Source organism: Aythya marila, assembly GCF_965140915.1.
Source record: "Aythya marila genome assembly, chromosome: Z".
Taxonomy (NCBI): Eukaryota; Metazoa; Chordata; class Aves; order Anseriformes; family Anatidae; genus Aythya; species Aythya marila.
Window position 1 is genome coordinate 62,111,937 of NC_139080.1, and position 259,880 is coordinate 62,371,816.

The window sequence follows — 259,880 nt, forward strand, 5'->3', positions numbered from 1 at the left end:
AAAGTAGAGGGGATTATAGAGGATATGAAGACAGACTCGTCTCAGATACACAGTGATGAGATGAGAGGCAACAGCCACAGCCCACAGCAAAAGAAATTCAGACTGGATGCAAGGGGAAAATGTTCACCACTGGAGTGGTTATGCACTGGCACAGGTGCCCCAAGAAGCAGTGGAATCTCCAGTCTTGGACACTTCCTATCCTCAGCTCAGCCAGGCCCTGTGCAACATCATATAACTTGGGTATGAAGCTGAACTGGTTGAAGATGTATGGTTGCCAGAGACCTTGCCCAGACTGTTTTTTTTCCACAGAATTCATGTTTTCTACACAATAACACACCAACGAAGTGTAAACTCACTTTTTCTACGTTCCTTTAATACACATCCTTGCCAAAATTTGGCCAATCAGGAAGCAAAAGGTAAAACTGTAGATAAATTCATCATGTCTAAAGCACACTACACTATCTGCTGCTCCCACCTGCTCTAAGGTATCACAGCCAGTTCACAAAGTTTTAGCAGATTAGGCAAAATAAATTTTGTTACCTTGAGGATTATAGCAAAACAATACCATTACTTAAATAGCTTACCACATCCTGTATAGATAGGGAGGTTTCCGTCTTGGTGACAGAAGCGAGGTACAGGAGCTGAGAAGGGTCAGTGTGGTTTAGGAGGATTGTGGATGGAGGTCATTCTCACTTCCCAACCTCCATCCATGCTGTAGGCCTTGAACTTGGAGAGCTCAATCATGCCAGAGGCAATGTTAGGCCTCCCTCTAGCAGTGTGACTTCAGGGATGGTTATGGGGAGCAACACAAGGACTTCCTCGTACTGGCCCACCACAGCCCACACATCCCACATAAGGTATTCAGAAGAGCCATAAACAATCTTAAAGCTGGAATGCAAACAGAACCATGTTGGTACGGGCTATAAACACTTCTGATACATACATTGGTGAGAAGAAAGACAGACTAGGAAGGAAAGGGTGTGCAGGAACAGTGCTATGCTGTTTTGCAGACCTGTGCAGAGATCACCAAGTGTGAAGCCTCATGCCCTCTCCTTGCCCATGGCAGTCAGGAGGGATCCTGCCTTTAGGACTTTGCAGAGCTTGTAGCTTAGACCAGGAGAACCAGGAGAGTAGACGTGATTTTGCCATCCCCACCCCTGCCACACAGGCAGTGGCTTATAGATAGCCTTTGCCCCAAACAGTCCATGGCAGGCACTGATCATGGTTACTGAGCAAACTGACTGACCCATGGTACCAGCACATATATCCAGGATGTCACTCACTGAACAAAGTGATATCTCAAAGTGCCTCTTCAACCACATCTACTCTGCCCTATTCTGCTAGCACAGACATGCTGATCACATGTGGAGTATGTCTGAGAGCAAAGAACAGTGAATACAAATAGCTTCCTCAAATGAAGTACTGTCTGATCCCCTCAGGAGTCTTGAAACTTCACTAGCAATCACAGTTCTTAAGACAAAAAGAGGCCTTTGCTCCCCCCCTTCCCCAGACAAATTTAGCACTGACTACATCTGTACTTACTGAATAAGTTTGTGCAGAGCTCCTTCTCCCCTTTTGTCCTCCCTTTCCCCTTTGAAAAGGCCAGTCTAAGACATACTGTGCAACTGGAACAATTCCTGGACTGCCTTCCTGAACTGTAATTGTCAGAAAAAGACAACATTTACCAAATAAAAACTTTACAAAAGTTAGCTTGCCCTGGATAAACCAGTTATCAGTACTTTGTCTATGGTGTGCTCTGCAGAAATCTCTGCCTCTCACTGCTACCAGCATTCTTCTGAGGTTTGCCAAAGAGCTCACTTTCAGATCCCAAAGTGGGTTTCTCCTTCCATGAACCAAGACACAGTGTAGAACTCAATACACAGGTAAAATTTCACATAAGTGCCATGGCTAGAAAGTGATGACTCAGACTACTGGAAACAGCCATCCTAGGGTTCATGCTAGCAGGCAATTGTATAGGAACCAATGCAACAGCAAACAAATGATGAATCATGTTATTTTCATGAAATATTGTAGGCAGCTTCTCTTCACAATATGATCTAATACGTGGCAGGAATCATCTAGAAATTTTGGAATTAACTAGATGAAGGTGTTAAGAAGATGAATCAGCTTGAATAAAAGACTTCAGAAGGAATTTTAGCCAAAAGATCAAACCCAAGGATCAAGACTTTTATGTGCTAGGAAACTAGGAGGAAGTGCATTCCAGGGAGCTAGGATACTAGCAAATGACCTCCAAGTATGGATCTGAGAAGTGAAAACTGAGTATTCATCTAGGTTTCCAGTCCAAGAAATTTGCTCTGAAAGCGTGCAAAGGTCTGAGCCCTACCCAACACAGCTACACTGATAAAATACCTTACAGGAAAAACAACATTTTTTCTTCAGAATAGCTTTTTTCCCCTGAGGGCAGGTGAGTAGGAGGCCACCGTGGCTTTGGTATATGTATAAAGTACAAATCTTTGCCCTTCTAGCTCTAGTGTTAATATACAGTAAATATGTCTTTTCACTCTGGTAACGCACTCCTTACGCAAACATAGGTTAAAGGTTAACATTCTCTTGTAAAAGTCTCTAGACTTTCATGTTTTAAAAAGTAGCTTTCAGATAACATTGAATAGCCTGAGTGCACTTCTGAAGCTGTCATCCAAACAAAATTCTTCTGGTGTGGCCAAGACATGACCCCTTGAAGGAGATATCATAATATAAGCATATCTGTTTTATTTTCTTTCTAATGAAAGTATGATTTATATTATTATTTTATATTATTATATAAAAATATTATAATATATTCTATTTTATATTATATATATAATTATATTACTATATTATAAATATTACTGCATTAAGAAAAAGTAATGCGTAAGCTGTCTGATCATATGTCTTATTCAGATTTGTAAGCTTTGGAATAAAAATTGATAAATCAAGGCTATAGGAAACCGATTCACTGTGTTCTGGGATAGTCAACAGGAATGAGTCACATTTCTTGGAAGAGTCTGATAGTTGCCATATATCTGCATACAAAAATAGCCCCACCACTGGCAGTGTCTTTAACTGCTGGTTCAGCATTTCTCTCCTCTGGTAAGCATTCTAGACTACCTGCACCAGCCTGCCATTTGAGCTATAAAAAATTACCCTCTGGGTTCTACTTCAGAGCACTGTGAGCATGTTATTTCAAATGCAAAAATCAGTTTTTGCTGACCTATCAAAAATGTTCCATATAAGAGATTAATTTTAGCTGGAACAAGATTTATTCTGGCCAAGTCTTTGGATTGGCATCATGCAGAAGGCTGGATACCTAAAGTAGCCCCAAAAAGGTGATCAAGTTTATCTAGCAGTTGCCTTCAACAATCTGCCATACAAAAAGCCAGATAGAAATGTCTTCACGGTTTAAATAAATAAATAAATAAATAAATAAATAAATAAATAAATAAATAAATAAATAAATAAATAGAGGAGAAGAGTTGAAAGAGGCCTACAATGAGGAAGCAATTAGACAGGACTGCAAGGGTTGTACATTTTAGCCAGGCATGTTCTTTTATTTATTTGGGTTTACAAGTGAAGATTACAAGAGGATCCAAATTATAAAGAACAAATTGTACATCTTTAGTACTTAAGTTCCACAAATATGTAATTCTGGATGTACTAGAAACTCTGGTCCTGGGCCAAGACAGAGTCAGTTAAGAATACTGTAACAAAAAAGGAGAAAAACAAAAAGGAAGTATAAATAATATGTTTCCATACTACAGAAGAGCTGTAGATCATCTTATGCAATTGTGCTTGCCTGGGTTTTTCATCCTAGATTCCATTTTCTTCCACTGTATTACTTACAGAACAGAAAAAACCTCGACAGGGTTTTAAGTATTCTTCACAAAGAATGTGCTACTTTGCAGTGAAATCCTTCCTATATTTATACATTTATATAAAATACAGCTGTGCAAAAAGCAGACCTCTGCTGATCTGTGGCAAAAGTCCTTCCCTTGCATATACAGGCACAAAGGATACATTTGTCTTGAACTTGTAAATGATGCTCCAAATCAAGGTTCTGTACCAAATGCAGAGAGAGAAAGTAGAGCCCCACGTGCAGCCAGAGGTCCCTCTATGAAGCACACCATGTGCCCAGTATGTCCAATAGCTTGGTGATGAATCTTCATATGCACCTTAAATCAAATAGGCTGCCCATGGGTGGCCTGTATAAAGCCTGTGCAGAAGTCATTGGGAAAAGAAGCTGATCCTAGTCGATCACAGTCTTTTCCAAGTCCACTCACAACAAATGACATAGATGAAGCCATAGGATTCAAGATGTAAGTGACTGCAATTCCAATGCGCAAAGTGTCAAAGAGCGAGAAACAGAAAGATACACCTATTCTTTCCACTTTGGCTCCTTCTACCCACAATGTAAACTAATTCAGAACAATGGACCAAAGGAGTGCATCTTCCAAATGGGGCAATCACCATTAAAAATAAATAAATAAATAAATTTTTAAAAAATTAGCTATTTTTTACAGGACCACAGACAGAAAACACATAAGTCATGGGCATAGGAGACAGTGGATAAAGGAGTCCATTTCTTTCTAACCACCTCAAAAGAACCTTGTGAACATTCCATCTTTTACAGACTGTGCAACATTTGGATATTGGAGTTTTTCCTCCTCTTCCTGTGTCATTCCATCATGTGCCTTTTCCAAACTAAGGCACATGCTCTAGCTTGATCTGCAGCCCATTGGCTAGGTCCAAATCCAGCAATTCCAAAATAGTAGATGATCTATAATCTATGCTTCCCTATGTATATCCTCCAACATATTTGTATAATTAGATTCTGCATTATCATCTTCCCCGTTAGCAATTATTCAAACACAAGACAAATGGTTTGACTTGGATAGTCTGTTTTCTTACCTGAAGGTAAGAGTCAAGAAACATAGGTTCTTATTCCTGATACCACTTTAAGACCAGTGACTCATGAATGCCATGTTTCCATTTGTGTAAACTTGTGAGTAAATGTCACCACCTAAACAACAACAACAACAACAACAACAACAAAGAACATCAGAATACAGGCTGGATCAGAAATCTCTGACTAATTTCTTTTAATTCCTTATTTTAAATGTATAAAATTCTTGCCTTTTATTTGATTATTTTACTCATAGCATTTGATTCATCCTCACATTCACTAGAAATAGACAGCCTCTTTCCTTATTTAACACAGGAGAGATGGTGGTCTTAACTCACATTACAAAATGAATAATGCTAATGCTCAGCATATCAGTCCTCGTGAGCTCCCACTCCTTGTGGGTGAAATTAATCTTCATGGGCAGAGACAAGAGAAGAGAAGGATCTACCCCAGACCTGTGCATCATTTTAGTTCACAGAATAGGATTCACGTGGATCTTGCATGAAGCCAGTATTTTATTTTTCTCATCAGAGACTATCATCTAATAGTCTAACACCATGACCCTGACAATGGCTGTCATCATAGCCCCTTGTTCCCATGAAGATGCATGCAGCAGTCTGCTCACAGCCTTGGTGTTACAGCTTTAAGCCTGTGACTCAGACTCTCAAAAGTATTTAGATCTCTGAAGTAAGACATAAGTAGAACTTCAAAGTATTCAAGCCTTGTGACCTATGCCTAAACCTACTGCTAGGTAAATCTTGAGGCAAGTAGTTTAGAGGGTGCTTCTAAATGGTGAGGGTGACACTTTCTTCACGGTGGGGGTGACGGAGCATTGGAACAGGCTGCCTAGGGAGGTTGTGGAGTCTCCTTCTCTGCAGATATTCAAGGCCTGTCTGGACGCCTACCTGGGCAGCTTGCTCTGAGGAACCTGCTTTGGCATGGGGGTTGGACCCGATGATCTTTCGAGGTCCCTTCCAATCCCTACAGTTCTGTGATTCTGTGAGTTCTGGGATTCTGGTTTAGCTCAGGATCTGTCATTGCTGTGCTCTCTGCCTGGCTCCCTCCAAGGGTTCACCAAGGCCTTTGGATTCTCCCTATGTCAGTCCCAAGGTGCTAAGCTTAGCAAGCATACCCCAATCACACCCACTGCACTCCAGCAGCATCAAGATCCACACCAAACACAAGAGCAATAACTATGAATGTGTTCAAGACTACAGTCAGCCAAGAGAAAGCTGATGATGTCATGTTTATCTAATTAAGTTATACTCACTAGGTATCTACTGGCATACTTTGGTGCCAGTTGCCCAGAGTAGGATACATAGCTCCAAAAATCAGTAGTTTATAACACTTTTTACAATATCCTAAATTATTTTTGTTGATGTCAGAAGAGGTAAAAGATGCACTGAAGCTTTAAGAACTGGCCAGAATTTGGTCTTTCAATATTAAATTCTGAAAGAAATCAAAAAACTTGTTTTCCAAAAATGAGACTGGAACTCTGAGACTCACATCTTGCTTTCATACTAGTACAATAACAATAGTACCCACAATAAACTATGAAAACAGAAAACTATCTCAAAGACACTGGAACAAAGAGCGACAGAAAAAAAGAGTCCCATACATCTAGTGGTACAATCAACTCCTGCTTCAGGAGTAAGGTAAGGACTGAAATGTTATTATGTAGAGATTTTTTCAAAATACCTTTACAGTTGTTTTACTTACATTAATTACATTTTTTTCTATGTAAAAGATCTCTTGCACATGTTAATAATGATAACTGAAGTGACTGATGTACAAAAGTGTATTTGTGACTGATGTACAAAATGAAATTGTTATACAAGAAATTTTAAATCATCTCTCAGTTAGGTATGTGACATATACAAAACAAATAATGATGGGGTGTACACTAATGGCTACTGTGACATACACATTTATGGAGTGATTTTGCTAACTGAGTCTTGAAGCCATCTCAGACAAGTTTGCAAGCTAATCCAAATCTGTGTCACGTAACATGCAATATCATCATACAGCCTGCACATGAAGCTATTCAGATTTCATGGGAACAATGAACAAACTGATGAGCATTTTGAATATGACAGGAATCATCAATTAGTCACTAAGAAATGATTAGTTCACATAACCAAGTACTGAATAAATAATGTTCTACAGTGGTGATGAAAAGCCCATGAGCTTTTCTCATGATTAATATAAAAATGAATTCAGACCTCAAGCCTTCACTCATACTAAAAACAGGACTGTTAAATCAGAAATTACATTTCAGTTCTTTTTCTTATCGCCTAAACTGATGAACTGTGTAATTATAATCAGGAATTGTGTAATCATTACTCATAATATAATTTGATCCAGTGAATCAATTTTATTTAACTATTTATTTATTTCCTTAATTCATAAGCTCCCCCAAAAAATCACAAAACATTAGGTCACTCAACCTGTTATTATCAGTGCTTTCCAGGAACTCTTGTATCCTTGAGAACCAACCTGAGATCACCTACATTGTCATTGATTTCTTAAACTATGAGATCTGTCTGTTTACAGCACGATTTTCTTTTTTAGGTTCAGAAACATCCTTTATCACATTTGCATTTTAATGTATATGTATCCCGTGGATTTCAAATTTCATACAGGTAAATTAGTACATTAATTTTGAAATGTTTTTCTCTTCAATTAAATGTATCCAGATTCTTCTAATGTTTTGTCACTTCACAAGCATCTGGTGTACTGGTCCACTAAATAAAGTAGCACAAATTTTCCATTTTGACTACATTTTCGGTGCATCAAGTTTAAATGTATTAAGAAGACCTTAATATCTAAAATAAAATATCTTCAACAGTATCTGAGGTTGGGCACCCAAAATTTGAGCCCACAACTCAGACTCACTCAGAAAAATAAATTATCTTCTTTATATAACCATGTTTGTTTTTTTTCTTATTCAATGTTCAATATAATTTAAAATCAATTTCTCTTTCATCATTTTCCACTGGGTGGATGAAAAATGAATGATCTGCTGGTGTTATCTATCCAGTTCTGTTTTTCCAATATTCAGCAATACCCAGCCCAAGTTTTTCCATTCAGGCCAGCCATTAATGTTTGAGCTTTCAGTTTCTAGCTCTGCCCTAGAGGAGGCTTCACCAGAATCTTGAAGCTGATCATCCATTGATGCAGAAAAAGTCATATAATCTTTTTCAACAGAACATTACTATTCTTTCTTGCAACAAAGAAATGTAAACATTTATTGAAAAGAGGTATTAAACTCAGTTTAAACTACAGGGCAACCTAGTTCCACAGCAACTAAAAATGGACAGCAAGGAGAACATGAGTTGTTTTCTAATATGGCTGGAAGTTAAGTGTTGGTCCTACATTTGCTATTGCACAAAATTCTGAACAGATGTGGTACATGTTTCATCAAATTCAAAGTGCTGATGCATTTCAAAACCTGTAGTTATCATGGAAGTCTCTGCCACTATCACCCAAATGAAGGAGAGAGGATAAGCCATATAGCAGTAGGCAATTCCACAACTACGATTTATATGAATATTTCTGATGTAGCAATAATAAACAGATCTCCATGAGTCTGTCTGAGAATGGTTCAAACCAAGCACTGCATCCATGTAGGGAGAAAACAAAGTGGTATTCTTTGTGACTCTTCCAATAAACAAAAGTATTCTGCATTTAAATTGTGCAGTGTGAACTGTTAGCAAACCTTCCTTAAGTTTATGGTTCAACTGGAGTCTATGCCATGTGGACAAGGCTAGACTGGGAGGACAGGGCAACTGTTCTTCAACTTTTCATTGTTTGTTTGTTTGTTTTCAGGAGATCCATATCTGTATTATAATTTCACGTATAATTATGAGAGAAGTTTAAGAATTTGAGCAAGGGACAGGTTTTCAAAATGTCTTAGCTTTCAAAAGTGCATTCAGGAAAAAAAAAGCCATGTATATCAAGCATAAAGTTCTTGGAAGTCCAGTCATTAGTATCACAAATGGGGAAAGCTAAGCAATGAGTGTTGTTTAAAAAATAAATAGAAGGAAAAACCATGGTCCTAAACTGGTTATTGCAATGGGAATTTAGTGTACTTAGCATTGCACACTTTTCACTTTACTGAAAAGATCAAGCACCTAGTACTCAGGACTCAACATCTTTTCTTGCTTCAGCAAGGCTCACAACACTTTGACTCACAATCCTCCAGGTTGTAAATCAGGAATGGGGTGGAAATGGATTTCTATCTAATTTCAAGATGCAAGATGAAGTCTGAATCACTTCCCCAAATCTGTTGTCCTCATAAGATGGATAGAGTAGAGGAAGAGTATATTTCTGATCAATCCTTTTAAGTATTTGCTTGATGTCAATATTCCATTCATTCCATATTTATTCTACTTAAACAAATCCACAGATGCAGTTACACTCTAAATTATTAGTTGCCTTAAAAATTGTACTTAAAAAATGTTATTTTAAAACTGTTTTTCCTCCACAACTTCCCAATGGTCTCTGGGAACTGCTATATACAGTTCTGGCAAGCACTGGGTTCACAGCTGCTATGAGTTATTTATTTATTTATGCGCCATCCTACTTGGCACAATATGTTTGATTTTCTTAAAGACACAGTGAATGAGCAGAGATCGTAATTTTCAAATTCTTTTTTCAAATTCCTTACTATCAACAGTTAATGTCAGTGCACTGCTCAGAGCCAGAAGAAAAGCCACAGAGGTTTTTCAGATATCCCCTCTCAAATGTACTTGGCTCTCAAGCTGGAAAGACAATCTAAAGGAGAAAAGCATCTCAGCTTCTAGGTCTACACATGGCTGCCCAGAAAATCCTCAGAGAAATGAACTCAGAGGGAATACTTGGACCAAGAAGCACTTTCAGAAATAGATCCGTTACTTTTGTTCTCATATCTATCATTTCTAAGCAGGCAGCTGACAAAGCACTAGGGGTAGACCTTACAGTGTGAAACACGTCTCATTGGGAAGGTCGCTGGAACTCATTTTTCTTCAGATTACCCAGTTACCAGATTAATCCAGATTACCTCAGATTCTGAGGACTTTCTGTTACGGATGACTTCAACTGCATTTGAAGCCTTAATTTCAAGCAGGTGAAGTCAAACCACTTTATTTTCCTGGAGCGCATTCTGATGCGGCAGATCTGGTATCTTTCCATGGCCAGCTGATGGCTGATGCCACTAGTGCTGTATTGCAGCAGTGCCCCACCTGTTCATGGGCTGACAAAACATGTAACAGTACCAGTCTGTAGTTCACACAAGTCAGTTGTGTGGGACTCAGGGCCTATTTAAGAAAAAAATAACCCAAGAGATGGCATAACCTTGCAGCCCATCCTGATGGTAAATATTGATCCAGATTCTGAGTACTCTTGGTAGAATTGCCTGGTAGGTGAGGCAGGACATTTTCGTCCAGAACTAGCATTTCCTGTGACAAGAAGGACAAAGTATCCACCTCTGCACAGTGTAATCAGCCTAGCTTATTGTCCAGCACATGCCATTACTACAGTTACAGGCCCTTACCTATTTTGGGTCTAACATGACAGAGAAATGGAGAATGTCATCCATCTGTAGGCTGTCCAGATAATACAGTCATACAAGCATTAAAAATTTGTGTGGTAAATCAAATAACTAAAAAGAGGCAGGCAGATGGATGTGTGGATTTTGAAACACAAAACATTACTTCTATCTGTTTTGGATGAATGACACATCCTTAAGCATAGGACCTGGCATGTTTATCTGTAAAACACCATGTTCAATTATGGTTCTGTGTAAGTAAAACTCTTTAGCCAATAACCCCTAGCAAAATGAAACAAAGAAAAAATCACAGAAAAAAAAAATTACATGATCACTGTTTGATTTCCTTATTAAATATAGTAATAATAAATTAACCCAGGAAACAAGATATTCTGCAAAAATCATGGAATAACACCTCTATATACTACTTTTTCTTTGTTGTTGTTACTTGCAGTACTTGGTTTACTATAGTGTACTGATTGGAATTCTTAACAAATGCAATCAGTCTGGTCACATTAAGGCTCTTGTAAAAACTGTCTTGCCTATGAGATGGAAAGCTATGGTGTTAATAATTTAAATACTATCTACCAATATTTCAGTGTCCCATTAAATAATTCAGAAGTATATTAGGTTTACGTTATGAGATTTCAAAATTAATATTTGCATTTTGCAGCCACCCTTTCCAATCAAGTTTCCATAAACATTGTGATGAAGGTAAATGAATCACTAATTTGATGTTTTGCACTGATAAGTAGGTGAAACTAGCTTGCAGTTTAAATTAAAATTGGGCTTATGTCTAAATAACCATTGCTTCAGTCAAATTTTATTTGGAACTGGTTGTTCAATGTAAGTAAGCTCATCTCACATAGTACTGAAAGCTAAGCCCTCTTTCAGACCAGACCTGTGGGATTTCTACACAAGCAAAATACTAACAAAGCTTCTCTAAGCAAGAAGATAAAGACTAGTATTTCCCAGAGAATCTTAGTATTTGGTACCCACTTTGGCTCTTCATTTCCAACAGAGAGACCTCGCAAAGGGCAGCAAGAGAGCACAGCTGAAGAATGCTAGCTTCTAGTGATCTGGGAGAGCAGATTAGCCTTAAAGTAGCCTCTACTACCTACATAACCATCTTACACATCAGGAGTTTCCAACACCAGGGAATCCAAAATAACTTAAAAGACAATTCTTTTTTTCTCCTCCCTTGATTTTCCCCACATCAGAAAGGAAGGATTCTGGTCCTGTCTGGGTCCATTTATCAATCACTCCTAACATTAAAATCAGATCAATTTAGCCAACTCCCTAAAAAGTATTTTCATACAGCAAAACTCTGTCCTATTCATGGAATAACTGATAAGAGGCTTCCTGGTAACCCCCTATTTGATAGATTCCCAGAGGCAGCTGTACAACAACTGTACAGCTGTACAACCACAGCCAAGGCAGTCTGGCTGTTTCTCTGCTCTGTCTTGCTCACTAACCAGACGCTCTGTACCCCAGTGACTCACTCACAAGCTACTTGCCCATGCTTCCTACTGGCAGACAGTTTACCACCTGTTTTCAATGATTACCCCTCTGCACTACTGATTCTTTCCCAAGTGATTCAGTGCCTGTTTGGCATCACTTCTGCACTGTCTCACCGTACTTGTGCCACTTTGGCTCCTCATTCTTGTTCCTAAAGAAGTATCATAAGAAGTCATCATTGCCATCTACAGCATCACGATGACTTTCTACACCTTAGATCCTTGCAGTTAATGCAAACATGTTATTTTATGTTTGGCTCTCCTCCTTGTTCCCATTCCTACATAAAAGTAGCTGGAGCAACAGGTTTCTCTGTTCCTGATCACATCACTTCTGCCTGCATCTTGATGATCTTAAGCATGGTCTACAAGTAATGGCCTTCTCAGATCTGGCTGCTCCAACTACAAAATTTCTAGTGTTGTACATCTCTCAAATATCTGTTAAAACATTCCTTCTATTAAGACTTCCCCTCTTTCCTTTTCCTATTTCTATGTCCTATTTCCACTTGGACATACTTGATGTGACTAGGTTTAATTTGATTTTTAAATCCTGAAGGATGTTCCTGACATGCTCTGGTTGTATTTGCTCTCCTGTTTGCTTAGGTTTCAGCACTGCTTGGGTCTTACATGTACTGCCAAATGACAGAGAATAAATCAAATAATAAGATTCAGTTCCACTGCAGTCTGCAAGTATATTGCTATTTTATCTAATACTAATAAGAAATTAAAAGACAAGCTTAACTGTGGATAGTCCTTGGTTATTCATTCTCTTGCTATGACTACCTTTCTAGTAGCAAGTTAAGTAACAAAAACAGAGTGATGGGGAGAACAGAAATAAAGGACTGGGGATTCTGAAACAAGAAGAAGGTAATAAATTTAAAAACCTACACAAGAAGAAAAGTATCTTGTCTGTTAGTGGCTGTATGCAACATCTCCTGAGATCAAAGATTCATGTTTATTGCATTTATTGAACAAGTGTCTTGTGTGCTCCTGAAACTCAAAGCAAAGCACTTGGCTTATTATAGCCACTTAACCTGATATGTTAAAATGTTAACTGACTTCTGAAAATTTGTCCTCACTATCAAGAAGGCAACATTTGTCTCACTGAGACTGGTGGAAGCCTCTTTTCTAGTTAAACTTAAAAATAAATAAATAAATAAATAAATAAATAAATAAAAGTAAGTTTAAGTCCTCTTCATAGTAGTACATTCTCTGCTCATCTCCTGAGGCCTTGAAACAAAACCTAAGGACTACTTCTGATTAGATTTTAATGAATTAGAAAAATAAATAAATAAACAGTATCTTATTTTTCTCCATTAAATGTTAATTTAAGACAAAGACAAAGAGTGTTTTTTCTCCAGATACATTTTATAATGTATGAATTTTCTGGAGAGCGTGGAAGATAGCTTCCTGACGCAGCTGGTTAGTGAACCTACCAGGGGTGGTGCCCCGCTAGACCTTCTCTTCACAAACAGAGAAGGTCTGGTGGAGGATGTGATTGTCGGGAGCTGTCTTGGGCAGAGTGACCATGAAATGGTGGAGTTCACTATTCTTGGCGAGGCCAGGAAGGGGACCAGTAAAACCGCTGTATTGGACTTTCGGAGGGCTGACTTTGAGCTACTCAGGACAGTGGTTGGTGGAGTCCCTTGGGAGGCGGTTCTGAAGGGCAGAGGGGTCCAGGAAGGCTGGGCACTCTTCAAGAGGGAAATCTTAATGGCGCAGGAACGGTCTGTCCCCACGTGCCCAAAGACGAACTGGCGGGGAAGAAGACCGGCCTGGCTCAACAGAGAATTGTGGCTTGATCTTAGGAGAAAAAAGAGGTTTTATAATCTTTGGAAAAGTGGACAGGCCACTAGGGAGGACTTTAAGGATGTAGCGAGGCTGTGCAGGGACAAAATTAGGAAGGCCAAAGCTCATCTGGAGCTCAATCTGGCTACTGCCGTTAAAGATAACAAAAAACGTTTCTATAAATACATCAACACAAAAAGGAGGACTAAGGAGAATCTCCATCCTTTACTGGATGCGGGGGGAAACTTAGTTACAAGAGATGAGGAAAAGGCGGAGGTGCTCAATGCCTTCTTTGCCTCAGTCTTTAGTGGCAATACTGGTTGTTCTCTGGATACTCAGTACCCTGAGCTGGTGGAAGGGGATGGGGAGCAGGATGTGGCCCTCACTATCCATGAAGAACTGGTTGGTGACCTGCTACGGCACTTAGATGTGCACAAGTCGATGGGGCCGGATGGGATCCACCCAAGGGTACTGAGAGAACTGGCAGAGGAGCTGGCCAAGCCACTGTCCATCATTTATCAGCAGTCCTGGCGATCGGGGGAGGTCCCAGTTGACTGGCGGCTAGCAAATGTGACGCCCATCTACAAGAAGGGCTGGAGGGCAGACCCGGGAAACTACAGGCCTGTCAGTTTGACCTCAGTGCCAGGGAAGCTCATGGAGCAGATCCTCCTGAGAGTCGTCACGCAGCACTTGCAGGGCAAGCAGGCAATCAGGCCCAGTCAGCATGGGTTTATGAAAGGCAGGTCCTGCTTGACGAACCTGATCTCCTCCTATGACAAAGTGACACGCTGGGTGGATGAGGAAAAGGCTGTGGATGTGGTCTACCTTGACTTCAGAAAGGCTTTTGACACCGTCTCCCACAGCATTCTCCTCAAGAAACTGGCTGCTCTTGGCTTGGACTGGCGCACGCTTCATTGGGTTAGAAACTGGCTGGATAGCCGGGCCCAAAGAGTCGTGGTGAATGGAGCCAAGTCCAGTTGGAGGCCAGTCACTAGTGGCGTCCCCCAGGGCTCGGTGCTGGGGCCGGTCCTCTTTAATATCTTCATCGATGATCTGGATGAAGGCATCGAGTACACCCTGAGTAAGTTTGCAGATGACACCAAGTTAGGTACGTGTGTCGATCTGCTCGAGCGTGGGAAGACTCTGCAGGAGGATCTGGGTAGACTGGACCAATGGGCTGAGGTCAACTGCATGAAGTTCAACAAGGCCAAGTGCCGGGTCCTGCACCTGGGGCGCAATAACCCCAAGCAGAGCTACAGGCTGGGAGAGGAATGGTTGGAGAGCTGCCTGGCAGAGAAGGACCTGGGAGTGATGGTGGATAGTCGACTGAATATGAGCCAGCAGTGTGCTCAGGTGGCCAAGAAGGCCAACAGCATCCTGGCTTGTATCAGGAACAGTGTGACCAGCAGGGCTAGGGAGGTGATCATCCCCCTGTACTCAGCTCTGGTGAGGCCGCACCTCGAGTACTGTGTTCAGTTTTGGGCCCCTCGCTACAAGAAGGACATGGAGGTGCTTGAGCGGGTGCAGAGAAGGGCAACGAAGCTGGTGAGGGGCCTGGAGAACAAGTCCTATGAGGAGCGGCTGAGGGAGCTGGGCTTGTTCAGCCTGGAGAAGAGGAGGCTCAGGGGCGACCTTATCGCTCTCTATAGGTACCTCAAGGGAGGCTGTAGCGAGGTGGGGGTTGGCCTGTTCTCCCACGTGCCTGGTGACAGGACGAGGGGGAATGGGCTTAAGTTGAGCCAGGGGAGTTTTAGGTTAGATGTTAGGAAGAACTTCTTCACTGAAAGGGTTGTGAGGCATTGGAACAGGCTGCCCAGGGAAGTGGTGGAGTCACCATCCCTGGAAGTCTTCAAAAGACGTTTAGATGTAGAGCTTAGGGATATGGTTTAGTGGGGACTGCTAGCGTTAGGTCATAGGTTGGACTCGATGATCTTGAGGTGTCTTCCAACCTGGAAATTCTGTGATTCTGTGAAAAGATACAATGAATTTGAGGAAAAAAAAATAAAGAAAAATGGGGGGAAAAATGATTAAAAAAAAAAAGTATTTGGATATTCCCCCTTTCACCTCAGCCATTCCTCATAAGACAGTTGCTTGTGTCTCTTCATGATCTTGTTAGTCTTTTGCAGAACTGTCTCTAGCATGTCCTTGTCTCTTCTGTGCTGGTGGGCCTGGAGTACTCCACACCTGGAATACTGGGTATGGATCACCTCCCTCGACCTGCTGGCAATGCTTTGCCTAATGCAGCCCTGGACACTGTTAGTGGCAAGGGCAGAGTTCTGTCTGATGTTCAACTTGGTGCCCACCAGGACCCCCAGGGCCTTTTCTGACAAACTGCTTTCCAACTGGGTCGCCCCAGCACGTCCTGGTGCCTGGGAATATTCCTCCCCAGGAACAGGAGGTTGTTATTGACCCAGCCTTTTGAGGTCCCTCTGGATGGCAGCACAACATTCTGGTGTATCCACCACTACCCCCCAGTTTTGTTTCATCTGCAAGCGTGCTGAGGGCACACTGCCCCATCATCCAGTTCATTAAAGAAGATGTGAAACAGGACTGGATCCAGTACTGAACCACTGGAATGCACCACTAGTTACTGGCCTCTGACTAGATTTTGTGCTGCTGATCACCTCAGGACCCAGCCATTAGGCCAGTTTTTGACCCACCTCACTCATTGCTCATCCAGCCAACATCTTTTCTATGAGAATTTTGTGGGGAAATGTGTCAAAGGCCTTACTGAGTTTCAAGCAGACAATATCCACTGCCCTTCCCTCTTCTACCAGGCTGGTCATTTCATCATAGAAGTTTATCAACTTGGCCAAGCATGACTTCCCCTTCATGAATACATAGTGACTACTTCTGATGATTCTTCTGCTGTTCATGCACATAGAAATGGTTTCCAGGATTAGCTGTTCCATCACTTTTACAGGGATCAAAGAGACAATGATCAGTCTGTAGTTCCTTGGGTACTCCTTCTTGTCCCTCTTGAAGATATGAGTGATATTTGCTTTCCTCCATTTTGGAGGCACTTCTCCCAGTCATCAAAATCTATCAAGCATTATTGAGAGAAAATCTTCTCTAATTTTGCAATAACATCTGCAAAATTCTTAACCCCTTACTGAGCCATAGCAAATAACATTACATCTCTTCCTGGTCTATTTTTTTTCTTTCTGTTTTGCAGTTCACCTTTGTGCTGGGAGTTGAGCAGGAGATGGTGTGATGGCGTACACCAGTTGTCCTTGAATCATATTGCTCATGGTAAAACCATAGTTGTATAAGATGACCTTGCTTGGGGATCACTCCTTAGGTTATCAGAACAGCAGAGGACAAAATTCACTCTAGGATATAAATTAATGTTGTGAAGAGAATATAGGAAGATTCCTCCTATTACTTACCACTGCAGTAAATATAAAATCAGTGGTTTTTACCTTGCCATTTGTGGTTTTGCTGATGCAGCCTGGATTGTCACAGGCTATTGCTTCAACAAAGCAGTATTCAAAGTCTCTAATCTACATTTGCATTACTCATTTGTTCTCACTGGCTATACAGAAGCTTATTTCATACACGTTTAAAGATGTGGCCAAATGTACCTCTCCATTACCACTGTAATATTGATCAGAAGGCATTTTAAGCATCTCTAAGCATGCTGAGGCATACTCCGCAAAGTTTGCAGCAGCAGTCTGTGCACACAGTGCATCTCATCACCTACTTTCAACAATCCCACCCTTGCCAACAGCTTTCCGAGTGGAGAGTCAACATTTGCAGGCATATTTGTGTACCTGTACAACTCTAATTATGGCCACAAATAGGATCTGTCTCTATCCCTCTTATACACGTAGCAAGCAATGATTATTGCTTATCTCAAAACTGGTGGTGCTTGGAAGCATTGCTGCTCTTAAAACATGTTTTGATGTGTGTCTGTTCCCCTGAGACCCTCTAGAATCCTTGTTGCAGGCAAAGCTTTGACACAGGAATAAGACTGTGTTTTTGTTTGCAGGCCACTGAAGCATCAGAACAGCTCACACCCTGGCATCAGGAAGATCATACCTGCAGCTTTTCACACAGTGCAAAGAGTTCTGTTAAGCAATAATGACTGAACTCACTCTGAACTTTTCTCACTTTTCTTTTTTTTGTTGTTGTTTTGTTTTGTTTTGTTTTGTTTTTCTCTTTTAGTCTGCATTTTACCTACAGTACCTGCAAAACCATTCAGTGAACAAAAAAGGTATTCACCCTCAGGGAAGGAAAAAACTGCTGATTTGGGACATTCTGAAGTGGTTGGCTGTGAGGGAAATACGTATACATCAATGTTGCTTGAGGTGGAAGCAGGTAGAATTACACAAAGTACAGGGCAAAAAGGCTGGTGTGACCTTCTGAGAACCATGTGTACTGTTACACTGTCAGGCAGGAATATAAGGTTTGTAAACAAACACAAGAAGGCTCCTACCTTGGCCCGTTGGTGAGACATTTACTAAACAGTTTGAGTAAAATCTGCCCACAGAGAAGGATGAGGTAATGCTGCTATAGGTTAGCCTGAATGACTGTAACACAATTAAATCATAATTATGTGAGGGGCACTCAAGCAAAAGCAATACACTAAGAGATGCCTCAGTATAACATGAGTTTGTTGCTAATGCAGATCACATTTCAAATCCACTTCAACACACGGCATGCAGCCAGGGGGAAGAGTATGTGCTGTGAGCTCATCGTCCTGGGGGAAAGGGAGGGAGCTGCAGGAAGCTAACTGTATTGAACAACAAGTGCTGACTGGGTGAGCCTTCCTCTCAGCCAGTCAGTGGCTCCCAGTGGTTTAAGATCTGCTGCTGTCTCCAGGGATTTCCACACCAAGGTGTTCATGAAAGTGTTTGCATCCACAATGATGCTAGCTTTCTTTCACTCATTTCCCTTTTTCTTTCTGCAATTAGCTCTCCTAAGATTACTCAGTGCTTTAAAGCGCAAACAATTGCCTTGCAGTGGCCATGACCTTGGGTTCTTTACTTGTCAATGCCTTCTGAACTCAAGAAACCACTGCACACCTCAGCACACATGCTCCACCGAGACAAATGAGAGATCTGCTTACTTATACTAGTTAGCTGCAAAGGAGCCTGTGTATGGCTTCATTTTTGGGGGGGGGATGCAACTGAAAAAATCTGTCCATTTGAAATGTTGTCTCTTCTTTTCTTCCATCTTGTTTAACCAAGCTGTCAGTCTAGATAGGTAATCTCTGAAATAATTTATTTCAGCTTAAAGTGGACCCTCTTCACTTTAAAGTCTTTTTCCCCCCTTTTTGTGATGTGCTGCAGAATACTGCACCACTGCTTGCTGCAGTAGTAATCATTCTTGTCCCAAGATGGTATATTCTGAAAGGTCTGTTTCACGCCACATGGCTGCTGAGGCAATTGCAGTTACTTCAATGTGAAAATTTGGCTTCTAGGTCCAGGAACCTGTCCAGATGGACAGCTCCCACTGAATCCCCTTGGAGTCCTAAGGAAACCTTGTAAGAGTTGAGACTATGGAATAAGTGAAGTGATGCTTGTGCTTGAACTGAAAATACTTGTACAATCTGAAATGTAGACAAACTCTCACACTGTTCCTGCAAGTTTGTGTTGCTGGCTTTTGCTATAACTTTTGGATTGGACAAGTTCTTACTTTGTTTGGTTTTATGAAAGTAAACATGCCTTCAGCTAGTGTCTGAACTTATGTGAGTAACACCACGTTTTATGATCTGGTAAAATTCCTCCTTTGATTTAGCTGTCATATTTGCTGTTGGGTCCTTATGCAAGACAGCTGTATGTGTCATCTTTCTTTCACACGTGCACCAAGCTATGATAAGAGGAAGTGCTAATAACATCACAGCCTTAATTTCTTGGCTCAGGCATAAAAGTTGGACTCATTGCTCGATACTGAAGATAAATACCTACATACTCACTTGGTTACTGTTATCTCTAGATCTTTGGGTTTAGGCATTTTCTACGTGTCACAGGACCTGAGTTAGAAGGGTACCCCTTACCCTTGGAGCCATATGAGTTCCCAGCCTGAGGTAAATCAGCATTACCTTTGACCATAAGTTACACACAGTTTCAATGGTCACTGCACAGCTTTCTAAGCAGCCAGGAATTGGTGGAATGCAGCACCTGAGTGCTTTTTGTATGGTGTGTTTTCCTTTCTGAAGCAATCCGAAGACAGGACCCAGAGGAAACTGTGCAAGCAGCCAAGCAGAAGCCTGAGTAGTCAGGGAGAGAACAGGTACCTAAAATTTAATTTGTACAAAGATATAACCCCACTGCTCATTTAGAAGGAGTTCTGGGTCAGACACCATTCTGCTCTGTTATTATATTTTATGCATCATTGCTTTCTCTGTTTTGTAATACATATTTTTTCAACAAGAATCTCTATGAGAAGCAGTAAAGAGCAAGAAAATATCAAACTGTGCTAGGGCAGGCCCTGTCAACCTTGTAATCCATCCCTGAGAAGTGCAACACCCGCCTGCAGTACAGAATAGAAATACTTTGTTTTCATTATAACTGATTGTGTTTGTTCAATCAAATTAAGGTACACAATAGCTCTGTCTAAATCAGAGCTTTCAGCTTTGTTTGCACAGGCAAAGGGAAACCTCAATCCTTTCAATAAAACCAAGAATTACCTATTCAAGCAGAATGTCCCAAAAGCAAACATTCCGAAAAGAGAAACCAGAATTTAAAACCTGTTAAAACCTTCAAGTTTCCGTTCAATCTGTTTTGTGGTCCCATTGTTTCTGCAGAATTTTCTTCAATACACAGTCTAGACAGTACCCTTGACAGTCTTATCTTTTATTCATGGAAGATGAGGGGAGAGCAGGAAAGAGAGAGATGATCTGGCTGCTGCAGATTTCATTGTACACCCACTCACTTCTTGTTTCTGTTTTGCTGACATCAGTGTGTTTTGCCCTTTTGCATCTACATCCATTACCATATGTCCTCTGTTCACACACATGATCCTCAGGGAATCAAATAGCAAAGTATTCCAAATGCCAGATATTCACATTTCCCAATGTCCCTCGGACTGTACATACATTCATTAGGTTTATTTCCACCAACAGAGTGGATTCAGGTTGTCACTCAGGTTTTAGACCTCTCTTCCACAAACCATGGTGATATGGGTGTTTGGGTCAGTCTACCTGTGTTCAGTTTTAGCTTACGCTGTGAGTTCCACACAGTGTCTATGCAGGCAGTGACAATGCAGCAGCTGACAGGCTTCCACTGCCCCCTCCTGATTGTTGGGGGGAAGGAGGGACACTTTTGTGCACTTCAACTGACTTTGCTTTTTCTGCAACGGGAGCAAGTTGAGGCCAAGCTATCTTCCCAAAGCCAACCACCATCCCCTCGCTCCTCCACTGACCAAGCACTAGCTCATCCACAGAGAAAACACGAGCAGCAGCAACAACAGGGCTCCACACTGAGCCGAAGGAATACACTTTGGCAACACACCAGCAGCCCACAGTTGTCCAAGTGCCATTTGCCCTACCTCAAAGCCACTCTTACATTAAGCAGAAGGAAATGGAGGAAAAGCAGATTCATGCATTCTTCCGTCACTGCAGGCACGATTCCTGTCTTAATGGGGTCTCTAGTTCCCCCAGAACTCTTTCAAGTCACCGTAGCTTTAAGGAAACACAAACTAGATGCATAATATACCCAGCATCTTGTCATTGGTTCCTAGACTAAAAAACAACAACAGAAACCACAGCGCTGCTGGCAGCCATGAATGCTAGCAGAGAAGTGATATTTTTGAAATGGAAAGCAAGGAGATTCCAAGGGAAAAACAGGATGCCTGATTGTGCACCTCAGGGAGGGACTGAGTAATGCCCGGTGGCAGTAAACCTCCGCTCACTGCTGAGAGACACAACTGTGGACATGGGTGTAAGGTGGGAAGATAGCTGGAAACACCAGAGAGAAGGGAACATAAATAAGTTGGGATTCTTCCACTCTATGCTGCACTAGAAATAATTTTCCAATTGCCACATTCTCAGACATCAGAGAATCAGGAAATTCAACCTTCTCTCTCTTTTAACATGTTACACTTTGGCAGCTCGCAGCAGTTCATTTGGCAGGCATGTGTACCAAATGTTCATTTCAGTCTTGTAACAGATGGAGTAGATTACACACAGGACCACATGCCCCACCTACAATATCTAATACTTGAACTAGGAAAGGACATCCAGCAGATCCCACAGACCACAAAACTGCTTCCATATCACTAGAAGGGAAGAAGTGTATAAATAAGTTAGAAGTAAATATTTGACTGCATGATAAATAAATGTATATGCCTGACTCCAGCAGCCTTTGGTTTCAAGCAAGCAATTTATTCTTGCATTCATATTTTACTTTGGATATGTCCCACATGAAATCTAAACCTAAATAATTAAATCTCCTTTGATCTGACTACATTTTTTGGTATAATTCCTGCAGGAAGAAAGAGCACCAGATCATTTTGCTAGATGTTTGATTTCATTGGCTTTCTTGTTATATTGTTATATATCCCAAAATATAATCTTAGCTACACAAAACTGCCAGGGACCATTGGCTTTTGATTGGATTACAGATTTTAAAAGTTTTACTCAATTCACAGATCAAATCTAAAGTTACTAGCTGTTTCAAGTACAACTTTCAGGACGTTTTTGGAGATGCACCTAGGAAACTGCCCAAAATGTCCTAGTTGACTGGGCTGAAGAAAGCAACCCCCAGAACTCGGCAGCTGCCAGGTGTGTGTCTACTGCTAACCAGAAAGGAACAAGAGAGCAGAATGAGGGAAAAAAAAAAAAAAAAATATATATATATATATATATATATATATATATATATATATAAACACTTATGGTCTTATTATTTATATATTCAGAAACTGAAGGAGGAATTCATACAGTTGTGAATCACACAGCAAGTTAGAAACAACCCATGAGTTTTTAATATATATTGCATAATATTATGTATGCTTTGTGTATAAAAGCTTGTGGGTAGCTTCTAACTTGTGTGATTTTAGGTGAGCTATTCACTCCCTCCTTCAGTTTCAGAATCTGTCAGATGGGTATAAAAGTATTAATTGACATCACTGCCCCAGTCTGAGGAGGCCATGATATTTGAACAGCAGTCATTCATGGGTGTAGTGTTACAGATTTTATCAGTGAGTTATAGATAGTGCTGTGAATACTACAGCTACTCAAACCGATACAAGCCATGAGCAGAAAATCCCGTTATTCACTGCAGAGCTGTACTTAAGAAACAGACTGCGGATCCATTTTCTGTTCTGTGATCAACATTGCCTCATACAGAACATGGAGAACTGTAGTGACAAGGAAATTACTGTGACTTGCATGCTGCTGTGTTCGATGCTGCTGAACCTAGCTCATCAGAGATCATGAAAGACATCCTCCCCTCCCCTGACAAATCTGAGAGAAAGTAAATTTCTGCATTTTTTTATACATATGTATATGATTTCTGCTCAAAGATATATCCTGATATGAAACAAGCCTGGTGTATAGCAAAATATAACATTTAATTTGGGAATATAAGGACAAATTGCTTGACTTGTCTGATCTGACCTATCTTGTGCACAAGTGAATATCCAGTGAGACAGCAAACACACATAAATTGATAGGCTTATAGGAAAGAAAGGCTCAGAAAGTTATTTGTTTTTCTTTTCTTGAAGGCAACAATATTAGATCTACAAGAAAAACTCTAGAACAAAATACCTTTCTTCAAAAAATTCATCTCTTGCTGCCATAGAAACAGTCTTAAACTGAGTGAAGCAGAGGTAAAAAGTTAGCTTTTACTAAATTCTCACATTCCAACAAGTTATCTAGGCCATGGAGACAAGATAAGGGGCAGGGCAAACAGTAACCCTTAATTCCTGGAAAAAGAGAAAGAATTTACGAAGAGGAATACTTCTGTGTTCAGCCAAGCCTTATCTTTTTAAGTGCAGATGGATTTTATTGTGGGGAAAACCAGTGCCATAAAGCAAGCAACTTCACACATTTCTGTTAAGATACCTAAATGTCTTTTATAACAACATTAGTTAGAAGATATATTATTTCAGTATGAATGTATTACAAAACATTTCAGGCATGAAAATTCAATCCTGCTTGAGAACTCAGTTGCACCTATAAAACAAGTTAAAACTGAGCAGGCAAAAAAAAAAAAAAAAAAAAAAAAAAAAGCAGAGTGACTGTGGCCAGTCAATGTTTTCTCTTCTTACACAGACACGTGAATCTCTTCAGTTCTGCTGTGCTGATGAAGCTTGACATGGCACGTGTTTGTACTCCACGATGCTTCAGGACAGAGGCCCTTAACTGCTAGCCACTAATAAAGCACTGAGTAATGTGGGACCTTAAGCATGACTGGGGCCTCAAGGGGCGTTTCTAATGATCATAAGGACTAAAGGGACAAAGGTGTTGATGACACTGCACATCTGACAGACATACAGAGCTGTGTTACCAACAAAAGGGCTGCAACAGACAAATGATGAAGCCTGAGCTGATGAGCACTTTGCTTTCACTGGGGCATTTTCATGCATATACAGGTCAGGCCTTTATACAGCCTTCCTGATTCACACTGTATGTGCAAGACATCAGTTTATCTAAGCAATGCCATGTTGTTGTGCTCTGGGAGGAGCTAAGCATATTGATTTGGTTTTACATTACATATAACTCTAGGAATAAAAGAATAAGCATGCAATATATTCAGAAAGTGTAGGACGTATCTACACAGTTCAGTGATGGTAGTGCAGAACTTGCTCTGTCAACAACCTTGCAGGCTTCAAGGCAGGTCTTCTCTGTAAGCCACAGGAACAGACACTGTGCCGTGCCTGTGCCCTGCTGAATACTCTGACTCATGGTTACTGTCAAAGTTAGATGACATATGTCACTCTCGGCTGGTTACTGTCAAAGTTAGATGGCATATGTCACTCTCAGATTATCTGTCACCTACGGAGAGCAGTAGTGGCAGGAAAGGCAGTGTGTTCCCCTTCAGCAGCAGCAGATCACAGTGAGACCATTTGCATGACCTCACATGAATGTGGGGGAGCCAGCAGTTGGGGTACTGCACAGTCTCTTAGTGTACCAGTCTTACTGTACCTTTCTCGTACCAGAAAATTCAGGTGCAAACCCCTGCATCTATCCCTGTTAATATCAAAAGGGAACATGAAGAAGAGCTCAGATAGCTATTAATGTTTGACTCACCTTAAAACATTGCAGGATCTAGTTTGCAGGTGCAAACATACTGCAGATTTGCTGTGGGGTTATTACTGTACATAGAATGAAATCAGATCACTAGAACTGCTATCATCTTAAAAATAATAGCAAACAAACAAAAAACAAGCAGGTGTAGCTTTAGCCAATTTTCACTCAGTTACCAAAAGCTGTACAATAAAAAACAATAATTAAATTCCTGTACTTACATCCACATGCATGAACAAACCGTAAACACTTTTGTTTATGTTTACCAAAGGTCTCAGCCATTGCTTAAAAGAAGATTAAGACACACACACATACACACACACACACACAAAGAGAGAGAGAAAAAAAGTCAGCCTTTGTATTGGTATTCGTCCTGAAGGCCATTGCTAAAATTGTGAACAGAAGTAAAGCAACTACAAGTTTAAACTAGATCACATCAGAAGCCATCTGCTTTCTCCACAGACTGTTTCTCATTCTTCTCTTCCTTCCAGTTGATTTAAACCACAATTTTAATCCCAGTTCTATCAGTGCTGCATTTTCAAAGAACATTTCTCATCATATAGAAAGTTTCCATATAGGTGAAGGTAATGAAAAAGTCATTTATTTCCAGTTTTGGGGTAATTCACAGAAACTTGCCTAGTGACTATGCAGGTTTGAAAAAACAAATCATTTGAGTTCTCCAGGTCTTAAGTTCCTTGACAGGTTATGTCTTGGCAAGCATCAATTTCAACCTTCCAAATATTTGATAGAATTTGCATGTTTTTTTGACAGATCAGCTCAGTGTTGCTGGGAGCTATTATCCCACTGCAGCCCTGCTTCATTCTGCTCTATCGACTCAGCCACACTCTGTCTGATGTGGGGAAGGATTTTAAGACCAAAAGCAGCTGCTTCGACAGGGATTTTGCTCTATCTCCAAATCTGATACCATTCTTTTCAGCCCACAGAATGAACAGTTTGGGCACAATTTTATGGTGTCAACTTACAAAGAGAATGATGCTGTTAGGGAGCTATAGCAGTGTTGTAGCTATGTTTCTGAGCTAGTTTTCTGGGGGTCACCAACATGTAACTGTGGTATCAGAACTCTAGGCAAAACACTGCCACACCATTCCTGTTCACAAACCAGAATACTAGCTTAACTTGGCTCAAGTTTTATATAACCTCTGAAATGGGCTGGAAACAGCAGTGGCTCAAGTGGCTTCACTGCTCATTCCTTGTCATAAAGAAGGTGATTTCCAGAAAGAGCTAGGAAACAACTGGAGGCAGAACAACTTTAGCTTTGGGACTTAAACCCACTGTATCAGCCACTGTGACACATTGATTGTCCAAAAAGATGAACAATTGGTTAACCTCTACTCCCAATTAAATATCTTATCACACAGTAAAAAATGATTTTTATGCTTCTTTAATTTGTTTTACAAGGCCTTTGCTAGATTCCATGTTGATTAAGAAAATCATATTACCTCAGTGGCCAAGGCAGCTCCTTTCCATCTGTCTCTGCTCCTAGCACAAAGATTTTGAGTTTAGATCCTTCTGTTGTCACTCACACCCCACTCTTTCTAAACTTATTATGCTGTGGTGTGGTCTTAATGATGTTTCCTCGTCCAAACTGGAAAAATTGACAATGGATTTCCTTTGTAATCACTATCACTTCCTGAGAGTGCATGGGACTGGCATTCTTTGACTTTAATTAACTGTGTGTTGTATTGTAGATGACATTTAAGAACACAATTTCCAACATGAATAGCATGAGAGCTGTCTATTTGGAAAAATCACTCTCTTCTCATGGGGTAACGTTACTGCTTCTGCCAAAGATGCTTCTCCACCTGAAGTCCTGAAAAATAGAAGAAATAGAATGCTGACAGGTGTCTTCTTCTAGGCCCTGAGCTCCAGAACATCTTTTGACTAGAACAAACTGGGCTTTCTCATAGCACTACAATGCATATTGCACTGAGTTAAATCTTGCTGAAACTGGGAAGTTCAACCATTTCTTTTCATGGAAGATGTAGCAGATGTTAAGCACATTTTCTTTATGAAAACAAAGGCAAAGGGATCCAGTTGTTCTAGATAAAAGGTATGTGATATATTTTACTTTTAAGTATAAATGGATGCTGGGCAGCTCAGATAGAAAAGGACTGAGATGCTATCTGAGATTAAGACAGATTTATATTCTCTTGGGACTCACCACAAGACAGAAAGGCAGACTTGGTCCCAAACTAAAAGGTTATGATTATAAGAATATTAGATTCCACTGGTGAAAAAATTATAATACAAAAAAAAAAAAAATGTCATTGCAAATAAATAAAGCAAAGAATACCAACTCAGCTTTATTCTCATTCTCTCCTCCTCACTGGAATACCCTAAAAAAAAAAAAAAAAAAAAAAAAAAAAAAAAAAAACATTTTCTAGGTTCTTGGACCAAAAAGCAGGCAATGTTATGTCATTTTGGAAGAAGGAGAAATTGTGTGGGTAGGTCTATTCCCCGCTGTTCTACATTTGTTCACATTTCAGATGGGTGTATTCTAGTTAATTAAGCTTTAAATAATTTGTTATTTAAATAATTGCTGAATGATTTAATTGTTAAGTAATTGTAGGGTCCGGATCTCGAAAGAGGTGGAAAAAAAGAAATAGCATAGTTGCCCATGGAACACATTCAGTCAGGTATGATACCCATCTCCCACTTTCTTCCTCTGCTTTTCCCATCTCTCAGGAAGATGGTGTTCCATAACTTGACTCCAAAGATACCTTTGCTTCAGTTATCTGACTTTTTCCTCTCTGTTACTATAACCAATATCTAATCATTACGTGGAGACGATGGAAGCTTTTCCTAAAAGAAAAGCAAGGGAAAAAATGAACAAGAGAGACCTTGTTTTATAGCCCACCCAGAAGACCAACTGCTTTACCTCTTCAATAGAACTCCACAGGAGTCTGTTTTGTAAATGAAGCCAGGATCCAAATTAAAAGGAAAAAGGAAAAAAAAAAAATCAAACACAATTAAAAGAGCTTTACAGAAAAAGCTTTAAAGTTCTCTAAGCTTTTTAAACTATCCATTACTGACTTGTGTATGAACTGTATCAAACTAAACATCTTTGTTCAAAAATAAATATAATCCTCATTATCAAAATGAGCCTTTGATTTCCCTCTATCCATTATTCTTTTCTCTACCCACAGTGGATTGGCCACTAGAGCTCAGTGAAGCAGGATGCTTACAGAAGAAAAGCTTTTCTGCAAAATAGTGCCAGCAAAACTACGTGCTAAAAAGCCTCTTCCTGTTTTACAGAAGGGCAGACTTGAGAATGTAATTACTATGGAAGGTGCTTGGAAAACTGCAGCTTTACACTTCCCTGTTTTTGTTTTCCATAACAGACTTTTTGTATCATATTCTTCCCAGTAATTTCATGGCTTGTGCATTTAGAAGAGGATATGGAATTCAAGTTCATTACAGGTGTTGCTGACTAATAAGGGTAGAGAATAAAGTCTCCTTTTAGAGCTAGCTAGCTAATAAGTGTAATTGTTTATAGCTAATGTTCCAGGATTCAGATGTTGTGATAATTGCAATGAATGGTCTGAAGTGCAAGAAATAGATTCTCAAAATGACAAGGCACAACAATGTTACACAAATATACTTGAAATTTCACTTGAAAACATCCTAGCTACCTATAAAAATGATTTAAAATCTCAAAATTTAAAGCTTTTCTTCCTAATATATATATATATATATTGAATTAAGCTCCACCCATTGAAAAAAAAAAAAAAAAGAACTTTATTTTATCATTTATACAACACAAAAAAATATTTTGGAAATACAAGGCCCACAGAAAGTAAGCAGTGCTTAGGAAATTTCACTGGGTACTTACAGATTTGTCTGTCTTTACCTTGCTCACATTTCTCCTCACTCATGTGGAATCACTTAAGTTGTTCCTGGATGTCATCCTGTCCAGCCTCTTACCCAAAGCAAGGCTGGCTTCCAATTTGGATTACACTGCTCAGGGCCTGAGGACATAGAATCTCCCAGGATAAACACTGCACATCTTTTTGGGGCACCTCGGCCACTGTTCTACAGTTGAACTGATAAACACATTCTTTCCCCTGTATCCAGTTAGAACCTCTTTTGCATCGGGTTGACACCATTGCCTTTTGTCTTGCAAGCATACACCCCTGAGAGGATCATGGTTTCATGTTCTCTACAGACCCCATTTTGCAGCTGAAGACTGCAACAAAATCCCACCTTAATCTTCTGAAAACTAATCACAACAAGCCCATCTCCATCAGTTGTGGAATAGGTTATGTGCCTCAGGAATCCTAGAAACACTTCTGCTGGCCTCTCCAGAGCTTGGCAGTTTCTTTCTGTACCAGGGTCACAAAATTGGATACAGTACTCCAGATGTGGCCCCACAAGTGAATAAACAGAAAGGAATAATCACTTAGTTGGATCAGCTTTTTGCATTCCTGTTAATGCAGTTGAGGTTTCTTTCACAGTGCCCATCTTACTCACAGAGCTGCCAGTACTTAATATTTGTCTCTATAGGCACTTGGTCTCCAAATCGGCCCAAAACTATGCTGATGTAAAGCCCAGTTGAATTAAAATCTATGGTATCACTTCCCTAAGGAATTATTCAACATGTGCTTAATATAATGTTTCTTCAAAGAATCTCCTATGAGGGGAGTAAATCTAGATGCCCAACTCTAAGATCATAAACCCTTAAACCGTATAACATGGAAGTCCTGTTATTTCAAAAGCTCTTCTAGCCTCGAGCATCCAGCCCCTGAAAGTATTCAGAAAGCAATGGTTGGTACAGTTCCAAAATAACATGAGATTAGAAACTAACTAAGCATCAGAATTTAAACTTTTTCAATTACAATGTGGTTGTCCCTACTGCTGTTCTAAATCACTGATTTATTATAACAGCCACTGGTAAATGGAGACTTTTGCTAACAATTTGAAAGGTGTAGTGCATCATGAAACATTTCATCTCTTCTGATCAGATAATTGTACATATTGGCCAGTGTGGTAATTTCTTTCCATGAATATCCTATGACATGTTGGGCACTCCTACGTATAAAAATTTGATTTATTTCAAGATAATTCCTAAAGTTATTCACCTGTTTACAAAAATAAGTTCTACAAATAAATCAGAAACAATGGAGAACTAGGTTTTCATTTCTTTCTTAATGTGTGCATCAGACCCATTACTTAATAGAGTTTCCCAGAATGTTTTATGTGCAGTCTATTTAAATATACAGATATGATATAGTTATGTAGCTACTAGTCTTCTAAGTGATAACCTTGTGTATTCTTTAACTTGCTTTACACCATCTTTTCCTAAGCATAAACTACTTGCCTGCTAAGTTAATGTCAAACATAAGATATAAAAAAGGAAGATGATTTATTCTGTTTGCTATGATAGTTTTCAGGAAGAACCTAAAAGGCTGCCATTTATATTATACCTTTTCTCAAGGTCTATCCAGGCTCAAATAGTGATTTTGATAAAGCTTTAAAAAAATGTGTGGATTGAACTTAATAGTTCAATCAAGAAGGTTGAATTGTCCATACTTGATTAATTCACAGTAAAATGCTTAGCTGTATTTCAGTCTCAGCCCTTATAAAAACAGCTATTAGAACAAGCAATTATTCATCTACAACTTTTACACCCAGCTCACAAAAATATTCATCAACAAAATGTACTGCAAAAATTGATTATGATTCCTAAATAGACTACTGGAAAACAAACAAAAAAAAAAATCCTGACTTAATTAGTCTTCCAGAATTCACAGTATTCTCCTCTTGACAGAAATGCATTTCACTAAATAGATCTTCTTTGAAATCTTAAAGTAATATATTATCAATTAAACTGCTTCCTAGTTAATTAACTTCGGGGGAAAAATCTTCCTACAGAATGATTAATTAACAAATTAATTTATTTTGTCTTCTTATAGTTAACAAATATTGTAACTAATGAGCAATGTCTCCCAGAACAAGGCTGTTAAGTGAATATCCAAAAATGAAAGTATTCATATCAAAAACACATATCTAAGAAAGAAGAAAGTTTTCTAAGGGAAGAGAAACATAACTTGTGTACAAGGAAAAACAACAAAATATATCACATGGCTGCTCTTTTCAATCAAAATTAATAAGCCTTTTCAATGTTATATATTAAATATGTGCAAAGAGGTACTCACAAATTATATTAATAGAAATTGCTTAGCAACTTATTTCAAATAACAGGCAAATACAAGGAGACCACAAATCCTTCACAATTAATTAATAGAAAGAGAACATATTCACTGAATAAAGGATTTGAATCAAATTATTGTCTTGCATCTCCCAGTTCAAGTTTCCATGACAACTTTTTTTGCTCATGAATAGCAGGTTATGAAGTAGTATAAAACTATGATTCAGATGTACTCTACATTTTATTTGAGTTTATAAAGAAGGAGGCCCAGCAAGGAGAACAGAAAATGTGTGCTTATGGCATTCATTTTACAAAGCATATCAGCACGCATTACAAACGACAGCTCAACCGCGATGTGACATTCTTCCAGTGTAAACTCCTGAGTACTGGCTTCAATGGCAAATACTGAAAAAGCACAACTTGGGGTTGTTGAAGTTCTTCATTCCAAATGAAACATGTGTTTACAAAATATTTAATCGCTATAAAGGAACCTAGTCAAATTTATTTCAAATTCAAACAAGTTTTGCCTGAGACTGAGGTATTTCCACGTATGTTGGGTCTAATCTTGACAACTGCAAAGAGTTAAAACTCCTATTAACTTCAAAGAATCACTATATGAATGACCAGCTGCAGAAAACACAACAAGCTACTCCACTCTTATTATGTGAGCTGAGTGTTTAATTCAAAGCAAAATATTCTTGGTAAAAATATCTTTTTCTACCTATTGACTGTGGTAGTTATCAAATGGAAACTATTTTAAGTAAATACATTATTTTGGGGCCATGAGCCCCTTACTGTTAAAAATAAATGAATAAATAAATAAATAAATAAATAATGTTGAGTATGACAGGACTTAAAAGATTTTAATTTAATACAACATGAGCCAAGAAATATAAACACAATATAAATAAATGGACTTTTTCATGGTAAGTTCCTCTTACACAAACTCCATTCACTACTTAAACTCATCAAGTTGAAAATCACCTAGAGCTAATAGGATAGATATAAAAGAAAACATCACAAAAAGTATCACAAAAGATGTGTTCAGCTTTCCCAAATGACACATCCTTTTTTCCGTCTTCTGAAGACAGGTGCAGAGACGCACACGCTTGCTCAGCACAGCTTATTAACTCAGGCTTAGAGCAATGGTAATGAAGCCATATGGGCCAAAGCTGGTTCAGCTCCAGGCAGCTCTTAAGTGCAGTCAGAGCAAACATGTTAAGTTTTTGCATCTGTCCATAATAACATATGTGTTCATTCCGAATGCTTCATTTTTGTAGAAGCTCAACATGAGATACAGCAGGAATTAGTTTTAGAGATAGTAAGCACTGTACACTTTTAGGCATCAGCTACATTAGCTCCCAAGAACTGAGCTGAGCTCCTGAGTTTAGTGAACACATTTGAAAAGACTGCCCCTGGTCAGTGGTTTTCAACCTGAGGATTCATACATTACATCTAACTATGAAAACCAAGCCTAGTCTCAACAGGTTAAGCTAAGAAGAAGAGTTATTTACCTGAGTGCTTTCTAGAGAATGTGCAAAGTGAGAAGCACTGGCAGCTCCACCCAGGAATGTACTCAGTTCACTGCCATGGAACACCACTCACCATCTCCCACTGACAGCACTGAGATTTCTTGTCCTACTAAGTTGCCTTAAACACAAATCATGTGCACAACTTTTTCTGTCCTTTATTTGTCGGTAACATTTGTCTCTGTGATTAAAGTCTGTGCATGGTGTTGTTACTTAGCTTTCTGTATCTGAACAGGGTATCTGCTTTCTGTCTGCTAACACTAATGAATATTTACTCAAAAAGGATTTTCACAAAGCACTACTTCAATCTGTTGCAGAGAAATGCTGATCTCAAGTGTTTCAGAGTGGTTGCCTGAGGCACTCTTTTGACCAATGCCTTTTAGTTATTTGTGAAGAACATATTTTTAGGCACTTTTAACCAGCTTCTTTTGTCCTTTGAGAAGTTGATATTAGAATGAATTTCTGTAAATAAAAAGAAGGTTTATCACATCACATTTGTATCATAACTCTTCCCCCACTTACCCTGTACACAGTGTTTCTAAGGCTGTGTTTAAAATGACTCATTTACTAACACGGGTCAGAGCCACAAGACTTAGATAACATCCCAGTTCTGAATCAATTGGTCTCAACACAACTCAACAAAACTTAGTAAACATGCAGCACCGCTGCAAGGGGTCCCAAATAGTTCTTCTTCATATTTTAAAGGCAAGCTAAGTTGTTCTTTTATCACATATACAATTATCAGTCACTTCTGGGGAAAAGTAAATAAATAAATGAATAAATAGATAAATAAATAATAAAAAATAGGAATACTACTAAATATTACTTAAAAAAAAAAAAAAAAATTCATGTGTCTATACCATGTCATCTCTTTTCTGTATGCACACCATATAGTATGAAAACAGAATTTATGAATGCTAAATCTAGTAGTATTGCATAGGATCTGTGATTCTTGGAGTTGGACTTGATGATCCTTATGGGTCCCTTCCAACTCAGGGTATTCTATGATTCTATGATCCTTGCCTCTGCTTACAATATTTTTGTCTTACATATCGTATATCCAAATTACTGCATTACAGAGAAATACTAAAGCCATCAACAAATTACAGAAGCTAACTTTTCAGAAAAAATTGTTTTGATGGGGACATTTTTTTAAACATACGAGTTTTCAAGCCTACTGAACATTGCAGCTTTGAAGTTTGTTTTGCCATAAACTTGCAAAGGTAGAGCAAAGACTAGATTAAATTATATTAATAATGGCTGATAAATTTAGATAATTTTGGGGAGGAAAAAAAAATATACATATACTATAAATATATTATAAGTATATATTATATATTTTGACACAGAGAGACGGAAACATTTCTTTGTCACTCTTTTTTTTTTTTTTTCTCAATCATTTGTTGTGTTTAGAGATTTCAAAAGTCTGATTAAATTTTGTAAGTGATAAATTAATAGGGACTGCACATCACCATGAACAAAGTCACCAAACAAATTGAAGGCAGTTAGCTGATTTACTACATGAATAATCTTGCATTCACCTCAACATATAGGTAGGCTGGATGGTTTACAGCACAGTCTTTCTCTGTTGAAGTTTTTGTCTGCAAAATACTTCAGTACTGCAGCACCATACAAAACATGAGAGCTCCAAGATAAAGAATGATAATCTCTTTTGCACAGTGTAATGGCTGATTTATACCTTATGATATTACACATCTTCATTTTAAAAATAAAATAAAAATAAAATAAATACAGAGAATATTCATACTATGTAACAACCTGTATGTCCCGCCTTTTGGAACTAAAACCACATCCTACCAGATAACTTTTCTATCAAGACCATAATGAGATAAACACATGGTAACTATCTTTCTTGAAACAAAGACTTGATTTTTGCTGTTTTAGGTTACCTGCACAACAAGCAAACAAAAAACTAAACTTCAGAAGAAAGTCATAACCACTCAATTAACTCCATTTTATGCAAATAGCTTGGTGAACCATACTGAACAGTAGCAATGAAACAGTGAATAGTTTCAGCTTATAATGAATGCCTTGACTAATTCACAGAATGTGTCAAGAAGTATTGCCGGTATTCACCCCCCTACAAATTTCTTCGTGCATGCACATCTGAAAAAGAGGATTAGAACTATAGAACATCCTAAGTTGGAAGGGAACTACAAGGATCACTAAGTCCAACTCCTGGCTCCACACAGGACCACCCAAAAACAAGACCTTGTGTCTGAGAGCTTTTTCCAAACACTTGAACTCCAGCAGGCTCAGTGCTGTTACCACTGCCCTATGGAGCCTGTCCCACTGCCCAACCACTGGTGCAGAACTTTTCTCCCTAACCCGCATCCTGTCCCAGCTCCATGCTGTTCCCTTGGGTCCTGTCACTGTCCCCAGAGAGCAGAGCTCAGCGCCTGCCCCTCCGCTCCCCTCGTGAGGGAGCTGCAGGCCGCCATGAGGCCTCCCCTCAGCCTGCTCTGCTCGGGGCTGAACAAACCAAGGGACCTCAGCTGTTCCTTATACATCTTGCCCTCCAGACCCTTCACCATCTTGGTTGCCCTCCTGTGGAGGTGCCCAAACCTGCACCCAGTGCTTGAGGTGGGGCTACACCAGTGCAGAACAGAGCAGGACAATCCTTTCCTTCGACCAGCTGGCAGTGCTGTGCCTGATGCACTCCAGGGTACGTATGGCTGGCCTTCTGTCTGCCAGGGCTCACTGCTGGCTCATGTTCAACTTGCTGTTGAACAGAACTCCCCTTTCCATGGGGCTTCTCTCCAGCCTCTCACCACTCAGTCTGTACCTACAGCCAGGGTTGCCACATCCCAGGTGCAGAACATGGCACTTGCTCTTGTTAAACTACATGTGGTTGATGATTGCCCACCCCTACAATTTGTCAGTATGTCCCCGCAAGGCCAGTTGCCCACAAGGGAATCAATAGCTCCTCCTCCTAATTTAGTGAGGTATACAAACTCATTTAGTATGCATTTGAGTCCTGTGTCCAGTTCATTTACAAAAACACTAAGTGTCACCAAAATGGAGCCCTAGGGAACATCACTAACACAAATGTAATCCCATTTACTATAATCCTTTGATCTCAAACTGCCAGCCAATTGCTCACTTATTGCATTATATACTTGTCTAGCTGTATGCTAGATATTTTGTCCATAAGGATATTGTGAGAAAAAAGAAACAAGAAACTTTGCTGAAATCCAAAAAGGCTTCCCTTGGTCAAGAAGGGAAGTCTACCTTTAGATGGGTAACCTGGTCACAAAAATAAATCAAGTTAGTTAGACAGGATTTTTCCCATGTGAACCTGTGTTGGCTATGAACAAACACCATGTTGTCTTTCACATGTTTTTCCCAAACAAACTCCTAAAATAATATTCTCCGTGATTTTACCAGGCACTGACAAGCCTGTAATTACCAGTGTCTTACTTCTTACTCTTCTTGAAAACTGGGATAACATTTACCAGCTTCCAGTCAAATGGACCTCTCCAGATATTTTCAAGACCTTTGAAAAACAGTTGGGAAAGGCCTCACAGTGACATCAGCCAGCACTCTCAGTACCTTGGGATGAATCTCATTGGGCCCCATAAACTTATATGCATCCAGATGGATCAGCAAATCCCCCACAAGTTTGGAGTTGACTGGGAGTCTGTCATTGCCACAGTCACAGTCCTCCAACTAAGGGCTCCAAGGGGCCCAGGGCCCATCATCAGTGTAAAACACAAAGGAAAAGAAACATTGAACGTCTCTGCTTGATCTACATCCCTATTTGTGAGGTGACCAACCTCATTAGTTAATGAACCAATGTCATCTCTGGACCTTCTTTTGCTGTTAACGTGGTTTTAAAAGACTTTTTTGTTGTTGCACACAGTACTGGGCAGCTTCAACTCTAACTGAGCTTTGGTTGCACAGATTTTATCCCTGCAATAGCAAACAGCATGTCTGTAGTCATCCCATGTCACCTGACCTTGCTTGCAGTGTCCATACACTTTCCTTTTCTGCCTAAGTGGGTTATCAGAGCTCTAGTGAAATAAAGACTTTATGTTTTCATGACAGCCATGTGAAGTGCAATTCCAATTGCTGAATAGATTGAGGACCTTACATAACCATATTGAATTGCCCCTCACTACGAGATCACACATGCCAGAAAGTCTTGCTTCTGACAGGAAGAAGAAACTGCTTGCTCCCCTCTCCATCTGCCTCCCATCTCACGTGGCCAAAATGAGGTCAGACACGGACTGTCCACAGCTGCCATATATGCAGCAGCAGAGGCACAGCATTGTGCTCTGCACCTGTACAGTTTTATGTGCTGTCTGAGCTACATGAGTCACACAAACTGCTATCCACAGGTCCTGATCTTTGTAAGATAACTGTTAGCTGTCTGGAGATGAGAAGGGCTCTTTTCTCTGTAGGCAATCTCTGTGCAGAGTATGTTCTCTTGGGCTAAAGTACAACGCCTCTCTCTGACTCAGAGAGAAGTTACATTGAAGGTGTTCAGCAACTCCCTAGCATCAAACCCAAATTTAGAAAAATAGAGAGATTGGTTCTGCAGTGGTAGAACCATTGAAAGCTTTCTCACAACTGCAAAAGTTACAGCATTTAAAACCTGTGAGGAACAGCTGACTGAAAAAAAATGCAAATTATAGTCAACAAGCCTTGGCATCATGTTGGCTTGGAAATTCTGCCTATATTCTAATCTTCTGAACAAGAATGACAATAGTATAATGATCTCTGGCTCTGCACATGCTTAATTTTGTTTTCTCCCACTCTAGTCACAATAGGTCATTCATTAAAAAAACAACAACAACAAAACCACACTTCACAGCCTACTTTAAAATATATTCAAGACTTCTGGTATTTTTCACAGAGATAAAAACAAAACAAGCAAACAAAAAAGGTAATTACTATTACATAATTACTAAGATTTCACCACTTACAAAAGAAATTGCTTCTCCACTCTTGCCTGCCCTAAATAGTATCTAGCTCTTCATGTGAACTTCTGCATCCTCATTGCTTATTAATACCTTAGACCAAGGTTCTTGTTCTGTAAAATGAAATAACTTATTTTCTTGACACACCATATTCATGGAGTCTTGTCTTTTTCTTCTTCTTAGAACAAGTTTCCTTCTGTAAAGCTGTGCAATGTTTCACTTATATCATAACAAATTACAATGGAATGACTTAGCATGAAAAAGTACATAATTTTGTCATGTGAAAACAAAAACACAAACAACAGTTCAGCTTACAATGCAACATAAAAAAAAAAAAAAAAAAAACTTTTCTGAACTTCTCCCATATCATTTCAAAGTAAGCATAAGGGTACTGCCAAATTTTCTATTCACTTTAACATATGCACTTAAGTCCTCCTCATCTTCCTGATGGTATATATGAGGTTCTGTTTAGTATTACAGCACTGGAATCAAGATGATTTGCCTTTCTAGTGTAGTATGTAGCTGCCAAGAGTGAGTCATCTTAATCACATGGCTTTTTAAGTGGCTAGTACTTGCTTTTTGTATTGAATAAATTAAGCCTTCTGCAATCCTGAGCTGCTCGGGCCTCTTTTTAACATAACTGTTTATCTTTCCCAGATCAGATAAAGATAATAGACAAATGCCTAGTTTCTGAGCTCACCAATATTTGTGTAAACCTGCAGCTTTGCATCTGAGTTTAGTGGAATTATTCCAGGGGCAAAGTGACAAAAACATACGAATAATATTCTTGACTAGAAACAGTGCTTTCTCTGACACAGTTCTTTAACCTAGGCCTAAATTACTATTACTATTAGAAAGCATACAGAATGAGCATTAGGAGTAAACGTTTGGTTGGGCTTCAGCATCACTGCTCATCAATTACTGGTGCTTCTGCTTCTGCATATGTTGTTTCTTACAGATTCCTCAATCTCAGGGACAAGTGAGTGATGTGATACTCCCCTTTAGGGCTGCATGCAGTGGAGCAGTGATATACCTACACTGCAGTCAGAGGTTTTCCTGGGGATGATCTGAGCAGGCTTGGTAACTCTAACAGCAGCAGTGCAGGGTTTTGTATAATCTGTCCCCACAAATAAATATTTGGGCAGCTCTGTTCTGCAGAGCTGTACACTGCTATGGCTATATTTTTGTGAACACTTGAATGGCCAAATTTAGCAGGACATTTCAGCTGTGAGTGCAAGTGAAGGCCATATATTCCCCTACATGCAAAAGGAAAAGTACAAATTCAAAGCTTAGACCTAACCCACAACCCACATCCAAAGCAAAGGATGTTTCTCTTTGTTCAGACTGAATATTAATAATTCTATTCTGGCCAGACTAATCTGGTAGATCTGTAGATCTGGTCTTCTTCAGCAGTCCTGAAGAAAGATCTTTCTTAACATTTTGCATCGGATTGATTTCTGTTTTGAAAATATTGATTTTCTCATTATCTAAAAGTGTAAGCATTACAGAGTGTTCTGTGGGCAGCAGTATTAATAAAGAGGGCTTTCTATGGATTTATATCCTCTGTTCTCTGCACCTTCCCACTGCAACACCCCCACAAGTGAAGAAATATGACAAATCTGCAACCGTATGTGTGACCATTGGCTAATGGGCTGCCAAATAGAACATCTAAGGGCTGAGTTGTGCCTTTTTTTTTTTTTTTTTTTTCTGAGTTAATGTTTTTGCTTCTAAAAGACACCAATTTCCATTAGGTTTATTCATTCTAAGATTTCTTCTCCCCCTTAAATTAGTTGAAAATGTCCAAAAAGGTTTAATAACCATGGGAAGGACTGGCAGCCACACTGTCTGGTCACAAGGATTTAGCTCCCTCAGGAAACAGGCTAACAGGAAGATAATTGTAATAATAAGAAAGCAACTTACAAATATTCTTCCTCCTAAAAAAAATTTTTGGACAAAATTATAAATAATAATGGAGAAGTGATCAGATCTTTCACTTAAGCACAGGTATACACTGTTGGTTTTTTATATTCCATGCCCAGTTAAGAGAAACAGCTGTGAGAGTAAAGAACTTCTGGCAGTAGAGAAAGCCTAGTAACATCATTTGAAATGCAAAATCTCTAACAAGCATGTTTAAAGAAAACATATTGTTATATACATCTGTGATACCCAGACTCCGCATTGTCTATGCCTGTATTCTAGCTTCTTGATTGCTCCAGCACCAGTTGTTTATTGTCTGCTTCTAGGGTGTCATTTCCCACATACTACCACACAGCATAGAGTTTTCAGGTTTTGTTGGTCCCTGGAAGTATAACTAGCTTTAAATATTAAACAAAAGTGACAAGTCAGGTCTGACAGAGTAAATCTGTCATTCTTTCAAGTTCTCAGATACAACTCAAGCATTGCACTCAACCTTTCTTTAGCTTTTAATGGCAGTCTTTCCTTGAAATAATTACATAAAAGCAAAGATTTTTTTTTGCTAATTCCAAACATTCTTCCTGTAATTCATCAAAGCAAAAATCCCAGCAAGTTTACTGCATGTTACTTTTGATAAATTGAAGGGTTTTGTTGTTGTTGTTGTTTGGTTTTGTTTGTTCTATTTTGTTTTGTTTTGAAGTAATTAAGTGATAATATACTATCTCCCCTGTAGCCATATGCCAAGGAAGTTCCCTATGAAGAGCTATGGTGACAGCCCTTTTTTGGGAGTCGGACCGTCACACATTTGGGACATATACAGAACTATTCCCTTGGCTGCTTATGTTCCTGCCCATCTGCTAGAGTGGCGAGGTGCCTGCTTGCAGGCTGACGTGTCAGTTTCAATAAAGCAGGAAAAGAAAAAAAAAAAAAAGAAAGAAAGAAACAAAGAAAGAAAAAAAAAAAAAAAAAAAAAAAAACCTCCAGCTTACGTAATATTTTCAGCACTCATACTTCCACAAGGAATCCCTCCTCAGTCACAGCAATACCATATGTTTCTTTCACACAACACCTCGTGACTCTTGTGCCAAACTTCAGTGGTAGAAGAAAAGAGGACCATGAGTTCACAACTGCCAGGACGACAGACTGTGTAGCAGTGGAAACCTGAGAAGTCAACTTAGGCAACATGTGGTGTCCAAACATGTTACAAAGAAGCATAACTGGTATCTGTGACCAATAAAAGCACTAGTCTCTGAAGTGTATTAACTGCAATAGATACTCCAACTTGCCTACTCTAACTCTATGTTAATGTGTGTGTGTGTGTATATATATATATATTATATAATGTATACATATAAATAATATATAATGTATATAATATATATATATAAAAGTGAAACAAAAATTTTAATTTGTGTCTCTTAGACAAGTGTTTTGGGCATGCTGTATTTATTACTCTCTGGAACACTCATATCAGTACGTCCATGTTCAAATGAAGCATATTTCTGACAAGCACAAATTTTGCACAGGATTTGACAAGCAAGCTGTATTCATCCCTGTTTGCATGTGATCATGATCATGATAACAAACATTTAGCAAGAGATATTTTTGCCCTTGTGCATGTACAGTGAAATCCTTTGTTTTCAAAGGACTCGTACAAGATGTCATTCAGTAAGCAGCTCCATGAAGAATGTACAAAAAAAAAAAAAAAAAAAAAAAAGGATTCAATGTATTCATTTCAGTGGAGCTGATTCTAGGGTTAACAGGAGGAAAAGCTGGTTAATGCTCGTTTATCTTACCCTCCCTGAATCCTAAACCTAGGATTCTCAGTACAACAGTGAGCAGATCTGCTGAGACACAAAAGCCACTCCAGAGTAGCCCTATTCCTGAGACAGAGTTAAGTTCCTAAGTTTGGAGTAAATGTAATTCTGGGCAAAATACTACTTCAAAATGCCATTATCTGGTTGCCAGTTCAGAGGCAAGCTTCCAAATCAGCTGCATATATATTCTTGCTTATAACTAGACATTTAACCAAAAAAAAAAAAAAAGTTAGGTAATTACCTGTCAAGTTTGAAAACCTACATTTATTCCAGACATTTAGATAAGGACTTTGAACCTGACCAGATAATAGCAGTGTTCTCCACTGGGGAGTCAGAATGAAAAAGCAAGCACACTCTGATAAGCAAAGCCAGCACCAGCAATAAACAGGCCAACAGCACAGTGAAATACTGACATCTATGTATCAAAACAATTTCCATGTAGTTCAGAAGGCACTCTGAGGGACTTACAGATTTCATGCCCCTAACAAGACTCCATGGGTCTTAATACATCCCGGTGCAGAATCAGGTCTTGGCTGACCAGGGCACAAATGCACAAAGGAAGCTCCATGATGCTGAGTGCAACTGCAGTGATACCACACAACCCTTGGATTTGAAGCCTGTCTCTCTGCCCTGCAAATGGAGAGTGAAATATGTAGATTCATGTAGAATGGACATGAAAAAAAAAAAAAAAAAGAAAAAAAAAATTAAGAAAGTACTACATATACTGGTCACTAAAAGACTACAAAACATCTTGCTCTCCAGTGTTTACCCACGGAAGAAGGATTTGCAGCAAGGAGGCAGGCGTGATGGTATGAGGGACCTAGCCCTGCAGTTGGTGCAGCTCAGCAATCAATGTGCGTGCCTGCATTGCAGCTGAGTACCTCCTCAGCAGTCCTTGAACACAAACATCTTTTGTAGAACAGACACCTGTGCCTATTCTGGACTAAGCTAATGCCAATGGTTCTTGAGGACAAGTGAAAACTTGCATCCTATTTTCCTGGTGAATAATGCTATGGGGGTTTTCATATGCACAGGGCAAGAATTATAAACCTATTTGTGTTTCAGTACAGATGAATACCACACTGTATAATTTATCATTTATAATTCATATGAATTTATAATTCATAGCTCATAATTGCTCTTAGTGAGTGGGACAAATATTGTAAATTAATACTGACATTTTTCTTATTGCAGCCTGAAAGGATCTTCTAGTCTCTAATTTCCTAATTAAACAGGATGTGCAATCACAAGATGAAAGAAAAGCTCTGATTATCTTAGACTATGTCTAACCATCACATTTTTCCAGTGAAACTACAATGCTGAGGATTAATGGGCAGAGTTAATGTAAAATAGTGTTAATGGTACGTTTTACCTCAAACAGATAACATTATATCTGAACTATTGCACAATCTCACAGCTGAGTGTTTCATTCTGTGAATTACGCACTGATACTGTTTAAAAAATAAAAAATAGAAATCTGCTGAGACTATACATCCTATTCAGAAAGAACATATTAAAATAGACTGAAACACCCAAAAGATCAATGGTCATCAAAGACTATTATATGCGTGCATTGGGGAAGAAGGGAAAGGAGAAAGAAGGGAGAAAAAATGAATGGGTTAAACTGATGTCAAGTATTGTGGGCTTTTTGCAGCACACAAAGGGAATTTATTTGGCCTGCAACTTCCTTTCAGCTGCTCTCTCCTGAGGCCTCAGTGAAAATCACAAGATGCACAGATTGTTATGGTGGCTGCACCCTGCACCTCGCTGCCTCCTTTTGAAAGATCCTTCATGAAATGCCACAGATTTATTCCAAATTTCTAGGAATTGTCAGATCTTCCATATAAGCAGAGAACTGTAGTATATACCCAACTGTTTCTTCTGGTCAGGAGCGGGGAACTGAAGCTCATTTTTACATCTAGATAAAAAACCACTGTCCAATGACTAGAAAAAATGGCCACTTTTGTATCAGGCAAGCATAGATATGAATCAAAATTTTCTGGATTTGAAAGGGCATCATTTCTCCCCTTATTTGTCAAAATTAAGCAATGGCTAAGCAGATCAAGACTAGGACCTTCTAGCAGAGACACATCAGGACCAGACATGTAAATGTCAGAACACTGCTGGAAGGGTAAGATGCAGACGGCAGCTCTTACTGTAATGATATGCCAGCACCCTTTTCAGGCCAAGAAATGCTGGCAGTGTGGCAAGTGCAGAGGGAATTGTGACAACATCTTAAACGTGTACAGAACCAAGAGGCAGAACTGCTGATGCATGCATGCATTGCTCCGCAGTACAAGCATGGGCTCCCTTCAGCAAAGCCGGAGGAGCTGTCTGAGTTATGGAGCTGTGGTTATGGAACTACATTTGCCAACAAAACCTACTGGTATTTGAGAGCACAGATGCCCTCTCCTTATTACCTGGACAAGAATAAACAAGCCAAACAATAAAACTGGGGTCAATTCCACACCTTAGTTTTTACTAGAAAGAAAAGTGATGACCAGGGGTGGGAAGAAACAGACAGGTGGCCTTGGACCCATCCAAGCAGCTGTGCTAACAGGATACACCCTGAAAAAAGTGAAGATATTGTAATCTTTCTCAGTGTTGTCCTGCCCATTTCTACAGGGTAAAAAGAAGAACTTTATTCCAAGAAAACAGAGAGGAGGAAAAAAAAAAAAAAAGTAAAATAAAATCTAAAAGCTATACTTCAAGGCACACAATGACAAATGAACTGAACACCCTACTAGTAGCTAGCATGAGCTTTACCACTATGGAAAGTGCCATAATGCAGCTGACCACCTGTGACAAGAAGAAATTTACTTTCACAAACCGCACAAAAAAGATACCGTCACTACCACTACACGGTGGTAATTTAGAGAAACAAGTGGCTGCTATATTTACACTGCCCACCTTGACTGAGCTTCTCAAAAACAACAGTTCAAAAACATAACAATGCTGGCAAAGATAAGTGGGTGGGTGTTTATGTTAACCAATGTTTTGAAAATAAAAGCTATTTCCAGAACATGCAAATGTATCAGGCGTTAGACTAGACTTCTCCAAAACAAGGGCAGTGTATATACCATATAGAGAGAGAGTGAGCGCTAATGCACACACAAAACATCTTGCTCTGAAATGAGTCAGTCCTCCTATGCAAAAGTTAACGATCCTTTGGCTTCACAAAGACCACTTTCTTGCAATGAAAAGGTGGTGCAGGTGTGCCTAGCAGCTCTGCAGAGTTCACACCAGGCTGCCAGGCAGAGCTGCAGACTCTACCCACCCACAGTAAATGGATCCTGTGTTAGGGGTGCTCAGAGTACCTGAAATCTGGTTTACTAAATAGTTTGCCTAAACCTTGATTGGGTACTTGTCACATTTTCAGTCTTAGAGGTCAATGAATGTATCCATATCACAAAGAGAATCACACACTTAGTCAAAATCAGCTTTTCCTCAAGGATAACCTAGTCCACTGTCTTGTTCATAGTAAAAGAAAACCCAGAACAGGAAGGAAAAAACCTTCACCCTAAGGAAACAAGTTCCAATTGCAATCCATCAGATGAAGACTTGTACACAGAGGCAACAGAAATGCCTGAAAGAAAAGAAAAATCACATATTAGAAATTTTTTTTAAAGCACCAGTATTTTACTGGGTTTTACAATTAAACACAGTTATTCAGGCTACCAGTAGATGCTGAGAGGAACTTTAGAACAGCCTGTGCAAGCTAGCTGAACAGGCAATACCATGGCAAACACACTCAGTGGCAACAAATAAAAAGTAAAGTACATAGGACAAAAAGCTTTGTGGCTCAGAGCGCTAAACTATTTCCAATGAATAGAATCAGTTCTGAAGGAAAACTGACATTTCACTGAAGCCCTGTGAAGACCTTATTCAATGAAGAGGTACTGGAAGGGAGAGAAGGAAAGGAGGGAGGTATTGTAAGTACATAAATGAATTGAAGATGGGACAATAAGAAAAATACAGCAGTGCTTCTGTAGAAATCAGTAGTGCAGTCGCAGCTGGAATTCTGTATGTCAGTAGCAGGCATTCCACCTCAAAACAGTTGGAATTATTTCCTAATAAGCTCGGGAAAACACAGTAGGAGTTATGTAAGGAGCCAGAAAAATATGACTGCTTCTCTCCTGTGAAAAATGGTAAAACTGGTAATATGTAATATAATGAAGGCACAAATCCTGGGAACTTATTTGTTCTGGCTCATAATGCAAGAACATTCAACTGCAATATCAAGTGAGAAATTGAGATCAAACAAAATATTTAATCAGTCAAACTGCAAATAAACTGTGACATGTGGCAGTAAAAGGCCCACCGAGACAAGAGCTTAGCAAGATTTGGCCATTTATTTGGCTCTCAGAAATACGTGGAATGTTGCTAACTGATGCCTAAAACCTTTTAAAAGATAGAGTAAGAGTCATACTTCTATGTTTAGACATTTAGCAGTCTCACCATCCATAGATACCTTCACTTTGACCTATTGCCAGCTTCATGCCCTTATTCACTCCCCTAATTCATCTGGTACCGGCAAAAGACAGGGTATGTTGCTAGATAGATCACTGCCCTACTTAAGTAAAGCCTATGACCCTATCAACTAGCAGAAACTTGGCGATATTGTTCTCAGCATTCTTGGCGTTACACTGACCTCTGGTGGATTCCAGGAGGAAAAAAATATATATTTAAAAAAAAAAAAAAAAAAAAGTAAAGAAGGTGCCAAAAAGCTAAGGAAATCACACCCTGCAACTTTGGTGGGAACTCAGTGAAGGCACACAGAAAACCTGGCTCTAGAAGTGTTTCACATCACTCAAGACAACGGGGTAGAAGCAATATTACACGGATGACTCACTGCTCACACAGCATTTCAGAGATATTTCAGCTTCTACTCACAATTCTCCCTTGAGAAACATTCTCTCATTGTGTAGATTCAGCTTGTGTAGGATTTCCTACAACAACATTAGTAAAATATCATGTACACAGCAGTCCTGTATTCTGTGTAAGGGAAAGCAAAGCCTGTCTATAGGCTCTCTCTGCAACACACATCCAAAACTAAACCAGGCACATTAAACTGTAACTTTTCTTGGCTCTTCAAAGGTTATAGTTACATTTTTGTTTATTTTATGTCATTGTACTACACATTTTAACTGTTCCCAAAGCCAAATCACTTCTTTTTAGAAGTCCTGACAGTTTCAATGACATGTTTGATGGCATGTTGCTACAAATACTGTCACTGGCAAAACTAATGGAGCAGTACATTAAGGCTGGGAACAGGAACAAGAGGCCACAAGCCAGGAAGGGCAGGAACTGGTTTTCCTGCTGAAGAAAATACAGTGGGGAATTATACCCTTACAGGTTAGTGTTGGAATTCACTCAGGAAAACTAAGGACACACCTAGAAAGTGTGGAAAAAAAACAAGATGTTTAATACAGTTTCAGATTTTGACTGCTCATCAGTGTCCTCAGAAATCAATAACTACTGAAAGGGCTGAGGAACCAGAACTGCTTCTACATCATCATCCCTGGAGAGACTAAATGTTCAATTGGGTCAGATAATTGACTTCATTCGCGTTTGCATGTAGTATTAAATTTCTAAGAAACTAATGTAATTTGACAATGACAAGATCTCTCCAGGATAGGGAAAAAAGTCCTCATCTGAGAATATCAGTTGCCAGCTGTTGAACTGTGTCTTGAAAATAGGAAATAAGAGTGGATGAAGGGAGTATTCCTGCTGTGCAGTACTTAATCAAACTAAAGTTAATGCCATAGAAGCCTGAAGAGGCTCTTTCAATGCTAGCTTGTCAGAAAAACTCTCAAGTCTAACACATACTTCAGTGACATAGTAAAGGCCTTTGGAGCATGATAGAAAAGTGTTCAACAACATCCAAACAGAGAGGGAAAACCTCAGTGTGGGTAGCTGATGAGGTTCACTTCAGCATGGAGCTAAGCAGCTCACTGGAACTGGGAGATACAACTTCAACATGTACTGCTTAGAGACACAGGTGTCTTGTCACTGGAAAAATCTCAGTGCCTCTCACAAGCTGTCTTCATGGATTTCAAAGAAAATTGTGGAAAAGTATACATCACTGACTGTAGACATTGCCACCATTCCCTCCCATGCTTTCCTCACTTGGCAGGATGACAAGCAGTGCATGCAACACTAATCAATTCTTTTTGCTCTACACAGAGCATGCTTTTCCACAAAACCTTTAGGAACTTAGTATTTTTATATCCCTTTGACAAATTCAGCTGAAACCAGCTTAAAAATATCACCAACTGACACAAAGCAAATTCATTTCAGTGATTAAATCATTAATCACATCTTCAGGAAACCAAACAGAAACTAATGCCTTGTTATTAATTTAACTTTAACATGGAGCTGCCACATTCTATTCTTCCTGTCTGTTATCTTCAAGATCCTCTTATCAAACATCTGTTCTCCACATTTTTCCTGAAGGAGCCAAAAAGACTGAGTTTCTCAACAGATAATCTTTTCCATCTTAATCACTACAGGGTCAAATTCTCCCTTTGGCCCTGTGGCTAGGTAGATAGATTGGAATACTGCAGTCACTGCATGCTGCAGGTCAGTGGTTTAGCTCAAATTCCACGTAAGCGGACACGTAAGCTAGGACAGAGCATTGTGTCAGAGCAGCTAATTCATTTCTGCTAACCATGCAACATGTGCAGCAATCTGTGGCAGAACAATGAGGCTGATTGATGGGATGACAACATTTTAACCTGCCACGGCATGATTCACAAGCACCTTCACCACACCAAAGCCACTAGATAAAATGTGGTAGCAAGGTAGCTGTTTCCACCTCATAAGGGTATTTTTAGCCACTAGATAACTAATTGTTATAATTACACCCTCAAGCTAGCACATCCTGGTTTCATGGAGACAATTGTAACAGAGGCAACAATCATGGATTCAGAGATCAGGAATTCTGATCTACTATAAACATCTGGAATAGAGACCACCAAAGTGCCCGCCATTGTCTTTTGAATGGCATTGCCATTTTCAGAAAGAAAGAAAAAAGAAAAAAAAAAAGAAAAGAAAAGAAAAAAAAAAAGTCATATCCCTGCTTACACAGCAATGCAGAATTCCTGCCAGTCATTTATAAATTGTCCCACTGGTTATGCTTGCTATCTTGCAAGTTGTCCAGTATGGAGAGGAACTGGCAAGATTTGAATGGAATATGTGATCAATGTCCCTAACCCATGTCTACCATATGAAAATCACTCTAGTCATTTTTTTCTTGTGTTTTTCTGGTTGATTCACTAACAGCTACAGGGGACACATGAAATAAACACGTATTTTGTATAACCACGGCTTTAATAGTTGGAATACTTTCTGTATTGCATTTATATGTCAAGATTTTGGTAGCAGGGGGCTGCAGGGGAAGCCTCTGTGAGTAGAGCCCAGCAGCTGCCCCATGTTGAGAGAGGGAGTTAGGAGAATCTTATCAAGTAGCAATAGAGTGCTGACAGCATTAAATTAGGATGCTATTTAGTCTCTTTGCTAACTATGGTGTGTTGTGCAAATTAACTAAATCAAGAAGCCTTGGGCCCCTTACCAAGGTCTGTCTCATAATAAGAGTGTGAGCCTCTCTTAAGAAACTGGCAGAAACTGGTCCTGCGGATGGACAAGAGCCAAGGAGCAACTGAGTCTGCACAAAGACAAGAGGTCAGCTGGTGGTGATCAGGAAGAGTCATCAATCTTCATCCCCACGACCCCCGACAACCATCAGCAGGAGACACTGCGCAAGCGCAGATGGGAGGAATTTATGCAAATGACTCCTTGGAACTAATCTTAATACGAAGTGGGGACAGGTTATGAACATGTACAGGCCTATTGTGAAACTTCATGCATATGTAACTCTTTCCTGCATATAACCGAGGCAAGCTGCCGTGTCAGGTGTGCACAACTTTGGCAGGACTGCCCCCCTGCTGCCCAGTGCTGAATAAACACACCTACTGTACAGTCCTACTGACTGTGGAGTCAGCTTTCTGAGAGTCAATGTCAGATCAGAGCCAGCTCCAGCTGCTCCAAAAGAGACCTGCTGCTGGCCAGAGCTGAGCCAGGGAGTCATGCTGGGTGGGCCTCTGGGAGAGCAGAGGTAAAAAAGGGAAAAATACTGCTGTGCTACAGCAGCTGGGAGAGAGGGCTGAGAACCATCCCTGCAGCCCCCAGCTGAGTGCAGCAGGAGGGCAGGAGGTGCTGCAGGCAGGCAGCAGCAGTTCCCCTGCATCCTGTGCAGGGAGAGGCCCCTGGTGGAGCAGGCTGTCCCCCTACAGCCCATGGGTCCCACATGGAGCAGATCTCCACGCTGCAGCCCCCCCCCCCCATGGGTGGAGGAGCCCACATGGAGCAGGTGGATGTGGCCTGGAGGAGGCTGCGGCCCATGGGGGACCCGTGCTGGGGTAGTTTGCTCCTGGGGGATGGATGGATGGACCCCGTGGGACGGAGCCGTGTGGGAGCAGTTCTTGAAAAGCTGCTACCTGTGGGCAGCCCCCGCAGGCTCAGCTGGGGAAGGACGGCATCCCTGGGAGGGACCCCACAGGGAGCAGGGGCAGAGAAGGACAGTGACGCAGCAGAGGAGACCAAGTGTCAGGGACTGACCGCAGCCCCCATTCTCTGTTGCCCTGCACTGCTTCAAGGGCAGTAGGTAGAAGAGAGTGGATGTGGGGAAGGAGGTTTTGGTTTGCTTTTAGTTACTCACTGTACTACTCTGCTAGTGATAGGCAATAAATTATATTAATCTCCCTATGCTGAGTCTGTTTTGCCCATGACGATAGTTGTTGAGTGATCTCCCTGTCCCTATCTCAACCCTTGAGCCCTTTGCATCGTATTTTCTCCCCCTTTCCCTTTGAGGAGGGGCAATGAGAGAGCATCTGTGGGGAGCTCAGCTGCCCAGCAGGGTAAAACCATCACACTTTCTCATGAAGGTATTCAAGCCTCCTGTATCTCCAGGCTCAAATAACAAATATCACAAACATTAAAGTTTTTTTCTTCACCATACTGCTAGTTTATGTAATCCAAATCTGGACTAGCTCATTTTGATTTAAACTTCCTTTCAGGAAGCTGTACCTGAGCTGCACAGCAACACTTGCAGAACAGAGAAACAGATCTCTGCTGCATTGCTACCCTGGCTGTCAGCTATTATCTGATGTGTGCAAGATGAACTGCTTTTGTGCTTTAAGTTTAACTTCATGCAAAGTGTTGACCTTTAGGCATATACAAGAGTTAGACCTAAGACAGTACTTGAAACAACCTTCTTTATGTGGAAAACATAAATTAATGACAAGCCAAATCCAATGAATATAAACAGGTAACACTTGTGAATTTGCTTAAAATTAATGTTAACAATATTTGTTAGTAGTGCCATAAACCTGAATAGAGCAATAATACACCCTGTTTTAGAGAGATGTGTAAGCATGACACAAAAACTAATTTCTGTCTTGCAAACTGAGCCTCAACTACCAGAAGAAGAATTCTGCGCTCCTGCAAGTCTGTACATCTCTCAAGGCCAGAAGCAGAGTGGGGTGACGTGCTTGCCTCTAAACTTCTTACATTTTTTTCCCTCAGCTCTCAAGGCTGCAATGAATCAACGCTTGGGCATTTGACAGCCCTTTTATGACTTTCTGTAATTTAGCTAAGATGTCACACCTCAGGATGCCCTACATAAGTGACTTTGCAATTGTGACTTCTGGATGCCAGACAGCCATTCTGCTAGTTCCCAGTATGAATGGAGGAGGTAAAAGAAGCAAGCAGGACCATAGCAGCTGTAAGAAGCAGAGTGAGAAAGGCAGGTGAGAGTACATGTCTGTTTCTCCTTCTGGGGTGGCAGGAGCGCTGCTTGGTGAGGGGAATAGCCATGCTGCTCTGGCGACTCATCTTTGCTTTGTCCTGGTGGAGCAAAACATTGATTGAAGCAGTCCTTCATCCCCTGGAGCTTCAAGTCTCAAAGGTTCCTTGGCAGGTTCCTCACATGTGCTTGGGAGACCAGAAAGAAAAGTTTGCCTTTTGGAAGAGCTAGTTTTCCACTCTCTTTACATTGTTGATTCATGTTGAACTCTTTTGGGTAGGCTTTTGCCATGCAAACAGCACTGCAGTATTAAACAAAAAAAAATCTACTGATAGAAAGACTACCCATATTAAATGAAGATTATTTTTTAAGTGATGTGGAAAAGTTGAGTGGGACTGTTGTGTACATAGTTCTTGTTGCTGTAGCAGGCTACTGGAACTGGTGTAATGGAGTGGAGTAGCCCATAATCTTCAAGTGTACTGATGAGAATGATGGGAGCTTTTAGGGGAAAGGGAGGCCTAATCTGCCAGCTGATCTCTGAAATTGGGCAATTTATTTCAAGTATTTCTTTTTAGGCTCCACATACTGTACTGTTCAGGTATTTCAATCAGTCTTTCAAGTGAGTGTTTTTACTTTTCTTTCAGATGAAAGCAGTCAGTGAAAGTTTGACAACAGCCTAAGCAAGAAACAGGATGATCTCATGATGTCCCAAGAGCATGGTATGCTTGTGGTTTTCTAACTAAAGGATGCTTACCCTGTATAGAAACATTATTTGCTTAAGAATTTTGAATAATTTGCTTGTTGAGGGATTGATTTCTTTCATATGCTATTAGTTCAGTTTTGCAGAGAAAAACAATCAGTTTTAGTACTTAAAATTTTGCCTTTGTGTTGCCCATTCATTCCCTTCTAAAATGAATGTGGTGTCAAAAAAGGCAGACAAGAATTCTTGCTCATACTGCTTAAGGAGTTGTTTATTTGCCTTTCTCCCTGCAAACCCTTTTTTTTTTTTCTCCCCCCCTTTTTTTTTCAAGGACAAAAAAAAAAAAAAAAAAATCTGTAGAAATTATGTGGCTGAGCAATTACATAGTAGATTTCATGCTTCACTCTTTTTAAAAGAAGAATTTGACAGTCTTAAAACAGGAAAAAAATAGAATGTTAATGGCCACTCTTAGTATTGTTTAGCTGTCCTGTCTATCAGGATAACTTTTTAAAAACTACACTGTTAACTACCAAACATTTTAGATTCCTGCAGAGGCCTCCAGTTTTTCCAGTGCAAATGGCTCTCTACAGCCTTACAGTACTGTACTAAAGAAACAATTAAATTCTTCTTTCCTGGGGGGAAAAATTGTTTTGCTTTTGTGTATTTATTGTTATTAATGACTGTGGGCTCAGTGGTATAAAGCAAATCTCTCTGTAGACCATTCAGTATCAAACAATAATGTCTTCTACCTTTCTGCTGCAGATAGGACAGTGTTCCCTTGATGCACTTTTAAAGGTGCAAAGTATAATTCAGTATTGCTGGCAGGGTGTCTTTTACTTTGGGATTAGTGGACTTTTTGTTCCTACCAGAGTGATTACCACTACAGATGTTTCTTACAGAGTTCTATCTCACTTGTGCAGTAGCCATGGGAGATCTTGCTGGCAGCTCACAAGCTCACGGAGACTGGCATGTGGTGAAAGCTTCTGAGCATACAAAAGGCTAGTAGGTAAAAGTTATGAAGCAGTGACACCGCAACTCTCCTGCAAAATTTCCTTCATGAGGTAAGTGATTGTAACTTCTCGTGCAGCTGTGTCCTTCAGCCATGACTGATGATGAACCAGATGTTCTGCTGAAAAAGAATTTCAGCAGAATGACTTCAGAGCAGAAGCAGAATTGAAACATTGAGGGTGAGATCAGCCGGATGTCTAGATTTTCACCAACAGCTAAAGCAAAGTGGAAACCCTAAAGGCAAGTCAAAATTGTGTGAGAGGTTTCATAAAAACAGTGTCTGGCTGCCAGTGTCCAGGAAGAGTCTGTTCTTTTTCATGTTTCTTTTTTGGGGCTGATACTGTGGAGCAATTTAGAATATAGGATCTGAAAACATTTGCTCAAAACACTAACAAAACATGAAACCTCGAAGTTTCATATGCAAAGTGCTATTTCACTTAATATCTTTGAAAAGCCAATACAATTGGAAAGTTGGATAGTGTATGTCAGTGTGAAATTAAGTGATACAAACAAATAAATATGGTGTGAATTATAAAATAATTACTTCAGTACTGAAACTGTGATTTGTGTCACTAAAGTACCCAACTGTGTGACAAGTCACCCAAGTCTTTGAAGCCAGGAACTTTTGAGGCTATATTGGAAATGTTATATGGGAATGATCCAGTACTGGTGAATCATCATATCCTTGCCTGCATGTCAGGGGACACAAACCACAATGAGTGAACTATTGGATACCATACACTAAATCTATAGAAACTTTTAATACTGCAAACAGGTTTCAATTCAAACTTATGAAATAATTGATTGTTTTGTAAATCAAAAATGGTCAGAAGGTTACACTATGTGCTTAGATTGGTGTTCCTGTTGAATAGTTTATGCAGTATCCAATGAAGGAAAAAAATGATGGAGGTTTTTTTGTTGTTGTCGGTTGGTGGGTTTTGTGTTTTTTTTGTTGTTGTTGTTTTTTTTAGCAAGTGACTGACCGTCATGAACATGAAATCAACAGGTAGTTACTCAAACATAGGAAAGGATAATTGGAATGAAAACACCAATGAAAGATGTGCTGCTTACACATCTCATGCAATTATGTCTGTTAATTAAACTTCATTATGCAGGAACTACATTCCAGAACACAGAAAGAACAAAAGCATCTTTTGTCCATTTGTCTGCATTCTTGTTTTTGGTGTTTCACAGAGGCAGCCAGCACTTCTAGATGATGTAACGGAGAGGAAGGTGCTGAGTGAGATGCAGTGCAGCACGGTGATACTTCCAAGGAAGAACTATAAATGAAAAGTTTGGAAATAGGGAGAAGTTTCAGGAAGTATCAAGGTGGCATTTGTCATCAATTCATAATTGTTTTTTGTTTTTTGGTGTTTTTTTTTTTGTTGTTATTTTTATTTTTCAGGCTTTTGAGTGATTAACAATGTTGTTGCTTTTTATTCCTTTTTTTCCTCTGTATCAGAGATGGATAATAATGTACTACTACAGAAGAAAAATAAAGATTATGTAATTGTGTGGTATTTGTATTGCTTTCAAAATGTGATTGCAGCACTGAGAGAGACTAGTTATTTGGCAGCTCCTCACAAAGACATCTTGACAAGCACACAATCAAGAAGGAAAATCACATAAACTGAGCTGAGTCAAGTTTTAAAGTAGGTTTGTGATCCAGTAGTTGTCCATGCTGAAGACAGATTCAGACAGTGATCTCGCAGATGCTACTAAACTGGCTGAGGTTGTTTATAAAATACATATTGAAGATAATATAATAGTGAAATGACTTTTTGGAAAAAAATAAACTGAAAATGGTTTAGTAGTTTGCACGAACATGCACATGTTCATACAAAGGTATGCTCTAAAGTTATGCAAGATCTCCTACATCCTTGGCAGAAAATAATAGTGGAACAGTAGTTTTCAATAAAATGATGAAACTCCTTCAAGTTTGTCACAATGCCCTTGAAATTTTCAGGATCAAAAAGATTCATGCATTGAAACAGGTGAGAATGTACTTGAGGAACATAAAAAACAAAAGCACTCAATACTTCACCAGTGCTGTTGAGAAAGAATGAACTTGTGAAATCCATCCCAGACTTCAATGACTATAGTCACTTAGGGTTTTTGCAAGACTGAAGAAATAACAGTCACTTTTCTATAAGCCTGTCAGACACTGGAAAGAAAAATGCACATGTAAAAGGTAACCCACTATAAGTAACTATCTAATAACATGGCTGGTAATTGTTTTTCAAAATTAAATAATTTATCTTTTTTATCATCGGCTTACCATTCTCTTAAATTGACATTGTATAAAGCACAGACATAATGCTCCTGAGTTACTACTATAAAACTCTCTATTGATCCCCACTAGCTAGAAGGTGTTAGAGCTGCTACTAACTTACAGTTGATTAAGAACTGAAATTTCACTTGGACGTGCAAAGAGCCTGTTCAGCAAGTAGGCTCTCTCTACTTCCCATCTCCAGGTTTTAGCTACTGACTTTTTTCCAGGCAGATTGGTGGGAAGCTGGTCATTGCAACTTTGTACCAGTTTTGGGGATCTAGCATTTTAGAGATTGTTACTGAAAGTGGCTACCTGCTGCATTTGTCCTATCTTACCTTGTGTTTACCTTTTTTTCTAGGAAAAATTGTTAGACACAGCCCGAGTCCAGTGGCACTCTGAAAGACTACTCCATTAGAAACAAAAAAAAAATATTCAAGAGCTTGAATATTAAGCCTTGGAAAAGGTTTGTAGTAACAACAGTTATTTCTAACTGTATTGGGGCAGTGTCTGGCAACATTTATGTAGGCAAAAAATAAAGACTTATGTTTCTGCTCTCAGAACTCCTGTCTGTTCCAAGCTAGAATAACTGCCAAACAGAAGGAACTGCTAAGATTTGTTTTGCACTGGTTTGGGGTTACCAAGTCACCCCTTTGGACTAATATGCAGGAGCTAGTAAGTGGGTAAGTGGTAAGAGGTCATCACTGAAACCACAGCCTTCTGTAGCACTCAGCAAATGGGTCAGCTGAGATATGTGTTGTGGTGGGGAAAAGAAGAAATTAGAAATTAAAATTCAGCAAACCTGGGTTTAAAATAGCAGGAAAGGTATTTTTCTAACATGAAAATTGCAATTTTTATTATTATTTAGATCAGCGTACTGTGATATTTCAACTGAACTTAGAGTAATACACACTGTAGGGATAACAAATGGACTTCCTGGTGCTTTTTGATGTTTGTTTTTGTTGTTGTTTGTTGTTTTTTTGATTGTTTTGTTGTTGTTGTTGTTGTTTTTGTTTTTAGTTTATTTCTTAGAGGAAGGTTTATCATAAATTGGTTTTATCAAAAGGGCATATACTTAAATTCTGTACCTTACAATGTCTTATTTTGTAGCAGTGAATGTAAGCAAATTACTAATACAGCATCTAAACACAAGTGTGAGTTTTCGGGTTGTCAGAGAGGGAAGGTAGTTTAGACATGTGATTAGTGATCCAAGATGTAATTATTGGATGCACTTGAAAGCTTACAGGTTGTCTTAGGGATTATATTCCCTGAAGATACCATCTGTTCAGGATTTTTACTCTTGGGTCTTTGTTCTTAAAGTGGAAGACTGGCAAGAGTAGCTTTTAAGACTTTTTTTTTTTAAGTTCTTGTGTGCAACAAACAATGCCAAGTTTTATTGATTGCTAACATGTTAATTCCCTTTGAACAAGAAAAAAACAGAGAATCATGCTTCAGTACATGTTATCTGTTCCATAGTGTGGTGGAATGAAGAAAAAATTAGGTAGAAGAAGGAGCATGTGGCTCTAAGGGCCACTAAAATAGCAGTGGTAGTTTAAGGAAATATAAATGCAGGTGCGGTGTTATGCATTAGGACCACCTTTCTTAGATTTTTTTCTTAGATTTTATTTTTAACTGGACTGTACTTGTGGAAAATAATGAAAACTTCTTTATTTTTTCCCTCCCTTCCTGTTTTACATTGACACTGTGTCTAATAGACAGTTGGTTTTGTTAAAAAGAAAAAAAAAGTTGAAAGAAGGAGAGATTCTCAGATGGTCAAGGAGAGGGAGAGAACAAAGATATTTGTACTACCTTGCTGTTGCACCAACCCTGCATTCTGTAACCCACCTCCAATACTCTATTGCAGAGACCTCTTAATGTTATATGCTCAGTATTTTCCCAGAGAAGATGTGCATGCCCCCATCCCTGGAAGTGCTCAAGGCCAGGGTACCAAGTGGGGTTTTGGGCAACCTGGTCTACTGGGAGGTGTCCCTGCCCATGGCAGGGGAGTTGGAATTGGGTGGTCTTGAAGGTCCCTTCCAACCCAAACCATTCTAAAATTAAAGCTGAGAATCAGGACTTTTGAAAGGTGTGCACAGAAAGAAAATTGACATGTTCCGAATTCCTTTTTAACCTAATTTTTGTATACTGTATCCAGTTTCATTAGGGCTAGATCATTTGAGTGAAAACCATTTGAATCAGTGGGTGACTAGTCATATTCTTGAATGTAAATATTGAATGTCTTTCACATGGCAAAGAGGCTTATTTGTAATAAACTTATAAGAAGTAAGTCTACTACATTCTGATGTTAGGAAATAATAAATAATGCTAGCTATTTTTGAGATATTAACATTATGGCAAGTAGGTATGTCATATAAACTGACCGGTTGGGAGAGTAGTGGTTTTCCTCTTACAAAGGGAGACAAATACAGGAGAGAAATTAAAATGAGCGTGTAAAGGGGAGAAAGACCATTTGTCATACTGGCTCTGTATCTGTGTTTGGTTTGACAGCTAGTATAGCCTGTTGGTGCTTTCTGATGATTTTTAGATAAGAAAGGGAGCTGTAATATGGATATGTATTAGAAGTACGAAATCCAGTGCTGACAACTTCCTGGTAACAAGAAAAATAACTAATCTGGAGAAGCTGTATTCTCAAGTGGATTTTAATTGGTACTACACCTGTTTTTACCAGATGGTGCTGTCAAATGAATCCATGTTTCTAAGGTTTTTCTCCTTTGTGTAATGTAAATAAGACACATAGGCAACCATGGTTTGACCTAAAAATTCAAGTTTTACTTGACTTTTTTAAATAACCTGGACACAAGTATTGACACAGCCATCTATCAAACTCATTTTAAAATAAAGCACACAGTTGCTTCATGAATACTTAACATACATTGAGCATATGAATCACATCATTGATACATTTTTGTATGTTGTTTTAAAACATCTTTCTAGAGAGCTTTGAATTAAACAGGCTTTCCCAAAAGAAAATTTGCTGTATATTCAGTTTACTATTCACATTTGTAAAGATGGTTGATTTGGCAACTTAAATGGTAGTAATTTTTTCAGCCAACGACTTCAATACAATGAGCTTTTTTAGAGTATGAGTTGCATTGTTAGGAATATTGACAAGTGCAGTGCAGAAAACAGCAGGTCAAGGCTAGCTCCTAATGAAAGGAACCAGCTAACAACCAGGGGGACCAGTCTGGGATACACAAATATGCTTTTTTTGGTATGAATAGCAAACCCTCTTTACTGTATAAAACACGTGCTTTACAAAGATGTATATGTTGTTGGTGTTGCTAACTAGAAAGAGAGAGAATTCCATAACTTACCTATTTATAGCAATTTCAGAAGTTTCAGAAGAGGTAAATGTAGAGGCACAAAGTTAAAATTGTTGGCCTGAGACCATTTCAGCTGACTAGAAGCAGAATTAGGATGAGAATGTCTCAAATACCAGGCATTTGTCTGTTTTAGGACAGGTCTGCATGACATCCAACCCCAGAGTAAACTTTGCTTGATGTGGTTACATCTCTCCTCTCTTCTGCCCAACTCACCAGCAGGTCCAACTATTTTGACTGGTGAACCATCCGAACTCCATGGCTGGGAACAAAACCGCCTCTAGGTAGTGAAGGCCACAGGAAAGCTAGGAGAAGGTAGGACTGTGGACAGCAGGTGTAGCTCAGAGTTGTAAATGGCCAGCCACTACAGATGCTGCATGCATGTTTTAAGGCTACAAAGCACAGCTGTGCCAAAAGTAAGTGCTTTTGTTGATTGATTTCTTGTAGGTCTCACACAAGACTTATGAGCTTACAAATAAAGGTATCTTTCCTCAAATGACAAAGGAAAAGAAGCCCAAAGGGAAAGGAGGCACATGTATACGGAAGAACTTTCTTTTTCTTTTCTATTAGCTGACAATGATGTCCAAATTTTGCTTTGTTCCAGCACTGACACTAACAGGTCAAGATTAGTCTTGATAAGCCAAGATTGGTCTTATGTTAAGACAAAACTGTGTTGAAGTACTCCAGACTGATCACTAGACATGTTAAAAACTGCTTCCTACAGTCTCATTGGGAATAAGACTGCTAACTCGAAATTCAAGACTGTTTCTGTAAGTTTCTCATTTAAATGTAAAAAAAGTTGGCTTGGTTAGAAAACAACTTTCGTGAATTGAGAATTGAAAACTATCAATAGCAGACTAGATACAAGCCTATTTTCTCATGTGGTGGGATAAATAAAATGCCATAGATATGGCTGATGGTATCCAGCAGTAATACACAAAAGCTTCCAGGCAGATGACAACATACAGAAAACATTGGGTTGGATGTAAACCTTACAAGTAGTTTTCTTCCTGATCAATAAAATTTGAAGATTGGCAAGATACGGACACTATGTACAGACAATGCTCAATAATAACAATGCAAATACTCCTAAAAGTAGCTCTATGTGCCTGTGCCTGAGTAAGGAATCCCCAATAACAGTAATGATTTAGAAAGCAACAAACTACAAGGAAGGGTATCACACTCCAGCTTGAAATACCTTGTTGAACAATAAGGAGTGGCTTTGATTAAGAGACATCATAACTAGTTCTTGTGTGGTTTGTTGTATTTTAGTAGTCTTGCAAGTCTTGCAAAAGATTCTGATGACATAGATTAATCTCTGTTACCACAATCTTTGCCACAGTGTTGGTTTGGTGGTTTTTTTTTGCCTTTTTTTTTTTTCATTTTTTGTTTCGTTTTTTTTTAAACCAGTGCTTGTGAAAAGTCACAGAAGATCCTAAAGAGTCACTTTAAATTGGAACAGTGATAATGAAACCATTCAAGTCAATTTGGAGCACTTTTTAACAGACTTAAAAGCAGCTTGAGCAAATACTTTAAGCTAAGCCCAACAATGTCCTCAGATGACATCTGTAGTACATTCAGAAAATGCAGAACATCCATGAAAACAGCATTTGCACCACAGAGGGGTTCGAAGTGCTTTCCTTTCCTTGCAATTGTTCACTGAAGAAGAAGCACTGTCCGAAGCATGCGTTCAAAGAAACCTATGTCAAGTAAATCTGCCTTCACTGGAATAATACAGCATCTCCCAACCTGCAGGCCAATCTGTGTTGTGATAGCAACATACAGCATGTATGGCTGCCACCCTGGCTAGTAGCACCCCTTTGACCACCTCATATGATTAACGAATTTAGAAATACTGTGGAAAATAAAACACATTATATAAGGTTGTACCTCTCAATTTTCTCAATTTAAATGCTATGCCTCATGTAAAGCATAACTCGGGTGCTATATACTCCAGTTCTCAAATAATATTGCATTTCTGACAGGATTGCAATCCCCTGGCATGGTGTTGCTAGGGGCAGAAGACATGGCATCACTAAAGGTCATAGTGGGATTGAGTTTATGGAGGACAGGTTCAAAAAGGCACACGAACCTCCACTATAGCCATTTCCACTGCTGTTTCAAAAACTATACGGTTTGGGGTTTACACCTAGGAAAAGTTATTTTCAAAACAAAAAGGCCTTGTTTCTTAGTTAGCAAAGCCAGGCAGTCTGTCCACGACTGTGGACAAATGAGAGGCAGAAGAATGGCTTCAGCTATTTGTACAAAGTGACAGGACAGGAGAAGAGCTAGGCATCACTTCAGATATTTAATGTAAGATAATGTGCTCAGTGTGCAGCATCATTAAAAATTACTGTTCCTATTCTGACAGAAAAAAATTGCTATTATCATACCTGAAATACTGCCTTTGTCATTTTTATTATGGTAGAAATGGCTCAGAGAGGAGTAACAGAAGGTATTAGCATTGATTGTTTCATATGAAAAGAGATTAAGGCAGGCTTTGCTAGTCTAGTTTGTTAAAAAAAAAAAAAAAAAAAAAAAAAAAAAGGCTATTTGCTAGCCCTCTTAAATCCTACTCTACAAGTTTTGTTTAACCAGTACTTAAGTGCGTTACTAAACATCCTTAATACAGTGAATCAGTACCTATCCTCCATTTTTTTTCCAGTATGTTTACTATTAAGATGATAGGTGTATTTTTATAGTATGGAATGTTCAGTTAAATAGCCCCTCTACACAAAAGGACATTCTTAATTGAGACTACTTAAAATTGCTGAGTGAAATTAAGTCTGAATAATCTGTGGAACCCTCTGCTACAGGGTGTTCTGACTCTATTATTTTTGAGCTAAAAAACTGGGTTGTGTTGACAACAGTATTAACAACAGCAGCATCTGTTGTGCTAGGCTGAAATACAGTATGTAAGAGCTAGCAGCTCATGTTTCAGGGCACAAGTTGATCACCAGATAGAATTCTAACGATGATTCTTCCCAAATCAGACAGTATTGCACAATTGGCCAAAAATATGACTATTTTGATCCCCTTGAAGCGTCTGATCCTGATCATGTTAGTTAACACTATTTTATATATTTTTTTAAAAAGGCTATTCACTTACAGAGAAGATCATAAACACAGTTTTGCTGTAGATATTTTTTTGCTTATTTTTTGGAAATGTAACTGCTGACCATTCTGTTTTATGAGGACTTTTCTTTTTGGTTATCTAATCAGACAGCTTCTCCTCAATCAGTCACATCACTAGAACAGTGTAGGTGATAAAGGCACTGCTTGGCCTTCCCAGCAAGCAGGCTCCATTTCCAAATGTCCTGAAGAAATTGCCACCACTTCAACTTCAGTTCCTTCTCTTGAACACACATACACAAAAATTTGCGTTTTCCAAAGAATAAAATCCATTCACCATCTTCAGTTACAGCAGTCAAGTCTCTACCTTGAAGCGTGACACCTGTACAGTTTTTATTGTTTTAGTCGTAGGTTTTCCATCGTTAGTGGATAGAAGAGATTTTTCTTCTATTAGGCTATCTTTAGATCCGTTCCGTCTCTGAAGGGAATAAATTAAAATATTCCATGAAAAGGTATAGTTGAATTTAAATAGCATATTTTGATAACTGCTGCTATGACAGCCTTAGGCTAAGGATATGGCAGTTCATATATATACATAAGGGATAGGAAAGTCTCTACATTGGATCAAACAGAACTTTTTTCCCCTCTTGCCTCCTCCTTCCCTTCCCAGCTGCTGCCCCTCTGTGCTATTTGGATTCATATTCCCTATTCAGGAAATGCCGTGACTAATTATTTGGTATTTAGCCAAATACTGCAAACAGCATTCACTAGGCCACTGTTGTCAGGAGTTCTGGGGCAAACGGAAAAGAGAGGTGGTTGCAGACACGGAGCATTGTCACGTTAATTCCTTCCAGGACAATGAATTTAAGCCATGTAGTACTGAATAAGAATGGAAATAAACTGATGTGGATTTTGAACATGATTCAACCACAAAAGTTGCCTATTTCTATAAAGACCATAAATATGCTTAGTCTTAAGTACACCAACTTCCCACTTCCTGCTGGAGCAAGTCCCTGCAGAAATACCACAGATAACTTGTCTTTTTCAATTTCCATCATAAACAGTAATACCTGAAGTTTATTGCTATCAAGGTACAGGTAGTGTGCTAGCTATCCTTATAGTGAAAAAAAACTATTTGCTGTTTTACCATTGTTCTAGCTTTTGTTATTCTAACTGCTTACAAGACAAAATAAGATGTGTTGCTGACTATATTCTGTGCAGTTTTGACACTACACACAGTATCAGCCTATAGTTTGGGCATAGCCGCGTGCCAGATGAATAGACATGAAAATTGGTGTGGGAAGGAGACTTATATTTCACATTATTTTTATTTTATATCTCAGATTACACTTCTTAGATTTCTAAATAACAATTTTGTGTTGGTAAACACTCATTTAACCTGCTGAACACTGATATAGACTCTTCAGAGGACAATTACTCTACTCTGCAGTGGTACAGCCTTACCTTGAGCACTGTGTGCAGTTACAGACACCACAGTATACGTAGGACATAAAACTATTAGAGAGCATCCAAAGGAGGGACACAAAGATGGTAAAGGGTCTGGAGGGGTAGACCCTTCCTGTATGAGGAGCAGCTGAGGTCCCTTGGTTTGCTCAGCCCTGAGCAGAGCAGGCTGAGGGGAGGCCTCATGGCAGCCTGCAGCTCCCTCACGAGGGGAGCGGAGGGGCAGGCGCTGAGCTCTGCTCTCTGGGGACAGCGACAGGACCCGAGGGAACGGCATGGAGCTGGGACAGGGGAGGGTCAGGCTGGGGGTTAGGGAAAGGGTCTGCACCCAGAGGGTGGTCGGGCACTGGGACAGGCTCCCCAGGGTGGTAGTCCTGACACCAAGCCTGACAGAGTTGAAGAAGCATTTGAACAATGCTCTCAGACACAAGGTCTGGGTAGACCTGTGTGGTGCTAGGAGCTGGACTCAATGATCCTTCTAGTACCCCTCCAACTCGGGATATTTTATGGTTATAAGAATTACAAATCGTATTTATTTTTACTGAGCAAGCTATTGCATATATATGACCTCCCATTTCCAGCAATGATAATAAAAATCAAACTTAAATAATAATTTTAAAAAATAGTCTAGAAAGAAGGAAAATTTAGGAATCTACCTACACAACTTCACTCAGGTTTCTAAAACATAGTCTTGAAGTAACAAAGCTTCTCCTATGTACATGGGAATCTTATAGCATTTCTGGAAAAACCTCTTCCAGGTAAAGTAGCAAGTAATTCTCAGAGGAGAATTACTCCTCTGCAGCATGTACCATTCTAACAGTCTGGAAGCTGGGTCAAAATATGTCTGGAATTTTCTCATGCATGTTTTGTTTTCCTTTAGTGTGCTTGTATAACAGAACTGCAAGTGCTTTTTGAGTATCATTTGCTTCTTAAGTTTTGAGTTTAATACAACTATCAAATCTAAGAAATGTTACCATCATTTATGATAAAAGCTAGTGATTATATTTAAAAAGACAAGTCTCCTTTTTAGATTTCAGTATCAAAAACTATTCAGCATTATAAAACAAAGAAAGAACAAACAAACATACAAAAAAGCAATTCTTCAAGCCTAAGCAACCAAGAACATGTCTAAGTGGAGGATAAACAATTATAGTATACCATCGTTAAAACCACATCTTAAGCAAACTTGCATATTTTAAGAAACCGTGAGACTTCATTTTCTCCTGTGGAGGACAGGGTATCATCTTAAGGAAGCAGAAAACTTAAACTGAGAAAAGGTCCTCTAGCAGCAGCAGCAGCTGGTGTCCAGAGGAGCATGTATTACAGAAATCCATATCTTTGGAAATATAAACAAAGTAGTCAGACTGTAAAATGTAAAATTTCCAGTCACACTGCTGCTTAAAAAAAAAAAAAAAAAAAAAAAATCTCAAGTCAGTTTTAATTTTCACTGAAAAACAAAGACCTTATATAAATTAAGCACTAGACACCCTTCTGTCTCCAAAACCAGGAAAATTGTAAAGGATACACAAATACTAACCTGTTGAGTCAATTGGATGCTGGGGCCTTTAGCATCTGAGGATCGTGTAACAGGAAGTGGAGGAACCATATCATTTTTTGCACTGGAATTATGATATTGCAAAGTGAATATTGCTATAATGAAAAAACTGTAAGCAGTCAAAAGAAGAATAATTAAACTGATCCAGAGAGTTGTATAGGCAAAATCTGGAAAGCCTATCACCTAACTTCAGCCATCCAAAAGCTATCATCTTATTATCCATACTCAGTGAGCAGGAGCTTCTTCAGGGCACCTTTTATCCAATCCCTATATCAGGGCCTCTCTCCTCCTGGTCTATAAAAACAGCAGAACTTCATGGAAGGTGAGTCCCATCTCAAATCATGTATGTGCTACACATATCTCAGGATGCCACCTAGCTAGTACTAGTTTCTCAAGCCCCTTGATATAGAGTATAAGTATTTACTTTACAAATCTTTTTTGACTGATCCACACGTTGCAATAGAGGGCTGTACTGGAAACATGTATGTGTTTCATACGTTTGTGTGAAACATACTACTACAGATGGCATCTTGACTCTAATAAGGATGTATGTATTAAGGATTTGGAAAGCAACTCATTTCTTCTCCCTTCAGAAATTTTATGACCTACCACCTAGGAGCAATACAGGCTTATTTTTCTGTGTTTGCTTGTTTTTCCCCTTCCACATGGGTCAAGCAAGCACCCCTCTGTGGCCAAATACACCAGAAATGCTGTTGTAGTTCTTCGAGCCACTTAGGTCTGAAGACCTACTCTTTACAGAGTTGCCTGAATCCTATGGCAGCAAACAATCTGATGTACACCATTTCTAATCTAACCATGAGCTCTGAATAACTTCTGGGCCAGTTTAAAACATTACATTGCTAATAAACCCATTCACGTACTTTACTTCTGACAGAACAGATCTTTCACCATCAGAGCACTGGGACCGCCGATACTGACGGTAACTTCGAGGGGAATGTGAATGCCTAATGCGTATTGGGTCGCCTTGAGTCCTACGAGAGACACAGAATTCATGACAGTAGCTTAATAAATCAGACCTTCAGCATAAAAACATAAATGCAACTGCACACTGAGAGATGCTCCCATTTTTTTTTCATACAGTATAATAGGCAGCTTTTTGCACTGGCTGAATTTAAATGGCTAATGCTTTTCTTTTGAGTCTGTGCTTTGCACTTTAAAAGTTCAAAGGTCACAAACTGGCATGCCCATATGTAAGAATGAAACCATTTAATACAGAATGCATTAATATATGCAGCTTTAACATCAGCCCTTTCTGTTTAGTAGCGTTGTGGAAGCACATTATAATGCAAAGTGTGATCCCATTTCTGTCACAGGCAGCTGCTTGCATTAAGACATGCCATCCCAAATGGGCAATTACCACAGTGAAATAGATGTCTGTTCTTAAGGAAATGGATATGCCCTGGCAGCTACCCATGATAAGCAAGGGAAGAGGGGTAGAACAGGTCAAACAGTGCTTTAGATGGCCAGAACAAAAATTTTAAATGAAAGCAGAAGTTTAAGAAAAAAAATGGACTTGCTTATTTGCATTCAGTTCTCCCTGATTCTGTAGTGCATAACATATAGAACAGACTGATGGGCAGCATAGGGGGATATACTGAACATACAGGCATATGGCAGGTTCATGAGTGTGTAACAAACAGAGAGAGATTAAGATGACTTTTTTTCATAATTGGGAAAGAGAAAATACTAGGTTTTAAAAATAAGAAGTACTCTCACCCAACCCATCCTAGAAAGACATTTGGGGTAAATAAAACCTTGGGATTACATGCAAGCCCACTCACATTTCAGTATAACAAAGTTCATGGTAAAAAGCAGTATATTCAAAAAGAAAAATCCTGACATAAACTCACTCTATTTTAGTGTATGGAATTTCTTTCAATTGCTCCTCAGACAGGCCAGATGGATCCACAAGTTCCTTCCTAGAAAGCGTTAGGCAAAGTAAAAAAAAAAAAAAAAAAAAGTAACAGTAATTCCAACTGCAAAATCATTCTTTTTATTATTATTACATCGGGCTAGAAAGATTTACTGAAACAAGCTATTGTCAGCCCTGAAGCTATCTTGACATCAAAATAGGAAACTTAGCAAGAAACGTGTCTAACTTCACCTTCATCACTTCAACTTCAACTGCATGTCACATCCTGTTCCACCTTCCTCTCAGCTCCCTGCAATCTGATCTTGTAGCTTCACAATACATATGAATATTGTGTATTCTGAATGTCATATATACTTTGGAGTAGTTTATCTTCCCAAGTGGTAGTTTTAGGTGTAATAGAATAGAAGGCCTCATCCTAGAAGTGTATTACAAACAAGTACATTTTGGAAGCCCCAGCTCTCAAATCACAGAATCACAGAATTTCTAGGTTGGAAGAGACCTCAAGATCATCGAGTCCAACCTCTGACCTAACGTTAACAGTCCCCACTAAACCATATCCCTAAGCTCTACATCTAAACGTCTTTTACTGTATTTTTCTTTTTAACTCGTCAGCACGTAATGGTTATCTGCATTCACTGGTCTGCACACGTAGAAGATACTCTTCTACGAGACATTTACACCTGTATAATGTATTGTGGCACACAACCAAATCTGAATGTAATGCCTTGTAGGCACAGTGCGAGGGATGTGATTAACTACATGTGAGGCACTGCAACAGCTACTCAAGACTCTGTGAGGACTATACTCACTGAATATGTTTCCAGAGTTCTTCTTTAGCTTGTACATCTGGGCTTCTCCTACAAATACCAACAGAGAAAGACAAAACTGTGAAAACTGTCATCTGACATATCACTGTTCCATAACCAATTTTAAAAGCACAGCCTATGCAAAAATAATGGTAAGTGTAGTCCACCAGTGACTTCTATTATAAGGATGCTTACCTCAGAAAATGCATTAAATTTCATTGCTTCATTCTAATTGAAAAGTAAATTCTTTTAATGTCCCGTTCCACAAGCCTTCAGCAAGAATATACATAAAATATAAATGACAGAAGAGTTTCTCTTTGCAACTCAAAGCAGTGCTCAGCTAACACTATCTCCTTACCCACCTGAAGACAGCCTGTTCTGGAATAACACTTTTGTAAAAGGCTCTGAGAAATATCCTGTGGCCCACGGAGCCTTTTGTGGGCAGGAAGAGGGACAGAGACACAGCAGTGATCAATCCCTGGCCATCATCCCCAGTGAGTAACAGTAAAGAGGACCTGTTGCTCTGTTGCAGTCACAGTGCAGTCCTTGCTTTCTGGTCATTTTCAAGTAATGTTTCTACTCAGTTTATCTAATGTCATGTTGTCTGGGACAAAAATAAATACATAATAATAACAACAACAACTACTCTTCCTGCCTTCCTCCCCTCAAATATATATTAGCAAGTATTTCATCCATGGACAAATTACTTAGCCAAAACTGTAATTTCTGTGTCGCAGACATGGAGATGTAGCAAAGCAAGACTGGATGGCATGCCTCATATTTTCCATGGAAATATAGAAAATACTGCCTTCAAGTGGGATACCCTTTCTCTTTATTTTTCTAATTCTATTTCATCACAGGATTAGTGTGAAACCCACACTGCTGCTGAAGTTAAACCTGTAATCCACCAAAACCACACAGCATAACAGGTTAAATAAGCACTTTTGCACATTGGCAGGGCCTGGATTTGCATGGAGCAGTCAGATAACCCGTCCACTGGAAATAGATAAATGCAGTCCAGACAGCTAGACTGTCCTACACCATCTGAGATGTGAGAGATTCAATGTCTAAATGAATTCAACATGCATAAATGCTCCCACTGAAGTCACAGTTTCTCATTGATTAAATCTTACATCATCAGATTATAACGTGTGTGTGGTTTTTTTTTCTTTAAATAAAAAAGCCTGTCATAGTCAAAAATACTTTTGGAGTGAAATATTCCAGATTCCAATGAAGATCAAGAAGGAGAGTAGAGTTCTGCCTTCCAGCATCTGCTAAATTGGCTACCCACTGCCCAGTGACAGAGCCATATCAGCAGTAATTCCAAACCGTACACTGTAACTAACAGTTCCACCTTTATTATTATTATATTTTTTTTATTTTTTTTTTTTTATTTCACCAGTACTATGTTTGGCTGATTTCCCAACTTTGAAAATAATGTTCAGAGACATCTTTATTTCAGCATTTTACAGTTGGTGTAAAGGTAGATTACTTAGAGATGGTTATTTTTATCATTATTATTATTTAGGTTATACAGGTGTAGATGTACTGGAAGAAAATAGTTTAATGCTTTATAAATACCAGAGAGAGACAAAATGGTGAGAAACAACTTTACACTTATGATTCCCTAATGGGACTAATACAAACTAGTCCATAACCCTTCTGGGCTTCAAGGAGGGATGGCTGCCCAGGCAGCACTTCACAGCCAAACCCAGACAATTCCCATCCTTGCCGGACCAACCCACTGCCTGTTCTGACTACTGAGGTCCTCATGATGGCAACAGCGACAGCCAGAAGTAGCTTGCAGTCTGATTTTTATTATCATTCAGAGGTTTTTGTAGCATCATGTGCTCATATTTATTACAACGTATTATTTCATTTTCTCAGGCTTTCATGTCTCCCATGCCTCCCTTCTCCCTTCCTGTTTTCCCTGTTTCTTGTGTTTCTTTCTCCTTCTCACACTAGTCCACATTGTTTTTAACTCCCTAATGCAGTAGCTTGGTATGCAGTGGCTTTTAATAGCCGTTTTCACCCCTCAGTTTTTAATTGATTCCTCCTTCCCTGCAACCCTCTGCTCACAAATTAGCAGCTGCAAACTCTGTATTCACCCTGGGGCTGGGAAGATAGGCATCCTCTTCTGTGACTGAATAATCAGGCAGGGGGGGATGTGAAAGCTCCCTGAAAAATGCCAGCTTCTCCAGGGAGGCTTTGTCATGCTTACAAGCTTCAGTTTGCCTGAGGAAGCAAAGCCTCAAGGTCACTCCCCAAACCCAGGACTCCCACTACAGCAGGGCATTGTGCACACCACTAACCCATCTGATCATGGAAATACAACTGTTCAGGATGCAGCCGTAGGTCTCACAGTATCACCAAACATCATATAAAACCTCACCAGCACTAAGAATTAATAATCTGTGGAGCTGTGTGGGAAGTGAATGGTTAAATAAGAAGTCACCTTCAGTTCTACATTCTCTAGGAACTGTGCCTCCTGCAGCCAGGTCTGGGTGTTTAACTCTGTTATCTCCACCATCTCTCCCTCCTCCTCTTCCTTCTACCCCACAACAACACTAATGAGGAAGCCTCTGCTGTAAAATACTGGTAGCTTCAAATACGGCATCCCATGAAGAAAAAGAAAAAAAGTACAAAGGAAAATAACTAAACACAATCATTCCTCAAGTAAATGCTTTTAGGTATTCTCATCATAACATTATTTATTTTCCACCTGCTTACGAAGTGTTACAACACTAGGATAACCTCACAGCATTTATCTGAGTTAACTCCCAATGAAAGAATATTCAGAAATATGATGCAGGTCAAGTATCTAAATGGAAGCATTTTTCTGTGAAAGGTTTTTTCCTGCTTCCTGTGAAGGCAGCAGGATCATTATTACTCCAAAATGAAGAAAAGCCTATAAAAAGAGTAGTCTTGCTAGGGTGTAATGTAGGTATTGTGAATATTGCATTGGAAATTCAAGTTTGTATAGCACTTAATAAGCCTGTGACATTCAACCCAGACCACAATCCCTCTTTCATGTTGTTTCACCTTTTCTATTACGAATTGTTTGAGAACTTATGGCTCAGGAACACAACATATACACAGATTGTCCTAGTGCAGTACCCGAATCACGTTTCAAACACACAATGGCTTCTGGACAGTTTCTAATTTTTTACTAATCAAATTCTCTAATGTGCAAGATACCTATTGGGAATTCCTGGCAAGTGGTGAGTCTCTGTTTTTTTGTTGTTGTTGTTGTTTGTTTTGTTTTTTTCTTATTCTGTTTTTACAAGCTCAAACAACCCTACATGTTAATAAGGTCTATATTATTTTGTGTGTCTGCATCTGCACCCTTATTAATATTTCAGTTTGATTCACAAATGGTAAATTTAAATAGCCACGGAATTTTAATGGCCATTCTTCTTAATTAAAAAAGCCCTTTGGCTACACAGATGTTTTACGTGAACTCTTGAAAATAAACCCTGTAGAACTAGAATTGGGAGCTCTCTCTATCTGCTGATTCTTTTACAAGAAAGAAAGGTCAAATTCTTGTCAACTACTTTTATTCCTGAGACCAAGGAGACACCAACCCCCGCCATCAACAATGATTAATATTGCTCATAATCAAAAAAATGAAATGCAGTGCACCAAAAACAATAAAAATATTTCAGCCATTACTTCACACTTCCAAAATGAATCTCTAGTTATCCTGAATGTAATAAGGAACTTGATGTGAAAGACTTATTTGTATTATTAAAATGAAGGTTTTCTAGCAGTTGTTAAACGTGCAGATTGAAGTGACCATATGACCAGATTTAAAAATAAAAATACCCATACCCTACACTCTAAGAAATCAGTTGTTTCCCTTGCCTCTGACCTGCATCCAGTCATGTAAGCAAGCAGCTAAGCCAAATTAAATTAAATAACTGCTCTTATAACCTAATGCAGCTAAGGCTTATCCATCTTATTTGATTTGGCCATTCAAACAGTTAAAGGCCTTTTACTAAACTTTTATAAAAGCCCTTTTAAAAAGAATTCTCTTTTTACTTTTTCAGCTCATATTTTCACACATTAAATATCTATTAATTATCTATGCCATACTTCGGGGTTTGGGCTTGTTTGCGTTTTTGTTTTTTGTTTTTAACGGAAGAATGAGATAAAAGCGAAGAATATAATCATCATCAACAAAACAAGTGAGGAATCATCCAAAATCTTCAGGACGTTCCCCTTTCTTTGTGTTCTCTAGGACCTTCCTTTTCTTTGTAAAATAACATGTGTTTAGAGTTTTTGCTAACAGTAATTTAAATTAAATATAACCCAGAATGTCACCGTGCTTGAAAATAAAACTCATTTCATAACCGTAGTTAGCCACAAGAGGGAGCCTGTGCTGTCCAACAGATGACATTTACTTGGTACAACATAAAAAAGAAAAGTCAGTTATAAATTTAATCTAGCCATTATTAACTGAGTGCATTTCCCAGTTTACAGCACTTTATACATAGTAAAATAAATAAATAAATAAATAAATAAAAATCAAAATTGATCACCTGTATTTATTTTGTGGTGGCCATACAAGAGAGTTTTAATATTCCTGATTTTTAGTAATACATGATTGTATAATTGCATCTAATAACATTTTACTTTTGTGCATGTGAAAGTGAACAAGTCTGTACAAAACCAGTTAAAGCATAAATTCCAACATTTGGAATTTTAATGGTAAATCATCTTTCTCATAAAAATATGAAAACTGTAAGCTATGAAATGAGATAGAAGTGAGTTTCAGCACCATGGGTAACTGAGAACACAGCTGAAGGAGATTTTAATACCAGAAACTTCAGTCCAGGTTACAGCTTCAGTAGGTAAGAATGAAATAGTCCATTAAGGGACTATACAGGTTCTGTTGGTCCAGTCTTCACATGAAATAAAAAGTTAAGACATTAAAGGGAAGTATCTACCTAAGTGTGTTATAGAAGTCACCTGTCATGCCATCAGCATCAGAGCTCGGCAGTTCATATATTTTAGCCAGGCAGTGAAGATGGGGACAGAGTTTCAAAAATTGCTCCCTCTTGCCTTGTCTCCCAACACCTCCCTCCCAGCTGTTCTCCTTGCCCTGCCCTCCCAACACATGCCATTAAAAACGCATTAAAATAAGCCAATATCTTCATCAGTTTGATAGAAATTATTTTACAAGCTGACAACTTTGACATGTCAAAACCAGCCTTCAGCAGGGCAGCCTAGCAGCCTAGCTCCATCATTGAAGTATGCTCTCGGGATGCAATAAAATCACCAGCTGATAGGTACTAATGATAATTTGACATGGAGACATCAGTAGTTGGTCTCACCTGGAACAATCCTGCAGACTCTGTATTGATTTAAGATGCATAAACACACTTCACAAGAATTCCTGCACCCATCATATAAATCTGAATGGTTTCCCAGAAACAGGAATCACTGCCCTCGTTACGCAGCTAAAACCACCCAGGACTTCATCCAAGGTAATGGAGTGAGTTACAGTTACAGACTGAGTAGGTGTGATACAAAGCCCCTACTCATACCTTGCAAATTAAATCACTATGGTAAGGGAATTAGACCTCAAAGACTAATCTGCTAATTTAAGGATATCAGACGTGAAGGTTGCTGCTCCTCAGCAGCTATGAGCAATAACCATGCTGGAGATATTCCTCCTACTTTTAACATGCCACAGCAGGCTTAATTTTCATGTCAAAGTGGGTACATACGATCGAGATCTGTGCCTGGATCGCCGGTAGTTCGGATCTGCCTGGTTTTTCTCCTTTTGTCGACGAAGCACAGCTTCCCACTGAGGAGCTGAGTCAACCATGTCATTCTCTTGCCGTAATCTGCAAAAGAAGTACCAGTTTAGTCTGAGGTCTCCAAGACAGGATGCTCAGAGGAAGAGATTAAGTACATATTTATTTTTTTTTATTTCATCAGAAATCCAGCCACTGCAATGGAAAATTTTTTATTTTTATCTTGCTTAATTTTAATTCATGTTCCCAAAGTACATAAAATGCAAGAACCCATGTAAATGAAAACTCACTGATTTGCTACCTAGAAACAGCTTAAGTGAAAGAATGAACAATCTAAGCCATCAAAAACATGCCTACAACTTGAATTCAACCTGTCTTCCCAGCCCAGAATTTAAACTTTATTTGAATTCAAAATTCAACAAGGATTTAAACACATTCCTGGAAAATACTGCTGCAAGAGTAGGTTACCTGACAGGACAGTATGACTGGCATACTGAAGAAACCAGAGAAGTTTAACAATAACGACAACAGGAAGACAACAGGTAGAACAAACAAACCATCAGATATGAGTTAATTACCTGGTGGAGACAATGCAAAGTGTGCTGTTGTTGTTGCTCTTCAGTACATAGGTACCTTTCTAGTTGAATTTTGAATAGTATCAGGCTGAACTGGCTAAGCAGGCTGGTGCTTTTCCTTTAATCTGATCTTCTCTCACATGCATAAAGAGTTTTGAGCTACATTCCCAACTACTGTAGCACCACAACTCTACTAAATGGCACCAACCATCTGGGGTAGATGACAATATCAGGTTTTGATTTCTAAGCAGGTCTTTTTAAACCTGTAATCTGGTGGCATGGATTAACATAAGCATCTAAGGTTTTTGTAGAAGAACTCACACATCAACAAGTAATGAATTGTGATTTTCATCCTGAATAATCCAATTTGTGGAGACAGCAATCATCTCACATGGTATAAACAGTATCAACTACTTCACACATACGGCTGTTGCTTAAAAAGTACCACTGTATCACAGAACTCTGTTAGATGGAGATACAAGGCAATAAGGTTTTAATTTTGCAGCTGCAAAAAAAGGTACTATGCTTACGTTTAACTATACAAAGGATGACCAAGGTAACACAGCATCTACATAGAATACATTATTTAGATTAAATGATCAAATCATAATTATTGAGGGGCAGAATCTTTAACACTCTAACAACAGAATTGACAACCCATATAAAACTGTAAAGAAATTTAACTCAAAATCTAATTTTCTATTTCAAAGTTCTTTTGATAGAAAAACATTGCCCTTGTACTCCAATTCCATTACAAGTTCCCATTTATTTTTTCACATTTTGCTCCCACATAGTAACAAATTGATCCATGCCTTACAAAAACAAAATTGTTCTCACTGGCATGTGAAATAAATTGACTTAAGATCAATGGCTATCACAGTGACAAACTGGGTATTGTCTGCAGAAAGACTGTATGTGATGGTAAAATGGAAAGCTAGAAGACTATTGTCACTCATCTATTGATGTGGAGATGTTTTCTCCCCTTTTCAAGGTAATATGAAAACAAGCTATGTTTACCCAATGATAAATTCCCTTAGTTCTTAAGCCAAGCAACTTGACTCCTGAAATTACATTCAAATTATTTCAGCATATAATTATCATTTATGGTCAGTGTACAATAATGACTGGCTTGTTGGCAATGTGAAGGTGAAAGGCAGTCTTGGCTGCAGTGACCATGAGATGGTGGCATTCAGGATCTTGATGTTGGGAGGAGGGCAAAAAGCAAGATCACAATAGCATAATTCAAGAGAGCAGACTTTGCTCTCAAGAGAGCAGATCTTTGCTTCAAAGATCTGGTTGGAAGAGTACTGTAGGATAAGGCCCTGAAAGGAAAAAGGGCCCAAGGAAGCTGATTTGTCTTCAATGATCACCTCATCCAAGTTCAAGAGAAGCCCATTCCAGTGAATAGGAAGTCAGGAAAAATGCCAGGTCTGTGTGAATGAACAAGGAGCTCCTGTCGAAAACTCACATACAAAAAGGAAGCATAGAGATTGGAAGCAGGGACAGGTAATCTGGGAGGAATGCAGAGACACTATCTGGTCTGATAATCCATTCCCACCTTTCCTGTAGGCCCCCTTTAAGTATTGGAAGGCCATTTTAAAGTCTCCCCAGAGCCTTCTCTTTTCCAGGCTGAACAGCCCCAACTCTGTCAGCCTGTATTCATAGGAGAGGTGCTCCAGTCATTGCAACCTGCTCTAGGTGTCTGCTTGAGCAAGGGGGTCAAACCAGATAACCTCTGGAGGTCCCTGCCAGCCTCAGCCCTTCTGTGATTCTGTGATCTTAATGTAACAGATCTTCTAAGTTTAGTCAAGCAGAATACTATACTTCAGTACATCTTGTTTACTAGTATAACATATTTATATCCACAAAATAAATTGTGACCATAGCATTTGAAAAAGACGTATTTCTTCTGTGACAAAAATACACTCATCATAGGTTCTTCATCATAATGTAAATACTTCCTTAGCATAAAACATTCATATGCTGGAGTGAAACCTCAAAGACTGATTGAGATTGAGTAACAAATTTCCCCCTAATCTTTTTCTACTGTTTTACCTTTAATAGGTCTCACCTGCAGTTCCATTTTTCTGTGAAAATTTGTTTTCATCCGATAAAAAGTTCAGTGATCTCTTCCCATGTGAACAATATATTCTACTCTTCTACGATCAGAATCAGATTCTTTTGGATAACACGAGTATTCAGTCATTTTATTCCAATACAACTCTAAAATTTTGTGTTAGCTTTTGCCAGGAAGCCAGTTATGATAATTGGAAATAAATTAGTATTAATCCATGCAAGAGATAAAATTGAGTAACAGTACTTGGGAGCCTCACTGTATTGTCCCATTTAATCTTGTTAGGGCTGGCTCACCACTGCTGACCGGAAAGTCATTCAGTGTCTGTGCCCTTTCAGCTTATTATATTCCTGCTTTGGCTGCTAACAAAATGCAGGAATTCATTATACCGGTGGTTTTCCTGTACCTGCTGACAGGAAACAAGTATCAGAACTTCCGCTTATTTAAGTGCTTGTTGACTTTAGCACTGATGACTTTTGATCTGATTGGATTTCAAGTGACCACCAAAGAGCAAGATGTGATACAGCATTAATATTTTAAATGTATCTTACATTTCTGAGATTGTAAATAAAATAAAATAAAATAAAATAAAATAAAATAAAATAAAATAAAATAAAATAAAAATACATGTCCATCTACACAAATGATTATTCTCTTTAATTGTAAGATTTTTTTTCACAAACAGACGAAAGGTTGGTAAAGGCCCATTTATTCTTCAGAAAACAATAAGCACTACTAAATCCTTCCAATAATTCAATCTTTATAATGCAGAAAGCTCTTAAAAACATTTTTGTGGTCAGTCTCTAATTTCCTTTACTTGCTTGTGAAACTCCTAGAGCAAGAAGTTTCACAGGAGAAAAAAGCTGACAAGTGTGTTCTATGAGAAATGAATGCAAAATACTATTTACCTACCGATCACTGAAAATATGCTCAGCATTTCATTCAAACCTCAAAGCTCAGCTGGAAAACAAAACTTCCATACACACTAGTTTACTGTTAGCTGAGTGTCAATGCTCTGATTTAAGCCAAAGAAATCTCAAGGCTCAGCTATTCTTTATATCAGTCCATTCCAGTGTCTTTGATTTTACAGAACCCCTGTAACTATTGGAAGTTATGCTTAAAATACATATTTCTGAAGGACTGTTTCAACATATCTAGCACGTAATTATTTCTAAGAGCTTCTGATCATCTGAAATATCTGAAACATCTGAAAATAATTTATCATTCATAGTATTGCAGGTGAAACAGTGGGGAACTATGGCAGCCCATGCAGACAGCTATTTAGAAAACTTGCCTATTAAATGATTCCTCTTTTGTCCAGTTAGAGTTCTCTTATGCATTATGAAGAAGTTATATGTGTATTTTTAAAATAAGTTTTTGCTTATCTGAGTAACACTCCGAAGCTGTTATCACAAGTGCAACATAAATATGGCTCTTTAAAAAAGATTTTTTTCCTAAAATAAATCACTTGTTATACCAACTTCTTACCAGCAACAAGAAAAACAGAACATAAAAAACAAAACTTGCTAGCATCACTTAATATAAACTGCTGTTAATGGCACTGTACACATTTTGAGTTCAGGCCCACACTTTGCATTTTAGAAAATAAAAATATTTACACAATTAAATGTATGCATTTAAAAACAACACAAAGTTTCTGATCCATTAAAAACTATTTTGTCGATTTGCCTCAAAAGCATATTTTCTGCTAAAAATCTGCATTTGAAATTTTTCAGGTGTTAACGTACATACTGTGAAAATCATATCATTGCCATTATCCACTTTATGTGCATTAATATTGCAAGCCTTTTATAAATACGTCCAGTATTTGATTTTGCTGTTCATTAATGAGAACTTGCCAAGCATCAGGAGAATGTAGATTTGTTACATATACTTATAGTGTATATGTGATTTGGCAACTCTCTTTCTTTTTATTTGAGCAAGAACCTTAAGCTGCCTCAGGAGAACAGTATATGTGTAAAGGATTCTTTTTTTATTGGGGTTATCTCAGGAAAGTCCATTTTCCATTTGTTTGTGTTAAATGTTTCTCTCTCTAAATTATACAATGGTCACCTGTTTCTCTTCTTCCGATGTTCTCTGTTGGAATTTTCTGATTCACTGCCACTACTGGTGTTACAACGAGATCGCGATCTGGAGAGGAGAAAAGCAAGATTTAAAGATCAATTTATCTACTGACATGTCAGAAGCACAACGTTCTCAACAAGGAATGGACAACACTGAAAAGATTATTAGGAAAATTAGAATTACAGGAGCCTACAGGGCTTGTCTACACCTGAGAGTCATAGTATCTTTTTCTTATTAATTGATCAGAAATAACTGCTTCAAAGATAGTGCACCCAGAGTGCAGTGACAGGTGAGTGTTCCTTTCCTTTCAAATCATTGCACTGTATTTTTAAGAATTATTTTATCTCTCAGTATTCTTTGGGTATATGCCACAGTAAAATGTTTCTTTGAGGTATAGAATGTTTTGCCTTTGAACTGTATGTATAATGGTCCATTTCTTATTCCCTATTGTGAGACTCCTGACAGAAATTTACACAGCCATTCTGATTTTGCAGGCAAACAAAATGTTCACAGGATCTGTCTTTTTCTATTCACATCTAACTTCTAATAAGCTCAAATCATTTTCTGAGTGTTTGGTGGTCTGGGTGAAACACCACTAACAATGAGTTTCTTGCAGATCTTTACAGATACTGAAAGGCTGAAGTGCACAGAGTGGCTGGTGTTGGTATCGGCACAGTTTTGAGATGACCCCAGGCACAGCTACAAAGGTGGTGCATCATGTGAGGAAAAAAGAACTATAGCAGTTACTTCTGTATTACCGCTGACTGTGGAGCTTCAAATGGTAAGGTGACATTTATGGCTCTGATTATTTACTACTGAAAAAGACTGGTGGAACAGGCTGAAACAAAAGTAGACAGGTAAGACTGAGAGCTGAGCTTCAAGAAGAAAATGGGGATGCACCTTCCTACAGGCAAGCTCCTCTCAGGACTGAGAAGTGCTCGGCGCCTGCTACCTGAAACTTTTACATCGCTGATTACCACTGATCAAGATTTTGGAGCAGACAAACCAGCTGTCAGGGCCTTGGTCCTAGAAACTAGGACTCTATTACGATACCACTGGGCTTGGTCCTAAAACTGGCACTCTCATCAAAACCTTTGGACCATTGTTTAGTGTCCTGTTGCTCTCAGCCTCTCAAGAAAGACACGTTTCTCTGTGATATTAAAAGGAAAAGTTTACCAATATTAATGCAGAAAAACGTTACCCTGAAGGAAGGAAAGATTAAAAGACAGTATCCAAAAGATACCAGCTCAAGCACATTCAGACACTTCAGAGAGCAACACATGCACTAGAACTGCAGCAGACCTTATGTATCTCTTTTGTTCCCCTCCAAATAACCCCAAATTTTATCAGATATCATATAGCATCTAATCTTGACTCTCAACATCAACATGAGAGCAATACTTTAAAAAAAAAAAAAAAAAAAAAAAAAACGGTGTTCCATCAGGGCAACACCGTTCTTCCACATTTCAAGTATTTCCCCGCTCTGATTTAAACAATTTATCCTAAAAAGTTCAAAAAAAAAAAAAAAGAAAAAAAAAAAAGCGTAGCAGGAGAATTTTAAGTTTTAAAACACCCTATTTGTTCAAAATCAAGATAAATATTTCTCTAGCTTTTCAGGAATGAAAATCTGATCCACCTTTTGGGTACTACACATCAAATTACCTTGTGTCCCTGTCAAGAAAGCACTTACAGAGAGACAGGAGGACTGCTGAGCTGCCAGCTGAGTTGCACCTTGTTCATGCTAGCTGTCAGAACACTATCTTTCACTGCATATCAGCTTTTACTGAAGTGAATAAAATACTTTTTTTTAATGATGATTTACTAAGTCAGGTGCAGGAACACAAGATACTCTTGATCTTTAACAATTACAAAGGAAGTTTCATGATTTTTCTCATGGTCAAATAACATATTTGATATTTTTAGGGTGGCATACATACATGGTCTGACACGTAGATCAAGAAAGAAGGAATAATCAGTTATGCAAGAGAGGCAGAACATACACAGCCCAGCAGGGGACTTAGGGGTAGGATTGTTATTTCAGAGAAACAATTGACAGAGAGGGCTCATGTTCCGTTGCAGTCTTTTTTTCTGATTAAAATGTGAGGAGGGTAGTCAAACCGTGAGAAAGTTGAGAGTCTATTCCTATATACATGTACAATAACAAATTTGTACATTTGTCGTGTACAGCCTTCAGGAAGAGGTCCCTTCTGAGTACTGGGGTTCCCACCTGAGATGCCAACTAAATACTTTCTGCTTTATGTTCTGGACCTCCACCATGGGTGTATCACTGACAAACTGAAATGGTTACATCCTTTCAAAAAATAATCTGTTATCTCAGGTGCGAAGTACATGAGCTCTTTCCCTGACTTCCTGTGATTGTCCCTGAGATGTTTGTGTCTCTGCCAGAGCTCCTTTCCCATGCTGGAGTGGTGAATCAGATCCTGGGAGTGCCTCCTCTCTTTCGCAGTCTTCAAGAGACTCAGACATCAAAATGAACTGCACTGGGTCCCTTTTCCAACAGCCAGGACAGGAACGTAGGAGCAAGGAGAAGCACAGCACAGAATCAAAGCAGGCAGATATGGTACTGGAGAACTTCAGATGCAAAATATCTGACCAAAGCTGAAGTTGTAGAAGGGCAGGTATGAATTTGCACCAGCATTCTAATTGGAAGTGTGACATCCAGACACAATTGCACAGAAAAAGAAGTGAAGCTTAACAAAGAAATTCAGCAAAAATGTGTAAGACACACTGAGAAGACTATGAAGTTTAAGCGGAAGGGATATGCCTCTGTACCCACTTTTTGCAGGGCAATTAATCTCAAATGACAATACACATGCTTTCAAAACAGATGAATTAAGTGGACTGGGAGGCTAGAGAACTCAAAACAAAAACTGCAGATGCAAAATCCAAGAGTTCAGATTTCTGGAATTGACTTTCAAGCTGCAGACAAGCCTTTACTAAAGTTCCACAAACTATTTCTATTATGGTAAGAAGTAATAATGTGCAAGGTAGCTTGTAGGGATCTGTGCTGTGATTAAGTTATGTTACAGAGCATTGGAAAGAAAAATGTAAATGAATGGAACACAATAAGCATTTTAAATGTTCAAGAGGACAGAGGACAATGAAGGAAGGGAGGCTTTACAGAGAACTAAAATATGATTAGTAATTTGCTATCATTTCATAACTGCTATAGTTTATATATTTACCTTCTCCTTTGCTTTAACTCTGAATCTTCACCACAGTTTTGGGTTTTCCTGTAATATTAAGGAAGTTTCAGTGAAAAACCACTGGGTCACTTAACATGAATACACAAAAGTTCCCATCTTTAGTATGGCATAGGATGTGCTTGTTTTAAACTTTTCAGGGCAACTCTACAGTAAGTTTAAAAGGTATGATCCCATTCAAGCTCCCATTACAAAAGCCTGACTTGCAAGGTTGAGCACGGTAAACTGGCCTTTAGAGTTTCCTACTGTTTCCAGCATAGCAAATCCTGCTGTTTTCCTCTTAATTCCAGTCAAGAGAGCATAAACAACACAGCTATTGTTATTAAACAGATGAAAAAGGAAAGTGCATGAATAAAACCAAGATTCAGGAAGACATAATTAGGTTAGAATCTACCCACTATTGTCAGTCTTGACAGTCTCACATATGAGATAAGACTTTTAAAAACATTTTGGTGGAGTGGTAGCCCAAGAGAAAACTTGTTATTGGCATGACCGCCTGTCTACTTATTAGATAAACCAACTTGAAATCCCAGATGATAAACTCAAGATGGTTCTGCACATCACTATTACTTTGTTTTTACAGAACCCAACAAGTCCTCCTAACAACTAAGCTATGAATGAATCAGAAAATCCATCTCAGGAAACACACTGCTGTCAACACTTACAGGGGCTGAGAAAATCAACATAGCTCTGTTGACTTAAAGAGAGCTACACTGATTTACTTTAACTCAGGCACAAGCTCACTAAGCATACACGATGGGTGAGTTTCTTCACTGTTCTTCTAGACAGCAACTGGCAGATAAAAAGTTTGGAGCAGCTCAGAAACCTGGCAGATATAAAAGCTCCTCATCTATCTAGAAGATTTCCTTAAAGATACAGCTGTGTCTTCAAAGACCCTTGTGCAAACCCTGGCTTTGAAAGTCAAACAGTGAATTGCATCAGAGATGTCAGAAAGAAATGTAGCTCCAGGGTGCTGGCTCGTAAGACAATCCTGGATGACTGTGAATACAACACCATAGCTATGCTTGTCTATACTCTGCAGCTGACCAGGGTACCTTAGCTAGCTTAGGTGATGAAAGCAGCCTCTCAGCAGGACCAATCACACAGGTAACATGTAGTCTGTCAAAACTATCACTTCATAATGTGAGCTGTCATTGATTCATGTTTTGGACAGACTCCAGGACAGAAAGCACAATATCTCCATCCATTTTATTTCACTTTTCTAAGTTACTCTGTTCAGCACACACCCATTAAAACACATTAAGCAACTCATAGTTACATTTCTACTTGTATGCTCTCTAATGTAAAGTAATTTGGTATCCCCTCCCATGTCAGGGGGTTGGAAATAGATGATCTTTAAGGTCCCTTCCAACCCAAACAACTCTGTGATTCTGCAATTCTATGATTCTAATTCACATATGGGACTGTTAAAACCAGCTTAATGGCTCATTCATTTAATCTTTGTTGCATTTATAGAAAAGAAATATACCTAAAATACTGCTCTGTAACAGAAGCTTATTGTTGGGCAAGCAAGATCCATCAATCCCTTTCTTTACAAAGAGAAAGGGAAAAATTGCTACAGAAACTGAAAGGATCATGCAAGTGCAAATTGAGTAATTTCTTGTATTTTCAACATCATTTTCCTGGTATGCAGAACAGCAGGCAAGCAAAAATCTTGATGAAAGATTCCTTTTCAAAAGCAAATCCTATATTATTGCTCAGTTTTCTTTTGCAGTAATGATGGGCCCCTAGAGTACCCCTTTTCCCAGGACCCAGGAGCCTTTACTGAACATGGAGTGTGCAAGAACACAAGCTTTCTGTGATCTAAACTAACAGTGAGCAGCCTCAGGGCTCTTACCTCCTCCTGACTGGCTGCCCAGACTCATTCTCGCTGCCACCTGATGGGTTCCGTCGCCGAGAGTAAGGAAACTTTGGTGATTTATTGCGGTCACTGGGGGAATTGTACAGCCCACTAGAGTTAAAAATGAAAAGCAAACAATTGACTTCTAAACTTCCAGGAGAGTTAAGACAGCTATCCCAGATTCTGTCTACAAAAATAACGAGAAGGCTCATGCTCACATACCTGCATTCAGCTATATATGTATGTGCAAGACAGTGTGTGTGCGCGCATTTGTGCATGCTATGTAAATACAGATAGTACTGCTTTCCAGGAATAAGTATTTTACACTGAACACTGAAAACAGAGAACAAGGACTACAGAGCATTGCGAAGGTAACAGCTCTAAGCTTACAAAATGTGGAACCAAGCATATATATGTTCTTTTAGCATAATAAAATTTTACTGCTTTAGGATGACTTATACAACCCAGAGCTAGGCATTCAAATGCACCTGTATTCTTTTCTATGGGTGTAAGTCCTAAAACAATTTCCATATCCCAGAATACATCTTCACTACAGAGCTAGCAGTCTGGAGTGTGAATTTTAGCTCCAGCTTTCTGCTGTTCATCCACACAAGCTTCTGCCACTGTTTTGGAGGTGTCTCAAGCTTCATGTTGCCTGAAGTAGCCTGGATGGGACCCAAGGCTGTTATAATGTTAGAAGTAGGCTGCACTGTGGTTCTCAAATTCCTGTATGGATTATTCTGTTGTGCCTTTCTACAGAAATGTAAGAAACACTTCCCACAGCGTAACAGAGTTTGCGATGGTTTATGCTACTATAAGGTGGTCCATTGATGCAGTAGCAGTTCCAGAACTTTTTGAACAGCTATGCTAAACTCAGCAATACATTTTTACTCATGATTAAGATGATACTTAGCTCTTTTTCAGGACAGCTATCTGATAAATATGGTATTCTCAAAAAATCCCAGCTAAAGGTATTTCTTCCTGCTTTCCTAAAACCCTCCTTCTGCATACTGCTGATTACAATGCTGCTCTGTACAGTTAAAAAGTTGACAATTCATCTCAATAAGAATGAATTTCAAAGTGGAAAATTATTACTAGCAGCTGCAAAAATCTTTGTGCAATATGCAATACGTGCAGCCTGCTTACGTGTCTAAAACTGCGTAGTTCTTTACAACAGATGGACTTGTAAAAACTCAGTCCTATCATTCTTTGTCTCTTAGGAGTCAAAGCTCCTTCTATCTTGGGAACAATTTAAACTATGAAGCTATACTGTGACAAGCTGACATTAGTTCTTCTTTAAACACCACAAACATCTATCCTAGCAACAAAATATTTGCACACTGCTTTGTCCTTACTCTGAAAACTCAGTGTTTGCAGTAGGACCAGAGGCCCCAAAAGATGCACCATGTATAGATCTGAACATCACATGAAAACAGGACTGTACAGGATTACACCAATGTAAAACCTAGTTCAGTGGCCTGTTTCCAACTGTGGCCGTAAGCAACCACTTACACAAAGCAAGAAGTTTAATACGTAAGGCAGATCCCTGGTGCTCTCTCAGTACTGCACTATTCCCAGTTTAGGGTACTGACTGAGCCAGACGTTATACCTCTGTCTTCAGCTCTCCCAGGAACCTGTTAACTTTTGCCATTTCTTGCAAAGGAGCACCACAGGTCTCCTACTCACAGGAAGTGATTACTGTCTTCCTTCTCTTGGTGCATTTAAATCACCTTCAGCCAGCTTCACCTAAAGATCCTAAGATCTTACACTGGAAAAATACAATCCCAATCTCTATCCCCTTCCTCTGTACTACTCATGATTTTCTAGATCTCTAGCACAACCCCTGAAATGATCTCTTTTCCAGGCTGAGTAATTCTGGTGTATGTAGTTGCTCCTAGTACAGGTTTCATGTATAGCCATTCATACATTTGATTACCCTTGCTGCCCCTTTCAAAGTCTTCTCTTCCTGATGATAAGGACATAGAGCTCCACTAACAATTCATGCAGAAAATACGTAATCCACAAATTTCTCTGATGTCAGAATGCTGTTCTCTTGTATTCTTCACTGTGTCTTTCCTAATAATTGCTAATTGTTTTTCTGACTGCTACTGAGTTGTGTTTTCATGAGGCTATCCCTCAAAAATCCGCAGCACCTCATTTTAATTGGAAATCTAGGATTATTTTTGACTCCCATTAAGCTTGCTTTACAATTACTAACTCAATGTCATCCACCATTTAGTGGATCATGAAGCAGACTCTAACGGTCTTCCTGCCATTCTTCACAGACAACTTTCAATCTCGCTATCCCAAACAATTCTGTCCCATCAACAAACCTTCTCACCCCTTCTTCCAGGTCTTTGACAAATGTACTCTAAAACAGAGGTCCATGAACAGATCTCTGTGGAAAGCCACTGACGACACCTGTCCACCAACCACTTCCTCCTACTCATACACTCGTACTTGCCTAGTTTTTAACTGATTATATATGTACGTCAGGACCTATCTTCTTACTTGCAATACAGACTTCCTGTGACCCTGCTAATGCATTCATATATTATACCAATATCCCTTACCCTATTACAAGGGCATGACATTTACCATTGCACAAAACCTAAGATATCATGTCTTGCCTTACCTCTGCAGGCCGTTTTCCTCCCATGGTGCGCTTGTTTTACTTCTTTGGGTTTCTGGACTGTTTTCATTTTTCATCTTTTTAAAGCTAAATAAAAGTACAGATATATTTTTAAAAACCCATAGTGTATAGGTCACATCTTCTCTCCTCTCTCAGAAATTCATCTTGGAGGCATACAGCCGGTATAGAGACCCACCCTGACAAACAGCTATTTGCCTGACATATGAAAGAAGGCAAACAACTGCTATATTAAAGAATCTCTCCTAGAAAGACAGATTGGAAGAAGAAAAAAAATGAAGGACTTGAAAATCAGCTCTACAATCCCGTAATTACGGCTGCACTGAGTCAGAAAAAGGTCAATCTCATCTCAAAATAAATTAGAACAGACACTTAGGCAAAAAGTCTAACAACAGGGCAAAGATACAACATGCCCTCCCAGTCTTCCACAACATGCAGATAATTGAACCATAAGTTTTATCTGCTTTGTATTTTACATAGTTCTTGATGGAACTTTCTTCCATGGATTTACTTAAGCACCTTTTGAATATTTTTGTATTTTTGGCATGAATCATGCCTGGTAGCAGCACACTGCTTTATGCAACTCCAACTGTTGCACAAGTATTTTATTATGTCTCAAATCTTCACCCATTTCAAAAAATGCATCCTGTATTCCTCACAGTTCCGTATTTATGGAAAGACAAAAAAAAATACCCTGTGAATGATTGTTCCTTAATCACAAACTCCACTTTGTTATTTTTTCATACATCTACTACCTGGCTCATCTCTTATCCCCATGAAAGCATCATGGTCCATTTAATCTCTCTCAGTAGATAAGTTAACACATATCTCTGATTATCCTTATCATGCTTCTGCATCATTTTTAAGATCAGAGTAACAAAGGCATGGGTGATAACTATTCAAAACATGACCGTCCACAGGTTCAAGGAACAGCATACTCTTCTCATCCCTCCCTCAGTAACTCCTTATGCTGTCTCTTTGCTAGACACTGAGCATAAAGCTGACAACATGAAAGAGCTGGCTTCACTGACTGCTGCAAGGTGAAGTACCAGGAGAGTCAAGGCAGCTTACAAAATAGGTGTCAGTATTTGTAACCAGCTGTGTGCTCTCTCTCTGTTTCTTCCTTGCTTTCTCATAGTCAGGTTTTACAAATTCCAGCCCCTTAATGGTCCCAGACAGGATGGCTCACTGCCACTACAAGTGTTGGAAGGTGGCTTACAGACATAGCGTGTTTTTATATGCACCTTCTCCCCAGTGAGCAGTTGTGCTTTTCCTGCAGCATCATCTCTAGAGTTCACTTTCAGCCTGAACAAGCAGTTCACCTGATATAAAACTAAGCCATATTGGTTTCCACTAAGCTCTTCAAGTAGTATTATTGACAGCAACCCACTACAAGCATTAATACCACAGATCTTTCCAAAGTGCAACTTGAGCAGCAAAAAAGGCTTTACAGAGGGGCACATAAGCCAGAGTTCTTTGCCCAGAGCAGGTGGTGACAGACACTGCTCTATGAAGGAATCGTGGCTACTTAACTCACTAATCCACTTTTAACCTCAGACTTTGGTTACTACAGGTCACTGAGTTAAGCATTTAATTCTCATGTAGTGAACCAAATGCAAAGCTACAGTAAGTCAGCAGGAAAAGAAAATAAATTACACTTTAACAGGTAAAATGTTTTCTTAATACTGCACCCATTAATCAGTGATTCTTATTAGCACAGTCTACTCCCAGGCTAAAAAACACATGCTTATTACACAGTAAGCAAGTAACTCAGGCAAACATGTTTCTGTCCTGTGCAAAAACAGTTGCTGTTTGCAGTACATCATAAACTACAGAACAATTCTCAGACTGAAGTTCATTTTAAAGAAATTTGAATTGTGCTTTCAAATCTTATAAAAGAGAAGGAGAAATAATCGTGGTAGTTGAATTCACTGCATTAGTTTCCTATGTCATTACTCATTCAGAGCAGACTTTAGAGTCAGAACTAGACCATAGCAGCTCTTCAGATACTGGTATTATCATCAGGAACGCAGCTGAAAAAGTGACTGAGTTCACTCAAAGTTTTAGAAAATTTTAGTATCTGATTTTCATGGGAGACTGTCGTATTTTTGATTTATGGTTTACCTTGAATTTACACCATTTACACAGAATTGACCAACTGTGTATCTCAGCAGTGAATGAGATGTTAAACTGTGAAAACTCATCTCTTAAGAGCTACTGGATAGTGCTTTGTAAACACGACTGAGAAGTAATGCAAGAATCATACAGGATGAAGAAAACAACCAAACTGTAAATGCGTCATACAGGATATGTGTTGCCTGACAGGCAAACTAAGCTTGGTGGCCCTGAAAGGTGTTTTGCATGTGCAGACACAGACATGGAGAAAAATAAATCAATTTCTAAATAGAAAGCATGCAAGAAAAATATCTTCCAATTTTTGTTGTTGTGGTTGTTTAGACATGACTAACACTGTTTAAAAACATGAGTCAGTGAGAAACTGCCCAAGAATTGCTTTTACAGTGCCAAGTTAAGAAACTAAACCCAGACCCTTTGAAGCTGCAATGGTCAGAGTCCCTGCTCTGCAACTTGCCTATCCCTTTTGTTTTAACGATTCCCTGAGGGAAAAAGAAAAAAAAAAAAAAAATATATATATATATATATAGCATTGGGAACACAAACTGTAGTTAAGAGCCCCTGATTCTCAATACTTGCTCTCATACCACAATGCAAAGATGACCTTCTTCCTTTGTACTTTTCTCTCTACTAACACATCCTGCTTCAGCTGGATGGAGTTAAGTAGTATTATTTCACAGGGACAAGAACATTGGATTCAGATTCCCTCAAACTGAGGGAGCAATTAAACTCAGCTCTTCTCTTCTGGGGCAACAGTTTAGATTATTAGGCAACAGGAAACACCATCCACCACGTATTTGCAGTAAATCTTTTGACCCTCCTTCAGAAGCCAGTGGAGATACTTAGCATGTAAAGACCTCAGCTTCAACAGTGTAATACAGTCAGAGTTTCTCAGCTCAAAGAAAAAAAAAAAAAAAAAAAAGCTGTCGAAGATACTGGGCATGCAGAGACAGACATCTAGGCAACTAAGCAAAAAATGTTAGGTGCTGAGTTTTTGACTCACTGTTTCGTCAAATCACCCTTTTTTGATTTGTCCATCCCTAAAAGTAAGGGTGGGAACATAAACCCCTTCCTGAATCTGAGCCTCACCTCATTCTCTCAAATATGCCTAATAACTAGAGATGTGTGCTTCAGCACTGGTAATTAAACACAGCAGACCATACAAGTCCAGAGGAGCCCCAGCAAGCTCTTTACTGCTGAGAACCAAGCACAAACATCTACTAGTTTTGTAGTCCTGGATTTACCGGTGCAACGAATAATAGACAGCAGGGTGAAGAGCGCTGCTGGAAGAGGCCATTCCCAGCTCTTCCCTGCCCACACATCCCAAGCAGAGCTTCCTCTGTACCCAAGATGAGGGAGTAGGGAAGAGACATGAAGGACTTCATGCCTATCCTGACCAGTGCCCCTTGTGCCACAATCTGTTTTTTCAGGTTTAAAATGGAGACTGTCTTCCCATTAACATGCCCTGATTTCTGGGTTTCCAATCTCCACATCACCTGGAACCTCAGCTCCAGTGCAGCAGAAGATTGGGGCTTGCTGAAATGAATTATCTCTGGTAGCTTTGTCAGCAGAAGATCAGAGAGTCCTAAATCTTAAGGGCAAGAAAAGCTGCGATTAATGATTACTAAATGTATTGTTCTGTCCAATGCAATAAACAGACTCTTAAAAGCTGGAAGGAAACTGCTGGTCTACCTACCTTTTCACTGGGGAAGGTGCAATGATTTTTGTAGTTGCTTCATTATCCCCATTTGTTGCAATCTGGTTCATGCTGCTGGATCCTGAAAAAAGAAAATACAGGATAGTCCCTTAGCCGATCTGTTGGCACATCTACTCAGCCTACCCACCTGAACCCAGTGCAGTAGGTGAGATAAAATAATACACAAGACATATGGTGCATGCTTTACTTGCTAAGGGTGTATAAGGATCACACTTTTGTGTCTTACCATTTTTTCTGGTTTCAGCACGTCACAAGAAAGTTCAACATGGGGGACATTCATTACTCATCCATGTGAGAGAGGGGAATTAGCTGTTGTTGTTCCCACAGGGATACTATGCTACTGCAACCAGGAGGGAATTTCCTGCCCTTTCACTAATGAGAAGAAAGGTATGAGGAGAATATAAGCTAACTTGGTATGGTCTGCACTATGAAAAATCTTGGCAATCTCCTGTGTGGTTACTGTGCCCTCTAAAACAATTGTTAGATTAGATGGTAAAGCAAGATGAATATGTACATTGCAAGGAACCCTTTCAAATCAATGTAGCAGCACTGTGCACACACAATGCTAATAAATCCTAAACCATGCCCAGGAAAATAAAAACTGTAAACCAAGGTTTTGAAAACTAATAGTGTAAGTATATATAAAGAGAATAAAGAATAACATTTGGACAAGAAACATCTAAGGCTCACTTTCTATGAGTAAGAAAAATTTGGCCAGTTTTGTGCCCAATACTGAACATTAGTTGCTCCTGCTCTTTCCACAGTGTTGGCACAGAAACCTCCACCATAGCCTTGAAGAAGTAGGATGGACATGCACCTCCCCTCCATGCAAGAGGCTTAAAAGTAAAAGACTGGTGCATTTGTAATTTAGGAGCACTCGATTAGGAATCTGGATATTTCATTCTGAGTTAAAGACAAAGTGACATGACACAGGTATGATGTACGGATGTATACACCTTAGAACTGTTCTGTTTAGCTTGGTATAATCACAAAACTCTGGTAGAGAATTAACAACAAACAAAAGATGTATTAATCATCAAGAAGAGTTTGTGTCTGTTAGCACTATAATTTTAGTTTCCATGCTTTGCCATCAATACTGATCTGTAATTTTTCTTCAGTTCAGATGTTTCCTTTCCATCTGACTGGCAATTTTAGTAACTTCTTACAAAACTGCTACCTTCTCCAAAAGCAGATGCTAAGTAAAACAATAAAGCAGCTCCACTAATGACATGCATCAGCTCTGGATTGGGCACTGAGGATGTTCACTGAAGATAACAAGATTGACTGAAATCTGTAAAACTGGTAACAAGGAAATTCTGTACCTTTTCATGCACAAGCAACAGCACCATTGTGTTCTTAATACAGTGGTACAAACTCAGAGCCTTTTTGGTTTTTGTTTTTTTGTTTTGTTTTGCTAAAACTAAAACATAATGTCTCAAATTAAGCTGTGACTCAATTTTACTTTATCAGCTTTCTCCACAGTCTCAGGGAAAGAATTTTTCCATGACACGTCACAACTTCCCATACCTCTCTTTTAACATACAAAGTCTCTACACTCCCCTCTACTTCAACACAGACACTTGAGGTATCCTAAGGCATCTTGTCAGGCCATCAATTGCATCTTCAGAAGGGTGTGGGCCTCCTCCATATTAAATCTGTCAGTCTTCTGCAGATTTCTCATACACTGCAGAGGGTCATGAGAAGCATTAGTCACCTTTGCTCAAGGAACTCAGCCAAGCCCTTATTTGTCTGACCTTTACGGCTCTTAATGATTTAGTTTACTCCTTCCCCTACTTAGCTTTTCAGAATAATGCCTGGCAGGGAATGGGAGCAGCCTGGGTCCTGTCTTGTGCATCATTTGCTCCTCTGAGGCACTTTTCATTCTTTATGACAATCTAAGGGCTAGGAAGAAATGGAATATTCTAAGAAGGAAATATAGAATGGGAACAAATTCACACACAGAACAGAAAGTAAAGTTTTGGGAGCCTGAATGAATCCTCTGTTTTATTCAGGACGAGACAGCCAGCTCTGCAAACTGTCTGAAGCACTATAAATCTGCCCATACGACTGTTTTATGTTTTCAAGAATGATGCAATAGCTACACTTTTGTTGTGACCTGCTTGGTAAAATGACAGAATTACTGAATGAAAAATTATTGGGCTAAGAAACCCAAAACTTCCATGAACGAATGTGGTGAATGAGAAAATGGTCAGGAAAAAAAAAAAAAAAAAAAAAAAAAGACTCCTACAAAAATTCTTCCAGAGACCTAAAAATGCCTAGGGTCAAAAAATCACATTAAAAGAAAGATGACAGCTCATAGTAACAGGAGCAGACATTTCCCACCTTTAAGGAAGATACTGGTAGTGATAAGAAAATGGAGTAGGTTGAAGTGTTAAACAACAAGGATATCTAAGGGTTTCTGACTTTTTTTCCATGAAGGTTGCTTTTCCTAGGCCATCAAAATCATGAAAAATATATTAATAATTAAAAAAAAGCACAACACTACAACATCTTCACTAATGGAAGTATTAACATCAGCAAAGCTACTGCTTTTCCAAACAAAGGAAATGATTTCAGCAATTCAGATGCTGCTGCATAAATGAGGTAGCTTCCTATTAAGCCCCTCAGAGTGCTCATTACTTGATGGAACAACAAGAGCTCATGCTCCAAAACACGTCAAAGCAATGAAACAACTTCCAGAAAAAGAGCCAGGGGCCAGTTGCTCCAGACCTAATCCTTTGCTGTGTTTGGCAGTATAGCCCAGCCACCTCTGGGTGTTAGAAGATGGGGATTATGTGATGCAGTCAGTCCACCCTACTGCAGAAAGTCTGATGCCTTTGCAGCTCCCTGGGCTCCCTGCATGAAAACCAGTGCTGCAGAGCCTGTGAGGGGCACATCAGCTTTCAGAGCAGCCAGCACTTGTAAACCTTTACAAAAGCACCAGCTCCTTCTCACTGCTGAGTTTCCTGGTTACCACTGTCCTTATTTAACAAGTACCTAGCTGAGGGAAGAACAGAGAAACCACAACATACCAGCAACTATCACAGAGGCAGAATCCAGTCAGAAATACAAAATAACTCTCTTCTACTGAGAGAAGTCCTCATTGAACCACATTGGACTGACTCCACTGTTGCCTTTTAGGACAATAGGAGCTTTTGTTTCCTTCTTCTAAAAAACAAACTTTTTTTGGCTGCACGGTTCTTTTGTACAAATAGCTAGCTTGATTGGGAGGAAAGCCTTCTGTCCACACTTAGAAAAATAACAGTCTTGAAGTATGTTCCACCTCATGTGTCTTCAGCTACCTTCACAGTACTGTTCTCCCAATATATATCTCTGTATCATACAGCATGGCTATTCTAAAAGAACAAACTCCAGAAAAATTGACCAAACACTAACCCCATTACAGTATCTTATCTATATCACTGTTTCTTAAATGCCAACGTAATAGACCTCTCAAAATACCTTAGACAAACAAAAATCTTCAACTTGTACCAGGTTTTTTGGCTTTATTGCCTTTTGTGAGTTAAGTTACTGTCAGTGTTCACTGAACTGAATTTTTCCATAAACATGAATGCATGCTTTGATTAAATTTACAGCAAGGTTAACATTGATTTGTGCATTCAAATTTAAATAGACAACTAGATTTTAAAAACTCAGAAGCCCAAAATCTTAGGAGCCTCGTGAGCTAATTAAGTCATGCCTGTTTCTTATCAACTAAAGCAATTTCACTGACATTATCTGAAAGTAGTGTTTGTATTTAGATCTATTAATGAGGGCAGAAGATAGAGTGATCAAAAGGAAAACATGACGTAAGAGTTCATGCTTTGCACGGCATGTTACTAAGAGCTTATAAAAATGAATGGACTTCAAATGTCCACACTTACTTAGCTTGTCCTGTGATAATGTGTTGGTTTTTTTTTCCAAAGTAATTTCCATACCTGTCATCTCATTTCTGCTGAAATTGCCATATCGTGAAATACAGCAGTGGTCACATCCATCTTTTTGGAAAATTTGTTATTTCAAATAACCTTTAAAGTTTAATGCTCAAAGTAAATAAATAACTAAATAGATACAGTTAACCCAATATTCAGTTTGTAAAAGTTAGCTTTCAAAACCAATATCAGTTTTCTGGGAAAAGACTGGTGATTTTGAATGCCCCAATCCAACAGCTCTATCTACCATGACTGAGGTGCATGCAAAGAAGGATAATGACAGCTGTCTGTGATATTAGGTAGCTCAGTCAATGCAGTGATTGTGAATGCCTGGGAGCTATAGTTTAGAGACCATAAGAATACATGCAGTATTGTAATTTTAATACTTGCTCCTGATTCTCCACCTGGCTTATAAAACAGAATGCCAGGGTTTACTTTACAGTGGTTATACAACTACACAGCGTGCAAGGCATTGGCAAATCAAGTCCTCAGCTAGCAAAAAACAAGAAGCCCTAAGCAATGTGTTTTCCAGGACTGAATAAACTCAGACCTATGGCAACAGGTCTGGCCACATCAATGTTTGTCCAGAGAGAACGTTCCTGAGGAACTTCTTGAGTGCAGCATTCAGTTGAAAGAATAATGAATGCTTTCATCGAGCAGCCCGTACCCATTATTGCGAAAGCTGAACATTATCAGTCCTGCCATAAGAGGGTAAGGCAGAACAATAAGTGATCCTGTTCCACTGTTTGAGTTTATGATTTGCAACCAGAACAAAATGTGACTGTAACTCTCTCTCAGCTGAAACTGGGGGAATAAACGAACTAAACAAGCTATGCATGCCTTGAGTTCAAGGCTCCACAAAACAACCCAAAACAACTTTCTCCACCTGAGCACCCACTTGAAAAACAACCTAAGCATACACAAAGGAAAAAAATGCACTAATATAAAAACACTGATTGCACAGTCCGTGAAGTTTCCTGGACTGGTCTTTCCACTAATTCTAGCGCAGCTGAAATATGGTATGAGTTAAGCAAGTGATAAAATGCAGTTTACTGAAATTTAAGCAACTGTAATCTGGATTCTAGGAAAATAATCTGCCATGCCAAAGCCAAACTGCTTATTCATCCTTTCCTATCAAGGGAACCACTCAATGGCTGTGGCTATTATACAAGAAAGCTAGTTTCTCTCTTCACCGTATTATGTCCTTTAATTGATCCCCTAAAGCATTCTAACTGCAAACAAATATATAAGTATATATTTTTTCTATCATTGTCTTGGTACCTATTCCAACTTTTAACCCACAGTTCAAGAGTCTGCAGCCCTTATGACTTTAGCACATTTTAATGGACCTGCAAGACAGGAAAACATTATTAGTCACTCATTACTGCAAGCTATAGCTAACCTCTACGTGCAAGTGACAAAAAAAAAAAAACAACACACTTACCAGGCAACTGGTAATAACACCAATAACACCAGAACATGTATACAAAATAAAGGAACAACAACAACAAAAAAGAGATATTGGAGGTTAGAGACTTTAGTACTTCACACAGATCTCTACAGCCAGCAGCAGCAATGTAGATGGCACGTGCTACAGACATGAATTTGTGTCTCGTGGTTGATCTAATTGTCCAAAAACAGATGATGTTGGGTCTATGACAGACCAACTAATTGAGCTGGCTGCAGAAAGAGAAGCATTTGTTTCATGTGCTTAACTTTGCAATCATAAGAAAAGGAAGAAAAGTAAAGAAGGTGAGGAAAGATGCTGGACTTGAAGATTCTTGGCGAAGGCAAGAAGAAAGCTACAAATAATAACTATTTGTAAGCTGTTATTGGGCTTGGGGTTTGTGAGAGGGGAAAATAAATGGAACTCTGATGTTCATTACAAAAAGATAAATTATAAGCTATGTTCAGCTGGATGGTAATTTATGTGGCACTTCCAGAAAACACCTAAAGAAATATAGAAATATCCAGCAGATGTAAACTAAAACCATCTTGTTTAAAATGTTGAACAAGGCGTATTTAATCTTATTACACCATACTAGGAACATAAAATTAAGAAAAAAGGACAAGCCATCAATGAGATCTACTGACATGATACATGATCCCATTATACAAAAGGAAAATTTATTTTAAGATATAACATATTATTCTCTAAAACTTTGCCCAACTGAAGTGTTTTAACTCAAGACTGTTTACTTCAGCAGTCACATTTTCTTGATAAAAAATATTTTGTAAAAGTAAAATACATATCGGGTCAGTATTTTTCACCTAGTGTTGCTTAAAATCTATCAACTGGACCTGATTCCCTGAGAGAAATGGACTCAATACTGCTGTATCAAAGATCCAGTTTAGGGGAAAAAGGGTGCATTTATCCTGGTGACATGCAAGAGACTGCCATATGGAGTCTGTCACATGGAGGAGAAATGACATTAACTTTCCTTCAGAGTATGAAAATGCATTTAAATGGACAAAGAGAACTAGCAGTATATCACCATGAATACCCAGATACAAAATGAAAAAATTGAGACTCAAAATAGATGCATTGACAGAGAAGGATAGATTTTGAGTAGCACAGCTCTCTTCCTTTAGTCCACATATAATGTGGGAAATGAATCAAATTAATCTGATTTAAAAATCTTTTGAGGTAATAAACCTGCACCAGTGGAAAGCAATTGCATATTTGAAATGCTTGGCTTATCAATTAAGCCACATTAAGAGCAAAACAAGATTGGGGGGATAGAAATTACACAAATACTTATGAATAAGATGAGTAAAAAACAAAACATTTTTTTTTTAATCTTCAAAGTAAGACAGAGTATTTAAATACACCAAAGCAAGCAGGCATTGCCCAGGGAACTCTGCATCACATTACAAGAGCAGAGCAGGTCACAAGAAGGTTTCTGGTTTCTTCGTAGTTCCAATTAAAGACACTGAAAAAAAACAACAAGCAAACACGCTCATCCTTACAGCAATACTGACTGACATTCACTGCCTGTGCTAAGGCAAACATTATTTTTAACTAAGGGCTGAGTTTCAGCTGACAAGTTTACCCCTGAATAGCCACACAATTTTCTGCACAGCTGAACAGGGGAATAACGAGGTGGGAAATGCCATTCATCTTGAAACACCACTCTAAGAATGGGATAGCCCAGCTGAACAAAAGTCTAAGTCGCTATGTTCAAGGGTGAACAGCATCTATGAGACAAGTCATAGATAAGCCACAAAATATCCTGAGTCAGAAGAGACCCACAAGGATCATCACATCCAACTACTGGCTCCACACAGGGCTATCTAAAAATTAAACCACACATCTAGGCACTCATTGACAAAAAGATACCAAATTCTGAAAGCAAAACAGTTATTTTCATACTCTTAAAAAAAAAAAAGAAATAAACAAACCCTGTTGTGAACTGCTTATATTTTTCAAGGGCAAAAATTGTAGTTACACTATATTTCAATACCCACTGCAGATAAAAGGCAGGACACACTGTATTCAGTTTTCAGTCAAAAGATGGCATCCAGAACAAACATTGGACACCTCTAGATGTATATACCCGCCCTCTTTTTAAAATCCAGACCTCTCAAAAGTATGTCATGTTGTACTAACCATGAGAAAGATTGCTTACTTTTTAAAAGCCCGGGCAAGTTGTTCCCCAATCCCCTAACACACATGCGCATATGTACCCAACTCCATGCATGAGTTCCACTGAAATCTGTATAACTACAGTCAAAACAAAGCTAAGCATATGCATGTAGTCACATGTAGAACTGGTATCTGACATTAGGAAAGATGTTTGCCCCTAATACTAGATTTCGGCAAACATTTATTATTTTGCAGATGACTCCTGTGCTTAGCACTTCATCTTGCATGTTTCCTCTAATGCCCACAAAAACTTTCAGCTTTCCCTGTTTTCAGCATGCAGTTATAAATTTCCAATTCACAAATCTGAAGCATTTTAAAACTGCAGAGAGCATGGCATTAACTCCTATTTCACTTAACATCAAAATAAAGGGATATTGCTCTAGCTTTACCAAACTGGGAAAAGGACATAGAGTAAAAGCAGCCTGGGTCAAGCAGATGGAACAACGAAATCACAGCCAAGCTTCTTGGTTATAAAACTAGAGAGACAGTATTTCTCTGCCCATCTTAAAATTTCCCTAACATACTTTACATTAGACCTACAAATATATGTTCTTATCATATCTGATCCACAAATCTTTTTTACCTTTATCTACAAAGTTGGACTTTTTAGATCTACTTAACATTGTATCTAAACACTAACCTAAAAGAAGGCAGAATCCATTCTGAGAGACACTCAAGGACACTGCAACAATTTTGATTCACCTTTTGAAAGTGAAATGAACCACAAACCAGGGACAAAGTCTTTCCACAGGCACAGCATAGAAGGACTTACCTGTTTGTTGTGTTCTTTTCGGGTATGTCTTACTGCGACTTCTTTCAATACACTGGTCAGGCCGCGGGAGCTGAACAGAAGGATCTCTGGTCATTTGCAGAGACATCCTGCCACTTGAAAACACAACAAAATCAACTGTGTAAACACTTGGGGAAATGCTCTAAGAAACAGAGCATCTTTAGGTTGAAAAAAAATGCATGGTGTTCAGACAGCGCATTTTGATAGTTATTCCTTTCTCATTTGCAGCTCTGATACACCTGCAGAGAGTAACACTACCCTGCCTGGAACTCACTTTTGTTTTGAATCATTCAGTGGCAGAATCATCAAAAGTTTGTGCCAATCTCTTCTACAAAAGGCATTTACTAGAGGATCTAAGCAAACAAAAAGATGCCAGCTTACTAGGAAGAGGCTAAGATAGTTTGACCTTTTGTAACATCTTATCTCCAAACATATGACATTCTCATGTAAGTAATCAAATAAATAATAATTTGCTTAGATCCTGAATTCCCTCTCTAAGTTTTTATCTCAGGAGAACACACAGTTAACATTGCTCAGTTTCAGTCAGTAAGGGGCTACTGGCTCTGCCACGGTGGAAGGCCAGTAAAAAGGGTATGGAGAACCCAGTGCAAAAGCAAAGTGTAATACAAAACCTTATTACCTCTTAAAGTAAGGCTCTTCCTCGATGCATGACTTTTTAAGAAATTAAATGTATTATTTTATGCTCATTCTAATGCCTATCTCCATGTGATCAAGCAGAATAAGGTGTTCATAACAAAATTTTCAAACAAACACCATATTCCTCTGCAGAACTCTATGCTTGCTACTGGAAACTTACAACATAAAGAAAGTGACAGCATTAACTCCCAGTTGCTGTAACACCTGCAGTTCCATGACTTAGAAGTCATCAGGTATCATGCTAGCAAGTGCCAAGCAATTATACAGGTGTTATGGATGTAGATTTCCTGAGCTATGTGAATGTACTCCACTAGGATGACTGCATTTTCACCAAGAGCCCCACAGGAATAGTCAGCACTGCAGAATTATGATCTTCTCAACAGTTGTAAAAGGATTAAAGGACAAAAAAAATCATCTAACATTACATCAAAATAATAGTGCTTTTTGATATTTAGTTTCAAGGGTGTTTTTTTCCTCCCAAGTTAGCCATAAAACACTTCCTCTCCAATTTTCAGTTTTGCAACCACACCAATCTCCCAAATTCCAGAAACAGTTTTAACTAAATCTCCAGGGACAACATCTACTGCTCACACTAACATCTCCACATATTAAACAAAATATTTGATCTTTAGATGGTTTTTTTGTGTGTGTTTTTGTTTTTTTTTGTTGTTGTTGTTTTTCTTTGAAAGCTGTCTGTCTTATGGTCCCCATAAATACACCACCCAACCCAATGATGGAACTTTCCTACAAAAGACAAACAGGGAAGAAAATCAGTGTAAAGAAAATATTCTCAAAGCACATACAAAATGGTATTATTGCCACTCTGAATTCCAGAAAGAGATAATCTGTTAAGCTCCAATTGATTATAATTTTTTAAAAGGGATTTTTTTTTAATAGGGAATTTTTTTAAAAGCGAAAAAAGGTACTCCTTTTCCAAAAGGTTCCATAGGTACTCTTGGTACCTATGGAACCACAGGCCAGTCAGCCTCACCTCTGCCCAGTAGACTGATGGAGCAGATCCTCCTGGAAGCTATGCTAAGGCACTTGATAAACAAAGAGTTGACTAGTGACAGCCAACATGGCTTCACCAAGGGCACATTGTGCCTGATTAATCTGGTGGCCCTCTACAATAGACTTAAGCACCAATGGATAAGGGAAAAGAAACTATTACTGTCTCCCTTGACTTATGCAGAGTACTTGATACTGTCCCACACAACATTCTTGTACGTAAAACGGAGAAACATGGATTTGACAGATGGACCACTTGATGGATAAGCAATTGGCTGGATGGTCATACTCAAAGAGGTGCAGTCAACAGCTCCATGTCCAGGTAGATACCAGTGATGACTGGTGTCCCTCAAGGGTAAATACTGGGACCAGCGCTGTTTATCATCTTTGTTGGTGACATGGACAGTGGGATTGAGTGCACCCTCAGCACATTTCCCTATAACCCCAATGTGTGTGGTGCAGTTGACATGCTGCAGAGAAGGAATGCCATCCAGAGGGACCTGGGCAGGCTTGAGAGGTTGCCCTGTGTTAACCTCAAGAATTTCACAAAGGCCAAGTGCGTCCTGCACCTAGGTTGGGACAATTCCAAGCACAAAAAGAAGAGAGATGTGCACTTGCAGCCCAGAAAGCCAACTATATCCTGGGATGCACCAAAAGAAACATAGCTAGCAGGTAGAAAGAGGTGATACTTCCCCTCTACTCCACTCTTGTGAGACCCCACCTAGAGTGCTGCGTCCAGCTCTGGGGCACCCAACAGAAGAAGGACATGGGCCTTCTGGAGCAGGTCCACAGGAGGGCCTCAAAGATCATCAGAGGGCTGGAACACCTCTCTTATGAAGACAGGATGAGAAAGTTGGAGTTGTTCAGACTAGATAAGAAAAGGCTCTGGGAAATTTTATAATAGCCATCCAATACTTAAAGGGAACCTACAGGAAGGCTGTGGAGGGACTCTTGGTCAGGAATTGTAGTGAAAGGACAAGAGGTAACAGATTTAAGCTAAAAGAGGGTAAGTTTAGAATAGACATAAGGAATAAACTCTTTACTTAGTGTGTGAACAGGTGTGTGAAGGTTTACTTACTGTGAGAACAGGTTGCCCAAAGCGGTTGTGGATTCCCCATCCCTGGATGTGTTCAAGGCCAGGCTGGATGGGACTTTAAGCAACCTGGTCTAGTGGAAGGTGTCCCTGCCCATGGCACTGGGGCTGGAACAATACGGTCTTCCAACCCAAACCGTGCTATGATTCTGTGATCACTATTTATCACTAGCTCTGTGTAATCAATGTGGTGTAAATAGGTGTCACAATCCACATTTACTAGAGCATCCACTCAGGTCAAAGGAAAGTCAAACACTGCAGCAAAACAGGGAACACTTCATACTAGATGGGAAACATATACTTTAAAATGTTCTAGAAAAAATTATCATTATAAACATAGTTGTCAGTAATAATTACCATTTCAGAACTGCAATCCATAGCAATGGAACCAATAAGTTCCCTCCTTGGAACTAATTAAAAATATAAGAAAAAAAAAAATAAAAGATGTACAATGGCCAAGAAGAGGAACTTAGACATACCACTGACAGGAATAAGTCAAACGTAGTTAACTGCTTCACAGCATTTTAAAATTCAGAGGAATATCCTGGAAGATACAAAGTTTTCACTTCCCACAGCACACTGCCCTGCTCCAATCTGCCAAAATGGTACAAGAGGGTAAACTCCTGCTCTCATCCTTGGTATTCTGGCAGGAATTAAGCAGACTCCTATCCAGCTTCACTGATGGAGCTTTGAAGGTCAGGGTCAAACTAGAAACCCCAAAGGCAGTAAAATCACCTAAAAAAAGGAGAAGCTGGATCATGTCAGACAACACAACAACCTAAATAATTTGGGTTATGATGAAATATGTTAGAGAAGATAGAACAGAAGCACACCAGTGGTCCTGACTGGAGACAGTCCAGAATCAGTCACATGAGCTCAGGCTCAGCACTGGCATAGTCATTTCCCCACCAGCAACACCTTCCCTACAATCAAGATATTAAATCTAAGAGTGACAGAGAGATGGCTCTGAATTCTTATTGACTGAGGACAAGTGTAATAGTGTTACCATTACACACTGTTCTTAGTAGCTACCACAGCTACTAACTCCAGTCCAGGAGCTGACAGATTCAGTGAGGGGGATGGTTTTCTTGTTTTCAGAAAAATCGTCCCAGGAAGCAGTAACAAAGAGCTGCCTAACAAATAATGATCATCACTCTTACCCATGATGATCCATGTATTTCATGAGTGATGGTGGAAATATAGACAGGAAAGACAGACAGACAAGCCAAAAATAAACCTAAACAAACCTGCTGTATTTGCAGGTTGTGAAAAACACCTCTAGAATTTATCATTATAGCAAATAGGGCCTTTTCAGCCAGCAGCTTCAAAATAACTGCAGAAGATGAAAAACTACCTTTATTCCTAATTGACCCACAGGAAAAATGAAAATGGGAAAAGAAAGGGGACTGGCTTCCAGATATGATTTTGATTTGCTGCCCTCAATCCTTCCTTTCAGGTTTACTGAATTCCAGACCCTAAAGCAATTCTAAAAATTAGTTATAAATTACATGGCTCAAAATTGCTCAGCCAATGTGACAGAACTAAATTTAAAGCAGTGGTCTCCAATTGCCAAATCCAGTGCCTACAAAGACTTTGTTATTTCAACAGGCTTAAGAATATAAAACTCAAGAAAAACTATTGGGTTTCTTACATATTGCATTTTTTCAATATCCTACAATTTTCTAGTCTTTTGTGTCCCTGCAGATAGAGCGTCTTAAACGCACATTGCTTACCACTTCTGCCACTGTACCACCATATTAACTACCTTCTATGTCATACTACCTGCTTGGTTAACTCCAGCTGAAATTAAGAGTAAGTACTCCCTATATATCCTCACCCTGGAGGATACTGCTTCTTTCAAGGTTTGTGGCCTTGAAAGCTTATCCAATTTTTCCCAGCCACTCCAGCTAGAAAAGATATGCCCATCTCCCTTGAGATCTGCCCTTATTTATGTTCTTAAATCAACAACACTATATCAACTCTGCTGCTTCAAGATTAAATATAACCATCCAGATCAAGAGCCCTTGCAGGAGCTCAACTGCTAGTTTACTGCAGCTGTAAAGAAGGACTGCACAGCTACAGATTTTCTACACTTTTCTGCATCCATTATCTAATTCCTAGAATAAAGGCAGCAGCCAACGTGCCTCCCCATTTTGGTATTTCTCAGTTGTCAGGAAAAAAAAAAATTAGGGCACAAACATAATTTCATAACTTCTAACGATATTTTGACTTTAAGCTTTGCCAGGGTTACTCTCACCTTCAGTATGAGCTCCAGCAGGCTCTAGCCAGCTCTGGGAATCAGAAGTAACTTTCAAATGTGTCCCCAAATAGTCAGGTAAAGTGGCCCTCATTCTTGCTTCATGAACAAAACTGCACTGACTCATTGTCTGGGTGAGGTTTTTCTTACATTGGAAGAGAAGAGGAGAAGGTAATAACTGAAAAGAAATTTAAACAATTAAATAAATTTACCTGTATCGATGTTTATAACCTATGGATCCAAACTTGCTGAATTTTCTTGACAGAGAGCTTGATTCATTCTCTGGCACTCTATGCAGTTCAAAAAAATAAAACAGAGTGAGTTGTACAAGTAGGTTTCAGCCCTCCTTTCCAAGGAAAGGAAAGAGAAACACAACCTCTGAACTCCAGAGAATAAATTTTCTACTTGTTCCTCTTCATCCCCACCACCAGACAGACTTTTGTGGAGTTGATAGTTCCACAAAGCAACATGTTTATGCCCTCCTCTTTTGATTATGTATCTATTTATTTCAAAGTCTACTGTAAAGCCTTTTGCTTAATATTTCACAGGAGCAGGCAAAACCATCATGCCACAGTAATGAGACTGTGGCAGGAATTCTGAGCCCACACATTCACAGCATTGCTAAAGCCAACACCAAGCATCCCTTCCTAGCCACAGGCCCTTGCACATTTTTGCTAGTGTTTTTGCAACAATAGAAGAAAGTGTTTTGAGACCAGTTATACCAGAAACATTTTATACTCTTTGTCAGCAAAACATTATGGAATTTAAGGGAGCTCTTCTCTCAAAAACAAAAAATTCTGTGCACTGTAAAGAATCCTAATCAAAAATCATAGAAAATAGTTGTATGTGAAAACAAAAAGCTGCAACTCAATGTTACTACAGAGAATTTAGTGCTTAAATATCTACACGTGTATATAACAGCTAAAATCCTGCTCTATACATATGTGGATACTTCAGTTTAAACCTACTTTGTGCAACTGGAAATACTGTATGAAAAAAAAAATCTAAGACAAAATAAACCACTGAATTACCTGAAGATTTCTAAATGTTTGTTTTATATCATCAAAAGAAAACAGAAGGCATCAGCTTTTACGAACATTCTATAATCAGGACGCAAAATGTTTTGCCAGGCAGGAAGCCTTATTCAACGTTGTCTCTCTCCTTTTCGTTGAAAAGCCACAACTACAGCATCACTCACCTGAAAAATGTATGATGTTCTACACAGCATTTCCAGAGATGTTTGCAGGTGATCTTATCACGTGCTTCAAAAAAGAAGGAAGTTTCATTGCACTGAAGACAAAAGGAAACAAATTAATATTGATATGAGGGATATTGCAAGTGAAATGAGAACACAAGAACTTGCCATCTCATATAAATGCACATAAGAAAAGACATAAATATGAATAAAATCAGGTTATATAATTCTCTACAATTGTTCATTTAAAATAGTTCTCTTTGGTTTCTCATCGGCTGAAAGTAATTATTTAAGGAATTGATTCCTTAGATATAAAAAACAGAACAGCAAGATGATTATTGAAACACTTCTGTTCCTTCTGGTTCATAGATGTCAGCTTTCTTCCTAACAAAAAAGCACAAAGGTTTTTCATACAGTTCCAATCTTTCCTGACTGCACCTCAAATGAAAAATATAATCTTCCTTAAGCTCTGCTTAGCAATATACACAAGGACAGGAATAAGTTAGGGAGAGAAACTCAGAATTTGTGAGAAGTACTATGGAGCAACAACACAGAAAAAATGCACAAGACATGCATGTAGAGAAGAAATGACAAAACTGGATATCAAAAAGATGAGACAAAGGAAAGGCAAAGAAACAAGAACTAGCTAACTTTAACATGATTCAAAATACTTGCAAAAAGGTCAAACGTTAAAAGTCATCAAACCACCTGCAAAGGCTACAGTTATGTGAAAGAAGGTGACTAAAAAGTATACACAAAGCTTAAAATCTGTTCACTGGTAGTTTGGCAGTCAGTGCAGTACACATGTGGAAACAATAAACCACAGGGAGAGATGAAAGAGAAGCCATACATACACAAGCTATAAAATGCTTCCAGTAGACATGAAGCAACAGACACATCACAGTGCTTGTTTCCAACAAGTTAAACATTCAGCAATGTTCACATAAAATACATTTCTATGTATCTGTCACTCAGCAAACTCAAGTGCTCCATTTCATATTTGTTTTTTGCACAACAAATTAGTAGTCCCATTGACTCCAGTGTGAATCCTCCGCATGGTACAGTACTGTCAGTAACAGTAACGCAACCAAGTACTAAAAACAGTCCTAAAATCAGCAGCCAGTTGTAAGAAATAGATGCTCCTGTGTCAGCTATACTTCTGCAGTGGCAGGCATACACAGGTAAAGGGCTCTGGTATTTTGAGCTGCAAGCAACTTGCTATTTGTGAACTAACTCAGTATGTTCTCCAGAACTGAAAATTCCACCTCTACCAAGAATATTTTTGTTAAAGGCTGTCAGGCAGCAGTCACAAAAACACAAATGATGTGCTCAAATAGCCTTTCCTCCACCTTGAAACAAAAACAGTAAAAAGGACAGAACTTTCCACCTGTTGTTAGAATAACTAAGATTTCATTCCCTGAATAAAGTAGAAACTGGAGACATAAAGTTCATTTCCCCCCATGGATAATTTTAGTTATATTTTTCCACTGGAAGAGTTTAATGGCTGGTGGGAACAGTCCCATTAAATATCCAAGGAGTGAAAATTACCCTCTAGTTTTCTGTCAAAAACACATTTTCCTCTCCAGAGCATCACAGCGTGAAAGGGCAGTAAAGACATGCTGTCATCAAGAAAACCAGGATTTATCTCAGATTGCTATGCATAGCATAAAATGATTAAGTATTAGATTATTCCCATAAACGTATTCCCACAGTTGCTTAAAATACAATTTCAGGCTTGACAGGGATCTTAATCTCTCTACAGGATTCGTAAGTGGTTTAACTTGGAGCAAAAATAGGTTTAATTTATAAAATGTAAAACTAGACACCTGAAAATTTAGCTGTTTAGAAAAAAAAAAAAAAAAAAAAAGTAACAGCAGGGTGAGGGGAGAAAGGGGGGGACACTTCCTGAAGAAGATTGCCAAAGAGAAATATCTATGCGAGAATTTTCAAGAATAACTACACTGCTCATGTCCCTTTGGTAAGTCTGGAGTCTACCCACTGAAAGATCATACTGCTCTTTTATGAAGGAATGTCAATGTCAATTATTTCACATACAGCAGAAACATGGTTGAAGATTTAATGATTTAATTTAGACTACAGTTTCTACATCAGACTATTACCTGGTATGTTTGCATTTAAACCCACACAACTGTAGCCACTTTTAAAGAATAATATCAGATCAGGGCTCTGGTATTGCAAAACCTTATGCAATAGGATGATTCATTTTAACTTCTGTTAGGAAAGAACTCTGACTCACATTTAATGTGCAGGATCTTGCTCTTTCTTCATTCACATCTGAATTCTACTTTCAGGCAAAGAATCTTGTGCTGCACTTGAATTAATTTCATTATACAAATCCAGGAGGAGAGAGTTCATGAGTTCAGGAAGGACAGGGACAGAGGTGTTTTTTTTTTTTAGAGTTTTTAAAATAAGGTATTTCTTCCATATCTTACTTGAATGCCACTGAAACTGAGGGAAAGATTCCCATCAAAGAAAAGGTTCTACCTGTCTATTTTTCCTTCAAAGTCAGAGTTTTAGGATTTTTCCGTATGTAAAACAAATGATACGTAACACTTCTAAATCAATCAGTGACTTAATGGGGGAAGGTATAGCTACATCATTACATGACTAAAAGATCTGACCAGCAAACGTCAGTGATTGCATCCTCTGTAGCATTATTTTTCAAGGGGAAGAAAGCTAATCTCAGCTGACAGGTAAAATACTTGATGATGAACTATGTGTTGAAACATCTATATCTAGTATGTGGCAATCATGAACTGAAGAATCAAAGTAAGAAGCAGCCTAACCCTACAAACACAAATCATCTAAAAGGTAAGTTATGGAATTCAGATTTGGGCAATGAAACAACTGGTAAAAAAATTAAGGGAGGGTCCAAAAAGCTTTCTGATAACACGCTCAGGTTATCAGGAATCTGAAGGAAAAGCACATATCTGAAAACTAAATACTGCTTCATAATGGATGCTTATGATAACCCAAATAGCACAGTTATTTTTTCCTAAAAGGCAAGAAAGCCTAGAACATTCACCCCCAACATTTTTCTCAGCTAGTGAGAGCTAGTTTAGTGTGCTTTTTTTTTTTTCCCCTAACATATCTGATGCAAACGAAACAAAGAACTATTGTAATTTTCCTAGTGATTTGCAGAAGATCACAATTCCAAACTCATTCTGCATTGTCTGGGGCCTCACACACTACTCCCTGCTACTCACACTGTGGCTTTCAGAGAGCCATATGTGTTAATGATAAGGCATGATAAACCATCACAGCCCGCTGCTTACAGGGCAGCCCTGGCTGTCTGTACATTCTGAAGTCCTCCCCTCCACTTTGCACTCACTTCGGTGCCTGTCTCATCTTTCAGGGAAGCCGCTTGTGCTCACCAGACAAGCAGGAAAACACTTACATTTGTATGGTGATTTTTGATCACGTCTATGACTTGCTGAAGTGGCTGGCTGTTGAGCTGTTTGATTACCTCCTCCTACTCCTGAGAACACAAGACGCTGAAATACTGCAAGGACATACACTGAACACTCCTCTCCTTTCAAATGCTTTAAAGGCTTGTCCTGCAGTCTCTCAAGCCAGCATCCTAGAGCTCATGCTGCCATAGCCTCACCACCATTTCTACCCATGGGAGGAGGGATGGACAGAACAGCACAGGGGATGCCCATTGCTTGACTATACGACATGCTTAAGAAAGGATTCCCAAATGTGCAGCCAGGGCCCTTCACTGCTTTATGACTGCCTCTGCAGTCAGCTAGGAGACTGGCTTGGCAGCACCTTTGAGACCTCCACAAAGCAGCTGGTGGTTGGTGCAGCACTCCACGATATTCCCACTTACTGAAAGCAAGTTGCTAATGCACTCAGAGGGAGCCAAGCCAGGGTTCATGTTGCTCTACCAACATTTGATAGGTTGCCACAAGTCAGTCCACAGATCAAAAACTTGTTGAAAAACCATGAGGCAGAGCAGGCTTTAGCTGCTGCAGCTTAGGGTATATACTGGTCAACACCTATCCAAGCTCAAGAAAAATAAATAAAACAAAAAACACCTCACAACAGGAGACATAAGGAGGTATCATGTCCCACTACAGAACATACTGCCAGTGCATATACATGCGATACACATGCATTCACACATAACAGAAATATTAAAGGTAGTTCTGAAGTTACTGCTTAGAAACATTATTTGTTTCCTATTTGTGCCACGTCAGGCATGCACCTGGATACTATCAATTGTTAACTTCAATGGGAAATATTTTGTCTTTATATATTTACATAACGCATACCAGTCATAGCTTACATAATGGACAATGTATTACCAGTTACTTAAGACTGATCTTTAAGTAAAAAGATCAAGAATTAAAATTAATAATGCTCTGTCCGTTTGTAGGAAGCATATCAAGATTAAAACAAAAGTATCTATATTTTTTATAACAATTGAAATAAATACTAAATAGGAACTTAGAAAAAACAAATTAATACCTTACTGTTAATGAATGTAGGCTTATCTAGGATTATTTTTTTTTAGTTCTTCTTCAAAATTGTTCACTACTGAAAATTTTTCTATCAAGATAAGTCAGTCTAACAATTTTTGACTCCAAAATGGTTAAAAAAAAAAGATCCAATCTACTAAAAAATACCATCCCTACATTAACATCACTGCACTTGCTCACCTCCAGCCTCCCTGATCACCATTTGCATCAGTGGGTACAAATGATACAAAAGTATTTGTAATTCTTAAGCCATAGCAAAATTCAAAATTCTACTTTTGTATCCAATGCAAATATATGCTAAACTGGACTTAAGAACAGGAGGAACAGCTCATCATCCCCTGTTAAATCTTCTCAAGAAACAGTAAGAGGAATAAATCAAATGAAAGTTCCTGCCTAGAATCTGTAACTCAAGGTGGAATATACAAGAAAGGATTTAACTGGACCGCCTTATTAATGCAATTATTTTTCAGACTTCTAACATTTATGAAAAGCAAATAAGGAAGGACAAAAGGCAGGAAGAAAGGAACGAAGGAAAAAGTATACATGTATTTCCAGGGTTTTCCAAGACAATTTAAAAGAACACAATAATCTTGTATTTAGACAAGTTTCAGCCACCAGAATGGGGACTATTATGTGCTTTGGAACTGCCCTGAAATTCTTCTAGTAATCATCAGTGGTTCATATTGCTCCTGAAAACACTCTTTACCTACTGCACCTTATGAATTCAGCTGAGCATTTGACTAAGAAAGATTACAGAGGAAGACATGTCTTGAAAATGTGCAAATCATTTTTAATTGCACTGTTTGTGGGTTTGTTCTAACTTGAAGTAAACCAAATTTCAAAATCCCTCCAAACAAAAATTTCAGACTTCCAAAAGACCCTTCTCTTCAAACAAGAAATAATGAAAGCAAGTCTTCTGCACATTCAACACTTTCTGGTTTGGTGAAAGAGAAACATGAAAAGTTGCAAGGACAGAAACTTTGCATAAATTCTGGGAAGGGATGAAATCATTCACTTACATGTTCAGACACAGTGCAACCAAAGTAAAAGGCATTGTTACAGAAAATAGTATGGGGTTGCAGGGAACCCTACAGAAGTACTTGGTACCTACAGGCAAAAAAAGCTGCATGTCTCTAACTCCTGCACATTATTACATCTAAGTTCCCAGCCTATAAAACCAAACCATGTTCTTCTCTGTTTTGTTCACTTCCTTAGCTGAGAGAAACCTGAAAAGAAAGCTGTGTTCCTCACACAGAGGAAGAACAGAGAATGCTGCATTCCCATCCAACCACTCGTCTTTAAGCAGCACGTCCTTTGGGATCAGGCCCTGTTTTGTTGCAGCAGGGGCCTTCCGCAGCCGCCTGTATTGCTGGATTATTTCTAGCAAGGTTGCTCAACAGACATCTATGCTACCAGGAATTATGCACAGGTATCAGATTTATGTCTTGATTTTCTTAAGGGAACCTGCACGAAAATACCCTTTCATCACCTTCAAAATTCTCTGCTATTGTTTGCAGTGTTCAGGGAACCCTCCTGTGCCACCCATACCAGAGAAAAGGTTCCTCGTTTCATGCTGTTACTTTGTGGGTTCACAGAAAGCCCACATGATTCTGTCTCAGAATTCAAAGCACATGTCCACTCAGGGGACAATAAAATATTGATTCAATGATTAACATTACTGAAAAAGAGTTTCTTTCACCTGGTCTGGGTCTCACCATCTCACATATCAGGATAAGTCACTGATGGGCAAATACTAAGGGCAGTATTATGTTTATGAAGGGAGAACAGCAAGAGCTTTAGGGAGAAAAAATATAATACAGGCAAAGCAGTAAAAGATAAAATATCAATAGCCATGCTTGCACACAATAGCAACAGGTATGCAGGAAAAACACACAGAATAAACAAGTTAAATAAACAAGAAATCAGGAAATGTCCTTATAGAAGATATCTGCAAAATTACAAGAGCCTACCCTACAAAACGGGAAAGGTGAAGCACCTTATTTTATCGTAAGAGAGTAAGTATAAATATCTCGTGCTCATTAAATCATCAAGTTTATGAAAAGTGAAACAAAGTAAACACAGTAAACTCAGCAGCAGCAGCCATAAATAATTTATTTTGACACAGGCACCCCACAGATGTATTTCTGAGACAGCCCATGGACATGGAGCTGTACATTTAGACTGGCATTTCTAAACCTATCAAGGAGATCAGGATATCCACTTCCACCCATTTAATGGGAAGCACTCGCTCCAAGTCTTCTGGTAGGTTTGAAAAAACACAGACAAATTTATTTGAAGGAATACCAAAGATGTTTCCATAAGAAACCCCATTCAGCGGAAGCACAACACTTCACAGGCACTAAAAGCATGAAAGGCTTCCTCTTGATGAACACATGCATGTACCCCAGAAAGGTGCCTGTCAATGTAAAACTAGCTAGTGTGTGGAAACAAGAGTGACAACCCATCCTTCACAGAGTTTTCACCATGATATGGAAAATGGAATTCACAGAAAGCACTCTGAATTAATAATATGCTGTTTTTACTGTGTGATGTTAACTCCTTTGCTATATGCCATAAAGATCCAACCAAAACACAGGAAAGCCTCCATTATTTCACCTTTCCCTAAATATCTTCTGGCATGCTTTCCAACTAGTTTCAGTAGACGGCATGCTTCCACCTATTTCCTATGGAGAGTGTTCCTCCTAAATGCCATTGCCTCTGAAGCTTTTCACTGATGTTTGGATTGTTTTTCTCTTTATGTAATTGTGCTCCTTGTCCCATACTTGTTAATAACTCATCCCTCCGAACACTTCTCCCTTCAAGTTTTCTTAGACTCATATCCATTTTCAGTCTGTACTCAAAAAAATATATGTACTTAAAATTTCAAAACACGTCCTTGTAAGCCCACTGTGTTTACTTCATCCAACAGTAAAAGGAAAAAAAAAAAAAATGTTATCTTTCCACGGCAGGGAGACAAGAGTAGAAACAGCTCTCCAGATCTTCCTTTTGACTACTTATTGTGCCCTTCACCTCCTTCAAATTCTGGCAATATCTTCCTAGTAAATGAATTGCCTGGAAATGAGTTACACATTCCAGACTTGGTACACCACAGCTGTAACAAGTGAAGTATTAATGTCCTGTGCTGTGCAGTGATATCCCAGGATGCAGAACAAAGGGAAGTGGCATATTTGCTCTCTATCATATAACACAATCTGAAGTCCTATGGGGAAAAACAAAGCGATAGCATTTACTTCAAAACATGGAGGAATAAAAGGCATTTGTGAATAAAGTTTCAGGGAGTACTGGAACTTGTAGTCATATAAATAATCTGATCGTTTTTTCTTCCTCTGGGTGCAGAACACCAAAAATTGCTACAATTGGCTTTAATCCAGAGATTAAGACTACTGTTTACTTGTTCTAATCAATAATTTCTTTTTAAGTACCACCATCAGAACATTTACAAAAAGGAAGAGAAAGGTATTTCAGGGCCATTTTGGCATTTCTTTTACTAGCTAGGGTATGAAGCACTGTAGAAACACTTCAAATGAGTGTTAGCTGCAATGTAGATTATAATGATGGGCCACACCCTTGTACTTGCTGTTCGCTTAAACAGTTTCCTAAAAGTACCTGTCGAGACTTGAAATTACCAAGTGCTGTCAAAGTGTTTGTCTTAAAATCACAACAGCAAGTACTCACGAGCCATCAACATCCACAAACTAAACAACTTAAGCATATTTCCCAAAGGTCCCATTTTTTGTTTTTCAGCATGTTAAAAAAAAAAAAAAAAAAGAAAAAGAAAAAGAAAAAGTATACATATGTGCCATCAAACAGAAAGTACAGCATCACTACAGGGCAATCCGCACAAAGTCAAACTAGGACCTGTTTGCACATGAACAGGCATTCACCCTGCAAGTGAAACACTGGGAAAAGTTTTCCCAACCTTCCTCCAGCCTTCAAATATCTTTCTGATTTCAACAAATGCATCATCAGAAATAGACTACTCATGGATCACCACACCAAGCCACTTATGAGTAACAAAAGCATAACCTGCCAGTATGTTTCCACAAGCACAAGAAATGTTATCCATAACAGAACCAGCACAACCAGTCATTAGTATGCTCACATTTCCCAGCATGTACTGAAGGCATCAAATGGCCTCACAAAAAAAAAATCATGGATGAGACTAACAACCACTACAAAGATGAATGAACATGCATAGACAAAAGTATGCATAGACTATACTTCTTACAAAACTGTTTTGTCTATAAACTTTGTCTTGATATTCCAAGGAAGCCTACAAAGTATTTTCCAATAAAAATAAAAATTAACCTCAGCAGATTAAACTTATAATTCAACAAGATACCTAAAATCACAGATTGATTGCAATTATTTGCTTTATTACACTTCATAAGTTTCAGTACATCCTGAACACTTTCTCCTTCTCACTCACCAAGCTGCCTAAGTGACAAATATCCTCCTTCTTTTTTAACTGAATTAACCTAAAAACATCTTCTCTTGCTATCAGCTATCCTTGCTTCACTGGAACTAGCAATTTTTTTCTCTCAAATGGTATAACAGCACAATCACAATAAACTCTAAGAAATATGTTTCAAGAAACCTTGTGTAGCTGCTTCTGTCCTCAAGCTATTTTTGCCTTAAAGCTTCCTGCATTTTCCTTGCTCCAGGTTTTAATCAATTATACCTTTCCCCATAGATTCTGCCTTGTTTAAAAGCATTATGTAAAACCATAAACAAAGCACTGCAGAAACAGTTTACTCAAAGCACATTTGAGAATCATGGAGGTTTATTATAAAATTCCAACTTCAGAAAGTTCTCTCCCCCTGCCTGCAAAACATGAACTTTCTTCCTGATCTTTCTTTAACAAAAATGCAAGCACCATCAGGAACATATTACACTTAAAATTATTACACATAATTTTCTGGCAATAATTATCAATACAATTAATTTAACTTAGATGTTTTCTTGCAGTAATTTCAATAAAACTAATTAAACACTGGTGGATACAAGAAACTAGTGATTAATTAGATTTAAAATCACTTTTAATATTTTTTTTCTTATAGGCTTAAGTAAGAACTTACATCTTTTCCCAGGACTCTGAGTTCAAACTGTGTTTCCTTAAAATGAACTTTTGTAATTCTAGGCCTGTAATATTGGGGGAAAAAAAGACAGACAGTGAGACTAATTTCATAAATAATAAAACTTGAAGCTGTATGCATTTACATACAAAGACAAAAAAGGATTCACAGGTCAGATTATTTTTTTAGGTATGTACCAAATACCAATAGAAAATTAGCAGTACTTAAAGATACCAGCACGAGTATGGTAAATTGGAAATATTTTTTTCAATACTTGCATTATAAAAGAATTTTTTTTTTCATGTATAATACATACACGGATTAGGAATTCCAACTATATATTTTTAATAATACAATTATACTTTCAAACTTATAGCACAAATCACGTATCTCTGTACAGTATCATTGTACAGATACAGCACAGAATACAGTTAAACTATACCTACCAGAAATATTTTCCTACTTGTTTTTTATTCTTGTAGACAACAACTCCTATGGGTGTTAATCCTAAAAAGTATTCAGATTTGTTTTCACCCTATAAAATAAAAGCATATGCCACTCAGTTATTTGCATTTGCAGTTGGTATCAGTGTAGCTGTGAGGTCTGGTGGAGGATGCCAGCATGGTGACTGGCTTGAACACACTGGTTTACACTCCCTGCAAACAGGAAAGCAGGACTTCATCTACCAAGAGTAACTCCTGTACAAAAACTTCTATGCACAGATGCAAAGAGGCAAGAAAGAGCAGGGGTGAGGGACTGTCGCTTTCCACATCCTATGGTGAAACACCAACAGCAAACAGGTAACTGCCATGTTGAGCTTCACACTTAGGCCCCTACTGCAGGGTGTTAGGGCAGGTCTAGGGCAGGTCTTTATCCCATGGTGCAAAGGGGAAGCAGAAACAGAACCAACAAGGAAGTCTTTCCTAGAACCTAACTACTACATTTTAACCCTTCCACCTTTATGAATAATCATCACTACCATGGCAATACCTTATGACACAGAAGGTGTTCAAAGGACTGAAAAACTTTTGCATGAGTTTGCAAGAAAGTCATCTCCAAAAACTAGCCCACCTGCCTGCTTGAGGGAATACTGAATAACCCTGCAAGCACTAAACCTGCAGAGCACAAACCACAAAAAATACCCGCTGTGAGACTGAGTGACTGTAGAAAGTGCCCTCCTGTATGTGAGAAAGCTCAAGCACACCTCCATGAGCTCTGCTTCTGATCCTCAGTGAACTAACCACATAGGGCATGTTTGCTTTTAAGGTGACTAACCAAGCAGAAGACCTGTGGTTCTTTATGCACACTGCTCCATCCTAGAATGGGGGCTTTTGTTGCTACTGTAATACAAATAGTAAGAAATACTCATGGGTCAGTCTTGGGGATGAATGATGCACACCTCATTACCCAGGCAGGAACCCCTTTGCACAGCATAAGCAAACTAAGGAGACAGAAAAAAAAATCTAGACTCTGCTAATTTAACAAGGTTTTGTTGGGTCATGTCAAAGCCTGTTCCAGTAACTCCCCCAGCTTCCTATGGGTGGGAGGGGCACAGAGCATTGGATATGAATATGATCAAGCCACAGGGTACATTAAAAATACTTAATATTGTGGGCTACACAATTTTCAGCAGGAAATACATACTTAATCTTCTGGTATTATCTTGATTTCTTTATTTTCTTTCAAGTAATTTTACAGCGTTCTGACATCTGACTCTGAACTGTCTACTTTACAACTCCTCATTTGAAGTTCTGATTTTCATTTATTCAAAAAAAACCTGCCACAAGCACAATTATTCAAACAAGATAGGATGATGTTTCCACCAGGAGCACATAGCCTCCAGGTAATGACTTGGATCCAATCCCAACACACGTTGTTTTACAAAAGAAGTGGAGGCATTTGCTGAGGCAATATAGACAACCTACAGTGCTGCATGATACAGCAGAGAAAAAGCTGGAAACAAGCTCCATGTCTTTAGCAACACCATCACAATCAACATCAAAACAGGCCTGACATGCTGCTGATGCTATCCCCACATTATTTTTTGAAATAGTTTTGAAAAGTTAGCAGCACTCACTTCTGTTATTTACACAAGAATAATGAAAAAATTATTGTGTCAAAGACAAATGTTATAACCCTCTCTCATTTCTTCTGACACTTGCACTGATAACTTATTACTTATAGGAATTGTTTTTTTCCCCAGAGTAGAGACAATTGTCTTTTGTAGGTGTAACACACGCACAACCTTTCATCTGAAAACCATTAAGCTGATGCACATGTGAATGCCCCATTCAGTCTGTAAATAAGTCTTCCTTTGCTTTCCTTAATTAAGTACGCTATTTTCTTTCAGGTTATTCTGTGGTGATTAAATTGTATAAACACTCTCCCGCACAATAGTACATGAGATTTTTTGTGTTGCTATCAAGTTTAAAATAGTTAAACAATACTTACATAAACAGGATGGAGGTCCACTCCATACATTTCCAGGGATTTGGCTACCCCTAAGTAGTTTGCTTCTGCCTCAGCAGGAACTTGACCCCTGTAAAGAAAATTCTGCATAAGAACATTGCACTTCCAGTCAATGTATTAAAATAAGTCATATTGATAAATTCAGTTTGCTGGATGGGTATGCAACCCTTCCTGCCACTCATTGGTACTGGCACTCTGCTTACGTACTGTAAGCTCTAAGGAAGACTGGACAGTACGCACAAACTTTTACTAAAGTCTCTGCTATATGATCCTATGACAGATGCATGCTATCAAATATAAAATATACATATACTGCAGTGGCTAATCTTTTCCCTGCTGTCACAAACACACTTCAAACATTCTGTGCTTGGGTTTCAATATGCAAAATAGGTCTTTCAAATACCTACATGATTATTAATAAAGCAGGAGTGGAGTGACTGACTGGGGGACAATCTCCCCTCAGCTGTGCCAAAGCTACAAAGGGTTTCTGAAAGCAGGGTTCATGACTTCAGATAAAATATTCTTTTCTTTGTAAAATCTCGTCTACAGGAAGTCACACCAACTGGTAATACCTAAGCCTGCTACTGTGAAAACAAAGTTTAGAGTCTGTCACAAGAGATTAGCAGTTTCAAAGATCCAGCTCGCCTTCCCATCTGCAAATATCAATTCATCATTCAAAAACTAATGTCAGCTGAATGCTGGTAAGAAACAATAGGGGAAATCTGGTGGAAGAAAAGAAAAAAAAAAGAAAGAAAGAAAGACTGGGCTATTAGGAACATATAAATACATTCAAAGTCTCCAAAAGTAAGCATATCCTCAGAATTTAATTGGTTCTTACCTTAATAACTGCCATTGATACAAAAGCTAAAAATATGATAAAAAGAATGTGCAACCAAAACCAGTTTCTCTGGGCATAACCAACAGGAGCAAGGTACATGCAGTGCCATAGCTGTCTTGGAAAAATGTTTCCATGCTGGGCTCAAGATAAAGAAGCTCTTTCTAGATCTCTACATCACCAATCCATCCCTAAAATGTCTCTGGTAGACAAGACAACTGAGGATATGTTCTCAGCCCAGTCCAGCTTCAAAATTCATAACCAAATCATAGAATCATAAGGGTTGGAAAAAGACCTCCAAGGTCATCTGGTCCAACCATCCCCCTACCACCAGTGTCACCCAACAAACCATGTCCCTAAGCACCATGTCCAACCTTTCCTTGAACAACCCCAGGGATGGTGACTCCACCACTTCCCTGGGCAACCCGTCCCAATGCCTGACTGCTCTTTCTGAGAAGAAATGTCTCCTCATTTCCAACCTGAACCTCCCCTGGCACAACTCGAGGCCATTCCCTCTAGTTCTATGGTCTCACTATCACACAGAAGTCAATGCTAGCAGTGCTGAACCAGCAGTGTGTGTACACCTCGGTTTCACACTATTTTCTGATGCTTCTGAGACCTAACTGTGGCCAGCAGCAAAAGAGTATCAGAGAGGTCAATGAAAAACCATACAAAACACTATTTTTAAGGCAGCTCTCATTCTACAACCACAGTTTCCCTGGCTTCTGAATTTCCTTTTTAAGGCTACAAACTTTTGAGGCAAATGGGATTTGATCTGATTTATTACATTAATGACTATAGAAACTTAAGAGAGAGGAATGAAGTGGCCTGATACATAGGAATTCATCTCAGCTTTTAGTTCTGAAACATAACCTCTGTGATGTTGAACCAAACTCTCTGTGCCTCAGTTTCCATCTTCTAGAGCAGAGAAAAAAAAAAGAAAAAAAAAAACACAGTATTTTTTCTTCACAAAAGACCTACAGTAAGGCTCTCTGTAATGCATCAGTTAATATAGAGCAGACAGGCCACCATACATAAATAATTACTGAACAAGAGACTCTCTTCCTTTTAAAAAGAAAACTCAAGTCGATGTGGCGACTGGCACAGACTCCAATTACAACAGAATTTTTCAAAGAGAACAGCTGCGTCTCTGCACTAATAGCTATTATCATTAAACAAGGCACAAATAACACTAACATGCAAAACTACAGGCAAGGAATTAATTAACCTTTATCCAGATTGTGGCTTTATTATAGCAAGAGAATCAAGAAATCTAGATCTACATACAAGATGGCTAGTTCTGATTATCTCTACATAATTTTGACAAAGGGCATGATGAACATATTCATAAAATGTTTCTTACTGCTCTCATGTTAATAAATGGTTATATCACAATTGCACCTAACTTGGACTTGTTAGAACAAGCTTCCTTACACTTACCAGGAACATGAAGTTGGAGATAAGCAGGTAAATGTTTATTTTGGCTTTATGTACTGTTGAACTTCTTTCATATGTTTTATTTTCAAAACCAGTTTTACATTTTGCATTTTTGAAGGCATTGTGGTCTAATATTGGCAGGTTGGGAAGCCAAATCTCTCTGATTTATAGTGCTTTCATGCAGCAACTGCTGGTTCTGCCTCTATTACTCAGACACCAAGAGGACTTCTGCCTAAAACTAACCTCACTGAAAGTATTCTATATGTAGAATGCTATTTCTGGAAAAAAAAAAAAAAAAAAAAAAGAAAAAAAAAAAAAAAAGCAAGTGGGGTAGAAAGTGGCTCTGAACTACTGTGTTATTTTTGTTGTGTTTTGTTTTTTTTTTTCTCTTTTTTTCTAAGTATTTTTTTATGTCCAGAGACAGTATAGAGTTAAACCTTCTCTTTAAGACGAGTGTTTTCAGACCTTCTGCATGTGTATATAGCATTTAAGCTACATTTGTACAGGCTACATTTCTGGCACTGCTTTCCACAAATTCTTTACTGGAAATTACATTCTTTTCTCCAACTTCCATATGAAACTGCTATATTTTCCCTCTCCAAGCAACTACGGAATTAATGGGACCAAAGGATGCTAGTTCTTATCTTGCTCTCCTTATCTGTTTGGCAATGCAGTGCATCTCCTACTTGTCCTTATAGTTTGGCTTCATACTACAAGTAATCAAGAGATATTTTATGCACAAATTGCAGTCTGACAGATAATCAACTGACAGCCAAAGCAGCAACTTGGGGCCCACCATCAGGCAGAAATTACCCAGTATGTCAAAGATCTTGGATGTTTCATGTCCATATTTCGATCTTGGATGTTTCATGTCCAAGGTGATTATTGTTCCAGTACAGGGAAGATGGAGAGCTGAAGCTTTACAGTCTCACAGAATCAACCTCTTTTCCAACTTTTACCAAGGTTAAATTGGGATTGCATGAATCTCTCAGGTCTGCTGATATACCTGTTTCAGATCTCTGGTTCTCCTTTGTCCTGTCTCCAGTAACCATAACATTCTCCTCCTACAATCTCTTCAACAGCTGTTGTTGCCAAATACCATAAGTCTATCTTATTTCTGCTCTCTCAGCTCCTTCTCATAAAGAGCTGCTTCTCCTGTCACAAAAGAAATGTTTTCAGGTACACTTTTGATGTCTGCAAACTTCTGTAGTGCCTGGTTCAGTTTAAATTAGAATTCCTCTGAGGCCCACCAGATATCCTCTGTTCCCACTACATTAAGGTTTCGTGTAAAGTTTTGGAACTTGTTTGCTTTTTGTCTCCACACGAGCACTACAAATTCCCTGAGCTATACAGTGCTGCCTGATGACTGTTTCTAGGTGCTGCTTTTTTTCTTATGAATCATACATTCTTCCTTACCATAGAATCTATTATATTGGCCACTGCCAATACATTTTACAGAAGATATGTTGGTTAATAAAATGAAAGGACTTTATGCTTGTAAAACAAAACTGACTCTTTAATTCATGCAGATGTTGCAACTGACTTTATCACTTAAACTGTGGGCATACAAACTGCTTTCCTGGTACCTCCTGCAATGTGAGCTGCTGCTACAAAGATTCATGCAGGTTGCTACAAGCACTCCTTCATTACCACAGCTAAGGATCTGGCAAGAAAATAGAGGCTTCATTGTACTACGTTCTGCACATTATTACATTAAACGTGTTTTTGTCCTAACAGTTCATTATTTGAATACACAGGGCAGTACTAAGAAAAGAAATATTATTATACCCATTTTACAGACAGCAGACTGAGGCATGTGCATAGTAAGCAACTTGTTCAAAATTATGCAGGAAACCTGACCTGAAACAAGGAACTGAACTCAAAGATGTCAAAAGATTTTGATTTCATTCTCTTGCACTACAAACTAAGAGGAAATTGAAGTGCTATTAAAACTGCTGGTTCACAAACATCAACACCAAGGTCTGATAAATATCCTATTTCCAACCATTTTCTTATTTGGTTTCTAAAATAATAACTGCAACTATGGAAAATGTTTGCTGTTCCGGAGTAACACAACTGGATGCTCTGTGCTCTTTTCTTGAGCCACTGCACAACAAGGTGCTACCTTTTCCTACCTACCAAGCATCTTTGAACCCAATTTTACCTGAAAAGCTCACAACAGTACTAAATTCTTACATCAGAGTTTTGTGAATCCGTTCTATGGCATCTTCCAACTCTTCTTTCTGGTCTGGAACAAAGCGGTACTCTGAGACGTAACCTGCAGTGTGCTTATAAGGGTCGTAGTCTCCCAGCTCAGCTGAAGTGCAAAAAAAAAAAAAAAAAAAAAAGAGAAAAAGGGTTACACACTTTCAATGTTTTATGTTAACCAAAAAACCTGTTATCTAATACACCTATTTGTGCTAATTCGCTTCTTTCCAAGTGACTGTAAATTGACTATGCAATCAGTTAAAAATTCAGAAGTCTACCTTTCCTTAGAAGAAAAGTAGAAAATACCCTTCGGTTTATATATAGAACTGTACATAATAGCTCATATAAAAACAAGCAAGCATGTCTTCAATCATTTTTAAAGAGAAACGGAAGGTTCAAACAGCTGGAAGTTTTGACAGGAAACGTACCACTTCTACAGGACTAAATCTGAACTCATCAAGCCAGCAACGTTGAACTTTGATGCCATATGTTATTTGGCAGCATATGTAAAACAGGTGGAAAAGCAAAGCCTAGTTTTTTGGAATATCTATGCCCTCATGATATGCTGTAACATTAAAGATGGAACTGATCCATACTGCTGCTAGGACTTTTAATGGAAATGTCAGCGTGGGAACAGGTATGGAGACAAATATCCCAAAGTACCTGGAAGTAGGCTCTTCTACAGGTAAGCATCATTTCTTGTAAGGAAATACAAGACTTCAGTCTTCAATAAAATACCAATATATTCTCTGAACATGAAATTATTTTTTTTAATCAAAATAATTTTCTAATTTAATATTTCTAAAGGAAAAAAAAATCAATGAGTAGGCAATATAATTTTCTTTGAAACAACCTTGAATTCACATACGTTGCTCAGATTAATTTACCCATTGCTATCCAACTATTAAATACGCATGTACCTTTTTCAGAACTCTCTTCTAACGATCTTTATATTCATATCTATCTGAGAAAACCTCATGAAATTAATATTTCTATGTTTTTCTATAAACTGGGTAAAAGCAGAATAAATTGGGCTTTTATGAGAAAACCTTCACTGAAGGTTTCTATCCAGTCTCCACCGAAGGAAAAAACATAGCTAAATGGAGGTTACAAGAGCCATGAAGAAAGAGTCATCTCGTAACTCACATTTCTTTCTAGATCCTAATAGTTTCTAGATCAAGAAAGTGATCTGTTCAGTAGAGGTGTTCAGATGTTTCTCAAAATATCTCCACAAAAACAATATGGTTCTTGCATGTAACAGGAACAGCAGGACAAATACAACAGCAAAATTTTCAGTTTTGCCAATGGGAAAAAAAAATCAGAATAAAACCCAGAATTGGTATATTCTGCAAACTGTGCCATAGGTGCTGATTTTTGCACCATCATCACTGTAATAGTCTGCAGTCTTTGCCATGAAAGGAGGAAAATGACTGATGTGCTATGGACAGGTTCTGCACAGACACCAGAGATGACACCCAGGCACAACCTGAATGGTGCAAGCAGGGCCTGTGGCTGGAACAGGATTTGGCCAGAGGACTCTGGGAGACCACATGTCCCCTGGGCTCCTTCTAAGCCTGGCAGCTGATAGCTCCAATGACCCCCTCAGAGAAGCAGGTTCTCAGCCATTACTGAATTTCCACAAAAGGAAAACCATCTTGGTTTGGAAAAGAAAGAAACAGAGTCTGGCACATGACTCAGAGAAACCATTGACCTCAGTGCTAATGCATTAAGTTGATATTTTAAGTATCTGACATGAATGTTTCTCAGTTGTCAATTTACATAAATTAAACACTTGGAAGCCCTAAATAATAACAGCAATAAACAAATGAATATAGTAAGCTTTTTAGAGAGCCAATGGGAATGTACATTTACTGGTGCCAGGACTATATTTAACCCACAGCATCTAATTTTTGTCATACTTTACCTTCCCTTTCTCACATGAGCTTCCTCATTTTTTTCCAATAGAATATCTGAGATTAGAATCATACAAACAAGATGCTTCACACATGCAGTATAGTTTCAGGGAAGGCATATATGCCAGTAATGTGAGAAGTACAAACAGTTTTTTCAGAGAATGATGTGTCACTTTTCTTATATGGTGAAAAGTTATTTTAAAATAATTTCACAAAAAACAAAAATTGCATGAAATTTTAGCTTTTCCACAATCCATGGAATACACTGTGAAATTCTGCATACTGCCTACTCATATTTCACATACAAGTTATTCTGAAATGGAAATGAAACAAGGTCCATTTTTTAATGCCGTACTGTGTTGAGTCACATTTGGAATACCAGTAATGCAAATAATCTTTGCTTAATTCAAATCACACACAAGAAATATAAATTTAACAAGTTATAGACTCAGGCTGCAGTGTGGCTCATCATATGATTTTTGGTTACTGACTGTATTTGAATAATGAGCTTGAATTGCAGTGTGAAAGGAATAGCTGGCTGGTAGACAGACAGCTCCTTTCTAAATGACTGTTAGTTCCATCAAATGCAGAGGATATAACATCCACTGAATGCAGAAAAATGACAGGTAGATTAAAATTCTCCACTTCAGGTCAAAACATATCCTCCCTTCAAGCAGAGGCATATTCATATTGACATAATGTAATTTTGAAAGATTCTTTTATTTGACACACTTTGTGGCTGGAGGCTGCCAATATCCCATCAAATCTGTAAGCTTTGTGATGAAGAAAAAAAAATACACCACAGAAAAAGACGTGCTTTTCACATACTCCATATGCTACGTAAAGTCATAAGGTTGAAAGTACAAAATAAGGTATCCCTAAGCAAGGTAAAAACTGTTTGGCATAGTCAGCAGACTGGCTTCCCAGTTTCTTTTTGTGTTAGTTTCCAAATGATTTCCACGTAATCTGTTCAGAATGTTTATCTCTTTACAGTTCTATAGCTGAAATCAATCGCATTAGCTTTGTTCTGTTCTGAAATGGGTGGCAAACGTGTTAGTGAAGTCCTCAAGTAACACTTAAATGAATCATAATACAGGCTTAACAAAGAGAAGCTTGCAGCTGGCCAGAGGAACTTACACTGAATTACGTATGCTCCCAGCTGTGCTGCAGTGTTGACTGGGCAAGGCAAGCGGCCCTGTAAGATGTCTTGCTTGACCTGCAAGAAAAACTGATACCTAAAACACAGAGAGAACACAAAACTATTATTTCAATATTGGGTCTGCTGCACCACATAATGTTTCATCATCTTCCATTTTACTGATGACACACCACACAGCATAACTATATGACAGTCAAAAACTGTATTTTACATCTGAATTACTTTTCTCCTTTTGACCTTTAAATGATAACTAAGGTTAACCTAGTGAAAGAACACAGGTAAGGGAGAACCCTGCAGTTTTCCCATCTGCTTGCATCATGTAGATAAAAATAATTTTCTCATAAAAATGTAATTTCTCTCTTTAGACTTTCATAGAGCAGTCAGGAAGTTGCAAAGAGGGCTTGAAACCAGAAAAAAAAAAAAAAAAAGTGTAAGAAATCTATCAATTGGCCACTGATCAGTGGATCACCATTCCGAAGAACTCAACACCTCTTGACTCAAAGGTTTCCTCTGATACCAGAATAACAAGTCTAGCGGAAAAAACAGATTTCATTGAGTCCATTCCCTTGTGAAAAAACAGGTGAGCATACAATCAACAGCTCTTCATATCTGTCAGCATGGGGGACTCCTTGCCTTTGAACAGACATAGCAAAGCTAAAATGCAATTTTCAAAACCATAACCTACTTCTACACTTGATGAAGCACATATGCAGGCCTCAAAGAGAATCCACACCAAATCTCAAATCAGCAACATAAGAGAAGTGAAGATAATACCAAAGTTTTAAAAGAGTATTTTTAACTGATGACATTTAAGCAGGTAGTGTCTTTTTACTTTCTGCCATTACCTCTAATGCAAACCAAACACCTTAGAAGCTGCTTTGTCAGTCTCTAGTGTGCCTGTTCAGCATGTCAGACAAATTACTCAGATATCACACCATTTAAACACAAGTATCTACATTTGCCACAACTTCCCCTGTTTTTCAAATGCTGCACTTACAGTGAAACAACATGCAAAAAAAAAAAAAAAAAAAAAAAAAAAAAGGAAAAGTAATACAGAAGGAAACATGCCATCATACAAAGGCTCTGTTTGGTTTTGGAATTCGCCATATTCATTATAGGATATCCCTTTACACAATAGGCTTTGTGTGTTTTTACTGCAACAGATTTACACAGCATTTCACACCATTTTAAACAAACGTCTTGCACCAGCTTCATACAAAAGCAACACTGAAGAGGTAGCTTCTTAAATAAAAAATGGTCATCCACAGGTGCATATGGCTTTCTTACTACTCACCAACTCAGTTTGATTTACATTTAGCTACACTGCAACTAACTTATTCTGTTTTAGCACAGGTCACTTATGAAAGCACCTTGAAACGCTCTGCAAGTTCAAAGAGCAGTTATCGTGATCTCAGGGAAGTTTGCAAACTGCAAGTGTTGTGACAGTTGATCCACAAAATCATTTAAGATCCATTCAAAATTACTAGACTTGATCAGCCCAGATGAGCCTCTTTTTAAGGATGCTAATTTCTTTCTCAATAGTGATACCCTACCATTTGTGCAGTGCCAGACATTACAGAAAGAATACCCATCATCAAAAAAATGGTTAACATTCTCCACCTCTAAGGGCCACGGAGCTGAATAACATTTTTTTTTGGATTTTTTTTTTTGGCAGTGTTAGAAAACATGAAGTATATACACTCTAAGTGTTTTCTCTATCTAAGCAATACCTCAGTACTAATTCTAGCTAATGCTCAATAGTCCCATTGAGACAAATTATCCCAGTATGATTGATGATGATGACTAATAAGATTTTAAATTTATTGTGGAGCACTGAGAATCCTCCTTTTAACATTAAATGTTTTTCTGATATGCACTCATTTTTCTGCTAGCACTTCTGCAGCTCTACAATGCGGTTTGAGAACAAATGATGCTATCAATGTCTTTTTCATGTCGCAGGTATCTATAGGTCTGCATTCTCATATTGTTGTCTCAAAGTAAAACCGAGCAAGAAACTGCCCCAAAAAATTTAAAAAAAAAAAAAAATAGAGTCTGAGCCAAGAATTAATAGTTATTAATTTCTTGAGTGATTTATGTAAACCGAAGATCTCAACTCCCACTGAAGCAGGTAAGCTCCTCACAGAACGAGGCCTTTTGTCCAAACTTGTTGCTAAAGCACTCTCACCTTCTGCGCTGTCATGTTTGTCACGTGCACATAATAGTGCCTAAGCATGAGTTCACTCTAGCAAACTCATCCAATAAATGTTAATAGGTATCACCTCAGCATTAGCTTTTGCCTACAAGCTAAAATTAGATTTTGCTGGGAAGCAATTACAAATTTGACAGGTTTTCATTATTTGCAAATAGTAATCATGTAATGCCACAGATCATTAACATCTCATAACAACAGACTCAACACTCATATCCATTAAAATAACAAATACACGCTCCAAAGAAACATGGTTAGCACATCACTGGAATTACACACTTTGGCAGAAAATTACTATTATAAAGAAAAGGAGGGCCTTTAATCTCTCTTAAGCATAAGAGTATGGGTTTAGTGCTGAATTTTTTCTGAAAATCCGTATCTCCTTTCCAATGCTTAGGACTCTAAGGGAATAAATGCTCAGAAATGTTGATGGCATTTGGCTATCTTCATCAGGCTCTATTGAAGAGCACAGACATAAATGAACCATTTTCTTTTGCCTTTCCTCTGTACCTTCTGAGGTGCAAATTTCACATGACCCAACACTGTTCAGACACAAACGGAGGCTTACCAGTCATGACAAAATATTTAGTGACTACACTTGCACATCTAATTAGCAGTGTGAATCACTGATTGATCTTATGACAAGAAAAACAGAAACACTTTTTGAAAATTTACCCGGTCATTTCACAGACAGAAATCCATATGCATCCCGAATAGCAATCACAACAGGTTCTGTGGCCAAAGCTCCACCCCCAGGACCATCTTTCTTCCCCTGTGAGCAAGGTTGAAAGCGGTCTGGAAAAGTACAGGAGAACTACAACAAACTTTCACAGCAGAGAGGCAGTAATACTGATTAATACCATGGCCAGCTTACACACTTTCAGCTGCAAAGTCACAGTATTTATTATTTTTACCAGGCTAGTATCAGTCCTGTTATAGTCCGTTCCTGCAGTGGCAGCATGAAAAAAAATCTCATCCTGGTACAAGACAAATATTCTGACCATGCTGCAAAAACTGCCACCTCTGATTAGTAAAAATTGAAAACCCTGTGTTTATTCTAATGAGTTCTCCTGTGTCATATTCCTAGGGCATCAAAAGAAATGTTTTGGCATTTATTAATGCAAGTCAGCACACTAATTTTGACCACCTACCTATCAAAATTCTTTTTGAACATGAGCTAATTGTCTAAGATCTTTCATAAACAAAGCAAACAGAAAACCCTGTCTGTGAAAGTTCAGGCAAGCGTGCGTGCGTGTGCGCGTGCACAGGAATGTGAACACGTCTATATATATATTGTGTGCATCCCCATTTTTGTAGAGGCCAAGCTTGGTTAAAAGAATCAAAAGCATGCAGCTCTTCAATTTCCTTCACATATTTTTAGAAAGATCAACACAAATCCTCTTGAAAAACAGTTGGAATTTAAGCTACAACCAATAAAGAAGAAAATTACCTGTATTTGTATTTAGAAATCCAAGTAAACTCTAAACTTCACTATTGCACAATACATGTACAGATAGGGCAATTCAATCCTTTAAAAAAAAAAAAAAAAAGAAGAAAAAAGAAGCATGCCAAGTCCCCATGTTTTATAATGTAGCAGGGAATACCTTTTCATCCTGGTCTTCCAAAATAGTTGTGAGGTTAGTTGTAACTCTCTTCCTATACATGTTGAAGCAAAGATGTCCATATGTTCAAGCAAAAACCAACACCATAACAATATGCGCCTGAAGAGATTGCTACCCTGAAAACAGCAAAACCACATTCTCATCCAAATACTGTACCTTGTTATTTCTTCTTTAAGTTTACATGGATCCTCCGCATAGAATTTAATGCCAAAATACAGAGTATATGGGGGTCCAGCTGCAGAGAAGTAAGAAAGTGTGAAAGTGAATTGTTATGAAATGGTAGTTGTTAAGAATTGTTACCAGCTGCAACAAAGCAGCTACAAAGAAGCCTATCTAAATAGTTCATAAAACATGAAATCAGCAAAAAAAGCTACTGCTTCCACACAGCAAAGCTGTACTCACTACAGGAGGAAAAAAAAAAAAAGCTAAGAGAATTTTTATTAACAAATACTAATCACTTGAGTATTTCTGATCATCTTATGGAGCAGCTTTAATTACGTGCTACCTTAATTAACAAATAATTGAAAATCTTTTCTATTTCACCTTTTAAAAATACTATTCTCCAGAAAGATTCAGTTAACTCGGGACCATGATTCTTACAGCCACACTTATTCCACATATGTTCCACTTTTCGCATATTTTTATATTTTATAGAGGGTTTCCAAACTTTTGTTAAAGTAAAATAATCTTTTTATATTACTTAATTATAATACAAGTAACAGATGTTACATCTGTGTTATCTGTAGAGTGGCAGCAAGAGCAGATGCCCTACTATCAGTGTGAAACACTACTTTTGTTTTCATAAGAAAAAATGGAATCTGACTTGATTATGGTAAGGTACGGTGTAGGAGAGTTTTCACAGCTACTGTGAAACTACATATACAAGTTAAGGATAGCATCCTTTATTATTCTAAAGTAAAATTTAATTACATAGAAATCTTTGGACACTAATTACACAAGTTATCATAAAATGGCGGCATGTTCAATCTGTGTGAAATTTTGATAAAGCTATGAACCGTAGCAATAAACTAGTTCATGGACTATCAAGCTGTTTTGACTAGAACAGAGATGTTGGACAGAGTACTTCTGTGGAATATTGCCTCTGTTACTTCACTTTCAGATAACTTCTTTAAGTTTGAATTGAATACTTACTGTTTATCAGCTCCTTATGTTCAGCAAGGGTCTTTGCAGGGTCCAGCCAGTACTGTGAGACAGATGATGGAAGTTAGTCACTTACATGGAAAATTAAGAAAGAGTAACTGCAATTATGCAAGTCCAATGTTACATATCTTCTCTAGGAGTAGTGGTCTTCCTGAAAAGAAATGTTTTGCTAAGAGGCCCCCATCTCAGGCTCCAGACCAAGCTGGCTCTAGGGAAGTATCACACAAGGTACATTTTGGTGTCTATGTTACCCAGGGCAGCTAGCACATGGCTGCGCACAACCTTTATATTTTCTTCCTGTGAGATTAACATAAGCAGGATGACTCTGAAGTAACAGCAACAGCAAAGCAAGTAAGACAGGACCAACAAGGAAAGAATGAAGGCACTACATTTCTTTTCTGAAAAAAAATAAAATAAAGATTGTAGGGAAGAACAGGCATAACAACACTCCTACTACAACTAAGAAATGCCTGTAAGAACATAGTAATCAATTTTTGTGTCCACTAAGTATAGGACGTGAAGAAATTGCTTCAACTGGAAGCAATGGAAAATAAGTTTTGATTTTTAGGAAAATGATTCCAGTAGCAGGGGAAGGATATGCCTGGAAATCATCACCCAGGGAGGGAGGGCACGGAGCCTCTTCCGCCAGGTTTATGGAAGCAGTTGTTTGCATCACAGATGATGGAGGCATGCTAAATATGCCACAGAGTGGTGAGCTGTTACAAGGGTTCCCCTACTACTTGATCAACAGACACTACTTGCTCACTGATTACTCTGTCCTGACTTAATCAAACTTCTAATAAAAGTTTTACTGTTACTGTTCTGCAGACCAGCTGCATACTGCTACATAGGTCACAGGCACGATGAACACCCTGCTCTTGTAATCACTTCAGTTACTTATTTCTTCCTTCGCTTGGCATTTTGTGATTCAGTTATTGATCAAAAGTGCAGAGGCAGCAGCCAAGACCATTCTTGTCATTCTTGTCTTTACTTTTTTCAGTCCTATTCCCTCATACAGAAACTTTTTGGACTAGCTAAGATTGGCATACTTTCTTAAAACACTGGAAACAAATGCTGCAGAATAAAGCTGTTAGAAAATTGCCGCAGCTTGAATTTACTCCCTTCATACCCACACATTGTTGTTTTTTTTTTTTTTTAACTAAGGAACTATATATATCAATGAATAAAACAACCCCTTACTGGACTCCCTCCCTTCTTCCCTCCCTCCTTTCCCCCCCACCCCCCCCCCCAAAAAAATAAAAATGTAGAGAATAAAAAATGAAAAGGTCAATCAAAAAATATTTTTGAACTTCTCTGGACTAAACAATTTCACTATCAGAAAGAGTAACACAGAAGACAGGCAAAAACACTACAGAGGACTTGAGCAGAACATTTCAAGGAAGTAACTGAGTAAGTGGTTTTAAACAACTATCTTTATTTTGAGGGGGGAAAAAAAAAAAAAAAAAAGAAAGAAAAAGAGAGAAGAAAAAAGAAACATGAAAACAAAGTACTTCCATTAGCTGCTGATCCATCTGTAATAAAAGCAGCTTTGTGCCTTGTTCTTGCTCTAGGGGTAATACATTGCCATTTCAATCCAAGAATGTTTTTTAAGAAGTGCCATAAAGTAAGGTTGTAAGAGCTACCATCCCTTGATTCAGAAAGCTGCATTTTGAAACAAAATAATTAGGATAGTACTTTGCAAGTGATGGATATCTTGTATTTGACTCTTACCCCTAAACAATCTCTCAGCACTCAAGATTGACAGCTTTACAAGGATATACATTTAGGAGCAAACACTTCAGATTTCCTAAATTTTGAAGGAAAAAAAATGTTCAATACATGTATTGACTACTTCCACTAACTATGCTAATAGAAATCCTCTTAATCCCAACAGAAGGCGGGAAGGAAAGAAAAACTTGTTACACTTGTTCAAACGTCCTATTGGAACTCCTTGTCAGAAATAATCTGGGCTAGCACAATAGGATGATAAAGAGATTTCAACGTAAACAGACAGAAAGAACTGCAAAATAACTTTGCAGTGCACATTCTGGCCACAGAACACCCCTCTTCCCAAAACTGGCATCACAATAGAAAAAAACACTGTCAAACTCACTTATCATTGAGAGTTTTATGTTACATCACTAGAAACCAAAATTATGCTGTTTCAAAATCAGATCAAAATCTGTGACAGAATAACTCCTTTGTTAAGTTTTCCTTAAGTAAACTGAAATCAGCTTCAAGGTGTGTTGTCTTACAGGCTTCTTTGCAGTTTAACTTTACTTGTACAGATACATCATTTGTGAACAATTTATGTTTATGGATGATCACTCAAGTTTCCAAGTGAAGCACTGAACAGTTACAGATTTTTGGTTGTCTCAGTAATCTCAACGTCACCTTCTCTTCTACCCATATCAATCACTGGCTGAGATAAAACAGAATTTAGCCACTTAACTGAAGACTGTGGACTATATGGACATGAACAGATAATACAGAAGAGGGGTTGATTGTATTATAAATCTTAATTCTCACTATGCTGTTCTTGACTTATAACACCAGTTATATTCCTTGTACAGAATTCAGCAGGAAATATCAAAATTCATATTCAGAGAGAATCTGAAGAGAGGAGAGGGAACAAATCTTGTTATTCGTATTGACAAACACTTCTTTTCTCTCCCCTCAATCTGAGTCAGGAGGAGGAACTGCATCCTGAGCCCTCATCACAGTGAGACAGCTTGCTGCTACTCATTCTAAGGGAACACAGCATCAGCTGCCACAAGTTGCTGTTGCAAGGGTACCATTGGCCTCTAGGTCCATGTGCTGTGTAGGTGAGGTGAAACAGTTCAGCTTGGACTGGATTACTGCTGGGACAGAAAGTGGTGGAGTTGAGGCAAGGCCCTAGTCTGTCTTGTGTCACCTGTAAGTATCTAGCATTGTGATAATGCCATGAACGATGCTTAAAATCACTTTGTAGCTACTTATTATTTTCACGGTTGCCAGCATTTTCCTGAAGAATGCAAGGGGTGGGAGGAGCACAAGGGGATTTCTAACTTTTTATTTACAAGCCAAAGATGAATGGAATTTCATGGTTAATGAAAAGGCATTTTCAAGTCTACATTAGACAATAAAGATGGGAACATTCATAAAACCAGAAATGCCACAACAGAGCCCTCTTAGCATACATAGGCATGCATACGTAATATTGTGTATTAGTAACATGTTGAAGGTTTGTATACACACATGAATACTGTTGGGTATAGTTTTGAGGAAATTCTTAAAGATTCAAGAGAAAAGAAAAAACGAGCAGTCTCATTAATCCAATACACTTGCACAGCAGGTGCTGACAATAAACTTTGCATTTGTGAATGCCAAAGTAGCTCAAACCTGCAGCTCTGTTTTGCAGACAGCTCGCCAATTCCCAGTGATTCACCACCTGTGTCTCTCCTGCATGCACAGCAAGGGTTATCTGACTTATAAGCAACTCCCCACTACTGCAAACGGGGAGATCCCAGCATTTACCCACCCAGCTGCAGGTAATAAATTCTGTGCATCTGAAAGGGGAATTCAGTGTTCACAGAAGAAATGGAAAAAAAAAAAAAAAAAAAGCTCACAGTATTTCTAAGTAGTGCTAACCAATGAAACTATCCATTTACTAAATTTAATTTGCTGTTATTTACAAAGACCACTTAATATTAGAACAATTTAAGAAATTACTATTTACTAAGACTGATGATAAATGTACAATGAAATGAAAAGATTCATATTTAATTTATAGGTAGGAATTATGAAAAAACAATATACTGAAAAAAGTACAGCATATATAAGAATAGATGGGCTATATTGTCATTTGTACTTTTACAGATCTGGCTCCCAAATGAAGATTTTAAACTGAGACAAAACCATGTAACCAGTATACATCCATGCACCATGAAGTCTTTCATGATTTTTAAATGGGTGTAAACATCTTTCCGTGAATCTGGAATCATCATTTCTTGGATCTGCATAAGGTTAAACTTGGGTCAAATTCCATGAACATGCTTGAAATAAAATATTAACTAGGTTGAAATGTTTGCTGTGGTATCAATCAATGAAGCGTCCGGTGGAGAGAAATCTATCAACTTCAGACTAAATCACGAGCTGTCTCAATCAGATTCTATGAAGCTGTACCATGTCACATGTGCCAGTTTTTGTTCACAATTAAAACAGAAAAAAACACATCTTTTAAGAGATAATCTGGTATTTTTTAATTATGACCTGCAATTGTCATGATTCTTCCATAATTTAAGACTTTAGCAATCAGAATGATTTTGTCAATTTTCCTGCAAACGTTCCGTGCAAACAATCTAGATCGGCTAAACTGAAGACATCTGGGTAACCTCATTAATAAGTCTGAAAACAAAAAAGTTCTTTGCTCATATATAATAAATGTGTAACTCATCACATTATATATAGGTACATGTATATACACCTACACCTATATAGTACCCACATACATCATATGTGGGTATTTCCTACATACAAAAATGTATGGAACACTTATCTTTTTTATTAGAATATGAAATTAAATTATACCTAGAATTAAATCTATACCAGTATGAGTTTCATGTTGATCTTGCTCCATTTTTAAAGCTCACTCTTTAAGCTCAACCACCTTTAACTCAGCTGACCACCAGCTTTGTCTAGGTTGTTTCAATCCATTAAATATCTGCTACAATTTCTAGCTTCTAATCAATATTATCAGCTTCCATTTTATTTTTATTGGCTTCTAAGTCTATTTTTAACAAGCACTAGTCTTTTTTATTTTTGGATAACTTAGTTTACCATCCCTATGGACAAATGTCAAATCCACACCAAAAAAAATACAAGCTAATTACATTTCACCTGTTTTTCTAAGCTCTTGAGATCAAAATATACAATACATAATGTGACAATAATGCCCTATAGAACAAATTTTTTCAGTGGCAAACAGATGTTTTAAAATTGTGCCCTTTTTTCTATAGTTATGTTACATGCAGTCTGCTCGATCTCTTACCCTTCCCAATTTGGTGTAATAACTTGTCGGTCTGAGGACACTGCAATTACTTTATTAATCATTCAGGATGGATCTAGAAACACGCTTGGGGTGTGGCACAGCAAGGTTGCAGAGTTCATGGCACTGGCTGCTGTGCTCAGCTTTACCACAGCTGGTCTGACCGTAGCACACCAATTTTCAGTAGAAAGTTCAGTTTCAGAGCTACAGATACAATACATCTACAATACACAGTGGATGCATGGTACAGAGATACAGCACTGCCCATCTCGTGTTCAGTCCAGATCTTGGAGCAGTATACATGGGTAGCACAGCACCACACTCTAACTGGGGCTGGGGAAATTAGCTTGGATATGATGCTGAATTAACATGGTGATAACGCTTTCTGTATTTGTATTTCTCCCTTTGGAGCTCCAAAAGAACATCAGTATCCTGTACACTGTGAATATAACAGCTCAGATTAGCATTACATTGGAGAAGAAAAGAATGATATTTGCATGACAGGCGGCAGTACAATGCAGACATGTTTCCAGCAGCTTTAGGTTAAGCAGATTTATCAAGAGAGTGCAGCAAAGAATGTATGGTGGCAATCTGGCCAGTGTGAGACTGCAGGCAGACTTCTGGGGAAAAAAAAAAATACGTATCAGGGGACATTTAAAATGTTTGTGACTGTCTAGTTTTTTGCAATACGGTGAGCTCCAAAATCTTTCTTTGTAAAAGAAGCTCTAATAGCATGACTTTTCAACATGCTTTTGTGATTTGACAAGGGAACGACTTCGGCCTTCAAACGTACCCTTTACCTCACCAAATGCAGCTCAGCGTTTCCTGAGATATTGTGTGTTAAAATTGACATTTCCATTCTCTTATAGGTGCCTGAAGAAAATATTGGCCTCCTACTTAAGCAGTAATTAGCACGACTATCCTAAGGCACACTGGGGATCTCACAAAGGCAGCAGCACATGGGGAACACCTGGGAGCTGCATTAAGGGGGGAGCTGGACATGAGAGAGGCAGGGGACCTGCATGTGCCTCCCAGCACTGACTCACCCAGCATTTGTCTGCTCCTCCATTAAGAAGAGATAAATCACAAGGCCCTGGTTTTCCCAAGCACTAATGCAATGCAAGAGTAAAAGGCAGGACTGTTTCCTAAGCCACCATCAGCTTCTGCAACACAGACTCTGTCTTGACTGAAAATGCCAGACAGGGAACAATATCCTCTATTTCTGACAGATGAGACAGAAGACAGAAATGCCCAATCCATCAGCTCCCAGCTGACCATCTACATCAAGGCTGCATCTGGTTTCAGCACAACTTAAGCGTCTGCAGTCCGTACATCAATGCAAAAGGTTCAGGTGAAGGGCTGATGATGAGACAAACTGAGAAATCCAGTGATACAAAAGAAATTATAAATTTCTTTTATAAGAAATATACAAAAAATAACTAAGAAATATACAAAAAATACACAAAAATAAAACTGTTTTTTCTTTATAGTATTTTAAGCAAAAAACATACTAATACACCACATTAAAAAGCACTGTGAAGTTTGTCGAACAGCACTCAGAGGTTAGGAAACACTACAGACAACAAATAGCATTAGTTCAACACATCTGTTCAGTCAGTTTCATATTGTAAGATTTTAAATAAATTATTAAATATTATATCTTAATTATCACAAGGTACTTTTTATTGTTTTTTCTTAGGACTTCAGCCTGATTCAGCACAAGATAGATATAGCCTAAGCATTTCACGGAGAAAGTAAGTATTCAGGCAATTCCTGAAATAACCTGAAATAACATTCATTCACATATTTTGCAAATTAAATCCTGGTCTTTTCACATTGAGAGTTTGAGGGTACCTGGAATGTCAATAAAGATAAATTTGTGTAACACTACCTTAGAGACAGTGTCATCCAACTTATGCTTTATCCACTACTCATGATCCTAGCAGTAACACCCAGTTCTGCCAATCTTTTTTTTTGCATTCAGCATTCTCTCACTTGCTAATTAGTTTGTTAACTGTTCAGAAACAGACAGTTTTAATGTTATGCGTTTGTACCCCACATAGCACAGTGAAACCCTATCCCCTGATTAGAGCTCCAGGTACTACTAAAATAATGATGATACCACCCACATAAGAGGTAGTTCACCAATACAGCACTTAAAAGACCACCTGGAAGTGCTGAAGCATGCAAAATTAATGCTGAAAATAACTAAAAACATTATTTTAAGCCCTTAATAAAAATTAAAAAGAAATATTTTGTGGCTGGTTTATGTTCTATAAAATATATATTTTTACCCACCCTATTTTATTTGCCATTCTATTATATATATAGTATTACCAAAAAGAAAAATGACAGGGTTAATAATGAAATATTCCCCACCATGAGCAACGTATTAATAAGTCGCCAAAACTCCAAACACATTTTTCAGTCTGAAAATAACTCAGGAGCACAGTTTTAAAACTAATCAAAAAGGTATTTTTTTTCCCCTTCCCTCAGGAAACCTACTCTGGCCAAACCAAAATGTTCCCAGTCCAGAATTCAAATCTGTGTTTCTTGACAGCCACTGCAGGGCTAATTCCCACAACAACCCAGAGTGTTTTAGCAATATTCAGTGTACAACTGAATGCATGTTTACAGATGCAGTGCAAGGTGGTGCTTGTTTCGTGGAACCTTTCCCTTTTATTCTTAAGATGTTACAAGATTTCACTAAAAATAACAGGCTAGGAACAACCATCATGAGGTATGTAAAACTTGACACATTAGCACACGTTTACTCTTGTATGAGCTTCCCAGATGAAACAGCATCAGGTTTTAATTACCCATATACAGACAAGCAACAGCAGCAGGCATTTTTATAGCATTTGCCATAACACAGCCCAGGTGCAAAGCCTGCAGCACAGCCTCGGCGGTCACTGTGGCAGCCCCGACGTGGCAGGGCAGGTGCGCTCCCTGACGTGGCCCACGGTTGTGGTCTCTGGTTGTGTGTCCTGGCGGCTTCCCAGCTGCGTGTCAGGACAGAGCTGATGTGTGCACCGCGCTCCCGTGCACCTGGGACTCCCTCACAAAGAAAACCTGTGGGTGGGGGGAGCATACAGCACTCCATCAGGGGACCAGCAACACGGCCACACTAGAGACACCGGCCCACCGGTGCAGAAGCTAGGCAAGACACAGGCCAGTAGGCCTTGACGCATAAAGACCACAGCTCCTCATCTGTGCTAGTACAAACAACATCCCTGTGACATGACAACGGCAGGACAAGAGCAGGTGAACGAGGGAGGTGGGATGAACACTTTCATAATCTGCGTGAGGATTTGCAGAGAGATCTGGATCGTCTGGATCGATGGGCTGCATCCAATTGCATGACATCTAACAAGAGTAAGTGCCCAGTGCTGCACCTGGGTCGTAACTACCCCACGCAGCAGTATAGGGTTGGGAAGAGAGGATGAAAAGTTGCCCAGCAGAAAAAGACCTGGGGGTGCTGGCCAAAACCCAGCTGAACATGCGTAAGCTTTGAGCCGAGCTGGCCAAGAAGGCCAAGGAAATCCTGGGCTGCATAAGAGATAGTGTGGCCAGCAGGACTAGGGAAGCAATCGTCCCTTTGGACTCGGCACTGGTAAGACCACACCTCAAATACTGTGTTTTGGGCCCCTCTCTACAAGAAGGACATCAAGGTGCTGGAGCACATCCAGAGAAGAGCAACAAAGCCAATGCAGGACTACAGAACAAAACTCATGAGGAGTAGCTGAGGGAACTGGGGTTGTTTAGTCTGGAGAAGAGGAGGCTCAGGGGAGACCTCATTGCTCCCTAAAACTACCTGAAAGGAGGTTGCAGTGAGTAGGATGTCAGTCTCTTTTCTAAAGTTACAAGTGATAGGATGTGAAGAAACAGTCTCAAATAGCACCAGGGGAGGCTTAGGTTGGATATTGAGAAGTATTTCTTCACAGAAAGGGTGGTCAAGCACTGGAAGGGGCTGCATAGGGAAGTGGTGGAGTCCCCATCCCTGAAGGTATTTAAAAGATGTGTGGATGTGGTGCTTAGGGATATGGTTTAGTGATAGCATTTGGTAAATGAGATTAATGGTTGGACTTGATGTTCTTGAAGGTCTTTTCCAACCAAGGTGATTTTATGATTCTGTAATCCATGGAGAAATCAAGAATCTCAATGTCTTGCTAATCATGGGCTGCACAGAAAATTAGGGTAAGGCTAATGTTAAAACTACACCACTAGAGCATGATGTGGGAGAAAAAGGCAAAAGGGTCGTATATCTATTTAAAGAGGCTGAGTTAATGGGGTAATGGCCTACAGCTCATGCACACTACCGTAATAAAAAATGCACTGGTACCACACAATCAAATCATCTGTTCTATTAGCAGGATGCATCCTAAAACGTGTCTTTATGCATTAAGCCTTTCACAGAAGAGATGCAATCTTGTCTTATTTTCATAAAGCCATGTACACCATTAAATACACAGTATGTGTGCCTTTGGAAATGATCCCAGTAAGAGCCATTTCTATTTTATTTGTCTCTACAGGGGAAAAGAAAACAAGGAAACTCTTCTGAGAACAAATAATAACTATCTGCTCTTCAACCACATCTTGATTTCTGCAGGAAATCAAAAATACTTTTTAATTCACAGTTGAATCTGTCTTTCACCCCATGGAATTAAATTTAGCTTTAAGCTTGTCAAGGAACTAAATTCACAAAGGTCTAGGCTATGGTGCAGAAATAAAGAAATATCATGTAGGGCTGCATATATTCCTCAATAGCATTCAATACTCTCTTCCTAATAATGTCTTGACTTCAGTCTCTACATGCTATACTTCAACTAAACAGAATAAATTGGCAAATATTTAGTCAATTAAACAACTTATTATTTTTACAGGAAGCATGACATTTTTTAATGCAAGGTAGTTGTGCCCTACTCCCAGCACAGAACTGTGTAAAAACATGTGCTTCACCTAATTTAACCACAGGACAGGCATTATGCCCTTCGTAAAATGAAGGTAATGTGAAGGCCACCCTGGGTGCTGGTCCCAGATACTGAGCACTCCCTGTTCCTTCCATCTGTCTGCTATAGCTCTTCACAGGCCATTTTGGGATGTCACCCAAGACAGCATTGCCCTAAGCCACTGCCTGCTCCAGCCAAAATGTCCCACCCCGTTTTCAATTTTCTTGCCCACCAAGGACTGTAATCTCCTGGAGGAAAAAGCTCTCCATGCTTGGTGGGTCCCTCTCAAGAGGAACTACTTCCTCAGAGTAGGGGCTTGAGGAAACAGCTGATCCAAGCAGAGTTCAAAGTCCACAACCACTTTCCTGACTTCTGTGGTTCCACCAGGAAACAGGCAGCCACTACACCATACAATACATTCTGCCAAACGTGTCCTTCACAGTAAAGGGATACACTCCAAAACAGTAGCTCAGCAAGCAGCCCAAGCACATCAGTCCACGACACAGGGATGCTGTCTCCCTGGCACAGGAGCCCCAAGCAAAGCAGGAGCAGTTTGTTGCTGGTCCATCTCACAGAGAGCTGCCAACCAAGGAAGCATCGCAGCTGAGCACTAGCTTCATGGCAAAGCATTAAAACAAAACAAAAAATATGAATCCTACTTTTATATCATAATTTTGTACTATTTATACTTTCTTCATTTCGTTTTTAAGGTCTCATGCAGAATTTAATATTTGATTCTGTTCCTATCAATGGCTATTCCAAGACTTCAGTGCAAACACATAAAAAGAAGTTATTACCAAAAACCTGAGTCAGGAAATAATGAAAGTGAAAACATGACAATCTAATGCTCTATAAGCAAACCCCAGAAATGGGATAAAAGTTTACAGATGGAAAATCCAATCTGCTTTGTCTTTTACTCACCGTTTGATGACTTCGGTCACAGTAGCGCAATCCAAAGTAATCTATCTCCACTAGGTTTAAGTGACGAAATACGTAGCCCAGGACAACCGACCCTTTCGTTGACTTCTGTGGGAAAGAATTTACAGACCCTTTTCAAAAAGATGCTCTGCCTTTGTCAGCTATGTGTAGTCACATTCATGCATTGTTAGCTTTGTCTAAAAAGAGGAGGCAGTTCCCCATGCCTTTTACCAAAATTTCAGCTATAAGGGAGAAAATATTTTTTCCTGATACATATTTAATCAAACATTCTGTTAATACTATTACATAGCTGGCAAGTCAATAGATACAAGCAACAATAAAAATTCATCTGTCCTTGCATAAACACAATGTTCATGAACTAAGCAAATTGTCTTGCAATCTTCTTTTCTCTGATCAAAACTCTAAGCCCTGTGACATATTTTAATTCTTAAATCATACTATTCCTTCAACTATGGGCTTGTCACTCAAACTCTGAGAGTGAAAATCAGGAGGCAAAATTGTTCTTAAAATCTGAGCTATGCACCATTAGCTGCTCTGTTACTACTGCTTGTAAGGCAGATTGCACTTCAATGTTTTCATTTAAATTATTTTTGATAGTAGAAGTAGGAAAATCCTACACACGGAATTGAAATAACCTCATTGTTTTCTTGATTATTTCTTCACTGTGTGTCTGTCCCAGTATTAGTGAACAATGACAGGGACAATATTACAAACAACATTTTACTGTTGATAATATATTGTAACAAGCTCACTTCCACCTGAAGGCCTCTTATTTGTTGCTTTGCCTTGCAGTCAACAACAAATAGGCTAGGAAGATAGAGAGTAATTATGCAGCATAATCCTTCCTCTGAATCAGTTAAAGCCTAAATTCAACATGAAAATATGGAAATAGCTCGTAATTAGGTTTTGGCTAAATACTTCACATATACATTTGTACATACACACACAGGCCCTAAAATACCAATGCATATCAGCTGTCCTACACTTGGCATGCATAGTCACGTAACAGTGAATAGCACATACACACTTCAAAGGTGCAATACTGATGACCAGTTTAGAGTGGATTTCATCAACCCATTTACATCCCCTTCAATCCTCTAGATTGTGCTAAAAATGCACAAGAGAGATGAAGCAGAAAGTGGAGACTGTGAGACAGTGTTTGCACTGTTTCACTTTTTAGCCTAAGAAAACTAATTTTTAAAATGAAAATGGCAAATAGTGTTAAAAAAAAAAAAAAAAAAAAAAAAAAAAACACCAACAAACATTTAATTTATGCTTGCTACTGAAATATCAATCACATGATAACACATGATAGCAAGGAAGATGCACCCATTCTTTTTCACCAAGTTCATTTGGTCACCATTTGAATCTGGTCTCACAGGCAAGGTCAGTATAATTTCAGATGGACAATCACATTCTAAGTAATGGCAATGTAAACATCTGTAGTAGGGTAGGAGTTGCTTATTCATACTGCTCACCAAATTTAATAAATATTTGCTTAAACTAGGATATGTTCTTGAATGATTCTTCCCATGGAATAGTCTAAGCAATCGTGCAAGTTATTTATACTAAGCAACTGGAATTAGATATTGCCTCAGCATGTACCATGAGACTTAATTATCAGCCACAAAACAGAAAACAATTTAGGGAGAAGTATAATAAAGGTAATCAGAAATTCACTAAATCTCATTTTAGCATTTTGGATAAAGCATAGCAATACAGTGGTTTTATCATAAGATTCCTCAACAACAACCTGGGTTGTAAGAGCAGTGTAAGGCATGAGTCAGTCCTCGTTATCTGGTGACTATCAAGCACACTATAGCCAACAAAGCAAAATGAAACACGCCTCAAAACAAACAAACAAAAAAAAGAGTTTAATTATTAGACAGTGGTGTTTCAAGACTGAAGCCATAATTGTTTTATTTTGTTTTCTCTTTAAATCCATTGCTACTCAAAGAAGCAAAAGAGATGTCCAACCAAAAAACACATACATTTATCTCATCTTTCCTATTTCACATAAAGACAATTAACTTCATTGGAAATAACTGCTTAATTACCATTAAACAGATACAACTACATCTTGGGAACCCAGGGCAGGACAGAAGTTCTAGGAAACAGACATAGCAAAAGCACAAAACCACCAAGCAGTCCTGACAACACACAACCTTCACTTCATTGTAAATTATTCCATTAAGCCATCAAGGAATAAATTATGGTGACACTTTAAAATGGGTACTAAATATTGAAATAATATTATAGACAGAAAGAGCTCCACCACCAACTACTCAGAGGCACAGGTTTTTGAAACAGTTAACCATATTTTGGCTAGTAAACCACTGAAGAAGGCATAAACAAAGCTGTCTGCCCTGTGACCCACAGGGGGAAACTGGAAGCTGCCTACTGATGGGATGCTGAGATGCAGTGATCTTTATGCTTTAATTTGTTTTCTTCCAGTGAGCTGCCCTCTTCTCATCTGACCATTGACATCATTTGTTTCATCAGTTAGTTTTATTAGCAGAACTAAACAACAGCAATCCGGTAGCAAAGACAAAGCAGTTGGTTTTCCATTCAGGCATCCTACAATAATGATGCATTATATTGGTAGCATCAAAGATATGAAAATAACATAAAAGCCTAAGTCTTACAGGAGTTGAACCTACATAATTCTGCACCAATTTAGGATCCAGCCAGCTTTCTTGGCAGTTTCCTTTTTCAGTCAGCTTAGGTTTGCAATGGGCTTTTTGCAAATCTCTGGGACAGCTTTCCTTGCATGGAGGATAATGCTAGTTTGTTATCCCTGACAAACACTGAGGTTCCACACCTGATTTGGCTGAAGTTAAAAACTCCCTTCTTTCTTTTCAGAGATAAATGCATAAAGCATTTTTAACTGCTTTTTACTTAAATTTCTAGGCTGAGAATGAGCATAAATGTCTGTTAATTTATTCTGTTGACACAGCTCAGTTAGTGTTTCCATTGCTTCAGCTCCTGCAGAAATAGGTGATTCAGTTGTGGTGAAATGCTGAGCAAAACCTGACCTTACAATGGCTGTCAGTTCCCCACCCCTGCGTCAGGAAGATGCTCACCCTGTTGGCTATCCTCAGCCAAAATATGCTGTCTGCCATCACCTCCACAGCCCTCCTTAGCAATGCCATTCACACTCTGCCTTACGTACACAAGGCAGAGCTGCACAAGAGAAGTGCCAAGAGGATGGCACCCTGTAGCCTCCTCTTACCCTAAACCCACTTGCTTAACCTCCCAGCACTGAAGAGCACCTTTCAAGTCCAACACAGACCCTTGCTGAAACCACTACAGCCTCATTTTCAATTAAAGTTCCCAGTTTAAGCCAACTGATTTCCGGGTTTCATGCAGATAATTTGGTTCTCCAACTGGAATCAGGAGAGGAATTTTGCTGATGAATCCCTAAGAGGCTTCTTCTCAGGCCTGAAAAACATTTTTACTGCATTTGAAGAAAGTTTTGCAAACTCAGAAAAGCTGTCTTATTTTCCCTGACAAAAATACAGCATCAATCAGCAAAACTGCAGAGTACAGCTATTGAAGATGTCAATAGGATTACATTCGCAACATATGACATCGCAGAAATTATATAATCTGCCTTGCATTAAGCTCAGACTTGCTAGAGGCTTGCATTCATAGGAGGCAAACCCAAGTATGTTTGAAAATATCATTGACAGTGCTTTCAAGAGAGAACAAAGAATTTTTCAAATGAGTCATAACATCTTGCTCCACATGCTAGTACTGTGGCTTCATAAACCAGAAAGACAGGTTTCTACTGGCTAAAGAAAATGACAGACAATGCTCAGGAGAAAAATGATTTGGTTGTATTCTTTTAATAAGAAAGAAATATCTCTTTTAAAAATGATATAGTATGATGCTTTAACATATTCACATTATGTATATGTAGTCACACAGAATTCTTCTCTTCCAAGCTTTTATTTAAAAAAAAAAAAAAAAAAAAAAAAACACTCCAGTGAGGTTTTCCTGGTCTGATCTTTTTTTTTTTAATTCTCTCCTTTGTATTCTACACAGCAGTGCAAGCCAAATCAGATCAACAATCAATGCTAATTGAATTTAAAGACAAAGTATGATGTGCAGCAACGTCTGCCTCAGTAGGATGCTAGCCCCTCTCCCAGAAAGAAAGCAATATACGCACTAAAGCCACTATTTACTTTAAAAAAAGAAAAAAGAAAAAAAAGAAAAAAGAAAAAAGAAAAATGAAAAAAGAAAGAAAGAAAAAAGAAGAAAAAAGAAAAAAAAGAAAAAGGAAAGAAAAAAGAAAAAAGAAAGAAAGAAAGAAAGAAAGACTTGTAATATTGTGTCTATTAGTTCAAGTACCCATTGTGAAACCCTTCTCCTGAAAGTAATTCATTCAGGGTACTCTAATTCTTACTGTATAAATGCTAAGGAAGATGTCGATGAGTTCTTGAGCCCCTGCTTAAAAGAAGCCTTAAAATTTCCATTTTACACAGCTGCTGTCTTTTGATATGCCCTCCTTCCCCCTTGCAACCATTAAGTCTGTTGGAAAAGTCACAGCTGATGCTGAATTAATTATAAACTGGCATAAGGTAAGAATACAGACAAGCAGAAGGTTTCTAATGTGGAAGAGGGAAGTTTATTAGAGTACAGAAAGCCACAGGGGCAGCTACAGAGCACAACACCCAGTTGTGCTGTGAAATTCAGGACCACCCGTGAGCCACCCCCAGACCACTCAGTGAAGCACAGGACAGCATGGGTCTCACTGCTGACAGGCCTTTTGGGCAAGAAGTGAGTGTGATCTGCTGCCACGTGCTAGGCAGTAGGCACTGCCCATGCAGGACATGATGTGCTCACAGGCTCTGGAGATGGATCCCATGGATGGAGCAGGGAGAGGCAGGGAGCGAGCCCAGCCCCTGACGTATTTGTCAGAGGAACCTCGTGCGCACCAGTTGGCATTTACATGCTCAGGCAGACATATGCCAAGCTTACACACCATTTTCAGAGACCAAATTGCAGCGTTTTGCTCTAGGTAAAGGTTCCTAAGGAGAGATGAAAGTTCTGTATAAAAACAGCCCATAGTCACGCAACTTAAGAGTGAGTAGAGCCAGCAGTCCATCCCATTCCTGGTAGACATGTAACCAGGATAAGCATCTCCAAGCAGAATTTTCTCACTGTTTGTCTTCATCCAGACATTTTCCACCCTTATCTAAAGTTCTGAAAAGACCATCACCTTCACACATACACACGCACACAAAAGCAGCAAGGCACAGGGCTCTAAAATCCAAGTTCTTGGTGGTCTTCACCAGCACAGAACAAGTAACTGTTCTGCCCAGGGCCTCAATTTGCACAATGCAAGTTCAAGCAGAGATCTTTAAATTAGTAAGCTTTAATATTTACAAATATTCACCTAGATGAAACAGCTTGACCTTAATTTGTGGAATGCATGTCCAAACAGAGAAGAATTTAAATTAGCGTTATTGTATATGTGCAATCATTCCTCAACAAAATCATGTAATATAAGTAAACACTTTCAGAAGCTGAGGATTTAACACATACAAATGTAATACCACCGTCTGCCCTAAGGACACAGCATACAAAACGTACCATCTGAATTGTACAAACCCATTTCCATCTCTTCGTCTTTCACTGACAGCAGACATGCCGACTTTTTTTTATTTTCTCCCCCGAGAACATCTCACAAGTTCACAGATACATGGACAGACCTCCCCATCTGTGTTCCTAGGAACTCGACACAGTCTGCTCAGTCTGCTGGAACGCTATCTATGGCACTGCTTTTTAACATGCTGCATGTTAAGATGCCTGTAAATTTGTTGGTTTTACTTACAGTCATCAAACTAAATCTGGTTAGGATCCCTATTCTAGAAAATCGTCCAAAGTTACACCTTATTTGACTGTTTCAACAACTGGTTTACCTGTCTACTAGTTTCATTTTAAGATCTGTTCATTAATCTGCCCAGTTTGTTAACATTTACATTTTTTACCAAATGACAGATGAGTTAAAGCTACCTACCATAATGCACTTCCACTTCACATAGAAAAGAGCTCTTCTGAAGAGCTGAATATAAGTGACCATTTCCATCATCCCACTACACTTTGCATATTTTCTACATCACCGAAAAATTCATTATAATAATAATGGAGTCCCAAAAATACAGCATACAACCACTCGCTTGAATGGTTCAGATGTTGGCTACTACTACTTCTCTATGCTTCACAAAATCTGTTTTAAGTCACAAGAAGAGAGAGCTACATGGCCTGGTGTGTCTTCTAAACAGGCAGGGACCCTGCATATCCCAGGGAGAGATGCTACAGAAGCAGCCCCCAAGCACCAGGCGAGGCAGAAAAGAAGCACACACAAATTCATGACCAGACACTTTTCAAGGATTTACTGTCAATGACACACACAGAAGACACGCCCCGGGGGACTGCCCAAGGCTCCTCAGGGGAGATGCAGAGATGCTGGTGCCCCAGGCTCTAGGAACACGTAAAACCCTCCAAATTCAGGGCAGAAGGGCAGTGGCCATTTTCTCAGAGCATGGTGCAGGGACTCCTGAGCTTCATCCTTCCAGTTTGCACTGCCTCCAGCACGCACACCTCCTGCACATCCAGGCCAAGATCTTTGAGCTGCTGGCTCAAATTGTTGGTAAAATAGTTTTGTTTTGTTTCTTTCTTTTCTTAGGAACAAGAAGAATTGGAGGGAAAAAAAGATCAGCATACGTCTTGTTAATCCTCTACTTTGGCAATTCTTTCTTTCAGAATGAATAGCTGTACTGTCAGAGCTGAGCATACGTGCAAAAGCTTGTTTGTACAGAGCACCACAAGACTCTGACCAAAGAGCGAGCCTCACTCTTTCTTGTCACAAGCAAAGTCCAAACTTGGTGTCCTTGTCATCACTTGCACTCAGCCCTAGTCACACAGTTAATCACTTGACCGTATTCTTGCAATGCCTTGTAAATGTGAATGGCCTTGTTTTCTGTTTCTTGGAATACCCATTTCTGCTACCCCTTGACTGTTAACTGTGTCATCCATCCCACATTAATTTTTGTGTATTTCCTTCTAGGATCCCCTCTTCATCCAAGTCTTTCCAAAGAACTGGTCATGAGATCAGGAACAGAAGGATAACAATTACCAAATAAATTCTAAAGTATTTCTTTAGCCTTTTTTCCCCTTCCCATGTTCAAGAGTTAGGGACAGGAATTAATTACTCAGAGGTTTAAAACTTTGTCTTCAAGTGGATTCACATCTCAAAGCCCTCCATAAAGCTCATTTCAAACATTTTTGAAAAAATTCTCAGACTTGTTTGGTTTTTTTATCATTTCATTCAGTCACAGAAAAATCTCATGACCATTCAGTCAAGACATGTTACAAGGAACAAAAGAGGAAAAATTACCAGGAAAACAGTGGAATCCTTCTTAGCTGCAAAACTAATGGGAAGGACAAAGAGAGAATTTATTTTTGAAAGGACAGAGGCTCCTTTTCTTTCTGGATCTGATTTGGGGGACATGGTGAGAAGAAGGGGGAAGAAACTGAAAAAGCAGCCCTTTGCTTGAAACAAGTCTTTCAGAGTACACATGACGTATCTTGGGCTCTTCTGCATCTTTCCCTCTGCATGAAAGAGCTGACCTTTCCGTAGAGAAAACTCAGCTCAACCTGGATGTGCAGGAAGGCTGTGTGCTGGAGGCAGAGTAAACTGCATAGACAAGGCTCTGGGATCCCAAACTACTCTGAGAAGATGGCCTCTGCCCTCCTGCCCTGCACTTGGAGGGTTTCATGTGTTCCCCAAGTCCGGGGCACAAGCATCTCTTTGCAGTCCACCATGGCATCCTTCATGTGGAAATAGATGCAAAGCCCTGTTGACTTCATTGGGGGCAGGAAAAGTTGGTGTGGGGGCTGCAGCACGGCGCAGAAGCAAGGTGGAGTCAAAGCAGCCCACCTACAGCACAGTCAAGGTACTTGATTCCATCCATCAATTGCAAACAGTGTTTTTGTATAGTCAACACTGCAACCAATCAGCTATAAAAAAAAAATGTATAAATTGTACATCCCTTTTTTGTAAAGTATTTGTAACTCAATTGCTGTGATACTTCCTCTTAAACTCATTTGATTCTACTAAAACTCAGTTCTCATTAAAATTTTTCATAATATCCATCAGGAAATTTGTTTGAAAAAGAAATAAAGACTGCATTTGCCAAAAAGAGTTCTTTTAAATAGATACCCCTTAAGAGAACAAAGAAAGATACACTGTAAGTATTTGTGTTACAGGGTAGTTTTCTAGATATGCTTACTAGCAAGCCCTGCCCCCAAAAAATAAAAAATAAATAAATAACTGTTTGCATCAGGACAAGAATAACTTATTCATTAGCATGCTGTAATGGCTGCTAATGGGGGAACTCTATACTCCTTCATTCTCTTCTGCCCCTTCTCAAATTTCTGGCTGTCCTGAAGAGTTACTATCCAGTGCTGCATACTGCACAAGGTCATATTACCATTTCACTGGTACTGGGCTGCATTCAACTTTAACAACGTTGACTGAAAACAAAACAAAACAAAACCCCTCCATGGGAAAGGAAGAACTCTAACAGACTTGCAACAGCAAGGAGGAATGAAAGGGCCATTCCTGCCACAGCCCCTCACTGCTCTGCTCTTCACCCTCTGACTACTGCTGCCTGCCCCCTCACAGCAAGGGCGCCTCATTCAGCTGTCATTCAATTTCTGAATCACTGCAGATCTCAGCCCTGGGTATTCAGATGTATCACAATCCAAGCTTTTTTTTTTTTTTTTTTTTTTTTTAAATGATATCCCTGAATACTAAATAAATAAATAAAGATAATTAAAGCAACCTACAAACTACTCATTCAGGCTCTTGCATATGTGTACTACAGTGTTACCAACATTTTTTTTTTTCTTTTCCCCTTTGATCCGTTTTCAACTCACTACATTCCCTCCTGGCCAGTCTCCTCCTCGTTCCCCCATGAATCAAGCAAGGAAATTTCTACACAGTGCTGTATTATGGGATGGGTAACACAGAAAAAAATCTGATAGCTCCAGACACGGGCTACTTGTTTGCAGCTCTGGCACCTACACTGAAGCATCAGAAACACCAGTTATACAGGTGAACTGGTTGTCACTGGGACCTGACAGGAACTGGAAAAAATAGCATCCTTACTGAATTTAACTAATAGAGTTGGAGTAAATCTCTTCTGAGAGAGTTGTTTTAGCATTATAAACCGGCTCATTATGGGCATATTTTTAAAAGAGACAGCAAATAACATATCCATGGCACAGTAACCACATTGATAGTAATTATCACAGACTTTGCTTCAAAAATCTTCAAACAAAAGTTGCGTGGGCTTCCTTCGCTATGACAGACAAACAAATTTTAAGTTGCTCCTCTCTTGGAAATAACTAATCTGTTTTGAATGAAGCTTTGTAAAATAATGCAAGTCACAACAGAGTTCAAAACTTGATGACTGGCACACCTACAAACAGACCAAACAATATCAGCAGTGGTAGCAAACCTCTCCCTAATCACTTTCATTCAGAAAGATACAACAAGCTTTTCAGACTGAATTTACAGATACTTCCTTAAGTTTTTTTTTGTTTCTTTGTTTTATAAAAAGTCAGTATTATCTTAAACTATTTCTTGAGCATGAGGCTGTAGTGAAAGCCTAGCTTTCACATACATTAATTTTCCTCTGAAAAACTAGAGAACACTATACTCTGCACGATTATAAGGAAAGCTACAGCAAGTTTTAATCAGCTTACTTCTCCCTGTGGCATCTATTCCTTCTCCCTTTCAGCAATTAAACCTTTCAAATGATAACTTGATGTTAATCCCAGTGATCCAGACAAGGAAACTACCTTCTCAATGCTTAGTCTTCATCTGCTCCCTAAAACTGTTAGTATACTCCAAAGAGCCTTTACATACTTCCAGAAAATTGCATATGCATAACACAATATTATATGTTTTCATACAAGAAACTGTAGGTTGGTCTTCAGTCAACATTTAGCAGCTACTTGACCATTAATTCTAAATACATGTTGGCAGTGTACAGCATATAATATTATAACTACCTTCTGATATTTCTTATTGACCTGTAAAAATTTCAGATATGAAACAGTTTTGATTATACATAGAGAATGTTTCATATGCACTGTATATCTTTAGAGATAATCCAGAACAATTTCTCTAACATTGTATGTACTACCTGCCAAGATTAAGCTGTAAACTCATCAATAAAAAATAAAATTGCCAAAATTCCTTATTTTTAATAAATTTATATTTAATGTATCAAGGCTGTTTGGGAAAGGTGTTTTTAACATGAGGATACAAACCAAAGAACTGCTATACCTTTTACTTTGAAATCTAATCCTGCAGAAGGTTTTTGTTCTTTGATTTGGAACCTACAAAGAAACTGAACATCTTAGAAGTACATGGTAGCTGCCTACTTGTTCTAACATAAACATTACACATATTGAAGAAAAAATAAGACAAAAATCACACCTAATCCACACTTCTGCAATACATCCCCCTGAAGGAGAAGATAAAGTGATTATATCCATGTGCAGTATCAGATTGATTTCTACAGTCTCAGCAGATAGACACAATAGCAATAACCACAGCACAAGGATCTATACAGAAAACAAGAATATAGCACACGGAATGTTGCGAACCGAAGCCTTTCTTTCTATACATCTAGTATAAATCTAGAAACATGTCTACTCATTAGCAAAAGTGTTCAAAGAGATGGGAGCAGTTAACCCTTTAAATGCCCACAGTCTAAATTTTGTGTCTAATGAAAAATGTATCCTTTCAGCACTTTCATTATCAGACTCGAGAGGTTAATTAATAAAATGCCTCAGGCATGCTGTCCTTTGCTAATGGGGGTGGCTGTTTGTGGTACTTCATAGGTCAGCTCGTACATCTCATGCAAGGAAGAAAATAGAAAAAAAAACAAGGAAAAAACAAGGAAAAAAAAAAAAAACAGCTTTTTGAATAGATACATGAATTAAATCACAAAACACAGCTTCCTGAACAGAGACATTCATTAAATCACAGACATATTTTGCTTTAGAAACAAGATGCCAGTTAAAACCTGAGGACAAAAATATCTGTTCAGAATCTAGTAGCGATGCAAAAAATAACTGAATGAGCTTTTTCACTTTAGGGGAATTTTGAGAATTGGAGTGAAAACCTGATCCTGCTTAAATTAATATGAATTATATCACTGAATTCTGGGGCAGAAAACTTTAAGTTGATGTTGGAAATAAGATCTCTACCACTTACTTTATAACATTTGTGATGAAAACAGTCAAGCCATCAAACTAAAAACCTGTTTAAAGTCAACAACTGCTCACAGGGGAGACAACAGAGCATAGTCACTTTTGTTTGGACCCAAGCAACAACAACTCCAAACTTCATTCCAATAATCTAACAGCGTAATAACTGAAGATTAATTAAAGCTAAATAAATTATGAAACTGATGACTGATAGTAAAAACTTCTCTGTTTAATTCACAAGCTTGCAGGTAAGCCGCCAGTGTGCTGTCAGGAGTCTCCATCAGCATATCTCCAGTTCTGCAGCAGTAGTACCTTGCCACAGAGCTGTAGACAAACCTCAAACAATTGTGCTTCAAAGTATGTTACTTTAAAGTACAGGAAACACCCAGTGCACTTTCACTGTAGGCAAATCACAATACACTCTGTGGACTAGACTGTTCAATTTCAAATAGAAAATTACTGCTTTCATTTTTAGTTTGCTTGAAATGTACTAGGTTTTATCTCTTCTTTGAAGCCAACATGATTATTCATTCACCTGTGATATATGTTGAATACAAAATTTTTGGCAGCACTGCTTCTGATTACATTAAATATAGCTTATTGTGTGATTTTGACTTGATCCTATTCACACTGAAATACAAAGGCAAAAAAAAATGTTTGAAGATGGAAGGCCCACAATCTTCAGTTTTAATCTCACTGGTCAGTGATAAAATAATAGATTGCTTATAGTAAAATTAGCAGTATATTCAGCTGGACTGAATAAAGTAACAGCCCCAAAGTCTCTCCTCTCTCCCTCCTCCATTTTAATTTATTATTAAACATTTATTTTTTAATTTTTTTCAGGCGTGCTACATCATGTGGATGTAAACCATGCCCACTGTCCACCATTTTGGCAATGGGCTAGACATTCCCCAGTACTCGAGGTGTAATTACAAAGTCAGTGACATCTTGCTCTGGAATATAGGTGTCACTAAGTACCCTTCTGTGTAAAATAAAGGTGTTTTGTTTTTTTCTGATGGTTTATACTCTTACTCACAAAACCTCACTGGCGACAATAACCACATCAGGACTGTCACGAGACAACATGAAATATCAGGACCTTAAAATATATACATACTATGCACATAGTTACCATACATACAGTTATTAAAAATAATTTTAGGTATTTGTTCAAAAGTTGAAATGTCTGTTTTGTCACTTAAATAGACCCCAGAATACCGACACATTCCAGACAGGATGAGGTATGAAACTTCATCACACGTAGCTAATAGAAGAAGGACAGAGAGCAAGATTTCAAGCAGACTACCTTCCCAATGAAAGGTGCAGTTCTACATAAAAAAACAATCTCACAGGTATTTTCTCTCAAATAATTTTCTCTCAAATTTGCACCATACAAATCCAAAACAGTCTAATATCCATCTACACCACAGTAAGGATTCATCCTAGAACCATTTCTGCCAAGGTCTTCTCCCAAGCCACCATGATATACCTCAGCCACAGAAACAGACCAAGGTCCTCAATTGGTCCTGTGAACAATTATGGTTTCATAAAGTAAAATGCCCACAAAACAAATATACTCAAAGACAATGTTAATCAACATGTCAGTTTTAACAAATCTAGGCATTGCTCAACCAGGAGGTGAAGGTGTCACACATCCCCTTTCTTCCCTGTGCTGAAGAAATGGACTGCAGCCTGCTCACTTCCTACTCCAAGCTGCTCCTGAGAGCATGATGCCACCTGGTTTCACTGAAAATAAACCAAGATAGCCCAGATCTCCCAGTTAAACTTACGTGCCCAACAATGTTCAAGAGACACTTGGATAACACCCTCCATAATACTCTTTAATTTTTGGTTAGTCCTGAAGTGGTCAGGCAGTTGGACTAGGCGACCTTTGGATGTTCCTTCCAACTAAACTATTCTATTCTGTTCTAAATACATTCATTGTGTTGTGACCTACTACAGCCTGCTAATTTCTCTGCCAGAAACTTGCTAGGAAGTGTACGCTGAAAGTGTCTTCTCAGTACTGAAGTGAACAAAACCCCAAACCCTGCTAGTTACCATGGAGTTTGACCACTTACCCAGTCACAGCACAGGCCTCCAACAGGCCACCACTTAATATATCCAGTTATGCAAAATGTGTGAGATTGTACCATGAACTTGGACAACTTCTGGAGACAGCCATGCTATGAGATATATATCTGAGACTTACATCTAGCTTGCGTAGAGGAGGAGTACAACGCTAAACCAGCAATATGCATCACTCATCCTGTTAAGGAAGAGTTTATTACCTAATGACCAAGGCTCTGACACTTCCAAGGCCAGGCCTGGGCTTGCCACCACTCAACTCAAGAAAGTGACTGCTCTCTTTAATGGCTAAGTTGCCAACACCATCCCCATAACTTTCCTATATTTTCAATTCCCAAAATATTTGAGATAAGAGATGCGAGGGGATAAAAAATCACTGATTGAAGGATTATCAAAGATTGTCCTGGTCATCTAACAGAATACGGAGAATAACCAAGTTAGACTCTGAAGTTTCACCTTGCCCTAGTGTGAGTCGAAAGCCCAGCTTCTCCCAGAATGACATTTCTACTGTTTTACACTCTAACTGTACACATAAATACACTCTGTAGTTGTCTGAAAGCTTTTATATACTCAGCTATTGCCTGGTTGTTGAGAAACTGTGACGAGAGGCTGTACTGACATTGCACTTTGAAGACATCATCAAAGACTGAACTAGGCTGCTGACATTTCCTTTAAAAAAGGAAACTGATGGATTTGGGGATGTCACAGTTTGGCACAGAAACAGCAGTCTGATAATCAAGTGCAGACAACAGAAAGCAAGCGACTTAAGAGCAAGTGCCACCTGTACTCTGTCCTTTCTGTGCTACTGCAAGATAAACCAAATGGGTAAACCTCTAACTTCCAGAGTTTGCTGTTCTTTTAGTCTTCCATGTAGGTTGCACAAGCTCAGATAGTTCATTTTTTTTTCTCTTATCACAGGATACAGCAAAATTTTAGCCTCTACTGATTTATCCCAACTGAAGAAAGATGGTCCTGAGTTCCAGCACATGAGACCATGTCTTTCCCTCCTTGTTGCACTAGAGGAGATGCAGAATCTTTCCAGAGATGAAAGTTACCAGCCCTCACAATTTGTGAGCAAAGCAATGAAGACGCTTGCACAGCTATATTAAGAATGGTCAGTCCAGGCTGTTCTGCTCAGAAACCAAGACAAAGATTTTGCTCAATTCAGACTTGCTGTTTTTGACAACTTTTCATTTTTGCCACAAAGCAGAAATAACATTTGACTTGACCATCTTGCTAAATGAAAAAAACCCAGTTGTTATCCACTTGAGAGCTGGAATAAGACAAAACAACAGTAGAACTTTTGGTTAGGTAGGCCAACAGGCCTCTTAGGCCAAATGATCTGATCAACAATGCTGTCTGGGGAGGAAAAGGGTGGTTTCTCATCACTGTACACCTGAGGTAACTCTCCAAAATATGCCCTCTATATCACTCTGCTTTGGACTATCATTACAGGATTAAAACTTGGTTAAAAAAAAAGAAAAGAAAAGAAAAGAAAAGAAAAGAAATAGAAATGTCCTAGTATTCTTACTGATACTAGAACATGCCTAATGTTAAGGAGGGAAGAGCATGTTAATATTCAAAGACCCTGAGATGCTTACACATTTGTGTTGACTTCCTTTTGTCCAACATCTATTTGTAGTGTAATTATTAAAGCTCCTCATGATCTGACAGGAAAGCTTTCTTTGTATTTTTTCCCTCAAAACCTCAGTAAGAATCATTATCTTCTTCATCTCTGTATTTAAATGCACAAACATCACAATCATTCATTTCTGTAAGAAAAAAAAGAATATGATACTCTGATACTCACCAACATGCTTATTGTTTGTTTTGGAGTGGAGGGGGCATAATTCCACTTAAGTCAAAATAGCTGAGCTGTATCATGGGAAAATTCAGCCTTTTCTTCCTGGACAATCACACATATAATCACACAATACCAATATCCAAGATAGATTAGGTTATTTACACAAATAATACTAAACAATTGTATGTTTTAGATCTAAACCAGTCAAACTTACATTCCAACTGCTTAAATCAAATTAAAATAAAAAAAAAAATATACATATATATACACACTTCTGGTCCTGAAACCTAATTTCACATTGAATCCCTAAAGAACATTGTCATAGATTAGCTAAATGATGGAAAAGGAAAAAATCCCCATCTGTTTAATTTTATTACTGCAACAAGTCCTTAGAGTCAAAACTTCGCAGTCTCTTCAACTGATGGAGATTAGAACAGCTTCAGTGAGGGCCCCAGGGCAATTTACACTGCCTGAAAACACTCAATATTCAAAATTGTTACAAATCAGTTGGCTATAGTGTTCCAGTTAAAAAATCTAATGGAAAATTTTTCATAGTTTAAATGCACAGCTGTTAGAAAACCAAAAACTTTGTTTGGTAAATTCAACAGCAGAATAATGTAAGCCCCATCATTCTACACAATGTGTGCTCTCAAATCTATAATGAAAGAGAAAAGGTATATGACTCCACTGTCAAAGCCAAGTGGCATAACTAAGCTTCAAAAGTATTTCACCACTTGACAACTGACATAACTGTTCTGACAGCAGACAACTAATGGTGTCATACTGCAGCATGCACTGCGCAAAAATAAATAAATAAATAAATAAATAAATAAATGTATTTCACAGAATCATTTAAACAGACAATGTTTACAAATTAAACAGTAATTTGAGACCCATGGAACTCAGACTGGCAAATCTAGGATTCCTGTTATATGGAAAAGGCTATTTGGCTGCTTCTGGTAATTTACTTGAGAAACAGTTTGCCTCATGAAAATTAACAAGCAGAGTAAAATTGCCACTAGAAGCATGAAGAGGATAGATACTTCCCTCCAACTCATTTTACGAATGCTTTAATACTTTCTTTTGCCTACCTTCATAAACTAGACCTGAAACACCTGGCATTGGGTGCAGTCAGTCTCGCATATTCACACCTCCACTATCCTGGGAGACTTCCAGTTTCACTAAGACCAGAAATTACATATCAAAAGTCTAGATAACTTATTATCATCATAATCTAGTCAGTGATAAAAGATAACTTTTTTGCATATGGGCAGGCATGAGAAAATTCATGTCTGTTTCCTACTCTGTACTGACTGCCGCAGTCATCTCTTTGATTAAGCTTCCTCTTTTGTAAAACTGGGTTAAGAGTCTAGCCTCACTACCATACAAAACTTAGAATAAATTTTCAAGATGATTAAAACTGCACAGGTAAAGAGAAATCAACACGACACATTTCCACTGATTGTAGGCTGTTCTAACACACTAGGCCAAAATCTTTCTTTACTGATAAATGTGTTTTTCCAGAACAGGAGAAGCAGCATCTCACCAGTCTGAGCTTCAGTAAAATATCTGGTTTGCCATTATGTAAGAAGTTATTGATTAAACTGAATAAAGTATTAGTTAGTAGAGGAACTTTAAAACAGATGAGAATCTGGCTAAACAAAAAATAACATTTTTTTTCTTTTTACAGGAACATTATCAAAACACATTCCTCATTCTTCCTGAAGGTGGAATAGACATCACTTAGCAGTATTTGCATTTCTGCGATTAAAACAAGTACCAGTATAAAATTAAAAGGTACAAAAGAAGAGAATAACACAACTTATAGGAAGAAAACTATCTGGAGGACAGGATCAATAGAAACAAGGTGCAATTCAACAGGAGAAAATTGCAAGGACATGATCTTACAGACGAAAACAATACATTTCAGTTACATCTGAAAAAGCATTAAGCAGTGACAAATGGAGACACAAAGGATGAAGATGTATTTGTTAAATACAGCTCAGCTAGCACTTGTCACGAACACCCTGAATGAATGGTTTACAAGGAGGTCTGCCACAGCTTCAGCAAAGGAAGCAACCCACCACCTTTTTGATATTCTGCTGAAGTGCAGGGCTCTATGAAGTGCCCCAGTCACACAGATTACCACCCCAAAGGGAACACTGTATGCCCTCTGAGCTTTCCAGTCGACCTGAAATTTCTATCACGCTACACTAGTATTAATGTAAAGGCAAGGAATGCCTGCAGTTTTACAGTCATAAATTAAACGAAGATCGTTGGTAGGTTAGAGACAAAAGGAAACAACAGTAAATTCACACAAAGGGATGTACAAAGAGATGGCGATTAACTGGGGTGAAACTCCAAAGAGGGCCACAAACACGGTTAAAGAGCTGCCACATGGAATGTACAAGAGGCTAAGAGCTTGTTTGCCTGCATTGCAGAGAAGATAAGGGAGGATGCAGATGCAGTACGAAAACACAGCCAAACTCTCACCAAGGATGCACAATAAGAAGAGGAAATTACATGTATCACAGGACAGAGCAGGTGAACTTCCCTAATGGAGAATGTGTAAATGCAGGAAGAGGTTGCCCACAGTTTATGGTGCCCCTGTGGTTAGAGACAGTCAAAGCTCAGCTGGGAAAGGTCCTGAGCAATCTACTCTAACAGGGAGAGCAGCAAGGCTGCAGGACCTCCAGAGGTTCCTTCCGACTTAGATGACCCTATCGTATCACGTAACAGCCACGCATTACAAATGGTAAAGAGAGGAATGCTGCGTATCGCTTGCATTTGGGTGACAGTAGATGTGATTGTTAACTTCACAGCACTGGTAGCTTGGGTAAGGGTGCCCTTGTCCTTCGCTATGACTGACATGGTAAGAAACTATTCCACATACAGAAAATATTAAATAAATATTTGTAGCTCATATCACTATATACGCTGGAAAAAAATGGGGGGGGGAATTGGAAAATGGTCTGCAAAATTCTCAGCTTAAATATATTTTTTATTTTTTAAGTTTTTAAACAGTATACTTATTATTCCAAGACAATAAAATATTGATTATCCAAATACTATTTATTTTAACTTTGAAAACGTAATTTGAAGGTACAAGTACATAAACTGAGAAAAAAATAATTTTTATTACAGTGATAGCATGATTAATACATAGTGCACACGCTCATAAAGATGACTCCAACAAAAATACTTTATATTCACTTTAATAGTGGTTATATTTATAGATTTATTTTTATAAAAAAGGAAAGCAGGAGTTCAAAATGGTTAATCAAATCATATTAAGTTACATCTAAACTGTAGGGAAATATTCTACTGTTAACCAGCAAGCCTGTGTAACTTCAAAAGCAAACACACCAAGAGATAGGTTAATATATGAAGTCGATCACAACATTAACTTCTGTTTACCTTTAGCACAATTTCCAGAAATGTCACCTCTTGGGAGTTTCTAAAGGGAATAGTTGGATAGGTCTGGGCCAGAATACTTGTCATGACTTCCTTTAAATAATTATTAACAGAAGTCTCTTAGTTCGAGCAGCCTACTTTCAATAAATTACCGTGCTGTCAACAGGTCCACCTCGAAACAATGTCACAAGCATCACAATGACCAGCATAGAAGCCTTTTTAAGCACAATAAGATCTGATAGCTTGGCATTAATTATAACATAGATGACTGGCTTTACAATTCTTTCATTTACTTTTGTGTTTCATGTTTTTATTCAACCAATTTATCTATACATACTACCATGAACTATTACTGTTTAAACGAGAAAACTGTTTGGACAGGTTAAATGGGCCTAGCTATTATCACCCCTATTGTAACAGAACAACGCTCTGATTTTCCTTTGAGAACAGCAATGCCACAGTGCTTACACTTACTAACTTGCTGAGGAAAGTAAACCAGTCCTAACAGAAACTGGAAATTAGTCTTTCATTCTCCTGTAATTGTTGCTCAGGAACTGGCACAAAATGAAAAAAGATCTATGTCATTATATGCAGAAGATATCTCAGAAGTTAGCATTGATCAGTAGGTGTAATTTCTGACACCTATGTTAGAGATCCAGATTTGCTATGTTTTGGAAACACACTGTGGATGATGAAACACATCTCTCTTACAAGTAGCTTTTGTTAAAAGACAGACTTCTTGCTGTAGACTTATAGCTTGCACATTTCACAGCCACATTTGTGGATCCATCATTTTCTTAAAGTTATGATTCGTCTTCATAACTAACTTATACATGGAACTGAGAAAGGCAGTATTTGAAAAATCCTAAATTGATTATCAAATTACAAGTATCTTCATCTGAATTTTTCTTTTTTTTCTGAGAAGAAAAATAAGAGCTATCTGATTGCAAAACTAAGGTAGACAATACAGCTTCCTCATACTTCACAAGTCATCCCCCAAATAACACTTCAGTAAACTATTTTCTATCTTTCAAGACCAAATTTTGAAGGGAAAAAAAGAAAACAAATAAAACAAAACAAACAAACAGAAAACCTGACTGTTCCAAAACACAGGACATGTTTCTGAGCTGTAAAAAATAAGGAATTTCTAATGTCTTGGTACAATGAGTAATGTGCTAGGTAGCACCACAACTGTGTAAGGTGAACATTTAAAAGGAAAATTTATTTCAAGGCAGTGTTGCCCTTTAAGCTTTACACGTAAATGCCTTTCTGGGAACATTTCTAATACTTCTTCACATAACACTTCATGCAGAAAAATGTAAGAAAACAATTATTCCAAGCTTATATAACTTCAAAACCAACATATAAAGCTCATTTCCCAGAGTGAAATACTATTGCTTTTATAACCTCTGCAATATAGGCAGATAGCTAACTGACGTCTTCAGTTACACCTGTACACTGGTTTAAATAGGTGCAATCAATTAGCGTTTAAGACATTCATGTTAATAAAGAAAAAAAAAAAAAGATATTTATCTTGCTGGTCCTTCATCCTCTTGTCTTTATAAAGTTGTTAGGAGGAAAATAAATTAAGTCAGAATTTCAGCCCAAATCTGTGGTAGTGCAGCCCCAGGCACTGTTTTGGAAAGGAATATTGAGATAATTGGGACCCCACACAGATACGCCAGCAAATCTTGATTTAAAGCTGTTGCATTAGGCTTCGGTCCAATTCCTCTGTAAAACCAGATAACTTAAGCAGGTCTCAATTGACAAATTATGCTATGGATGAGAAGGTTGTGTGTTAGACTAAATGATAGCCTTTTCCACAGACAGGTTCCACAAAAAGAACACATTTTAAATATGAGAACTTGTTTCCAAATATTTCAAATGACCCAGTTTAAGAATACAGAAAAATGGTATTAACAGGGACTATTATCATAGCTGGCTCATTCATCCACATTATGACACGCTAAACAATTCTGATGCTATTGCCCCGTTCAGACCTCCCATAGTCCTGAAAATCCAGCCCATAAGGTCTGTGAGACAGACACCTCTCTGCGTGATGAGTCCTCCATGTCTTCCACCCAGATCGTAGGACACTGGCTGGCCAAAGAGCTATCTCAAGGCTGAGGAGTATGCAGAAAACCCTTGCATGCATGAGGAGGCCATGATGAGGCACTAAGGTCTGCCAGTTGCCTCTGGCATGGGAAGCTGTGGAGCTGGTAACATGTGGGGATGCCAGCATCCCAGCAGAGGAGTTTATTACAAGCTGGGAAGCAGCAATTCTCATCATTAGCATGCAAAATTTACAAGTTTGGCTTAAGCCAGTGCTTGCATCATCCACCCAGAAGGCTGGGAGAACAAATCCTAGACCATTTTATTTTTTCAAGAGAAAAAGAATCAGGTTCCCAGATAACTTGAATCTCAATTAGAAATGTTCAGGTTATTTGACAAAAAGATAAACACTATGTAAACTCCAATTAAATCTCATTCCTAATTTGTCTGAACAACAGCACAAAAAACACTTCAAACAGAAATAAAATCTTGACTGAGTATGAAACCAAACTCATAATATTAGATCTTATTCATCTAATCTCTGGAGTTCATTTAAAAATACAACCTCCACTTTGAGACACGGCACATAAAGTACAATTTTTAAAAGATACTAAATGAAAACATATTGTTCTGTGGAACACAAAACCAGTGCGTTTCAAAGTGCCTCTATGACAAAGCTCATGGAAATACCTGGAGATATCTTCATGCTTGGCTAATAACATTAGCCTTTTCACTATAAATTTTTGATAACACTTGGTAGCAGAAAAGATCTCATCTTTACTTCTAAACTCATTGAAAAACTCCATTGAAATAGGAAGAAGATTCAATAGCATGCAACAATAGGTACACAGCTGAATTAAATAACTGGAAAAAAATAATAACTCTATGGGCAGATTAGTAAAACAGAGGATCTACGCTATGATCTATGATCTATGCTATATCTGTGTATGATAATTTAAATATATTAAATAACATTGTAAAAGCCAATAAGCAATACCGAATTAGAGAAGGAAGCAAGAATACAATAGGCAAGATCCCCTTAGTAGAGAAGATAAGTCAACATTTAAGATGCAAGTAAAACACATCTTTACAAGGTGCTGAATCTTTTTCACATGTTAATTCATGACCCTCAAGAGCTCTAAAACTCTTATGTTAGTCACATTCAAAAATAAACTATCAATAATTCACTATCAGCATTAATTTATCATACTCTGTTCCTAAATCCAATGACTGGAGTTTGCAATAAGAAAAGTTATAAAGTATTTCAATGAATAATGAATGTTGTCACTTTGATTTTTTCCTCCTCTCTTCTTTTTTTTTAATTTTAATTAAGAATAGTATTATAATCTGACAGTCAAAAACATAAAAGAGTAGCTGTTTTAAACTCAGTTTATAAAGCCATATAAAACCCTAAAAATTTAAATGATTAAGACAGTCTCAAAAAGCTATTTCTTCTGCAGCTAGAATACGGTGTATTTCAAAACTCAACAGACACAAAAAACAAACAAACAACAACATTAAAGAAATAAATAAAACAAGCATAAACTGCTCTTATAATTAGTTCATTTTTGAAACACTTCAAAGTATTTTTGAACTACATTCAGTGGGAGAACAAAATAAAACACTACAACTCAGCTTTGGAGGTAAAGCAGTAGTCCACCATGCCTATTACTGAGCACTTCTACAACATAATACTATTTTTATATTTCTATTTGTTTCTTATTTATGAACATGAACATTATTATCACAGTAATGAACACTGCTATCACTTCACAATAATCTTTTATTTTTCTAATTCAGGGCAACAAGAAAGCTAAGATTTTGAGTGAAAAATCCTTTTTGTTGCAGGGGGTTGACCTTGGCCGACTGCCAGATGCCCACCCAGACACTCTCACCCTCTTCAATAAAACGAGGGTGAAATAAGATGAAAAGCTTTTGGGTCAAGACAAGGACAGGGAGATCACTCACCAGTTACCATCACTGGTAAAAAAGAATCAACTCGGTGAAGACTGATTTAATTTATCATCAATTAAAGATAGAGTATGATGCCAAGAAACAAAAATCTAAAACCTCTTCCCCCAACACTTCTTCCCAGGGACATCTTCAGCTCTTCATCTATGACTCCTATCTCTTGCCCCCAAGCAGCACAGGGGAATGGTGGCTGTGATCAGTCTATAGTACTTCATCTCTGCTGCTCCCTCACAGTCCCTCTCTGCCCCTGCTCCCCGTGGGGTCCTCCCAGGGATGCCGTCCTTCCCCAACTGAGCCTGCAGGGGCTCTCCATGGGCCGCAGCCTCCTCCAGGCCACATCCACCAGCTCCACCGGGGGCTCTTCCACCCATGGGGGGGCTGCAGCGTGGAGATCTGCTCCATGTGGGACCCATGGGCTGCAGGGGGACAGCCTGCTCCACCAGGGGCCTCTCCCTGCACAGCCCGCAGGGGAACTGCTACTGCCTGCCTGCAGCACCTCCTGCTCTCCTGCTGCACTGCTCATGGGGGCTGCAGTTCTTCTCAGTTTTTTCCCCCCCCCCTCCTCACTCCTCTGCATCACAACTGCCAGACAGCGTTTCCTGCCCTTTTTAAATCCATTTCTCCAAGGGACTCACCCATGGCTGCTGGGCTCAGCCATGCCCTGTGGTAAGGCCATAGCAGCATCTGACACAGAGCAGCCCCTGGTCTCTTCTCAGAGCCCATCACTGCAGTTCCAAGCACCTCGCAACAAAATCCCAATATGACTTTGTGAATAGATAATACAATATGCCTCTGGGAACGTGATGATACAGTTCAATAACGATGTGATTCCACAGGATATGGGACTAAAGGCTGCGTTGAGGTTTCATAACATTTCAACTCTAGCACCAGAAACTTCATATATACTATTTCCTTCCCAAAATAATTAACCACACTCAGAGGGAAATAATAATAATAAGAAGAAAAAAATCAGCACTTTCCTTTGTATAAAATCAATGAGTGTTATGATAGATATCTGTTTTACCCACACACACTGAATATTAGGAGCCTGCTTTAACTACAGCACTGTAGTTAAGAGGTCTAGCAATCATATGAAATGAATCTACCCTAATCAATGTTAAAAAGTAACACTATAAAGAAAAAAAGGATGAATGTTGAATCCCAACTGCAGTTTTAAGCAGAGCACTGTCTTCCAGTGAGACAGTTTCAGGCAAGGTTTTGCAACAGTTATCTGCCTTGTAAGAAAAGATAAAAACACCCCAGTAAAAGGTGTAGACTTCACAAAAACTAGTGAAGAGACAAATAATGAGGTGTGCCAGTTATTTCTAAAAACATCTCAAGTGTCTTAGTAAGGTAGGCTGTACAGAAAGCACACAACATAACATGAAAAATGCAGATCATCAACAAGAAAAAGATGTGGATTTTATAAAGTTTTGTGTCCTGGAAGGCTGCAACTCTGAATGGACATCACCATGAATAATCAATTGAATGCAAGATCACAGTGATGTATTTATACATAAAGGCATAAAACCAACATATGAACAGAAAAGTATCCAGGTAGGAAGATGGCAACACCTTTATATTACTGAAGAAACATGTATCATTCTTGCATTCATCCTTCAAAAAACAGTGAAACTTCAGAAATCTTGTCATTTGGGAAGGGACAAAATAAACATGAAATATTCACTCTTGAAAAGTGATTAAAGAGGTGATCTTGGTGACTTGATCAGCACCTCCCAGTATCAACACAAGGAATATGTCTGACAGATGTCTGTTTAACTACAAAAGACAAACCAAGGTCAAACAAGTAAAAGATATCTATGTGAATTTACATTAAAGAACTGTAACAACAAAAAAATAATAGTGAAGATAAAAAATATGTGGAGCAACTTAACAAGTGTTATGGTGGTTCTTAATTTGAAATCTTAAATTCTCATCACTCCTTCAGCGGACATCATTCTCCACACACACTAAGATAGATGACTTTTACCACACACTCCTTCACTTGTTTCTTACCACTTCCCTTACACACAAAGTACTCCTTTACAGCCGCCCACACCCCTGTACTCCTGTCCCACCTTTTTTCCATCCTCTTTTCTCAGTCTCCACTACACAGCAGAACTCACCACCTGCTCTATTCCTACTCAGTGCCATGCCCCAACCTACACCCTCTTCTCCCCAGCTATGCTTAGCATCTAAAAGTTTATTTGAAGCTGTATTTGCTCATGGCAGGGGAAGACACAGGCATCACGTTTTTTGGGTAGATGCTGGTATATTGTACACGTTGAGAAGGAGTACAAGATACAGGGAAGGGGAGAAATAATGGCTATACACCAAGTGCTCTGTCAAACACATAATTAGCCGAAGCAGAACTCAACTATTCAATTTCTTCTGGATTCAGTGTCATTTCACAAACATGAGCATGGACATCCTATATCACTCCTAGTGCCCCCTTTGCTGGAGGGAGCCCGAAGGCTCAAACTCTCCACGGTTCTCCTGAACAGCAACACCAAGGATCCCGATGGACGTTACCATGGACATTTCATTACCATCAAAGTGAAAGAACTGATTACACTTCAGGAGGGGAGGGAGGGGTGCAATTCTGAAGCTAAGGACTTCTTTGGTGAAGGAGTTAATTTCTTTTTTCTGTCCAGAAGGGGTGTAAAGGCATTACTGACTAGGAAAACTCTACTTCCTCCGGAACAAAGCATTGGTCCATACAGCTGCCTCAGCTAAGTTTATGATGTTTATATTTTCTCATTGCTTCAAGCTGCAACAGAACCTACAGAAAACTCTAGGTCTCTTACAGAGGAAGGTTAAGATAAATTTTACTGGAAACACACACCATATATTGTGTTTTATGTCAGAGCTATATTGCATAATTTCACACCAAAAAGGCGGCTGATTACACAGTACATACACTAGGTCATTTCATCCCCTCTCCCCTACTGTGATAATACTCTTAATTCTGTATTTTCAACACACCACATCCCTTCAGTAATCTTTAGGATTTATTCTCAGAAAAGGCATTTTGTTTATAGCAAGAAAGCAGTGCTTCATTCGAATGCTGATGAATAAAAAAGCTACCATGCTTTCAAATGAGTAGGAACAACGTGAAAGGGCTGGAAAAAATGACTTTTATATTCAATTGCAATTGTTATGTCAGTAGATATCCTGAGGCTCTGGGTTTCATTATATGAAAGGTAAAATAATTGAACCAACATGACAGCAGTCTAAAAAACAATAATTTCATTTCAAGTATAAAGGAATATTTTAATGCATTATGTCTGAAAGAAGATAAATGCCACTTTTTTAAGCACTTAGCTTTCTCAGGGTTCTTTTTCAGAAAGGCTGTTCTGTCAGATCTGACTCTAGTTGATGAAACTATACAAGCCAGAAGAAGTGAGCTTAAAGGTGGGTAGATTTATCTAACAATTGCTCCAAAGTTAAATTGCATTGAAATTAGCATGTAAAGCATAAACAAAAGCTTTCTCCTCCACAGTAATGGGTGGGGGGTTTTTGGTGGTGGACTTTTTGTTTGTTTGTTTTTGGTTGCTGCTTTCTCTCAATTTAACACAATCTATCAGGAAAGAAAGAAAAAAAAAAAAAAAAGAAAAAAAGAAAAAAAAAGATTTTTCTTTCTTATTGCTGCTGCTGTTTTGCCTGTTTTATACTATTGCTCGGATGAAATACACAGAAGCAATTTCTGAGTCAATCTTTCATACTACCCTCTTTGTCAGGCTTCTTTATCTGTATTTCTCTTGCATTTTTGTATCTACATAATACCAGACCCCAAAAACTCCATGTTCACAACTATATTCCTTCATACGTTGGCCATAAGTACTCTGTGAGACTGATATGTGACAACTTGTCATGACTGATTTGATCTACACTAAAAATGGATAATGGATACAAAAAAAAAAAAAAAAAAAAAAAAGCTCCTCAATTCTCCTCCTCACGAAGATGGGAAAGTTCAAGGTTGAACACACAGGGATACAAGGGGGAGAGTACTATGGAAAAAATGAGGCTTTCTGAGGTGACTGAAAGCCACCTGAAATGGGAAAGACAGAGGCGCTAGGATGTGAAGGAAGGTTTTCCAGGTTTGCCAGAGCAGAAAGGAAAGGAAGCACAGGGAACAGAAGGGAGCTTGGGCTGGGGACAAGCTCAGTGCCTTCCTGCTGGCAGTGCTGTTACAACAGACCCCCAGGGAGCTTCCCCAGACCCATGCTGTCAGACCTGCAGCATCAGTACCCATATGGAGCATCTCATGCTGAGGCAGGAGCAGAGGAGCTTTTTCTCTTTTAAAACAAACTGAACAATCAGAGGAATGGATTTTGTTTCAAATAATAATAATAATCAAAATTATATGTAAAAATGTTAATTGGATTTGTTAAAAAGTGTGGCTGTGTTAATTGCCATCAGCTCTAAGCTCCTTCCAAACAATTCTGACTACTGCTATGCAACAAATAAGCCCTCCCTCTTTCACCCTGCAAATACAGACACAGGCGCACAGCTCATGGAGGTCTGCCACACACAGCTTGGGAGCCCTAGGAACAGCAGCGAGGCACTCAGCATCAGCTGTTTCCAGCCAACCATGTTAAACGGGCAGCTTTTTTCATGTAGCATGTGATAATAGACACCACTGTGCTTTGAAAAGACTAAAACGGAGAGTCCCCTTTTGTGGGGTCTCTGTGGCTGAGTGAACGAGAAAACGAGCTTACAACGCTTCACTCTTCTCTTGCTCAAATGCCAGGTGACAGAGACCACAAGATTTTCAGCTGTACTTAGAGCAGTTATGCGTTGGGTTTCACGTACTGATGAGCAACACAGCACATAGCAGCTGGGGGATGCTTTAAAGATAGGTGATCAACAACATAAAGATTTCAGTCTTTTCAGTCTTTTTTATTCTGCTTCAAACCTAAGAGAACACAGGCATTAACTGGAAGGGTGTGTTCCTGGAGCTACAGACAGGAGGGAGAAAGCCATAGACGCACAAAATGAAGGCAGAGTAAAGGCACAGAAAGACAGAGATAGCAAGGCTCCTCCTCTCTCCTCACTGCAGATGCTGTGCTGTGTGCGAAAAAGGAGGCACCTTCCCGGGCTCTGCCTTCTCCCAAGCAGGGGTAGGTACAGGGGGCAGGCAGCACAGGAGCTGGCCTTCTGGAAGCAGCACGTAAGCTTTGCACACCCACCCTGCTCTGTCCCCATGGCCTCACTCACACCACTGAGATTTCACAACCTGCTCACACGCGATGTGGTGAGGAATGCTGTGCACAACTACAGCATGCAAGCTGCCACGGAGACAAACAGACAAAAGCCCCATTGGCTCACAACAACAAATAAAGACAAAATAAAATAAAAAAGGCAGAAGGTAAGAAGAGAGCAGGAATGAAATAGGAACCAAGCAGCAACCAAAGTGTGCTGCACAGGGAAAAGCATAGAAAAGAGCCTGTCAGGCATCAATTTATTGTGCAGTTTACCCATAACTGGTTATAAAAGCTTAGTCTTTACTTCTTGACTTCCCCTTAGGTACTGCATGTAAGTCTAATTACAGAACACTCCCATCCAGGTGAAGTATACGTCACGCACATCACACAGCCCAGATTGGCTTCGTATTCCCATCATGCTAATTCACAGTCTACAAGGCAAGAATCCCATGCTTCTCCAGTTCCCACCTTCTCCATTGTTGGCTGCTATTACACAGAGGGAAGGATGAGTTGGTTTAATATTTCACATACAGGCTGCAGGACAGAGCAATTTGTAAGAGGTGATCTAGAAATGGGGCTTTTTTTTTTTTTTTTGGCAGTTCCTGTTTGCTTAAGTAGGTGATGGTGGGGAAAAAATATATATACAATAATAGTTCTGCTACAAAATTATTAACATGTTGGTAAGCAGAAGCATAACATTCAAAATTCTTTGAAACAGACCCAGATGCACAGTTGGGAATTGTTGCTCATGTACTTTTAGAACTGGCCAATACCCTGTTCATTTGTGACACCATCAGAAGCATACCTAACTTTGCCGAGCCAAGACTGGCACCCTGCAGGCACGTCAAGACAGATTACTTCCATAGAGATGCTCCATAAAACCTATCTCAAAACAGAAACTGTAATAGTGATATTTTCTTCAGAAGCCCTCAAACTACATAAAATCCAGACAATACCTATACACCCACTTCTAAACTCTGTAGTAACATAAACCTTGGGAATATTCATATTATATCAAAAACTTCCCAGTCTGATCCAATTGTACTCACAGTATGCCCACCCACTCTCACTCCTCAAAAAAAAAAAAAAAAAAAAAAGAAGCACACAAACACACCTGAGCTACTGAAACAACCCACTGTAAACACTGTTTGTAAAACCAAAACCAAATGAGCTCCTTGCTTCCACAAAGATTTCATTCGCCCTGCTATTGTGCAGATTTTGCCACTGGGGTAAGCAATTTTATCTCCACTGACCTGATTTCCCTGATACCTTGTTTTTCCATGTCATAGGCAGAAATACATGGAAACATATCTTAAATTCAACACTACACAGCTGGAATCATCTGTAATATCTAACACCAGCAACGAGAAGAGACTGATCAATAATATTTTAAGACAGTCAGTAGCTGAACTGAAAAAGATGGGTTTCAAAGAGAAAACATTGGAGAAAAACTGATTTAAAAAAAAAAAAAATCCTATATAATCCATATATAAAATACGCAAAATCAATATAGACCATACAACAGATCTATTCTGGACCATTTATAAATTCCATAGCTTGCAAGTTTAACACATAATCAATGGAAATCTACTAAGCTTTGTAAGATACCAAATATACCAAAGTTAAACTTGAAAGCTGTACCTGAAAATCCTAGCATTACATGTATGTTTTCTGAAAAAGATACTGGAAAATGGGAAACAATACACTATTTTCAGGATTCTAGTGGCTAAAATCATGACTCATGCTGTCACCTAGTATTGTATTAAATCTTGCTTTTCATTCAAATACTGTATATATATATATATGTTCAATTAGTCTACTGACAAAGATGATTAATACACAAAGCAATCTTTATGATATGCATTAGTGCACAATTACATCTAAAATTAAAAGGTCCCAGTGAATGTTTTAAAGCTTTTTCTATCCATTGTGGTTCTGCTAGAGAAACATTTACATAATATGAAAAGAGCTTTTAAAATTTCTTTTGAGAAAATTACCCACCCATGCCCCTACGCCCCATTTTTCCATGCCCTTGTGGAGGTTATCTAAAGTCTTCCTCGACAAAGGAGGAACTGAAAATAGGCTGACCCTCAGCCTTTTGAAATTGGTGGAAAATCTTCCATTGACAAAAAGATTACGCATTTAACTCAGATCACTGAATATACAAGGGAAAAAACGCAGATAGCTATTCACAAACATTCTGTCATGCACATAGTGGAGAAGTGGTGAATAAAGCCAGAAGTTATGGAGGGTAGAGTGGGTTTTTCTTTGGTAACTCTTGGTTGTCACAGCACTTAGTGCCACATTTAACTAAAAACTGTGTATAAAGACACAATTCCAATTCCTCAAATTTACAACATACCAGTAAGCTAAGACAACTAATATTGCACATTATGAGGATGATACATCTGTAACTTGCACACCATCATCAGCTAACTGGCACAAAATTATTAAGAGCACCCTCTGTGTCTTTACAAGGGATTCAGAAAACTTCTAGGCTTTCAAGGAATGCCACTTGAGCTGTTGTAGTTCAGCAGTTCTTCACCATGCTGCACTCCTCAGCCACTCATCTCCTGGAGAAGAGCCCTGCCCTTTCAATTACTTACACACATATGTATAGACACACACACAACACACACACGTACAGTGTGTACTGACACATGCACACGCACTCCAGTTGTTTACCTACCGATATTTTCAATCCATCTATTACCTACACTTCAGACCTCTGACTTGGGAGGAATGTTTCCAACAACTAGTGCTGGATTTGCAGGATATAAATTCCTCTGAATATAAAATCAGGGAAAAAAAAAAATCTGACAGAACTGAACTGACACCATTAAGCCAAAGCTTAATTACAAACTGCCAATGCATTATTGTAACTTCACTGTAAACTGCAAGATAAATAGTTTTTCGACTGCCCACCACGCAAGCTTCTGAACTTGTTAGATCAAAGGAAGCAACATTAAAGAAACAGGGACACACAATTCAATAATTTTACGCATGACTGTAAAATGTTTGAGTCTGTTTTGTATGAAAGCTAGGCTTCTCACAAACGGAGGAAATGTACATTTTATACTTTGTTCCACAAATACAGCACAGTCAAGCACATAGCTTTATTATAATACCACTGAAAATTATTATTTCACTGTACCAAAAACACATCAGCATAATTTCTCCATTTTGGCATTGTAGTATTAATCCATAGTAAATTTGCTGTTGAAAAGAAAAGCTTTGGGGAAAGAATGCAAAGCAACTTTGTGATCAAGCTGACACCACAGTATAGAATAGACACACAGTCAAAACTGTCATGTAATGGGTTTGGTTGATGACCGGTCAACTTTCTGAGATTATGCATTTTTTCCCCACATTTTGACTGCATCATTTATCAGGAGAAGGCAGGAAAATCTTCTGGAAGGCATTTTTACAATGTCTCATTTCTATTTAATTTCAGGTTAGTATTTTTAATAATTACTGAGTAAAACTAGACTAGTTACAAAACTCTGTAGGTAGTTTGCATAGAACACATCCAGATGTTCAAAAATCCAGAAAACTAAGTTTCACAATCAGTATTTCTGGATAGCTTCTGATTTTCAGGTACATACTGAAACATACCCAGTTCGTATTATAGTTCAACATAATCTTAAACCAGCCTTAAACTTGAATCTGATTCTGTGTAGCAGAAAGATGATTCATAATTTTCACCACTAATTAATCAGCTGCAATGTAAAGTGAAAAATTTTGTTGCTGGCAACAGGCTTGTGCAACATGAACTCGGATTAAAAGGAAAAGGTTAAGATGGGAGAAAGAAGAAATCACGCTTTGTTATTCTTTTGCAAAACGGTATTACATGTTTTAAGATGAGTATTCTAGAATGATGAACTGTTGGGAAGGCTGCAGGAAATGTTTCCCCATGTAGTAGTACCAATCTTAAAATGGGTAAAATGCATTGGAGCAACTGTTTATTTTTTCTGAACTCTTAAAATGGCATCTACATTCCTAATACAATGCCAATGTGGCTGTGTTAGTTGAACCATCAGCAAAGACAGTCAATACCAAGTCTAGACATAGATCATGAAATTCAATCAATACAAAAAGCAGGAAGGTAATACTAGAAATAGTATTGGTGATAGAATATCATCAGTGGAGATGCATTTATTTTTTTCATAAAGGAAAAATAGCTCTAGGAAAAACACTGACAAGAAATTAATTCTTACACCTCATTGCAAGCATTTGTACTAATGACCCCTAAAACAGTCATTTAGAAGGGTGTGGAGGAAGAAGAGCGGATCTAACAGCATTTATTAGAGCATTTCTGATGCAAAGGAGTGAAAAAAATAGTTAACAGGTTGAATTAAGTATAACCTGAAGAACTAACTTCTCATGTCATATTGTATTCTGTAATTATTTATTAAGTTACTATTAATATTCACTAAGTTAAGTGAAACAGCATGACAAAAAAACCTTTTCAGCAAGATGAACAATAAACCCATCTTTGTAAATTAACTAAGGCAACTAGCCTCCCTTAGGAATATTGCTTTTTTGCTTTACAAGTAACATTTTTGTAAAGATTGCAGAGACAAAATATTTGCACTGTTGACTTACAAATTAAAGTCTTGTTTAAAAAAGTGTTTTAAGTTGAGTGGGCCCCTGAGAAAGCACACCGACTTCAGCATGAGGTCACAATACCTTTCCTTAAAATTGCACGGCTTCAGATAGTAACACTCACATTTTCCACCATAAGGGGAGACATAAGGGTATTTGGAGGAGGTCAGCAGAAGTTTTGTCCTCTCTGCATCCCAAACAGCTTGATGGAGAGAGCCTCAGCAAGTTCCCTGCTGGGGGTTCCCCACTTTGGTCAACCCATGCGAGCTGCTACCCAAGACATCCCACTCCTGCACATTCCTGCCCACAGCTTCTTATCGGGGTGTGGAGATGAAGCGTCTGGGATAAACCCTGTTCCAGCCACAGCCAGGTGGCACACAGCTCCCCGGGAATCACAGCCAACTGGAGTAAATTAGAGTAGTCCTCAGGCTACCCTAGACAGGGCTGGGCCAAGTCAGAAGAGGAGAAACACGCAGCTATAATTAGGACAGAGTTCAAGGAACACATTCTCTCTTAATCAAAAACATTTTCCCTCTTAATTTGGTTAAGCATTAATAGTTTTACAAAGGTCTTTGTAGTGTACCTCCTCTCCTTCCCATCTCTGCAGCCACAGATACAAATGCTGGCAAGTCTAGGCAGGAAGAAGCATGAATGGAAGGGAATATTATCTTTACCATGTCTTTTCTATTTCTATTGCACTCGGGATTTTTGGACCCTAAAAGAAGGGTACAGATCAGAAGAATTCAATTGCAATGCCAGTGCTGAGGATGAGCATGTTCCTCCTCTCCAGGGGACCCAACGTGTAGTTAACACAAAGCAGGCTGTCCCAGAAGACAAGCATCTCAGCAAGCCAAGAGTCAAACTGGAGACAAACACAAACACTTTTTCTTTGTTTGTACAGAACTTCAGTAAAACTGAACCCAAACGGGAACAACAACGAAAAACGTTTCAACACCCTTCTCCTCCGCCTGTATTTTTGCTACCTGGATAGCAGCTGGCAAGGAAGGTGGTTAACACTACTGCTGTTACACCACCAGAAGAAAAACAACATGACTGCCAAGATATTGGAGAACCCTTTAAATTTGAAAGATGAGAACTGCTCAACAAGAAGCGATTACATTTGGGTCCTTCGAAGCCTGAGCTCAAACTGGACGTAGCTTTGCCTGTGGGCAACGCAGGTTTGTTCACCTATAGGAACTTCCCATATACAGAAGGCTCTTCCAGTAATCATGATTTTCCTAAAACCTTTCTAAAACCCTATGTTTTACATTTGGGAGGTGCATTCATACTAACTTTTGGAAATGGGGAAGGGACACCTGCTGCAACAGCATCACGGATGTTAAAAAGCAGAACAAAAGCAATCTAACAAACTTAAAAATTAAGTCTGCAGAGAAAAATAGATCTGCCTATGGCTGCAAGGATTTTTTATTTTATTTTATTTTTTTTTTTTAATGGGGAGGAGGGGGTCAGAAAGTTTGCTGAGTTGGTGTTGAGGTTTGCTTGCATATTTTTTGTCTGCTTCTGTTCTAAGGGCTTGTTTTCTTTTTAAGTCAACCCCTGTTATTTGAGGTTAAATAAAACCTCGGATTTTTGCCTGAACACATTTCCAGCCTTCAAGGTCCCCTCAGAACTTCTAAGAAAAAACTGTATGGTACTAGCACTTACAACTGATAAGATCAATTTTAATTAAAGTATAAAGTAGTTTTTTCACACTGCAGTGCTTATTTACCCTCGCTTGCCCCTCCTGATCTTCTATCATTACCCTCATTTACATGGAAAAGGCCCAAAGAGACTTCCAAAATCCTGTAATTCCCTGTGCTAAGGGATTGCAGAAAATACATCTAAAATCCTTAACTCCCCAAATTTATGGTCAAAATCGTTAAACAAACCACACACACAAAGGAAATATAATTTGCCTTTCTGCAGTGTGAGGACTAGAAGCACAGACCCTCCCAAGGGGGTTAGTCTGGTAGAAGCAGAAACTGCACACTGCTCAGCCACAAACTGTTTCACATCACATCTTCTGGACTTGTGGACCCAGCCCTGCTCAGTTTAAAGCTGCCTTGGAAGGTGCAATGTCAAGTGAATAATTCCAGGGCCTGCCAACGTGAGGCACAGAGATAAGGACGGGCATTTGAAAAGTGTGATGTGGTTCAGAGGGAGAAGTTGCCAAAGCTTTTGCAGAATCGCCAGATTAAGTCCCCTCTGCTGGGGACTCTCAGAAAAACACAGCAGAGCAATAACCCTTAGAGGTCTTGATATTTTGCCTAAGTACATGAATACGATAGGGTAGTGTAGAACATCTAACCCAGCTTTATGTCCCTCACACCTTCCCCCATCCTGGGTGCCAGACAACCGTCCTGAGTGCCTGTCCCAGTGCAAGATCAAAGTTTTCTGGCATTTCCTAGCATCGTCTCCCAACATACTATAAAACAGCATGTTGAAAAAGGCTAAGGATCAAACATACCCTATGCACAGGCCCACTGAAGTTAGGAAAAAATGGAAGTAGCTTAACTGAAAACAAAAGTGACCCTGGCTAGATGTCAGGGAAAGCTTTCTAACCAAAGAAGTAACAAAGGACTGCAGCTGAGCTCCTGGGAGGCTGCAGAATCTCTTTTAGTAGAGGTTTTCAAGAATAGATCAGTCCAGGGGAAAAAATAAAAAAAATTAAAAAAAAATCAAACACATATTTGTGACTGTCTTTGCATAATGCAATTCCCTATAAATTGGCTATATAACTTAACTCATTCATCTCCCCTCTACTCCTGTTGCTCTACAGAAGCAATCCTAGCCATTGAGAAATGATGACTTCAGATTCAAGGAGAAAAAAAAAAAAAAAAAATCATAACACTTGCTTTAATTCTGAGCTTCCACACAGAAATATGCAGCTTACTGGTTTTAGGAGTCAGCAGGGTTCATGCTTTAGAGTTCCTCTCTGTAACTATGACAACAGAAAGTTTTAATTATTTTAATTGAGAGCAAGAAAGAAATTCCAAGTCTTCACACTGAAGAAAACTCCAAACAAAGTGAAATTCACTGTAAGAATCAGACTGCAACACTGTTTTGAAGCTTTGCAAAGAACTCGAACACCTTTAAAAGACACCCGTGTGAGACGAACTGCCACAGCCAGCGTAGGCTCCTAGCCAACAGCAAATAAAAGGTAGTGCAACTAAATCCTCTTACTACAATCTAATCTGAATTATGAAATATTTGCTATTTATGTATGGGGAGAGCTACCATAGCTGACACTGACCAGCTTGATCATGTGGCCAGACCTTTATGCAGAAACTTGTAAGAACCAGCAGAGCCCACAGGTGCTGCATATAAGTAAGAGGTTCAGGTACTGTATTCCTAGTGGAGCACTTGATTTCAGATAGGGTAACACACCTATCTGAATCATATAATTTTCAGCTCCACATCACTGCATAAAAAAATAGTCAAACTTTCCTCAAGAAATGCAATTTTAATATGTTCCTCTGTGAAGAATTACAGTATTGCTTAGAGGCAAACATTTCTTTTTTGTCAGTAACAGCTGTTTCTTAAAACTGTTAAATCCACATTCAGCTATGTGGGATTGTTTCTGTTTGGTTGGTTTTTAATACCAACTCAATGGCATAAAATCCTGTATCTTCTGTTCCTAGCATTCAATAAGAAAATGCAAATTTATCACGGTAAGAAACTGCTTTCCAGTTTTAGTTTCATGGGTCCAGTGCACATACACCAGGCATCATAACATTACCTCGATGTAAGTGGTATTGCTGCACTGATATTTGCTCTGTAACTGGTAATTCAGGCCTTGAGACAACTTTTTGGAATTATCTGAATGCCAAGCATGATCTTTAGAAATATAAGCTTTCAAAAGACTCAGGCACGCACCTAATACTTTTGAAAATAAATACCATGCCATTCCTGTCTATGATTACATGATACAATTGACATCAACAGGATCCTCCTCACCAAGACCAGATCCTTCCAATTTCTTCTTTTTCACACGAATGATTTTTGCTGTTTGCTTTGAATTTTGTTTTGATACGTTATTGTTCAAATGACACTTGAAATAATCTGACAAAGGATATTATTTTTTTCTCCTATAGCTGAACATGTGCAAGCTGACTAAAGCCTAACCACTGACTTAATTTTGGCTTAATCAATTTTGATAAAGATTCCCAGCATCCCTTGAAGATGTAATGACCAACCTTTGTTCAAAATAATGAAAAAAAAAAAAAAAAAATCAAACATCCAGCCTTCTATCTAAATGAAGTAGATTAGGTCAAAATAGTAGAAGAATAGTAGGATAGTAGAAGGTCAAAAGTAATCAGTTCCACCAAAGGTTCTAGCAACTCTTTTATTAAACCAAGATATTTTTTCTGCTGTAATCCTTACTCTGAATAGACATACATGTATATGTATGTTTCAAGGTGCTTTAGGCTTCTGCAGCATATTCCTTTCCCCTGAAGTGAGTAGCCTATAATACTATCATGAGCAATCTCCTAATGTGTAACTAGGGTACCAGGGGTTGCAGTTCTGCTCAGTAAAGCACATCCTGTTTGTCAGAAAGGCCATTTTTGTTTGCCGTCCAAATCTTGAGGCTTTGGGGTGTGATGGACAGGGTTGATCCAAAGGTTTGACAGATGGGTTCTGTGCTTTGGTAAGGTCAGTGTTTACTCTGGAATTACCTTTGGCAGATGAGCTGCCTTTGCAGCTTTGCATCAGAGACGCTTAAAATCTTCAGGCTTGCCTAAAAACCTCCTTCATGCAGCTCATGGAGTCACCATGTTCCTCCCTGCCAGCCCGCCCCAGGGAAGGGCTGTCAAGCTGCTAATGCTAGCCTATTACCTTTTTACCACTTCAGAAAAGTACAAATTAATTGTACCAATATAGACTCCACGGTTTTACCTTTATAAAATTTCTCCAGTAAAAAACAGAACATCCTGAACCAGAATCATGACACCCACCCAGGATATGGATACAGATCAGTCCAGAGCTACGCATCATATGCATTTTTAGTTTGGGACAGATACACCTAGTGTGTTTTTTTTAAATAGCAGTATTCTGTAAATTTGTGATGTCAAAACAACAACCCCAAACTAGTCAGCTATCCTACTCCAGAGACAATACTTCCTGAACTGATACATGCCCTCTTTTCTCTTCCATCCCAACAAACCTGTTGGTTTGCTCACCCTGTATTGCTTCAGCCCTAGACAGAGGTATCCCTGGGGCAGGGCCTGGGGCAGGGCCTGCCGTCGTTGTGCGGGTGGTGTGAGGAGTACTTTGATGTTTTGTCGGTCTGCTCGAGTGCTATCACGACCAAAACAATCCTCATCCTACAGAAAAAAAAAAGAAAAAAAGAAAAAAAGAAAAAAAAAAAAAACCTCAAGTGCTAACTTTGTACAGGAGGAAACAGCTGTACATGTGAAAAATAATCTTAGTCTACACATATCAGGAACACGAGTATAAACCAATAAAGTGACAGGCATTGTTTAATTAAATGCTCGGTCCCTTCTTCCAGACTGAAAACGGCTAGTGCTTTTGACTTAGCGCAAGACTTCCTTTGTGTACATTTTAAACAATCACTTCTGTAACTCCCTTTAATGCATTCTTCTGGTTCCCCACTCCTGCTTCAGGCTTACAAGACCTGAGAAGAATCATGCTTTTCCCTGCATTATGATTTTTTTTTTCCTCTTTGCAAGGCTGTGCTGAATTGAAAGTGCGTATCAGGCAGATCAGGTTTCCTGTTCCCCATAACTGTTCCCAGTAATGGTCTAAAACCGACTTCAAAATGCAAGGACATTTGTATGCATCGTGATCTTCGGAGCACACACCTGCTGCTTAAAGGCACTGTACACTTTGCTAGTTCCCATACAGGAAAGCAGGCTTCTGATTTGAACCCTTCACCTACATAGTACTCATGAACAACCAAACAAATAATAATAATAAAAATCAATATAACGAAAAATGCCATGAGCTTAGATACAGAATACGTAAGAGTAAGGAAAAAAAAAAAAGACCTCTATAGCAAAAAGCTAGTTTTTGTTCAGCTTCGGTGAACTCCATGCAGCTGGTTTAATCCAACAGCCCCCCAACCCCAACCAAAGCATGCCAAATCAGAAGTGTGTTCTTCTGTGAGATTTCTGCCTTCTTCTGGAGCTTTCATAAGCTACAGGAAAAGAACAAACAAACAAAAGAGGGCCGTTATAAAAACACAGACAGGACAAATCAATGCAATGAAGGATTTACACCAAAAGAAAGCAAGTACTGAGAGATTTATTTCCTTTTGACATTTTATAGATTCCTGCCCCTAAATATCTTCCTTTCACCAAGACCCTCCAATTTTTATAGACACACACTTTCAAAAATAATTAGTTTTCTGACCATCCACACTGACTTTTCCTCACCTGCATTTATTCAACAGACCAGTCTATAAACAAACATGGCTTGCATTGCAGTTCATCTTTAAGCAAAGACTTCAGGAGAGAGCTCATGAAACTTGCTTCTTCCGCAGAATTTTTTCAGGAAAGTGGAATAAGAGGAAAAAACAGCTTGAGGATCATGGAATAAAGATTCAGTTTTGAGAGCAACAAACACAGCTTCCATGTTCTAAGTAGCCAGACTCAAGACCTGAACTCTGAAGAAAAGCCAAGGATGACTAAGAAAAAGTTTAACTTTTAAATAAAAGGTAGAAAGTTTATACTTCTCTTTTATGTGAACAATATCTAACATCTTTGAACAAGATCTAACACATTTTATTTTCAGCGTCATCATTTATTAATTGAGCCTGCTTGTAGAAAAATTGGGTCCAATTTGGCTCCTATTGAAGTCAGTGCCAAAGCATGCCAAAACACCTTTTGTCTTCACTGCAACTGCAACAAGGTTCTCCATGTAAAGTATTCTTAAATCAGGGAAAGGCTTTGGTAAGTCACTACTGCTTGCACAAGAAAAAGAAGCGTTGTTACCAAATCACTGCCCGAGGAAAAGAATTGCATTTTGCCAGAACAGCCCAGGGACAGATGAATAACTGAAGGAATCAGAAGGCCAAGAGCATTTTCTTCATAATAAATCTTGTCCACACCTATCTGGAGCACTGGGAGAGGGGAGAATACAACCTCCCTTTTTTGGAGGAAGACAGTTTGTAGAGGTGATTTTAAAGACACTATAGTTGTCAAGTCTTAACACAGAAGAACAAAAGACTAGTCAAAGTAATCCAGAATAAACGTGGCATCTTGAAGGATACCAGAACCTTTTGTTTCCAGAAATGATCCCACAGCTTTAGTGTTCCAGGTGAAGCAAGTACACAGGAAAAAAAAAAAAAAAAAAAAAAAAAAAAAGTGTTAAGCCAACTCAAATATTACGCACAAAAAGAAAAGGCATGTGTTTTGGAACATCTAAGTCCTTCTGAGGGAATTTTAGAGAGGACAAAAAGAATAGGGGGAAGAATATGGCTGAAGAATCCGACATCACTTGAAACAGAAGCAAAGAATTTGATCTTTTGAACTTTAGGCCTTATTCAATCCTGGAAAAAAAAAAAAATACTAAAAAACAGCTTTGAGGCAACTCCCTTCTCCCCTACCCAAAACAGCCAATGCAAATTAAACCTAAAAAGCTGAGGGCAAGTCAGGGCATCCACACAGCTCTTCAAAAGCTTCTATTGCAAGGTCTTGTGGCTTTCTTCCCTTCTTTCACCAAGGGAACAACTATATGGGAAAAGTTTTTTGCAAGTGTAACCATGCTGTCAATTTGCATCTCTCTTCATTTGCCCAAGGCCTTTGCTTGCTGACAACCAATACTGAACTTAGGCAGCCTTTCTCCCATGATCCACTCTGAAGTGTCCTAACTTCCTCTGAAAGGAGATCCAGGAATAGCTGTCAGGATGACTTGCTGCATGGTCCTTAACACAAACAGTTTGTTTCACTCATTCACATCAGTCTTCAGTACAATATAACCCTGCATGCACCTTTCAGAGCACCCTGATATATGATCACTCACTCCTTACTGTCATGCTATGAAAATCATAACTATGATGGTCTGGGACTCGGGTCCTTCTTTTACTCTGGCATAGTGAATAAAAGAACCAACCATACAGGCAAAAGGTTGTCTCTAAGCATCGAGCAGACTTCAAACAAGCCCCAGATAGGGGGGAGGTCTGGGCTGCGTGCAACACAACGTAGATGTGGCCAGTCTGCACCATTTAGCCCAGGATGCAAGCAACTTGTACTCCCTCATACTGTCTTTCCAAACAATAAAGGCACAGCTACAGGAAACCATGGGAAATTTAGAATATTAAGGCTTCTCAGCATGAACAAAAACTGAAAAAGTAGTAGGTAGTAGCACTTGCAGCCTTACAGTCCAATTTGGTTCCGATACATGGATTCCATTCCCTTCAACTCTGATAGAAAGATTATGCCACCTCACAAACAGCCATCTTCTATCTTATAACAATTAAATAGTGCCACAGAATTATAGCAGAGGCAAGGCCCACTGCAGTCTGCTTCTGTGTCTGATGATGGCCAACACCAGCTAGCTTTGAGGACAGTTTAAGATGCCCCCAGTAAGGTGGATGTGGAAAGTCTGCTTTGACATTATGTATCATAGCAGCATTCAGAGGTTCTCCTCTCTTTCCAGAAGGGCTATTTAGCCATTTGCTCCCAGCTGAGCTCACCCCTCACACAAGCATTCTTCCTCCTTTTTGAATTCTGCCTCATTAGCTTCACCGATTTCCTCTGGTAAACAGGCATGCCTTAAAATAAAATGTACTTGTCCTTATGGTTCTCAACATAGCCCCTCGTAAAGATGATTCTCATCATAGACAAGAAGTTACACTGAAAAACAGAGTATGTGAAAGACAGGAAGCAGGTCCAGTGACTACCTGGTTAATCCTGCAAGATGCTCAACTGCCTTTTGTTCTGCAAAGCATGAAGCATGTGCTTACATACATTAGTAATCATGCCAAATTTTACCACTAATTACAAAGGGAAACTGCCATTTTCTGCCTTCCAAATATTTTTTCATGCAGAAGAGAGATAAAAGATCCTCCTTTTCCATTACTAAAAGGTGCTTTGTCTCACACATCCAAAGAACTTATCCCTCAGTATACTTAGTTCACATTTTCCTGAGAACTGCTTATTATCAATCACGCACTAATCTGCAACTTCAATAACCAGACCTAGAGGAAGAAAGAATGCTTCTTGTCTGGCTCACAAAGAACCATTTTGTCACCCTGAAAAGTATAAAGTGTAAATGCTGACAAACATTGACAAAAAACAAATACATGAACCACACAAAATGCAACCCACTTTTACTTTCACATTAGTAATTATCCGTGGCTATAAAATAATGGGTTTATTATAAATTTTGAATATGTAAACAGAAGCTGTTGGTTTCCACAGAATGTAAATGATCCCCTTTACTAAACATAACACAAATACCTGACCTAAGTGATGGTTTGCCACATACATTCACTTCTCTCGCACCACACCAAGACAGAATATTAAAAAAAAAAAAAAAAAAAATCACTAGGGGCAAAGAGAAAGAAGGAATTGTTTAAAAGGAATCACTTCAAAGGTCTGAGACTTTTAAGAAACAAGCTTTCAGATAGCTCCCCCTTTCAGATAGGTTGCATATGCTGATGATGCACTCCAGTCACTAAAGGTTTCTGTGAAGAATGATCCAAAAACCCCTATGTGGGTGTTTAACATTTACTTTTCGGTAATGATGGTTTGTACTGTAAATTCAAAGAAACTACTGAGGTTTCTCATTTCCTGCTCTGGAAAGGAACTAATAGAACTGCACTTCATAAGAGGGTTTCTTCCCTTGTCATCACATCATTTCTTTTCCTCTCTCACTGATATTCCCAATTCTTTCTGTTTCCTAATTCTGACCTCCCCATTGCTACTGTTTTCCTTTCCTTCTCTGAAATAAACAATGTAAATCCACTTGGTGGTGTGACTGCAGCTGCCTGTGGCTCATATCCACCTTAGACTGGATCACCCCGACCCTTTTTTGTACACCTGCCTCCCAAGGAGTCCCTGAGCAGTCAAACTGTGGCTAGTGGGACAACAGACAAAACAAGGCAGGGTCCGCTTACGGTGATTTAAATCTCCGAGTATTTAAATTTTACCTTTTATAAAATCAGTATTTACGGTCACAAACCAAGGAAAACAAAGTTTTAATGGAGCTAAAAGGGCATGTTCCCACTTGACAGAACAGCCAGGCTGCCCCCTTAACAGTGCAACAGAACCAAAGGAGCACAGCTCCCATTTTGCAATGTTTCCACTTCTGAGTAACAGCATGGGGTGACCCCAAGCATGTCCCTTTGACCTCAGTGCTTGCAGGGTTCAATCATCCTCCATCCAGGACGCAAAGGAAGAAGTGGGAACAAAAGCACAATCAATATAGAAATTACAATCTTGATTTTAAATTATGAAATTACATTGGTATACAGGAAGCACAAGATCTGAAATGTGTGCTAAAAATGAAGTCTACAAAATTCTACTAAGATTTTTAAATATGATTATTCACCCACAAAAATCTCACTTTTGAATAAAATGCAGCCAATACAAGCATTATCATTACAAAAAAAAAAAAAAAAAAAAAAAAAGTTTTAAACGTAAGGGTTTAAATTTAAAAAAGAAAAAGAAAAAAACTGACAAGAACAAAGAAAGGGCAATATATCTGTAATCTCTTGTCTTTCTACCAAAAATATGAATATTAATAGTGATGCAGTGTGACCAGTAAGTACTTCTTGTTTTCTCATACATTTTCAATAGCACCTTCATAACAGATATTTTAGAATGCGAAATGACAAAAAAAAAAAAAAAAATTACAGCTTCTTAATTAAATTCTCTTTCTGAAGCACCTTTTTCATTATTTAGACACTTCAAGAGTTCCCCTCATATCATGTGGTTCCAGTTCTCAGCAGTTTGCCTTCTTGAGGGGAAGGGTTGCAATTTTGCAGCTACATTCAACTTAATACTTTAATAAACTGAGTAAAATATCAACAGACAGTATTTAACTATACTAAATACTCCAAGAGGTGCTAATTCCAACTTACATAATTCCAAAATAAAGGTTAATAAAAAGGCCACCTCACACAGTTTACATTTACCCTGATTATATTAAGAAATTACTGCTCATTGAAACCAGGAAAACAGACCCCTGTCAATATTATTGCCGAAACCTCAGGTTGACTAAGAGGTAACTTCATTTAAAAGTTAATGGATTTCCTTCTTGCTGTCATGCTGGTTTCATTAATTTTGTTAAGTGCACCTAGGGAAAATAAAGTCTCTCAGTCTTCATTTATTTTTTGGTTATTCCCTGGAGTATTCAAAATTGCTGGTCTCATCTGTAAAGATCCTCATGAAATTAGTAACCTATTTCAAATACATGACGGTGACTTTGAGAAGTAGTTAATAGCAAGGTTTGTGAATCCTTTTGTTCCTATTTTAACAAGAGAACTGAGACTGCACAATTGCACATGCACCATCTTGTACTCAGTGCACAGATTCCCTAGTCCCATTTTATACACATAATAAAAATTTAATGAAGTTAGAATCTTTCTAATGTGGAAGTGCTACAGAATACCATGAATTTACTTTTTTTTTTTTTTTTTTGTAGCTTTTATTACAAAGAATGTTTGGTATTGCATCAATGATATTAAAGAAAAACGTGTACTTATTCACACATAGAGTCTGATCTCTGCTGATGCGCAAAATATGTGCACCTGACAGAATAGTGCAGTTTTTGTACAGAGAAGAAGCAACGAGGATGCAAACAAGACTTACTAATTGAATCTGTTTTTCTGAACACTGTTTCAGGTAAAATAAATAAATAAATAAATTCAAGATTGTGTATTTTATTTATTGTGTTAATAAAGGCTTACCTTTTATTAACAGTTCTTTTCAAAAACAATACTATGAATATCCAGAAAAATCCAACCAGGGGAAAGGAAAGAATACCCAGATTTAATGTGCTTCAGTTTTGATATTACAGTTTACTAGAACAGACCAAAATTACCATAGGTCAAAAGCAGCTGCAATCTACCATTAAAAAGATTTTCATGATGAAATAAAATTAAATAAAATATTTTCATGATGAAATAGTGTACCTGCATAATTAAGCAAATTTATCAATGAATGATATTACTTTTTAAAAAATGTAGAAATAAAAAAGAGCAGAAATCACTGTTACAAAGGATTCATCCCATAGTTACATAGCAAATGACTATCAATTTGACTTTTACTGTCAACTCTCAATTAGAATCATTAACAAACTATGAGATCTTTCTATTTGTAGGGATCTATTTTCTGCTGACATGTGCATGCATGCATTATGCATTTATATTTGAGGGGGAAAAAAACAAGAGCCCACCATTGCCTGCTTGGAGTCCCTATACCTAAAGTAGCTTATGCCAAAGGCACACCCCACTTCGGGTATTTTTTTGTTGATGGTAGTTTTTGGTGCAAAATTTAAAAAAAAAAAAATATATATATATATATATATATATATATATATATATATATATATATAAAAATCCTGTGAGGACAACTACTCCAACTCTTAACAGAATCAAAATACGTGATGCACACAACCCACCCACAATCAGGTACTATGTCAGAACACTACTGGCATGCCCTATGACTTCAAGAAATAGACTATGCCTACTCAGAAGGCAACACCTTACCAAAAAAATGCCCATTTTATTGTTTAATCTGTTTGAAGGTCAGTTTAAAAAAAAAAAAAAAAGGTAATCATTTTCTTTAAGTTATCAGCTAATTCTTGCCCTATTTGTAGCAGGTCTGTTAAAAACCTCTCTCAGCTGGTATCCTGAACATCTTTTTGGAGCTCCACCCAGGATCACGAGAAGATGCCTCAAGCCCATGCCACATACCAGGGTCAGACACACCTTACCAGAAAGCAGTGAAGGGCCTCTTTTAATCCAAAACAGTCTGGCCTAAGAACAGACATTTCTTTTTTATCCCAGAACACGTGCTCTCCAAAATACCCCTCTCTGTTACCATACTACAGTGAAACATATCAATTATGAGATATTTGATGCCCTTTCCTGATTAACTATTACCAGCCTACTGCCAACCTGCAGGCCGGAGGGCTAGTTTCCCCATTTTCGCACCACAGTGCTCTTATCTCAAGCCACGAAGGCACAAAGGGAGAAGAGCGAGGCCTCACGGCTAATAGTGAGGAAACAGAAAACCCATGAGGAGCAAAACCCATGCCGAGCAGAGCGGCGACAAGGCAGGGGTCACACCACAAGCTGCCATGGGCGGCAAGGGACTTGCCAGCTGCCTCCACCCTTCTGATGCTGACCCCCTGTGTGACCTTGGAAACATCACCCAGCCTCCTTGTGCCTTGGGTGCCTTGCTCAGGAGCAGAAAAAACAATCCTCAGAATCCTTTCAATCCTTTGAAATCCACAGAGAAGAGCCAAGTACCCCTGGACTGTTCTCCAAGTCTTCCTCTTGCACAGCCTCTGCTCATTGTTTTAGTCTGAAGTGCGACTGAAAGCCCGCTGCTCTTGCATCAAGAGTGCATTAAGAGAGATCATAACTCAAAATGTCATGTTTTGCTGCGCAGAGCTGCTGTCAGACATAGCAAGCCAGAAGTAATTATCACGCAAACTAAGCATAGCATTTTCAAAACTTCAGGGACAAGTGTCTACTTCTTGCCATTATTTCAGATTCACCGAAGAAATGAAGTTGACTGGCACTCCTAGAGTCACAGCACTCAGCCTTCTGCCCTTGAAAGCACACAACAGGACTAAATCCACCACAATAACGTAACTACGCAAACAGCAAACAGCCATTAAGTTGCGGTTTTCATTTCTAGCAGACGTGGATTTGCTTGGGGGAAAAGAGAGGAATAAAGTGGCTTTTATAACCACTTAAAATATCTTGCTTTTGTAATAGTTCACGGTTTGTAAAACTGTACCAAAGACATAAGTTTCCTGGGTAGCTGTAAACCCAATTAAAAGTGTGAAAAACAGAAGAAAGGAGGAAATCTTAGATCTAGAATAAAATCCATTCAAACATTTATAATCTGTACCTTGTGCCAAAACTGAAATTCTATAAAAACAAGTGCAACAAGACTCTGCATTCTTAGACATGTATATGAAAACAAAAGATTTAAAACTAAACATTCAGAAGAGGCTTATACATCTGTTTCACTTCATGGCTGTAATGTCAAATAACAGAACATAGCAAATCATGTTTTATTTTTTTACTAAGAAATAATCATATAAATTTGATGGAAAAACATAGACTAAAAGCAACACTGATGCTCCCTGAACAGTTCAAAATGGCATAAGCCAGGACTCAGTTAAAAGAGCCAGCTCTCCTCCAGCTGTGAAGCAGGTTGGGACACTGATCCAGCTGAAGACTAACCCAGAAAAAGGGAAATCAGTGGTTACTTTTCAGCTGGACATGCACTGCTCTGCACACACAGCTGTACAAACACTTGTGCCAGTACAAAGGCAAGAGAAAACACAAAGGTGGAAACCACTGGCTAGGGGAGAGCTATGCAACTCCTTTCCACAGCATTTCAAAGGTTCACAGAGCTACAGCACTGGGTGTGTCTTCACATTATACAAGTTTAATCTAAAAAAAAAAAAAAAAAAAAAAAAAAAGAAATACAGGCTGCTGCAAAAAAGGAAAGCCTCCCTTCCCTAAAGTTCCCTGCAGTGTAGTCTCAGTGCCTACCGTAAAACACTAACAAACTATTACTTTTCTGTCAGATCCACAAACTGCTCCAACTGTTCAGTGGTTAGATTCAACACAGGGAAGGAGCAGGTGGAAGGGATCAAACCTTCAGCATCAGACCACCGCCAGGTCACAGTAAGTATCGCAGGAAACCTTTCCCTGGTCTTGAACTAGACCATTCCCAACACTGCAAGCCATGCGTTCTTGAAAATAAATTACATCCTCACACCTTTTCTGTCCCATGGGAGGTTTTTGTCAGACATTGCACACACCCCACCACCTTTTAGGGTTTGGTTCATGACCAACAGCCACAGGACTATCTTTTCAGTTTATTCTCCTAATATTCCTCTGTGACTGCACAGGCAGCAAAAGCATATGTATGTATAAATATGCATAACATACCCATGTCTGCACATACAAAGATGCGTCTAAACTTAGACTTCAAAGACCTTAGGTAGGTACTGAATTCCAGCGTCACCGTGATTTGCCTACTCCTCTGCACGAAGCACGGATTTATGAGCCTATCTGCAGGCAGTTGACTCTGCAGGGCTTGACAGCTCTCCATACACGCAGAGCTGGTAGTGCCAGAGATTATAGTTAAATTTATAGTTGGATTTGGGCTCCCTCTCCCTCCCCAGCCTTTTCCTTTCTTTTCACCAGCTGCTTCACCAAACTTTAGTCATCCAAGCTGAAACATACAGAATGCTCCAGGATAATTTTTTATTCTTTGAAAGTCTCAGCCACTTCCAAGAATAAAGTTAGGAGAACTGATTTTTCTCCTTTTTTTTTTTTTTCTCCCTGATCCCGTCCATGCTAAAACCACATTCTCACATTACTACCAAACCCCGAACCCCCATTTTCCAACAAGTGCTTCAAGTGTCCAAGACACGCCACTTGCTGTCACCAGCCTTAAAATCGCAGAGGACCGAGCAAAGGGCCCTTTTGAACACCCTCAGCACTTGCACGCTCCGTCGGGGCTGATTAGCGTTCGGCACAGGACAGCTTTGAAGAGCTGCTCCATGCTGCAAAGGGCTTCTCCCAGAGCCATTCCTGTTTCTTTTCCTTTATTTTCTCCTTTTTCCTTGTCTTTTCCTTTCCTTTTTATTTTGTCTTTTCCTTTTCGGCTTTTCCTTTACTTTTGCTTTTTCTTTTCCTTTTTTTTTTTTTCCCTCTTTCCTTTTTCTTTTCCCTTTTTTTCTCTTTGCTTTTTCTTGTTCCTTTTTTCTCTTTCCTTTTCTTTTCCCTTTTCCTCTTTCCTTTCTTTCTCTTTCCTTGCCGGCACGCTCGGGATAACGCCTGTGCTCGGTGTCCCGGGCACTCGGGAGCCTCCGGCACCTGCTCCTTCCACACCACCTCGGAGCAAACCCTCCGCAGCCCCATCCACCCGGCGGCTGCGCGTCCCCCCGCCTCACCTTGCCCCTTGCGGGACCGCCACGAAAACCCACGGAACGACTAATTTCCAGCCTCCCCCTTCCCCGGCCAGCCCCCGTGCCGCCCGTACCTTGATGCCCTGCTGCTGCGAGGTGAGGGTCAGCTTGGACTCATCCAGGAGCAAAACTTCGCAGTAGAACTCCTCGGGCACGGCGCAGAAGCAGCCCATGCCTGCAGCCGCGGCCGGGGCCGGGGCCGGGAGGCGGGACGAGCCCCCGAGCGGCGGCTCAGGGCAGGGGGGGACAGAGGCTCGGCAGCCGCTAGGGCTCCGCGCCCGGCCCCGCGGGGCCGCCCCCCGCCGCGGCCATCCCCGGGGGGAGCCCTCCGCAGGGGAGCAGCGGGGCAAGGCAGCGAGCAGCGAGACGGAGCCGCCGCCGCCGCCCCGGGGAGGAACCGAGCCGCCGCCCCGTCCGCGCACGCTTCCCTTTGCCTCCCCTTCCCTCCCTCCCTCCCTCCCTCTCTCCCTCCCTCCTTCCCCGCTTCCCTCCCTCCTTCCCTCCTTCCTTCCCTCCCTGCCTGCCCTTTGTGCCGAGCCGCGGCCCGGGGGCGGCCCTCAGGCGGCCGCGCTGCCCCTGGGCCCCGACGGGGGTGCGCGGCCCCCCGCGGCCATGGCAGGGGGGTGCCGGCCGCCGAGCCCCGCCCCGACGCCCTGCGCCGAGCCCGGCACGGCCGCACCGGGACCCCCGCACCCGGACCCCGCCGGCGGCCGCGGCAGCAGTGACCCCTGCTGGGCGCCGGGGGGCTCCGGGGGGCGGCGGGGAGGATGATTTTTTTTTTTCTTTGATTGTGTTTTTTTTTTTTTCTTCGTGTTTTTAGGTGTTTTTTTTGCCTCCCCCTACTTGGCGGGGGTTCGTGAAGAGGCTGGCTTGCCAAGCAGCCTTGGTGGGGAGTGTTTAGTGCGCAATTAAGCAATGAACTTGGCACAAATATAGTTAACCCCCCCCACCGACTCCCTCACCTCCCCCCCCCCCCCCAAAAAAAAAAAAGGAAAACATCCCTGTAGTATATTCTTTAAAAACTGTAACATAAAAGAAGTTGGAACTGCCCTTGCTGCTCCTCTGCACACCCTCTGGATCACACAGTGGTCCACCCGTGTGTTTTAATTGATACAGACACCTATACTCGGTAATTTCTCCCCCTCAGGCCGAAGGCTAAGCCCTGATCTCCCTGTGCATTTGCTTAGCTTTGCATGCGTGAGCCGTCCCACCAAGGATCACACAAATTTTGCATGCGTAAATTTAGGAATATGCATGCTTTTCTGATGATAGCCAGCTTGCACACTTTGCATAAGAGAAGGGTACAAGGAGATTCCTCCCTCGACAAACCCTATTAGCTATGTACACGTAGGAAAGTCGTACAGGGAATTATACCTCTGCATTTAAACACCTGCCCTAAACAAAACCTTGATGCTCCCAGGTGATATCTCTCTAATTTCCCTTTTTTAAGTGCAGGTTGTGTGTAAACACACACAGTGAGGTCCTGGGATCTCTTCAGCCATCCTGTAGCTGCAAAAGCAGTATTTTCCATGAGCACTGTGACAATCAGAGCAAAAGACGAATTTGTTAGACAAACACTTGTGTAACCAATATTATACATGTCTGTAAAAACGTAGCCTTCTGAGCAACTTTCAGAATACAAAGTATGGCAAAAGCTTAAAAATTCAAGTTCCTAATCTTGTTTGTTAGACTATATATGCCCAGTGAGAATGTCATCCATACAGCACAAGAAATTTAGATAAATTTATTCCTGCTCTTTCCAAACACATTTTTCAAGCACAGTTCTTGCATCCTTCTGACAATGGACAGTTTTCTAGGGAACAGATGGCTCCTTTTTCCCTCTCACTAGTCTATTTAGATCTATATATCATGCACGTCATGACATAAATTACCCCCTCCGTCAGTTAAAGTCATTATATATGTATAAATCACTGAATAATCAAGTGAGAGGGAGGGCTCAGTGAACCCTGAATCTGTTTTAAAACCTTTAACTATAATTTAAAAGCAGCTTATGTTGCTAAATCACAATCCCACACCTGAGCAGTTTAAATCAAGGTTAAAAGCAGTCCAAGCGAACGATTTCATGCCTCCTGTTTTTGAAGATTCTTTTCAGGCTCCTGCACACTAGCGGATTGGTCCACAGGGACTACACAAAATGTGCATTCGTGTTCAGCTGGTGCCAGTCTTTGGAGCACAGAGACATTAACACATAAAATCATCTCCTAACCAACTACTGCCAGAGAGCGTAGCTAGGAGCTGCTCCATCAGCAGTGCCTGAACCTAACGCTTGAGGTGAGAACCTTGGAGGGAGTCCTGGACTGAGGAAGTGAGAAAATCTGTAGGAGAGCAGAAGAGGAGAGGAGGGAATATATACTAGAAACCAGCATGAGCCTTGAGGGGATCCAGAAAGCAAAACTGATTTAGAGGGGCAAAAATGTAGGGCCAAGGCTTTGCTTAGAGCTCTAAGCTACTTAAGACCAGCCCTGCCTAAGTATGTCAAGTATCAGGACAGCTCACAACTTGGGAGAAACATAAGATAGTCACCTGCTTTTAAAATCCATTGGAAAACTCAGCTTCTTTTTCCTGCTCCCTGCAAGAAAAAAAAAATAAAAAACAAACAAACAAACAAACAAACCAAAACAAAACAAAAAACACAGGTCAAGCACTGCTAGGGAATACCTGCTGACATAAACTCTCATTACACACTTATGGACATGTTTAACTCAGGCATGTAAATACAGGACCAGGGCATAAAGGCATTTTTTGTCCATCGCCTATTGAATGAGGTACACAGCGCAATTCACTGCAGTCACTGTGATCCAGGACACCTTCGTAAGAATGATTAATTTTAGCTGTAATCAAGTATTTGTGACGTGGTTATACAAACTGAGAGCCATGACTTCGGTATATGAAGTGACCTACATCCATACTGAAACATGTCAGCATTAAGACTAATTGCCCAAAGGAAAGTTTAGCATATCTGGTTTCTCACTTGTCTTTAAAGTTTCACAGCCAGTAGTTGAACGTGTAGCAAGAGGCATGTTGACCTTTTTTTAGCCATTATCATTATCACTGACCTGTCACTGTTATTCCCTAGTCTATAGAGAAGTAATTCCTATATCTCATCCACGTGGCATCCTGAAGACCTGTGAAAAGCTAAAGTGAGACACTGAGCACCACCTTCACTTTCTTCCTGTTGTAAAGATGTGTCTCCTGGCTTCCTGCTCACATGCAGAGCAGAGAAAATCACTGTGCTCTAGTAAAACAAGTGTAAAGTGAAAATAGAAAACAGCAGCACATATTTTCTGGGCTAAATGCACAACCCTGAATGCATCTTCCATTACAGAAATTCCCAGCAGGAGAGCTACTCAGCAGGTTCCAGCAGGGACTATGTTCTTCACAGGAAACACAAGGTGCAACTCTTTCAGCAGTATTGCACTGCTCTGGCTTCACATGTACCCACCTGCCCATACATCACTGCCTCAGAACTGCCCTCAGTCATTTGCAGTCCCTCAAGAGAGGTCCTCCAGGTGTTTGACATGCTGTTGGAAGGTATATTTATTTCTGTCTCTTCCAGCAAAGAAGAGAACTCAAGCAGGCAATGCAAAAAGAATTGTTTCCACATACCTATTTTACAGCATTCAGAACCTGAAGTTTGTGTTACAAGTGTATGAACTCACATTTCTCTTCACTTCACTTAGTAAAGCTTTTACTTAAAGCACTCTCATGAATACTACGGTCTAACAATTTCTCCAAACTATATGTTACTACTACACATCACATCGATATACATCCACTGGGCAGTAGCAATCCAGAGTGAATAGTGACTTGACATTATACTCTACTTAATACACTTAGCAAGCCCTTAAACTAAGATCTAACAGTCAAGACCACTTAAGTATGAGAAATGTTAAATTAAGAACTATATTCAGATCTATAATGCAGAGATAATCTGAAAACAAACAACAGCAACAACAAAAACCTTAAAAGGACCAAAATTACTCTTGAACAGCTGATTAAATTTCTTTGCATTTCTGTAGCAATAGACACCTTGAAGAGCTCTAAACTGAGATACCACTTAGTAAAAATTCATTATTGTTCTTTTGCTTGCTTGTTCATCTAGAAAAGCCCCTAGGAGAATGCAGCACTACATACACATACGTAATGATTAAGTAAGTCATAGAAATATTGCATTTTTTGATTTTGAATAAAGAGAGAATTATATTAAATGTAATTTCTCCAACCAAAAATATATTTTTTCAGAGTATTTATTGTAAACTGTAGAGCTAAAATAAGAAACAGATCTCTTATATGTCTATCAAAGCTAGAAAAATTCACGTCTCAAAAAAAAAAAAAAAAAAAAAGAATTAGCTACTATTTATTCAACCTAATTTTGTGTGTGATGTGGTTTTAGAGTCTCTGTTAAGATTTTGACAAGTTACCCCTATGCAAAGAAGAACCAGATGATCCTGTTTTATTTTGCTTGTACTTAGCTTCCTTGGCAGAACTTGAACATGTTTTAATAGTAAAGATAATTGAGAGGCAAGATGTAATAATCTAACTTACAAAGAGAAGAAAAATACATTCTCTCCAGGACTTGAGTTCATGCCCTGACACTTTATATTGGTACTTTGTGGCACCAGTCAGCAGGAGGAAAGAGTCTATGAAGATCTATGATCTATGGATGCTCTGAAGATGGAGAAAAACACATCTTTTTCAAACAGCACTATTTAAAGGATAAACTCCCACCCTTCTTAGTAAAACAGGACTGAGCAGATCCATGCTGAAGCACAGAAAACACTATTGACTCTAAACTACGAAATCTTTCCTATCGCGTTAGAGGAGCTCCGGAAGAATAGCTTTGTTTCTAAGTCAGAGAGCAATGATATGCCAAAACCTTCAGGCTCAGGGAGCTAGAGTTATGCCTGTACCAAGGTACTAGATATACTCTGATATTCTTCTAAAAGGCAGTTGTTCTGAATACATTTACTGAGGTATCTTTTATCCCAATGATAGGCTGGCCATGCTGGCTGGCAGATTACAAGGGACACGGGCAATCAGTCAGTCTGTTGTTGCTTGAGCTCCACGCTGCTTAAGCACAATGGAAATCATGTTTGTCTGCAACTATCACCCCTTCTTCTCCTCTCCTCTGCTTTCTGAATGTAAGTTGGGGGGAGGGGGGGGAGGCATTGCTGTCAAGAGATTCTCAGTTCTGCTCTCAGAGGGATATATAATTATATTATTCCTCTACGTTTGTTAGAAATAAACCTGATGACAACTAAACCAAAGGAATGACTTAAGCAAGCCAGACATAGGCTGAGAGGATTCTCCTGGCCAAAACTGAAGGCTATTCAGGAAGGCAAACAGTAAGGAGATAGTTAAAGTGACACAGGTGTCAATTAGGATGAAAATTTTAACAGGGAGTGTCTCTCACCCACAAAAGAAAGTGTTTGCGGAGACAAAACATTAGTAGTAGACCAGACATCAGTAGGTAGCTCTGATAGATAAAACTACTGTAATAAAGTTTATTAAACTGCTGTGAACCTTAATTTTAAAAAGTCAACAATTTTTACAAGTATTTTACAAGTATTAGATTTTATTCTGTCTTCTGATGTCTAAATATTACAGCCACATTCACAATTGAGTCGACCGTAAGTACAGTTTCTAAGTCAAAAATGTAGTTCTCATATAGCTACCTCAATTTCTATTACTGTGAAATCTATTTTAAAATAATGAAATCAGCTATAGTAGTCAGCAATATTTCAAGTTTAGAAAATCTGGAAATCCATAGGTTTTCTGATGTGGTTTGTGTTAAGGATTCCCTTTCCTGGACAAACACTCCTTTTCAGTTGTAGCTTGAATGCAGAAGATGTAGTAATTGAATGGAGAACATCACCTATGGTGAGCTACTGTGATGGGATGCTGTACGTAATCAGAAGACATCTTTATTTTTCAGTGTCTATACATATCTATGATGATTTCATGAACAGGATTTCAGCAGCTGCCTGCAGATGATCACAGAAATAAACAGTTCATCACACATCTTGTAGACTCATACACTTGATGAGTGAAACAGTTTGGAACATGTCACGTAGCCTGCTGTGGCTTCTCTTCACGTTTTCTTTCTGTAGTCTGAGGATGGGAAGTATCCCCTTAAGCTTCTGTACCAGTCACAGAATCTGAATGATGTGAAGAGGACTGCCTACAGAGGAATTGCTCCCGTTCAAAGTCAGAGCTGAAGGCCAGACGGGGTCACTAAAGGATCCAATTGATTTCCTTTTTACAATATTCCCTTAAACATGGCATCATTTCTTGCTGCAGAGCCCATGAACTCACTCTGATAAAGCATATTTTTGGAAATATCAAGTCAAGCTGAACAGGAAGATCTGGAAAGTTAACCTCTTTTCTGGGAGTTTATCTGTAAGTGTGGTTTCACCTGACTGATATGTTTGTGTGTGCATCATTTGATAACCTTTCTTTCTTTCTTTACAACATGAAAAAATGTAAGTGAGAACTGTATGAGGCAGGAATTTCCTTAGTAAACCAAAGAAATTAAAACAAAAATATTTCAAAAACATGTTCTCAGGCCCTAAAAAAGAGACACAAAATATTTTTAATGTCCTGGTATTGCAACATTTCACATTGTCACGGGTTAAGTCTCATGTGGCTTTTAATAACAGAGCAATACTTAAGCAATACTTACTGCTCCCCATTATTCTGTATAGCTAACAGTCTAACTTTTGCTTTCAAGTTACTTGGACATTACAACATTCAGCTGGATGAAAAGAGAGTCTCCTTCCGGCATAGGAGAGGAGAAAGGAAAATACATATAAAGGGCAAGAGATAGGGGAGAAAAAAAAAAAAAAAAAAAAAAAAAAAAAAAAAGGAACAGATTTACAGTTTGTTGTTTTGGTGGAAAGAACTGTGAAATAAATGAATGGGTGGGAGAGAGGTGAAATCTAGATAAACAAAGGAAGCAGTTAGAGCTGCATTAGAGAAGAAAGAAATAAAAGGAAGAAAAATGGAGGGGGGGAAAGCATATAAACTGAAAAACAGAAAGAGGATGAAAGTCTGATAAAAAAGACTAAGCAGGAGATGTTTCTGTAGGAGCTGAGCATGCCAAATGGGGACAGAAAGACAGGATCAGACTAGGTCATGAAAAATGTAAACACCTCTCACAGAATTGAAGTGCAAATACTGCTTGTGCAGGCCTTACCCTCAAATATAACACTTTGCCTTGAAGGCAACTGGAGTGTGGTCTAGCACGATGGGTGTTCCTCTCCATTATCTGCTTCCACAGCCCTGTTGTGTTCCTCACAGTCCCAAGCTGCCAACCTCTCATAGTGTTTTACTTTGCACAATTTCTAAATGTGGGCTGCTGGTGTTTTCAGGCACCACATCTAATGCTGTGCCACACTGTCATTCTTCCTTAGCACATGGGGTAAACAGCTACCCACATACTAGTTGGTAACATAAAGGTTATTTTTGCATGTGGAAGGCCTTGTTTTCTCAACTAAGATGAGAAATATTACATGGTAATGGAAGATCCTAAGTATCTCAACATTCAAGTGTTCACCTCCATGTATAGCATATTATATATATCATATATAAATTGATTATGTTATGGACAGTTGTATATTTTCTAGAACACAAGAGCAGGAACGTTTCTCAGTCACATAACATGTAAAATATATTGCTATTCTAATATATGCATGTTTTCAAACCCACCACATTACAGAAGAGCACAGATTGCCAAGAATTGATACAGAAGTCCTCCAAAGTTGTGAGAGCTCTGTGTACAGTGTCTGTGAAGAGAAGATTTATGAGATTAAACCATTCCTTCCCCAATACTTTTACAGAAAAGCTTCTTCTTTACTACCTAATAGTTTTCCATATTTGTAATACCAAGTTCACCAAAAACGTGTCCACTGCTGCTAGCACAAGATCATAATGAATTGTGTGTGTGTGTGTGTGCATTTTTGCATCATGTTTATGTCATTCTGATATGGGCTAGATTCCTGGCACCTTGCTTCTTTGCCAGAAGAACATACCTCAAATACCTTTTTGAATGGTTGCTTACTTACACCTCTAAGTCTGCTAACCCAGCCAATGCTTATAGCAAAGTTCTACATCATTCCTTCCATGTTTACAGAGACATGTTTGCACAGACTATAATGTCACTAAGTTTGCCAATTAAAATCTAAGGATAATTATGTAGTACTTCAGTTTACCTCTGGTCTGTACTACCCAAAGTCAATTAATAAATCATTAAAAACTCAGCTGGAGTTTTCTATTTACTCTGTTCTCTTTATGGAAGTGTTAAGAAACCCAGGAAGGGAATACTGACTAGCATACCAGTCATTGCAAGAGCTTCATTTTTTTGTAAAAGGTGAAAGGAGCGGCAGACAGATGACTAAAACAAATTTGAATTTTTCAGATTACTTAGGTCTTTGAAAGTGATTGTTTCATCTAATACTTTTAAGATTTGAAAGAAGGTATGACACAACTAAACTTGCTATCAGCCTGAAGCTCCCAGGCTCAGGACCCTTTTTTTCAGGAACAAATTTAAGCAGCTCACCTGCTTCCTTTTCCTTTCTGTATAACCCTTCTGGCTGTGGAACAGCCAAGCCTAAGAAACCATTGAGCAGGACTTGTACCAGGTGCCGGTGCCCTGGCACTGGCAAGTGGCAGGACACAGACAGTTCCACACGGCTACAGCAGCCTCTCCACAGGGCACGGCTGGGCCCTGCAGCCGAGATGTCAGTGCCTTGGAGAAATGTGCTTAAGGGGGAAAATGCTCCATGTCAGAGAGAAGAGTGAGGAACAAGTGTGAAGTTGAGTTCCGCAGGAGGGCAGGAGGTGCTTGAGGCAGGCAGCAGCAGTTCCCCTGTGGGCTGTGCAGGGAGAGGCCCCTGGTGAAGCAGGCTGTCCCCCTGCAGCCCATGGGTCCCACATGGAGCAGATCTCCACGCTGCAGCCCCCCCATGGGTGGAGGAGCCCCCGGTGGAGCAGGACAATGGAAGGAACTGCTGCCCATGGAGATGAGCCCCTGCAGGAGTGGGTTGTCTGGTGGGAGCTGAGGACCCATGGTGGAACCACTGGTTCCTGAAGGACTCCATAGAGAGGACCTACACTGAAGGAGTTGAAGGACTGTAGTCCGGGGTAAAGATCCACACTGCTGCAAGGGAAAGTTGTGAGGAGGAAGGAACGGCACAGACAAAGCATTATGGACTGTCTGCAACCCCCATTCCCCATCTCCTCTTTGTCACTCAGTGTGACGGAGAAGGAGGTAGAAGTGTGGGGAATGAAAGAGTGAAATTCAGCCTGGGAGGAAGGGAGGAAAAGGTGTTGTCAGTTTTGTCACTGTTTCTAATTATTCTGCTCTACTTTTTAACTGGCAATGAATTAAATCATTTTTCCCCAAGCTGAGTCTCTTTTGCCCATGACAGTTGATGGTGAGCAATCTCTCTGTCTTTATCTTGACCCAGAAGCTTTTCATCTTTTCTTCTCCCCTCACCCTGTCATGGAGGGGGATGTGAGAGAGCAGCTGGGTGGGAGTCTGGCAGCCAGTCAAAGTCAATCCACGACCAAACTGATGATGTATCAGTAGATGTCAAAGTGAAACCCTAGCATCACAGTATCACAGGGTAAACTCAGCTTGAAAGTGTTCTCAGGCAGTGTTTAGTTCAACCTTCTGCTCAAAGCAGGGTCGACTATGAAACCAGACAAGGTTGCCTCAGGACTTCGTTCAGTCCAGTTTTGAAAGCCTCAAAGGATGGAGACTATACAGCATTACACTCCCACACAGGTAAATGAAAGCCATCAGAACTTCATTTACATCTGTATAGATGTGTACAAGACAGCCACCAAATCAGGCACCAGGTTTTTTTGCATGGGTGTTTGAACATACCAGGGTTCTCAGACCACATGGCACTTACTTCCTGAGCTTTTTCAACATAGGTATGACTGATGCCCTTTACACAAGCCTAAAGCAGGATTAGTAATTCAGCCTAGTCACAAGGAAAATTTACTAACAGTGGCAACTTTCATTTTACCTTCTATGGGAGCTTGAGCTTTCAGTTCAAGGGGGAAAATCTGAGCAACAGAAGAGTTGCTGGGTTTTGAGGTTATTCAAACACCCACAGAGTTAGCCACAATCTGCACAGCATTTGTGGGATTATCCTGTATGCTTCTTCATATACAGAGAAATACCCTGTAAAAGAATTCTTATAAATTATTCAGATATAAATAAAGTACTGACCTTGTCAAAAATAGAGTTCTGGTTAGTCAGGCTCCCCAGCTTATTAGGAACAACACTTGGAAAAGTTGCTCCCTGGAAGTTTTTGTTTGTTTGTTTGTTTGTTTGTTTGTTTGTTTTTTCCAGGATGTCTCTGAACAGTATCGGCTTGCTCAGAAAAACTTGCTTTAAAGAACAGTCATTTTAGTTTTGCTTTTCAGGGCAGGACACACTACCATCTGGAGGAGAGATAACCAGAGGACCTGATCCCTAAGGCCAGCCTAAACCCACAATCTGTCCCCATGAAGGCTGGATTTATATAAGCCAATAGCCACCCATCAGATCCAAGCATAATGTGTTCAGGGTTTAAACTCATGGACAGAGAAACAGATGGTTCTTTATCTACAGAATGACATCTTTGGTTAGCAACATCTAAAGTCATTTCTAATGCCCACAGCTGATCTTTCATGAACTCTTGTTTTATACCTCCTGATATTTCATTATTCAGTCTTTTGAAGGGCAGTGTGTGCTCATACCTCACAGCAGTTCAGACAGCCGTTAATCACTTAACAGAGGTATTATATGACACTGTCATTAATAGAACAGTAAATTAGGGATGATCATTTCTGTTCTTATGTTTCTCCATCCTAGTAAAACAGATTCAGTGGAAGTGCGTTGTGCTAACTGTGCCACTCTGGGGGCAACTTACTTCTTCAACTCACCCTCTCACACATGGCTTTATCTGAGCTGGACACATAGAAATTAGTTCCAAACTAATATAATTAACAAATGAAACATATTCTTTCTCAACAGTCTCCCGTGGTACTTATTTCATCAGCATCCTAGAAAGAGAATCACGAGGTTTGGTTTGTCATATGCTGTTTGGAAAAGACTCTTCTTTTTCCACTGTGTTGTTAAGCAGCTGACAGAAAAGACCATAAGAACAGCAATGTGCCTATTGTTCATTCCTCTCCAGTAACTTGCGTGACTGGTTAGAAGAGTGACTAACTGATTGATTTACATGCCACAGACCTTGAGCCATGGCCCATAAAAACTGTTGTCTTCTTCACAGACTGTTTCCCACAGGATCTTTTTCTTCTGTTACTGCTGCCTCCAGAAACAGCATCTGTCGGGCACTCCAAGTCTCCTTTTCCTTAAATATCCATTATTTCCCACTATAATACTAACTTAAAGGATTATAACATTAATTTAACCTCAACTATCTACTCATAATACTAATAAACATTGTTAAAACAATCATTAAGGGAATAATAAACTTCGTTATTTCAAAGCACTGTGCAAACATAAAATAATGGATTGATCCTACAAAGAGGAACACGTAAGATGGGCAGAGAATGCTCTGCATTTTCTATAGCCAAGAAAACTGAGGTATAGACAAGCTAAGTAATTTCACCAAGGAATTATGCTGAGTCAGTGGAAGCGTAGAATGACATCTCAAATCCTAAACTCATATTTGTAAGCAAATTGCCTGTTGCCTGTTGACATGCTATTTCTCCTCATCTCTTTCATCAAGAATCTCTGTGATTAAAATGTTGGTAAATAGAGTAACTCACGACTTCTGAAGAGAGTAGAAATATCATGTTGACAGGCCCAAAGGACTAGGAGGATAGGTATGTTAAAGGGTGTTTTTTTAAAAAGCAGATTTCAAATCTCCTACTATCAAAACCAGAATTAATTACAACTCAGTAGAATGAAATTCATTCTTAACTTCTTAATGTTTGTTGTTCCCATATTTTCACTTTATTGTTGTTTTCACATAGAAGAAGATGGAAGGGAAGGGAAGGGAAGGGAAGGGAAGGGAAGGGAAGGGAAGGGAAGGGAAGGGAAGGGAAGGGAAGGGAAGGGAAGGGAAGGGAAGGGAAGGGAAGGGAAGGGAAGGGAAGGGAAGGGAAGGGAAGGGAAGGGAAGGGAAGGGAAGGGAAGGGAAGGGAAGGGAAGGGAAGGGAAGGGAAGGGAAGGGAAGGGAAGGGAAGGGAAGGGAAGGGAAGGATCCTATATATATTTCCTACAATTATATTTAGATTCCTAGTCCCAAAGGTCCCCAGAAATATCATCAGTGTGAAGAGCATGTTTAGAGATCTGTACTGAAGCTGTGAATTTTGCTTCTTGCAACATGAAAGAAGGCACAGTGAGACTGCATGTAAATGAATCTGTGTACAAAAAAAAAGAAGAGAAATCAAAAAATTTAATTTGTCATCTTGCTCAAAGACAAAAATAAGATATTCCTCTTTCGTTGTGTATAAACCATGGTTCTGGGATCAATCCAATTCTACCATATTTCTAGGCACTTTTTAATCTTGAGTTTAGTAAAGGAAATAGTCACACAAGTAGATTTAGCCTCACTCATCTCACTGCAGAGAAGTTGCATGTGGTTGTGTTTCTTATAGACAGTGGGAGTCTACAGGATGGAGACTGCAAACCCTGAAGAGTGTAAGGGAAAGTCTATCAAATGGGTCAAACAGGGGTCCAGCCTTGCTTCAGAACACTCTAGACTTACTCAGATGTGTCACAAATGGCAAGTGTCTGTCAAGCTCCTCCAGAGAAGCCAACATGAATGAAAAAAATAAGCAGAGCAATAGTGTATAAAAATTATACACATTCTGTGGCTTGTGCCGTAAGTGTCTGGAAATTATCTTCTATAGCATTAATTAGACTGCAAGTAAGGGGAGGACATGTGAACTGGCTCAGCCTAGTCAACAACAAAGCAGGATAAGAACTTTGCCAACACTGTCTTGAGAAACTGGTTGGGAGTAAGGATGCACCTGTTCTTCTGATAGACCTCAGCCTTCTGCAAATTGGGTTTGTGCCTGGCTGTTTTGCTATGCCATAGGACTCACATTCTCAGTTATTTCATTTTTGTTAAGAACTAAGTAATTTTTTTCCTTTGCTCCTGGGTGTGACATTGGCTTGATGGGACAATGAGAAGTCCAAAGTCTATGGCAAAGCCCTGCACAATCCCTAACAGCAGAAAAGCAGCCAGCCAGCTTCAGATCCTGTCTGATTACTTCTGAATGGATCATTTAAAGATAACTGCTTCATATTGAAGTATCAGGAGTGTGCACTTCATCCAGTGAATCACACAGTTCTATTGTATTATGCTGCTAGTCCTCGCTGCAGAGGAACAGGACATTTTTAACTCCATGGTGGTTAAGCACTACATCCAAGATCAAAGCCAAAGTCACATTTCTGGGTATGACAATTCTGATGTGTTTTCTTATGCTTTTGTTTCTAGGTAAACAAAAATATGGGTGCATAAAATTAACAAAAAATTGGAAGAATACAAACACTGCTATTATGTCCATAGTGCCATCAAAACCTGTCATACAAACCCTGGCAAAGAAAAGTATAATATCTTTCTTTTTTTAAAAAATAAATAAATAAATAAATAAATAAATAAATAAAAGCTTTTGAACAGTTTGTCCTGCAAGCACACCAAAGAGAACCCCAAAATATGAGGTACAGCAGAATACTGAATCTAGATGCCAGTAACGTGTATTAGAAATTCTGGAAACAGATTTAATGAAAATAGCTTTCTAATAGCATTTTTAGTATGTCTAATGAAACCTTGTGATACTCCACATCTTGTACCCAGTTCGTTCTATTCAACTATATCACTAAAATAAAAATAAGCAGTGTGCACCATGCTTTATGCTAGTTTAAAACAAAATTGCAAGCAGTTATGTATTGCTCTACTTTCCCATAAAAGCTGGAATATGTCTCCAAATAAATACACAAGCTGATATTTAATGCCCAGACTTACCAGACTGATGGGTAAAGTGGGTTACCTATTAAATTATGAAACCTAATTCTTTATGTTTTCCATGCACACCCTGCTCAATGGATTTTATTCAGTGCTTCCTGAAAATCCTTACAGGCAAAACTAGTCAGACAAGTGATAGCTCCAACTACTGGTACTTTTGTTTTGTGGTAGACAAAGAGGCATTATTTTGAAGTTGATTAATATTGGTCATCACAACCAAACATCAAGATGAAGTCAAGATGATTTCACAGAATCACAGAATTTCTAGGTTGGAAGAGACCTCAAGATCATCGAGTCCAACCTCTGACCTAACGCTAGCAGTCCCCACTAAACCATATCCCTAAGCTCTACATCTAAACATCTTTTGAAGACTTCCAGGGATGGTGACTCCACCACTCCCATGGGCTGCCTGTTCCAATGTCTAACAACCCTTTTGGTAAAGAAGTTCTTCCTAACATCCAGCCTAAAACTCCCCTGGTGCAACTTAAGCCCATTCCCCCTCGTCCTGTCACCAGGCACGTGGGAGAATAGACCAACCCCCACCTCGCTACAGCCTCCCTTGAGGTACCTAAAAAGAGCGATAAGGTCACCCCTGAGCCTCCTCTTCTCCAGGCTGAACAAGCCCAGCTCCCTCAGCCGCTCCTCGTAGGACTTGTTCTCCAGGCCCCTCACCAGCTTCGTCGCCCTTCTCTGCACCCGCTCAAGCACCTTGATGTCCTTCTTGTAGCAAGGAGCCCATTTGTCACAGCTGAGTTTCTTGCCAAAAGCTACTGACAAGAAGCCAGTGTTTCACCCAACCTTCCTAGCTGTAGGGACATTAGTAAGATAAAAATCTGATTTGGAAAGTGATTTTTCCTTTGCTTGTCATGTTAACACCACATTGTGTCATTGAAAATATGATTTTTTCTAGTTTGAGTTTCCCTGTCATTTGTTCTGCTTTACTATGTGACCCTAACTAAGCTCAATCACTAAAGCATGTTGGTATTTTATCCTGCTTCACTTTCTGTTCTGCTACCACAAACAAGTCTGCTGTCTTCAGTTTTCTGTGCAATAATAATAATAATAATAATAAAAATAAATTGGGAAAAGAACAATATTGCAAAATTAGGGCAAATACCAGAAAATCACAGAGCTACAGAGTAATTGATGTTGGCAGGTACTGCTGGATGTCAGCTCCATCACCCACACAGCAAAGCAGCACTTCTGGTGTTCAGAGTGCCCAGCTGGTGCCCAGTGGCTCTTCTCCTGGCACTGAGCACCACTGATAGCAGCCTCACTCTGTCCTCTTTGCATTCTCCCTCCAGGTATCTATAGACTTTGATAAGATCTCCCCTGAAGTCCCTCTTTTCCAGGCTGAGCAGTCCCAGCCCTCTCTGCCTCTCCTCACAGGACAGGTGCTCCTCTGCATCACCTTTATGGCCATTTGCAGACTGTGTCCAGTGGCTCTATAAACAGAGATGAGCAATTCCGGAATATTTAGAACAGATCTAATTTGTCCAGTTGGTTTATGTGGTCAATATGAGTTTATGTTGTACATATGGATTTGTACAGTCTACTTGAAATAAGGTAGCACTTTTTATAAAGGAATAACCATATGAAATTTTGGTGAATTAGAATCAGTAAGAAGCACTTAGGGAAGTGATGACCTTTGTAATGGTGCCACTGTTTGTCACCCTTTGCAGCAGAAAAGCCTGCTTACATCACTACATCAGAGAACACGCCAAGAGACATTGAAAAGAAATGTGCTCAGGGCAGGCTGAGGCCAGAAACAATCTGAAGCAAAGGAGCCTAGAGTCCAAGGTAGTGCTTTTTGGTAGCCAGCCTGAGATCTAAGCAAGGTTGAGCAGACTAGTCAGTAATAAGAGATGGGACTATGAGTGCAAGAAACAAGAGCAGGAAAAGGAACTCAGCAAAGGGCAGAATCAGAGTAGGAAGATGGGCACAGAAATGAGCTCCAAGAGAGAGGCCTAATATCTCTGAAGGCTCTGTCCTGCTCTCTAGCTAGAACATTACGTGTGATATAGAGCCTGTGCCACATGAGTTTGGCAGCCCCTGATGAGCAATCAAGCAATTGCACCTTACAAGCTATGGCAGCCCGGAGCAGCTGACGAGGGGTTGGAGCTGCATGCGCTGTCTGAAGATTGACTTTCACTTGTACAAGAGAATGATCAAGGCAGCAAGGACCAGCAGTCCCAAAGATGCCATACTCTGGTTTGTACTGCCACTCCACAGTGGATGGCCAGTGTAAAACATCAAGGGGAGAACAATATGCCTTTTGCAGCTATGCAAATCACATATACAAATTTGCCTACTGTAAATAAAGGCATGAAGATCTGGTGATTTGCTCAAATTGTTGTGAGCTATAACATATGGCAGATTTTTAAGAAAGAAGGATACTATATGTGCACTGTAAAGAGAGAAGAGAAAATTGGCTGTGTCATTTCCACAAATGGTTGTAAAAAAATTAGTAACCACTGATATTCCTTCAGAATCTCTTGAATACGTTTAAGAAACACGCGAGGAGCAGTCAGACCAAGTTTAATTCATGGTTTTCCCAGGTCTAGTTAGTTTCATGAATGAACATCTTCCATAAATACTAGCAGTTCATCACACTGTATTTGCTTATGTTCTTCACCTGTGGGCTGGATGAGAAATGCTGACTTTCCCCTGGTGCTGCCGGAGCTGCGTAAATCGTTACACCACTAGATGGCATTCAAAGCACAACCCGTAAATTTCACTGCGGTGTTGTCAGGACTTCCTCACAATTATTAGTCATAAATTAAGAAAAGCTATTATGTGCCCAGAAGACCATGCTTTTTATTCAATGAATTCTTAAATAATGAAACTTATGCCTAAGGGGAATCTTGAAACAGAGAAGCACTAAAGTTATATAGCTAAAGGGTAATTCTCTCTCTCCTGTAGGAAACAGGAATTTTGAAGGAGAGGACAGTGTGTCCTTTTAGCCAAATATTATATCTCAGAATTTTTAAAATATAATAAAGCATTAAAAATGCAAGAAAAACAGAATTCCATGGTGATGGATGCAGACCCCCATGTAGGTGTACATGCAAAGCATGCATACACATTTTTTCCCCACATCTATGCCTCTTGAGATGGTCAGGAATAAATATTTGAGCGTGCAAACAAACAAAAAAATGGCCATAGAAGCTGATCTCAGTCATTTTCATCTATCTGAAACTACTTTTTCAATACATAGTTCAAGGATGTTTTATTTAAAAATACTGGTACCACAGTTCAAAAGGAGAAAGAATAAGGTCTTAATTATGTTGCAAATTGAAAGAAGGCCTGACAGTTTCAGTTTTCTGTCTTTTGTCACATCATATTTCTGTTTCTCTTCTTAAGATTCACACAAATATAAATACATATGCCTACTATTATTTTCATAGATAAGAGAATATGCATGCAATCTTTGGTCAGAGGTAGATGTTCAGAGGTAGTTTTATGCTACTTTTGTGCATTTCTTGAAACTACCTAGCAGTGTCCTGGCAAAAATTGGGTGGGACACCTCCTTTCTTTCACATTTGCCTGAATTCAGAGTGTCCTGAATTCAGCCTATGCCAAGAGAATGTGGAGGAGTGACAGGCTCTTTACAGCCCTTATGTTGCAGCAGTGTTATTGCAATGGAACCACAGGCCAATAATATATTGGAAACAACTGTAAACAAAATAGAAACTTGTCACTTACCCAGAACCATTGTGAATCTTCATTAGATAATGATTTTTTTGCCAATCAACAAATATGACTATTTACTTTTAGGTGAAATATATATATATATATATGAAATAGCAAGCTAAAAGTATGCTTTATTATGTGGGTTTTTTGTTTGTTTGTTTCAGGAAGCAAGTAGTGGTATGCTTGTACTACAAGCTTTTTAGGAGAGCTTGAGATTTGAGACTTTCTGTTTGGTTTGTGCAGTGTCACATTTGTGCTACTCTAAAACAAGTAATCATCATGATAATAAAAACTGGCAGTCATAGAGAATGCTCAAAGACATCTGGAAAATCAGATAGGCTGACAAATACAATGTCATATGGAAAGGGAAGTCACATATTTAGAGCAGCTCCCAGTGGAGTAATCAGAGAATGTGAACAGAATAATGCCAGTACCCCAGAAGCACAAACAAGAAAGGGCACAAGGAACAGTGTAAGTGCATGTTTCTGAAGGAGAATGGAGACATGGAAGTGGCCATTAAAATTAGTTTCTAGTTTGTTCCAAGCAATTTTGACTGATCACAGAGCATTAAAGATTGTTAGGATATGAAAAGGATGGAGTTGTAGGGTGCTAGGATTATACCACTCTCTGGAGTTTGTAGGAAAATCAAACAGGGACACAGGTTTCAGCCAGTAAGGAGGCCAGGATCTCTTTTTTGATTTTCAGAGGTTTAGAGTTTTCTGTCACATGAAGGACTTCAAAGGTAGCTTGAAAATGCTTGCAACGACAGTGGGTTCTCAGGGCTTCCCATGTTAAGTCTGACTTCACAGTGGTGCCTGTAACCTCTGACACAAAAATCACTACTCACAGTTTATCTTATATGACCTAGTTGAAGGACTGCAAGAAGTTGGGGACATTATGAAAGATGGTGGCCAAAATATCCATAATATTCTGATATTTTATGTGCAATTACTTCTCTGAGCAAAGCATTCCAGGCAATTTATCATACTAACAATTTTGCAAAGGCTGGAGGTACTGCTTTGGTATGTGTATTCCCCTTGGCTATTCCTCAGCATTCAAACACCTTTTGAAAAGATGCTTTGAAAAATAATAGTTGAAAAATTTGATACAGTAGAGTGGAACATGGTTTTTGTTCTCATTCACCATTCATATCACCTTCCTTCATTAGCTACAGGTCCATACACAATTATATTTGAATGATTTGATTAGCTGAAGTAGAATTCACACAGTGGCTGTAAAGAAAAACCCATTCAGGTACTTTAATAAAGTACAATATACTTTTTTTTTTTTTTTTTTTTTTTTTTGACCTAAACTGAAAATGCTTATTGTTTCTTTGCAACTATAGCTCAAGTGCAAGACTTGATTAGCTGCTTGGAATAGATTTGGTAGGATCTGCCCTATTTATTTCCTCCTATTCTTGAGAAATCTGATCAGAGATTGAATATTGAACAGAGCAGAAGTTTACAGTTGTTTAATCCAGATTTGTTTAAATCCTGAGATCATTCAAGGCTGAGGATTCAGAAACAGGTTTCATATCTGTCACGTGAAAGAAAATTGTGTCTTGAAACCCTGCCATCCTCACTACATCTTGCTCTGTTTACTCCCAGGTGCGTCACACCTTTACTGCAGGACAGATTGTGAGGCCCACTGTACACTGTATCCAAGTTGCTGAGGTGTTATTGTTCAGACTGTAATAAAGTAACCTGGAGTTGTTTGTCCTGGCTTAAGGACCTGAGTTTCTGTGTTACCTGATTCAGAGGAGGCTGCTGAATATGTCTGTTTATGAGGTTATACTTTACTTTATAACTCAGTAGCTATGTTACCCATGCTTTTCTTTCTCAAGAGGAATAGAGCTCCTCTATTCCCTATCCCCCTCCCAAACTTGACCTCTCATCTTTCAGCCTTACCTCCTTGTTCTGGGAATTCCCCTTGCTTTACTTTCTCCTTTTCCTCTGAAGTGCTCTCTCTCTGCATTCCCACATACCCTGGCTCTTCTACAAGACTTTCACCAGGGTCAAACAGGCCTGAACATGCAAATCTTCTGATGAATTGCAGCGTGGGGAGAAGGCTGTAAGAGCAGCTGTGCCAATAACCCCTGAGCCACGGCAGCAGTTGCAGGCGGTCGTACTTGGTGCTTCCACCCCTGGGGTGCAGGGAAGGTCAAGGAGTTTGTTTTCCTCAGCCCCAATGCATTTCCAGCATGACCATGCTCTGATACTTCCCCATGACTGGGCTTTGGCTATTTGTAAATAGCAGAAAACAATTAGGAGGGGATGGATATCAAAGCTGAAACACAATGTTCCTCAGTTTGCCCATCGTGTGGGCAAAGCTGAAGATGGGGACAAGAGCCTGGAGAGGCCTTTGATGGGCTGGCCCTGGGATAGAAGGCCTGGGGGGACACCAGGCAGCCAGAATTGGGGGCAAGAAGTGGGCTGGGGAGGTGTCAGCCTGCTTTTTGCTGCAGCAGGTGTTGCTGCACACTGCTGCTTCCTTGGCAGCAGCAAGTCGACTGTTTGGCTTGCCAGGTCTGCAGCACAGACAGAGAAGGTCAGGAAGTTTTGTTTGTCCCAAAAGTCTGTTGCCCTTGATGACCACCTTGAGTTGCCCTGTCTCTGTGTTATTCAGGCTGCAGAGCTTTGAATGGCAGATGCCAGGATTAAGGTTACCTTGGATGTATGCTCTGAGACAGCCTTTATTCAAGTCTGCCCTCCCTATTCTTTCTGTGGAGCCCATGCCTGAGTGAATGCACTGATTGGCCAGCATTCAGTAATTTACCAGTTTTCCTCCTCGTTCTCATGAGTTTGCATTACAGATCTTATGGTGGATTTCTGGAAATTGTAGAAGCCTGTCCTTCAAGGGAATCATTATGGGCTTTCATATGAGGCCCCTCCCAACATTATCCAAACTCTTCACAAGTACTAATAAACTCATAAAGCACTTGGGAGATGAGTGGCATCCTGCTGATAATCTACAGAGCTCAGCAGTACTTCTGGAAGCTCTTGGTCCTTTGCACAAACCTCTGCCGCTGGAGTTAACTGATTAAATAGGAACTGATTCTATATTACGATGTCATCCTTTCTACAGAGAGAGATAGAGCATGTGAGCAGAGAATGAAAGAAATGCTTTGTCTTTGAGTTTTACAGACATTTGCTGGCTGTGAAAGAATAGTGAAATTCTGGGCACATGCAGTCCAAACTGATTCAGAGACAAAGAGACAAGCGTTTAATGAACTAGTTCCAGGACTAATTGCATTAATGCAGGATTTATCAGCCCAGAAGCATCACCACAAAAAAGGTGGATGCTGTTCTTCTGGGAGCCACGCTAGTACATGTATTCTGACAAGAGGTGCATGACGTACCAGATGGTCAGCCAGAACAAGCTCACACATCCCAGCTGGAACTGTACAGCACCAGTGGGCCCATGGATATGAACACAGACTCTTCTGCTTGCTGTCCCTCAGGCTTAACTTGCCCTGCTCTGTTCCTTCAGTATGTTCAGTTGTGTTCTTACACCACTGTTCACTCCCTGTCCTGCTCCTGTTTTCCTCCCTGGCTTAGTACCCATCCTCTCTACTCAGGCTTCTGATCCCAGTCCTCTTTCTGTCCAGCTATCCCTGTCTCACTTCTCCAGATGCTACGTGCCAGCTCAAGTCTCTCACAGCTACATTGCTGAGAGAGTATCAGCTACTTTCCCAATTACTAGATATATTGATTTCTTCTTTCCTATACTAATTTGCCTCCACAGGCCCCAGATGAGCCTCATATACAGGCCCCTGTGTTCATCCCTAACACTTGCCCCTCCTCTGGCTACCCTCCAAAGATCCTACCAACAAAGAATTTTCCTTTACCCGAAGTACCACTGGGGTAAAACACCACAGGAAAATGCAGCTCTCAGTGCTGAAGGTCTCACTTTTGGATTCTCTTTTTCCCCCTCTCTATGCTTTTTGGTAGAAGTAACTACAGGGAGGGCTTCAACTAAAAAATTTGGGACTGGTAAAGACAGGCTGGTCTTTCTGGGGGGAGACCTGGTCACACAGAAAGCTCTGAGGATGGTGCTGTACACATTCACCTGTAAAGCTCAAACATACCTGCTGGGCATTTGAAACTCATGATTTTTTTCAAAATTGCATGCTGGCCAGATTTTGACAGATTTTCATGTGAAAGCAATGCATAAATGCCTGTAGCGCAAGGGACATATCCTGACTTCTAACATGTTAAACCCCAATATAAGAGAATATTAAAACTTCAGAATTAAATTTCATTAGCTCTGAGAGAAGAGTTCATTTTTTTCAGTCCTACAAGGATTAACTAGCTGAGTGAAATGGAGACAATTTCCTGATTAAAATTTGTAAGATGTTCTGAAGACTGTGTGTCCTCCCTGTCTCCATATCGTTCAAAGTACTGCAGGCTAACATGCTGCTTTCCAGTTAGAATGAAGCTGCAGCTGCAGGCCACAAAGATATTTTTCTGTTTTACCTTGTTATGTGTTACAGTATCACCCGTCCTATTTCCCAGAAAGAAATGTGCACTAAGAGAAGGTGTCTCCTTTGTTTAAAGGTGTCACCTGTTGCAGGAAGCACGGTCGAAAGCACGACAGACACACCGTAGAGTCAGATCATGCTCCATTTTATTGCCCGAATAGCCTAACTTTTATAGAGAACTTAACAGGGGTGGACAGTGTTTCACACAAGATTATTGGTCAAAAGCACTCAGACAAACAGCTACAAGAAAACAACCCCACCTGCAAGAAAACAACCCCCTTGTGATTAGCAGTCACATAGACCTTGTCCTTGAGGCCAGCTACTGGTAACAATATTTTCCTGAATTCCTCAATTGGGCGATGTGGGAACACTGTCATGGGAACTTCTCATAGTTGCCCTGGTAGCTTGGTTTGCTCAGCTACAGCAAGCCATGGGATTTTTGCTGTTTCAAGAAATCCCTCAACAGTCACCACTCCATGACCCTGTGAAAATAATTTCCCTGTAGATCCTGGCAAATACACATGCACTGTTAAAAAATCTCCCAAAGCTTTAAGATACTGGTATAGAGGTTACTATATAAAATAGAATAGAATAGAATAGAATAGAATAGAATAGAATAGAATAGAATAGAATAGAATAGAATAATAAAATAAAATAAAATAAAATAAAATAAAATAAAATAAAATAAAATAAAATAAAATAAAATAAAATAAAATAAAATAAAATAAAATAAAATAAAATAAAATAAAATAAAATAAAATAAAACAAAATAAAATAAATAAAATAAATAAAATAAATAGCAGTAGTTACAGAATCAAAAAAGCAGAATAGGGAGGGCCCTTGAGAGATCACCTCATCCTCTGTAATTCCTGCAACAAATGCCCATCCAGGCTACACTTAACCTCCAGTCTCTCTTGGGAGTCTCTCTTCCAGTACTTCACTTCACTTAGTATTCACCAACATCTAGCTAAAATCTCTCTTGCTGTGATGCAAGCTCATTACTTCTTATATTCACCACTTTGCACAGGTAGGAAAACATTTGAGTTCATGGCAGGCTTTTACTCAACTGAAGATTATTATCCTGTGCCTCATCAGTCTTCGTTAGGACAAAGAAAACAAGATCCTCTGGTCTTTCTTTAACAGTCATATGTGAGCATTTTCAGTATCTTCTCAAGACTGCCTCCAATTACTTACATCTTTCTTAAGTACAATAACCAAACCCAGGACAGACTTCAGATTTACCAAAGCCGAGCTGAGCAGACAGATTAATGATCTATTACAGCCCAAAAGCCTGTAGTTGCCATAGGCAACAGCCAGCAGTTGTAGCTGCTGACAGAGCCCTGCTCCCATTAATGAGAGCAGTATTTGCAATCTAAGCAGAACTCAAAGAGATAAGGAGGGTTGCAAAAAGTGTCCCCAGCTTGATATGGAGAGGAATATGTCAGCAGGTCAGGATGAGGAAACAGATGAGGTGAGTAAAGGCAATACCAAATGCAAATACAGACCTCAAAAATTACTAAGTGATGGAGCAAAGAAACCGTGAGCACTTCACGGAGTCATTAACTTAAGGGAGACGGATCTCTGCTCTGTGCCCTCTGCAGACTCCCAGGACTCCAGGCCCTGTGGCCCCCAATTCTGTGCTGTGCACTTGAGTCTGTGCCCATAAAATCCCTGTCTTAGGGGACAGATTCTGTCTCAGTTGCCAGTTGCTCAGCTGACCATATTTATCACCCATTGCTATTCTCAGTTATACATCTTGGAATGGCGTTTCCCTTTCTAGCAAGAGCATTACTTTTTTTTACTGGAGTTAACCTTATCACCCTGTATTGTCTCATTGCCTCTTTGAAGTACTGCTGCCTCATCATCTTTCCCCATCCTTTATAATAATACCTATCCACGGTTCCAGTGTTCTTTCTGAATGTCATCCCAATTTTTCTATTTGCCAAAATTACTTTGATTTCTAAACCCATTCTCCAGTGTACTTACTGTCTTTCCCACCTTCATATAATTACAAATTAAACAAGCTCATACTTCTGTTATGAAGCTCACTCACATGCTTTCTTTAACATCAGAGCTTGGAACTGGCACACCTGAAGACAGTGTGCAGGAACAATTTTATCAGTTGTTTGTTTAGGTCTTAGCAGCTAAAGCTATAGGAAGCAAAACAAAAGAAAGGCAGATTTTCAGCAACAAAATGTCAAGTTTTGCCCAGCTCCTTTTTTACTATAATTTAGACTTTTTTATATATATAAAATTTTAATTGAAATGATAATATCTTTTATATTCAGATCAAATGGCATTTCTACTACATTTATACTTGTTCCTCAGCCCCTTCAGATATTGTTAGTCACCTGTTAGTCACCTTTATTATTTCAAATCCTTTTTTAAAAAATAAAAAATAAAATCCACATATAAACTTATTTTCTTTCCTCCTTCTAATAACAAATCCTTAAGTAAGAATTTCTTTAAATACTTGAAAATCAGACAGCCCAAAGCTATACATTGAGGTTAAATCAAAGCTCTTTAGTCTGAAAGCACCGTTTTCTCCTATTCTGATTTCCAACACAGAGTAAGAGCATTGCTTCTTCAACAGTTCTAAAAAGCTGGCTTTCCAATGCCAACTCTGGATAAGATACAACAAAATATCTGTAAACTCTGTGCTGTGGACACTGCATACTGGGCCACTTGCTTCAGCTTAAGCACAGGCATCAGCATTTGCCATCTTGGGAGGTAAAAAATGAATCTTGTAAGATTTCCCTTTTTCCTACAGATGTGAAGGTGTCTGGCCTTTTGCAGCTGCTGACTTGTCCTGCTAGTGAAGTGACCAGTCCAACTGGTGTTAAAAAGTCCTTAGTAATCTTCCCTCCAATTTCTCCTGAACCACTGATTTCCATAGCTTATTCAGTGTATGGAAGTATCAAAGATTAATTTTAGTATTTGCTATAAAATATAGTTTAAAGGTGAAATGAAGGTCTGCTTTTTTAAAACTGATGATCCCAAAAGTGGTCCTTTGTGCACTATTCTGCAACTATTGTGTTTTCACTGCATTCTCTTGTTGAGTACTTTCTACACCCTGTAAGAACAGCATTGGCCAAACTGAGCATTTCCCCAAAACATATGCAACTAGTAGTTACCATAGTAACACAGAGATTGCAAGGGAAATAACATGTTACCAAAGCTCTACGGCTCACATTATTTCACTACCACTGCCATTAATTATCATTCTAAGTGGTTCAGGCAAACACTAAGAAATGAAGAGCTAGCAGAACCCTCTCAAACAGACTGACAAAGTAGTCTGATTTTAAAGCCAAGACAAATTATTTGATATCTGCATACAGTTAGTTACAAATGCTTTCTTAGTCACTACCTCCTGTTTGATAAAGAGCATATTCGATTACAGCCTCTGTCTGGCTTATCAATTAACGCAGCTTTGTCATTTAATTTTTTGTGGCATTCCCAGTGGACAGCTTTTCAAATCATATTCTATGTGGAAACCAGCATGAGCCAAAAAGAAAGAGAAGCTCTTCAAAATGAGCCTGAGTGGGATGTTCGTAAGTATTCAAATTATATAGTAAAGATGTCTCAACATTAAGAGAAGAGTAGGTCTTGGAGTTTGACTCCAGTGACAGTCAGCCTACACCTGTTTACAAAAGGAGTTCAGGTCCCAGATCAGGCAGATACCACTTGAAATGTTGCTGTCAAAAAGAAACTGCTTAGCTGAGAAGAATGAGAAGGGACCAACATTTAGTTTGTTTACCTGAAAAGTTCTTGGACCTATCTTGTATGTTCCTAATTAACATATTACATTTTAATATGTTATTATTAACATATGCTAATATGTTAATATGTTAATAATAACATATTATATGTTAATATAATCCTAATACTTGTATGTATTAGGATACATACATATATCCTAATGTATGGCTTTAGGATACATTCTACACAGTTATAGAAATAGTGGTATTTGAAGTGGGTATCAAAAAAGCATCCTGCAAACTTAGTACTGTATTGGAACTTGGCAGTTCCCCTATACAACAATTCAGTGGGGTTCAACACCTGTTAAAGTAAAAACAGCTGAACTTACTACCTGACTTTCCTTTGCAACACTTTTAGAACAAGAGGAACTCTGTCCTTCTCTAGACCAGATAGACAACTAAACTCTTCAGCTCATAAATAAACTCATAAACTCATCAGAAAATGCTATAGACATAAGCAAAAAGTTCTAATGGGTACAATACATGAGTGGTTGTGTTGTACTGGCTGGGTATAAGGGGTAGTGTGGCAAACAGCCTCTGTAAGCCTCTGCTGACTCACAAAGAATTACAAGAACTCAGTGTCTTTGAAGATAAGGATATACTGAAGGGCATCTCCATTAAAAGCCCTGTCTTAGGAGAATAGTTATGAAGTTGAACTCTCTTCATAAAGTTCAACTTCTCTTTATAAAGTTCACCTTCTTCAGAAAAGTTTCTTTCTAAAAAGATAACACAATTTTCTCAAACTGAGATTACTATTTGTTCCTCCATTCTCTCTTAAAATGCTGCTGAGTGGCATTGCCTTGTACTGGCTGGTGAAAATTCAGAAAGATTTTCATTATAGAACTCTCTACCTTCACTGTTCCTATTACCAGAATCACTACATTCAGAAAGGTGTACTGCTTTTCAAAAATCTAATTCAATTCTGTTTTGTTACCTTTACTTGCTTCCAATAAGGCTCAATTATTGCCAGCCATTCTATGCTAGGCTATCTAATTTAAGACATTAATCTGAAAGATTGCTGTTTCAGTCCTTGAAGAGTTGTGAAGGATCTCACCAAGTCAATCCTTCTTTATTTTGCCTGAGGTTTCTTAGTTTAAACTTTAAAAAAATCCATTAAATAATAATAATAATAATAGTAACGATAATAATAATAAGACAGATAGTACCATAAATGTCAGTGTTGTTTAAGTGTATTGTGGTCCTAATGATATACTTTATCGTAAATAATAAAAGAACATCAAAAGAACTTTCTACAAAAGGCTATTTGGATTGAGTAGCATGTATTTCATTTGTATGTGACTTGGGAAGTAAGGAATAAGTTCCCCATTCTTAGCTGATTCTCCTCTATCTAACATGAAATGTTAGATAGGAAGCAAATCTGCTTCAAATCTGTGAAAAAGTGTGATTTGCTGTAGTGGCATTGCTGCAATGTCAGTCATTATAGAAATTCTGGAAGCATCTCCTTTTTACCTCAACCTTTCTTGAGTATTTTCATTCCAGGTAAGGCATAAAGAGAATCTTCAACAGTGTTTTGGTCTCTATATGTATGAATTTTGTGTGCTCTAAAAACACCACTGTAACAACTGCAGTCAGATTCCTTCTTTTTTTAGGTAAAAGGAAGTGTGTCAAGCTGAAATAATTCAGAGGGCATAGAGTCGACCTGCTTCATTGTTTTCTTGCATTTTCTAAGATTGTTACCCTAGTAATAGGTAGTAAAGTTTCATAATGAAAGGAAATTATCAGAGGGGTCACTAACATTGAGCACTGGTGACTACATTGTCAAACAAATTGAGAAAGGATTTGAAGAAAAAAAAATAAACATAAAGGTGAGAAAATTTGCTGATAATATTAACCTATTCAGGATAAACTAATTCAAAGCTGCCTGCAAAGAATGGTAAAAAAGGACACCTACCACTGAGTGACCATGTGATACAATGTTAAGTGAAATTCAAGACTAATAAATGGAAACTAAATCTCCTGGGAAAACGAAATCTGACTATAAACACCCAGTGATGGGCTCCAATTTCCAGCATCTTGGTGAAGGAGAAATTGGAGTCACTGAAAATATCAGCGGTGTTTAGTTGTATTTATAAAGGCATATAGGATGCCAGAGGATTAGAAGCTAGGGAATGTTAAGAGGAATGAATGATAAATGGGAAAATATCACTATATCACTGCTGCTCCTGCATTTTGAACACTACACACAGGTCTGACCTCCTGCTAAAATTGTGCAGTAGAAGTACAAAAGATAGAGTATAAAAGATTTGGTAACAGAGATAATCAGAAATATAGAGAAGCTTTATTTTTCCATAAAATAACAAATAGACCAACACTGTTCAGTCTGGAAAAGCCAAAGAGGAGTCAAATAAGGAAAGAGGAAGCCAAACAGTTTCTTAGTGCTTCCCACAGTTTAAGGGGTGCACATCGTGAAGTTATAAGGCAGCAAGCTTAAAACAGGTAAAAAGAACATAACACAGTTAAACCCAGGAATTAATAATCCTCAGGTGATTGCTACATACTTCAGTACACCATACTTTCAGTATTGTGATATCATCTTCTAAGTTACCCACTAATGGACACTATCTGAGATGGGCTACTGGATAGTCTTTGTTTTGCCTCAGTTCTGACTATGTCCCTGTAATTTTGTGGAATATAGCGCAAAATAGGCTGAGTCTGGGGCTGGAATTGACACAGAAGCAGCCACAGTATCAGTGAGGTACTAGCCATTCCAGACATGAGGAGATGCTTGGGAGTAGCAAGGAGCCCATGCCTGCATTTCTTTGATTTTGTGGGCCACGGCCTCTGGGCTCAAGCTGTCAACCCCACAATTGTATCAGTTTTAAGAGCTTTTTACATTTTGTGATGTAAAATGCCAGAAGCTGTAGTCTAGAGTGAGTGTGACTGAGACTGTCCAATTAACTTCCCACAGGCACCGTGCAGTCATCAGATGCCACAGACATGTGGCTGGTACCTAGTACCCAGCCAGGATCAAACTCTAAGCAGTGTTCCTGTGGTGAACACCTTTGTACCCATCAGCAAATTCCCTGACTTTGTTTTCATATTTTTGCAACAAAAGCAAGCATTACTCTAATTCTGAATGCAAACAGTGCTGTTTTTAGCATTAGGAAACTTATACCAGTGAGTAGATAAGCAAATACAGGAAGATATGTCAAAGGCAAAGGTTCAGATTAAAATACAGTAGTAAAAATGGGGAGAGAATTCTTGAATGATTAAAGTAAAATAACCCTGGAGAAGACTCATTTTTAGGAATAAACACATATGTATCTTGAGGCTGATCTGACAGACTACATCAGGTTACAGAGCTCTATAGTAAAGGTCACCACACTTCTTACTAATGTATTACTTCTCATGCTGCTCACAGCAGTAAGCGCTGCTATATCAGCATCAACAATATTAAGAGGCTACGGATCGTGAACCATGTCATACTGCGGTCTCCTGTCAAATGCAGCTCATGTTGCTCACAATGTGCTTTAACTTTTTAACATTTTAAACATTTTTAAAAATTAAAACATACTGCAAGCAACATGAGCAAGTAGAGGAAAAGGAAGATGAAAATTTCTGGATTAGAGACAGATGAATAAATGATATAGAAAGATTATCATTATGTAAATGTAGATTATTATGTAAATAAATGTCTTTAATAACAGTTCTTGATGATACTGGCAGAGATTTCTTTTTTTTTTTTTTCAGAAGAATAACTGAGTGCCTTAAGTACTCTGTTGTGATAAGAAAAGATCATAAAGAAGTTCAGACAGAAAAGGTGATATGTTGAATATCTGCCAGTTCCTTGGTTTTACCTCTTGACACAGTCATTTGTACTTTGGATGAAACAACCAGAAAGACAGCTGTTAGAAACAAGGAAAGAACTTGTCCAAGTATATTGCATAGCTAATGTGAAATAGCATTTGTTAGGTAACCAAGTACTTCAAAATTAGAAAACCAATTATTCCAGAAGTCAGTGTATTTTCACTGAATCATATTTCTCCTCAGAAAACACTGGTCTACCCACATCCCAAAATATGTTCACAACCCAAAAGAAAAAAAGTCATAATCAAACAAAACAAGCAGAACAAAATACTATGTTTATCTTAAAACAGAACATTCTGGCTTGTTTGAGTTTGTTTTCTTGAGTTTGTTTTAAACTATTTGCATAAAAAGTAGGTCTTAGTAGAAAAATAAAAGGTTGGACTTCATTCAGTTGAGATGAATCTAGATTTTCAAAGAGTGAAGTTCCCACAGAACAAAAACTATAGTTTATAACCACCTACCACTTTTTAAATAAGGCTCTTCACTTTTATTTTATATATATATATATATATATTTTTTTTTTTTTTTTCTACATTAAAAGGGCTTTTGACAGTTTATCTAAGGATGAAGGCATAAAGTGACCTGCCATTAAACCCTAGCAATAAGGGTGCATTTTCCATTAGTTAAAAATATACTTAGAAGTCATTCCTCGGGTCATCTCTGGTCTTTATATTTTCTCATGTAGTATCCCTTGTATTTATTTTCCACTGTTCTAGGAAATCAGGTTAATCATTAACATTTTGAATGGTCAGCATTCCCCCTCAGGGTATCCTACTGACCTACTGAGGTTTCCTGCCAGTTTAATCTCAAATCTGAGAATCAGGAAAAACCTCTTGCTGGTAGAATAATTCTTTCAACATGACCTAGTTGTGAGCTGCACAAGATCCATGTAATACAACACAAAATGTAAAAGCTGTTTTACTGCCTTTATTGTTAAATAGATTGTGCTTTATGTTTTGTTTTTTGTGGGTTTGTTTGTGTTTTTTTTTTTTTTTTTCTTCAAGCCCATACACACTTCTAGGGTAAAATAAATTCAGGTGCCTTCTTTTTGAGAGAAATGTTTCCTTCTTTATCCAAACTGACAAAAGATATTTGAATATAACCTCTCCTTTGTCAGAGCCATTTTTCTCCTTTGTTGGATGCAAGTTCTTAAAGACAAATTACTGCATTGCTGTCATGCCCCCAACTGATGCACATCATAGGACAACCTCATTGCAGAATATCCTTTCACTGAACCTCTAATCTTAGGGCAATCTTATGTGTAGCCTCAAAACACAGCATATATGTCACCTTGATTTGTCCTGTAATTGGATCCCAACTGCAGAGGAACACAGCCGAAGAGACATTACATTCTGCACTAGACAGAGGTAACCTTTTATTAGCAGAGAGAGCCGTGACAACACAAGAGCCTCAAACTACCTCCAGAACTGGCTATCATTAGACTCATTAAACTACCTCTGGAACTGGTTATCATTAAACTACCTCTGGAACTGGCTATCCTGGCTATCATTAACAGTAATATCGTAACCTACTGTTTCACAATCAATATCTGTTCATAGGAAAAATGTTTTGTTTTGGTTGACAGCAGCTTTTCCTCCTGAATGAGATTGTTATTAGAAAAGCACAATAATTGACATGCAAACAAACTATTCACGCAGCATTTTTCCCATGAAGCACTAGTTTGTGAAAATTATACATTGAGTATTAAGGACTCTTAATATTTTAAGGAAACACAACACCAAATTGCAATGAAACTGATTTCACTATTTTATGCTAGTTATTATTTTGGGGCAAGAATTTATTCAGGGACACAGTAGGAACTCACTGATTTGCATAATACTGTACAACATAACACAAGCTTGCAGGGCAGGAAGATTGCCTCAATACAGGCAGGCCAGCAGTTTTATCTCTTCAGGGATGTGAAAATTTATGGATGGGCTGAAGATCTGATATTATTTCCCTTCACTTAAGAAACAGCCAATATGCATTATTAGAATGAGAAGATATGAAGGACACTGTAAATGCAGACAGGACGAAATATTCCAAATTCCACAGGGTTAGAAATAATTTTATAGAAATTCTGTGATATAATACATGATTTTGTTTTCTGCTTTTACAGATTCTGTTGTTAGGCTTGCATCCCTCAAAAGTTCCATGAGGATGGATCTGAGCACCTTCCTTAGAGGTCCCTCTACCTTCCCTTGTACACAACTTCTTCAGAAAAAGAACCTTACTATGAAGCCTTCAATCCTGTGTTCATCTGCAATGCCTACTGCAAAGAAAATGAGAGCTGTAGACTGCAGCTATGCTTGCTCTCTTTGCCTCTCAATTTTCCTTTTAACCTTCTTCCTTATTTCCTTTACTTCCCTTGGCTAAGAAGTTAATAGCAGAACACACTGACCTAACCTTACATATAAACTTAATATGCTGCATGTGCAGTAAATGCAAACCTTCAGCTTTCACAGCAATTATTATTTAAAACTGCAGGTGTTTATTTTAAGATGCAGTAATGGAAAACTGTCTTTGCTTGCAGGGTAAGTTATGAAAATGAACTTTTTATTAACGCAGTAAATTATATTAAGGTCAAATAAAATTACATGAGTGAACTATGCAAATAAAGATAATTCCATTGTTGAGGAGTTACAGAAAAAGTCCTCCTTTATGCAGGTTTCAGCAGCAAGATAAACAGTTACCAGCAGTATATCATCAGAAAAAATGCATTCACTGATCACAAGCCTGAGGGAACTACACCGTTACCTAGCAACTAGTTCAAGTAGGGTTTTTTTTAATAAATTAACCCCTTGATGAGTGTCAAATGCGTAACTGTTCTGTGGGATTTGCAGATACTTGAAGGTCTGAGTAAGAATGTTTCTGACTGCATCAGAATAGAAGCCTGTTTGTTAGTTTGTTCCCTTTTCAGATGGCCTACACTTGGCCTTTGAAGACAAGGAAGCATTACACATCTCCCTTCATAACCAACATCTCCCACGGAAGTGCATCTGCCACATTACGTTGTGTCGTGTTGCAGGGTCTCAGTCCAAGCAGACTGTGGCGTGACTGAGGTTTCCACACGGGCTGGCTCTGGTCGAGGAGCTCTGGGTTCCCATACGAGGAAACTGACATATGTCGTCTACACTTTTGTCTGCACTAACCAGAGCAAATTTTAAACGTGGTGCCAAAGTAATGTTGCCACAGGATATCCACAAATATACCAAAGGCATATATACCTTTGGGTTTCCCTAGAAAACACACAGTTTGAAATTGTTGTTTCAGTATTTTTAAGAAAGAAAAAGAAATAATGTAAATTTCCGATAATAAAAGACAAATATCTGGGCAGCCAGCACATCCAGTCAGCCATGAACTCCAGCTAGACCTTAGAAACTAAAGGGTTTATAATTCAAATGACAATATCTCTCTTAAATTTGAAATAAATGCTCAGATTGCACCTATTATCTAAAAGCCTAGAGAGAGTAACAGCTTATCAGCAAAGCTGACTTACTATATCTGTTTCCTAGAACTGTGTTTATAACAGGAGGAACAGCTCAGATCAGTCTTGATGTCAGACATCAAAATTTATTAATCTCTTCCTGGATCAAGTCCACATAAATTATCTGATCTGTTGTATGCACGAAATCAGTCAGATCCTAGAGGTCACAAGCACTTGACAAAGGACAGGAAAGGCCACCATTTTCAAGGACTTTACTTAGGGGTGTTTTTAATGCATAAATACAGAAGCACCATTGCCTAAAGTCAAACAAACCGTCTCTGTCCTGACCTCTGCACCGGGCCCTGTGAGATCAGGCCATTACACATAAATTCACACAAACACGATTAATGGATGCTGCAGCAAAACCCAAAGCAAACTCCAAAGAATAAGATTTGGGGCATAAGGGGCACTCAGGATGTGGTGAATGGCAAAAGCAGCTTATCACAGCCTAAGTCCGGCAGATGTTGACAGCTGGGTAAAGGCAAGTGAAACTGTAATTTTTCAGGAATTCAAATCTCCTCCAGTGGAAATACAGGAAGGCTGGACCGCAGATGATATTTTCTTTGTACATTCTCTTGCTACACAACAAAACCTCTTATGTACAGCACAACCTGTTTTCACCACAATCCTAATCTATTAAGGAGCTCTTAAAACGTCTGAGGAGAGTTCTTGAGAGTACCACATAACTTTGGCTGTCAGCCAGGGCTTTTTATTTGCTGTTTCTGTGATCCCTCTATACTGTCCTTCAGGCAGGTGACTCCAGTTCTGCAGTATGAATTTCTAACTGGCTGCAATATTAGAGCAAACACCTTCAACAGGAAAGGTCCCAGAATAGGGGGGAGCATGTTATGAAAAGAGAAAATACCCTGGGAAAAACAATATTTTAAATTTAAATGAAAGTTCAATAAAACAACAGAGAATTTGTTAGAGAAATTAGTTAAAAGAAAAACACATGATAAAAAATCTAGCATTCGGCATTTGACAGAGAAAGATTCTGAACTGCTTGGTGACTAGTGAAAAGTAGGGATTAGAGGAATTATACTTGTGTTGAGTGGACTGGAAGACAATTGCTTGTGGAGCAAACATTTCTGTCTTTTAACTGTTGTTTATTTTTTCTCATTCTTGAACTATTCCTACCTATTGATTTCTCTTACAATGTCTTTTTGGGTAACAATTGGCTCTATTGCCGAAACACTTTTTCGAATAACAATTTTTGGATTGACAGCTTGATTTTTAATCATATCATTTCTGACCTTCTTTGGCTGTTCCCCGCGTGTATTTATTAACCTTATTTTAATCCACTGCTAATGTGTTGACACAGCATGAATTCTGGTTACAGCTTCTCAGCTGTAAGCAGGACTTTTATCTTAGCCCTCTTATTGTCATGAAGAAAACCTAATGTGCCTGTCTCTGCAGCCCGAGTCCTTAAACCTCACGATATTGCAGCAACCTGTGAAGCACACACATTTCTACAGGCAGCACTAGAGAAAAATGTGATATGTAATTAGGTTTCATGATTTATTTGTCTGTTTCGCCTAGATCCTTCTTGCTTCAAAGTATAAATGTTTGATTAATGTGGTCTTCCTTTTCATATCTCAGCTGAAAATACTAAGTCCTGGGTAAACAGATGGCAAATTACATTGAATGATAAGAAGGGAGAAGTTAAAGAGCTTTGAACACAATAAAGGCAGGCTCAGAACAGAAACCACATTCTCATTCCCTGAAGGGGAAATTTACAGTGCATCCAGCTGACCAAGGGAGGACACTCTTAAATACTCCATTTCTTCATCTGTAGTTGTCTGTGCCTTTCACTTTCAATATTTTAACATAGTGGGCAAATAAACACTGCAGGCTCCAGTTCTTTCTTGGGGAATTGTCCTCATCGTAATACTAAAAAGAGAGTGTGCCTCCCTCGCAGTCTGCTCAGCCCCGGTTCGCGAGGGTTGCAGGGCCTGTTGGAGGCTGGGCAAGGCAGCCTCCTCCCCACACAACAAGCCTGTGTCCCACCTTGGACTTCTACTTCCATGGGGACATACAGTTTTGGTGGAGGTACACATCACTGCCAAGACACCCAGCCCATGGATGCCAGATGCATATCACCTGGGAGGAGGGACCAGCCACTGGAGAGCTGGAGGACAGGACACCTTTGTCCTTGGAGTGGAAGAGATGATTCCCTCTCATCCTGAAGGTGTTTGTGGCAGCCTGATAGAGTTTCTATAAGACTCCACATCTTTCTCAGCACCAATGGGAAGATACAGCAGAAAAGACAAGGCCATTTCTAAAAACATTCTGCTTCTCCTGACTTTCTGTCGTTTGTGTCACTGACATGTTTTCTAAGCTGGTTATTTGACTATTGTATTTCCATTTTATTTCCATTCTGTATCTTCCGTGCAACATGCTACATTTTACTGACAAATCAATAACTCCAGCAGCAGATGTTTGTGTGTGTCTCATCTGTGCAGCTATGCCTGGCTGTGATAGAGTTTCAATACACCGTGTTTTCTAATGCCAATCCACTTGAACAGACTTTGTTTCTTTTCTGCTACTAACCCTTGTTTCTCCAACTCCCATTGCTTAAAATAAGATCTTTGAAAGGGAAGTTTAGATAGTTTTACACACATAAAAAGCAAACAGATGTACAGAACATTTTTTAATTCCTCCCTGTATCTTTCTGAGCTACTCCTAGAAGATTAAAGAAAACTATTAAGCACATACAGATGTGGTCATTTTATCTTCTGCGCATCTGCTTTTTCAAAGTGGAACTTCTGTGGGGGAGCTGCCAAGAATACAGTTCACATCAAATGGAACAGGAGTACCACAACACAAGTGGATTTGTAAACAGCTACGCAGAAAACTACTAAACTCCAGAGGTTAACCTGGAGAAAAGCTGGGGGGGAGGGGGGGGAATGACACGACATGCTTTATTATGGAGATTGGTATATCTACAACAAATGCTTAAAAGATCTTCTGCTTTGATCCAGATCTCCACCCCCACAATACTTGAAGCAAGATATACAACCACAATCTTCTCATTACTATCGCCATGTTGTGGGTCGAAATATTACATATGGTCCTCCGTCTGTTGTTTCACATTGGTTCTTACTGACCTGCTTGCAAGGCAGCTGGCCACCAAGAAACACAAAGACCAGGCACATTGGGAGGATCAAGGCTGTCTGAATATAGTTCTCTTCACAAAATATATGAGGCCTAGATCCCCATCAAATGTAGCTGCACTTACCTGAGGCATATGTGTGCCCCACCCTTGTTATGGTTCTACTCATGGCCCTAGGATAAATAGGTCAGGTAATGAAGTCTGGAGTGCCTGCAACAAAACACATAAGAAATAATATATCTCATAATGTAGTTACATCTGATTTGAGAGCTACTGAGCTCTGAAGCTAAACCTGTTCAGTGTATATTTTTCACTCCTTTCTATGTTGTATGCTTTATCACTATTCCCCATAGGAATAAAAAGACCGAAAAATAAAAATAAATAAAAAATAAAGTGTCCTTTTGGGTTATGTATTGCAATGTCAATTGCAGAAGGAAGTGGAAATTCATTACTAATGTCAGCTAAAGTCAGATCTTGCTCTGATTTCTGTTATGGCAAATGAAGCCTGCATGTTCTACATACATGTATATACATACATGTGCATCTAGAAAGTGTGCAAGATACATGTGTGTGTGTGCATGTGCATGTGTGCTCCAGTTAATCAGATACTGGGAGAAGTGAAAATCAGATCACAGTATAGGTACAGATTAATGGTAAAAAATTAAAAAAAAAAAATTAAAAAAAAAAATGTTTGCAAATATATAGTTAAAATGTGGACAGACCTTTTATACCAGATGGAAAAAATGTGAAGAGCGAAAGAGAGGCAACAAAAGAAACCATTACAACTATTTCCTGTACAGTTCCACTGGTGCTAGCTTGGGTCTACAACAAAAGCAGCTGCTTAAGCTATTTTAGAGTTGCTTAATACCTGCTGGAGATGAAGTTCCATGTTTTAAGATCATGTTACTGGCCACTCTGTAACATGTTATCACTGTGCGTACTGACAATAGCAGATACCAGGGGTTTAAAGTTCTTAAATATCATCTAATTCTATCTAAATCTAATTACAATTTTGGATTTGTTTTACTATTCTTCAATAATTAAATACAGTGTATTAAACAAAACACTGCATAAAAATTACATTGCTCAGAAGTTTTTCTTTATATTTGATTGACCACAAGAACAGCTGAGATGAGAAATGAGCCGGAATGCATAATTCAGAATTTACAATTTATGTCTAAATAGTGCTGCTTAATAATCTTCCTGTTAAATGTATCGTGATCTTCTTATCAAAGAAGACAAAGCTTCTGCAGTCATTGGGAGGTGGCTCCATGTATTTTGAATGGACTACATTTTTTCCACAAAAAAAAAAAACAGCTGTATGTGTTTAGAACCGGCCTGGGCTAGTTCACATGCCTAGACCTTGGCAGTATCTGCATGCAAGAGTCAGAGAAAAGGTAGAGGATGTCACCTTTTGCACAGCAGCCTAAATGCTAAAGTGGATATCCACAATGCAGGAGGTTTGTCTTTGTGTTGCTCCCCAAGGCAAGAGAAATCAAAACCATCCTCTCCCAGTTCTTTTGCCTGTGGTTTTGTCAAAGTTCTGATGCCACCTGCAGGTGAAATTCCCTCCAACACCCATCTCCCTGTCGTTTCCCTACCCCTGCCACATTCCCTTCCATCTGCCTGAGCTAGCCAGATCCCTCCCAGAGATGAACAAATTGAGTGACACATGGACACCAGTCAATGAAACAAATGGGAAAAAACGACAACAAACAAACAAAAAATACCTTTCATTTCCCTTTAGTAATTTCTGCCACATGAGTGAATTAAATCAGCTTAATTAATGTCAAGGGCAAGTGTTAGAGGTAGCACTCGAGCAGAAGGAGGTTCTTCTTTTGGTGTCAACAAGATATAGCATTAGTTAAACCCATCCCATCTCATGCAGGTGTATTTCACATTGGTAGCTGGTCACCAGGCTAAAGCCTTGGCCACACTGCATAGGGACCTGACAAAGTCACCTCTCAGCTCTCCTTGATGGAAGTATTCCACTGCACTGCCAGGAATACAAGCCTAGGAGATCAGAAGCAAATGAGCATGTGAGAGAGAGAATCAGCTTGCAGTTTAAGGCTATTCAAAATGGGTCATTATTTATTTTTGACATCTTTTTGCTGCTCCTAGTAGGAAAAGGGGAAAATTATATGTTCTTCCTTAAAAGTTAAAAAATTTTTTTTTTTCCTTCATGACCATTTAGATTTCCATTTCACTTCTTCACACAGGATCCTAAGCAGTAAGAGAAGCATAACAGTTTACAAATGAAAAAAGAAGGTGGTTTATAGCAATGCAGTGATATTTCTGACCTTTTCTCCCAGTTTTGCTTCCAAAATAGAAAAGTGAATATAATGGAGTATCCATGTAAGTAATCTCTACTGCATTCTCAAGGTAGCACTTTTCCCATGTATTTTACCTTTGATTTGAATAATTTGTTAAATGCTCCCTCTTTCATAATAGTCGTTATCAGTTTTCACCTTCAAAACCAAAATCTATATGCAAAATGAAAGGCTACATTTTAAGTAGCCTTGGACAATGGACGGCAACATGGACAATGGTGCTTCAAATCTGATCAATTTAATACATATTCTAACAAATGCTTCCTGTGCTCATCACAATTTTGCAATTAAGCTGAAGGAAAACATTAATTTTATACTGACATTGCACTGATGATAAGACCATATCCACTATATACATATTTAACTCATCCATTATTGCATTACTTAGTGAGGAAAAAGGAAATGAAATAAAGTTCCTTCTCCCTGGATGATCAATTAGACTTCCCTATTCTTTTCTCCCTCCACTTCTCATTGTTAAGATTAAAATGAAATTACATGGTTAGTTCCTATTTCTCATCTGGAAGTAGGGAGTGTAACAATAATCTGTTACAACAAATTACTGAACTAAAATGCAAACTTCAGATTAAAAACTAAATCCACAGCACTATCTGATCTAAAATGTGCATTTCAAGAGAAATATTTGTAAGCTTATTTAAATACTAATGAATTGATAGACAAAAAAACAGGAGGAGTATCGACTGTGGTGAAAAATCTGTTATAATGCTGCTCTCCTTTTCTGATTATCCAGCAGAATGGTTACCTGACCTCATGGTGGTACAAAGTTTATTTCATTTGTTGTACTTTGAACTCATATTCTACAAAGATTAATGGGAGAACTGATTGGAAAAGCAAGTCAATAATTAGTAAGCCTGATCGTTATCTAGTGTGCTTGTAATTAGGAAAAGTATGATAATTCTTTTTTTCATAAGCAGTGCAAGAATATATCTTGTGTCTAAAACACCTGCCCGGACACCAGCAGCCAGCATCCAAATGAAAAACTGACTTGGCGATATGGCAAGAGGTTGCCTGGCAACCGCTCTTTTATTTTATTTTGAATGGCGTTTTGGGGGCAAAGAATGATGGGAAGAGCTGTAAAGGGAAGCAGACTCGAGAGGCTGGCTCTGATCTAGATTCCTGTGTTGCTGTGCTGCTGTGATTCTGTTCAGCAGGGATGCGGAGCCCACATGGGAGCACGTTGGCATATGTGACTGCACATGGCTCCGCTTTCCCTTTGTGTCCAGCTCAAGTCGTGTAGGTGACTTGGCCAAACAAGCCACATTAGGAGGCACAAAAAAACAGAGTTTATTTTGATGTCAGTCACGTTAGGGAGATCTGTGATGTCTGACTCCCGGGAGGAGTGCTTTCCCTTCAGGATACAGGCTGGCATAGCCATACTGGGGAAAAAAAAAAAAAAAAAAAAAAAAGATCCTCACACAGACCTGATCTTTTAATTCCTCCAAGTGGTGATCCTACTCAGCACTCCCCAAGACTGATGAAATTTTCAGCTCTGCTGATGTGGAGGGACCAGTTCTTTGAGTCCTAGGACTATAAGTAGCAGATATGTGTTTAAAATGTCCTTTCTAAGAATACTTGGGATCTGTGTCTCTATGACACTCAGCTCAGGGTAGATAGGATAGTTTAGTCACCTTTTTATTTTTCTTTTGTTTGTTTTTTGGAGTGTTCTGTTCAGACTCAGTTATTAGGCGGTTTATTAAAAAAAAAAAAAAAAAAAAAAAAAAAAAAACATGGAGATATTCAGAAGAAAAAAATAGAGAAAGTAATACACTAAGAAAACATGTGGCCTTCTCAAATGAGCAAATGAGAAGAGATGTGACCTTTAAAGAATGTTATTACTCCAACACTATCACCAAGGAAGATAAACAGAAGGTAAGAAAGGAAAAGAAAACGAGATATCAGATATTTTATTTTCTGTCACATGTCTGGACTATCAACAACTCCAAGGTGTTTCTCTAGAAGAGCAGCAGTAGCACAGAAACAGTTGTATGACTAATCAAGTGTTGGAAAAAGCAAATCAACCCTTGCAGAATCTCTAGATGTTATAACATCAGCAAATCATGACAATTAGGTACTGGCTCTGCTGTTTATGATGCCATATCATGAGGACAGTAATTTTGCTCCCTTCCAAGATGCCACTCTCTTCCATCTCTAACTTTCAATTAGAAACAAATAGAAATAACTTGTTTCTTATGTCACTTGAAACATTAACCAACACATACCTCTATTTTTCATTAGATTCATATCTTAAAACACAGTGATTTTCAGAGAGTATTGCTCAACTTTGAACTTTTTACTGAGCTTGTCAAAAAATTTTCAGTCTATCTTCTTACTTATGTTTTATTGGTGGTCTATTGTTTTTGTGATTTTAAGAGGAAATCTGCATACATGAAAAGTGCTGAGGAGACAGGATTGGTTAGCTTCCATATTAAGAAGGGTCCTGCTTTATTTCGCAGGCTTTTTGATAGTCTAAAAGACAAATTACAGGGTAGAAATACCAAACTTCATCAGAAATATCATATTTTCACTTCTTAAATGCTGGATGAAACATGAGAAAATTTAGATTCATTTTGCTGGTTTTGTTTTGAGGCAAAATAATTAAAAACTTGAGGTAAGGCAAAAGCAAAGGGATCAATACTGAGATTAAGAGAATAAAACTATGTCTTTTAGGCCTGCTTGCAAGTTTACACTTTAATTGGATTTCTGCTCTTGCTTTCACTTACAAATGTATGGCTGATAACAAGGGGAAATAGTAATAAATCCCAGTTTCATGCCACTCATGATTCTTAACTGCCACATATTTGCACCTGTTCTGAAACATAGCAAAGGCTCTTCCATACCAATGTTCCCACCACTTCAGTTTTTTAAATTAAAGAATTGGCATAGGTGTGGATTAGTGGGATTGAGCACACCCTCAGCAAGTTTGCTGATGACACCAAGCTGTGCGGTACAGTCAACACACTGGAGGGAAGGGATGCTATCCAGAGGGACCTGGGCAGGCTGAGAGGTGGGCCTATGCGAACCTCGTAAGGTTCAACAAGGCCAAGTACAAGGCCTTGCACCCAGGCCAGGGTAATCACGAGCACAAATACAGGCTGGGTGGAGAATGGATTGAGAGCAGCCCTGAGGAGAAGGACCTGGGGGTGTTGGTGCTCAACATGAGCTAGCAATGTGTGCTTGCAGACCAGAAAGCCAACCGTAACCTGGGCTGCATCAAAAGCAGCATGGCCAGCAGGGTGAGGGAGGTGATTGTCTCCTGCTGCTCTGCTCTTGTGAGACCCCACCTAGAGCACTGCTCTGGGGCTGCCAGCACGACAAGGACAGGGACCTTCTAGAGCGAGTCCAGAGGATAGCCATAAGGATGATCAAGGGGCTGGAGCACCTCCCTATGAAGACAGGCTGAGGGAGCTGGGGTCGTTCAGCCTGAAGAGACGGCTCCAGGGAGACCTTGTAGTGGCCTTCCAGTACCTAATGGGAGCCTACAGGAAAGCTGGGGAGGAACTCTTTTTCAGGGGGTGTGGTGATAGTACTAGAAGTAGTGGCTTTAAACTGGAAGGGGGTAGGTTTAAACTAGTTATAAGGAAGAAGTTATTCCCTCAGAGCGTGGTGAGGCACTGGCACAGGTTGCCCAGAGAAGCTGTGGATGCCCCGTCCCTGAAGGTGTTCAAGGCCGGGCTGGATGGGGCTTTGGGCAGCCTGGTCTGGAGGGAGGTGTCCCTGCACATGGCAGGGAGGTTGGAACTGGGTTAAGATCCCTTCCAATCCAAACCATGCTACGGTTCTATGTGTCTCAGAGTGAGAAAGCAATTTACAGTCTGTGCTTTTAAAATAAAATAATGCAAATAATAACAGCTGACAATTTATTTAAACTTCAGCCTTCTGAACAACTGCCTTACTACTGGGAGAGAGACATGTTACTTTTCAGCCTAATTTTTGAACTAAATAAGAACAAATAACTTTTGCTTTTGTTATGAAAATAAATAAATAACATAACATAACATAACATAACATAACATAACATAACATAACATAACATAACATAAAATAATAAAAATTCAAGACTGAATTCTTATTCTGTCCCTCAGAGCAACAACAACCTTTCTTATCATGATGCTATCTGGAAACTGCATGAGTATGTCTTTTACTATGAATAGAAATACTGTTTAGCAGGGGATTCAGGACAGTAACAGGAACCTACCAACCCAGCCTGAAATTCTCCCTCTCTCTAACAGCAGCTCATTGATAGCTAATTTCTGAGAGCAACCTTTTAACCTATGGTATATGAATGTACTAGTAATTTAATCTGGAACATATTTTACAAGTTTGCTTTACAAATCGTCAAAGGCAACAGCAGTGAAACTTTTTATAAAAGGCAATAGATATAGCAGCTGCTTCCTACTTTGTCTATCATAACTGCCACCCTCTCAAGAATTGCATTCCATTGATTTGATATGATTTGTTCTCAGCAGATCTATGCTGGCTGTGTTACTGCTTTATTATCCGATATGCTTAGCAATAGTCACACACAATTTGTTCCCGTATCTTCCTAAGAATCAGAATCAAGTGGAACTGCTCTGTAATTATTCATGTTGTCCCTTTTGTCCCTTTCCTTTGCATTTTTTAAAGATAACTATCACAGTTGCCTTTCTCCTAGCTTTTTTTTTTTTTTCTTTGAAGAGGTCTCAAAAATAATAGCAGAGGTTTACAGAGTGCCGATGGGAATGCATGTAACTTATGTCTATATTCTTTCAAGGCTCTTTCTTGCCAGTTCCATTCTCTTGCTAGTTAAAACTGTGGTCATAAATAAGCTGTAATTGCCTTTATGTGAAGAGAGGAGCAAAAGAGATAGCTGAACACTTCAGCCTTCTCTGCTTCCCCCACTGTTTCCTTTCCCTTTTGTTGCATTGCTCAACTATATATTCCTTTGTCATTCCTCAATATGAGTTTACATTACTTTCGTAATTTTTTTCAGCCCCTGCAACATATTGAAACCCACTCTATGACTTTGTCTTCTTAATTTATGGTTACATGCTTGTGTTACCCTTAACATTCATGTGTCAATTTGGTTTTACTGCTCTAATACATTCTTAACAGCATAAATCAAGCACATCATCTTTTTAGAAAGTCTCTGCCATTTCCATGCTGAAACACAGGCTTGAGCAGTGGAAGGTTATGCATGCTGGCATAACAGTTGTCACGCTACGGTTACAATTGGGCTATTTTTCCCAGAACACACACTGTGTTTGCCTCCAGCAATGCGTTACCTCTGTGCCACAGCTCTGCCTGCAGGTTTGCTTAAGTGGTCTTTACCAGGCTAGTTCTCCAAGCCTGGGACAGTTTAAGAGACACACGAGGAGCTCATGCAACAATTCTGACAGGTGGAACTAGTAAATTGAGGGGGACTGATAGGCAGCAATCTTCTTCAGCAACACAGCTCTTTGTAGGCACAATGTGTGTCTATGTCCCGTTACTGGCAGGAAAACACAGTCCTGGCAAAATTCTAAATCAGTATCAAATCCAGGAGCATGGCAGATCTGTGAATTCCAGTACTAAAAGGTGTCCGTAAAACTACTTCAATCAAGTACAATGATTATTAAATTACCCTTCCTGTGGAAACTACCATTAAATGCCTAGTGTTCATCACAGCTATAGCTTGATCGTAACCTCAAATAAAGTAGAAGTGTTTTCCAGTGTGACACACACTATATCTTGACAGAATTAAAAATATGTTTGTGAGTGTTGACATCAGTATAGTTTTTCCTTTTCAGTTAAAAAAGCAACTAGTGACTTGTCCAAAAAAAAAAAAAAAAAAAGGCATATTTTTACATGTGATCAATGATTATTTGTACTATGGAGATAATAAATTGATTACAATAGTAATTTAATTTTTGTGGCATTGAAACAGAAATACCTAAATGTCTGTCCAGTTATTTTCAAAAGGAAAGACTTTGGAAAAACTTTATACTTAGACTTCATATTTAGAGAATATAAAAGGAGACTGCAACAAATTGTTTTGATTGTTGATGATAAGAAAGCATTTGCAAATTAAAGTACATATGTTAATTTTGTGAACCACTCTGTTATGAGTTATGTCTGTTATGAGTAAGGTAAGAATATAGACATAAATATATATATATATATAATATAATATATATATTATATATATAATATAATAATATTATAATTAATATAATTATTATATTAACTATAATAATGTAGGTAAGGAAAGAATATAGACATAAGTTACATATGTCTGTTATGAGTAAGGTAAAATGAAAATTAACCTTTGCTTCCAGTTCATTGCCCTGCTCATATGCTGAAAAATACATTGAAGTACAGTATAGGTAAGTATAATCTGATTCTGAACATTTTAGAGCATTTTTTCTTACCTATACAAATAATTTAAGGATCTTGAGTAATATTTAAATTTGTCAGCCTTGGCACTTGCATCTGTTTAGGTACGTCCCACAAATTATTTATTTCAGTATAGTTTTGTTAGAATGGTGATACTATGTTTTGCATGTTTGAAAAATATTAGATGAGGATTGTCCATTGGCAGTTTATATTTTTATATATTTTATTATTTATTTATTTATTTACATCATCTGGGACTATCCTGTAACAGCTTGACTGATCTTCCTCTTTATTCATTTGATAAATGCAGGAAATAAGTGATACTGTTTACAGTAGGTGAGTGGTTACTACTGCTCTTGTGGCTTGTTTGTTCTTTTTTTCCAGTAAGCATTAAATCTGGGAACTAAGTTCCTGAGTTACATCAATAATGAATCAATACTGCCTGTACTTGAGTCAGAGCGCTGACACAGTTGGTGTGAAAGTAGACAGGTCTCCGTTCCAGGGAGCAGCCCTGCACTCCTGTATCCCATTGTTACTGTACCTTTCCACCTTAAGGACCCTTCCTACAAGTCACTAACCTCTTCAAGGCTGCCAAAAACTTTATAAATAATATAGTAGGCACAGTATTCACTATAGACACACTTTATTAACTCCTAGCTTGCTACTTAGTTTTCTTTAAAGACCATATACACCATACCAATAATAAAGGTACATGCATTTAGGGTCTCCTTTTTGTAAATCTTCTCTTTCCTCCCTATAGGTTTTGATCATTTTAAAGCTCCTACTCTCACACCATGTGTGATGGCTTTCATTAACAAGAAAAGAGATTATATTATTTGGTTACTTTATTTATGCTGCTGAACGACCTTTGTACAAATCTGCCACCTTGGACACTGGCTTGTAATTAGAGGCCTCTCAGAGGCTAGGGTTGCTTACTAGTACATTTTTGTCACCTGCCCGTCTTTTACCAGTTATCTGACAGCTGCATCTCCTGAACTACGGGGGTGGTTATTGTTACATTAAAGGATTGTGCTACAAACAATCATGTTTCAAGAGATGACTGCTGAGAAACTGAGGTGTGTTTATAGCAGGGAGGAACAGAATATCTCTTCAGACATCCCAAGTTAGACTTTCATTGCTTGTCAGACTCATCCTGCAGTTGCTAACAATGCAAGTTTTGATTCAAAATGATGTTCAGAAATGAAAGATTTTAAGAGTTTTGGAACCATTTCATCCCTCTCTGTCTTTGTCCTTTAATCATAAACAAGTAACTATCCTTTTTTTGATTTTTTTAAGTTATTTTTTGCCAATATACAAAACAAAACTCAATATATGTAAATAAAAATTATAGGTACTCGTTGTGACAATGTAATTTCTCATTTCTCAAAACACCTAATAAAATTTATTTACTGACAATACTGAACTCCTGTTTTTATGCAGTTAATTAATTACACTTACATATTTTGTTTTAAAGGTCAAATTGAGCTTATTGTGCAGGAAATTATTTTAAAATAGGCTACTTTTTCACCACAATCCAACCAAAGCTAAAATATCAGTGTTTCCTCCACCTAGAAACTATTTAGGTATAAAGTCAGGTGTCATCTCTGAGTCTGGTAAAAGAGATAACTATGCTAAACATATCTAATTGTACAGCAGTCCAGCTCTGTAAAATTTGGGCATGAAGCCGCAGAGCAGCTAGAAGAGTCTTGCTGAGCAACTAAACACTGAAGAATGAGTGATCAGGAGCTTTGTAGGACTGAACCTCATGCACAGCTCTGCTGATTTGCTGAACTCTGGAAGCAGAGAAGCAGAATCAGCAGCCTGTGATGAAACTTGTCATCTCCGTATAATTCAGAAAGCTAACCCAGCAGGCTTTGAACTCATCAAAACTCAGACTATGCACTTGAAGCAGATATTGTGAGATGGAACCTATTTTTTTCTGAACACTATATGTTTTCTGATCATAAGTACAGAAAGCCATTTCAGAGGTGCCAAGTCTTACTATAGTTGAACAGTTCCCTTTTAAGCTTGACTTTTTATGCATGAAATATATTTAGATCAGACAGGCTTTATGGAAATATTAAAGATTCTTTCATGGTCACAGTAAAGAAAAAAAAAAATCTTCCCTTGATGAAGCCAGAAAACTCTGAATAACATGGGTTATGACACACTAAGTTTAACGGGACAGGCATGATCTCTTTAACTGCCTCATCATCTTATCAGTCTGTGCTAAGGTAAAAATATTACCGAGCTTCTCTGCATACAAATTTAAACCTTTAATTCTGTCTCCTTAACACAGAGAAATTATTTAGTTGTGTTTGCTCTTGCACTCATCAGCAATAATACTGGTCTTGCACTCACCAGTATTTGTACAGATAATAACTAGAAATGTAAATGCAGTCAGTGATCAGAGCTGGGGACCTATGGCAACTGTTTACACCCCAGTAGAACTGTGATCCCCTTTTCTGCTGTATGTTAGGTAACTTCCACGTGGAAATAAATCATAAGGCAAATGAGTTTTAAAAGGCTGAACTACTCACTTTGTTTTTCATATCTTCAGAACTGAATATGCACTGCTGAGACTTCAGGACTGCTTGGCAGTCACAAACTGCTGATAGTGGCACATGAAGATGAAGAAAGACTGAAGTCCTCTGAAGAACAGTAACACACAGAATTACATTTGAAAAATGGATAACCTCACTGAAACCATACTGCAGTAAATTACATTAACTTTGAACAGCCATTTGTTTCGTGACTATTACTTGTTTACATTGAACATGGTCTCATCTCAGCATCATTTGAAATAATCACATGCATGTCATCTTAGAGCACTTTCACCACATGATTGTCATCCACACATAACTTGATGAGTCTTGAGGTAAGTTAATACTTCAGCTGGCAGGAGACATTCAGAAAAGTCCTCCTCACTTTCCTGATTCTCCAGAAAATCACCTGAGCCAAAACCCTTGTGACTGCCCACCACAGATGTATGCAGGACTGGCTGGGCACCCAGTTTATCTCTTTCTTTCTGTTCTTTCCCTAGAAAAGCATTTATCATTGAGACCTGCTGACTGTACCAAATCTTTTGCACCAGAAGGTACTGATCAACTCTGGTCCAGTAAGAAAGTCACTCAGATTCTGCAAAGCATTATTTAAAATATTAATTGTTAGACCATATAAAATGCTGATTGTTAGATCTCTGTACCTGGTTACTATTTTCAAGACATCATGATAAAGCAACGTCTGTCCCTCTACAGTTAGCCAGGTGGTTAGACAGGACACAGACATTCATGCAGATGGTTAGTTCTTTCAACTTTATTTTTATATCAGAAAAAAAGAGAGACGAAGATCATCTTCAGGTTGTGCCCCTCTGCTCTGCTCTGTCCAGGTCTGGGGCTCCCAGCAAAAGAAGGACATGGGACTGCTAGAGCAGGTCCAGAGGAGGGCCTGGAAGATGATCAGAGGGCTGGAGCACCTCTCCTCTGAAGAAAGTTCTGAGAGAGCTGGGGCTGTTCAGCCTGGATAAGAGAAGGCTCCAGGGAGACCTTATTGCAGCCTTTCAATATTTAAAAGAGGCTCATAAAAAAGATGGAGAGAAACTTTTTGCTCAGTCAGATGATGACAGAACAAAGGATAATGGTTTTAAACTAAAAGAGGTGAGATTTTGATCAAATGCTAGGAGGAAATTCTTCACTCAGAGGGTGGTGAGGCACTGGAACAGGTTGCCCAGAGAAGCTGTGGATGCCCCATCCCTGAGTTGGGGGAGAAATGTGAGAAATATGTGAAATATCCCTTTTATTCTTACAGCTGGAGGTGTTCAAGGCCAGGTTGGACAAGGTCCTGGGCAACCTGATCTAGTGGGTGGCATCCACTGCGTGCTCCCCATGGCAGGGGTGTTGGAACCAGATATCTTTAAGGTCTCTTCCAACCCAAGCTGTTCTATGATTTCATGATGCCTTAAAACACTCATGGGTACAAAATGATCAGTCATAAATTCAATCTGTACATTCATTAGTAATTTCTTAACTAATTTACACAGAAATATATATTGTTTTTTTTTTTTTTTATTATTATTATTTTTTTAGAAAAAGTGCACACAGTATCTAATTTCTCGCATATAAACTTCTCTGGAAGATTTTTCATGAGTCTTTGTACCTGTTCAGTTAACAAGGAATATCAGTAGACATTAACTAGATTTAAGAGTAAGTGGGTTTCTAGGAGTAAGAGAGCCTAAGGGAGTGGATGGTGAAATATGTATACATTTATAAGTTGAAAGCATCTTTTTTTTTTTTTTTTTTGGTAATACTATTAACATAGTCATGATAGTTTTATTGTTTCCTTAGTAATAGAAGTATCTATGGGCTGCAGCTTACATAGATGCAGAGACACAACTGGCACATGATTTCTGGTGTGCCATGCAAAGCAGCTCCAAATATTGGGCCTAAGAGCAAATTCTGTTGCTGATGGTATGACCTTCATGGGTCATACTAATTATGGGAAAAGCTGAAAAAAAAAAATATTGGTCTCTGCTCATTCTCTGTTTTTTTTTTTTTGTTTGTTTGTTTGTTTGTTTTTTTTGTTACTGAATAGACAATATGCTTTCCCTCCTCTTTAGATCTATACGCTTGTGGAAATTGGGACATGCAAACAAGCAGTTTTTCTAACATACTTGACCTATATTCTCTCTGCAATTTTTGGCAGGTCACTTAACATCTTTTCTTGATTTCTTCATAAAATAATCACTACTATTTTACTAAGATGTGTGATACAATGAAAAAAAAAGAATAACACAAGTAATTTTCCACTATTGTATCAACAGCTTCTGTTAGGGATTAATAGCAGACAGTTTACTTAGTAAACTGTTTGTTTTAACCTGCAATAAATTCATAGCTGTATGAATGTATACAAAGAATAAAACTGCTTAAGAAATCAAATTAATTGTAAAAGTATCTCACACTTTTGACCTTTGTGATGTTAGATGGTAATACGCCATGTACTGCCAATTTTGAGAATTCAAAACACAAAAGCCAGTCCCCAAAAAAACATAACAATGACTTTAATATACATTTATTTCTGTTGTTGCTTGCTTTCATTTCCTTTTTTACGCTTCAGAGCACACTCAAAAAACACACTTAACAAATTTAAGGAGCTTGTTCCTATAAGAATAAAATTTAAAGGTGAAAAAAATGGTCCAGCAAATTAGCAGTTAAGAGATAACATTAAAAACAGTAGTGAATTATCCCCAAAGGGAAGAGAAACAGGAAGAGTACTGTAAGACTAAATGGTTACATCAGAAGCTTGTTAATACTTTGCAAATCAAAGAGGAGTCATACAAAATTGAAAGCAATGGCATTGCTGTGGAATAGTAAAATGCAATAGCTAAAATATGTAGGAAAAAATTTAAAAAAAAAAAAAAATTCAATGGCTCTTTTCACCCTGCTCTTTAAAACAAAAATTTTCTGACCCAATTTTCCATACAGATACAGTTCAATAACAAGTCAGTAAGAGCCATCTTTCAGAAAAGAAGAGGAATAGGCTGAAGTATAAGTATATTGAGATGTGAATTTTAAAATATTTTTAAAGTGCAAATAATTGAAATCAACAGGGCTTGGTGAAGATCATCATAAAGCAAAAACTTTCTGGTGATTTCTCAGCTCCCACATCTGACCACGTTTTCTTTCTTGATAAAAAGGTAAGTCATTTAAGAAGATTTCCATTCATTTTTCTCAGGAGGAGGAAAAGTGAAGATTAAGGAATGAGTATGAAAAATGTAATATACACAGGAAATATCCTTATTTTAATATGTTCAAAGCAGTCTCAAATCTATTATCCAAGCAGCCCAAGATATTAAGTTTGAGCAGTGCTTTGACGAAAGTTGTCTCCCTTACAGTTTTCCCCCAATAATAGCTAAGTAAAATATATGCCACATTATTTGTCCTTTAACATTTTTGTATTTTTTTTCTACAAAATCTTATTTTAATACTGTAATTTGAGAGTATATCAAGCTATATTACCACTCAAAGTTTTTAGGGAAAATGGTAGGAAACAGTTTTTCAAACTACAAATTGAGGGATTTGGTTAATACAGAATGTCATTGACTTCAAAAACAAATGCATAAAAATCAATCAGACAACTTCATGGAAGAAAAAGTCTGACATAGTTACTAGGTTCAAGAGACCCTGTAGGTCACAACTACAGAATTTTGGAACAGTACCCCAGGAAAAATATCCCTATCTAATTCTGTCTTAGAAATTAGTGGGTGTATTATTGAAATATAATAAACTACTACATTTTGCATTCATTTAATACTCCAGGCATAAGCAGTCAAATAAAATGAAAAACATTATTTTCTAATCTGACACAGGCAAGCAGCAGCCAGATATTATACATAATTCATGCCTTTTGAATCTTCAAACTCTGAGTGTTTTAATACCGAGGTAGAATTTTTATTTTTTTTTTTAGACATCTCTACCGATGTAATAAACTCCAAAATACTGACAAAAAATAATATGGATTTGTTCAATTAATATTATTTTTGCTCAAGTCACTTAGGTAAAACAAAGAACAATCTGGTAAAGCAGCTATTTATATTAATACTATGTATATGACATTTATAGCACAGCATGTGGCTGTACAAAGTGAATATGGCTATAGGACTTGAAACATTTTAAAGATTAGAGAGCTGTCAATCAATCCTAGTCTGTGGGGAAAAATATTTTTATTTAAAAAAAAAAAAAGCTACATGGGTAGAATAAGTGATTAATAGACTTCCCGTAATACTTCATTTAAAAAAAAAAAAAAAAAATCTTAATACTTTATGAATTAAATAAACAAAACAAAATCAAAAGCATATAACATTTAAAATATTCGTTTTAAAAAAATAGTTGTGGAGGTGTTGCTTGTTTGTTTGTTTATTTATTTACATATTTAAGTTAATCACACCTATGTGTCATTGAAAAGAATGAAACTTTGCAACACTCAGCACACCGTGTCAGGATGCTCTCTGGAACCCTCAATTCCCTCGAGGGAGCTGTGGTATTGTTAAATTCTCCATTCATCACATTATTTCCAGTCAACCCACTTCAGTCATCTAGATAGACTTCTGTGTTCTCTAGCATTACCCTTCCCACCTTAACCTCAGAACTGCACTAATCACAGCTATGTGACTTCTCGGCCAAACAAGCAGACAGACCTTCTGTTCATGCTAAATATCATGCCAATGTATTCTCCATAGCACTGTGGCTAGCGCTCTTACCTTATTCTCCCAAGACTGTTTATGCATTTTATGAAGATCACTCATTCAACTTAAAACAGAAATAATCCCACAAGACGTTCATTCCTTCTGGCGACTCAGGATTTTCAGTGTAGGTTTGTCATTTGCTGTGTATGTGATACTTACACTTCAGATATGTGTGAAATATGAGTAAAATATGAGTAGGTATTAGCCATAATCCTTTTGGTTATTAATATTTTTTAAACCTTTTTCTTTTGATCAAAAAGATTTCAAATGTGCTATGCTACAAACAAACCAGCCTCATTCCTGACCTTATCATTCTTCCATTTGACAGTCACCACTCTGATAGATCAACCCAACTAATGATTGTGGGTATAATATTGCTATAGGGAAACAATGTACTCATTTTTTCAGGCTTGAAGGAAGTCTTCTTTAAACCCATTGACTCAAAAAGTAAACAAAACCTGAATAGGTTTTTCTCAAGTTTTCCTTAACTACCCATCTTGATTTGAAATTAGATACCTGAGGTTGTATTAAACAAGCAAACAGCAACAATTATAAGTCTCTATATAAAATTCAACTTCTGTAATTCTGAAATACACATAAAAGATAATATTTCTACCATGATTTCTGAAAATGTATCACAACACCACATCAAAAGAAACAGATCTATAATTTCTAGGCTATGCAGGACATTAACATTCTCCTTTTGACCACCTAGAAGCTGCCTCTGTTGAAGACAAAACTCCCAGATGGGTATAGCTCAAAAGGCTTAAATTAAAGTGATGAAGCTCTTGTCATTCTTTCCCTTCATTCACTTATTGAATGAAATAATTTCCCCCATAATGTAGCTCTGTTTATCTCCTATTTTACTTTCCCTTTCTCATGTAAAATTGCTAAGTTCACTTTTATATTTTTGGAAGCTGCAGAATCAATGGCACAGAAGGGAAAAACAGTGACTGTGCCAATATATAGGGACTGTTAGAAAAATAAAACATAATTAAATGCTCCTTTTGTGCTTTTTTTTTTTTTCCCCAGATACAGGTGTTACTACTTTTATTTCTTTCTTTCTCCTTTTTCCTGTGTTTTCCTATTCCTTAGTCCATCCTTCCTCCTTTTCATTTACCTAACCTCCCTCTAATTGTTTTTCCTGTTGAACCTAACATTCAAATGTCTGTTTTTCGTCATCAGCTCCAGTAAGAGGATATACCAAACAAAAACCCCACACTTCCTTTGGGAGATGACTAACCATAGGGGATGGATTTTAACTAACACACTGTGTTAGTGAAGAGTGGGAAAAAGTGCCTCTTCCTCCCACTGAGTGTATTCAGGTTGCTCATATCACAAATGTGGCTCTGAGAGTTCCACAGATGGATTCAGTCGCCATCCAGTTCCCTTTATCTGCAGGCATGTAGACGCAGGTGGAAGCATTCACTTGTCAGAGTTTGGTCTTTTTCCTTCAACAGTCTTCCACCCCAGCCCACAGATGAGGCTGGCTGCAGAGGCAGAAGCAGATTGATTTGGGCAAGAAGTGAAGGAAGCACCCCGGCTTTTATGCTGATGCCACCTATCTTGGCTGCTCCTATCTCCAGATTCCTTTAGTCAAAGTCAAAGGGAGACTCAAGCATGGTAGGCCTGTGAAACAAGTGGGTCTGAACTCATCCCTTACATTCATACCCTCCTCCAGTGCTCCTTCATTGGAAAAGTAAGGCTATAGATAAAGCCAAACCAAACTGAACCGATTAAACCAAAAGGCTTCAGTCCGTTTTCACATCTCTTCAATTTCTATCTCCTTTGTAAGCAAAGGTTGCTATATGGTATTCACTTGACACTAGAGAGGGCTAGACAAATCCTTAGACTTAGTAGCCCTGAAAATTGTTATTTACAGTTTGCATTTGGATGTATCGAAGATAAAGATTTTTATGGCGGGTAATTCAGCCCTCTGCTTACTATGGATAGTGTGGCCAGCAAACCTTGCTTTGCAATCACCCTCTCTGCAGTTGTATAATGTTACCAGTTTGGATACTTTCTCTGAATGGTAGCATTCAAAGAAGATTCTCAGTTATGTATTTATGCTTATTAGAGTCATTCAGCACAAAAGGAGGTGTACAGAAACTGGAGAAGGTAAGGGGCAATGTTTAAGGGCATATTTTCCTTGTAAAATGTATGCAGATGACAAGCCATTACAAAAGAACCGAATGGCAACATACACTGAGCAGGAGGTGTGTACCTGAGGAAAAGACGTCAGGCAATATGCATGTGTCCATGCTGCACTAGCACAGCAACCAGCCACAACCCAGAAAGTACAGCTTTGCTTGCAGTGATTTTCTCAAAAACAACCAAGTCCCCTTAGGCAATACAACGTACTGGAAAATAACATTGATGCAACCTACCTGATGGTCATGGAAAATTAAAACACCAGAGTTCCCTTTGTTTGAAAAAAGTGACCTGCTTTTTAAAGGATATATCATATGCCCAAGACTCCCTACATTTTACACACATTGTGTTGTCTCTTCCCCACTGGTACCCAGGAACAGTTACTGTGACTGGAGAATGGCAGAAGCACAGTTTTCTTCATTGTGCAGCCTCTACGGTCTTTGTGGTTTATCTCAGCACTGTCAGCACCCCCAGCTGTGTATAAAACACACCTTTTCTTGTGATCTTCATCTTGAACTCTCTGAAATTAGCACTCATCCTGATCTGGTAAATTCACTACATACAAAATGGCTTGTGAATAGCCCAACAGACATCTAATTGCAGTCTTAAAGATTTCAAAAGAGATCAGTGAAAAGGTAACAACTACCATTTTCATTCTGCTTCGAATTCTTTAGCAGCATTGGTAACTGCACAGAAACACCTGGGGATGTCTATTTTTAGAAGAGAAATAAAGAATACATAGAAACAGAATTGTTAGTCTCTCTGCTTAGCACACACACACAAACACAGGAAAGAAGGAAAAATATATTATTTACCCTGTACATTTCATCAATTATTTTGAAATAACAACAAAACAATTAATTTTAAATAAATTCATAGATTTCTGACCAGTCTGAATTTTCACAAGAAGGGCATATGAAGATTAGGTCTGCTTGGCCTCTTTAATTTAGTCTGCAAGAAAATACTAGACTATAATAGTATAATGTACAAGTTCTTGGGATCAAATGCAGTGAAATACACTGCATTATTCAAACGACTAGGCGTTAATGAAGGGTGTGTGTATTGTTCCTCTTTGTAGACAGGAGAAGACTTTCTTCCAAACATTTCATTTCTGAGACAGAAAACATCTTTGTTAGAATATATATGCATGCGCATATGCACCATATGCTTTGAAAATGATTTTTTTTGCTTGTTAGATAGTTCAATTTTTGATCAAAGATGACTTTATAAGGTGTTAGATGGTACGATTTCATTTGAAAGCAAGTATTTATTTTATCCCACCTTCTTCTTTTCCTTACACAACAAATAGTATGTGGTACAACAGCCTTTCACTAGAAGCAGGTGTACTTCTACACCCTTTAAAAGGTAAGTTTACCTCTCCAAGTAAAAGTGGGTGAACTGTTTGGCATGAAGGGGTGTTTTCTCACACTGAACCCTGAAAGAAAATACGATGTTCTTCACAGGCAGCCTATTAGTCCTGACCAAGAGAGATTTACGAGTTAGTGATCCACATAACAGTTCTCCTGAGTAGGTACAGGACAGTGCTGTACTGCCCATGCAGCAAGGTCTTCAGACATGTGCTGTGCTGCAGAAAAACCTCAGTCACAGGATAACCTCCGCCACCAAACTGCAACAGAGATGCCTGCAGGGCCTCATGGCCTTGCCTCCATCTAAAAAAGCAGCAAGAATTTCTCATGAGAACATCCCCTAGGAATAGAGTTGTTTCCTTGTGAGGAAATTATAAAATAGATTGAATGACCAAAAGGAAAGTTTATCTTCCAAAGCAGACAGTATCTGCTCTGCATGATGTGCTGCAGGAAAATCCATCCGGGCTGCAAACAATGCTGCTTAAATACAGGGTGCCAAGTACCTGAAGGGACATTAAGATTTACTCACTATCTATATTCTTTTTCTATATTCTTTTTCTAATTCTGGTTTATTACAGCAGCTATCTTATCAAGCCATTTGCTGTTGGGCCCTTCTTGCTGAGACAGAGAAAGAGCGCCCTATCTGACCCCAGTACAGAACAGGCAGGTATCTGGCATGAGGAGACAGGAATGCCTAGTGCAGGTTTTCTTCTGCATTTGATTCTTTCCAAATCCTGTCTGAATCAGAAAATTTGTACATATTTGCCATCGCCAGCAAATTAGACTAGGATAGCTTCAAGTACAGACCTCAAAATAAATGATAATTCTTGATACTTTCATGCAAGTTTATAATTAATAATCCATAAGCTGTAATCATACAAATGCTTACCTAAGATTTCGCACAGATTTTTTTTTTTTTTTTTAATGAAATAACCTTATGTAAATGTTCAAATATTTCAATGACTGAGGTCTGAATTTCTTGCAATACCATATATTTGACAGTTGAATTAAGGCAAATCTGCTGACTTCCCTGTCTTGTGTCTTTGTTTCCTTATACATAATATCAGTGGAGCAGAGCAGATTTCTGCAAACATGGTGAGTAATCAGAGAAAATTAGAAATACATAATGGAGTATCTGAGAAGAGAGAAAGATGGTGGAGACACAGTAATATAAGCATATTTACAGTCAGAGACTTTCCTAAGTCCATCCTTTTGTTAGTCAAAGTGTAAGATATTGGTGTAAATATTCCTTCTTAAATTTGATGAAAACATGAGGGTATGGATATTGAGCACTGTTATTTTTGGATCAACAGTCAACCAGATTTGCAAAAAGTAAGCTTGGAGACAAATATTTTCAAGGTGTTAAAATAAAGTCTCCACTCAGGCCTCTTTCTATTATTTATCATTATTTGATAGTGTTACTAATTCTTTGTTCTTTGCTTTAATTCAGTGTTCTGTCTTGAGAACTCACAGAAATTCAGGCTGGTTTTCAACAAAGTGGTACATCACGAGACATTTTGAATAATATATGATAATGGATTCATTTCAGGAATTGGCAGAATTCCTTACAACCATAGTAAGACTGATTGAATAGTATTTCCAGAAATTATATACATTTTGAGAATTCTGAACATATAAAATGCTAGATATAATTACCAAATTGCTATACACAGATCATTTTAAAACTGTTAAGTGAATTTTTCAGGTGAGGTTTTGCATATGTCAAAACTGAGGGCATACATGTAGTTACTTGCCCACCCTTCACATTGGTCATACATAATCTACATATTCTGGTTATTTGCTTAAGTGTCCTGTAGTGGTTACCCAGATACAGGCAAGAAGACTGGTAAGATTGTCCTCCTGTACTGTTCTGTCCTTCCTTATTTTCTCCGGCTAATAAACCGCATGAGAAGTAAACTACAGATTTATTTTTTTTTATGGAGTATTTATAGTTCAGACAGTTAGATTATTTGATGAAAATGCATCCAGGAGAGAATGTGTACAGGAGGAAACATCTCTATTAAGATGCAAACTCTGCAGTGAAAGTATTTAAGAATCATGTAGCAGCTGTGACAGTGCCAGACGTAATTAAACTAAGGATCTAAAAATAAAAAAGTTCATGGTGATGCATCCCATAGTTGATTTTCCTTCCAGCTGGTAATTATGCAAATTAATCCTAATAATTGCTACTTAGACTGGAATCTTCCTATTACATACTCATAGCAATAACAAAGATTCAAACAACCTGTGTTTTGCTTCTGCAAAGGTTTCCATATACAGTTAAGCTTCAGACAATGTGGGCTTCGGCTTCTGTACGGGTTTTGTAATGATGTTATGAACTAGATGATGCCAAGGATGTCAAGTGCCAGCTGCTAGGGAAGGCAGAAAAGTCACTTCTCTTGCTCGTATTACCTCTGTGGGTTAGCAGTCTCTTGGCTTCCTTTTGTTTGACACATTCAAAAGCTTCATTGAAGGTAGGGGAGGCTGTGCTTGCCCTATAGTTTGTAGTGTGCAAAGGTAGAGGTATATCAGTTAATATTTTGGAGTTACTTTTCATAGGACTTTAAGATATAATCACAGAGAGCTATAAAACCTGTTTTTACCAAAACAGTTTCACACTGAATACTGCTTCTGCGTCACCTGTAAATAGCAATCCTAATATTATAGTTAGATCTAAGGTCATTCTTTTTCTTTTCTTTTCTTTTCTTTTCTTTTCTTTTCTTTTCTTTTCTTTTCTTTTCTTTTCTTTTCTTTTCTTTTCTTTTCTTTTCTTTTCTTTTCTTTTCTTTTCTTTTCTTTTCTTTTCTTTTCTTTTCTTTTCTTTTCTTTTCTTTTCTTTTCTTTTCTTTTCTTTTTTTTTTTTTTTTTCTCCTTTTTTTTTCACCTGCTTAAGAAAATCTATGTTTTCTGGGTCTGAAAATACATATACATCATACTAGTCAGGAGATGAAAAATATTCAGAATGTGATTATTCAGATTTTGTGCTAAAAAACTAAAATTGACCAGGAATAGAAATCTCAGATTAGTATTCTTTGGAAAACTTGTCTGAGATGTCAATACTAAACTATGTTTGAGCAAAGTTGTTTCAACACTTTGAAAGTTACAAATATTTAAATTCAGAAGTTTCACACAAGCACATTCACGTTTTTAAATGGACTTGAAGTTTATACTTATTAACTGTGCTCTATCAAATAAGTACATAGAAGGGTAACTTCTACAATATTTCTTTTCAGAAACTTACTAATACGCAGTTATACTTGGTCTATCGAGTACTGCAGAATTTGGTTCCATAGCTTCCTTAGATTTTACAAACATTCAACATTTTTTCTCTTCTTTTCAATGGCAATGATCTTGGAAAGAAGTTGGTTTTGTTTGTTTGTTTGTTTGTTTTATATTTTCATATTTACAGATGGAAGATCCCCCTCCCAATGATAATTATTTTCAAAATAATTAGTCAATATATGAAAAGTGATTAATACTTTCAAAGAGGTAGCCAATCTCTTTTAATTATCAGTGTTTTCATCAGCACAGGCATGTCTGTGCTTCACTACAAGAATATTTCTCAATATATTATATGATTCATTTGTACCCAACTTATGTTGAACTTGTCTGAGAGAGTCAAGTTTATCAAAATACAAAAGGGGACAAAAGGGAGAGAAAAGTAAACCCTTCCTCACAGTTAATGTGTGCAAGACTGTGCCTTAAATACAAGTGCTAGTAGAACACGTAAAGGAGAAAGACAAAAGGAACAGTATCAGATCACCAGGACAGATTGGCATTCACACAAGTGCTCTAAAGAAACTGAAGGATATTGCTTTGTGACTAATTGCAAAATCTCTTTTTAACAAACCAAGTATCAGAGAACTGCAAAATGGCCATTATGACACTGACTTTTTAAAAAGCTCACAAGGGAGATGCAGAAGAGAAACTACATAACAGTAAGCCTGACTTCTGCTTTGAGGAAGTTGCTGGAAGCCATCACAATAAGTAAAACTGATGGGAGAATGGATAAATTATTTAGACTGGGGAAAAATCAGCATGGTTATTGTGTGACTTCTCTTGACACATGAATCCATTGTCATTCTTTGAAGGAATTAGCAATTGTTCATCAGAAAGCTCCTGCTGATTCAGTCTATCTTGACTTCCGAACTATATCACTATGTATCATCCACACTTACCCTACAGTTGTAGTGCCTCTGTCTCAAAATGTATAGAGTAAAACTTGAAGATGTACACAGATAATTATCAAAGTTTTGGCACATCTTCCATATTAGGACTGCTAGCTCAATTAGGATAGTTCATCCTGGAAAATAAATAAATAAATAAATAAATAAATAAATAATATATATATATCATAGAATCATAGAATATCCTGAGTTGGAAGGGACCCTTAAGGATCATCAAGTCCAACTCTTGGCACCGCACAGGTCTACCCAAAAGTTCAGACCATGTGACTAAGTGCACAGTCCAATCTCTTCTTAAATTCAGACAGGCTCGGTGCAGTGACCACTTCCCTGGGGAGCCTGTTCCAGTGTGCAACCACCCTCTCTGTGAAGAACCCCCTCCTGATGTCAAGCCTAAATTTCCCCTGCCTCAGCTTAACCCCGTTCCCGCGGGTCCTGTCACTGGTGTTAATGGAGAAAAGGTCTCCTGCCTCTCGACACCCCCTTACGAGGAAGTTGTAGACTGTGATGAGGTCTCCCCTCAGCCTCCTCTTCTCCAGGCTGAACAGGCCCAGTGACCTCAGCCGTTCCTCGTACGTCTTCCCCTCCAGGCCTTTCACCATCTTTGTAGCCCTCCTCTGGACACTCTCCAACAGTTTCATATCCTTTTCATACTGTGGTGCCCAGAACTGCACACAGTACTCGAGGTGAGGCCGCACCAGCGCAGAGTAGAGCGGGACAATCACCTCCCTTGACCTACTAGCGATGCCGTGCTTGATGCACCCCAGGACACGGTTGGCCCTCCTGGCTGCCAGGGCACACTGCTGGCTCATATTCAACTTGCTGTCTACCACGACCCCCAGATCCCTCTCTTCTAGGCTGCTCTCCAGCGTCTCATCACCCAGTCTGTACGTGCAGCCAGGGTTTCCCCGTCCCAGGTGCAGGACCCGGCACTTGCTCTTATTGAACTTCATGCGGTTGGTGATCGCCCAGCTCTCCAACCTATCCAGATCCCTCTGCAAGGCCTTTCCACCCTCATTCGAGTCCACAACTCCTCCAAGTTTGGTGTCATCAGCAAACTTGCTCAAAATACCTTCTATTCCTACATCCAGATCGTTTATAAAAATATTGAAAAGTACTGGCCCTAAAATGGAGCCTTGAGGGACCCCACTGGTGACCACCCGCCAGCCTGACGCAGCCCCATTTACCATAACCCTTTGGGCCCTGCCCGTTAGCCAATTGCTCACCCAATATATGACTGACAGGACATTTCATAGAAGAGAGGGTTAATGCAGAAGAGTTCCTTACTATCTCTCTGAAGATGTGAACAGAGGGACTTCTAAAACCAGCAGTATTATTGGTGGTAGTAGTATAAAACTACCATTCAGAACAAACAGAACAATGTATTCATCATACGCTGTGTAACTAAGCCAAACTGCATTCTTAAATTTTTAGCAAGTATGGGTCACTGACTGATTCTAGATTCCTCTGAAAAAAATATCCTGATTGCATTGAGCAAACTTGCTTCACAGTATATGTATGCAAAGGGAATTAATGAAGATTGCACTGGCAACCTTCAGATTTCTAAATATTTAAGAGCTTAACTTTGCAAATAATCTTTTTAAGGTAGTCTCTACCATAGGCCTAATAGCTCTGCCATTCTGTGAGGTGGTACATATTGACCCAGATATGATGGCAAAGGGCAGTACTGTGGTACATAAGAAACATACATCTGTGTCCAACACTCCTGCAGCGTCCAAACACAGTTTTTGTCATCCGCAGAACTGATCCATTTGTAACTTTCATTATGCATGAAAGCTTCTGTCAGCTGAACTGCTGCTGGAATTTGAATTGATCCAGCAGTACATGGGAGCCAGCACTGCCTCAGAACGTCTACATTGTATTAGCACCTGTGAGTGTGGAAATATTATGAAGATAATTTTGTGATCTACTTAACCAGCATGTCTGAACAGCTTTGTTTGTCAAGTAACCCGCTGATTAATAAGAAATAGTACTGTAGCTGCTTAGAATTATGTATTTATAGAATGATGACTAAAACTCTTCAAGTTTATCTTCTATAAAACACATGGAAGTGGGACATTAAAACTATACATTCTTTCTTTCTTAGTGGAGCTTAAATATTCTGTCTTCAGAGTATAAAAACGTCTAATATTTTACTCTTAAAATAGGAGTAGGATGCATGGTCCTAGCAACATACTGGGAATTTTTAAGGTTATCATGGGTGCTTCTCATTGCCTGCCATGAGGACTTTCCCATAATGATGAAATCAGTAACAGAGATATCTACCATGTATCTCCAGCAAAAGACATCTCTTATTTTTCCTTAGGAAACTGCTGACTCAGCTGGTTTCTATTGCACAAGAATCATGATTAACATGTGGTTCATCCCATAGGTGCTGGCATGATTATTTGGGCATGGCCTAACATAAAACTGTATTTTTTTCCCCTAACTTTTCCTAAATTCCTACCATTTATCTATTCTTAAGTAAATGAAACAAGTAAATGAAGGAAGTTTTGCTGCTACACATAACCAAGCTTTCCAGAAGCATCTCGAATTTCTGTATTTTTCTCAAAATTTGGCACTTATATCAGTCATGTGGCTACACTCATGGGGTTTTTAATTTAGGCAGTTTTCAAAGATTCTTACAGAATACTATGTGGATAAAAAGACCACGTTGTCTTGAAATTTGCATTGAGCATTCAGATATTGCCACCACCAGTGAACTATGATGACAGACTTTTAGGAAGAAAGAAAACCTAGAGTAGAGAAGATAAAGACTGTAGCCATTTGATCTTGCTGCTACCAACACACTAGTTTAAACAGAGTTATGCCTGACTTTCCCTGTGGTTTGTTTTGTCATTGCTGTTGTTTTTTCAGGAAAACAATGAAATGTCAGAATTTCTAAATTTACATCCTTTACATGAAATCATCTATTTGTGTTGATGCTTACATAACTTGCTAAAATGTGTTAAAAAAAATGTTTTTGCATTATTTGCTTTATTGTATTATTGTATTATACTTTATTGTGTACTGATATATGAGACAAGATTTGTACATTTTCATTTAAGAATGTAAAAGCTAGACACTTAGTCTAAGTCAGTACCCCTGGATTCAATTTATAATCAGCGGGAGAACACAGTTAACTCTAAAGGGTGAGTTATCTTAAGTATCTAAAGTAAGTTAGCTAAAGTTAGAGAGGAGGGTGTCTTTCTCAGGTGACAAGGACACGAGGAAACAGCCTCCAGTTGTGCCAGGCAAAGTTTTTATTGGTCATCAGGAAGAATTTCTTCATGCAGAGGGTGGTCAGGCTTTGGAAGGGGCTGCTCAGGCCCAGGTGGCATCCCCATCCCTGGGAAGTATTCAAGAAACATGTGGATGTGGCACCATGGGACATGGTTTAGTGGTGAGATTCAGTAGGTCAGGGTGATGTTTGGATTTGATGTTGATGTTTTTTTCCAAACTAGATGTTTCTACAACTCTCTGTGATTCTATGAATTGCCTCAAGCACTATCTTCAATGTGACTTCAGATGCCTGAGATGAATCTTACAGTGTCCAAAATCATGTCCTTTCCAAAAAGCACACCATATTTTTCTGCTATATTTACTCAAATTTCACAGAAATTAAGGTTAATATGGAATTAATTATTATCGTTTGTACTGGAGTACAAGCATGCTGAAATGAAACATGAAGACTTTCATATATAATGTTGTATTCTGGAAAATACTGAAATGTACTGCTCCACTCCCCTTCTACAATCCTTACAGTTTCTAGCATTTTCACTCCTAGAAAATGTTGCAGATGTCATCAGTGTTTGTTTGTTTATTCCAGATAACAAACAGTTGAGAAGAAAAGTATGAGTAAAGTTGCTTTCCTGATAAAGAATTTTCTCAAGTCATATCCGAGCATGAGAAAAACTTGGGGAAGACAATATAAATTTCACTCATTAGGAAAAATCCATAAAAATCTGTTTTTTAACAACATTACTTCTGTTGGGCCTAGGGCTCAATTTTAATCCATTCTATTCTTGCTGCTTGCAGTAATAAGTTACTCCTGTACTCAGAACAGTAGTGACAGATTTTAAGCTGACTATATCTTTTCTAGTTTTGGAAATTAGCACTTCAGCAATATGAAAAATTCATATGCCTGTATTTTATGAGTTCGAGTTTTAGTATCTTTACTCTGCAAACTGTTTACCACTACTATTTGTTCTGTGTTGAAATATCAGCAAGCTGACAGCTGCCAGTCTTAATTCATAACACAATTTTTGTTAATATGCTTATAATACCTTGGGGTACAATGTGTAATTCTTTTCTTGGTCATGGGCAAGTTTTAGATGTAAAGATTCTAATTTCCTTTAATATTCTGTCACTTGTGTCCCAATTTTTGGTAGCTGTGTTAGTTTAGTTTTAACTAAAACTTTCCAAAAAATCTTCCTTTTCCCACCCGTTAAGAGACTAGCTTCTTTGCTCTTTTTAGATCTTTTGAACAATCCAAGAGGGAAGTTTCTGATACTTGCATTCTAACTCTTGTCTCCTTGCCTATTATAGTTGCCTATTCTTACTGTAAAGCAAGTACTATTTCAAAATCTTCTAGGCTTACAAACTTCAGTACGTCAGGCACATGAACTGAATTTGGACTTTAGGAGCTCTCTGCCCTTTCTATCTCTCAAGGTTAATAACAGTGTTAAGTATGCAAACATCTGACTTTCACAAAAAAAAAAAAAAAAAAAAAAAAAAAAAAAAAAAAAAGTCTTTTAGAAAGCTGAAGATTTGAAGATTTAGGGTGCAAGTCCAGACCTCTTCTGATGTCTGGACTTGAGCATGACTCAAAGTGACTCATTCTCTGGACTAAACTCAAAGCCATTTTTCATAAATATTCAAGACCCTCATCTTTCATATTCTTTCCCGCCTCACTTCTAGCACAGGAAACTTGGATATATTCCATGCAGCTATCACTTTCCTTCAAACTGACAGGATAAAATTAATGCTATGATACTAAAAATTATGTAGCTTTAAGAGGTAGGACGTCTCCATTGGTTCAGTGGTAGGACGTCTCTATTTTTAATCCTGTAACCCTGAGATGGGATTTCATTTCTGGCACTACTATGTAGAGGTTTTTTTTGTTCCCTTTGGTTTCCCTTAAAAGTGTAAACCTAATTGTGAACCAGACAATCCACCAACAATTCTTAACATGCTTCATTGCTCCAGGTTCTCTGATCTCATTAACTGATGGATCGATATTTAACCAAATGAAAAATTATATCCGAAAAACAGCCTTTACAGTTTTAAACACACCTTTAGGATTCTGGGGTTACAGAATATCCAAGTTTAGTACTATTTCTGCTGAAAATCATTCTTTTTTTCCCCTTTAGTTACACTTTGGAACACTAGGCATATAGTACTATGGGTTCTTGCTTTCACATTTCTTTTTATTGACTGCAGCTACCTCTAGCTATGGCTGTATAGCAGAAGACTAAGTATGTTATGAGTGACATCTTAATACTGGACTATTAATTACTTTAACAAAACATAAAAAAGGGGAAGTTCTCTTTGTTAAGGCTCATTTGACTTTGCAATGGCAATCCTTGAATAAACAAGGATCTGTGAAACCACTGTCTGAATGGTTCTCGCTGAATTTTTACTTATCGAAGGTCCTCAGGGTTGGACTGCATTCTGAAAGGTAAATATTGCATCAAGATGCAGTTTGAATCTACAATGCTGCAGACTACCAATTGTGAGAAATTATTTTCTTTTCAGAGTGGTGAGAATGTCATCCTGTTTAGTAATATAGTTAGCATAAATGATAAATAATTTATTTTTCATGCATGTACTTCAGACATAACAGTAGAAAGGCTGTTCACAACAATCTCTAGAAACAATCTTGGAAAAGAACTTCTGATAATATTCCATCCTATAACAAACATCTGAAGATACGGAGCAACAGATAGAGGACTTTTCTTGGTGTGTACATTTCCCTTGGAACAGGCTATAACTTTTTGGAACGTTATTTCCAGTAAGACCATCTTGTTCATTTGTCAACCTACTGAATTAGCACCACTGTATTTTTCTGCCTTCCTGTTAGGTTTTTAGGTCTTTCTGGGATCACAGAATCACAGAATTTCTAGGTTGGAAGAGACCTCAAGATCATCGAGTCCAACCTCTGACCTAACGCTAGCAGTCCCCACTAAACCATATCCCTAAGCTCTACATCTAAACATCTTTTGAAGACTTCCAGGGATGGTGACTCCACCACTTCCCTGGGCAGCCTGTTCCAATGCCTCACAACCCTTTCAGTGAAGAAGTTCTTCCTAACATCTAACCTAAAACTCCCCTGGCACAACTTAAGCCCATTCCCCCTCGTCCTGTCACCAGGCATGTGGGAGAACAGGCCAACCCCCACCTCGCTACAGCCTCCCTTGAGGTACCTATAGAGAGCGATAAGGTCACCCCTGAGCCTCCTCTTCTCCAGGCTGAACAAGCCCAGCTCCCTCAGCCGCTCCTCGTAGGACTTGTTCTCCAGGCCCCTCACCAGCTTCGTCGCCCTTCTCTGCACCCGCTCAAGCACCTCGATGTCCTTCTTGTAGCGAGGGGCCCAAAACTGAACACAGTACTCGAGGTGCGGCCTCACCAGAGCTGAGTACAGGGGGACGATCACCTCCCTAGCCCTGCTGGACACACTGTTCCTGATACAAGCCAGGATGCTGTTGGCCTTCTTGGCCACCTGAGCACACTGCTGGCTCATATTCAGCCGACTATCCACCATCACTCCCAGGTCCTTCTCTGCCTGGCAGCTCTCCAACCATTCCTCTCCCAGCCTGTAGCTCTGCTTGGGGTTATTGCGCCCCAGGTGCAGGACCCGGCACTTGGCCTTGTTGAACTTCATGCAGTTGACCTCAGCCCATCGGTGCAGCCTATCCAGATCCTCCTGCAGAGCTTTCCTACCCTCAAGCAGATCGACACACGCACCTAACTTGGTGTCATCTGCGAACTTACTGAGGGTGCACTCGATGCCCTCGTCCAGATCATCGATGAAGATATTAAAGAGGACCGGCCCCAGCACCGAGCCCTGGGGGACGCCACTAGTGACTGGCCTCCAACTGGACTTGGCTCCATTCACCACGACTCTTTGGGCCCGGCTATCCAGCCAGTTTCTAACTCAACGAAGCGTGCGCCAGTCCAAGCTAAGAGCAGCCAGTTTCTTGAGGAGAATGCTGTGGGAGACGGTGTCAAAAGCCTTGCTGAAGTCAAGGTAGACCACATCCACAGCCTTTCCCTCGTCCACCCAGCGCGTCACTTTGTCATAGAAGGAGATCAGGTTCGTCAAGCAGGACCTGATGGATGATGGATGTCATCTTATGTTTGCTGAAAGTGACCTGCGTCCGTCTGAAACAATGCAATGGAACACTAGAATGATCATCACAGAAAAGTGCTCTGAAAAACAAAACTATAAATAGTAACAGCCCTCAGAAGGGTGACTGGCCAGCAGTCTGAAAAGACAAGAAAGCAGATTTCAAAAGCTGTGTTAAGAAACATGATGTAGTTCATTACTCTTCTGTTACAGCAGTATATGAGTTACCCTTTTCAGTGGACTCCCTAGCAGGCACAAAGGCAAATCCTGTGTTTGCTTCTGGAAATGGTAGATGTAGCAGCACAGGGAGGAATGGGAGGGAGAGGAAAGGTCATCGCTAGGGCATAGCTGATTTCTAATAGCATATGCTTCCTTATGGCACAATTTAGAGCAGCTACAGACAGATCTCTTGAGAATCATCACTAGTTAATATTTTTCCCACTCTTCTTATTTCTTTATCCTGTATACGGCAGGTTAGCTCCGCAGTTTCATACAGTGACTTGCTCTCCCTTTCATGAAGGCAGATGGTGTGTAAGGCAAAGTTTACTTCTTCACAAGCAGTACAGCAGGTGTTCAGCCACAGGGGCCAGGGAGGAGCTATAGCTGCAAAAGCACTGCAGCTGCTACTCGAAATGCCCTCAGCGTACCTCCAAGCTGGTCAGGTTCACGCTGCTAGGACAGATACTCTCCCTACATTTTTCCTGGAGAACAGGAAAATCAGGAGATAGTCCTGATTGCAGTATTTCTCCACAATAATCACAAGATGCAGCTAGCTCATAGTCAAGTGAACAAATGAAATATGTGCAACATATTCACCCACAGGGCCTTAAGGAACCAAGGAATTGCAAACGGTATATGACCACTGCTGTTGCCTCATTTTCTTAAATGTGCTTTTGTTTAGTTTGTTTATGATTTTTTCTCCTTTACAATTTCTTCAACAGAGACATTTTTGGAAATACTGAATAAGAAATTAAAAAGAATTGCTACCTCATACCTTCTGTTTTCAGTATTCTTGAGCGAGATGCAGTGTAAGTTAAATTTGATTTCAGCATTAGTTGCTTTAATTGTTGCAACTCTCCACCTAACACACAATCTAAATTTATTTGAAGACAGACTCTCATCAACTGGATTCAAGAAATTTCAAAAGTCTATCTCCATATATAAAGAAGAGACATTTAACACTGTTTTTATTCAGACTGCCACACAGCTGAATGTCCTTTGATTTATCCCGAACTCCTTAAAATACTAATGTATGGTGATTCTCATCCTTTAGGTTCTTGGCAATATGTTAGGGAAAGTAAAAGGGGCTGAATTTATAGAAAAATTTACCAAGAACTACTGTCTTTCAAAAAGCCATGAGCAGCGTGACACATCATATGATTTTGGACAATATACAATTTAGAACTGCTAATATTAGTTTACTTATCTAATTTTCATTATATTTATCAAGCTCATATCAGATTACATGTACATTTAGCTATTCACAGTTTTACGGCCCCTGAAACAGAGCAGGGACAATCAGGTCACAGCAATGACAGAAATGGCTAAAACTAAAAATTATATTCAAATGACAGGAAAATTTCATTACTAGAAAAAGCAATACAAACAATATTAAAACTCAAATTAATCAGCTATTTATCAATACATACTAGATTTCCTAAGTATCTGGTTGATACTCAAAGACACTTTTAGTTTAATACTTGGTTGTGACAGACTCTGTGCAAGAGGAATGTGAAAGGGCTTGGAAAGGCAGTTCCTCTGAACCTAAATAAATGGCAGAGCTTGTCCAGGCCCAAATGAGAACAGAAAGCTATAAAACATTCCAGATCAAATCTAAAACTGAAATGAAGAAGGATTAAAAAGAATTTGAAGAGTGTCTTGCAAAGGATGCTCAGACCTCAGGAAAAAGGTCATTATACACATCAAAAGTAGTAATGAACAGGGTGAGACTGTCCAATGACAAAAGTATTAAAAGGGGGGCTCAGAGATGGTGATGCTAGCACAGATAAGCTCAAAGAGCTGTCTGTGTCAGGTAGGGGAACACCAGGCCCACACCTGCTTCATTTCATGTTGGAAATGAGGAGACATTTCTTCTCAGAAAGAGCGGTCGGGCATTGGGACAGGTTGCCCAGGGAAATGGTAGCATCAGTGTCTCTGGGGGTGTTCAAGGAAAGGTTGGACCTGGTGCTTGGGGACATGGTTTAGGGGGTGACATTGGTGGTACAGGAATGATTAGACCAGATGATCTTGGAGGTCTTTTCCAACCTTCATGTTTCTATGATTCTATGTTGCACTGATCAGAGGCTAGAGCCTGAGCTGGAACACGTCATGTGGAACATGTGGAACAAGGTAGATAAGGCTGCAATCTGCTAGGTCCTGCATTTTTGCCACCTAACCTTACCCATAAAAGTGGCCTAAAAGAAAGCTGGAGAGGGACTCTATCAGGGAGTGTAGCCATGTAACCAGGAATAATGGCTTTGAACAAATGGAGGGGAGGTTTAGATCAGATGTGATGTGAGGAAGAAATTCTTCACTCACAGCACAAAGTGCACATGGGAATTAATGCTGAAGATACACCTTGCTTCCATTCTTTTCTGCAAAGAACAGAATGAAATTACCTAATAAACAGTGTTAAAAAATAAACCCAGGGCACAGGACAGGAGGTGCAGGGCAGTCCCTGTCACCGAGGGGCCGCTTTTCTCTCTGCCAAGCCAAATGGCCTGGGGAAGCCAGCTTCAGAAAAGGGGCCCTCAGCCCCCTCAACCCTCCTCCTTCTTCCACCTGAAGGCATCTTCCAGGCTGCTCCTAACACAGCCACCCAAATTTGGCCACGCATGGGCCACTCCATCACAGAGGCTTGCTGCGGTCATGGTATCCACCACTGCCCCGCCTTTGCCACGGGCCCTATAAAAGCAGACCCCTGCGGCTGGCCCACCATTTGCTGAGCTTCCAGGCACTCTGACAGCCAGATTGCGTGGCAGGAAGAAGTGCAGGAGCAGCAAGGCGAGCGGCAGGCCTCCTCGGTGTGGGCGGACAGTGATGCAGTCCAAGGAAGCACTGCGCAGGAATGCACCTAGCGAGAAGGAGACGTGTCATGGGTGGAGGGACAGCACCCAAGGCACAAAAGACAACAGTGCCCACGGGACCTCCGGCACGCAGCCCACAGACACGTACAAGCGGTACCATTGGCACCGCAACGATGTGGGGAACAGGCCAGCCCCTGAGATACCCAGCGACAGGGGGGCTGGGACTCCCGCAGCATGTCTTTGCTCTCTGCCATCAGAAAGCACCAACAGTGTCCAGGAGTGCCCAGCTGGCTCCCTACTCCTCGTCGCAGTGGTCCATTCCAAGCATTAGCTTGGAACCATCAGACTCCATGGACATCCCACAGGCTTACCTGCAAGATGTCCTGGCAATAAACCACTCTGTTGCCGATTCTCAGGGGTTGTGTGAGTGCTTTTTTCCCATCCAGCAGCCCTTGTGCGAGAGGCACCATCCCTTCTGCACAGAGCCTCGAGGAAGAGCACAAGAGAGGATCCAGCTTCTTTGGGCTGCTGCGCTGGGGTGACAGGAGGAGACCCCGAAGGCCACCATGCATTCGTGCAAATAGATTGAGGGGTGAAAATAGTAGTGTGTGAGCTATGATAGGGGGCTAATTTCTTATACGAGGAGTGAGTGTCTATAGCCTAGTAATTGGTAATGACAGGCGTGAAGAAGGCTGAGATACTCAACAACATCTTTGCCTCCATCTGCATTGACAGATGGGCTCCCCAAGTCTTTCATTTCCCTCAACCCATAGTTGGAGGCTGGGGGAGCAAAGTCCCACACACTCTAAGTGACGAGCAGGTTCGAGACCACCAGATGAATCTAAACAGGTACAGGTCTGCAGGACCCAATGACCCAAGGTCCTGAGGGAACTGGCTGTTGTTCATCTCTCCTCTGGGTACTCTGCCTCTTACTACTTACCATTTTAGCAAGGAAGCTACCGTAGAGAGTACTAGTGAGCCTGCATAAAAGTGGCCTAAAAGAAAGCTGAAAAGGGACTATATCGGGGAGTGTACAAACGGAACCAGGAATAATGGCTTTGAACAAATAGAGGGGACATTTAGATAAGATGTGATGTGAGGAAGAAATTCTTCACTTGGTTTAGTGTAAGCACCGTTCTGCAACAATACAGACATCAGTGTGTTACCGACCTTATTCTTATCCTAAATTCAAAGCACAGCACCCTACCAGCTTCTAGGAGGAAAATTACCTCTACCCTAGCCAAAACCAGGACACACCACAGCACATGGTACAGAACACCCCTTTGGCCAGCTGGGGTCACCTGTCCTGCTTCCGTCTCCTCCCAGCTCCTGCTGCAGCCCCAGCCTCCTCGCTGGCAGGGCAGCGTGAGAAGCTGAACGATCCTTTATTCAGTGTTGAGTACTGCTCTGCAACAGTTACAGCAAGTAGGAGACATCTCCTGTGAGAAAGAGCAGCCAGGCACTGGGACGGGCTGCCCAGGGAGGTGGCGGAGTCACCGTCCCTGGGGGTGCTCAAGGAGAGGCTG

The 259,880-nt window shown here is 38.9% G+C and overlaps 1 protein-coding gene across 1 annotated transcript; it reads right to left on the reverse strand.

Moving 5' to 3' along the window:
- Nucleotides 1-57,847: 57,847 nt before the first annotated feature.
- On the reverse strand, nucleotides 57,848-188,390 carry EPB41L4A (erythrocyte membrane protein band 4.1 like 4A). Its single transcript, XM_082783368.1, has 23 exons — nucleotides 188,038-188,390; nucleotides 139,382-139,486; nucleotides 128,477-128,528; nucleotides 127,481-127,559; nucleotides 123,472-123,569; nucleotides 120,410-120,530; nucleotides 115,924-116,011; nucleotides 113,919-114,007; nucleotides 113,476-113,539; nucleotides 103,875-103,966; nucleotides 102,889-102,966; nucleotides 97,644-97,756; nucleotides 89,273-89,354; nucleotides 85,429-85,512; nucleotides 82,791-82,904; nucleotides 80,915-80,962; nucleotides 77,697-77,774; nucleotides 72,945-73,064; nucleotides 67,216-67,263; nucleotides 66,384-66,452; nucleotides 65,394-65,504; nucleotides 64,495-64,576; nucleotides 57,848-61,971 (listed from the first exon to the last, which is right to left on the reverse strand). The coding sequence occupies exons 1-23, from the start codon at nucleotides 188,134-188,136 to the stop codon at nucleotides 61,849-61,851; spliced, it is 2,037 nt and encodes a 678-aa protein (XP_082639494.1). The 5' UTR covers nucleotides 188,137-188,390; the 3' UTR covers nucleotides 57,848-61,848.
- Nucleotides 188,391-259,880: the final 71,490 nt, after the last annotated feature.

Excerpts from the sequence above, each read along its gene's own strand:
- EPB41L4A (XM_082783368.1), bottom strand. The coding sequence starts at position 188,136 with ATGGGCTGCTTCTGCGCCGTGCCCGAGGAGTTCTACTGCGAAGTTTTG. Across the intron at positions 114,008-115,923 it reads TGGACCTCCATCCTGTTTAT|GGTGAAAACAAATCTGAATA; the intron begins GTAAGTATTGTT and ends TTTATTTTATAG. Across the intron at positions 97,757-102,888 it reads GGTTATAAACATCGATACAG|TGGCAGGATGTCTCTGCAAA; the intron begins GTAAATTTATTT and ends TGTGTTTTCAAG.